The sequence below is a fragment of the Nycticebus coucang genome, chromosome 16 (assembly GCF_027406575.1).
Source record: "Nycticebus coucang isolate mNycCou1 chromosome 16, mNycCou1.pri, whole genome shotgun sequence".
Classification (NCBI taxonomy): Eukaryota; Metazoa; Chordata; class Mammalia; order Primates; family Lorisidae; genus Nycticebus; species Nycticebus coucang.
In genome coordinates, this window is record NC_069795.1 from 84,558,306 (window position 1) to 84,846,663 (window position 288,358).

At 39.6% G+C, this 288,358-nt stretch overlaps 1 protein-coding gene across 2 annotated transcripts; it reads right to left on the bottom strand.

Moving 5' to 3' along the window:
- Window positions 1-62,688: 62,688 nt before the first annotated feature.
- Window positions 62,689-240,924, bottom strand: TPRG1 (tumor protein p63 regulated 1). Of its 2 annotated transcripts, none has more exons than XM_053565335.1 (6): window positions 240,899-240,924; window positions 191,378-191,608; window positions 178,598-178,689; window positions 141,283-141,459; window positions 74,219-74,372; window positions 62,689-64,262 (listed from the first exon to the last, which is right to left on the bottom strand). In XM_053565335.1, exons 2-6 carry the CDS (start codon window positions 191,597-191,599, stop codon window positions 64,068-64,070), a joined length of 840 nt encoding a protein of 279 aa, XP_053421310.1. In that variant the 5' UTR covers window positions 191,600-191,608; window positions 240,899-240,924; the 3' UTR covers window positions 62,689-64,067. The 2 variants fall into 2 exon arrangements, with proteins under 2 accessions (XP_053421310.1, XP_053421309.1); XM_053565334.1 differs by lacking the exon at window positions 240,899-240,924 and adding an exon at window positions 221,898-222,056.
- Between the last annotated feature and the right edge of the window lie 47,434 nt (window positions 240,925-288,358).

Sequence of the window (288,358 nt, forward strand, 5' to 3'; positions counted from 1 at the left end):
ATGTCAATGTCTAGAGGAGAACTGGAAAATTTGTCATGAACGGCATCAGTTTAACATGATGAGACACTTAGTCCCTAGCCCTTGACATCATTTGTAGACATTGGTAACACAGTGGCTAAAAGTCCAAAGATCTGACTTTCACTCATACCTGATCTCTGACCCCTGGATAGTTAACTTTGATTCTCTCTCCCCTAGATTCCCCTCCTAAAAAATAAAGAATCTTTTTAGGCTCTAACAGCTAATGTCTTTGCAGTGGAGCTGGCTGGTGAGTATAGCCAATTAGAGCAATTAAGTACTCGAGGGTTCTAAGTTCAATTCTGTGTGGTCTGCAGGGTATGGTTCAAAAGCCTCCTTTTAGAAATATATACCTTGGCTTCCAAAGAACTCTCGTGGTCCACTGTCTACGACATAGCACCAGCATAGCGATGACTACTTTGTGGAAAACAACTAAGGACATACTGCTTTGCACTCAATAGTGTTATGGCTCCAACTAGAAGTAAGTCACAAAAATATAGAGAAAGATATTTTAGAGAGTAGAAAAGATTTGCTAAATCCGTAAAACTATCTGTCGATTTCCTGGGACTTTTCCCTCTAGCTCTGCCCTTAGGTTAACCTCAACATACCTAAGCCAGGTCTCGCTTTACCAAAGGACACAATTCTAAAATTACAGAACGTCAGAACTAGAAATTCCTTAAAAAGGAAAGTTAGTGTTGTGAGAGAAAGAGAGAATGATTATTTAGTGAATACTGACTTTGTGTCAGAACCTGTGAGATGCTTTACTACAACTATCATTTCACTTTACTACTATGAGTTAGAAACATATGTAGGATCAGATGCCAAGTTTAGTGATCTTTCAAATCTGCTTTTTTCCTTTTCCACATATACGTATATATATATATTACATATATATTATATAGTATTATATTCCTTACATAAACATAAAGGAGCAATACATAAATCAGAAGGCTAAGAAAAAAGTCTTTTGGATTTTTTCACTCCTATTGCCCACTATAAAAAATAACTGCATTTTAAACCTTGGGAATAACAAAATTCTCAAAGATAATTAAGGTTCAGCTCAGAAGAGTACCAAGGCAATCAATCCATGCTGAGTAATTCCTCCTTAGATTTTCAGAGGGGCCCTATTCCCTCAGAATTTGGGAATCCTAGCAGCCACAGTCTGTAAATGAGGAATAACAGTATTGATAAAATGTGTTCACTGCTGACAGTGTGTCCCCCACTGTGCCTCATTTAACCCTCAAGGGGATCCACTGGGGGATGTAGGAACTATTAATTTAAATTTTTTAAAATTAAATCATAACTGTGTACATTTGGAGGTACAATGTGCTGATTAGATATACAATGTGGAATGCTTACATTAAAGTGATCAACATAACCATCACCTCATTTATTTGTGTTAAGACATTTATACCCTTAATAGTTTTGAAATGTACCATTGTACTGTGCACAATAGGTGAGGTCCTATTGTTATCATCATTTCAGAGTGAAGAAACTCAGACATATCAAGGTTATACAATGTACCTGAATTCAAACACCTTATAAATGGGAAAAACAGCATTAGAACAAGCTTGGTTTAATTGTAGATCAATTGTAGTCCTTACCCTATACCCCCTCTGAGAACAGAAGATGATAAAGTAATACCTTTACTGTCCTTTGGGGCTTATAAATGTTGGTTCCCTCATCTTATTTAATCCTCATAAAAATGTGAGAAGGTGTCATGGTGAGAACCCTTAAACTTCATGTTAAGAGAGGAAAAGGCTGAGACCACATGAGGCTCAGGAGCTGGTCTTGAATTTTATAGGCAAAAAGTACATTGCATTTTTTGTTATAGCACAATGGCAGACCATGGCTGCTAAGTGGGGGCATCATGGAAATGTGTCATGAAGCCTCAATAAAATTCATTGCATAGAGGGCTATAGGAGAATCCCAGTTGCCATGAAAAAGATGGAAAAAGGTGGGGATCATTCCTGAAGCCACGGCAGTAGCCAAACACTCATGCTCTCCTCCTGTGCTGAACCCCATGTGGTTTGGAAAAGGCAGTAAGGTCCTGGTCACGCCTCCAAATAAGGAGGAGAGAAAAGAGAACCCAGAAGGTGGCGGTTCTCCCTGATACCCTGCAATTATCTTTCCTTCCTAGGTCCATTGTTTTTTTTAATCTATAAATGGATCCAGAAATCGCTAAGTGTGGGCATCTGCTGCTTACCCTGGCCCTGGGAAGTTGGTTAAAGGAGCAGCAACTTCTTTCAGTTGGTTAAAAGAAGCAGCCTCGGGGCGGCGCCTGTGGCTCAAGGAGTAGGTCGCTGGTCCCATATGCCAGAGGTGCTGGGTTCAAACCCAGCCCTGGCCAAAAAAAAAAAAAAAAAAGAAGCAGCCTCTGCTTCCCATATACCACAGGCTCCTGGGCTATAGGGCCCTACCTGCTACCTGACAGGCTCCCCACAGCCACATGCCACACCCCCCTCGTAGCTGTCCATGCTCAGGGTGCTCTTTTCATACCCTTTTGGCAAAGTACACCTCATAATCTAAAGAGTTCACATCACATTTTAAAATACATTTCAAAAACAATATAAATATTTATGTTAAATGTAATCCTGAATGGATATTGATTGTTATATAAGGGAAAAGTCCCCTTTTTAGATGTAAATTTTATAGAAGCTGGACTTCTTATCCCTAATAATAAAACAAACATAAAACATTAAAAAAAAAAGAGAAAAGGGTTTATGTCAACATATTTCTCAAATTATTAAAATGGTAGTTTAATTGGAAAGTTGTCACTGATTTTTAATAAAAAGACAAATTATTTTGTGACTATTCCGTGGATGCCTTAAAATACCTTGGACATATTTCTCTCCATTTCCCTATGTGACTGTATTTATTGGCCATCACAACTCTGTATTATATGTATTTATGTACACACACACATTGTGACATGTATGCTGTCATAAAAAGCTAAGCTATAAATGCATAAAGCCCTAACCAAAAGCTCAAAATACAAGAGCTGATTACAAACTTCTTTCCTTTTACATTATATGACCTCCGCAAGACTTTTAACACATATAGTCCTCCATGCCTCTAAAATGAATATGATAATCTTTACCCTGCTTCCATAACTACATTGCAGATTTTTTCTTTTCTTTTTTTTTTTTTTTTGAGACAGAGTCTCAAGGTGTTGCCCTGGGTAGAGTGCTGTGGTATCATAGCTCACAGCAAACTCCAACTCTTGGTCTGAAGTGATCCTCTTGCCTCAGTTTTTCTTTTTTGTTTTCTATTTTTAGTACAGATGGCATCTTGCTTTTGCTCAGGCTGGTCTTGAACTTGTGAGCTCAAATAATCCACCGGCCGCAGCCTCCCAGAGTGCTAGGATTACAGGTGTGAGCCACCGTGCCCAGCACACAGAATTTTTATAAATATAAAAAAGGACTCATTTATGTGAAGCAGCTTTGAAAATGAAACATATTTGCAGTGATTATACTTATTGCTCATTTTAACATCCTCCTGCTCCCTATATAATAAATCTTGTGTTATTATTTATTTTCCTAGTTAGTTTAAATTTGTTACTCTCAGGTCATTGTTTCAACAATTGGGCAAGCTAGGTGTTAAGAAGATACAGGTTAGAATTGCACATTTATTTATTAGTGATTAAAGAAACTCCATATTTATTTGCATTCATCATTCTATATTTTGCGAATAAATGTCACCTTTGATATTTAATCTGATTATTGGTTCAAGCTATCCAGGCTGCAGCATCTAGCACATAATATAATAAAGTTGCTTCCACATCAAAAAAAAAAAAAACCTTCTTTTTTTTGGTAAAGAGTGAAGGAGATAGGAATCACTAGGTCTGTATTTGAGGTCTGCCGTTGACACCCACCTAAGACACACTAAATTAGCCATTATACGTGTATATACATGTATACATGCAAAGGTAAAATAATGCCTAAGGCCAATAAAAAATTACTTTACTTATAAAGTAGTGGCAGCTGGCAGATTTGGGGAAACTCATTTCATTTCTCTGAGCCTCAGTTTTTTAACATCAAAATGAGGGTAAAAATATCTCCTCTTTGCCTTGCCTTACAGGTGGCTGTGGGAATGATTATAACAATGCGGAAGAGTGCGATTGATAAACTGTAAAACGTGATACAAATGGAGAGAATTTGTTCTCATAAATTTGATGGCCCCGATGATGTTTGCAGGTAAGACCCAAGCCAGGGACCAGGGCTGGCATTCACAGTCCATGAATCATCCTGCAAACCGTCGGTCATAAAGTGAAAGTCAAGTCTGAGCAATTCCTTGGTTTGTTGTGGCTTTATGCTCTTTAGAGCCAAGCCTACTGTATAAGAACCAAGATGTTATAAGAAATGTATTTGAAATGCTTATTCTGTGGGTATAGCAACGTGAGGTCCAACCCCTTCCATGATAAGCCCAGGTTGATTTTATTAACTGCTTGCATCTGATTTCCAAAGTTGCCCTTACATAACTCGAGCAAGTCCTAATTCAGCCTCAAACTTTAATGAAGCCAGAAACTTTGCACTTTAGGGCAAAGAGCTCGTGTTCTTACCAACCTCCAATCAGTGCAACTTGGGCTTTTTTTTTTGTAGAGACAGAGTCTCACTGTACCGCCCTCGGTAGAGTGCCGTGGCGTCAGACGGCTCACAGCAACCTCTAACTCTTGGGCTCCCGCGATTCTCTTGCCTCAGCCTCCAGAGCAGCTGGGTCTACAGGCACCGGCCGCAACGCCCGGCTATTTTTGTTGTTGTTGTTGTTGTTGCAGTTTGGCCGGGGCTGGGTTTGAACCCGCCACCCTTGGCATATGGGGCCGGCACCCTACTCATGGAGTCACAGGCGCCGCTGCAACTTGGGCTTTCAAAGCTACACAAAAGATGTTAGTGTTTCAACAATTTAATGACCAGGCGGAGGCACCCAGATCTCACCCTGGACTCATTACCATAACCCAGTTTAAGAGCACAGAGACCACAAAGCTAATGCTGTGTGTGCCACAGCAGAGACTGCAGTAATTCTCCTCTTCTGGATCATTGTAGGGCCAGGGAAATGTTAAAAAGCACAAGGCCTCGGGTAGCCTTTAGGGGAACTGCTGGAATGTTGTTTATCTTCAGACTGCAACAACTGGTCCAGTGTTTCACAACAGGAAAGTCTGTCCTGGAGCTCAGACATTGAAGGCTTAGAGAAACAAGGCCTGAAATAACTCCCCTTCTCTTCTACATTCTCCTTCCCCCCAACACTTCAGCTTAAAAAAAAAAAAAAAAAAGTCGTAGCCAGGGCTGTGACCTTGAAATAGATGCAACTTTCTGAGTAGCTTGAAGTTAACTTAATACTCTAGCTGAGATAACAGAGAGCCTGATCCCACAGGACTTTAGTTGGCAGAGAAATCAGAAACGCTATCTTCTTTTATTGTGTTAGCCCTTTAGTTTATAAAAATTACCCTTACTGATGCCTTTGCATCTTTAGTTCCAATATTTTCACTCTAATCTTTTGTATGAAAAAAGGAATGAGGTATGATTCACATTGTAAAATAATTGACATTGCCTGGTAACCTTAATTTAGGTCCATGCAATTTGGGGGAGTTGTTTTTTAAAAGTCCTAATAAGTAGCTTTCTGACTTTGGACATTCAATTTACCACTCTGAGACTCGCTTAGAGAAATGACAAGAGCTTATATTTGAGACCATAAATGAGGAGGTTACATAAGCTCTGGGGATCTCTGCATCTCCTTGGCAGAGAGCACAGAAATGGAAAAAAATCTCTGTGATTATAGCCCTTCATGTGGTGGGACAAAATAGTTGTAGAGTCCATAAGGATGTTTCTGAGATTTTGTGGTAGTTGTAAGAGACAGACATAGGTCTGTAACATTTATGACCAGGTCTTATCACCTCCATTGCTTTTGTACAACCTGCTTCAACTCTGTTCTTCTTCCTTCCTGTGAAGGAGAGAGAAGGAAGAAAGGTGGATTCAAGAAAAAAAGAGTTTAAGGACATGGCAGGATGGAGAAGCAATTTACCTGAAGACAGGCAATTTTTTTTTTTTTTTTAATGTGACTACTTCATTCTTGACTCTTTGTTGGAAACATTTAGCACTTTGGCAGGTCACAGTGCACCTACTTCTGGACAAACTGGCAAATGAATTCATTCCTTTATTTAGCAAGTTAACTACCACACCTGGTGTTATGGATAAGAGAAGAGCAAAACCCACATTTTGTACTCAGAAAGGCACAGAAAGAATAAAAAGGTTAAAAAGTCAACTCTAATACTGGTAATACAAAATATGGGTACAAGTAATGGGTGATGGTAATAGAATGCAGAGAAAAACCAAAAAATTATTCTGCCTGTAGATTTCAAGATGACTTCTGAAATCAATGCCATTTGACTTAATCATTGAAGGACAAGCAGAACTTGATAAGAATACAAGGGGAAGCTCACTTCAAGCCAAATCAAAGCAGCAGCAAAAGCAGCAAAATGTGAAAATATATATGACACAAGAGAAACAGCAGTGACTGTGGCTATATTGGATTGCTAACCACACCCTTCCTAAGAGCCTGCGTAAGGACTTCTGCTTTCAAACTTCCCCTTGCATCTATGAGGCAGAAACATTCCTTTTGGAAGCAGAACAGTTGAGGAGGTTAAAAACTCAGGCCCTTGGGTCCAGTTGTCTGAGTTTAAATCCTAGTTCTGCCACTTAGCAGTAGTGTTACTTTGAGCACATTGGCTAACTTCTTTTGACTTCAGCTTCCTCTTCTGTAACATGGTGACCATCATATTACCTGTTGTTGCTAAATCAGATGAGAGTAAACTGGTGTCAAGGAAGTGGCTAAGGCAGAAATCAAGAACCAAATTACAGCTAGGAATCAAATTCAGCTGGGAACTGTTCCCTGGGGGAAACATATCCAGTAAGGAGTTCCTGGTAGGCTGTAACTGACCTGAAGCTCATTACCATCTAATTAACATAGCATTGGTGGAGATTCCTGAAGGATTCTGGGGAAGGCAGTGTAGAAGGTGAAACTATTACCAAACCACCCTGTTATGTAAACTGTTATGTGATCTGTTATATAACACCAGCTTGTCAATCACCCCAAGAGTCAGAAAACAACAACCAATCCTGTCAGGAGAAAGGCAGGACAAGCTACTAAGCGTATTTGGCATCTTTCTCTGCTCCTGGAGCCTGATCCCTTCCTCTCTCTGTGAAATGTATTTTCACTTTATTTTTGCTTTGTGCAGCTTCCTTCTTTACTCTCATTCATTCTTTTTTGTCATAAGCTGTTGGCATAAGACTGCTATGTGTTTGTGGTCATTCTGACATTGGCTTAACTCAGTACCAGTACTAAACACTGGAACTGGGGGACCAGGGAACATCCAGACATACCTGACATTGTGAGAATCAAATAATAAGTATAATATAAAATACTTGGCATGGTATCTGGCATATAAGAAAGATTCAATATTACTGTTATTCTAGTTGTTTATGTCTCTTATTAGGTGATTCCTCAAAGTCAAAGAATGATCCATGCCTATTTTGCCCTCATGCACCAGAACCTAGAAGTGCTTTGCATAAAAATTGTACTCCTATAAACACCAGAATGAATGAATGATTTAATTAATAAACAGTTAAGCAAAATAGAAAATTTCAGATCTAGACTAACCTATTACCAGAATGTGACTTTAACTCATACAAGTGAGCTATGATTCTATCTTAAAACTTTTACATTTTATGGGTGCAGTGACATTGGACCCATGGAGACATGAGCTCAAGTGGACAACTGGAGAGTGCAGACCCCAAGACATGAAGAGCATCACTGCACCTGGTGGGCTCCCTTTCCCTGTGGAGGACATTTGCTTGGTGTATGAATAAATTCTATCAAAGATAAAATTAAAATACATAGTGACCTCTAAATTTTGTAAACTCATTAGATGACTCCCAAATCCTCTTGGAAAAGACATTCGACAAAAACCCCGCTGGATAATGAGGTGTCTGAGGATGCCAGAGAGAATTGAAAGAAACAGTAACATTTTTTTTTATATTTATTATTATTATTTTTTATTAAATCATATCTTTGTACATAGGCTTCTCGTTTTTTTTTCCTTTTTTTTATTATTAAATCATAGCCGTGTACATTAATGTGATCGTGGGGCACCATACACTGGTTTTATAAACAGTTGGACACATTTTCATCACACTGGTTAACATAGCCTTCCTGGCATTTTCTTAGTTATCGCGTTAAGACATTTATATTCTACATTTACTAAGTTTCACATGTAAGATGCACCACAGGTGTAATCCCACCAATCACCCCCCTCCCTCCCACCCATCTCCCCCTTCCCCATATTTTTAGGTTATAACTGGGTTATAGCTTTCTTATGAAAGCCATAAATTAGTTTCATAGTAGGGCTGAGTACATTGGATACTTTTTCTTTCACTCTTGGAGATACTTTACTAAGAAGAATATGTTCGCTGGAATAATACGTATATTCAAAAGGTGTTTTTAAACAGAAACACACGCAAAACACACGCAAAAAAGGTTACATATCAATCAGTCGATGAAAATGTGACCAAAGGCTCGTAGGAACCTCCCCTGGGCTTCTAGTCGCAACAGTGATTCCGTATTCACTAATTTAGTGTTCCCAGGGACTTTGAACTGGGAACCGAACTTCGAACAGAACTTCCGAGAATAATGTGAATTGACAATAAATGCAAAACTAGAAGTAGCCAATCCTTGCCAGTTCTAGTTGTGGTTATTTCTTCTCATTCTACCTTAAGGCACAACAGAAACAATTTCGTTTAGATGTAAGAAAAAAAACCGAAACCTGTACCTTTCCACTAGTGAAATAACTCAGAACTGTGAAATACTATAATTATATTTTAATGGCTTATAAAGATTGAGACTTTTAGAATATGCTAAGGATAGTGTTACTGAGAAGGTAGCAGGTGACTAAGAATGAAACAGTAACATTTTAAACAAGCCCCCATGTGATTTCTTACATTTTGCCCAAATTCAAAACTGTGAATGAAAAAGAAAGACAAATATTAGCAACTATGAGGTAATCAAACCTCTCAGATAACTACAAGGGAAATTCAAATACATATGTAGATAACTAGTTCTTTTGGATAAGAAGTTGTAAATGCTCATACAGGCAAGCTAAGGAAGAGAAAAAGTAAGGATGCAAAAGATAAAGTCTGTAAAGAAAGTGTGAAAATTTTCAGATGAACAAATAAAAAGTTACAAAAATATGTTGGGGAAGATATCTTTGTATTATCAAAGGCCTTACAGATTCCTGAGGATATTGCTGTGTGATAAATCCTGAAGAGTGGAATAGCTAAATAAAAAAAATATGAAATTTTTAAAACTTTGAAAGCTACTGCCAAATTGTCCTTCAAAACTTTGTGTTGTAGCAGGATACACTTACAACTTTGTGTGTGAGGGACCTGAAAGCCAGGTCAATAGAGTCTACTAGATTTTAAAGCATTCCCTTTAAGAAAAAAATAAGCCAAAAATTGGAAACAATCCACCTTCCTTCAGCAGGTTAAATGAACAACTTTTGATAGAACCATATGAGACTATCACTTTACAATTTAAAAAATGCTGCTTATATACACAGCAAGATGGATACATCTCAAAAATATGCTGAGTAAAAGAAGCCAGATATAAAAGAATACATACTGTATGATTCCATCTGTATAAAATCTTAGAAGAGACAAAACTCTTCATAGTGACAGAAGTCTGGAGTTGTGATTGAGTGTGGATTGTCTACAAAGGAGCATGAATGGATGGGGTATATCGTGATGGGGTTGGTGTTTACATGGGTGAATATATTTGTCAATCATATAACTATAGCTTAATAAAGTCAGCTGAAGTAAAAAAGATAAGATCAGAGAAAGAAGGGTAAGATCACCCACATTCAAATGCAGTTGGAATTACATCTGACTGGATTCTAATGTTCTTTTTCCCATGGCAACAACTGGATTCTAATGCTCCTTTTCCCATGGCAACAACTTTTAGATCATTTTATTTTCTCACTTATCTAAAAGCTGAAATCTGACTCATCACTTTCATGCTTAACAATCTTTGAATGTGTCTCATGAGTTTCAGGATAAAAGTCTATCTCTTTGGGTTAGTTCATAAGGTCCGTTATGATCTGGCTCCATTCTACCAGTCTTGCCTCATCTCTAACCGCTGGCCCTTAGATCCACCCAAGTTTTGCTTCAGCCAACCTGAAACACTAACCCTTCCTACTAACTGTCCCATGCTCCTAGGCCTTAAGATACAAGTCTCTTTCTGCCAGATGCAACCTTCCATCTTTTCGTCTTTGTCTAACATCTAATTACTTCTAAAATGCGACCTCTCTGAAATCTACCATTATCACCACCTCCTATGACACATCTGTGGCGGCCTATAACACACAACATTCTTATTGTTGGTTTCCTAGATTTTCCCTTCTACTAAGAGTTCCTTGAGGGCAGAACATTGCTGTAATTAACTTATTCCCACTGTGACTAACATAGCACCTGATGTGTGTACATAGTAGGTACTAAAAAAGCATTTGCTGAATAAATGGATTTCTAGAGGGAAAAAATGACAGCCCAACTTCTAAATTCTGAGGTGTAAAACAAAAAAGGATGATATGCTATATATTATAAAAAAGGATGAACTTACTAAAATAAGTTCCTGATTTTAAGTTCTACACATGCCTTACTGGCAGGACTGTACCCTTTCTGTTTGTCCAAAAGTCTCTTAGACCAACCCAAGGATGCAGAAACTGTAATTTTACTGTGTGTATCTCAGCTGAAACCAAGATAACATTTGCTTAAGACAGTCACCAGTTCACTGCTTTGCTGCTGAGAACACTAATATTTTAGCCCTTCCAGACGGGCTTGGCAACGTGATTAGGAGCCATTTGAAAAATGACACCCCACAGTCAAACGAAGCTTTGTGGCCTCTTCTTCAATCCCAGCTTCTGATCCTTTAAAACCTCCTTTAGGAACATTTTTTTTTTTCCTTTTCATATGTGTGTTTATAAAAAAGTGAGAGAATAAGAACTCTCTTCAGAAACTACTCTTGCCTGCCAAATGATCCCCTATTTATTTAGACAATATTCAAGTCCCTGTATTTAAAAGAAACCAAAAATCTTTCTATCAAGTCAGCCAATGAAAGTCTATACTAGATTATGTGGCCAGTCATTATTATTCTTTGCCAAATGCATATAAACAGAAAATGACTTCACAGCTTTGTCCTCGTTTTCTGGCCTTTCTCGTTTCCTGTGGAGCCTGTTTACAGGGCGTTTGTCTTAGTCCATGTTTACACTGTGCCATTATTGGCTCATAGAATCTCAGGTTTGGGCAGTAGCTTGATGCTGGACCCTTTCTATGTAGTTCCTTGAGAAATGGCTATGGAATTCCTGTGTGAAAACTGCCACTAACTCCTAGGGCAGTTCCTCTTATCTTAGAACAATACTGGCTATTGTTCACGTTGTGTAGCCATTTTTTCCTGGAGCTTCCACCACATAGCCTGAACCTGATCTTTAGGGTCACAGGCCACAAGCAGAATCTTCCCTTCTTGCCAGCTCTTTAGATGTAGGAAGATGACAAAGGTAATTCAGTTGAGTCTTCTCCAAGCGACTCCCTGTTAGGAAGTAGTTTGAGCCATGATTTCTTTGATTGTCAATGTTCCTCAAAAGTTTGGTCCCTTGATCCAACAACTACCATCAAAGAAAAAAGCAGGATCATTATATACCTTTCCCATAAGTTGACATGAGCTCCACATCTCTTTCCTAGGTCTCCTATTTTTCATTCTGCTTTCATATTTATCTTAGGTTACTCTGTCATTAGAGTCACATGCTCATTATATTGTCTTTGTGTCACCCAGGCTATTCAAAAGTATAGTGCAGATGGCATTTCTAATCCACAAAATACAGATGTGCAAAGGAAATCATACTACATTTGTCTATAATACTTGATCTGTTTTTCCTAGATACAATATGGTATAATTCTTTATGTGGAGGTGCTGTTTCTCTGTTCTGGCATAGGGGTATCCTAGGACCCTTCCAGAATCCACTCAGGAGGTATACTCTCTCTTAACTATAATTTCAGACCACCTCATTGTGGGGAAGTTTAATACCTAACAGCTCACCTCCCAACTTCTTCAAATTAACCACTGAGTGGGGAGAGTCACTATCTCCGAAACCTTCATCAGCTTCTCTCTAGCTTACTTTGCTTACTCTTCTTCCTTACTTCACATTGTTATATAGCCATGGTCAATATTAAAACTATCCTATGTCTATCATATCTACACCAAATCAATGTATACCAGAACTTTCATTATTGATGTCTTAAAGACCCAGGCTACTGAAAGTCCCAAAGCATTTTCTTCGAAGGTGCTCATCTCTGCCAGGGGCTTCAAAAGGCCTATTTTGAAATTCACAAATGGAGCCTTTCTTCTTTCCATGTGTTTGAGGTTACACAGGAATAAGTCAGCTTGGAAGTCACGAAGCTAGAGAGAACAGCCTCACGATCCAAGAATTTGGAATGAAGTAAATTTATCAAATCATATTTAAAAATCTTATTCAGTTTCCTAGAAAATAGAATAGCTTAGACTCCTTGACAGAAAGGAAAAGTTAAGAAGCATTTATAATCTAGAAACTCAGTATCCCCAGCCTTTACATCACCCTGGTTCTCTTGCTACAGTATTCTGAGGGTCATGCTCAAAAGATCCTGCAGGCAGATACACCAAATAATTTTACTTCTATGTTATTAACCTTCCATTCAGGTTAAATCACAGGACTCATTACTCTAATACAACTTATCACCTGTCCAGATGAATGGAGATAATCGTGTGTAAGTCAAGAGAACTCACATATGCTCCTAGAATCTCAGACCACAGTTACTTGCCACTTGAGAAACATCAGAAAAGTCCCAGACTGGGATCAAGCAGAAGATGCCTGGTCAGAATGGGACAGACAGTGTGATGGCTCAGATGAAAGGCTGCACTGGTGGAACCAGTAAAAAAGAATAATCTCCGCGTCTGGGAGAGACAGAGACATCAAGGAGGGAAACTTAACCGGGGCTGTTGCTTTTTTGCATTTTCAGCACATCTCTCCTCTGCATCCCAATTCTACCATAATCCACTGTGAGCTCAGGTAATGCAAACTCATTTTCATATCAGCAAAAGGGATTAGGAAGGTAAATCTTCAGAGGAAAAACATATCCATGCTGTATTTTGGAGCTAAATGCAGTATAAATGATTTTTACTTCCAGTCTCTTATATTATTCATGCTTTGACTCCTTGTCATGGCCATCAACAAATGAAATTTAACAAATGTTTTGTGCACAGTGGCCCAGAGTCACCCTTGAACCTGAAGATCAGCTAAGACACATTCTAGGGGCTCATAAAGTGTAAATGCGAAGACCTCAGAGATCACCAAAATCAAAAGTCTTCCTCAATCTTTTAAAACCCACTCTAATAAACCAAGAAAAAAAAAATCACACACTCACATTTAATTACATTTGAAATTCAAAGTACGTTAAATATTGTGACAAAAAGTCAAATCAGATCAATGGAACAAAGGGTGCTACTGTGTATTTATATCACACATGTCTCCTTTGATCTTTTATAGACCCTCCTTTGAGAACCAAGGTTTAGATCAGGGATCAGCAAAAAAGGAGGGAACCATCTACTTTTGTGTAATGCATGAGCTGAGTATGGTTTCCACGTGTTTAAATAATAAAAGAGTAATATTTCATGACATGTAAAACTTGAAATTTCAAATTGCAGAGTCCATAAATAAAGTTTTGTGGAAACACAGCCACACTTACTCATATCATCTCTGGCTGCTTTCCGTGGCAGCAGGAGAACAGTAGGTGCAACGGAGGTCACACGGCCTGCAAAGCCTTAAGTATTTACTATTTGACTCTTTACAGGAAAAATAAAATGATTGAGGCCTGGTGAAAATTAATGCCCTCATTTAAAGATGAGCAAATTACAAAACCTAAGGAAATGTACATCTCAAGTTCTCACAGCTAGTATGACAACCTAGAACCCAGTCAACCCAATCCTGTCTAGAAAATATATCTTCTCATTATACCACATTGCTGGAGAGACCCAGATTTGTAGTTAAGGTGTGAGCCAGGCCTTAAGAACCAGAGCCACTGCTCAAAGGATTTCAAGAACATAAAGAAAAAATGCATTTTCTTTCCTAAGGAGAGAGGAATTTAGAAAAAGAAATATTGAAACTAATTATAAAGGTGTGTGCAGCAAATGTATTAATGTGTTTTGGCTGGTCACCCTCTTGTGTGGCAGGTGACTGTACCCTTTGGGTCTGAACTCCATGCTGCTGGACTTGCCAGAGTACTCCTCTGCCATTTGTGGCTGTCCTCATCTTGCTGCCATGATTTGAGAGCCCACAGAAACAGGGATGTGCAACATTTCATGTGATGGAAAGTGAGGAGGAAAATCAAAAAGAGAATGTGGGGGTGAGGGAGGATGTGGAGCTCAGTTTTCTGCTGGAGGCTACATTTTTATTTTTATTTTTTTTTCCCCTGACTGGCACGCTTCTCCTTTGTTTTGAATAATGGAGATAATTATACATTCAAGGGATCATACTCTAAATCCTCTGAACGATTAAGAAATCTTATTGCAGGCAATCATGAGAAAATGTGAGGGAGGATTACCCAGAGACGATGGAAACATACTTCTTCGAGTCCCTTGCTTAGCACAGGCACCTAATCACCATTCTCCTCGCTTTCCCATGGCCTAATTGTTGATATTCCAGGCCCCTTTGAGGGCAAGGTGATGTTCTCTCCTAAACTCTGATGAAGTGAAGTCAGAGGACTGGAGGTGGTCCTCTTGAGAACTGCTGCCTCGGAGATTTTGACACTGACGTGTAGGTGAAGTTCTCAGTATAGAAGGTCTGGTTTACCAGCAGTTAGGAGTAGAACAAAAAGTTTTATTCTCTGCAGGCTATGAGGTGCTTTGTGTAGAGAGAAAGATATCCCATGGATCATTTCCCCAACTCAACAAATATTTATTGAACAGGTAGCATCTGGCAGACATTACTCCAGAAACCGGGAAAAGGACCATGAACAGAGTGTAGTTCCTAACATGAAGGGCCTATGCCTACTCAAGCCGAGAGACAGATAAGGAAACACAATATTCCGATTTATGTTCTGTAGGATTTGACATACATACGATTTGGGGGGGGGTCTGCCTTGGCTGGGTTAAGTCACTTGAATAAGTGAAATTAACCAGGAAAAGGAGGCATTCTCCAGGCAGAAGGAATGCATGTGAAACCCTACAAATGAGGAAGAATATAGATTATTCAGAAGTCTAGAGTGGGGCTAATCAAACCTTGGAGAGGGGATCAATAGGCATGAATCAGGAGGGAAAATGACAGAGTGAGGCTATAAAAGTCTGTAAGTGCTCATCAGGCCATCAGAGGTCTTCTGTGCCATATTCTGAGGATTATGAATGTAGCCTTAACTTGAGAGCAATACAGAACCTCAAAAGGCTCTTGATCTTTGACAGGTGGTGATAGGACAAGGTTTGCTTGTTTCTTGTTAACATAAAGCAATACTTCCCTCTCCGGGAACTATACATTTCAAGCCAACATGCTGTCATTTACAGGTGAAATAATAATGATAATAATAGCTAGTTGTATTGTATTAACCTGTATTTGGTACTTTGTTAAGCACTTTCTTACATTACATCATTTCTTAGCACTAGCCTGTGACTCAGATATTGCTTCTAACTGATAGATAAGGAAACTGAGGCACAGAGGTTAAGTAGCATGCCTAAGGATGTACCGCTCTTAAAGAGAGGAGCTAGAATTTAAATCCAATGTAGTTGGAATCCTCTCAAACTTATGATGAACTTGGGAGTGAAAAAAATTAAATTCAACTTCCAATTCTTATTCTCAGTGACTATGTAATCATGTGCTTTCACTGGCTCAGGTTTTCCTAGTATTTAAATGAGAAAGACGTGCCACATAACTGCCTTTGTCAAGTCTAATATCAAGATACTTTATGTCTCATGAATGTCAGCAAAAAAGTAGGAGTTCAGTTTAGCCATTTGACTCTTACTGTTTAAAAGGCAGGAGACAAATATGTGAAATCAATCCCTGTAGAAGAAATGTGATCTCTTTCAGGGATAATTCCAAGTCTGCCCTCCACTCCCCTCACCACCTCAATCCTCTTTCCCAAGGCATGGGATGGAAATCCAACAGGAGAAGATAATTTCTATCAACACGTGTTGACTGTCAATGGGTCAAAAAATACAGTATCATGGGAACCTCTCTCATATGTCTCTGTCATCAGGTTTTGTCCAGTTTATGGTCCGTCAACAGTGACAATAAGTCAGGTGCTGTTTTCTCTCTGTCCATTATACTTTAAACTGATCATTTTTAAAGAAAAATGAACAGCTCTAAAAAAGGCAGGTGTTAAAATCTAACAAAAGGATTCAGTGTGAAAAATGGCGAAACAGTGTTTGCTAGATTTGAAGCGGCCACCAGGTGCCTTTTCAGGAATTTTAGACCACTATCCCTAATATAAAGTGGAATTCATGATGAATAACAGCTAAAGAGAATACAGAATTCATCCTACTTCTCTCCCTTCAGGCTGCCAGGGGAAGACAACATTCAGGTTGGTTTTGGATACTGGAAACATACTCCATGGTCTCATCTTCAGAATTCTTAGACTTCCTGGAACCACAGGTTTAAAGTCTTGGCAAGATTTAGTCATGGCCTCAGTCTATGTTTCCTTAGAAATAAATAGAAAGAGCAAGTGATTTATGATACATTCTTCTTCTCAAAAGGCTCTCCAACCCCTGGCCACTGAATGGACTCTGAAATATGCCCAAAGGGCTCCTTTATCCAAGGACAATCTCTGAGTGCTTATTATTCACTTTACTAGTGTAGAAGCTCTTTAATCATTGTCTCTACATTTGCTTTAATCTAGAAACTGTCAATTTATTAGTTCATAATGTGCCCGAAGCTTCTCACCATCTTGTTGGAAAAAAACTAGTATAAATTTAGAAGATGATTCTGAAAGAGTCATATTTGGTTGAGATGAGTTTATGAAGAGACAAAAAATAATTATAATACAGAGTTAAAGTTTATTGCTAAAATGAAGCATTTGATATTTCTTTTGAAGCATAGTAAGACTTAATAACAATTGTTGAGTTAGTAAACACATTATTTATGATGAATCTGAATGTATCCATTCCCAAGGATTTTCAACACCAAAGTTTTGAAAGTTACCCAGAATTCACATCGGAGAGATGCTTCAGAAAATAACAATGATTACAAATAAGATAAAAAGCTGTGAGCTACCGAAATAATATATATTTTCATGAAGCAACTCTGTTCAGAATAGAGGCTTAGGTCAGGAGCTCAGTACAGTACAAAAGTAGAGCAGTAGACAGCCCACATGCAGAAGAGAAGATGGACTGAATGAGTTCAGAGAGAAGGGACTATAAGAACATAAAAGTGCAAGATCCTTGGCTTCTAGATGACGGAAAGACTGGCCGCAGCTAGTCTGATTGCTGCAGTCACTGTGAGTTCTACCTGTTACATTCCAGTCTATCCCTTGTTATCTATTTCAAGGCTTTCTCCCAGAGTTGCCTTATATTTAAGTAAGACATTTACTTTTTTTTTCCTAATAGAGGAGACCTGAAAGATCACCTAGTTCAACCTTGTTCACTCTGCAAATGAAGAAAGTAACCTCTGCAGAGAGGTTTAAGTGAATTGGTTAAAGTTACCCAAGTTGAAAGTATCACAGACAATTGAATTCCTGGGTCTTCTAATTCCAAAACCACATTTCCTTCCAAGAGCCCATTCTTCCTCTCTAATAATAACCATCTGCCTCTTAATCAAAGTGGTAGCTTCTGCTAAGACACAGAAACATTGGAGTTGATTCTCAAATATTAGACTTTAAGGATAGCATTTGGGTCCTATGTACTTATATAGAATTACTAGAAATTGAAAGGAAGATAAAACCAGTATACTTGCTTCGAAGAGAGTCTCAATACAACCTTTAGTGTGCTGCTTTAAAATGAGAGGTTCTGCCTGCCCTGTCAAGCAACCATTTCTGTTATTAATTTTCAAATCAAAAGTAGAACTTGGGGATGAGAGGAACTTATATATGACTTGGACCTATTTTCTTATGAATGAGAAAGCTAAGGCTCAAGGAGGATGTCTCACAAAATCACAAACTATTAGAGAAGGAGCAACGAGCATTTAGTCTATTTTTAGATTTGGAGAAACAAATATAAAAAGTATAATTGAAAACTATTCATATTTTGTCATATTCATTTCAACCTTTTTTATGTAAGAAATCAAATAATGCAAATACAGTTAAAATAATTTTCCCAACCCCTAATCTCACTCTTTTCCTAATCAACTCAGGGCAACTAATATCACACATTTTATGAATTCTTGTGATCTATTTTGTATAGTTTCATATAAACAAATAAATATCAATGGACAATTTATAGTCTCTGTTAGTGCCAGGAGTTAGGAACCATTCAACTGAAAGCATTCTTATTTTTGTGTGATTACATATTATGTTTCTAGAAACATTCAGTAGCAAACCACAGTAAGACAACAAAGTTGTAATCAATTCAACCCAACACATGTCAGAGAGGTTAAATGACTTGCCCCAAGTGATATGGTGTCACCATGCAGTGATCATGCATGGTGATGCAGATTCAGATGTCTTCCCCCAGACCCATCTCCACATTACATTTTCAATAGAAAAAAATCACACCTGACTGTCTCGTTCCTCCTATTTTAGGAGTTGGGGATGTTTTTCTACTTTGCTTTTAGAAATCCATACTTCTCCCACATGCCTCCATTCAGAAGAGAAACAACGCTGGAGTTGAGAAATTTCACAGCAGAAACAATATACTCTTTAACTTCACACTTTGTTCTGAACAGCCGGGCCAGCCAGGCAGACACCAGGCCTCACACACCATTATGAATCTGTCAGCAATTAGAATTCTAAACCCCATTCAGTTTTTACTTGCTTCCATCAACTTGTCACTGCAGTGAGGATTATCTACTTTCTCAACATAAACACCAACAGAACTGAGTGCAGTGGCATGCGTCCTTGGCGAAGGCACTGCCAAGGAGAATGTTAAATAGCACATTCTGCAGACAGAAGGGATCTGAGGCCTTAATGGGCCATAATTAGAGGTAGCAGAGTCTAAACTACCCTTTGTGTGAAACTTCAGAATTCTGCTCTTTAGGTTTGGGAAAATTTGGGAAGATGCAATGAAACTGCCTCTGCTTCTCCTCTCTGTTTCCTAAGCAGGAGAGAAAGAAAAAATCAGAAATGAATGGATCCAGTGCAAAGTTTCTACTCAGAATCAGGGGACCTTGGGGATCATGTTGCTCACCTCTGCCCCCATATAAAGTATTAGGAAACTGAAATCCAGAGAAGGAAAGGCCATGGTCAAGGTGAAGCCTGAGACAGAGTCTAATGTCCTGGCTCTCTGCCCTTTGCTCTGGGGTAGAAAGGGCTTGAGTAATAAGTCATATTATTCTCCCAGATTATATCACAGCTTCCCATGGTGCCTAGTGGGACAAAAGACCAAGAAACACAGCATACAAAAAATGTGAGGACAGGGAGGGGGGCGGAGACAAGATGGCTGACTGAAGCCAGCTTTCCACAGAGGCTCCCGTCCAGAAGGAGAGTTAAAGGACAGAAATTTAGCAAGTAACCAGGTGGATTTGAGCTGCACCAAGAGAGAAAGTTGAAGAATGTACAGCAACCCTGCTGAGGCGAGCTGCGACCCCAAGGATACAAACAAAAGGTACAAAATCCATCACCAAGCAGACGGGAGTCCCCTCCCCCCTGGGAATGGCTTGGAATGACCCACAAACAAATGAGCAGAGTTCAAAGTTCCTCCCACTATACTCCACGGGAGAGACCCTTTAAAAACTGGACCTACCTCCCCTACTAGGGTGCCACGGCATTCTCCTGCCAGGCATAAAACTGTATAAAACTGTATATATTCCCTACCTGCAAATCTGAGCTCCCAGCACTCCCCTCCACTCTCACTCTGAGGTCTGGAAGCCTGTCCCACAGGAGTCCAGATTCTTGGGTGATTTCTTGAGGGGTGTGGACAGGGCCTAAACTGCAGCTGGTCAGTGCTGACTCTGGGGCACAAGAGTGAGGAGAGGATGGTCAGGTGAGAGGGAACCACATCGGAGCGGCGGTGCCCCAAGGCACAGAGCAGCAGCTGTCTTTTAGCAACAATAGGTCTCACTCCTGGATATTCTGAAGCCACACCCCCTGTCTCCCTGGGCAACCAGAGGAGGCCGGGCATCTAATCAGGTGGCAACCACCACAGAACATATCTGGGATGGAAACGCAGGCCCTGTGAGTAAAGGGTTTCCCTGAGGCAGAACTGGCCTGGGTGGAGCGCAAGGACTAGAAACATGTGCACAGAGCCAGGAAGTTCCCAGGGCGGGGCTGACCCAGAGGACCGCTTTACTGAGTCTAAGATGCACCCAGCCCTCAGGGGATCGTCAGCCTATAGACAAAGGAAGACAGGAGGCTAGAACTGACAGGTAACCAAATACAAAGGAGCAAAGACAGGGCCTGAGGCATAGGCTCTGGGAACTCAAAACAGCTTCTCTTGTGCAGGGGAATTTAGCAGGGACAGAAACAAATTCCTGCAAAGTTGTTCTGTTCTATTCTGTCAGTAACATCAATCAGGGGCGGGGCTGGAACTGAGTGAACACCCCCCCAACCTCCATCAAGCGCCCAAAGTTGTCAGGCCTCAACTCCCCCTGCTAGATAGAGGCAGACCACAGTGGCCTGGCTGAGCAGAAATAGATTTCCTTGTGATTGAGGCAGGTGCAAACCCCTGGAGTATCTATTTACTACAGGCAACTGGGTCAAACCCTGTGGGACTATCAGTGACTGGGTGTGACAGAGGTGCAAGGTGGGGAAGGAGGCATCAAACTTCCCAGACTGAACTATTTGATGGGTGGGTCCTCCTGACTCCAGGGAGCACTGGAGCAAGCTATATCAGAGTAGTCACCAGATCCCTGAGATCCAGTTGCCAGAGACCTTTTAAACTCTCCCACCTGAGACAGGTGCTGACTGAGAAAACTGATTTTGACATTTTGAACTGAGCCAATCGCCCAAGGACTAATCAGGTGGTGCCCTGGGTGTGTGGTTGTAGGAAGGTTTGAATTTCCTTTTCCAGTTGTTGCCTGTGGGGGGTGAGGTGACTTCATTGCTAGTATTTCTCTACAGCTGAGACTTCAACCGAGAGTAACTGTTTCACTAGGGTTGAACAGAGACCAGCTGAAAACAAGACAGAACCACTTAGCCCCACCACACCAAACAGGTCCCCAGTTTTTCAGGCCATAGCACTGTACAGGTCCTCGACAAAGCTCCAGGGGAAAAATCAAATGATGTAAAACAATCATAGGGTGGAGTCAGCGGAAAAACTCTGGTAAAATAAATAACCAGAATAGATCAACCCCCACAAGGAAAGATGTAGCAGATGTAACTGAAGATCCCATCCATAAACAGTTGGCTGAGATGTCAGAAATCAAATTCAGAATTTGGATTGCAAACAAGATTAATAAAATGGAGGAAAATTTGGAATTAGAAAATTGAGCAGCAATCCAAAAGTTGGAATTAGAAATTCAAGGAGAAATTCAAAAGTTGTCTCAAAAATTTAATGAATTTAAAGACAAAATCACCAAAGATTTTGATGCACACATCATTAATTTGCAGCCCTCAAAGATCTGAAAAATACAGTAGAATCCCTTAGTAACAGAGTGGAGCAAGCAGAAGAAAGGATTTCTGACATTGAAGACAAAGCCATTGAATGCTCCCAAACTCTCAAAGAGGAAGAGAAATGGACAGCAAAAATGGATCATTCTCTCAGAGAGCTCTGGGATAATTCGAAGAAGGTTAATATCCACCTCATTGGAATCCCTGAAAGTAATGAAGTGGCCTCGCTAGGAACAGAGGCCTTTCTCCATGAAATTATGAAAGAGAATTTTCCAGACATGCCAAGAGATTCTGAAATTCAGATAGCAGACAGTTTCAAAACCCCAGCATGACTCAATCCCAATAAGACATCCCCCAGGCATATCATAATTAACTTCACTTAAGTTAATATGAAGGAGAAAATTCTGCAACCAGTTGGACATAAGAAATCCATTACCTACAAAGAGAAGAATATTAGAATAACTGCAGATCTCTCTGCTGAAACTTTTCAAGCCAGAGAGGGTGGTCAGTGACTTTTAATCTCCTTAAGCAAAAATAACGTTCAACCCCGGATCCTGTATCCAGCTAAACTGAGTTTCATTTATAATGGAGAAATTAAATACTTTAATGACATTCATATGTTGAAGAAATTTTCCATAACCAAACCAGCTCTTCAGGATATTCTCAGACCTATCCTTCATAATGACCACACCAATCCTCTACCACAAAAGTAAACTCACTCAGATACTTTTGATCAAACTCCAACTTCCACATTGGCGAAAGGATTAAAAATGTCCACTGGACTTTCGAAAAACTTAATACCCAAAATTTTATCAGACTTATCAATATTCTCCATTAATGTGAATGGTTTAAACTGTCCTCTATAGAGACACAGGTTAGCAGACTGGATACAAAAACTCAGGCCAGATATTTGCTGCATACAAGAGTCACATGTTACCTTAAAAGACAAATATAGACTAAGGGTGAAAGGATGGTCATATATATTTCAGGCAAATGGTAATCAAAAAAAGCAGGTGTTGCTATTTTATTTGCAGATACAATAGGCTTTAAACCAACAAAAGTAAGGAAGGATAAATGGTCACTTCATATTTGTTTAGGGTAATACGGAATATGATGAGATTTCAATAATTAATATCTATGCACCCAACCAGAATGCACCTCAATTTATAAGAGAATCTCTAACAGACATGAGCAACTTGATTTCCTCCAGCTCCATAATAGTCAGAGATTTCAACACTCCTTTGGCAGTGTTGGATCCATCCTCCAATAAGAAGCTAAGCAAAGAAATTTTAGATTTAAACATAACCATCCAACATTTGGATTTAGCAGACATCTACAGGACTTTTCATCCCAACAAAACTGAATACACATACTTCTCATCAGCCCATGGAACATACTCCAAAATCAATCACATCTGAGGTCACAAGTCTAACCTCAGTAAATTTAAAGGAATACAAATTATTCCTTGCATCTTCTCGGACCACTATGGAATAAAAGTTGAGCTCAGTAACAACAGGAATCTGCATACTCATACAAAAACATGGAAGTTAAATAACCTTATGCTGAAGGCTAGCTGGGTCAGAGATGAGATTAAGAAGGAAATAGCCAAATTTTTAAAACAAAATTAAAATGAAAACATTAATTATCAGAACCTCTGGGATACCGCAAAGGCAGTCCTATGACGGAAATTTATACAACTGCAAGCATTCCTCAAGAGAAAGGAAAGAGGAAGTTAACAACTTAATGGGACATCTCAAGCAACTGGAAAAAGAAGAACATTCCAACCCCAAACCCAGTGAAGAAAAGAAATAACCAAAATCAGAGCAGAATTAAATGAAAGTGAAAACAAAAGAATTATACAACAGATCAATAAATCCAAAAGTTGGTTTTTTGAAAAGGTCAATAAAATAGATAAACCTTTGGCTAAACTAACCAGGAAAAAAAGAGTAAAATCTCTAATCTCATCAATCAGAAACGATAAGACGAAATAACAACAGACTCCTCAGAAATTCAAAAAATCTTTAATGAATATTACAGGAAACTTTATTCTCAGAATTATGAAAATCTGAAGGAAATTGACGAATACTTGAAAGCACATCACCTTCCAAGACTTAGCCAGAAATGTTGAACATGCCAATATCAAGTTCTGAAATAGCATCAACCATACAAAACCTCCCTAAAAAAGAAAAACCTGGGACCAGATGGCATCACATCAGAATTCTACCAATCCTTTGAAGAGGAATTAGTACCTATATTACTCAACTTGTTTCAAATGTAGAAAAAGAAGGAAGACTACCCAACATGTTCTATGAAGCAAACATCAACCTGATCTGCAAACCAGGAAAAGACCGACCAAAAAAAGAAAATTATAGATCAATACCACTAATGAATATAGATGCAAAAATATTCAACAAGATCCTAACAAACAGACTCAAGCAACACATCAAACAAATTATACATCATGACCAAGTTGGTTTTATCCCAGGGTCTCAAGGCTGGTTCAATATCCATAAATCTATATGTATAATTCAGCACATAAACAAACTAAAAAACAAATGCCATGTAATTCTCTCAGTTGTTGCAGAAAAAGCTTTATATAATATACACCATCCCTTCCTGATCAGAACACTTAAAATTGGGATAGAAGGGACATTTCTTAAACTGATAGAGGCCATGTATAGCAAACCCACAGCCAATATCGTGTTGAATGGAGTTAAATTGAAATCATTTTCACTCAGATCAGGAACCAGACAAGGCTGCCCATTGTCTCCACTGCTCTTCAACATTGTAATGGAAGTTTTAGCCACCACAATTAGGGAGGAAAAGGCGATCCAGGGTATCCATATAGGGTCAGAAGAGATCGAACTTTCGCTCTTCACAGATGATATGATTGTATATCTGGAAAACACCAGGGATTCTACTACAAAACTCTTAGAAGTGATCATGGAATACAGCAGCGTCACAGGTTACGAAATCAACATTCATAAATCGGTAGCCCTTATATACCAACAATAGTCAAGCTGAAAAACAGTTAAGGACTCTATTCCATTCACAGTAGTGCCAAAGAAGATGAAATATTTGTGAGTTTATCTAATAAAATACGTGAAAGATCTCTATAAAGAGGACTATGAAACTCTAAGAAAAGAAATAGCTGAAAATGTTAACAAATGGAAAAACATACCATGCTCATGGCTGGGAAGTATCAACATTGTTAAAATGCCCATACTACCCAAAGCAATATATAATTTTAATGCAATCCCTATTAAAGCTCCACTATCATACTTTAAAGATCTTGAAAAAATAATTCTTTGTTTTATATGGAATCATAAAAAACCTCAAGTAGCCAAGACATTACTCAGAAATAAAAACAAAGCAGGATGAATCATGCTACCAAACCTCAGACTATACTACAAATTGATAGTGATCAAAACAGCATGGTACTGGCACAAAAACAGAGAAGTAGATGTCTGGTACAGAATAGAGAACCAAGAGATGAATCCAGCTACTTACTGTTATTTGATCTTTGACAAGCCAGTTAAAAACATTCAGTGGGGAAAAGATTCCCTATTTAAGAAATGGTGCTGGGTGAACTGGCTGGCAACCTGTAGAAGACTGAAACTGGACCCACACCTTTCACCATTATCTAAGATAGACTCTCACTGGATTAAAGATTTAAACTTAAGACGTGAGACTATAAAAATACTAGAAGACAGTGCAGAAAAAACCCTTGAAGAAATCGGTCTGGGCAAGTATTTTATGAAGAGGACCCCCCGGGCAATTGAAGCAGCTTCAAAAATACACTACTATGACCTGATCAAACTAAAAAGCTTCTGCACAGCCAAGAACACAGTAAGTAAAGCAAGCAGACAGCCCTCAGAATGGGAGAAGATATTTGCAGGTTATGTCTCTGACAAAGGTTTAATAACCAGAATCCACAGAGAACTCAAATGTATAAGCAATAGAAGAACAAGTGATCCCATCGCAGGCTGGGCAAGGGACTTGAAGAGAAACTTCTCTGAAGAAGACAGGTGCACGGCCTACAGACATATGAATAAATGCTCATCATTTTTAATCATTAGAAAAATGCAAATCAAAACTACCTTGAGATACCATCTAACTCCAGTAAGATTAGCCCATATCACAAAATCCCAAGACCAGAGATGTTGGCATGGATGTGGAGAAAAGGGAACACTGCTACACTGCTGGTGGGAATGCACATTAATACATTCCTTTTGGAAAGATGTTTGGAGAACACTCAGAGATCTAAAAATAGACCTGCCATTCAACCCTATAATTCCTCTACTAGGTATATACCCAGAAGACCAAAAATCACATTATAACAAAGATATTTGCAGCAGAATGTTTATTGCAGCCCAATTCACAAATGCTAAATCATGGAAAAAGCCCAAGTGCCCATTGATCCATGAATGGATTAATAAATTGTGGTATAGATACACCATAGAATATTATGCAGCCTTAAAGAAAGATGGAGACTTTACCTCTTTCATGTTTACATGGATGGAGTTGGAACATATTCTTCTTAGTAAAGTATCTCAAGAATGGAAGAAAAAGTACCCAATGTACTCAGCTCTACTAGGAAACTAATTTTTGGCTTTCATATGAAAGCTATAACCCAGTTGTAACCTAGGAATAGGGGGAAGAGGAAAGGGAGGGGAGGGAGGAGGGAGGGAGCTGGAGGGAGGGTGATTGGTGGGATTACACCTGTGGTGCATCTTACAAGGATACATGTAAAACTTAGTAAATGTAGAATATAAACATCTTAACACAATAACTAATGATATGCCAGGAAGGCTATGTTAACCAGTGTGATGAAAATGTGTCCAATGGTCTATAAAACCAGTGTATGGTGCCCCATGATCGCATTAATGTACACAGCTATGATTTAATAAAAATAAAAAAAAGAAATGTGAGGACAGGACAAGCTCAAGGTGCGGGGGCTCCTGGAGAAGAGTTCCATTCCAGCTCAAATCCCTTGTGAAAATAGAATGTGTTTGCACACAAGTAGAAATCAAATTCTTTCCTAACAAGTTATTTTTTAAGTAATTGCCTAAGGAAGCTAGAGTTAGATGAGTAAAGACAAAGTTTGACATTCTCTGCTATTAATGATAGCTAACATAACAGATAGTGACTTACTGAACCTTCATAACAACTTACAAGGTTGGAATGATTATTATTATCTTTATTTTGGAGATGAGGAAGTGGAAGCATCAGGAAAATTGCGCAAGGTTATGCAAACAGTACTATAAAACTAAGATTTGAACCTGCATGGTCTGGATGTAGAGCCTGAAGCCTTAGTCACATAACTAGGGTGATCCACTGGCCTGGTTCACCTGGGACTATCCCAGTTTTAGTAATGAAAGTCCCAGGTCCAAGAAATCCTTCTGTTCTAGAAAAACCAAGGCAGTGATTACCCTACACATAAGTATACTGGCTCTTATTTATCCACAATTAAACCTAGGCCTCAAAAATGGATGTGGCCAGCCCACTTGCTGTGCCTATCTTTCTACCCTTGGGTAACTGACTCTGTGAGAAAGAACTTAAATATTAATATGTGCTAAATACTATAACTGAGAAGTTTCCAGGCTTTATAGCATTTTATTTTTCACATGCACCTTGGATGAGGTATACAGATAAGGAAAGGGAGGCTAAGAGAGGATCGTATCGGTTGTCTAAGGTCTCCTAAGTGGCAAAGCTAGGGTTTGAACCTTGGCAAGCCAGAAGACGTAGAATTCTTTTTTTTTTTTTTTTTATTGTTGGGGATTCATTGAGGGTACAATAAGCCAGGTTACACTGATTGCAATTGTTAGGTAAAGTCCCTCTTGCAATCATGTCTTGCCCCCATAAAGTGTGACACACAACAAGGCCCAACCCCCCTCCCTCCATCCCTCTTTCTGCTTCCCCCCCCATAACCTTAATTGTCATTAATTGTCCTCATATCAAAATTGAGTACATAGGATTCATGCTTCTCCATTCTTGTGATGCTTTACTAAGAATAATGTCTTCCACTTCCATCCAGGTTAATACGAAGGATGTAAAGTCTCCATTTTTTTTAATGGCTGAATAGTATTCCATGGTATACATATACCACAACTTGTTAATCCATTCCTGGGTTGGTGGGCACTTAGGCTGTTTCCACATTTTGGCGATTGTAAATTGAGCTGCAATAAACAGTCTAGTACAAGTGTCCTTATGATAAAAGGATTTTTTCCCTTCTGGGTAGATGCCCAGTAATGGGATTGCAGGATCAAATGGGAGGTCTAGGTTGAGTGCTTTGAGGTTTCTCCATACTTCCTTCCAGAAAGGTTGTACTAGTTTGCAGTCCCACCAGCAGTGTAAAAGTGTTCCCTTCTCTCCACATCCATGCCAGCATCTGCAGTTTTGAGATTTTGAGATGTGGGCCATTCTCACTGGGGTTAGATGATATCTCAGGGTTGTTTTGATTTGCATTTCTCTAATATATAGGGATGATGAACATTTTTTCATGTGTTTGTTAGCCATTTGTCTGTCTTCTTTAGAGAAAGTTCTATTCATGTCTCTTGCCCATTGATATATGGGATTGTTGGATTTTTTCATGTGGATTAATTTGAGTTCTCTATAGATCGTAGTTATCAAGCTTTTGTCTGATTGAAAATATGCAAATATCCTTTCCCATTGTGTAGGTTGTCTCTTTGTTTTGGTTATTGTCTCCTTAGCTGTACAGAAGCTTTTCAGTTTAATGAAGTCCCATTTGTTTATTTTTGTTGTTGTTGCAATTGCCATGGCAGTTTTCTTCATGAAGTCTTTCCCCAGGCCAATATCTTCCAGTGTTTTTCCTATGCTTTCTTGGAGGATTTTTATTGTTTCATGCCTTAAATTTAAGTCCTTTATCCATCTTGAATCAATTTTTGTGAGTGGGGAAAGGTGTGGGTCCAGTTTCAGTCTTTTACACGTAGATATCCAGTTCTCCCAACACCATTTATTGAATAGGGAGTCTTTCCCCCAAGGTATGTTCTTGTTTGGTTTATCGAAGATTAGGTGGTTGTAAGATGTTAGTTTCATTTCTTGGTTTTCAATTCAATTCCAAGTGTCTATGTCTGTTTTTGTGCCAGTACCATGCTGTCTTGAGCACTATGGCTTTGTAGTACAGACTAAAATCTGGTATGCTGATGCCCCCAGCTTTATTTTTGTTACTAAGAACTGCCTTAGCTATACGGAGTTTTTTCCGGTTCCATACAAAACGCAGAATCATTTTTTCCAAATCTTGAAAGTACGATGTTGGTATTTTGATAAGAATGGCATTGAATAGGTAGATTGCTTTGGGAAGTATAGACATTTTAACAATGTTGATTCTTCCAAGCCATGAGCATGGTATGTCTTTCCATTTGTTAATATCCTCTGCTATTTCCTTTCTGAGGATTTCATTGTTTTCTTTATAGAGGTCCTTCACCTCCTTCATTCGGTATATTCCTAGGTATTTCATTTTCTTCGAGACTATGATGAAGGGAGTTGTGTCCTTAATTAGCTTCTCATCTTGACTGTTATTGGTGTATACAAAGGCTACTGACTTGTGGACATGGATTTTATATCCTGAAACATTACTGTATTTTTTGATGACTTCTAGGAGTCTTGTGGCTGAGTCCTTGGGGTTCTCTAAGTATAAGATCATGTCGTCAGCAAAGAGGGAGAGTTTGACCTCCTCTGCTCCCATTTGGATTCCCTTTATTTCCTTGTCTTGCCTAATTGTATTGGCTAGAACTTCCAGCACTATGTTGAATAGTAAAGGTGACAGAGGACAACCTTGTCTGGTTCCAGTTCTAAGAGGAAAAGCTTTCAGTTTTACTCCATTCAGTAAAATATTGGCTGTAGGTTTGTCATAGATAGCTTCAATCAGTTTTAGAAATGTGCCACCTATGCCTATACTCTTCAGTGTTCTAATTAGAAAAGGATGCTGGATTTTATCAAATGCTTTTCCTGCATCTACTGAGAGGATCATGTGATCTTTATTTTTGCCTCTGTTTATATGGTGGATAACGTTTATGGACTTGCGTATTTTAAAGCAGCCTTGGATCCCTGGGAGGAAGCCTACTTGATCATGATGAATGACTTTTTTGATGATAAACTGTAATCTATTGGCTAGGATTTTGTTGAGGATTTTTGCATCTATATTCATGAGTGAGATTGGTCTGAAATTCTCCTTTTTGTTTGGGTCTTTTCCTGGTTTTGGTATCAGGGTGATGTTTGCTTCATAGAATATGTTGGGGAGGATTCCTTCTTCCTCAATTTTTTGGAATAATTTCTGCAGTACAGGAATAAGCTCTTCCTTGAAGGTTTGATAGAATTCTGGTGTGAAGCCATCTGGACCAGGGCATTTTTTGGGTGGAAGATTTTTTATTGTTTCATTGATTTCGGTGCTTGAAATTGGTCTGTTCAGGAGCTCTATTTCTTCCTGGCTAAGTCTAGGGAGAGGGTGTGATTCCAAATATTGATCCATTTCCTTCACATTGTCAAATTTCTGGGCATAGATTTTCTGGTAGTATTCAGAGATGATCTCTTGTATCTCTGTGGGATCAGTTGTTATTTCCCCTTTATCATTTCTGATTGAGGTTACTAGAGATTTTACTTTTCTATTTCTAGTTAGTCTGGCCAATGGTTTATCTATTTTATTTATTTTTTCAAAAAACCAACTCCTTGTTTCATTAATTTTCTGAATGATTCTTTTGTTTTCAATTTCATTGATCTCTGATTTGATTTTGGATATTTCTTTTCTTCTACTGAGTTTAGGCTTAGATTGTTCTTCTTTTTCCAATTCCATAAGATCTCTTGTGAGATTGTTGATGTGCTCTCTTTCTGTTTTTCGAATGTAGGCATCTAAAGCAATGAATTTTCCTCTCAAAACTGCTTTTGCAGTATCCCACAGGTTTTGGTAGCTTGTGTCTTCATTGTTGTTATGCTCAAGGAAGTTAATGAGTTCCTGTTTTATTTCTTCCTGCACCCATCTGTTATTCAACAGAAGATTGTTTAATTTCCATGTCTTTGGGTGGGGTCGAGCATTTTTGTTAGAGTTGAGTTCCACCTTTAGTGCCTTATGGTCTGAGAAGATACAAGGTAAATTTTCAATTCTTTTGATTCTGTTGATATTTGTTTTGTGTCCCAGGATATGATCAATTTTGGAGAATGTTCCATGGGGTGATGAGAAGAATGTATATTCTTTATCTTTGGGGTGGAGTGTTCTATATGTGTCTATCAAGCACAGTTGTTCTAGGGTCTCATTTAAATCTCTTATATCTTTGTTTAATTTCTGTTTAGAGGATCTGTCCAGCTCTGTAAGAGGAGTGTTAAGGTCCCCTGTTATTGTGGTCTTATCAGATATCATATTGCTCAGACTGAGTAAGGCCTGTTTCAAGAATCTGGGAGCATTCAAATTGGGTGCATAGATATTTAAAATTGAAATGTCTTCTTGTTGTATTTTTCCCTTGACCAATATCAAGTGACCATCTTTGTCTTTTTTGACTTTAGTTGCTTTAAATCCACATCTATCTGAAAATAAGATTGCAACTTCTCTTTTCTTCTGAATTCCATTTGCCTGAAAAATTGTCTTCCAACCCTTGAATTGGAGCTTTAATTTGTCTTTTGAAGCCAGGTGTGTTTCTTGCAGACAGCAAATAGATGGCTTGTGTTATTTAATCCAGTCAGCCAATCTGTGTCTCTTCAGTGGGGAGTTCAAGCCATTAATATTTATTGAGATAATTGATAAGTGTGGTAGTATTGTATTCGTCTTATTTTGTGAGAGTCCATTGCTTAGTTTTATCTTTTGCATCAATGTGGAGGTTAGGTTCTGTCCTTTAATTTCTGAGTCCTTACTTTGCTGCTGATCCATTGTGGTGGTCAGTGTGCAGAACAGGTTGAAGTATTTCCTGTAGAGCTGGTCTTGTTGTGGTGAATTTCCTCAATGTTTGTATATCCGTAAATGATTTGATTTCTCCATCAATTTTTAAGCTTAGCTTAGCAGGGTACAAAATTCTGGGCTGGAAATTGTTCTGTTTAAGTAGATTAAAGGTAGATGACCATTGTCTTCTTGCTTGGAAAGTTTCATTAGAGAAGTCTGTGGTCACTCTGATGGATTTGCCCCTGTAGGTCAACTGGCGCTTACTCCTGGCAGCTTGCAGAATCTTTTCTTTTGTCTTGACTTTGGACAAGTTCATCACAATGTGTCTTGGAGAAGCTCGGTTAGTTTTGAGGTGACCTGGGGTCCAATAGCCCTCTGAAAGCAGTGTGTCAGAATCTTTGGTGATATTTGGGAAATTTTCTCTTATAATATTCTCTAGTATGGCATTCTTCTTCCCCTTCTGGAATTCCTATAACTCGTATGTTGGAATGCTTCAGAAAGTCCCATAATTCTGACAGTGAACATTGTGCTTTCTCTCTCTTCTTTTCTGCCTCTTTTACTATCTGAGTTATCTCAAGAACTTTGTCTTCTACCTCTGAAATTCTTTCTTCTGCATGGTCTAACCTGTTGCTGATACTTTCCATTGCATCTTTAAGTTCTCTAATTGACTGTTTCAGTTCCTTCAGCTCTGCTATATCCTTTTTATATTCTTCATATCGTTCATCTCTTATTTGATTCTGTTTTTGGATTTCCTTTTGGTTATTTTCCACTTTGTTAGCAGTTTCCTTCATTGTTTCCATCATTTCTTTCATTGTTTTCAACATGTGAATTCTAAATTCCCTTTCTATCTTTCCTAGCATTTCTTCATAGGTGGAATCATCTGCAGTAGCTACCTCATGGTCCCTTGGCAGGTTTGTTCTGGACTGGTTCTTCATATTGCCTGGAGTTTTCTGCTGATTCTTCCTCATGGGTGGTTTCTTTTATCTGTTTCCTTACCCTAATTTTCCTTTTACTTCCTCTTGCTCTTTAAGTTCTCGTGCCTGTGTACTAAGGGTTACAGGACCAGAGGGGTGAGAAGGTTGAAGAGCAAAAAAGGGATGAAAGAAAGGAGGACCGAGTGATAAGAAAAAAAAGAGTAAATAGAGAAAGGAGAGGGTGTGGGTAAAAGGAATATTGACAAAAAGAAGAGAGGCACAGAAAGAGGGAGACAGAGCAATATAGGCGTACAGTAGGGTACTTTGACACAACCTTAAAAAAACCCCACCTTCTGGGGGTGCCCAGTTGGGTGGTTCCCTTGAGGTCATCAGCTCTTTGCTAACCTGATCAGACACAGTACCCCACCTCCACCAAGTAGAGAGGAAAGACAAAAATGCTATAAATCAAACCAAAACAAGCAAACAGAAAACTTTACGGGATAAAATGGGGTGAAAAACCAAATAATAGCAGTAGAAACACTAGCAAAAATGAAGTTCTAATTATCGAAAAAGGCAGCAATGGGATATTATAATTAAACTAGAAAAATTGAGAAAGAAAAAGGATCTGTATGGAAAAGGTTGAACTTATAAAACAAAACAACATCAACAACATCAAAATAAACAAAAAAAAAATAACCAAACCAAAAAAAGAAAAAAACACAACCAAAAACAAAGCAATATGTATATGTTATTGAATATTGTCTGGGCAACATGTGGTCTTCTGAGGTATGAGATGTTAATCACAGTTCTGATATGAATGGAGGGTGCTGATTTCTCAAACCCCAGCAGGTAGACACCCTAAATCTCTCTTCAACCCACTTAAAAGGCACTTTGAACTTGTTCACTTGCTGAGCAGAAGCTTTCCCAGGAAAGTGCTTGTCGCTGGAATCACTGCTGAAGTGGCTATCCACTTACCCAGTGTGCCAAAACCGGTCTCACTCTGCCCCTGAGGGTTAGGGCTGCAGGGCGGCTCAGACCCCGCCCTTAGGCTACTTGGTCACTGGGTTACCAGCTCCCACCCAATTCTAGCTCTGCGACCCTGAGGGTGGAGCTTGCCGGGGTAGATCACTCACAATGGCTCCCTGTGACCCACTGCCAAACACCATTATCTCCGTCTGGCTCAGCAGCTCAGACTGGGGCCCTAGACAACAGCCAAATTTCTCTGCACTCCTGCTCAGGCTCTCCCCAAGGCAGTTCAACTGATTGCCAAGTCCAAAGACACCAAAACAGTTCACAGGTAAGGCCTTTCTGGTTTGCAGTCTCGCTGCTACTTTACTTACAGTTGCGGGTGGGTTTAGACCAATTGAACACACGTGACCACTTGCCGGTTTTCCACTGTTTTAGTCCTCCTCTTGGGGTCCAGAAGTCTCTCACTGACTCCCTGTATCCGCACAGGGTTGATGATAGGCAGATCCCACCAGCCAGAGATGCCTGGATTTCTATCTCCCCAGACTCATGGTGCTCAGATGCAAGAAAGCTGTTACTCGGCTGTCATCTTGCTCCGCCTCCCAGACGTAGAATTCTTGAAAATCTTTCCTATTTGGTGTGTTTGCTCCTGTTATGGGAATCCAGATCTGGAATCTGAGATACAACTCTAAGAATTCCTACTTGCTGAAGGCACCCATAGATCAGTGGGTAGGGTGCTGGCCATATACCTGGAGGCTGGTGGGTTTGAATCAGGCCCCAGCCAGCTAAACACCAATGGCAACTGCAACCAAAAAAATAGCCCGATGTTTTGGCAGGTGCCTGTGGTCTCAGCTACATGGGAGGCTAAGGCAAGAGAATCGCTTAAGCCCAAGAGTTTGAGGTTGCTGTGAGCTGTGACGCCCCACACTCTACCCAGGGTGACAGCTTGAGAATCTGTCTCAAATAAATGAATAAATAAAGTAAAAAGAATTCCCGCTTCCTGAGTAGAGTTTCATAGTGCTTCCTCCTTTTCACCCAGTTTTGGAATACATTATCAACTTGGGACCAACATGGTCAATGCCCTTCTCACTTCCATGCTATGTTCACACTGTCCCTCCTAATTAGATTATCACTTCTTTACCCTTATGTACATGTGAAATTCTTTCACATCCTTTATGACAAGTTCAAATGCTTAGAGACTTCCCTGGACAACCCAGTTTAAATTAACCATTCTCTCCTCTTCCTTCCCTCTGCAATCTACCTGGGCAGAGTATTTGTTATATTTCTTTTCTCAGTCCCTCACTCTGCCAGAGACAGTACCTACACACAAGTAGATGCATGGATGTATTAGGTATAGACTTTGATGTTTGTACATTGAGATTTAGATAATGAAAACAAATATCCGAGATGTCTGTGTATTTCAGACATCTAAATTCTTGGCATTTCTAAGCCAGATTCTACTCTAAAATGAAAGCATGAGATAAAAAATCAGTTAGCTAGAGGACTGTATTAGGTGCCTACTTCTACAAAACCTAATTAAGTACCTTTATAAAATTTTTTAGTGCTCAGAATAATGATTCTAAAATGTTTTATTAGAAATAAATACAGAAAGGAAGTTTCTACATTCTTGGCTATGACCCAACTCAATGTGTGATCTTTGGTCTTCTTTTTACCCAAACTGTAGGATAATGGTGATAAAACTACTTGATTTCCAGAATCCTATCCACTCTGCATGCTTATAATTAAGTAACTTTAATAATCAGAGAAATTCTTCTCTCCATCTATTCCTTGATGAAATAGCCTTGACATTAGAAAATTCTGGATAAATAGTAATATCAGTAGCAAATTGGTAAAGAAACAATTAAGCCACCTGAGGAAGAAAAGGGTATTCTGTTGAAGGAAGGAAGCCAGAGCTTCTGGAGGGATGTGATGTGTGAAATGCAGGCTGGAGGTTTAATGAGTTTGAGGCGTGAAAAACCCAAGCTTCAGGGTTGCATTCCCTGGCAGCCTTGAGCACGGTGTGTTTCCATGCCCTCTGTGGCTGAGTTCTATTTTAAAATGTATTCCACGCCTGGATCCTCTAACACAGCTGTGAATGTCTGTTAACTTTTAGGCCTGTTCCTTCATTCAACCAAGTGACTCGTGTTCTTATACTGACTCGTGTTCTTATACTGTGGGGAGAAGACAGCTAAAGAAGAGCAGGCCCAGGAACAGTCAGACAGAGAGTTTATGGTAGCAAAGAAGTGGCAGCTACTGAAATTGAGATGTAGCAATTTAGCCCAGAGGGCCAGGGAAGATAGAAGATTGCTCTCGAAAGGTCAGAAGCAAATGGTAATGGGAGGTCTCACTGGACAGTCCCACCCACTAAGAAATGTTTCATTCCGCATTCAAGAGCCCAAGACCCTTTTGCTATTAATGTTTCTTTCTAGTGAGGACATATCTCTTGAGACCTTAAACTTTGGAAAAAATTAGAGTGTAGATGAGTGGTTTCACCATGCTCCCACCCTTTTTTTTCTGGAATCCCTTCCAGAGCCCAAAGTGTGGAATTGTCGAGTCCTGCCCCAAATGCTTTGGTTAAGTGGATGCCCAACCCAGCTGAGGAAGCTGTGTCAGGCTTGGGTTAAGCTCTCCAGCTGCTGGGAAGGACAGAGGAGGTCACCATGGAAACAAGACCCTCATCAATCATTCAGTGGCTCACAAAGAGATCAGTGGGACCACAGTGAAAAGCCTATACCTTTTCCTTTGAGAAAAAGCTGCCCGACTGCATTCTTGAAACACATAAGACAGCTGCTGGCAAAGGAGTGGAAATGGCTAAGGTTGCCACTGCCTCTTGAATTTAGGCCTAGACACTTTATGTCCTGAGCCAGTGAAGGGGGGGAGGCCCCCATCTGTGTGGACTTTGCCATTGCAACCAGTTCTCTGTAATAGAATTCCACATGAGAAGTAGAAGGGACCTTTGGGTTTTATCTATTTAAAACACACCTATTTCTAAAGGAATAACACAGGGCCTCAGCTGGGGTAGGTGTGAAAAATTTGTCCACGCCCTACATGGGGAGTCAGTGGGAGAGCCAGGACTGGAATCAAGATCATGCTCTCCTAATTTATTACTGTGATGTTAATGAAGATTAGCTAATGATTCATTCAAAGGAGGATTAATATTCAGAATATACAAGGAACTCAAACATCTCAACAGCATTAAAAAAAAACTCTGATTACAAAATGTGCAAATGATCTGAACACACAATTCTCAAAAGAAGGCTACAAATGGCCAACAAATATTTTTTGAATGCTCAAGATCATTAATCATAAAATAAATGCAAATCAAAACCACAGCAAGGTATCATTTTACCACAGTTAGGATAGCTATTATCAAAAGACAAAAAATTGAATGTTGGTGAGGACACAAAGAAAGGGAAACTCTTAAATACTGTTGAGGGGAATGTAAGCTAGTACAGACATTATGGGAAAAAGTACGGTGGTTCTTCAAAAAACTACAAATAGAGCTATCCTACAGTCTAGCAATCTTCCTACTGGACATTTTCCAAAAAAGAAGAAATCAATGTATAAAAAAGATACCTGCACTCATGTGTTTATTGCAGCACTATTTACAATAGCCAAAACATGGAATCAGCTGAAGGGTCCAATAATAGATGAATAGATAAAGAAAATATATTTTCGAGACAAGATGGCGGACTGAAGCCAGCTTTCAACAAAGGCTCCCGTCCAGAAGGAGAGTTAAGGGACAGGAATTTAGTAAGTATCCTGGTGGACTTGAGCCTCACCAAGAGAGAAGGCTGAAGAACGCACATCAACACCGCTGAGGCAAGCTGTGATCACAAGGACGCAAACAAAAGGTACAAAATCCACCACCAGGCGGACGGGAGTCCCCCTCCCCCATGAGACTGGCTCAAGAGCCCCACAATTGAACAAGCGGGCAGAAATTAAAGGCCCTCCCACTACACTCCACAGGAGAGACCTTCTAAAAACTGGACCTACCTCCCCCACTGGGGTGCCGTGGCGTTCTCCTGCCGGACATAGGGCTGAATAAAACTTTGGGAATCCTTTGCCGGCAACCCTGAATCCCCGGCGCTCCCCTCCCGCCCACTGAGGTCTGGAGGCCTGTCCCCCAGGACTTCGGATCCTTGGGTGATTTCTCAAGGGGAGTGGACAGTCCCCGAGTTGCGACTGGTCAGCATTGACTCTGAGGCGCGCAAGTGAGGAGAGGGCACCGGGCTGAGGGGGAGTCACGCCTCACGGCACTTCCCTGCGGTGCAGTGCAGCAACCCTCCCCGGGCATACGGGGCCCAAGACTGAATAAGACTCTGGCCTCCCCGCTGAGAGCTGAGAACCCCTACTCTCACTCGGGGTCTGAGGGCCTATCCCCCAGGAGTTCGGCTCCTTGGGTGATTTCTCGAGGGGAGTGCACAGTGCCTGAGCTGCGTCAGGTCAGAGCTGACTCTGGGATACGTGAGCGAGGAGAGGGCACTCTGCTGAGGGGAAATCAAGCCTTGGCGGCACTTCCCTGCGGTGCAGTGCAGGAGCCCTCCCCGGGCCGTAGTGTTGCGTAAAACTGAATGAAACTCTAGCTTCCCCCCCCCCCACTCCCAATCGGGGTCTGGGGGCCCATCCCCCAAGAGTTCTGATTCTTGGGGGATCTCTTAAGGGGTGTGGACCCAGCACAAACTGCGGCCGCTCAGTGCTGACTCTGGGGCACGGGACAGAGGAGAAAAGGGTCGCCTGAGTGCCCACACCAGAGCAGCAGTTCCCTGGAGGTAGATCAACAGCCGTTTTTTCTTTAACGGCAGAACGCTCACTTCTGGATATTCTGAGGCCACACCCACTGTCTCTCTGGGCAACCAGAGGAGGCCACCGGTGACACGGCTCACAAACCCGGGAAGCTTCCAGGGCGGGGCAACCCAGAGAGGTGTTCAGACGCAATTCTCCAGCAGCAAAGACGTTTGAACTCAAAACAGCCCGTCTTCTGTAGGCGACAACAGGAACAGAGACAGAACCTCACAAAGTTGTCTGTTCTGTTCTGTTCTGTTAGCAGCATCCATCAGGGACGGGGCTAAGCCTGAGTGAACACCTCCTTCCCATCACCTGCATCAAACACTCAAAGATGTCAGGCCCCATCTCCTCCTGCTAGATAGCGGCAGTCTGCAGGGGCCTGGCAGACTTCCTTGCGATTCAGGCAGGTGCAAACCCCTGGAGTGTCTGTTCACTGCAGGCAACTGGGTTAGCCATCTGCAGAGATACCAGTGACTGGGTCCGACGGAGGGGCAAAGTGGGGAAGGAGACGTCAACCTTCCCAGACTGCTCTGTTTGCTGGGTGGCTCCTCCTGACTCCACGCTGCACTGGGGTGAGCTGTGTCAGAGGAGTCACCAGGCCCCTGTGATCCAGTTCCCAGAGACCTCTTGCACCATTCCACCCGAGACAAGTGCCGATTGAGACAGTTGATTCCGACCTTTTGAACTGGGCTAATAGACTGAGGACTTTTCAGGCAGTGCCCTGGGTGTGCGATTGTAGGAAGGTTTGATTCTCCTTTTCCAACTGGGGCCAGAGGTGGGCAGGCGGGGTGACTTAATTGCTGATTTTTCCACACAGCTGAGACTTCAAGCCAGAGTAGAAGTTGCAATAGGATCGAACAGAAACCATCTGAAAACAAGACAGAACCACTTTGCTCCACCACACCAGACAGGGCCCCAGTTTCTCAGGCCACAACACTGTACGAGCCCTCGATAAAACCCCAGGGGAAAAACCAAAGGGAGTAAACCATGGGGCGGAATCAGCGGAAAAACTCTGGTAACATGAATAACCAGAACAGATCAACCCCCCCAAGAAAAGATACGGCAGATGTGATTGAAGATCCCATTCATAAACAACTGGCTGAGATGTCAGAAGTCGAATTCAGAATTTGGTTTGCAGACAAGATTAATAAAACGGAATTAGGAATTCGAGGAGAAATTCAAAAACTGTCTCAAGAATTTAACGAATTTAAAGACAAAACCACCAAAGACTTAGACACACTGAAACAAGAACTTACAGCCCTCAAAGATATGAAAAATACAGTAGAATCCCTCAGTAACAGAATGGAGCAAGCAGAAGAAAGGATTTCTGACATTGAAGATAAAATCTTCGAACGCTCCCAATCTCTCAAAGAGGAAGAGAAATGGAGAGCAAAAACGGATCACTCACTCAGAGAACTCTCAGATAATTCGAAAAAAAGCAACATAAGGATTATAGGAATTTCTGAGAACGATGAAGTCGCCTCCAAGGGCACAGAGGCCCTTCTGCATGAAATTATGAAAGAAAATTTTCCAGACATGCCTAGAGAATCTGAAATTCAGATAGCAGACAGCTTCAGAACCCCAGCATGATTCAACCCCAATAAGTCATCCCCCAGACATATCATAATTAGCTTCACTAAAGTTAACATGAAAGAGAAGATTCTCACAGCAGCCCGGCGAAAGAAAACTATAACATACAAAGGTAAGAATATTAGAATAACTGCAGATCTCTCTGCTGAAACTTTTCAAGCAAGAAGAGGCTGGTCATCAACTTTTAATCTCCTAAAGCAAAAAAACTTTCAACCCAGGATCTTGTATCCAGCTAAACTGAGTTTCATCTATGATGGAGAAATTAAATACTTCAATGACATTCATATGTTGAAAAAAATTTGCCATAAGTAAACCAGCTCTTCAGGATGTTCTCAGACCTATCCTCCACAATGACCAACCCAATCCTATACCACAAAAGTAAACTCACTCAGAAACTTCGGATCAAACTCCAACTTCCACACTGGCGAAAGGATTAAAAATGTCCACTGGACCTTTGAAAAACTCGATACCCAAAATTCCACCAGACTTATCAATACTCTCCATCAATGTGAATGGCTTAAACTGTCCTCTAAAGAGGCATAGGTTAGCTGACTGGATACAAAAACTCAAGCCAGATATTTGTTGCATACAAGAGTCACATCTCAACTTAAAAGACAAATACAGACTCAGGGTGAAAGGATGGTCATCCATATTTCAGGCAAATGGTAATCAGAAAAAAGCACGTGTTGCAATTTTATTTGCAGATACAGTAGGCTTTAAACCATCAAAAGTAATGAAGGACAAGAATGGTCACTTCATATTTGTTAAGGGTAATACTCAATATGATGAGATCTCAATTATTAATATCTATGCACCCAACCAGAATGCACCTCAATTTATAAGAGAAACTCTAACAGACATGAGTAACTTGATTTCCTCCAGCTCCATAATCGTCGGAGATTTCAACACTCCCTTGGCAGTGTTGGATCCATCCTCCAGAAAGAAGCTGAGCAAAGAAATCTTAGATTTAAACCTAACCATCCAATATTTAGATTTAGCAGACATCTACAGAACATTTCATCCCAACAAAACTGAATACACATACTTCCCATCAGCCCACGGAACTTACACCAAAATTGACCACATTTTAGGTCACAAGTCTAACCTCAGTAAATTTAAAGGAACAGAAATTATTCCATGCATCTTCTAGGACCATCATGGAATAAAACTTGAATTGAGTAACAACAGGAATCTGCATACCCATACAAAAACATGGAAGTTAAATAACCTTATGCTGAATGACAGCTGGGTCAGAGATGAGATTAAGAAAGAAATCACCAATTTTTTTGGAACAAAACGACAATGAAGACACGAACTATCAGAACCTCTGGGACACTGCAAAGGCAGTTCTAAGAGGGAAATTTATAGCACTGCAAGCCTTCCTCAAGAGAACGGAAAGAGAGGAAGTTAACAACTTAATGGGACATCTCACGCAACTGGTAAAGGAAGAACATTCCAACCCCAAACCCAGTAAGAAGAAAAGAAATAACCAAAATTAGAGCAGAATTAAATGAAATTGAAAACAAAAGAATAATACAACAGATCAATAAATCAAAAAGCTGGTTTTTTGAAAAGGTCAATAAAATAGATAAACCTCTGGCCAACCTAATCAGGAAAAAAAGAGTAAAATCTCTAATATCATCAATCAGAAACAACAAAGACGAAATAACCACAGACTCATCAGAAATCCAAAAAATCCTTAATGAATATTACAAGAAACTTTATTCTCAGAAATACGAAAATCTGAAGGAAATAGACCGATACTTGGAAGCACGCCACCTTCCAAGACTTAACCAAAATCAAGTGGAAATGTTGAACAGACCCATATCAAGTTCAGAAATAGCATCAACTATACAAACCTCCCTAAAAAGAAAAGCCCGGGACCAGATGGTTTCACGTCAGAATTCTACCAAACCTTTAAAGAGGAATTAGTACCTATATTACTCAACCTGTTCCAAAAGGTAGAAAAAGAAGGAAGACTACCCAACACATTCTATGAAGCAAACATCACCCTGATCCCTAAACCAGGAAAAGACCCAACAAGAAAAGAAAATTATAGACCAATATCACTAATGAATATAGATGCAAAAATATTCAACAAGATCCTAACAAACAGAATCCAGCAACACATCAAACAAATTATACATCATGACCAAGTTGGTTTTATCCCAGGGTCTCAAGGCTGGTTCAATATACGTAAATCTATAAATGTAATTCAGCACATAAACAAATTAAAAAACAAAGACCATATGATTCTCTCAATTGATGCAGAAAAAGCTTTTGATAATATCCAGCATCCCTTCATGATCAGAACACTCAAGAAAATTGGTCTAGAAGGGACTTTTCTTAAACTGATAGAGGCTATCTACAGCAAACCCACAGCCAATATCATATTGAATGGAGTTAAATTGGAATCATTTCCACTCAGATCAGGAACCAGACAAGGCTGCCCATTGTCTCCATTGCTTTTCAACATTGTAATGGAAGTTTTAGCCACCGCAATTAGGGAAGAAAAGGCGATCAAGGGTATCCATATAGGGTCAGAAGAGATCAAACTCTCGCTCTTCGCAGATGATATGATTGTGTATCTGGAAAACACTAGGGACTCTACTACAAAACTCCTAGAAGTTATCAAGGAATACAGCAGCGTCTCAGGTTACAAAATCAACATTCATAAATCGGTAGCCTTTATATACACCAACAACAGTCAAATTGAAAAAGCAGTTAAGGACTCTATCCCATTCACAGTAGTGCCAAAGAAGATGAAATATTTGGGAATTTACCTAACAAAAGACGTGAAAGATCTCTATAAAGAGAACTATGAAACTCTAAGAAAAGAAATAGCTGAAAATGTTAACAAATGGAAAAACATACCATGCTCATGGCTAGGAAGAATCAACATTATCAAAATGTCCATACTACCCAAAGCAATATATAATTTCAACGCACTCCCTATTAAAGCTCCACTGTCATATTTTAAAGATCTTGAAAAAACATTACTTCGTTTTATATGGAATCAGAAAAAACCTCGAATAGCCAAGACATTACTCAGAAATAAAAACAAAACAGGAGGAATCACACTACCAGACCTCAGACTTTACTACAAATCGATAGTGATCAAAACAGCATGGTATTGGCACAAAAACAGAGAAGTAGATATCTGGAACAGAATAGAGAACCAAGAGATGAATCCAGCTACTTACCGCTATTTGATTTTTGACAAGCCAATTAAAAACATTCAGTGGGGAAAAGATTCCCTATTTAACAAATGGTGCTGGGTGAACTGGCTGGCAACCTGCAGAAGACTGAAATTGGACCCACACCTTTCACCATTAACTAAGATAGACTCTCATTGGATTAAAGATTTAAACTTAAGACATGAAACTATAAAAATACTAGAGGAGACTGCTGGGAAAACCCTTGAAGAAATTGGTCTGGGTGAGTATTTCATGAGGAGAACCCCCCGGGCAATTGAAGCAGCTTCAAAAGTACACTACTGGGACTTGATCAAACTAAAAAGCTTCTGCACAGCTAAGAACACAGTAAGCAGAGCAAGCAGACAGCCCTCAGAATGGGAGAAGATATTTGCAGGGTATAACTCTGACAAAGGTTTAATAACCAGAATCCACAGAGAACTCAAACGCATCAGCAAGAAAAAAACAAGAGATCCCATTGCAGGCTGGGCAAGGGATTTGAAGAGAAACTTCTCTGAATAAGACAGGCGCACGGCCTTCAGACATATGAAAAAATGCTCATCATCTTTAATCATCAGAGAAATGCAAATCAAAACTACTTTGAGATATCATCTAACTCCAGTGAGACTAGCCTATATCACAAAATCTCAAGACCAGAGATGTTGGCGTGGATGCGGAGAAAAGGGAACACCACTGCACTGCTGGTGGGAATGCAAATTAATACATTCCTTTTGGAAAGATATATGGAGAACACTCAGAGATCTAAAAATAGATCTGCCATTCAATCCTGTAATTCCTCTGCTGGGCATATACCCAGAAGACCAAAAATCACAACATAACAAAGATATTTGTACCAGAATGTTTATTGCAGCCCAATTCATAATAGCTAAGTCATGGAAAAAGCCCAAGTGCCCATCGATCCACGAATGGATTAATAAATTGTGGTATATGTATACCATGGAATACTATGCAGCCTTAAAGAAAGATGGAGACTTTACCTCTTTCATGTTTACATGGATGGAGCTGGAACATATTCTTCTTAGTAAAGTATCCCAAGAATGGAAGAAAAAATACCCAATGTACACAGCCCTACTATGAAACTAATTTGGGACTCTCACATGAAAGCTATAACCCAGCTACAACTTAACAATAGGGGGAAGTGGGAAAGGGGGGGGTGGGTAGAGGGAGGGGAATCGGTGGGATCACACCTGTGGTGCATATTACAGGGGTATTTGTGAAACTTGTTAAATGTAGAATGTAAATGTTCTGGCACAGTAACTGAGATAACGCCGGAAAGGCTATGTTAACCACTGTGATAAAAATGTGTCAAATGGTTTATGAAGTGAGTGTATGATGCCCCATAATCATATCATTGTATACAGTTATGATTTAATAAAAAAAAAGAAAATATATTTTCCTTTATAATAATATATTCTCTCCAATCTTAATATCAGGTGCACCCAGATAATGTAGAATGATTTTGAAGTATTTCTTCTTTTTCTATTGTCTATAAGATTTGGCATGATCTGGTTTTTGAAATTATCTTTTACTTTTATTTATAAATATTGTCTTTTTTTTTTTTTTTTTTTTTGTAGTGACAGAGTCTCACTTTATCACCCTCGGTAGAGTGCCGTGGTGTCACACAGCTCACAGCAACCTCCAACTCCTGGGCTTAGGTGATCCTCTTCCCTCAGCCTCCCAAGTAGCTGGGACTATAGGCGCCCACCACAATGCCTGGCTATTTTTGTGTTACAGTTTGGCCAGGGCCAGGTTTGAACCCGCCACCCTTGGCATATGGGGCCGGCGCCCTACTGGCTGAGCCACAGGCACCGCCCTTAATTGTCTATTTTTTGAAACTTAAAAAAAAAAAGAAGAAGAAGTTCACTGATGACTCCATACTGAATCTCAGAGTCAAAGCACTCTATAATAGACATACTCTTATTTGACAATGTGAATGTTACTTTCTTTGCATTACTATTATTATTATTGCTTAATATTTCAATGCAGCAATTCTCTGATTTCTTTTCTGAATGTATTTATGTTTGTTCATTCTTTACAAGGTTTTTGTTTCTAGTCCTTATCTTAACCTTGCTATTGTTATTAAATTTTAAGCCTCTTAAATTTTGTGCAGGCAAAAAATGAAACCTAATAAAAATAAAAAAGAATGGTTCCAAATTAAAAAAAAAAAATGTGGTATCTGTACACTGTGAAATACTATTCACCCATAAAAAGAATGAAATTCTGTCATTTTTAGCAACCTGAATGGAACTGGAGAACATTATGTTAAGGGACATACTCCAGGAACAGAAAGTTAAACACTCTAAGGTAAAGTTCTCACTCATATATGGAGGCCAAATAAAGTTGATTTCAGATCTAGAAGCTGAGAAGTACAGGGGGAAGGTGGGGTAGGGAGAGATGGTTAAAGGGCACAAAATTACAGCTGGATAGGAGGAATAAGTATTATAGCACTGTAGGCTGACTACCACAAACAATAACATATTACATAGTTTCAAATAGCTAGGAGGTTATTAAATGTTTCCAACATAAAGACATGATAAATGTTTGAGATGATGGATATGCTAATTATCTTGATCCGATTACTATACATTGCACATTTTACAACATCACGACGTACTCCATAAATATATGTAATCGTTGTGTATAAAGTTTAAAAATTAAAAAAAAAAAAAAAGATTAGCTAATGAATTCAGAATTTCTCCCTTTGATGGCCCTTCATGAGGCCCTGGAGAAGGCTTCAGCAATGTGTTCTCATGGCCTTTTTTTTTTTTTTCAAAAGTAAAATACAGTAGAACCTCCATAGTCAACCACCTCCCTACACTGACTACCTCCTTAAGTTTACCTAATGTTCATAGACCAGACATGTACCACATGTACATACCATTACAGTAGGCCTATTTCCTTACGTTGACCCCCTCTGTATGTTGACCAGTTTGTTATAGTCCCTGGGGTAATAAACTTATACAAGTCCTACTGTGTTTTAACTGCAATTGATTAAGAATGCTGTTTCTTTCCATTCTGATTTCTCCTCCATCTCTCTTTCTCTCCTGTTGGGCAGTATAAGAGCCATCAGCATTTGTTGAGATCTGGTTTAGAGACAGCTGAGGCAGATTACATTTAGTTAGGGTTTAGTAAGTATAATTATGTGGTTCCCAGTCACTTTCATGAAGAGTTAAGTTACTGCTTACACTAATATAAGGATTGGCCTACAAGAGTTCTATAACCAATTAGTACTGAGTCAAAGGAAGAACAGGGCCAGAGTTCAATTCCTATGGAAAAAGCAATGTGTCTACTGGCATGAGGCATAGTAAGCATGAAGGAAATAGATAAAAATAAGGCTGAAAATATACAAAATCAGGAAGTAGTCTGTGAGAATTCTTCCGAATCAAATTTTATGTGTAAAAGAAACTTGATAGATATTTTACCAGATCTGAAAACAAGTTCTAAAATTTATGAAAGTATTACCAATAATGAATTGTGAAGGTGAAGGAAACTTACCTAAACTATCAGTAATTTTATAAAAATGCATTTCAATTAACTAAAGAAGGATTAAATTATTTTGCTATTCTTTTTAAAGAAACCAATAGTTTAAAAAATGTGTTGTCACATGAAGAGGTGATCAACCAGTATGCAACCATGAGTATGAATAAGAATTATGGAGATGTAGTAATAAAGGTTATTATGTTATTTTTTGGTTTTTTGAAATATTTTTTAGATTCATAATATCTGTAATTGACTGATATTTATTTTGCCATTCAAAAAAATTATTTTTGTGTCTACTTCTGTAGTGGTAATATTATATTCTTTTTTTTAAAAAAGACAACCCCCCCCCCACACACACACACACACAAAAACTGTAAAAATTTTAGGTTTCATGAAACTTAGATCTACTCCTTGCCTGGAGCACTTCTTTACCAATTTCACATTAATCACAGGATTACTAACAATAGCAGGAAGTTTTCTGGGTGGGTTTTGTCAACCAGGAATCCATTCTTCTTGTACAGTGACTCCAGAACCATCTTCATAGGAATTGAACAATTAGAAGATCATTTGAAGTCTTTTGCTTTTGGAGTTGTTGCTACCCAAATACTAGTCTCTTTGGGTCAATTCCATTACTGGCAACAAGAGCAAAGCCTTATAATACTCAGTATTACTCAGCAGTGTTATGTTTGTAGACTGCCTATTTCCCGAGCAACAAACTACTTAACCTCATCTGATTTTACCAAATTTAATTTATCTCTTGATATAGGTATGAGGGACAAGTGTAGTTTATAGGAAGAGAGGACTGGATCACAGTAATGAATGATTGAAATTCGATCTACTCAATTCCATCTCTGGCATATATTTAGAGAGTTACTGTGAGGATTAAATAAGATGATGTATATAAAATATTTAGCTCAGATGCCAGTACCTAAGTGCTTGGTAAAGTTAGTTTCATGTTAGCTATTTCTTTACCCATAGGTAAGTATTTGTCAACTTGGGTTTGTAAAACACCCAGATGCCTGGAGGCATTTCTAGAGTTCCTTGAAAGAAAATGTGGTCACAGTACGCAAGCTTCAAATTTCTTTGCTCCAACATGCACTATGGATTATAAATCTGATTCAAGAAACCCAATCCAAAACTCTTTTGCAAACTTGAGTGGTTAGGAAATCTTACTGAGAATAGATTTGTGAGATGATATGTCATCCGAAAACCTAACTGGCTCTCAGCTTTCCAACTTCCCAGTTAAATGACCTTGGTTAGTATTCTGTTTAGGCCATTTTGATTCTTTTATCTAAAAAACACAGAGATATTATTAATTTATGGGTATGTGAGAAAAATCACAAGAAATTCATAACAGACCTTCAAACATGAAGACTTATATACAATGAGATCTTTTTTTATACCAGGAAAATAATATGGAGAACTGAAACAAACCAGCAGACAAGTTTGGCCCACCTCTTCTTCCTGCAGAGTCACTAGGTGCAGAAAAGGAGGAAATACGTAGCATGGTCATGGAGCAGAATGTAAAAGTTTACAACCTGGGAGTGATTCAGAAGTAAATACATGGTTGATAGAAGGCAAAAGATGAAAGTTTCTGTAAGTACAGATAGGGTTATCTCACTAGTATCTTTATTTCCATGGACAGAAGAGACAGAAATTGAAGTCAATAGAGGACTGGAATTAATAACCTATTATTTAAATAACAAACATAATCAATAGTGAAAATAATAAACATTTAAGAAAAAAGGGAAGGAAATGTAAAGTATAACATATACAAAATAAACCTTATTCTTTCACAGAAAGTAGTTAATCAATAATATCTGATGTTGGTTAATCAACGCGCAAAAACATGAACATACGTTTCAGAGTTACAGAAGTAACCACCAGCAGAACCAGAAAGAAAAGCTATTAAAGTAGGTTACCAAATAAGTTGAAAATAGGAAGGGGGCAAGTTAGGAAGCTGTTGGTTTCAAATGTAAACTTTTATAAATCATTTTTCTTTGCCATTTGATAAAATATAGAAGAAAAAGAACCCATAGAGGATTGTGTTCTAGCTTATCTTCGGTAGCATCAAGATAACTGAAAATTTTTGATATTTCTGTTATTTAGTATTCCATTCTCAGTCATCTCTTTTCTTTATTCTATACACACGGGTCTAATAAGATAGCTTCTAGATACCTGTAGCTATATAAATGTAAAATAAGTGCCCATAGCACAGTGGTTATGGTGCCAGCCACATACACTGAAGGTGGTGGGTTCAAACCTGGCCTGGGCCAGCTAACCAACAACGAAAACTGCAACAAAAAATAGCCAGGCATTGTGATGGGTGCCTGTAGTCCCAGCTACTTGGAAATAACTGAAAATTTTGAATGTAACGCTTGAACCCAAGAGTTTGAGGTTGCTGTGAGCTGTGAACTCTACTGAGGGTGACATAGTGAGACTCTATCTCAAATGAATAAATAAATAAATAAATAAATCAAATAAATTTAAATAATTAAAATAATTTCACTTTCTAATTGTTACTTGCCATATTCATGGCCAGTAGCTACTATGTTGAGTAAAATAAAATTAAAGAATTATAGAATTTTCCATTATTACAGAAAGTTCTATTGGATAACAGTGTTCTATATTCTCACTCTAAACAAGCTTATCCCCTCTTAAAGTTTTTACTACCACTCATTCTTGGACAACTTCCTAACCTTTATGTCTAGGCCAGTGGTTCTCAACCTTCCTAATGCCTCCTAATGCCGCAACCCTTTAATGCAGTTCCTCATGTTGTGGTGACCCCCAACCATAAAATTATTTTCGTTGCTACTTCATAACTGTAATTTTGCTACTGTTATGAATCGTAATGTAAATATCTGATATGCAGGATGTATTTTCATTGTTACAAATTGAACATAATTAAAGCATGGTGATTAATCACAAAAACAATATATAATTATATATTGTGAAATATTTATTTCTAATTACAAATAAATGAAATTTTGTCTTGAAGCATGATGTAGCATGGGTAATAGTCTTAATATAACAACAGTAAACTACATTGCTACATTTTGTGACAGTATGTGTTAAAAGCCAATGTCAGTGCAAAGGCTGACATTGCTTCTTTCTCACCAGATCAGAAATTCTCAGGGCAGTCTTTGCAAGAGCACAACAAAGATCATCTTCCTCAACAAGTCTACTTCTGTATTTAGACTTGATAACCAACGAACTGGAAAACACTGTTTCACAAAGATATGTTGTTGGAAATGGAAGAAGAAGGCACAACACAGTCTCAGACAGAATAAGATATGACTGCAAACACTTGATCCAGAATTTTCTAACTGGCATTGTAGAGAAATCAGTTCTCACTGCTAATAAGTTCAATGAACTCCTCTTGTGCTGTCTCAGGAACATCTTCAGCTTTGACTGTGAATGGGCTTCTGGCAAGTGCAAATGGGGTGTCAGGTAGATTTGGAAAGTATGAAGAAATTTCACCTGCAAGCATGTGCAAGTGTTCTTTCACAGAAATTATCATCGTAATCCTTTTGTCTGATTCAATGTCATGTTCCTCAAAGAAAGCAGATAAGGTAGGCAACATGTAAATTTTATTTTCATCCTTTTATTTTTTATTTATTTATTTTTTTTGCCAAACCTTAAGTTTCATTTGGAATGATCAGATCTTTTCAGACAAATTGAGACATGTTGCATTTGGTCCTTGCAGTGATAAATTTAACTCATTCAAGATGGCAAAGATGTCAACCAAGTAAGCTATTTTCTGCAGTTCACTTTTATCACTGAAAAGTGCTTCGAACTGTGGCCTTGATTTCTGATTAAAAAACATTTTGAGTTCATCATGAAGCTCAAAAAACATGTTCTAAAACTTTTCCTCTTGACAACCATCTCACTTCAGTGTGAAATAGCAGAGGATTGTTCAGCGCATCCAACTTGTTGCATAGTTGCGAAAACAGTTGACTGTTTAAAATGCTCGGCTTTACAAAACTGACAACTTATGACACTTTTCATTACTTCTTGTAACTCTTGTGGCAATATCGTTATTGCTAATATTTGACAATGAATCATACAGTGAGTTCTGATGACTTTTGGTGACTCATTCAGTACCAAACGTTGAAATCCAGATCGACATCCTAGCATAGCTGGAGCACCATCTGTGCAAACATCACAAAACTTTCCCCAAGGTTTTCTCTTCTCCCAGGAGATCTTGTGCTCTTTCAGAAATGAACCAACTGTGTCAAATACATCATGTACAGTAGTTGTCATTTCCAGAGGTTTGCAAAAAAGAAATTCATCTTTCAAGTTGTCATCATTAATATACCTCACGTAAACCAGTAACTGTGAATAGTTTGCAACATCTGTAGATTCATCAAGCTGGACACTAAACATTGGAAGTGGAGCAGATTTAATTTCCTGGATTACCTGATCAAGACATGTCATCTATTCTTCTGTGGACAGTGTCATTAGATAAGGAAATTGCACTCAATTTCATAACAAATTCGTCTCCCATCATAACTCGAACCACGTCTTTGGCCACTGGGAACAGTAAATCCTCAGCAATGGTGTGAGGTTTCATAGTGATTCTGAGTGCCACCAAATATGAATTTTCAATGGCTGCTACATTTTGTTTATCATACTTGCCACCAGTGTCAAGTCTGGCTTTCTTGAGTCCATTAGCTTTGCTTCTAAAATAGTTGGTATCCTTGTTGGCAAAGCTCAGATGCTTGCTATCAAAATGACAGTTTAGTTTGTTCTGCTTCTTAGATTCGGCTGATGGAACTTCACAACAAATAACACATTGCAGTTTCTCAATTCCTGCTATAATTATTGAGGTAAAACCATACAGTAAAAAATCCTCACTAGGGCAGCACCTGTGGCTCAGTGAGCAGGGCATTGGCCCCATATACTGAGGGTGGTGGGTTCAAACCCACCTGGCCAAACTGCAACAACAACCACAAAAAAAATAGGGCATTGTGGTGGGTGCCTGTAGTCCCAGCTATTTGGGAAGCCGAGGCAAGGGAATTGCCTAAGCCCAGGAGTTGGAGGTTGCTGTGAGTTGTGTGACTCTATGGCACTCTATAGTGGGTGATAAAGTGAAGCTCTGTCTCTACAAAAAAAAAAAAAAAAATCATCACTATATTTTCTTTTCTTAATGTTCTTCTCTACGTGATCCATTGTCATAGGATAGTTTGCTTGCTAATGAAAATAATATATAACAATAGCAACATGTAAATTTTATTTTCATCCTTTTTTTTTTTTTTTTGCCAGAGCTGAAGTTTCATTTGGAATGATTGGATCTTTTCAGACAAAAGATGATACACGGCATAGTTCAGTCAATACAGTTCATTAAAATTTCCAATGACTTACCACTCTCTGTGTTGTTTTTTCTACATACTTGTTACTATCACCAGGGGGCTGTATTCACACCAACCACAGCTGAATATAAAAAAAACAATCAGCATCCAGATTAAGTTCCCATGGTACAGATATATATATATATTTTTGCAGTAGTTGGTGATTTTACAGTACATGATTTTACATTTACCCAGTAATTATAATCCATGAAGTGTTGTTTAACCTCCAATACTGACTGCTGCTTTCAACACAGTAGCTGCTTTTAACAGAGTAGCTGCTTTCTACACAGCAGGTGCTCTCTACACTTGTGTGACTGGTCCACATAAGTACATTATGGTGCCAACCCTGTCACATACACCTGTATTTGAATGGGTTATATGTGATGGGGTTGGCGTGATGATGTCATCACACTGGTACGTATGTGGGCATATCTACATGTGGGTGGACCCGCCGACAGAGGAGCGGTGTCTTGGTTCCTAAGACCATCAGAAATGTTTTCCAAAGGCCTTAGGTGACCCCTGTGAAAGGGTGATTCGACCCCCAAAAGGGTTGGACCCACAGGTTGAGAACCACTGGTCTAGACAAAGGCCCTATTTCCTGAGCAACATGCCATCATATGCACCTGCTCAGAATGTCTTCACTTAATGTCCCACAGCCTCTCAAACTCAACTTACCTAATGCTGAACACATTGTATTTCCCATGAAAGTCCCTTTTTCTTCCTAAATTTCTGCCTCTGCTGTTGATCCCTCATCGAGCACGTCACTAGAGTCAGATGACTGGTCTCTATTGCTTGCAGCCTGCTCTCCCTGAAGATGACAGCAGGCCAGGAGTGCCTTAGCTCATCTTCTCCTCCTGACACACTTCTTCTGGACAGAATATCTACCAGGTCATCATGTTCTGCATACTCTAGATGTGACCCACGCTTCTACTAACTGAGCTCCATTCTCCAATCAACAGCTCCTGACTGACACTCAGGATATCACTCAGTTAGTCATCTACACGCTACTTTCTCCCTTGTAAGATGCCTTTCCATATTTACTGTTGCTATGACACATTCTGAGTGTCGCTATATATTTTTGATTTAGCCACAGCAAAGCCTTTGAGGAATAAAAAGGCATTTGATAAAATTGAAATGCTATTTCTTCTAAAGTCAGGGAGAAGGCCTAGGCTGGTCTTCTGCTCTGTAAAAGCAAACCACAAAAAGGAGGTGGTTTTACAGGAGTTTAAGTGTGTGGTACTAAAACGGGCTCAAATCAAAATGCCTATGGCATCAGTATGACAAACACATTTACTGATTGCCTTATTATAAAGTAAAGGACTGTGCTGGAGGATAAATAAAGAGAACTTCAAGTTCACAGTCAGTTGGGAAGGGAGATAGTTTAATCATTATCATCAATAAAAGTTAGATTGTGGATCTGTAGAATAGCATGCTCAATATTTGTCCCAACCTTGGCCCACAGACCTTTTTTGTACTGTGGAGGTAAAAAAGTTAAATATAACAATTCTCATATTTCTTTGCAGTTAGATTCTGGATCCCATTCTGTTCTAATTTAATCCAGATCTTCTACCTAGTAGTATATAATTTTGGCCAAGTTTCTTATCCCGTTTCTACTTCACTTTTCTCATCCCAACATTGAAGTGGTCACATTAATATTATATTCTGGAGAAAGTTATTTGAGGATTTATCCATATAATTAATGCAAAGATCTTAGCATACTTCTTGGTATATATAAAGCACTCAATAAATTCTTCTTATAATTACTATTAAGAGAAAAAAAGGGAATGTCCTTCCCAGATCCTGCTTTAGGATAACTAAGGAGGAAGATGGCAGAACATGTCACAGCAGAAATAATGCATTTATGGAGCCAGCAATTCCAGCAGATGCTGTTGATCAGTATATTGTAGCTAAGGGAGAATGATCCTGGTGCCTGCTGTTGGAATAGCAGCATCCTGGCTGTGCAGCTTCCTGATCATGCAGCTTCCTACATAGGCAGAGATAAATAATTCTTTGGTAAGCCAGTTTTGCAGTGCTGTTCTCAGAGTCACTTCTGGAAACCCAGCCTGGAGCATGTGTCTCTAGCTTTTCTAATGATGTTGTAAGTACTTAATTGTATATGTCAAAATACTTTGTGTTTAAAATAGTGAAATAGTTTATGTTACGTAAAAGTGAACCCAATCTGATATAGGCAAAAAAGAAAAAGTAGCATTACGTCTCTGCCATGAGGAAGATGTGGAGGCTTTCGAGGAATGTACCTGAGTCCCATCATTGCTTCAGAACTCAGTTGCTTCATTTATAAAATGGAAAGTAATCCTGAAGCAGGACATGGAAATGGTATTCTATTTATTCTGCTCTTTAGGAGAAATTTCCTTCACCACTCTCATTCAGGACCACTATGGAATAGGTACCATAGCTATCCACTTTCAAGTGATACAGCAGAACTATCTGTAAATCAAATTCAGTTTTTTTTCCTTAGTCCATTGGTCAGAGGTAACCATAAAACCACAGGTGTAGGTTATGAGAGAGAAAAAAAAATGTAGTAGGAATAGAGGCCATTGTCTTTGGGACACCTGCTCATACGATATTCTTGTGCCTTTGGAACCTGCTCAAAACTCACCTTATGTATAGCATCCCAACTGACAAGAGAATGCCATTTTACATGCCCAACTTTATGGTTTGACAGGTTAGACAACGTCTAGTACGTGAAGAGCAGCTTAGGCTACAGGGCAACTTGGTGGCCTATGGTGAAGTGTTTGGTATCTACTACAGGCCAATGATAAGCCAAAAGTGGTTTCTAAAAAGGAAAATAGTTATCTCGGAGGATGACCTATCTGTACTTAAAATCCTAAAGTCCACGCAGTGATTCACCTAGAGCAGTGTTCCCAACCTTCTTAATTGCCGTGTTGTTACAAATGGAGCAAAGGGCTCGCAACCCACAGGTTGAGAACCGCTGACCTAGAGGATCTGACCAAAGTCTCCATGCAGCGTCTCTCTCTTCTGCCATGGATAATTCAAGAGCCATTAGATCTGCTGAAGTATACAGCACAGTGGTAAAGCAGCTTCCATAGGGGTCTGGATCTATTTTGGATTCTTCTTCTATTCTTGGCCCCGCTCAAAATGGGTAGTTTTTTGGATCCCTCGGTCAATGGATTCAAGTAGCAGACCCAAATAAGATGCATGTTACCTCCAAAGTCTAAACAAACAAACAAAAATGTCAGTTAGGCACTGTGGCTCTTTCCAGAGCAGAAATTTACCATTTCCTTTAGGAACTGTACATTGATGTCCCAGACCATTGATCCCCTAGAAAAGTCATCAATATGAATGACTTTTTTGTGTGCAAAAAACAAAATTTTGAAATAATATAAAATTCCTCGTGTGCGTTTTGCAGAAGTGTTAGAGTAGTTGCTACTTCCCATTCACCTGGTTCAATCAACATGGTGCCATCAATTAAATGGACCAGTGTGATGATGCCTTACTGAAAAGAGAGGTGATCAAATTCCCTGTTGACATAGGGTTGGAAAGTTGATATAACCCTGAGTGTTTTCCTGGTCCTGTCAGCTGAAAGTAAATTGCTTCTGCTAATCTTAGTTGTAGGTTAGAAAGAGAAAGAAAGAAGGGAGAGAAGGAGAAAAGGAAGGAAGGGAGGGAGGGAGATAAAAAAAATGCCAGACTAATAGCTGCATACCAGATGCCAAGGAATGTATTGTTTTACTTGAGCATCTGGGTCAACAGTTACAGTTGGAATCAGCATCTGATCGAATGTATGATAATACATTCTCATCCTGTATTGTTTCTAGACTTATAATCAATTTATTCCCTAAAATGTAAGTTAAAGATGTGATTTATGGGAAAATATATTAGATGCCAAATTAAATGTGAGGTTTTGCCATGTATTTCCAGTTTTTTCCACAAAACTGGAAAACATATATGGACACTGGTTCCAAGGATATTAGATCAGACATATAATGTGGAACTAGAAAGAATCTATCGATTAGAGCATACCAGGCAAGGATTCTTGATTCAATATGTTTGAGACCCTAAAAATGGCTCTAATAATTTGTTTTGTTAGTTAACTAAAACATAGACATAGACATAAAACAAAGAAAGTATACATTAATGAAGGTGAAATGCCAGAGGAAGGCATCTAAAGACTTACAGAGATTGGGATGCTGAGGTGAATTTATTATGTAAAACCTCACCTGGCCTCTATGTCCCCTAAGAAAGTCCAAAGATCCTTCCATCCCCAAGGCCATGAGAAATACATTTGTGAGGGAAAGCATTCTTAAACATCTCCATGGTGACTGTCTTCTGTAAGGCAGGGATGACAGTGGCAACTACTGCCCTGGAACCAGGATCCCTGAATTCAATAAGGACGGTGGTATCCTGGAGTGGCAGTTGTTGATTCAAATGAGACTTCAGATTGCTTCTGCCTAGACAGATGAAATGGGAATGAAGTAGGCTGCCCATCTGTTTTCATTATAGGGACATCATGAGCAACTAAGCAATGGCAAAGTTCTCTGTAGCTCAAACCCTCAGTTCACTGTTCTGGCTCTGTGATCCATCCTGATAATCAAGCAACCTTGTTCTTTAGGAATAAGACAGAAAAAAATCCCATGTAAAAATAATGTCAGTTCCCAGATACTGTAGAAGAGTAAGTTTCACACTAAATTGGACAGAACTATAAAGTTTTAAATAAGTAATTTAGAAAAAAATAACAAATAATTTAAAACAGTAAAAAAGAAAAGAGTGCTTATTCACTAAGAGTAACCCATACTGAAGTGGTCTCACTTATTCCTTGAATGAGTTTACCAAAGCAGAAAAAAGTTCTATCTTGTATGTAATACGAGGTTAACTGTAATTTTCATGTAAACAAATAATAAGATAGAAAAAACCTTAGTGAATGAAACCTTATATTCATTAATAAGAATACAGTGAAAAATAAAAACCAATTCTAATCTGCACTGATTATCCTGCATTTGAAATACTATGCCAAGTGTTGAAGTCAATATTCTAAAAGAAATGGTAACCAAATAGAATGATTTATAAACAAGAGACAAATTCTATAAAGTCTCACATAACAAATGAAGTAACTTGAGTTTTTGTCTCAGAAAATAGAAACAAAATGACTGCCTTTTGAGAGAGCACTGGCTTTTTGGAGTGTAAAAATATAAAATAGAAAATTTTTCTACTTGGGATAATGTCAAAAGAAGATCCAGTACCGAATCAGTAAATTTCTAGGTAGGAAGGCTTGGACACAATATTCAGAAAAGACTTTTACTTTCTATAGCTGTTTGGTAGTGGAATTAGCTGCTGTAGAAAGCAAAAGGTTCCATGCCCTCTGTGCCCTGGGAATGTCTCTGCAGAAGCTGGCTCTCCATCTACTCTGAATGTCTTGGTTGACAGCATTCCTGTAATTAGCAGGAGGCTCAGCTAAATGGCCTTTAAAGTCCCTTCTGTTCTCAGATTCAAATATTCCATGTAGAGTAGGGAATATAAAGGGAAGGAATAGGAATTTCTGAGATGCATGGGATGGGCATTGTGAGCAGGCCACAAGAGACACAGTGGCTCACAGAACTTGTCCCATTGCATTCATAATACAACATCATAATCTCCCATATAAAAGGTTGTGCGTGCACCCAGAGATGAGACCAGAGAATGGAGGGGTTAGGGTCAGGTTTAATGAAAGTGATAGAGACCCACTGGGGCAGAGCCAAAGATAGCGTCCACACAGAGGGCAGTGGGAGGCTTCTTTTACATGTGGTCATTGTGGTGGAAAGAGAGAATTCTGGTGGGCTAGAGTAGTTGGCACAAAGTTTTGGGGTGGCACTAGCTAGGCCCTTTGTGGTGTTTTGTTCTGAGAGGGGAGGGGGATAGGAGGGTTCTCGTGGGGACATGTTCGTTAGGCCCCCAACACTATATTTACCTCAAAAACACAAGAGTTCATTTAGCTAGGTTTGTGGATTGCATTTGGCTTCACTGAAAAGGGGATATGTGAGACGTTTACTAAAAGCTTTTCCAACACTAAGTGTAAAGGAGCACGTGAGGTGCAAGATCCAGGCTGCGAAGCAGCAGCCTCACGTTTCACATTGGCTGAAGCCCGCCCTGAAATGAAATAGGGCTCAAGGTTTTTGTCTTGGGTTTTGAGAAGAAAGAGAAGGGCTAGGATAGGATATCATACTTTCTTTTTTTTTTTTAATTTAATTTGATTTTTATTTTTTATTTTTACCTTTTTATTGTTAAATCATAGGTGTGTACATTAGTGCAATCAAGGGGTACAATGTGCTGGTTTCATATACAATCTGAAACATTCTCATCAAACTGTTCAACGTAGCCTTCATGGCATTTTCTTAGTTATTGTATGTAGACATTTGTATTCTGCCTTTAGTAAGTTTCACCTGTACTCATTCTAAGATGCACTGTAGGTGTGGCCCCACCCATTGCCTTCCCTCCACTCTAACCTCCCCCCTCCCTTCCCCTTCCTTGGCCCTTTCATCATATTCTTGTGCTATAGTTGGGTTATAGCCTTCATGTGAAAGTTATAATTTAGCTTCATAGTAGGGCTGAGTACATTGGATACTTTTTCTTCCATTCCTGAGATACTTTGCTAAGAAGAATATGTTCCAGCTCCATCTATGTAAACATGAAAGAGGTAAAGTCTCCATCTTTCTTTAAGGCTGCATAATATTCCATGGTATACATGTACCACAATTTGCTAGTCCATTCGTGGGTCGATGGGCACTTGGGCTTCTTCCATGACTTAGCAATTAAGAATTGGGCTGCAATAAACATTCTGGTACAGATGTCTTTGTTATATTGTGATTTTTGGTTTTCTGGGTATAAACCTAGTAAAGGAATTATAGGATAGAATGGCAGGTCTCTAAGTATTCTCCAAACATCCTTCCACAAGGAACGTATTAGTGGGCATTCCCACCAGCAGTGTAGAAGTGTGCCCTTTTCTACACATCCATGCCAACATCTCTGGTTTTGAGATTTTGTTATGTGGGCTACTTTTACTGGTTAGTAACTATCTCAAAGTAATTTTGATTTGCATTTCTCTGATGATTAAGGATGATGAGCTTTTTTTCATGTGTTTATAGATCATGCGTCTGTCTTCTTTGGAGAAGCTTCTCTTCAAGTCCCTTGCCCAATCTGAGATGGGATCACGTGTTCTTTACTTGCTAATACGTTTGAGTTCTCTGTGGATTCTGGTTATTAGACCTTTATCGGAGGTATAATCTGCAAATATTTTCTCCCATTTTGAGGGCTGTCTGCTTGTTTTACTTACTATGTTCTTGGCTGTGCAGAAGCTTTTTAGTTTGATCAGGTCCCAGTAGTGTACTTTTGATACTGCTTCAATTGCCTGGGGAGTCCTCCTCATAAAATATTCACCCAGGCCAATTCCTTCAGGAGTTTTCCCTGCACTTTCTTCAAGTATTTTTATAGTTTCATGTCTTAAGTTTAAATCTTTTATCCAGTGAGAGTCTATCTTAGTTAATGGTGAAAGGTGTGGGTCCAGTTTTAATCTTCTACAGGTTTCATACTTTCTTTTTATGGCTACAGAATTATCCTACGGAATTGCCACAACCAGGAGGAATAAACTACCAATTGATCGACTACAGGTGAGTCCCTAGCCTGGGTGAAGTTCTCCCCTAGGCTCTGAGGAGCTGGGATCTACAAGGAGAGTCCTGGCCCCCCGCTGCTTTCGGAGCATGCTGGGGAGGTGCAGCCCAAAGGTGGGTTTACACACCAGTGACTCAAGTTTCCTGCCACTAAGCACAAGAAGTCACTCATGAGCAGCGTCCCCAAACCACAGGGACAGGATGTGGGCACAAGTCCTTGTATAATTGTTGGCTGGGAGCCAATGAGCATTCATCCCTGTGCAAATACTGGGGCTTTTTTATGTTGTTGTTAACCTTTGAAAACCACAGGCATTAGTCTCTCTTTTTCTTCCCCTTGGCACAAGTCATCTTCTTTTCGCCAACTTGGTGTCTTGTGTGTAAAGAATTTCTGAGGAGCTTTTAAGCCTAAATTTAATACTTTCACCCTCCCCTCTCCTGCCCCACAAAATGCCAGGCAGAGGCAAAGCTGCCTTACAAAATCTCTGCTGGCTCTGCTGGCTTCCGCAGCTTTGGGCTTTTGATCAGATAGGAAATCAGAGAGCTCTATGAGTAGCCTTAGCCTTTAAGAAAACAAAAGCAATTTCTGGAAATTCCCCCTAAACAATTGTGACCTATTGTTTTCTCACCTCAGAATTAACCCAACAACTATGATCCATCGATTTAAGTTACATGTCTTTTCTCTGGGAATGTAGATTTTATGTTAGAAAGAGCAGTGGGCTGGAAATAGGAACTGGAAGATTTAGTCTATCTCAGTATTTCCAAAAATTCACCCATCTTCTTTTTGAGCAATTTCTTTCTGGTTTTAAGGTCTTTGTTTTATGTTCTATGAAATGAAATCATTGGTGAGATGGTTTCTGTGCCTCAGGGCTCTGTGAGTTGATTGGCTTCCTTAGGAGGGCTTCAACAAAGGGACAAGAAAATCTGCCTCAAAGCAAAAGATCTAAAAGTAGTTAACTCATAATTAGCTCCTCTCCTTAGAAGAGGGCCAAAGAGTAGACCCCAATAGAGAATCAATTGACCAAAGTGGGGGACAGGGGGAGGGTGTGCAGGCGCAGTGATTTTTTGGCAGCTCCCTTGTTGTAAAGGTTAAAGAATCCACCAGCTTTGACTCTGTATCCAAATGTCCCACATCCTGGCAGGGGAACCCAAGCAGTCCACAGGACTTTTGGCAGGTTTATTTTGTGGGGGGGGGGGTTGGGGGGTGTTTCTTTGTTTAGTGAAAGAGATGTTAGATAGACTTTATAGTGCTCCATGTTCTCGGTCAATAGGAGAACTTTCTACACCCATCAGAACTGCCAAAGATGTATCAGAAGACAGGAATTTGTCAGTGGAGTTGCTCAAGTAGTTTCTGAAATAGCATCAATTAGAGATTTTCTAGTGAAAAGTCCTGAATGAGACAAAACTCAAATAAAGTTGCCAACCATGATTTCTGTTGTGTGATAATATGCTTTTTACTGTACTTAAAGTCTTTTGTGTCTAATCCTGTTCCCAGCTAAACTTATCATGCCCCCTTGAACAACTTTAGTGGTGCAGTACTCCACGTAGGCTAAAGAAAAAAAACCCAGTATATGTACAGGTCCCCTGGTTTGTGACTGTTCGTTCAGCTTAAGGACAAAGAGCCGAAGTAAGAACACCAAGTGTCAAATGAGAAAGCCATAGGAGGTAGGTCCACAATGATCAAGAAGCAATTTCTGCAGGGAACTGAATTCAGTTCTCTTGGACATTGTCCTGTTTTCTGTTGCAAAAGTCATATCACTCTACAGGTAGGTATTCAATGCTTAGTATTTAATAAAACATTTTATACAGTCTACACAAGATCTTTATGGAATAAGTATATTATTATTGTACGTCTCTATTTTGCAGATAAGGAAAGTAAACCTTAGGATAGTTAAAGTAATTTTTCAGGATCTCAAAAGATTGATTCAACTCTTTACAAAGAAAAAAGGGATCAAATTATCTACTCATTAGGAAAAATTATTTGGGGACTCATAAAGTTATTGGCCTTGAAAGATTATACCAATCATTTTACAAATTGTGATAATATAGCAATCCCTTAAACAATCTCCACTTTATCTAGTCCCTCCTTGACCATGTCAAGGGATGGTGGGCTCACTATTTTAAGAAGCAACCTGTTCCATTATTGAACATTTATAGCTGTAGGAAGTTCTTCCTTATTTTGAACTGCTATTCAGATGTCTGAATCCTCTAAACCTCTGGTCATAATCCTGCTTTCCAGAACCCCTTTGTCAGTTAAGAGAATACCCCAAGAGACAATCTGTATGGCGTGTGGACAGTTCTCTGTCATCTCTCAGTTCAGTCTTCTGCCTGAAAATCAGCTTTGGTTCCAGTAAATGCCTATCCTGTTGTTATAGACTAGATGTCAGGGCTAAGAAACACCACCTCCTCCCATCCCTTCTGAGTTGCTTCCATTGATGAGGCTATACTGTGTCCTTTAGAAGGTCATTTGAGAATAGTCTAGCTTAGGTTCCTGTGGACGAATGTGCAGAGAGAAGTCAATTGCCAGTCTAATCCTTAAATGGTAACTCAAAAGCATATGCTGGACATTTCAGAGGCTTTTGCCAATAAATGCCACTATCTTGAGGCAAATGGGGATTTAAGAGCAGCAGAATTATAATATTTGCCAATTGTGCCTGCTTCAGAACCACTGCCAAGATAATCCAATGACTTTTCATTCCACTACTGTTGACAGGACAGCTAAGGATTTCAACATTTCCTTTTACAGTCTGAATAGAAAGTTTCCTGCCTTAAGGGAACAATATTTGCCATTAAGGGGAGGAGGAGGCTGCGATAAAGGGGAAAGAGAAGAAATGAAAGAATTATTAATGGAAGTAAACAAAGAGAAACTAAAACGAGTGTGATTCAAGGTTTGAGTTGTGAATGCCTGCATCAATTAATGTTCGTGAATATATCAGAGGACAAATCTTCAAAATTGAGGAAGGAAGGTTTTCAAATAAAAGACTTTAATAATAAACTTCCCATAGGCCAAAAAAAGAAAAAATAACTTGAATTTTAAACTTTAGTATGAACTGAGGTGTCTCAACTTTGGATCTTAGAAAAAATAAGAAGCTTATTGTAATAATGTCTATGGTGTTCAACAAACACTTGTTTGCTCATTAAATTTAAATGAAATGTGGTTTTAAAATGAAACAGAAAAGAAACTTGAAGAGATGTAGATGACATAATCTCCTGGGTTGTTCAAAATTAGACCTCAATCAGAAAGAAGCAAAGAAGAAATGAGAGTTTTTTTGTTTTATTTTGCAGTTTTTGGCCAGAGCTGGGTTTGAACCTGCCACCTCTGGCATATGGGACCGGAGTCCTACTCCTTTGAGCCACAGGCACTGCCCAAGAAATGAGTTTTTAAACATGGTCCAGAAAACCCTCTGAGATCTGTGGATTCAGTGGGGCACCACTGAAGTCTGAAATGGAGGTAGCCAGTGGCATGACCAGCTCCACTTCAACCACAGTGGTCCTACTTTTACCTGGTTTAAGTATTAGGCTTCTTAAAAAGGGCTCTTTAGAAGGAAAGAATCTGCTCTTGAAAAAATGCTTAAACAAAAAAATACCAAAAGGAAATGAGCTATTGAAAGTTCTTGATCAAGGGACTGATATATTCAAATTTTCTTTGAGAATCTGGAAACCAAGTACAGAATAGATTGAAACAGGATCAGATTTGGAATAGAGTTTCCAATTAAAAGGCTGCAGTAATAATTAGACAAGCAGAATTAAAAACTCAATCTAAGAATACACTATAAGAATGGGAGGGAGAAAGAAGATACTAATAATTTTGAAATTAAAAAAAGAACTTTAATTTTTAACATTTGGGCATTGGGGTACAATGCTAAGCCATGCATAGATATGGCACTTCATAGGATATATTTATTTGGCAAAGAATTTAAAACATTGAAACTGATAGATTTCAGAGATGGATAACTGGCAACATAACAACACCACAGAAAAATCCTAGATTTTGAAGATGCTGAATGCGAGGGGCCATTGGAACATTAATATGTAGATGATTGGCAGACGGAAATGAAAAACTGAATCTTGGAATAAATATTGAGGAGGATGGGAATACAGATTTGGAAATCATTCCCATTAAAATGGTAGCTAAAGTGATAGAGACAATGAGCCCCCAGTGAAAAATAAATCAGTATCAGAGGGCATTTAGAGAACCAAAGGAATACGAACCCAGAGAGCCTTCCCCAAGGTTATAATCAGGCACTCATTTGATAATATATTTGATGGGTTTAGCAGTATTTATTTTCTAGAATTAAGGAAATTTAATTATTCTTCGAGTTCCAAAGTGTGGATCTATCATTCCACTTAAGCTTTTAGATTTCCTGAAATATTAGATATTCAAAATAATGCAGTGCTATTCAAAGGTAATTAATTGTTTCAGAAAAAAATATGGTGGGCTGAATTGGCAATACAACTTTGTGGAGGTTGTACATATGGTACCAAAAAAGAGTCTCAAAAGCCAATACTCCCACGGGCAAGGGAGTAGCCAAGCTTATTGCGGTTTCCAATGAATGACATCAGCCCGGCGTAGGTCTCAATCAAAATGGGTTCAGTTAACACCGTCAGCCTCTTCCCTTTTCCAGATCCGGGGGAATCCTTGCAAGCATTCTGGATAGCTGGAACAAGTTTGGATGTGAACCCAGACAACTAAGGAAGAAAAGGAGAAGGCATAGAGTTAATGAGGCAGAGTAGGTCCAGAGACACCATTACCCCTTCCCAGCCAGTCCTCACAAAGCCTGACCACTCTTCTGGAGCTGCAGTGATTCTTACTTTTTAAATATAGAGTGCCAAATTTAACTCTATTAAGTTTACACAGTTAATAATCATGTTTAACTCTACTGAGACGAGCTTTCCTCAGGCCAAATTTTGCTTCTTAATATAAAAAACAACATGTAACTTTTCAGTTTGTTCATTAAATTTACCAAGAGCCATTTTAGTTTTAGCTGCTTTAATTTTTGTGTGTGAAAGATTTGCATCAGTATTAGTACTCTAAAGTGAGTCTCTGTGTCACTAACAGATGAAAAGGCACCTAAAATCATTCACAGAATATTGATAAACTGTCTCATAGGCCATATTCTGCTATGTTCTAAGTGCTTCAACAGACAGCCCAAACCCTGCTTTCCTGGGGTTTACATTCTTATGATAAGAGACCAAAAGGAAAAACAAACAGATACATGTGAGTTTCAGTGGTGATAAATTCTAGGAGAAAAATAAAATGTGGTAAAGACATAAAATGTGACTGATGTGAGGATTACTTCACATATCACGTTCAAGGCAAGTCTTTCTGATGAGGTAAAACTTGAACTGGAACCCAAATGATAAAGAACAGTGAGGCATGTGGAGAAAGTGTTCCAGGCAGGAAAAAAATGGCACCTGCAAAAGCTGTGAGGGAAGGATAAGTTTAGTTTATTCAAGGAGCCCCCAAAAGGCCTGTGCAACTGGACCATAGAGATCAGAAGGGGAGGCTGGAACACTGGGCACAAAGACTCAGTGTGGCCATATTAAGGACTTTGGATTTTGAAGTGACTTTAAGAAGAGGTTCAATTGGTGTATGATTTTTATTTTTATTTATTTATATATATATATATATATATTGAGACAAAGTCTCACTATGCTGCCCTCAGTAGAGTGCTATGGTGTCACAGCTCACAGCAACCTCAAACTCTTGGGCTTAAGCGATTCTTTTGCCTCAGCCTCCCAAGTAGCTGGACAACAGGTGCCCACCACAATGCCTGGCTATTTTTTGTTGCAGTTGTCATCATTGTTTAGCTGGCCTGGGCCAGGTTCAAATCTGCCAGTTTCATTGTACGTGGCTGGTGCCGTAACCACTGTGCTATGGGCGCAGAGCCTGATTTTTATTTTTTAAAAAATAATCTTAGATGATGTATAGAGTCAAAAATAGAATGTTGTTAAGGTCCAGAAGCAGGAGAGCAAGAGGAGTTTGGGGATCACTTCAATAGTCCAGGCAAGAGATGATGGTGGCATGGACCAATGTGGCAGTGGAAATTTAGAGGGAGGGAAGGACAGAGCCACAGAACTGGCTGATATGTTTGCATTCTGGGGTAAAGAGAAGAGAGGAATGGAAGATGACCCTCAGATTTTTGACCTGAGTAGATAGTGACATTGTAATGGAACTGGGAAAGCCTAAGAGAGGTAGAAGTTGGAAAGGGTGAGGTACAGAGATTAATAATTACATTTTGGACGTATGGTTTGAGTTATCTAACCAAGTAGGGCTTTTACAGATTTTCAGTAGACAACTGAACCAGGTGCATAAAGGAATATACAGATGAAAAGTTGATGTCTGTAGTGAAAATTTTCATAATAGCAATCATATTCAGAAGTCAAAATGATAATCATAAAGTGAAGCTAATAACCTAAAATGATATGATATAGGACAGGGAGTAAAAATCAGTAAATTCTAAAAACTCTTGTTGCACAAGATTCCAGGCATTGTAAGCAATGTAGAGGGGATATAATAAGTAAACCGAGGGTCTAAGTCTTAGAGAATTTTCCAGTGTCAAATAATCAGTAAACAGCACAGGAAGGGCCTAGACCCAGGTCCCTTGACTTCACTCCTAAAGTCCTCTCTTGTATAAGACACTGCTGTTATGAGCAGTATTATAAAATTATAATATTTAGTAAATTTAGCATTAAATTTTAATATTTAGGAAAGGATTCATGTTCCTCATTTGCAAAAGGTAAATATTGTACTTGTTATTGTACTGGATTTTCAAATTCTTTTCCCTAGAACACTATATTTCTTCATAGGTTAGGTGATCACATATACTTTATCATCTGAGTCTGGATTCTTTTGAAAAGCTAGAAAGTGTTTCTGTGAATTATGTTCAAACAACAGATTTCTGAGAGTTTGGGGAGAGGATGTGGACACAGGGCAAAAGCTAAGCAGGTGACCTTTTTCAGTTCTTCCAATCATATCAGTCAGAGTGACTCTATTTGTCAGTTTTATGTATTTGAGTTACATTTAAGATTTCCTTTTTAAAAGGCTTTTTTAAATGAAAATCACTAGAATAAAGCTGCCTAGGAACCTATGATTTAATCCACAAAGATCTACTGTGCTTTCTCTCCTATCCATCTGTCAAAAGCAAGCTCAAACCCTTTCTCTTCCACAATGCCTACCCACACTCAAGGTAAAAAACTGACTTTTTTCTTCTATTACATTTCACTTATACTTCACTCAAATATTTCATCTAGTTTTCTAAGAAGTAGGGTCACAAGTGTGGCTGTCCATGCAACTAATTCAAGATTTCTTCCTCCTGAAACTATTGCTGTTTGGGGCCACATAATTCTGGGCTGTGGGGAAAAAACGCCCTCTGCATTTCAGGATCTTAAACTTCCTTCTTAGCATCTACCCACCAGATACCAGTAGGGCTTCCAGCCCAGGTGAGACAACCAAAATATTTCACTGGGACATCACCAAATGTCCCCCAGTACAAGAAATCACCCCCTCTTGAAAGGCTAAACTGAATATAGTATAGCATGATGTATCAAGTGTATGGGGACCAGACAGATCTGGTCTTAAGTTACAACTATGGCATTAAGTAGTTGTGTGATTTTGCACAAGCTAACCAACCTCTCTGAATTTCATAGTTCTCCTTTCCGTCAAATAAAGTTACGAATAGCATAACTTACACAGTAATTGTAAAGATTAAGTAAAATAAAGGGTTTGTATATATGCTGCCTGTGCACCTGTGTGCTCATACATTACATGAAGGGTTAGGAGAATGGAATGAGATGAGGCTGGAATTTAAAGTCATATTGCAAAGGCAATAAAAGAAGCTTGTTGCCAATAATCAATGTGTACTAACTGTTTTTACCATCATGTCCTCCTCCTCATCACCATCATCAAACCACGATCTCCTGAAAGCCAAAGTGTAATTCATCTCAAAATCTCAACATTTGCATTGCCAACACTCTCTGGATTATCAGGATGCCTTTTCATAGATCCATAAGTGTTTGTCAAATTGGATTATTGAATGCTTCCTCAGTCCTCATCATAAGCTTCATTTCATAAGAATCCTCTGTGGTCTCAGAATCAAAGTACTGGAAAGAAAAACTTGACACTATTTCATACTCAATGAACTTGGCATTTCATTAGAATCAGATGCACTTCATTTCCAGTCATTTCTGGGAGCTCTTTCAAAGAGGGGGGAGCCAAGTTTATGGAGAGACAAGAAGTGCATTGAAGGAGAGGCAGACAAAAGGCCAAGTCCCCAAGCTGGCTCTTGAGCATTTTAAGCACCTGAATTCAATCTGTGTGACAGAAATGCTGTGTCATCTGATATGAATGCCACCAACCACATACTTTTCTCTAAAAGCTTTTATACACCCACCTCTGGCTTCCTCTTTTATTCCAGTCTCAAAAAACGAAGGGTCAGGTTTTAACAACTCCAGTTACACAGAGGATGCGTGCTGGTTCGGGTAAAAGTTATAGCTGTGCAGGGGTGGGTGCAGCAGGAGTGTGGCATTCTTCTTGACTTTAGAATAATTGTTTACCAGCTGGGTGCCTGGGCCACAGGTTTGCTTCAGGTGCTGTCTGCCAGAAGTTCACTGCCTAGAGTCTCAGTTTTCTTTAGGTACAACCATCACTTGCTTCCTGTTTACACTGGGTAAAGAGACCAGGTTTCATGCCTGTAGGCCCACATTCCTCCACAGAGCAGGTTTTCTAAGCCCTTGGGCTATAGTTTCAGCCTCCCCATGTGGGGAGGGAAGCATCCTGGATTAAAGAGCAAACCCATCCAATAGCCAACCCTTGAAACCACTTGGGAAGTTGCACTGCTTGGTAGACTATATATATCATCCCTGTACATTTTATCTGGATCTGTATAGAGTCCCCATGACTGGCTAAATTCAAGCATATACAGAAAAATAAAAGGATGAGGCAAAGTGTCTTTTCTCCCTACATTAGAGAGGTTTCTGCACTTCTTCACCCTGTTCTATGTTCCTGCCCACAAGTGTGCGCGCGCAGGCGCCTGAAATTCTAGCTAAACTGAATTAGTCTTTACTCAAGAACATTTCACATACCTTTGTAATTTGCAGCTTTTAATTATGTTTCCTTTACTTAAAATGCCTTCTCTCACCTTCTTTGACACTTAAATAACCCACACTTTAAACTTTACATCAAATGTCATCACCTCTGTTAACTTTTGGACTTATCGGTTTCTTCCCATAACCCCTTGTGAATCCCTCTATTAAGAGTCACAGCCCATTCTATTATAATTTGTTAATTACATTTCTGCCTTCTCCTCCCTCTACACCATAAGTGTCTGAAGGGCAAAATCTGTTTTATTCTTTTTGGGAGTCCAGGTTACTAGCACATGGCTCGTTCTGTAGTAATCAATGCAGGTTAGGTACTCAATGAATATTTGTTAACATGTTGTGCAAGACAACCAAAGGGCTCAGTTTATAAAGTTGAACTTCCTTCCTAAAACAGTTTCACTTTCATGATTCCCTCCAATGTGTGGGTAAACATGCCAGAAAGAATAAACATGGTTGTTCTGTCCACTCACTATCATTCACCAGCTCTGGGCTCAGTGAGCAGGTCCTTCCTAGCAGCACTCTCCACGTACCCCAGGAGGCCAGAAAAGCGATGGTTAGCAAAGATAAAGCTACAAGTGGTAAATACAAAGTGGATGAAAAATTGAGAATAGTTGAGCCAAGTTGCAATGTACAATATATTAAAGCATATCATATCAGTTAGTGTGAATGCACACACAGTGCCTCTCTCTCTCTTCCTCTCTCTTTCACTCATACACACAATACCCATTTCCCTGAGTATTAGCAAACTTTGGGAGTGGACACAGAACTGCTATTGTATGTCCTTAATCAATTCACTTAATCCCTCTGAGTAAATGATCTCATTTTAAAAACAAACATAGCTATCCTAACTTTACAGGGCTTTTGCTAGTTGAATTATATGAAAATATCATTTAAACTGTAGTCAACAAATATAAAATGCAATTATAAAATAGTATGTGAGATTCTTTTTAAGTTCTGTAATTTTAAAATCAATGCCCTCCCCATGACTATTTTCTGTTTTCATAGTTATTTTATATTAGTAACACAATTATATGTGTGTGAACAGATTGGAAAACCTTCATGAGGTGGGGAGATAAACAAGACTGTCTGGGAAAAGGCCACCATATCTGCCAGATGTGGACATGGTAGAGAGTTAGTGAGAGAGATTAAAAGAAAAATAATACATTTTGTATTAATAATATAATTTAACCCTGATTTTACAGATCAATGTTAAGAGATGTAGAGAAAGCACAACTTTAAATTTGAATCCAATTATTCCCATAAATGCCCCTTCCGTGGGTACCTTCTCACCAACCAGCTCCATCGCTCTCAGCTATGACCCAGTGGTGACTGGTCTGAACATATGCCACCACTTCAGCGTTCTCTAGTGAGCTTCAGATCCAAACTGCTACTGACGGAACTAACCCAACCCCACATTATGTGGATGTTTCAAGCTCAGCATGTCCTAAACTACAACTCTGCCAGTTTTCTCCAAATGAACAGAACCATTCACTTAAGCCAGAAGCGCCATCATCTCCGACCTCCTGTGTCACCTTCTACACGTTGTCAGTTAGCTCCTTCCACTAGTTCTCTATTTTGAATAACTCAAAATCTTTTCATGTCCTCTTCCTTCTTACTGCTTCTAACTTAGTTTAGGCCTGTGTCGTTCAACCTTTTTTATCTCATGGTGCACTGGAACCTATAGTTAAACTTCCACGGCACACTTAAATTACATTGATCCAAAAAAAGAGTAAATATATATATATATATGTGTGTACTTTCAGTGCTTTGAACTTCTTTCGGAAATAATTTATTGATCTTTAAAAGTTTTCACCGCGCACCTAACATCCTGTTATGGAACACCAGTATGCCGTAGATTTAGAAATCACTGGATTAGGCTCTTAATTGTCTGAGCCATTAAAATTATAGTGAGACCTATTTAAAACCTCCAGCTAAAACCAAATTTCTCTTTATCTAAGGATCTCTATATACCTTCATGTACCTCCTTTTCACTTGATCCAAACTTCTGTTTTAGCAAGTTAGTACTAATTTAAACATCTTTGCATTTTTACCTGCCTCTTCTTTTAAGCAATGCCTTATATAGGGCAAGAATCCTGTCTCATTTCTGTTTGTCTCCTTAACAACAATCATAATACCTGCACTTTGTTGGTGTCAGAAAACCTTTTCTGAATAAAGAGGGTCCAGGTGTTTTAGAAGAATGTCTTAGCACAATAACTAAGAAAATGCCAGGAAGGCTATGTTAACCAGTGTGATGAAATGTGTCAAATGGTCTATAAAACCAGTGTATGGTGCCCCATGATCACATTAATGTACACAGCTATGATTTAATAAAAAAAAAAAAGAGAATATTCTGGATAAGAATAAGTTTGAATGTTTTAATGTGTTTTTATAAATAATAAGTTTTTCCATTAGGTTGCCAATAAATGGAAAATTTTGACTATGTAACTCAGATCTACATTATTCTCGCTGCTGCACCCTAATTGGTTTGTTAAACTGAATTAAATTGCCTCAGATATTTGATTTAGACATTTTCTCCTTACTCCTCTACTTTTTCCTACTTCATTTATAAGAGAGATGGAAAAACCAGTTGATAACACCCTTTTAAAATCTTATGTGATGCCAAAATATTCACATTAAAAGGACTTTAGATCCCCCAAATTATCTCTCTTCTCATTTATTCTTTTACAGTAAGGTAACTGGGTCTTAATCAAAGCCAATCTTGGAGAACGTCCTAAACACAAATAATATTGTGACATAAAAACCAACAACAAAAGAGAAACTAAGACTCAAGGAACAGGATCAAAGGACTCATCATCTCACATTCCAGATGGAGATCATTTGTTTTCCTAGAGAGCTGAGACTTGGGGTGGCCTTTGAATAAATAATAGCCTGGCAAATGAAAGTGCCAGACTATTATCAGGAAGGAAAAAAAAAAGAGTTTAGAATAATAATTTGAGGAGAAAATCCTTAAATAAGTATACCTAATAGATCCAAAAAGTAGTTTCATTAACTAAAAACCAACCAAACAACCAACCAACATCCACCATGATCATGTTATATGTGCACAAGCCTCACACCTGCTATCGGTACTTACAGTAAGAACTATCTGAACATAATTTTCCTTTTGTCTTTGCCCAATAAGAAAGACAGGGAAAAGTTTAATACCAGAGTCCACTAACTACATCCACAGGTATTTGGGAGAATCATTATTTCATACCCCTTCTGATATTTACTTTTCCTATTCCTTTTGAAATTATTTCATTGTATTTACATTCAGTGGAATGAGATAAAGCACTATTGGGTATTGGGATGACACCATAGCATTTCTCTGCAGTTCACCCCTCACCCTGAACTTCTCCCAGCAAAGGATATTCAGAAAATAAGTATCTAATATACCAGATATAAGGAATAAGAGGCAAATTGGCCCAGGAAGTGATAGCTGTAATAACCATGGCAGTCCGCATTTTATTTTTACTTACTATAAAGTATAATATGTATAGATTCAAAAATATATATTATTCTAACAGTTAAAACTAGATTTCCTTTAATAGAGGGAAATAAAAAATACATTGTTAAGCTCTTTGACTTGGATTAACAGGTGTTAAAAAAAGAAACATAAACTGCTCTTCGTTAAAGGATTATAGGGAAGGGCAAGAGCAGGAGAGAGAAGATCGTGGAACAATGTATCAGAGTATTATTGCTAATAAGAATTCTCATAAGCAGGGAAGTCTGATATTGCATTTGAAATTAGGGGCATGAACACAAGTGCAAAGCCTACCCTGCCTCCCTGAAGCTCTTCCGGAGTCCACTCTCACAAAAAACGCCTTTGTGTGAGTATTGTTTGCTGTTCTCATTGGTTTTCATTTTGTTTTGTTTTGTTGGCTTTCGGTGGTAAGATCAGGCTAGGGGCTGATGTTGATGCTTGGGTTAAGAAATTGTGAAACAGGAATATAACATAAAGAGCAATATGATCTATATATTGAACTAATTTTATGCCAAAAATAGGTTAGAGCCAGAGGTAAACCATGACACCATAAGCCTCTGAAAACATTTACATACATCTTGAGAAGACCATTGATTTTTTTCCTGGGAGTAGAATGTGTTTCAAGCCAACTTCACCTACATACTGGAGTTGAGGCGAATGAAGACCTCACTTAGCCTCAAATCACATATATGTTGCCTCAAATCCTTTTTAAAATTATCAGGGGAGGGCAGCACCTGTGGCTCAAGGAGTAAGGCACCAGGCCCCATATATCGGGGGTGGTGGGTTCAAGCCCAGCCCCAGCAAAAACTGCAAAAAAATAAATAAAATAAAATTAGCAGGGGACCTGCTAATTTGAGATATTTGTTTTCACATACACACATACCCCCCCACAAACAAATGTATATATGAATACATACATGCATGAATAGTTGTGTTTAAAATATCCCAAGAAATGTATGTATGCTCATCAACCACAAAAGGACTTCAGATGCAGATTGCCAGGTTTTGAATTTACAGCAAACGAAAAGGTGTAATGTTCTGAAATGAATTACTGATAAGATAAACATAAAAAGAACAGAGAAGGTAAGAATTTCTAGGCCTATCAGCATATTCTGAGGTACATATCTGCTTTTGTTGAAAATAGGAAGTTTGATCTTTCTCAGCATTTTCAGCTCTGACAGTTTTCCCAACTGACTCCCTCAGATGCCTTTGCTTTGCTTAAAATACCTAGGGGAGATGAGAGGATAGAGGAGAGAATAGAGGAAGACTGTCCTTGCCACCAATGAATGGGTTTAAAATCTACTTGAGGAGATGAGATTTAAAGACATAAAGATATTTTTGATTGCTTTATGCATCATGAAATAATTATACACATCATTCCATTTAATCTTATGAAAGTCCAGTGAGGGTGGGAGGAAGAGCAGTGTCCATTACCTCCATTTTAGAAGTGAGACCAAGGCCCAGGCAGAGAAGCCACTTATCAAGCATGACCACGGACGGAGCCATATTTGACTGTACTTTGTACTATTCCACATTTTTTTCTTGAATAAAATAATAAGAATTTGATTAAATATTGAAAAGTCTACACACCCTATAGGCAAGCAAAAAACAAAATTAGGAAGAAAAAGAAGTATGTTATGTATAAAAATAAATATAATGAATATTTACATTAAAAAGTTCTATAGGCTTGGCACTAGCCACATACAGCAAGGGTGGAGGATTCAACCCCAGCCCGGGCCAGCTAAACAACTGCAACAAAAAAATAGCCGGGTGTTACGGTGGGCACCTGTAGTCCCAGCTACTTGGGAGGCTGAGGCAAGAGAATCACTTAAGCCCAACAGTTTGAGGTTGCTGTGAGCTATGATGCCAAGGTACTCTACTGAGGGTGACATGGTGAGACTCTGTCTCAAAAAAAAAAAAGTTCTATAAATCTATGAAAGTTTTTATCTACATAAATCCCAGGTTGTATTTTTTTTTAAACATTACATGTTCTGAAACTCCACCAACTACATGGTTCCACCAACAAAGATAATTTAAGAGCAATGCCCAAGCTTTCTCCTACCTTGCAAATTTTGAGAAACTTCTCACTGATGTATTTCATAGGGTGCTCAGTGAAGGTAGCATAAGGAACCTCAGTGGACCACGGATTCCAGCGAGACAAGATGGACTGCTCCTCTGGATGGCCCCAGTAGATTCTAAAGCCCTCTCCTTGTCTCCTACAAGGAAGGAGTCTTCCATTAGATTAAAACAGAAACAAAATGGTAACAAAAGAAATGTAAGAATACTTTAGTCAGCCTTTACATTGCTGGCCCAAATTAAGTGCTTATCTTCCACCAAGTTAAATTGTTCAAGGAAATTTAGGGGGTGAGTAGAAAAGGATTTATTTGGTTTCAAACATAATGAGTTCAAGGTCTTTTTGAGAATTCTATATGGAAAAATTTAGTTGGAAATGTGAATCTGGTACTCAAGAACAGAAATATAAATAATAAACAGTGAATTCACCAATGTTTTTATGATAAGAGTTAAAAGAGAAAGAAAGAATGTGTCAGGGCCAGGAATTGAAACAGCCAATGTGGAAGACAGTTTTAAGGAGAAAGGAGAGGACATCATAACACAAAGCAGTGAACACAAGCAACTGACCAAGAAAAGACATGGGACTTCCCAAATAAGATCTTTTAAGGGGGCTTGGTGCCTGTAACTCAGCAGTTTGGGCACGGGTCATATACACTGGGGCTGGAGGGTTCGAGCACAGCCTGGGGGCCTGCCAACAACAATGGCAACTACAACAACAACAACAACAAAATGGCTGGGCATTGTGGCAGGCACTTGTAGTCCCAGCTACTTGAGAGGCTGAGACAAAAGAATCACTTAAGCCCAACAGTTTGAGGTTGCTGTGAGCTGTGATGCCACGGCACTCTCTGGAAGGCATAGTGAGACTAAGTCTCAAAAAAAAAGATCTTTTAAAGAGGTGGGGACCAATTCAAAATGCCCTGTAACCTCAGTTTCTGTATCTCCTGGTCCTTTACTCTCTGCACACTTTCCATCCAGTGAAATTGTCACAAGGAACATGTCAAAACTTGCAGGAGACTGTGCTTGCCCCTTCCCACTAAATTCACAGCCATCATCCACAGTCAGTGGGATAAAGCCACCATCTGGCATGGCCAAGGCCTGATTATTTAATAAACCCATGTGGAGAGTAAGAGAAAGTCAGTTTAGGAGGAGAAGAAGAGAAGTTGTGGCAGAGGAACGTGAAATATTGAATAACAAAACTCATTTCTGTGGCCTGTTCTTTTGCACATGTCCATCAGAATATGGTTTGTGGTTTTAGACCTCTCTGAATGCAAAGAGATGCCTGGAGGTTAAGACAAGCTCAGGTGCCTTGCATTCAATAATAATTTAAAATTAAGTTGTCTGTAATTCTAAACAGTCCCATGGAACAGTGTGGAGATCTTATTTCTTCTAGAAATTAAATCCTGGGATTTCTAGAATGAAAAACGGGAGCTTAATTGTGGTGCCTTCACAAAGCTGTCACTTCCTGTATTAAGGAAGGATTCCTTTGGGAATGCTATTGTGGTTTCTGAATGTTTATCCATGTGGAGATGTGTGTAAACACAATTTCACACATATGCATCTAACACCTCCCTCCCCAATTGGCTGATCCTAGAGCTTCTTTTCACAAAGGGAAAGTAAGAAAACAGTCTGGCACACATTGCTGGCCAGCTCTCAGATTCTTGAAGATTATATTTGAAAGCTGAAATCCAGATTTTTCTGTACTTAATCTTTTGCCCAAAAATAGAAAGGGAGGACAAAGAAGAGGAAGAAACAGAAGAAAAGGGAGAGACAAAGAAAAATATTGTGAATGTCTCTAAAACTTCCTTCTAACCCCTCTCCTTCTCAGTTGCTGTACTGACATTTATTATCTCCTGCACTTTGCTTTCTTCTTCTTTTTTTCCCCTGGCCTGCCAATAAACCCTAAACTCAATGAATATTCTATGTGTGCTGGCTAATAGAGTTTTCCGGACTGAGTCTGTTAAAATAATTTGCACAATATAATTGTTGACTGCTTCATGCGTCAATTCATGTGCTGGGTGCAATTTTGTTTTTATCCAAAGGGGATGAAAATCTTCCAAGATAGCTTCTCTAATAAGTACACATTATATTCTTCTGTCTTAAGGAAACCCTAAGTGAAATTTAATCATGAAAATCAAGATTTCTAAATAACCAATCAATATGAGCATAGCAATGACCTTTCTCAGAGATGCAGTAGATTTCTAAATACACAAGTTTAGCCAAACTTCTTTATTGAGCTTGAGGTAAAATCTAGGAAGACAAATCTAAACTTAAGTAATCTCTTCAAAGGTAAACTAAAGTGACAATTCACTTTAGTTTGCCCTCCAGCAAAGCCTGTAGTATCAGAGTGTATGAAAGTCTATCATCTTCTCTTTTACCGAACGTCATCAGGGCAATCGTGGTGACTGTAAATGCCTTTATGGTAAGAAAATACTGTCTTTAATAGTAACTTGGGCTCACAATGAGAGAGGTCCCAAGAGGCAATAGACTAAAGAGTGCAGTGCACAGGTTGTCCCATGTAGTTCAGTTCTCTTTGAGTCTTGGTTTTGACACTGAACACATTGTGATGAAAGACAAACTCATTTCTCTTTCTGAATTTCTTTTAGAATCTGAATCATTTCTCTTTCTGGCTCTTCCAAATATATTTTCTCATATTCAGAAAAATTATGACTTCCTGTCTGTTCTTTAGAGGGTCTCCAGATTGTGACATCCATGGCTTCAGTAACTCTATGTGAATGGTATAGGCAGCCATGGTCATTATGCCACTCACATATACCTAGTGAAGGGCATACAATCTCCATCAGAAGCTTCTGGGTAAGGTTTCTTTACTTTAGAGGCATCAAACTGCCTTTTGATAGAATACATCCTCTCCTACAGAGGTCACACCAAGTACTGTTCCAGCATTCCTGGGAAACTTTAATACCTACCACAATATCTTACAAACACATAAAAGCAACAGCCAGCCATTATTTGGTAGACTAGAGTTTAAGATTTATAAACTGTACAATGTCAGAACTGAAAGGGCTGTTAGAAGCTATGATCTTATGCCTAATTTCTGTAGATAGACAGAAAAACTGAGACTCAGAGAATGCCAGAGCTTTTCCAAAGCATAGGTATAAGACAAAGATGAGTTGGTTTCCTGTGACCTTATTCAGTCTTTCCACCATCTTAGGCCACTGCTACAAAGTACATTCAAAGGTAAGGCCTCCTGTCACATAGCACAGCCTTGTTCTCAAACAGACACAAAGTGAGAAGCACACTCTCAAGAGTCTCCCATCATACACTGGGGGGGGGGGGGGAATTGCCCAGGGATCCTCTGTGATTATAATCACAGAAATTTTGTTTGAAAATCTCTATCGCAAAACAAACTATGAATTTTTATATATACTCAATATTATCAAGTTATGAGATTGTAGGAAAATAAGGTAGCAATGAAAGTGAAGGGGAAAATTACAAGTTACATTTGTAATCTTTGAGGTAAGAAGACTCCATCTTTCCCATTGAGCTGCTTTGGTGGGTTACTGAATTGTAGGTACATTCCTAAATAAAGATGATGAATACCAAATTATTAAGCAAAGAAAGATTTGGCAACTTTCTTCCTGAAGTCTACGCTGGGTGTAAATCGTGGCTTTTACTAGCTCTGTGTTTGGGGCATTTCACACTACCTTCTTGATCTTTAGATAACAACAATTTCATGAAAAACAGGAGGATCAGTGGGTGAGAATATGTCTTGTGTGCTGTAAGGCACCGTCCAACCAGCATATTTTGAGTGCCTACTATGTACCTCTATGCCTACTGTCTACTGTTAAAGACTATATTTTTTGTTTTATTTAACCCATGTAGTAATTCTTGGGCCACTTTAGAAGACATAGATGTAGTGACAAGAAATACGATAAAGCATATTCTTAGTTTAGAAGCTAAACTGAGATTTAATCAGATCATGAAGTCAAGAACCACTAGTGAAACGTAATAAAGAGGGGATGAAGAAAAGGCCATGATCCCTGAACATAGACAGAAGCTGGGAAGTGAACCTCTATCACAGAGAAGCGCTGGTATGTTTTGTACCTGTTTTCACCTATTGTTTCTGTCTTCTTCCACCAGATTTGGAGTCCCAAGATCCTTCTCATGTGATTGGCCTGTGTACTTGCTCTTAAATCCATCAGACAGACTTCCATTCCATTCTGGTAGCTTAAACCAGCCCTTCAGTTCTCTTGTCTTCAGTTGAATAAGCCTAGTTCCTTAATTACCTTTTCTAATGGGTTAAAAATGACCTTCTAAAACACCTCATGGGTGGCTGCTTAAAGCAGTTCTAAGTTCTCTTCTTCCGTTTCACCAGTCAGTTAGCACACGTGCAGCGGGTATGTGCATTGGGCAGAGAAGTGCATGAGACTCAGACCCTGAACTCTGGATGTCCGTGATCTAATGATCTCTGGCCCAGATTTTAATTTCTCTAAGACCAGAAAAAGGTACAGATAGAAACCAGCAAGTCTCATTACAGAATTAGAGGATCACCTATTACTACTTATTTTATTCCGACTTTTGATTCTCTAGGAAAACAGCTGGGGTTGGCCTCCCTTCACACAAGTAGTGGAAGCGGGTCTGGGGGGCAATGTATTCTTCATTTTGGATAAATTACAGAGCCTCCCAGAAAGAGGTAGAGGTAGAGGAACGGTTTCATAAGGATGTGGTGTAAGAAGCGGGTTTTTAATAGAGATTTTCAGGATCCTAGAATATCAGAGCTGGAAGGCCCACAGAGGTCAGTTTTCAAATGTCTTATTTTATAGCTATATAACTGAGGACCAGAGTTTTCCAAGATCCCCTGGTTCTCCCTTTAGTTATGTTAATTACATGTTCTGCCCAGTGACTCAGACTCAGAATTGTACTCAAACCCCATTGTTGGCAGGGTGGAAGACTAAAGAAATTACTACTTTAAACCATCATAGCAGACCAATAGATGTTTTGCTTTCTACACCCATAAAAGTAAAGAGGTAATGAAGAGAGGAGGAGGTTTTATTCTGAAGAAATTACTTATACTCATGGCAAAGAACACAATCATAAAAAACAAATTGAATTTGCTACTACAAAAAGTGGCCTCAAGTTGAACAGAGGGAAAACTTTCTTCAATAACAAGGTTTGTAAGACGAGAAATTACTTCTGTCAAGAAGGACTCCTCTTCTTGAAGTCATTTTTAGCTGAACTACAAATTATACCAGCCAGTCACCATCTGGCTTAATATGCTCATTCCATGTATTCTTTTTCCCGCAGAGAGAAGCCCTGGATACTTCCACACAGGACAATGTAGCTAGCTTCCTGTTGCCTGATTCCCCATTCCCCTCTTCTCCTGGCCTTCAAAGATTCTCTGTGAAGGCATTTAAACTACCTGCTCAGAAAACTGAGTGAAAATGCTGAGCTTCCCAGAAGGAGAGGTGGTGGCTTCCATGATTACCTCCACCAGCTGCCCCTCCTCCCTACTCATCTCAAATCTCAAAGCTCCACCACAGAATTAAAAACATAGCTCTGGGCATCAAACTGAGATTTATGAGGAAACACAGACATTAACTCTTGCTCTAAACGCAGGGCGTGTGCTTGTAAGTATGGGTGAGCAAACAGAGGAAGGCCGCAGGGGAGGAGGCGGGCAGCAAGGGGAGAGAGCAGTTCAGAACAAAACACTGGATTTTCTTAACGTCTCCTTTTTTCTTACCTTACAGCTTATATAGCTGAAAAGCAGGCCTTCTAGGCCGGTGAAATGTTAGTCCCTTGCTTATTTAATCTGGACAAAAGCAGGGACAGAGCTGGCACCCAGGCGGGTATTCAATGCTCCTTTGCTCATTGAATGACCTCAGAGGAAATATTTTCCATGACAAGAACCCAAAAGACGCTGGCATAGAGTCAGACAATAAGATTTGCAGAATGTGTTTACATTTGCTCCGTGTCCTCAGGCTGTTCCAAACCCATGGGCAGGTGCTGCCTTTATCTGCTCTCTTTGCTCACCTGGCTCCCTCCCAGAAGTTTCCAGGGCCTACAGCTCCGTGAGATTAACCATTTACTGACAGGGGTAACCAACAAATTCTATGGGTTATATTACTTGAGAGAGAGAGGAAGTGAAAAATTAAACTGATGAGCAACGTGCACAGAGGATTCCAGGGCATTGTGGCAGCAGGGTAGGGACCTTCAGTGAGAATTAGGAGGACTGGATTTTAAAGAAGATCTGCCACTGATTTGTTGGGTATGAACCCTTCACTTCTTCTCTGTGGGACCCAGGGGCTCATCTGTAAATCCAAGTAGTTGAAATTAAGGTCTAAATTCCTTACCCCTAATAAATTAAGGTCTGTGCTGAAAGACCATCATAATCTGTATTATACTGGGGTTATACAAAAAGCCAAAAGATAACTTAATGAATATGAGAAATTCTTGGAGGGCTACTGGGTCCTAATGTTTTTCCTCCAAAAAGGTGAAAAAAAAAAAAAAAGTTACCTTAAACTGAAGAAGAAGAGTTTTTTCAAGAGCAGAATTCAGAGAAAGTGAGGATGAATAATTTTAAAAAGTGGTACTAAAAAAAGCTATGGTATCTCCAAGGCTGTGAGGCCTAAGTGCGGTGTTTATATGTGCTTGGGAAATTTTAGATGTGCCTGTCCTAGACACGGTCATGTTCATGGCTGAGAAGACTAAGTTTCCAGACCAAAGGTCCAACTTAAGCTTTCACGAGTCAATGTTCACATGTGCATGTGTGTGTGCAGCAGATACTTATGCCCGAAAAAAAAGAAAAAAGCAAAAAAAAAACACGGTACTGAGAAACCACTTAATAAATCTTTGTTTAATGAAGATGAATGAATCACAGACCAAGTTATGAGTAGAAAGTCTGTGAATGTGAATGCCATATTATTTCATGTTTTAGAATGCTACTTGTTGCTGTAATAAGATCTCTGAATTGGCAGCCAATAAAATTTGGTTGTACTTCTTGCATTTATAACCACGTTCCTGAGTACAACATTGATGGGCCCCCATTTCCCTTCTTACATGTAAAATAATGAATATATTGGATTGAAGAGTTTCTAGAGACGGTCTAACCTCATTCCTAGCCAACACACTGGACTGCGCAGAACAGAAGAGTGTTTTCTACCTTCGGGTTTCATTCAAATAACACACAGAAATATTTCTTTTTCCCAGAACAGGTATGAGTGGATTATTTGGATGGAAGTCATTCTAAAACTTACCATACTTATTTTCTCAAACAGATTCTACTAAAAATAATTATTATTTTTTTTTACTTAATAGAAGTCATCACACACCTCCATATTTCCAGACCTGGAAGGGATTTATTATTATTCATCATTTATGTCCTATGTCCTTGACTCCTTAACTTAACCAAAACATGGACTAGAATCTAGGAAAGTACTCAAATTAATACTCGAAACCCTGATAAAACTTCTCTCTGCTCCTTCTCTCTGCTCTAGTGCTTCTCTTTACAAAAGCAGCTGCTGAATGTGAAGACTGAGACTATTTGCCTAAAGCTCTAAAAAATTCTTGACTGGAGAGCTTATTAGTTCTTATGTCAGCTGTCTCTTCCATCACCATCAGCCTGCCATTTCTTGCTGCTGTCAACATTCCTGAATCGAGCTGCTCTTTTAATTTGCTTTTCCTAAGCTTCTATTGACAGGGAAACTACAAACACATTACTATTGGGATCATGGGCAAATAAACAAAAATGTCCTCTCTCCCTCTTGGGTTATTTCTAATAAGAAAAATGAAGCCAGTTTATAGAAAAAGCTTTGGTATCTGAAGCCAGAAAAGTGGCTTGCAAGATGGAATCTGAAAAGCTGAGCTGAAGCGGTCTAGCTGAGCAAGTCTGCTCAGCCTTCCCCACACACTTTCCAGGATTTTAAGATTTCTCCATGATTCCGAGGATGTTTATCTCAGGAGACTCTGAGGATGTAGTCACACACAGACAATGCGTGTTGTGATACTGGTAGAGTAAAGGTTACTTTGATGATATGATGTTTTCTCTGATGATTCTCTTAGATATTTTGTTAAAGTGAAAATCACCTTTCTGTTGTTTAACATTTTGCATTGTCGTGACAGATACTACTTTGATGTTATTTCCTGTCAGATAATGTTAACATTTTCTAGGTTGATTTTTTTGTATTTCATTATAAAAGTTATTATGATTGTAACTGAGGCAGAACAGAATTGAGAGACAACTCTGACTATTCTCTAGAATTGCTGGCCTTCTGACAAATAAAGCTTGTTTGGACCTAACCCCAGTCTCTGCATATTAGCTGGACAGTGGCAAGTGCCAGACCCTTTTCGTCTGGTCTCATTTCCTCAGATGGCATTCAAATGGAAATCTAATAGTTAAGCTGATAATCAATAACTTCGTATAAGGGCGAAGAAATCATGAGCATCTAAATGCCCTATGTGGAGTCCACGTCTGCCAAAATAAAACATTTGTGCGTTTAAGACTAAAAATGATAACCTTCTTTTCATTGATGGTGATGATGTGAAATTTTGTCATTCTTGGAGTCACACTCTGGCAGACACTGGCAGTGTCATATTCTTCACAAGAAGCCCCATGTCCTGAAATCTCCTTCAAATCTTTTCATGTATAACTCTCACAATAATGAACACTTACTTCATTTTTATTTTATTTTATTTTTTGAGACAGAGTCTCACTTTGTAGACTGCCATGGCATCAAAGCTCACAGCAACCTCAGCGTCGTGGGCTCAAGCAATTTTCTTGCCTCAGCCTTCTGAGTAGCTTGTACTACAGGCACCTGCTACAACACTTGGCTGTTTTTAGAGATGGGGTGTCACACTTGCCCAGGCTGGTCTGGAACCTATAATCTCTCAGCCTCCCAGAGTGCTGGGATTACAGGCATGAGCCAGCACACCCAGCCTCAGTGCTTACTTTAAATGACAATATTTTACATAAATTCCTAATAGTATCCTTCCATAAAGTCTAGAATAATAGTTCTAGGTAAAATTTTAATGAGGATTCAAGGGCAGAAGCAATCTCTTATAGTTAAAAGTATCAAGGAAGGCTTCATTCCTTCAATATATGTTTATTAATCTTCAAATTTGTATCAAGTACTATGCAAGGACCTTGAAAGTTCTAATGGCCTTATAAAGTAGGGACCTTTTGCCTGGGCTTTGGTGGATATGAAGATTTTGATATATCAAGAAGGCCACTGAAAAGGAACCGCATTAAGTGCAGTGAAGACAGAGGCAATCGTGAGAGCAAAGGGGCAGGATTTTGTGCACACGCAAAGAAAACTTCTGCATGTGCCACATGCTGTGATGGTTTGTACTTTCATGGTGATCAGATTTATTTCCAACTGGGCTACAGGTGAAGAAGCAGATGGAGAGACACAGGTAGAAAGGGTCTACCCAGACATTGGTAGCAGTTGCCGGGGCAGGTGTGGTGGTGGAATAGAATAAGGAACGGTCTGCAGCAGCCTGATCCTAAAGTGAGAGCTAGTGGGGAGCCCCTGGGAACCCTGGGGAATGGTTTAATTAACTGAGGAGATTCGTCTCTGACTCCCAGACACAAAACTGGAGAACGAGGAGGAAGCAGTGCTGTGTGTTCAGAAGTGAATGAAGCACAAGGCAGAGAGTGGGGCTGAGCCTGGGCATCTGCCGGCTACCCACTGGGTGTCAGTAACAAGGGGAAAACAAGGAAGAGGGTAAAACCACGTACTTGGGGGGGGGGTAGCAGAAGCAAAAGAGGAAAAGAGAAATATTAAATATAACTTTTATCTTCAACAGATTTAATTGTGGTTAATTTTGTCTTCTGTTAAGTGAGAATAGTTAGATTTTTCTAAAAAATAAACCACAAGAGTTCAATATAATTAAAAATGTGACATCTCTGACAGTGCCTGATAAATCATAGGCATTCGGTATTTGCTGGCTGTAAAGTGCCTTCCAACAACACGAGACATTTTCTCCTGCTTTATCTCATTACTCTTCCTAAAACTGTTGTTACCTGACAATTCGGATGGAGACGCGGAACTAGTGAAAACTGGGATTGACACTGGTCCCAGCCAATATTACTGGTCCGAATTTAGGACTCTGATCTAGACTTCCAGCCCAGAGCCCTGAGCTCTACTTGTAAGGCGTGAATGTGGAGGAGATCTCAGTGTTGCTTAACCAAGGGAACATTTAGAGGCCTTGCCGGCCGGGGTTGCTCACTCCTAGCAATGCTCAGGTTCCAGTGCCCGACTGGCACTGTCTATAGTGATGGAAGGCCAGAGGCAGGGATCTAGGATTTATCTCCTCCAAGCCCAGTTCTTCTCCTTACAGACAGCAAAGCAAATCTGGCAACAGGCAGGGTTCGTAAGAAGGACAGCATCAGGCCTGCCGCTGCTTCAGTTCATTACCCCGGCACTACACCTGAGTGGGAATTATATAAAAGGATTAGAAGAAACACACTTGAATATTAATGCGATGATGTAACTATGATGTTATTTTTCTTCTTTTAAAAATTCTTGCTTTCCATGATGAGTACGTATTATTTTTTCATGGAAATGATAACCCGTATATTTAAGATGTCATCATCCATCCCCTCATAACATCAAGGACTAATCAGTGCCGGCACTGTAAGACCTCTACCTTCATTACCTCTAGTCCTTACCGCAAACTCACAAGTGGGTATATATTTTCTGTTTTATCAATGGGGAAACTGAGGTGCAAAGCCATCAGGTACTAAGTGGTACAGCTGGCACTAGAATTTAGGCCTCTCTGATCCTACTCCCAGGTAATTCCATGGTACGCTATGCCTATACAGGACAGGGAAGAAAAGCAGCATTTTACCAATCAGTCATTTGTTCTCCAGGGAGCACAGCTAAAGATAATTATGTTAGAGATGACTTATTTATTCATTTATTTTTGAGACAGAGTCTCACTTTCTTGCCCTGGTAGAGTCCTATGGCGTCATAGCTCATAGCAACTTCAAACTCCTAGGCTTAAGTGATCATCTTGCCTCAGCCTCCAAAGTAGCTAGGACTACATGGTGCCTACCACAACACCCGGCTGTTTTTAGAGATGGAGTCTCGTTGTTGCTCAGGCTGGTCTTGAACTCATGAGCTCAAGCAATCTGCCCATCTTGCCCTCCCAGAGACCAAGGATTCCAGACATGAGCCACCATGCCCGACCCTCAGATCACTTTTTTGATTTGTGGTCTCTCTTCACCTGCACTGTAATCTACTCCCTGCCTTTCTCTCCAGTGCTTGGTCAACCAGCTCAGAAAACTAAAAGGACTTCTAGTTGCCTACCAAGTTCAGAAGCAGATTCAAGGCTTTGATACTCAAAGCCTTTCAACTAAGGTTCTAGCACACATTTCCATTCTTCAAAACCACAACTCCTTAGGGCTCCAACCAAACAATTCAACTTGCTGAGCCTGTCTTACAACACTTGGGATAATGTGGCCAGTAAGAAGTTATCCTGTATAACTTAAATCATCAAATAAACTGTGATCTCTTCCAGAATAGGGCCCCTGACTGAATCGTGCCCATTGCTCCCACGTTATGCATCCTATAGTAGATGGTCAAACAGTTTGGAGATGAGTTAGAACTGCGGTCTCTACTGTGAAGAAATACAATTCAGAACAACACAGAAATGTTCATTCCTCAGACCAGATTGACCTGGCTGCTGCTGCCGCTTCTGTCTTTCCTTGGTCCATACTTCCCAATCGCATTGTCTACACGTGAAGCTTTAAAGTCTTTCTTGTTTGTTTAGGCAGATGAGAGAAACCCTTCATCAATTTTGAAGTGTACAAAAAATAAGATTTTTAGAGAAATTCCCAGGACAGAAAGAGTTGTTCTGTGCATCCAGGTAGTCTGTGACACTGCTTTGAAAGCATCTTCATGCAGATCCCGGGATCCCATGTCTCCCCAGAGGCCTTTCTGTGCCACGAGGTTGTCAGGTAGACAGAGGAAAGGGCAACCCCTGGAGAGTTACCAAGAAAAATTCCACACTGTAAAAAGGAAATATTTTGAGGCAATTCCCTCTGTTATCTACTGGGATATTTGACAAATCACATGGGCCTCAGGTTTTTGTAAATTTCTGTTTCCTCTCATAAAGGGAAGTTACTTTTGAGCACCCCAAATAACCATGCTTCAACATGTACAGAATAACTATGTTAAAAAAACAAAGACACAACACCTCTTCCGAGAAACCCATTTTTTCTGAATCTCCTCTGTTTCCATTTCCTCTCAAGGAAGATTGAGAGTAAATGGTTTAACATGCACACATGCATGATCAGACTAGTTTGCACAAACTGCTGGCCCAGCTCCCCATGGCCCTTAAGGAAACACCCAAGCCACTAGGGATGAGGGTGAGTGCAGAGGGCTCAGACTGGTGCTTCAGGAACCCCGGCCTCTCCTGCCACATCCCTGGGTGAAACACTTCTGCTTGCTCCACTTTGGAGGATCTTGAAATGGAACAAATTTCAAGAGATTATGTGGAATACAGAGCTGTTTCTTTTTCCCTTTAAGTTCATGATAGCATTTCCTGAGGGAGTTTGTTTATTATATTTCATCTAGTAAATTATGTGGACAAAGCAAAAACATCTCTAATGTGCACACAGCCCCTCTGGGCTACGGGCAATGTGAACCAAACTGTACAGCAAGAGCTGGCTATTCAGCGGCCCCTCCCATCCCCGTCCAGCGGGCTCTCATCCACTTACCATGGGTAGTACAGTGAACTCCCATGAGGTACTTTGATGTAGTAAAAGAAGTCAGAGAGTTCAGAGGATGCAGATGTGAGTTCATGTTTTAGCACCTACATTACTTGTGATTTTGGAGAAGTCATTTTAACACTCACAGTCTTTTTCCTCATCTGAAAAATGGACACAAGAATGCCTGCGTAGCAGAATTGCAACAGGACTGCACATGGAGTCCCTGTGATGTCCCATCGTAGGCTTAAAGCACCTCTTTAGCAGAACTCTGAAAAGTAAATCAGAAGGAAGTTTCTGTGTTCTCTTGTACTCCCGATAGATTATTTTGCTCCCACTAGGACATGCCAAATTAGAAACTTAAAGAAGGAGGAAGGAAAATCACATAAAATAGTAAACTAGGTGCAAAGTCAAAAAATTCCAGACATTTCCTGAAATAGAACGAATTCACCTACATTCCACAGAGTATATTGACTTTGGGGTAAGTGAGCTAACATTTCCTTGGAGTTTTTTATTTATCATCATGTTGCAATAATATCGTTTTGCATACATATGAATTTGGGGTTTTAAGATTTTGTTTGTATTTAAGATTAACTTCTACCACAGAGCTTTGAATTACCACCCAAGCCCAGAGCAACGGTACAGATGGAGACTTGGGATCCTCCCTCCTTTTCTCCCAGAAGTAGTGATTTGTCCCACAGTGGGGCAGGCTTTTATAGGAGTGAGAAAAACTAGCCATGTTTCCAATTTCCATATACAGTTCCACTCCCCAAATGATAACCTCTGCCCTAAGTATATGGCAGTTGGCAACACAGACTGCTCTGTGGTGGATGGACCCATTTCAGAACCCACTATAGGCTCTGAAAACAGGTTCAAGGCCATTGGCAAGAGAATTTTACTACTTCAGTCGCTCCGAGTATGGCCTAGAGCAAAGCTTCACAAGCATTAAGGTGCATTTGAATCCCCTAGGATCTTTTTTAAAAAGGTCTGATTCAGTTGGTCTGGAGTGGGCTTGATGTTCTGGATTCTGTACATACAACAAGCTCCCAGGAGATCCTGATTCCACTGGACCTAAGAACAAGTAGCTGAGGGTTGGGACGAGTGGTGTGGCCTCCAGGCAGGCAAATCCCCTTGGTCCTAAGGGCTCCTCTCACTGTGGGGATGAGCACAGCCAGAGAAGGACCAAAGAAGAGCTGTCTAAAGTATGGGCATGGGTCCTGGTTGACAAGTGGAAGGCACAGAGAGGAATCTAAGCAGCAGAGTATCTATCAGTGAACTGTGAGTAAAGGCAAAATTCAATCAAAGTCCTCAGAAAAGTTATTTTTCATTAAGAAAAAAGACCATTGGAAGGTTTAGAAATTACTTAGATGTTTTCAATGATAAACTTTTTTTATCATAAAATCTCTCTATATATGTGTACATCTGTATGTATATATTTATATGCATAGTTTTATTTATTTTATTTGTTTTTTGAGGCAGGGTTTTGCTTTGTCAGCCAGGCTGGCATGTGGTGGCATGATCATAGATCACTGCAGACTCAAACTCCTGGGCTTAGCAACCCTCCTGCCTCCACCTTTGAGTAGCTAGAACTACGGGCATGCACCACCATGCCTAGCTAATTCTTCTGTATTTTGTAGAGATAGAATCTCACTATGTTGCTCAGGCTGATATCAAGTTCCTAGGCTCAAGTGATCCTCCTGCCTCAACCTCCCAAATTGCTAGGATTACAGGTGTAAAATGGTTTTATTTTTTAAAAGTAACACCAACTACAACAAACCTCCAACTCCTTCAATCGCTCCATGTTTGACATGATCCAAATTTCTTCACTAGCCACGTTCCCTTCTTCTGAACATGCTCTAGTTTTCTAATGTCCTTTTTAAAGTTTGTGGCCAAGAAAGAAAACAATACTCCAACAGTGATCTGATAACTGGAATATGCCATGAAAACATTACCTTTCCTTCTGGAGGCTGCGTATCTTCTAATATAGACAACCATGACTAGACTCACTAGGCTGCCAACACTTAACAATTTCTCATTTCTAAGTCTTTTTCATGCTGCTGCTAAAAGACATCGTGAAGAGGCTGTTTTTTTTTTTTTTTTAATTAATTTGGAGAAATTAGGCACGGAAAATATAACTCAGAGTTAAATTCTACCTTTGGCAATGGATCTTTCATAAAAAAGATTTTGATCAGAACCTATAAGGCAGAGAAAAAACAAACCCTCCCAACAACTTATTTAGGCAAAATGCTCAAGGCAAAAGCAGGAAGAATTGGATGTGTTTTATCCTGGTAAGACAGACATTGATTTACCAACTCATTGTAGAGTGTACCTCCATTTTAGAAATATTTCCTGAATTAAGAGATATGAAGCCACAAACCAGTAAAACAACAAACAAAAAATACAACCTCTTTATCATGGTCGAAGCTTAAAAAATATTCTATGTGTTTAAAATGAATAAAAAAGATATTATTTAGAATGAAACTAAAAATATCATCTTTCCACAACGTAATTAGGAGGTGGCAGAACATGTCAGTGTCTGGCAAATTAATTCTATTTGCATTATAAGCATTATCCATATTAATGTGAGATCCAGAAAGACATTCTTTTAATTAGCCCTGCCTTGTGCCTAGTATAGCATGGTGCACTCTTGGGAACACTTAATCATTTAAATTAAAATTTGCATGTATATACAATCCCCTAGAGATGCTTGCAGTACAAATGAAGCCTTCATCCGCTGCATCCCCATATATTTCTACAGAGAGCAGAGAAGAATTGAGTCTCTGAATATTAAAGCAGCTTCTTCATAATAATTCGAAGGTCAAAGAAGCCAAGACTTTTTGGCATACTCTAAGTCAAGCTCAATAGAATTTATGTCAACTAATGAATATTAAACAAAAATGAATCTTATTTAAAGCCACAGGGACAATGTAGCTTAAAAGATGTAAATTATTGAACTATAGCTTAGCAACAACATTATTCGTTCAACAAATGTGTGCAGAGTGAAACTATGTTCAAAACCCAGAGTTGACAGCATTCCTCAGAGGCGCCTCTGCAGTCAGGTGGCTCAGCCTACGAGGCAAAGCCTGAGTGCTCTAAGACGAGAGGAGAAAACCAGGAGAAGAGACGCTGTCGTTACAAAGGAGGGGACTCCTCATTGGGCTTGAGGATCAACCGGTGCTGCAAGAAGTGGCATTTTAACTAGAACATGCAAGTGTAAGAAGAAGTGGGCATTCGGGACGGCGCCTGTGGCTCAAAGGAGTAGGGCGCTGGCCTCATATACCTAAGGTAGTAGGTTCAAACCGGGCCCAGGCCAAAAAATGCAAAAAAAAAGAAAAAAAGAAGTGGGCATTAGAAGATTAGGGAAAGGTTATGGAGAGACCCACACAGCATCAGAGAATGCATGTGGGAAGGTGTTGGAGTTTGTCTCCTCCTCACCCCAGGTGAGGACTGTCCTAAAGCTTAAAGTCTTTAACCACTTTCTTCCTGCTCTAAAGTGAAAAAGAAATTCTCTCTCTCCCTGCATATGTGTGTGTGTATGGGGGCGAGGGTGGGGGTGGGGAGGATGTTGTAAGTGTTGAGTAATTGTCAATGGCATAGAAAAGGGAGCATCTGTTGTCTACAAATCTTCACATTCACTGTCTACACACTTAATGGCAATCTTGTAAAGCAGAATTATTTTCTAAATTTATAAGGAAATTGAAGTTCAGAGAGCCTATGTAAAATTACTAAAGTATTGTCTTTGGTCTGTTGACCTCAAGGCCTAAATTTCCCTTATGATCAATCCACAGCCCACTTACCATCTCTCTAAGGGATAGAGTGGCAGGGTGTGGTGGCTCACACCTTTAATCCCAATACTTTGGGAGGCCAAGGCAGGAGGATTGCTTGGAGCCAGGAGTTTGAAATCTCTAAAGGGGACAGAGTAGGTTAGAAGTATGCTTTTCCCAGTTAGATCCACAAAAACCTTATAGAGTGTTTCAATAATGTTATCATTTCCATTCAACTTTTGTTCAATCTCTTCCACTCAAGAAATAAGCGGGCCCCAAGCACAAATTATACTATTTTTCATGTTTTATATTGTCATAATATGCCATAAGTCTTGTTATTATATAATTTAGAAATGGTTCCAAAAGAGAGCTTGTTTTTTCTCTCTGCCTCCTCCATAGTATCTTACAAATAACTGCATAGGTAATGCAGTGTAGGAATGTTGATTCCAAATCTTCTTCACTTTTATTGTTCTCTGGAAACTTAAACTTCAGTTTTTAAAATCACCAGTCAGTCCTTTGTGGGCATAACCATCTGGTGAGTAAGGAAAACTGTTAAGGAGACATTCATATGTTTTATGTATCCAACTACACCTTTTCTCTTCTCTTCTCTTTTCTCTTCTCTTTTCTTTTCTCAGCACCTCATATAGAATGCCCAGAAGAAATTTTAATTCATTTTACAGTGACTGTTAAACATTCCAGTGTGGCTGAAACTCAGTTTTTATGGGGAAGAGGCCCACCAAAAGGTTGGACAAAGAAATCAGAGTCAGGTAGTAGAAGGCATTTAAAACAAGGGTAAGGAATTTATCCTTGTTGTGTAAACAACTGGGCACTGAAGCAAGCTTTTAATAAGGGAAGAGATATAAACTTGGCCTTGCCTTTGATTTATAGCGATTAAATGGTCAGAACTTGAGAGACAGGATAGATTTTGCAGAGTGCAGAGTACTGGAAAACAGGCAGGAATCTCTGTGTAGAGAAATTGTGAGGACCCGAAACAGTACAGTGACAAGGAGAATAAAAAAGGGAAGAAGATAGACTCCAGAGTCAAAGGTAACAGGATCTTAACCTCTATTCACAAAGATCTTTGAGAAGAGCTATCACCCACCCTTCTATGTATAATCCTGAGGTTTTCCTCCTCAGCGAGTGGGAAGGAAATGATGCCCTAAACCACAGTCATCAGTGCAAGTTGGGAGGAAGATGAGTTTATTCCAGACCTGCCAAGATGGAGGAGTCTATGGGGTAGCAAACTCGTCCTGGACACTTTGTGCCCACTTTTTCTGCAGCACCTTCCCCCATCTTCTCACTGGTAAACCTCGCCAGGGTGAAAAAGCCCCTTCGTTATCCAAGACCCAGCTCAGGAAGCCCTTAGCTTTAAGCACAGAAGAAGAAAGAGGCTAGTTCCTCAGGCATGGTCACCAGAGCTTTCCCAGTTTGCAAGGTGAAAGTGGGAGGTGAGAGCCTCCGGTCCAAACAGACCCGCCTCCAACTCTGTTGAACTTGAGAGCCAAGCGGAGGACGCAGCTGGAGGAGCCTCCACATCACCTCGTTTATAACCAGGAGAACAACAAAGCAGATACACGTGGTACAGAATCTCTCCCCACAACCTGGCATCAGGTCGCCGACTTTAAAGAAAAGAAATACCTAATGAATGACAAAAGCCAATTAGAGAGCTGCCTGAACTCAGCCCAAGCTCTGAACTAGAGGCTGCCTATTCCTATTAAGCAGAGTGCTGTGAATAAGAGCCAAAACAAGTAGACGGGGGACTCTGAGGTGCCAGAATTCTGGCCTGTCCCAGAAGGCAGCCCAGAGGACTGTGGAGGCCCCTCTCGTCTGTCCCCTCAGATCCAAGGACAACTTTTTAAACAATAACTCCCCAGAGTATCCTTCCAGGATACTCTGTCCAGGCTTCTCTGCCCATTGCCAGGTTCAGTCTCTACAGGGCCTGGGGCCTGGGGAAAAGAACTGAGATTTGGGATAGCTTGTCACCTTAAAGCATTTAATCCGTTGTTTTTGTAAATCTGTACAGTTTTTCCACACAGCATTTAGAGCCATCAGTGACATTTTTTTCTAGCCCCAAATCATTATACGTGTGAAAGGTAGAGAAAGAAGACCTAAGGGAGTGGTAGATATGTGTATATGGGTGTTTATTTTATTTATTTATTTACTTCAAGACAGAGTTTTGTTGTATTGCCCAGGCTGGAGTGCAAAGCACGTCATACAGCAGCCTCGAACTCCTGGGCGTAAGTGATCCTCCTCTCTCAGTCTCCTCAAGCTGGGACTACAGGCGCACATCACCACATTTGACCAGTGAATCTATTAATGGAGCCTTTATCTTTTGCTGGGTTCCTTACATTATATTATTTCTTTTAATCGCTCCACAAACCCACGAGCTGTGTATTATAATCCCTACCATATGTAGGGAAATTGAAAAACACAGAGGCAAATTTTTACAAGGTCACCAAAATAGTGAGTGGAGAAAACATACAAAGGGGGGCCACGGAAACATGTACACATTTTAAGAAAAGAAAAAGCTGCATTAAGTTTGTAATACTCAAGTCACTTTTGAGTTCTGTGATTACAGGAAGTGCTCAACATGACGCATATTCACCTTTCATTATTGGCATTTATTGAGTATTACAATTTTGATACAGTTTTATTTTCCTTTCTTAAAATGTGCACTTCTTTTGGCACCCTCTGTATACGAGTTCCAAAGTGTGGTGCTGTTTTTAGCCTAATGTAATTACTATTTTTACATAAAATGTAATAAGGAGGAAAAAAAGGTAGAAAGTACAGATAAGCAAAAAAGCAAAAAATAAGGAAAATTACATCTAATCCCACCACCCAGAGATAATCACCGTTACTATTCTGTGTAAATCCTGCAATTGCAGAAGTTTCAACTGCCTTTTTTGGAGTCTCTACACTCATGCTGCAAAAAAGTTTTCAGACAGAATATATCTTCTTGCTATATTTGGATTCATCAAGAAATAACATGGAAGATGTCTTCAGATTTTTTTAAAAGTGAATTTGAGAGGGAGTCATCAAGTCCAACTATGTACTTGGACGCTGGTTGGCATCTGGAGAATTAGGAGGCATCTATGTTCTTTTCATTCCTTTCCTCTAAGAGGTTGCCTGAAATGATGAGTGTGGATAGGTGGAGGCCTTTCTGGGGGGCTGAGAGGTCTCTGGTGCAGCGGCTGGGGGAGCCCATGCACCCATCCTAAACTTTTTGTGCCACTATGGCCAATGAACAATGCCCGCCACTTCAGTTTGTCCATCTCCCATTGGTGATTTTCACTTTTGCTCTGCATAATGATTGGGGCTGTTTGCAGGAGCTAATTAGATACTTATTTGTAAAAGACTTTTAAAATAAACAAAGCAAATATGCAAACAAAAGATAATTGTCAAAGTCTCTAATAACTAAGTGCTCAGCTTCTGAGATGAAGAATTTGCAAAATTGACCTGGCACAGTGGTTCACATCTGTAATCCTAGTTCTATGAGAGGCTGAGGCAGGAGCATCATTTGACCTCGGGAGTTTGAGACCAACCTGAGCAACAGCCATTCTCTACTGAAAATTGAAAAATTAGCTGGGTGTTGCAGTGGGCACCTGTAGTTCTGGCTACTAGGGAGGCTGAGGCAGGAGGGTTTCTTAAGCACAGGAGTGTGAGCTAGGCTGATTCCATTGCACTCTAGCCTGGGCAAAGAGTGTGACTCAATTGCCAAAAAAAAAAAAAGTCCAATCAAAGGAATGCTATCCCTTTATACCCTTAAACCATAAGTTAGAGGCAAAACAATAACCAAAAGGCTTCCATAATAATATCACACCCATTCATTAGTATAGAACACGAATACTAATAGTGATGATGATATTAATGATGGCTGATAATTATTCCCTTGAGTACCATAATTTTGAACACCGTGTAAATGTTTGGCATGACTTTTTCATTTAACCCTCAGAATAACCCTATGAAGGAATATATTATTATTGTCCTCTCACCAATAAGGAAAGTCCAGTAAAACTTACACAGTATTTTTATATATAAATATATCATCTCATTCAATTCTCATATCCCCATTATTATTTTTGTTTGTCGTATGATGAAACTATAACTTAGAAAGACAAATTTCTGAGGCAACATAATTTGTTGACATCAGAACAGTGTTTAGAAATGGGTCTATCTAGGTTTTCTCAACTAAACTACAGCTATCTCAGTGTAAGAGATAAATCACACAATCATAAAAAAGTTCCCCACCCAGTTAAGTCCTCAAATGCCCCAACATCAGCATCTATACTCATAATTGTAAGAGAGGCTTACCTGACTTAGTCCCAGCCTACACCACTTAGAAGTGCAGAGACACCTGTAAAGGTTTCCCAAAATGGCCTCATGCCAATCACTACTATAACTGTGATGGTCTGCAATCAAACACAGCCAAGCTTTTCTGCCCTCAAACCATTCAGAGATATTTTTCCTTCACAAAATGTTATTTCTTTAAAAAAAAAAAAATTCAGTAGTCCTTTGATAAATGCTCACATGTATTGCTGATTTTGTCAATGGAAACATATCCATGTGTTTTATTTATCTGTAAAAGGGGTTAAGCTTTGGCTTAAGTCATCTTCCATACCTCAAGACATGCTCTTTATCACACTTTATTGATTAATCACCAAGCCCCAGTTTCAAGACATGGAATGATGTATGAATTTTGGAGGAGGTGGTTAAGTTGCTAAACCTGCTTAATCATTAATGCCATTAATGATCATCATCACTATTAGTATTGGTGTTCTATACTAATGAATGGGTGTGATATTACTATGGAAGCCTTTTTGTTACTGTTTGACCTCTAATTTAAGCTTGAAAGGTATAAAGGAGTAGTACTCCTTTAACTTGGAAAGAATGGAACCTTCTAAGTCCATTCACTGACAGAGGAAGCATGAGACACATATGGGAAACATCAACTTGTCTGATTTGATGAAATTATGGATTATATAAATGAATTCTGGGAATGAACAGACTGGAAAAATAGGTTGGGATCATATTGCAAAGGTCTTGTAAATCAGGCTGTGAAGTTGTCCATTCTTGCTTCTTGCACTTTGCCAGTAGAAGACTCCCACTTCCATAGGGCCAAGGCCACATGCCATGAACACAAAATTTATGTGCAATCTCTCATTTTATCATTAAATCATATAATTATGTTGCCTACTGCCTTTCATGTACATTGGTTGATTTTAACATCAAAATAATATTCTAAACTATAAACCATGTGACTGACCAAGATGTAGGCTGCAGGTAGACACAGTGTGCTTATCCCATGGCCCCTCACAGCCACCAGCATAGCTCTGTGCCCTGAGAGTTCCTGTGATCCAGTGTGGATAATGTGCATGACTGGCAAAATTTTGAGCTTAGAAATGAGTTGAATAGAGTGGTATTTTAATAAGATAATCTGGTAAAGTTAGAGTTGAATAAATGTAAGAATAGGTGGAGAATGAAAGCAGAATGATCTAATAATCTCAGTACTCAACATTTATTTAGTGCTTTATTAGATGCTTTAAATACTCTCAAGTAATCCTCACAATTCTCTGAAATACTATCAGCATCCCCATTTTACAGATGAGGAGACGGAAAGAGAATTTAAGTGGCATTCAAACCATACAAGGGATAAGTGGCTGACCCTGGGCAGTAGGTCTCCAGAGTCCACAATCTTAACCACTACACAGAAGCACAGGCAAGAAACCAACATAATCATTTAAATGAAAGGAAATAGAGACCCTAATTAAGATCACACCAGCAGGAATGGAAAGGGTTAGGTTTGAGAAAGGTGGCAAAGATCGACTTGACAGAATTTGACAATCTGATTAGACTGAGGGAAAGAAAAGAAAAAAGTCAAAAATGACTGATTTTTCAAGGCTGGATAATTGGAAAGATAATGCGGACATCCTCATAAATAAAGACCAGCAGAAGAGAGGCATGTTTGTTGAGGAAGCAAGAGATAGGGGGAAGATGATGTCTTGAATTTGAGATGCCTCTGGGGCATACAGGTGGAGATGGCCAAAGGGAAGCAAAGCAGGTGATGTGTGTTTCCCACCAATCAGCCCCCAGACTTGCTAAAGGTCCCATCAGCTTTTGTCAGCCAAGGTTTTCAATCTTTTGCACCTACCCGGTTATACAAAGCACATTGTTGAGAGACACAGGATAAAATTTTCCATAAATGCTTCCATAGAAGTTGGGAAAAAAGACTCTCTTATAGATACAGACATCTGTGAACTCAGCCACCTCATCATAAGCTGCAATCTTTTCCAAAACCATCTTAAGCTGCTTACTTTCAAAACTCATATTATTAGGCACAAATCAGTGGCTGGAAAATAGATGCGGTAACAGTTGAGTAATTCCTTTCTTTTCCACAGCAAGCTGCCCTTACAAAGGTTAATTTGCTCCTGCATGATAATGAAGTCTATTTAGAGTTTTGAAACTGCAAGTTAGCTCCAAATGATACTGTTTGCTCAGGATTAGGCCTGAAAGGACCCCTGACCCAGCTAAGGTGGGAAGAGGAAAGAAAGGCAGAAGGATGTTAGAGAGGGAAAGTCAAAGTTTGGCTGGAGGAAAGAAGATATGGAATGCCAAACTCCCAATGTCGTTTACAAAGCTGGATCTGTTTCAGTTCCTAGGGATTTCTGATTCTGAGATTTACTGGGAATGCTTCTAAAAAGTAGGCAAATCACCCCCAAATTATATGGTGAATTGTGTAACTTTTCTTAGGTGTCCTGTTTGCCATACTACCCACGCCTTTCCACCTGCAATGTGTCCTGACCTGTGGAGTTTTGCTTCCACTTCCCACTGAAATCCCCCTACAGATTCGAGAGAACTAAAGGCAATATATAGACTTTCCTATCTCAGTTTATTACAAATGGCAGCACCTGCTCCTTACATATAAGATGTTAGCATTTAAAAAAAAAAAAAGAAGCAAAGACATTATTGATCCCAAACTAAACATTTTGAAAACTACTCTTATTACTTAGCTGAAGTTCAGATGGGTACACATACAACCACACACACAACCAGACGCACACATCATTCTCTCTCTGTCTTCTATTTCCCTCTGTTAAAAGTCAAAATGCCAAAATGCTCATTTTTGTGATCTTTGAAGTTGGGTGATAAAGTCCTATTTCCTCACTGTGGATTCAATTCTCTTAATTTTTGCTCACATCCCCACCTAAATTTTTTTTTCTTTAAAAATCACACCTTAAATTTTGGGTAATATATTCAAAGACAAACACATTTGAGTTCTGCTTGAGATTTGACTTTGTATTGAAAATGCTGATATTTTAAGCACCGCTACAAAAGCCCAGTGATTCTTCTGGGAAGTATTAACTCAGCATCTTTAACCAAAATAACAGATACTGTGTTTGGGACTTCTCTCTCCCCTGCTATCTGCATACAGAAATCTAAAAAGCCACGATACTTGATTTTGCTCTGCCTGGGGATGTCCACATGCCATTGTCTGGACAATGAGATAGATACAGGTAGAATTCCCTGAGGAAGATTTTTTTCCTTCAAAATGAAGAAAGGCAAAGCCTCCCCAAGAGAAAGCTCTCTGCTTCTTTTTCCTTCTCCTTTCTTCCTGTCTGAAGCTCAGCAGTGGGGTCATGAAGTACAGCACTGTCCTGCTGGTGACAAGCCCAGATGTCATGGTCTTCAGGCAAATGACAGTGGAAGGGAAAGATGAAAGGAGGTTCAGCCTCTGAAGATCTCAGGGAGCCATCACTGGGTGTCAGTCCTGATGCTGTCATAATCAAGTGTTCAAGCTACCGTTACTCTTAAGATCTATATACAATCCTTACAACTGCAGCACTCGAGCTGAGCCAAGTGAAAAACTGGGGTTCATGATAAGAATACAGGTGTCTCTCTTAGCACCTGACAGAGAAATGTGTCCTGGCCTCAGAAAAGATAGAGAACAGGAAGAGAACACTGCTAGGACAGCAGACTGCCACTCTATAGAGGATTAAACATCATACTTACTACAACAGCCACCAATATCATAACTCATCTGAGGAATTACTGAGAACAAGACATTCTCCTGGCAAGCCTGGAAATCTCTTGTGACTTGGAAGGCAGCCACCAAGTGACTCAGTAATCCTGGAGGAGCAAAGTTCAGTTGTGTAGTAGTAAGGCTAATGTTAAACATTCAGCATTTTATGGCAGTTCCTTGAAGGATTAGTGGAGAAAAATTGCATGTAGTATTTTGGAGATCATTTCCCTTACCACCCTTGAAGATCATTTCCTTGAGTACACACTCTTTGGCACCTATGAGATCATTTCCCTGAGTCTTTGCTTAGTAATCTTTCCACCCATTGTGTATCTTCTCAATAAAAGGACTCTGCGAGAAGTGCTTGGGTGTACTGTCAATCTGTGTCTCATGTGATCATTGATGCGGTCGCGACACTGCTCCACTGCTCTCTGTCCCAAGCCACAGGTTTTTAGGACCAACCTCTCTTTGCAACTGTGCCATTATTCTTTGACAAGACAATGGAACCATTTCTCTGCTTCTCCATGCACAAGGCTGGCCTACAGATCTGAAGCTATCTCTTTTCCAATCTATTCTCAGCCTCCATTCTCAATTTCCATCTCTTAGTTCAAATTGCAAATAGTTATGCAGGAGAATCTAATTGACCTTGCATGGAGAGAGAACTGCTCTCATGACCTGGGAGTGGAAGAAAATGTGAAATAAACAAATATTCACTGAATCACACTCAACAACTATTTCCTGGTTCCTATTCGGGGTGGCACCCTCCTAAACATTGGGGATGCAGCAGTGATGTGAACTGAGCCCTGGTTCTCATGTCTCACCTCCAGTTCATGGAGATAGGAAGGGAATGCACAGATATGTAACATGTGGTGGAAATATGAGGCTTGAGGATACATACAGCAGGGTAAAGCAAAAAGACCAATGTGACGGGGAAAACTACCTACAGGGTGGTCAGGGTTCTGGTAAGGTGACATTTGAATGGATATCTTGAAGAAAAGGAGGGATTTATCCTTGTGGTATATGGGGAACAGCATTCTATGCAGAGATAACAGCAAATTCAAAGACTCTCACACCGGAAGCTTTTGTTTAGCCTTTTTAAAGAATCTCCAAAGCAGCCAGCATTTCTGCAGCAGACTGAGCAAGGGGGCTAGTTGTAGCAGGTAAGTCAAGTGGAGGGTTACAGCATGAGTTCTGAGCTCTGTCTTTGACAGCAGGGACCCCATCCAGTCAAGACAACTTGTGCTGGATAACATCCCCCTGCCAAAGGTCTACTACAAACTGATATATATAAGTGAATGATAGTACTTAGAAATTATCATTTTATTTGTGGAAAGTCAGAGAAGTCTCTATGGAAGGAGTTCATGGCAGAATTGCACAAGGGGAAGATCATGGCCTTTGGAGTCAGAAGGACCTGAGTTTGAATTCTAGCTGGACCATTCGGATTACAGTGCCTTGAACAAATAAACTAGTTTCTTTGATTCTCAGGTAAAAAAGACTTAGTACCAACCTACCTTACGGAATTAATAAATTAAGCATAACCCTTGTAATGTTTATGTGAGAATGATCCCGTGTCTCTTTATTTACTTGGAGAATGAACATCTTTTCTGTGCATGTGATTCCATGAAACAAATCAGAAAGGATGTACTCGAAGGCCCTTCCATCTGTGATGCACAGGACGGGGAGCATGATAGCAGCCTGGGTCTCCCTACCCTCAATCCTGGCCTGGCAGGTCCTGGGCAGAGAGATTCAGGAGTCCAAGTCTGAAAACACGTTCTCAAGACTGCTTGTAACACTCTTATTCTCCCAACAATGTGGTAACTAGTATTATAGGAAAATAATCAGTTTGATTCTTAAGAAAATTGAGGAATTCAAAAGGGAAAGGAAAAAATGGAGGGAGAAAGTCACAGGCAGAAAATGTTCTTCCTGAAGTTGATGGAGAAGCGTTGATTAAGAGCTGGGAAATGTGGGTGACACTATATTAGATGCCTGCCCTTGTAATACCTGTGCATCCATTTTTTCTAGATGTCATTGATCTGCCCCTGCCTTAAACACAATCACCGGAGAAGCAGAAGTCTGCGGTTATCTTGACTGTTAACACAAAATCACCAAGTGAATTTAAAGTGGTAACCCCAGTATCCAGATATTTGATTTTTTTTAACACAAGATTCCAATTTAGATTCTGCCTCTACTAGTTATAAGCTCTGTGATGTAGACAAACAACTTATCTTCCCAGGCCTTACTTTTCCTGTTTTTAAAAGAAGAAAGTATTTTTTACCTCCCGGAGTTATCGTGAGGATTAAACAAAATGATGGGACTGGTGATCCCTTACCTCTATTTTAACAAACATTTCTGAAATGAGTTACTGACCGGTCACTGCTGACCATTACCCATCATGAAAACTTCTTTCTTGGCTTCCGTGAGTCCACTTGATATTATTTTGAAGGAGACTATAGAAAATGTCAATTTTGTAGTAAACAAACCCTAATCACATTCAGTTAACTATCTACAAAAACACGTCCATTAAAAATAACACTGTCAGGGGTGGTGCCTGTGGCTCAAAGGAGTAGGGTGCTAGCCCCATATGCTGGAGGTGGCAGGTTCAAACCCAGCCCTGGCCAAAAACTGCAAAAAAATAAAAAATAAAAAATAACACTGTCATTTTACAACATCAAAAATTTACAACCAATCATATTAAGTGAAAAATCTTACTTTGTTTATTAATTTCTATTATTGACATAAAGAAATGGATCACTGGGTTTTCGAAAGAAACTCTGGAGTAAAACAGGAGAGTCACATTTTCAGAGCTCAGAATCTGAATGGCAGAAGCCGAATGCCATTTTAATGGCTCTGAAAAACATTAACAGTCAATCAAATCTGAGCTGTTCCACTGCTTTACAAAACTGGCACAAATACGAGACATAAGTAATTGAGGTTTTATATAAAAATGAAAATGAGTGGTCAAAAAACTCCAAAGCCTTTCATAATTAATACATAAATGTTCTGCTAATTTAAGTTATGGGCTAGGTAACTTAGACCCAATACATTAATTCACCTTAAGAGCAGTTTGATTTAAAGTTTCCTTTTTAGATATGCATGGTTTACTCAGTAATGATAATAAAAGAGAACCACGAAATTCCACATACACAGCATCACTCCCTCTAAACCAGCCCCGGCATGTCAGGCAGCAGGGCCCTTAAACCCACACACCAGGAGTTTAACTCAAGCTTGGCTGGGGGACTTGGATGAGACTTTCACTATTCAGGCACAGAAAATATTAATTATCATCAAATCTGTCATTATCTTACCATCCCCCCTTCCACATCCTCATCTCACCTATCTGAGCCTCTCTCCCACCAGCCGGCAAAATGAAAAGCAGTGATTTGCTCAGTGTCTTCTGGTTCTGCTCAAAAAGAAAAGGGGCCAGCTGTGTATGCTTGTTTGGAAAAATCGAAACAGGGAGATGGGCAAAGGCATTTGCTGAAGGCCCCAAGGCAATTCTGTAGAACATTCAGAGAATATTTTTATTGAAGCAGCTACAAAAGGAAAACAGAGAGAAAGGAGAAAGGAGAAAAGAAGACAGAGCAGGAAGAGAGAGAGAACTAAGAAGGACTAGAGAGAAAGCACAGAGAGAAGACGGAAGGAGACAACAAAAACAAAATGAGGCACAAAGCCACGTGTTTACTAGCCTCCCCCCACCCCCCGCAACATTCTGTCTTCTGAACTGCATGTCAAGGTGTTAGAGTGTTTGTTTAGAAGCAGCAGCCCAAATGGGCTTGGTTAGCCGAAAGTAACAGACAAAACACCTATAAGATACGACTTTAGTGACACCTGAGCAGCTAACTGACCAAAATAACACCACTACTTTATCCACTGCTGGGACCCCAAATTCCACTACTTCTGTCTCTCTCTCTCTCTCTTTCCTGCAAAGGGGTATAATACCTACAGGACTTGCCCTAGGTTAGGAAACTCTTTCAGCCTATTTGCAACCATTTAAAATCTTTTTCTGAATGCCTTTCAAGGTCATTCCTAGCTTCTGAGTTGGACCCTAAGAGAAGAAAATATCAACCTGGTAGTCAAACCTGAAAGGTAAAGTCATCAAAGACAAAATTTACTTATCCAACCAGCCTTTCAATGCTTGTGAAACCAGGCTTAAGGTAGACATTCAGTTTTTATTTGGAAATCAAGGAAATTGGAAAAATACCTGTTACATTTTGATTTGACGTTTATGAAGTCACATGTCTCATAATTAGGGTAACAAAAATATCCCAATACTTCTCAAACTCACACTCACACGTGTAAATAGACCCACGGTAATGTAGCTCAGGAGTGAATTGTCACTTTTGAAAGTCAAGTCCTTTCCTTCTTTCTGTCTTGTTGTGCCCTACATTTCCCTGTAGTTGCTTTTAGGGGAACAAAATGGCTAAAGCTGGATCGGGTTTCACATACAGATCCAACAATGGAGGATTTCTTCCCATTTTTTTTTTTTTTTTATCAACAAAGAAAACTTTTCTCTTCAGTTCACTAGCAGACTTTTGCTATGTAAGAAATGATATTTCATAGGACAGTGTTTTTCTTTCTTTTCTTTTTTTTTTAGGTTTTTGGCCGGGGCTAGGTTTGAACCTGCCACCTCTGGCATATGGGACCGGCGCCCTACTCTTTGAGCCACAGGTGCCGCCCGGGACAGTGTTTTTCAACATTTTTTATCTCATGGAACACTTGAACCTATAGTTAACATAAAACATTTGCAGTACATTTAAATTATGTCCATCAAAAAAAAAAAAGAGAGAGTAAAAAAAACTGTATGCTTACTCTGCTTTGAGCTTTTTTCGAAAATAATTTAGTTAACGATCTTGAAAAAAATTTGCGGCAAACCTAAGATCTTCTCAAGGCACACCAGTTGAAAATCACTGCTTAGTGGTTAGGAACACAGACCTTGGGACCAGACTCCTGGGTTTGAACCTAGCTCTGCCACTTACCAGTCATGTTTCCTGAACCAGTTTTTTAACCTCTTTGCTCATCACTTTCCTCATTTGTAATTAATAAAACAGCTATCGCATAGTGTTAACTAAGTTAATGAATGCAAAGATCTTCTTTTAATTTACTATTTTAATAGATGAAGGAGGTACAAGTGGTTTTTTGATACATGGATAAATTGATAGTGGTAAAGTCAGGGCTTTTAGTGACCTGTTACCAGAGTAGTGTTTATTGTAACTGATGGGTAATTTTTAAAACAGCATCCAGTTCACTGTAAGTCCTATTATATGTTAGTTCTTGGCCTCAAGTTCGGCCATATACTCATGCCTAAGGCACTCAGAAGGGAGAGACCTGGCCAACATTCACCTCTTGGGGCCTGAGACCTCTTCCTTGAATCTCATGACTTCTCAAAGAATAAATAAAAAAAGCCACTCAAACTGTCTCTGGTTAGATACATAGATAAAACTGGCTCTGGTTAGAATAGAGGAATGTTATAAGTGGCTGTTGACTATGCAATCGAAATCATTTGCTACACGTACTGTATCCCTTAATCCTTATTACAACTCTATAATGCAAATGATATCATCTGGATGTTAAGAAAAAATATGCAAGACTCAGAGAGGTTAATTAATTTGCCTTAGGTAACAGAAATAGCAATGGTAGGTTTGGTGTTTTAAACCAGACTATCTTCAAGATCTGTGTTCTTTCCATCATGGCAACTAGGTTCACTGAAATGGAAAGCCCAAGGTTTCTCATGGTCATCCATCTGCATAGGTTCGTTTGGGAGCACCCCTTGGAGTTGCAGGCAGAAGTCCTCTGTATGCTGTTCCCTATAATACAGTTTAGAGAAGAAGGATAGAAGATAAAGTGGGGAAGTGGGGCAAGAATAGAACTGCCCGTTCTTCCAGGCTTAATAGGTGAATCATTACAAACGTTTTGAGATACACAAATATCAAGAAATATAAAATCTTCACTGTCAGAAACAAATGAAGGCTTCTCAGCAACACCAATAAGCCAAGCAAGGTGAAACTTTGAAGTTTGCACGGGTGAATCAGAAAGGACGCTGTTGACTGTGTTTCTTGAAAGTGAAATCATGGACCATGACACAGGCTGTCTCAAAACTTTTGTAGTGACCCATGTACATGTGTTAAATACACTGTGGGTCTCCTCTCATTCAGGACTCTAATGTTTTTAACAACACATTTTTTTCCCATACAAGAAGAACCAAATTTGGTTCATCATTTGAGACACTTGGGCAACTACCCAAATTTTCATCTTAAGAAGACTCAATCTTATAATCCAGGAAACAGGCCACCCAGGCCATTTACCATTCCTGAACCATGGGATCAGAGCATCATTTTAACTCTACAAATACGGATTGCCATTAAAAGAAAAGCCACAAGGACTAAATCAAGCAACCAAGTGTGCAAGAAAGGAGTGTGGTGATAAAAGTCTTTGATATCTTTGAGCAGATGTCCTGTAGGAAGAGGGTCAGTTAGCCTAGAGCCAGGGAGCCTGGAAATGCACATGATATAATGTTCATAAATCTGACACATGTTTAGGGATACAAAGAGTTAGGCTTCCATGGGGCTACAGAAGCAAAAGAAGTATATTTGTAAAAACAGGAGCTTGTAAGTACTATAGGTTATTAATAAATAGAACAGTCTGGCTGAGGATACAATGAGTTTGCCATTTCTGAGCATGTCAAAGCAGGCACCAGCTTCCCTCTCGCCAGATAATACAATAGTCCACTTCCACAAATCGGCCTAGCAAAACTGCAAAATGTGTTCGAATTTATGGATGGATATAAATTCTTCACACCCCCACAGCCATTTTAGTATTTAAAATACTGTTATTTTATTTGGTTTGAAGTTGCTTAGCTTTTCCCATCAGCTGATCTTTCTAATTGATTAATTGGCTTTCAGCACTGTAAGTTTTGACTTCGTCTTTGCTACTCTGTGCACTGGCCAAACATGCATCCACCGCAGAGTACTGGGTAATGATAATTTTGATTTGGGGAGGTTTGAGTCACAAATGAAAAAACTTATTTGTTTTTTTTTGAATTTGCAGTTGAGTTTTATTTATTTTTATTTTTTTATTTTTTTATTGTTGGGGATTCATTGAGGGTACAATAAGCCAGGTTACACTGATTGCAATTGTTAGGTAAAGTCCCTCTTGCAATCATGTCTTGCCCCCATAAAGTGTGACACACACCAAGGCCCCACCCCCCTCCCTCTGTCCCTCTTTCTGCTCCCCCCCCCATAACCTTGATCGTCATTAATTGTCCTCATATCAAAATTGAGTACATAGGATTCATGCTTCTCCATTCTTGTGATGCTTTACTAAGAATAAGGTCTTCCACTTCCTTAGGATGACACAGAGCTGCCTTTGTACCCGTTGTTAACCTCATCCCATTGTCTACATTTTTTTCCCACCAAACTACCAGACCACCCAAATAAACTCTTCTTTTTATATTGAATTTACTATGTTTTGAAATATATGTGTGGTTTTGAAATTCCCCTGGGATCTTAGGGTGTGAGGTGTTGTGTGTGAGAATGTGTGTGTTTAAGGTGTGTCCTTCACAGCCTGATAATTATATTTGGGTTAAGTGTGGCCTATGGACTTCCAACTCACATGCAGTGTTTTAAAGCCCTTAGGGGGGCTAGAGACTACAGGGGAAGCTGCCTTGGTTGGGCAGAAAGCCACATGGCTACACGTTTCACGCAGACCTCCTGTTTCATGTTACTCCCTCTCTGTCCTTCTGTTGCCAAACCACCACGGTTCAGCTAATTCCTCTTCGAGCAGAGTCTCACCCAGTGCTGCAATTACAGTGGAGACATAAATGGAGTTAGAAATGAAGTAATAAAGAGGCAAAGAGAAGAGGCTGCTGTGATTCATCCCTAAAGCATGTGGGGTCATTAAAAATATATACATGGTCCAGCAATCACTAATTTTACCCAATAACTAAAAGAAAGGAGGAAGATGTTAAAATTGGTGCTCTGAGAAAACCCTGCCTCTCTTGGTCTCTTCCCAAGAAAGCAGCTTGCTGAAGGGGGCACGTGTATGTTCTAAGCGGAATGCCAAACCTGTCATCATAAATTATCCCAAGGTGTTATTTAGAATAGCCAAGCCAAGGAAGACACTAGGAATTTTGAACAATGTCTGGTTTTTACACTTTTCTCTTAATTCTTAAGATCTATTAAATTGTTCCTAAAATAAAATCCCTCAGACATCAATACTTTAACCTGTGCTTAAGGCAGTATTTGGGCACTTGTCTTATGATCCAAAATTTTCCAGGAGAGAAAAGGGAGAAACTATGACATCACGGCCCAAGAAATTTTGCCCGTGATTCAGTTTTATGGGAATTAGCTCATTCTGACTTCTAGTAATCCTTGAATTCTGCACACTTCCCTTAAAAGCAACTTCTTCTGATTGCTGCATCTCTACCGATAGCGTGTGCCCTCAGAATTCCAATCATAGCCACGTTAGCCTTTTTTATTAATCCTCTTCCACTTCTTCAATTTCCACCTCAACCTCCCTCTTCCAGCATCAAGGCAGAATTTGCTTGTGCACCTCTTCCCTGGGAATGACTCCTTCTTCCCCCTCACATCAACTCCCCTCCACTGGCATGACATTATTGCACCTCACAGCATAGCTGTCTATGTACTTGACTTATCTCTGCTGTTAGAACATGCACTGTGTACAGCAAGGACTGTGTTATTTAGCTGTATATCACTATAATACCTAAAGTAGCAATGTGCACACATTCATCCCTAATGCAAATAGATTGTTTGAACCTAGTTTGAAACTTTACTTTGATGTCTAAGCTAAGCTGTCAGGTAGAAAAATGATTTGGAGGAGTTCAGTCAAAAAGAAAAAGGCCTCAGACCTCTCTACAGGTGATTCCATTCCCTTCTTCCTACAACAATCAAAAGCATAAAGGCATACAGTTCCTTAACCTCAGAAAAAATTTGATCAATGAGTGGTTTGGGGGATTGTATTTGTTACAGTCAGTAATGACTTCGCACACACATTCAATACATTCTCAAGATCTGCCCTTGGGAAAACTGCATGCCTTTTTTTTAAAGAAAAGCAAAGATAAGAATTCTGTTTGAGGCAGGAATTAACTATTCACATGCTTTTGAATGTGACCAAAATCCAAAATCAATCAACTTCTCTAAATGTGTTTAAATTGGTGAAAAATATCTATTGCTAAGTTGAAGGACAAGGCTCATTATTTTTAGTCTAAGGAAAGGGGAGAAGGTAGCAAACCTGGGTAATCTTTTGCAAAAATTTGAATCAATGGTCAATGTCTATGAAAAATGCATTAGAAAGTCAAGGCCCTGATACCATGGTCTTCAAGAATTCTCATTGCCACAAGGACCCCATGCATTACTCACTAGTCTCCCCACTGTATACATGAGAGTCATTCAAAGTCCAAAAATCAGTGAGATCACTGCTGCTTTGAGGCTATATTCTTATTTAAGTTCTGTATAATATAAAAACTCCCGATAAAGAGTGGCTATGACCTTGAAATTCATCCAGACAGGCTAAAAAAATGGCAATTACATATTTTCCCAGTCCACAGAAAATAATATTTTATGTAACTGGACTTAGAGACTGGATTTCATATCCCATCATTAAGGGATTTCCCTCCAGCAATTGTGAGATCTCACTTAGCCAAAATTTTCATTTCACTTTAGCTCCAAGAAAATTATCAGAGCTTGGCTGAAGCAGGTTGGAATAATGCCTATCCCATTTCTAACATGCTCATCAGACCCTCGGTCAGGGCCATCAGCTGTTTTTCTAAAAATCTTTCTATGGATCAGTGAAAAAAAAATGAAGTGCAAGAATTTGAAACATAAAGGATTTGAGGTTATCAAGGCATTTGGGGCACAAAATAGCCTGTCATCAGGCCATTTTCAAAATATATCTCTTTTTATTGGCTTTCAGACAAATACAACATTATTTCCACATAGGAGTGGGCAGACACTGCCTTAGTCATTTTTTTTGTACTGGTCAATGGAAAGTTCCCCAGTGGCAACTGTTAATGTGCCTGGGCACGCACAAAGTTCTTGTGGGTTTCTTCCTTCCTTTTTTTTTTTTTTTTTTTTTGAGACAGAGTCTCACTCTGTTGCCCAGGCTAGAATGCCATGGCATCAGCCCAGCTCACAGCAACCTCAAACTCTTGGGCTCAATTGATCCTCCTGCCTCAGCCTCGCAAGCAGCTGGGACTACAGGGGCCCATCACAATGCCCAGCTTATTTTTCTATTTTTAGTAGAGATGGGATCTCACTTTTGCTCAGGTTGGTCTCAAACTCCTAAGTTCCACGGATCCCCCCACCTTGGCCTCCCTGAGTGGTAGGATTACAGGCATGCGCCACCACAGGGAGGGCTTTTTCTGTGGGTTTAAGTGTGCTTTTCCTTTACTGACTGCTAACCATATTTCAGGCACAAACTCAAGGACACCAAATTAGAGGCCCATGGCTTGGAAGAAGGACAGAGAGAGACTTGTGAGGACAGACACAGAGAGAACGAGGTATGGATTTTTCACTGTGCCTGTATGTGAGGAGCAGACGCAAAGAAGGGAGAAATACGGGACCAGATCCATCAAATGAGCGCAAACACAACTGGCCTTAGAATTCAAATATCCCAAGTCTTTCTCTGACTTCCAATAATATAATGCCTGTCACGTCCTACAAGTACATTTAGTCTGGGGAGCACAGAAATGGAGGAGGACATGACAACTGGTGAGTTTCAAGCTCTTTGGGCTACCTTTCCTGCCCAGCCTGCTCCCATCCGAGCACGGGACACGTCTCTGTGTCTCCAGCCACGATTGCCCCGAGCAGCAATTGCCACAGGGCACTGGAACTCACACTTTCCTTTTCTCCTTCTCCAACCTCACTGTAATCCCTTGAAATGAAAAATGTTCTATTTCACCTCTCTAGAGAGTAGCTCTGGACAGTTTGACATGTAAGAGGAAATGAGTAGTTACTGAACTAATAAATTGACTTTTGATTCTGTGTAGGGACAAGAAAAACTCGAGCCAATCGGTGACAGCTCCAAGTGGAGAGGATTTTACCTTGACATGGGAAAGACCATTCTAACCAGAGCCTCCTGGAGTCGAGAGGCAGGGCAAGAAGGGCTGAAGCTTTCAGAAAGAGAAATGATAGTGGGGAGAAGATGCCCGCTCCGGGTGGTCTCCAATTCAGTGATTCTGGGACTGTTCCATTCCCAACTCTGGGCCTTATCACTAATCTCTAGCACCACCTTCCTGTAACCTGGAGGACTTTATGTATAAAGGTCCATAAAGTCTATCCTGGCTTGCTAGTGGGCTTACTGATCCTATTTTGTATTTAAGTATCAAAACTCTGAAGTAAGGTGGAAAAAAAAAAACAAAAAACTTAGTTGAAGAGGTCCATGGTTGAGAAGTCAGCTTAATCTTCTGCTTGTGAGCTGATATGGATTACCCCAATCCCTGGAGAAGCATTGTATAAACATAATAAACAGGAGTCTCAACATGCGTTAGCAGAAGAAAACACAGAGAAATTAATTCTGAAAACTGATCAGAACGTTATAGCTCACCTGAACTATCATATTGAGGTTTCAAAAGGAGAGTCATCTAGAATCACACAGCTAGTCCTGGTAGAGTTGGCAGAAAATCCCACTGATTACAGGGCCAGAATTCTTTTCATTACCCAATGCTGTGAAGCCCACTATAATATAACACTTAATTATACAGGTTCAGAGTACAAGTCAAAGCAGATCCCACACGTAATAACAGATGCCTTAACTGCATATGGGAACAGCATGCTATAACATGGTTAAACCAAGGCATGAATAACTTATAAAGGGATTGATTGCACAGTGTTTCCCCATCCAGGTCTGAGATGCACTCCTATATCTCACAGGTCATCTGTGCTGTGAACTAGAAAACACATGATCTCATTAGGATCCAAACCAAATGTACTGGGGCATTGAGTGTAGAGGGAAAGCGAAGCGTACGGCACCCCATTTGGCTGACCACGTACCCTACAAAGCAGTTACTATGTTTTAAGAGATGCGACTGGTGCCCAGAAACATGGACTATGAATCTTTTTTGTCACACCACCAGCAAATGACAGCATCAGTATTCAAATCCACATTTGTTTGGTTCCAAGTCCACACTTTTTCCCAGGAGCTCAGGATACTTCAGGTATCTGTGCCTCTATAAATGAGGTTAACTTTACGTAAGTCAGTTTCCCTCTTTGGGTCTTAGAGAATCTCTAAGGGTTTTTTCTAGCTGGAGAAATTCTGATGATCTAAATATTCAACATTTGAAAAGAAGTTCTATGTACATTCTATCCAAAAATCAATGAGATAAAGCATAATCATACACAATATCCAAGACATCTAAGTTGGTTTCTTTTCTACTTTCTGCTAGTGTATAACTGAGGGCCTTCAAGAGATAAGCAACGTAGTCGCTATTTCTTTATGTGCTTGTGGGTGAGCTTAAGTTAGGCATCTACCACGCACAGGGCTCGGCAGACAGCTGCTGCTGAAACAATCATCCTCAGAAACAGGCAGGAGTCATTCAGTGCTGAAAGACGAAGGCAAACGGGGGACAGGGACCATCTCAGCTTCGCACTAGGGCAGACTGCCCTAGACCTTTGATCTAACTGTTCATCTGTGATTGTCTACGTAGGGGAAAGAACACTTCTCTTCAAGGCACTGTGGTGTAGTAGAAAGTGCTCTACTTAGCCTGGGATCAAGGGACCCAGTTCTGCTGTTACTTAGATGAGGTAACCTCACATTCAGATAGGTCTCAGTATCTTTATTTATCACATTCAAAATTAGCCACCCTGTTGCCTTCACTCTGGGAGCACTTGTGTGTGAATCTAATCAAAGAATGAGCATGAAAAGGCCTAAAGTACTGAGAGCTGGAGTTATTATTTTCTCTCTAGTAAAACTTTGTCCTGATACTTTCACTCCCACTGATTCACTCGCCTCAAAAACAGAGATGAATTTTTTGCTGCTGGCTTTATAATTTTTTTCTTTTAAGAAACCTCGCCAGAGAAGCATGAATTTTTGTGTCATGTGGATCTGTGTTTCACCCCAGATAAGCCACTGGCTGGCATTGTGGCTTTGAGTATGTTTATTAATCTTTCTCTGCTTCAGTTTCCTCAGCTGTAAAATGACATAACACTTTGATAGTGCTGGTATTTGAAGTCACTGTGACATACTTAAAGAGCCTAACACAGGGTCTGTTTTAATAAATTGTAGTGGCTACTGTCATTATTGAACACCCTTTCCACGTGGCCAGCGACAAGCAACGGGAAAGGAAAGAGCCCCCTGCCTGCCCCTGCCCCTGCCCCAGCCCCAGCCGTACCAGCCGTGCCAGCTGCATCCCCCACTTGCTGTGGGGCCCCAGGCTGACACTCAGCGCAGAGGGAACCCCGGAACACTGCAGCTCTGCCATTCTGCACGTTCCACAGGCTTCCACTGGAGCACTTCTGCTGCCACCCAGCAACTGCCCAGGGCAACTGCACGGATTTCAGACAAGAAGCATTTAAAGGGACAGTTATTTGAAAATCTTAAAAAACAAGGAAAGAAAAGGCATAAGGTGTTAAATTGTTGGGAAAAGGTCAAATTCAAAACTGACACTATCCAGGTAGGCTCCCTCCCATGTGGTTTACTTTCTGTAGAACCACCTGTTGCATTTTTTTTTTGTTCACTTCAGTGTATCATCGTTATTTTTTTAAGAGCACCCAATTATTTAATTTTAGTTCTGAAGGAGGCCTGACCTAGAACATCATAGTTAGACTGTTGTTCTACATATGTTTATAACAATAAATAAATAAGATCTAGAAAAAAGGAAAGGTCACCAAAGTCTTTATGAAAGTTAAAATCTAATTCCACATCTACTATCTGCCCAACCTATGCTCCATCCCCTAGATGCTTCTAAAGGGCATGTTCTCTGTTATCTAATGGCATAAAGAGAAGATAGCCCTGAAATGCTGCAGCTTGTAGCTTTAGGTTAGCAGATACTGCTTAGCTGGTTACCCATCTTTAGCTTTAGGTTAGAGGATACAGCCTTAGCTGGTTACCCATCTTCAGCTGTAGGTTAGTGGACACCCCCTTAGCTGGTTACCCATCTTCAGCTGCAGGTTAGTGGACACCCCCTTAGCTGGTTACCCATCTTCAGCTGTAGGTTAGTGGACACCCCCTTAGCTGGTTACCCATCTTCAGCTGTAGGTTAGTGGACACCCCCTTAGCTGGTTACCCATCTTCAGCTGTAGGTTAGTGGACACCCCCTTAGCTGGTTACCCATCTTCAGCTGTAGGTTAGTGGACACCCCCTTAGCTGGTTACCCATCTTCAGCTGTAGGTTAGTGGACACCCCCTTAGCTGGTTACCCATCTTCAGCTGTAGGTTAGTGGACACCCCCTTAGCTGGTTACCCATCTTCAGCTGTAGGTTAGTGGACACCCCCTTAGCTGGTTACCCATCTTTAAGTTCTACTCTCAGTCTTGCCATTGGGGTTCTTGCCCACAATCCACTAAAACCACAGTTTATAGCTGTAAAATGAGAGAGATTAACCAGACACTCAAAAGTCCCTTTTAGCTCCAAAAGCTTATATTTCTTATCAGCTACCCTTATTCATTGAATTATAATAATAGCACTTTAGAAGGATTTAAACACATCATAATTAACATTTTTCTGCAGTAAATAAGAGACAAATCCTGAACTCTGACACTATGCCAAGTGTCCCCATACCCAGGGCCATTCTTTCAGATAGGATCTCAAGAGACACACCCTATGGAGCCCCAGGGCTCAACCAAATCTGTTGATTATGCCTCTTCTCACTTGTATTTCAACTGGTGCATGTGGGTAAGGTCTCCCCTTTTTTGAGGTGATTTATGTCAGTAAATATTATAACTCCAAATGGAAAAGAATTCCAAGAGTTAGAAACAAAAACACAATGATGTGACTGGTGATTGAGAGAACTTTCGAAAATTGTGAGGAGAGACAGTCATACCACATGACCTTGAGATCACACATTGTTACAGGGAACAGAGAGAGGACCAAAAACAGTGAACTTTCACCCAGAAAGTTAGAGTGATACTCGTGTTACTTATTTTTTTTTTTGCCTTATGCCCTGTTATTTTGTTGTGTGCTTAAATTATTGTTTTGTTGTGTATTCTTAAAAAAATAACAGATATTATGAACAGGGGTATTTCCAAAGATATAAGATTTAATTGCTTTTCATTGCTGAGTCTTAATATCCCATTAAGTGAAAGAAAATACATAAGCGGGTTGTCCCCATAAAGAGACTAGAGAAGCTAAACTGATACGGGTTGGAAAGCCAATATGCTGCGGGTAGAAGCAGCGAGAACAGTTAAGTGCGCCCTCTGTCTGAGAGATCTAGACATCCTGGCTTCATAGACACTGCACCTCAGAGTCAAAAAAAGGACTTCTGTTTTGTAGAGAACAAACTCCACTCTTTAAAGCCAAATCCTTGACTTGGATTTCCTTTGTGTTTCAGACTCCTGCCATTAGGAGCCTACGGACCGGGAGCACTTCCCCAAGAGAAACACCTCGTCTCTAACACGGATGGTTTTCTTGCTGTCATGAAAAGCAGACTCTTACAGAACCTCAGACCAGGCACCTTCACACCAATGGTGAGCACAGCTTGAATGTGGGTATAGCTCTCAGGCATTTCCCCAGCAGGGAAGGGATCCTGCCCTCTGCAGGAATTCCTAGGCAACAACTTCCTAGGAGGTATTTCTCATTTGAATATAACCTCCTGGCAACCAAATATTTATCTGAAAGAAATTGGGAGTGGCCGTATTCAATCAGGCACCTGGGTTCAGTCCATTACTCAAAAATAACAGGATTCTGGCATTTGGGGAACGCCTCCCTGAAGAGATTTGCCAAGAAATAGCTCAGCAATCCCCTACCATCCACCCATCCTTGTCAACATGCCTACTTGGGCATTATGAGTGAGTGGACAGCACCACACCCAAGATCAAATCCAGGGCATTCTTGGCACAGATCCCCAAAGGCAAAGTCAAGAGTGTGCATGACAAAATCCTCCCTGCTGCCCTGCTCATCACAGCATGTGATGTAACTTGATCTTTGCTGAAGATGGTAGGTTCATAACCCCAAGGCAATTCTGTTTTCAGAATTTATTTCCATCCAAGCAAATCTCAAGCGAATTTGCTCCACTGTAGTCTGAGACTATTTTAATTAGTGTTGCCCTCAAGAGGATGATATTCAGGATCTCATATGTAACCTATCCTTTCCACACTAAGATCAAGCATCCAATACCTTTCACCACGACTGACCTGGTCAAACTTTTCTCAGTGCTTCAACTCAACCCACATACCAGGCCATGTTCTAACCACTTCCCATTCACTAAGGTCACAGTAATGTCCCTGTCACATACTAGTGTTGTGCTCCAGGCCATCAGGACACAAAGTTGCATAAAGCCTCCATGCTCTAAAATCTTAACGACTCCAGTTGGTCAATCAAAATATATAAAATCTTCTACCCTGACATTCAACACTACCTGTGAACATGTTCCCTCTTCTTCCCTGCTCCCTAGGAGACTAGCATGCTTTCTTAAATGACTTTTCACACTTTGGTATCATTCTGTCTTTGTATCATGCTCTTCTTCCAGCCTAGGAGCCACCTTCTCCTTCTTTACCAAAATTCATCAGCCTGTTGTTTTGTCAGCAACAATTGCCACCCCTGAAGAAGATCACCCAGTCTGTGCCCTCACAGAACACTGTGTTTCCATTTCCTGTAGAGAGTTTGCCAGGTTGTGCCCTCTGTAAAAGTGATATGAATTTTAGTTTTCTATACATTAACTCTTCTAGTCCCCAATTAGACCTGAAGTTAGTTGAGGGCAGGGTCAATAGACAATGGGTGTCAAAAAATACAGATACATTTTTAAGCAAGGAAAATAGCTATTCAAATCGCAATACTCTATATATGTGGATAACGTTTGTTACCTTCCTATTGTACCTGCAATCTCCTGTAATTGCAGAAGTCCAACATGACTTGAGTACTCCAATTTTAACAGCACCTTCTGTGTATAGGCATGTGTCACTTAATGATAGGGATACGTTCTGAGAAATGCATCCTTAGGTGCTCTTGTTGTTATGCAAACATCATAGAGTATACTTGCACAAGCTTAGATGGTATAGCCTGCTACTTACCAAGGCTGTATGCTATAGCCTATTTGTCCTAGGCTACAAAACTGTACAGCAGGTTACTCTACCGAATATTATAGGCAATTGTAACACAACAGTAAATATTTGTGTCTCTAAACATAGAAAGCGTGCAATAAAAATACATTATATTAATGTACACAGCTATGATTTAATAAAAATAAATAAATAAATATATGACATTATAATCTTATGGGACAACCATTATATAATATAGGTGGTCCATCATTGACCAAATTCATGCATTTCTCTTTCCTTACAGAGACTGTGACACCATTGTCCTCCACTTATTGACTCATCATATAAACTGTCACAACTAAACCTTGCTGCCAAGATTGAGATGCAACAATGTCCAAATTACCATGAAGAAGAAAAAACACAAAGAAAACTCTCAATGACTGTAACTATATTAAATGCCTGAAACAACTTCTACTTCCTAGAAGTAACAAGGAATATCAGTTACCCAATGTTCTTAACTATAAGTTATGTCTTATTCTAACACAAGCTTCCTCTGGTCATTAAATGATACAAAATATAACCAGAGGTGTTTCAAGTGGCCATGTACTGGGTTTAAGTTCATTGCTGTGTGTACTTATAGAGTCATCCCTCCTTTTTTTCCTTTTTTTTTTTTAAGAGAGATTTTATTTAGGAAGAACAAAGAGAAAGTTTAGAACACATCCAAAGAATGTTGAAATGAATCCCTCTCATGGAGGACCAAAGGTGAGAGATACCTGCAATTTTTTTTGTCGTTGTTCGAGACAGAGTCTCACTTTGACGCCCTCAGTAGAGTAGTACTGTGGCGTCATAGCTCACAGAAACCTCAAATTCCTGGGCTAAAGCAATCTGTTGCTTCAGTTTTTCTATTTTTAGTAGACACTGGGTCTTGTTCTTTCTCAGGCTGGTCTTGAACTCCTGAGCTCAAGCAATCCACCTGCCTCGGGCTCCAAGAGTGCTGGGAGCCACTGCGCTCAGCCTCCCCTCCCTCCTTATACAGGCCTTCTGGTTAACCTGTATTGGGAGATATACTGTAATACCATCTTGTTCCTATGAGCATTTTTACATGTGATTTCCTGATAACAGAAACAGATTCCCTATCTCCCATCGGTAGAGCTTACTAGGCTCTATCAGACCAACACATCAAGTTCCTATTCCTGTCATAAAACTGGTCCAGCTGTCCATCTAAATAGTAGGCCTTGAGATGAGTGAGTGACTGATACTCCTTTTCTGTTAACTCACAGCACAGACCTGTGGTCCTGGCTGTCCCACTTTGTGATTCGGTAGCTTCTTCCGGCACAGACGTCTATGACATTTTGCAACAGGATACATGTAGCGTAACTGCCATCTTCCTGATTAAACCAGGCAAATTGGATAGCACAAGGAAGCCAATGTATTTGGAGCACCTGCAGCAGCTCCCAGCTGGGCACTTCTCCTGTGTCCTTGTTTAATCCTCACAACTCTTGGCCCCATGTTATTAAGCCCATTTTAGAAATAACTATACAAGCCTCAGAAGATTTGTATAGCAAAGCCCGTAAGGAACACATCTGGGACTGGAACCAAACACTGTGGAGTCCCAAACACTGTGAATATTATACAGTGTGAAACTTCCACCCTCATCATCTCTAATCTTCAGGAGTTGGCAGATGCCCTCTCCTATTCTAGGGATCTATTCATTAGAATTAGGTTTGACTGCATATAATAGAAAAATCCCATCTAATGATAACATGTACATCTCTTTTGTGGTAGAAGAACAAAGAGTGGGCAACACAGGAGTGGAAGGGCAGCTGCACAGAGCCACCAAGAAGCCAGGCTCCTTCGGGTTGCCCACTGTGCCATTCCTAATCTCGTCTCCTAGATTCACAAGCCAAGATGGCCGCCAGAGTGCTGCTTCCACACTCCAGGTACGAGGGGCTGGGGTGGGGAAGAGTGCTTCCTTGTCTTTTGGGAAGTCTTTCCAGACCTTCTCATTTCTTCTCACATTTAATTGGCCAGAACTTAGAACAGATTTGGCTTCAACAAGATGGCCTCTCATGTGAGGACTCTTCAACCTGTGCTGCTCTTCAGCAGGGAGGGATTTCCTTTACCACCAGTCCCGCCACTCACTGACATTGATAACCACACGAAGACTTTGTGATCTGGAGCACGGTACATGTTACAGCTTTCCTCTGTACTCATGTACAAATCAATATACAAACCATACTAAATCACAAAGCCGAACATATTCATGAACGTTACAGTTAAACTTGCTTCTTTCTAGATTCAGGTTTTTCAATAAACCCTTCAAGACTGAACTTGTGTCCAGTTTTTAGCAGCCAGCATACTCCTTTTCTATGGAATAATCTAGCCCTATTCACCAAATTTCCTGGGTTTCAATTGCTCCCAGGTCTTCACATGCTGAATTGTATGGATTACATAAATATTTCTATAAATAATGGTTAATTTGAAAGAGAAAAATAGTGTCGTTTCATATTATTTATTAAGGAATATTTGGGGAAGGAAGAGATAAGAAATCAGGGAGTTACTCTTAGGAAGATGACAACCCAGACCTTAGTTTGATAACGTCTCACCCCCCATCCCTCATCTACCTAAGAGAAATTGCTTTGCTTTGTGTTTAAAAAAAAAAAAAATTTTTTTTTGGTGAGAAAAATGTTCCACTGGATAAATATCTCTAGCAGTCAGACACACTTAAGTGAAAATACAACTTGACCTACTTTGTACCATTCTGTGTGTTTATAGTAACTAGCAAAAAGGGAAATAGTATGAAAAGTGAAATATGAACTATATGGGTGAGTCTGGGAAGTTTTGACTGAGGACAAGAGTAGGAAGAGAACAAAGAGAAGAAAGAAAAATACCCCCAGCTGAACCAGGAAACCAGACCAAACACCAACCCTGGCCTACCTTCCCTCATCCCATTCCAGCCTTCCCAGGGGTCTATAAAACATCTGCACAAATGCTCAACTCCTGCTACAAATGTTCAACTTTCCCAAAGCAAAAACTGCCATTGGTCACCGTACTCCTTGCCTACTGATAAGGAATTCTTATTGTTCTCATTTCATGGAAGCAAAGCTAGAAAGAAGATTATCAAATCTTGGTTAATGATTGACCCAGGAGATGGCAGAGACTTTAAGTTCATCCAATTGTGGAGACTCCATAATGCGTTTCTAAATAGTCTCCCTCACTTAGTTGGGATCAACAAGGCAAATGGGCTTCTTCATCAGAGCGAGTGAGTTAAAAAGAGAGCACTTTCCAGGCCCTACTCTGCCTCTCCAGGCCTACAACCATCCCAACCACCTCCCAGTACCCTGCAGCCTCCACCTTTTACCAGAAATAATTCTTAAGAACTCATGCAAACTTCACAGGGCTCTTAGTCTGGAGTAAAATGTCATAGTATCAGGAAGCACTTCTGATTTTAATCTCTCAGATCTCTTCATCGTCACTGATAAAACCCTGTGTTTATAGAATACCTCCCCCCCCCCGCAAAAAAAAATCCCAGGCTGATTTATAGACATTATCTCATTACATAATAAATAATTATCCTAAGATAAGTGGGCAATTTTATTCATTTTATACACTGAATCAGACCCATTTTCCAGCAGTGCCAGAGATCGCACCAGAGTTTATGGCAAGGCCTTGCAAACTAGTTTTACCTGTGCACCCCTTTACTCCTAGCAAGTACCGGTGCAAATAGCAGATGAAAGCAGTGATTCTACCTCTTCCCAAATGGCCATAACTTATCAATCCCCAAATACAAAACACATTTCTCCCTCAGTGTTCTTTGCGCTTTTGGTATATAGCAGGTCCAAGCTGTACTGGCCTCTAGTCCAGTCCCTCAGAGGTGCCAGGCTCTCTCCCGCCTTGCCACACACTTCCCCTGATACACCCTCTCCATAACCCTAACCAAAGCCTGCTTTGCACTAAGGCACACATGTATGAGTGTGCGTGCGTGTATCTGCCTCGGGTGAGACTGACCGTCTTGCTGGGGGAGTCCGTGTCTTACCATTCTCTCATGCACAGTGCCTGCCCCAAGTCCAGGGCTTATAATTGGATATAATCAAATTATACTTGTAAAGAACATAATAGGGAGGCCATGAAGTTTTTGTGCAATTTAAAATTGCACAAAGAACTTACGGCCACCCTATATATAAAGGGTGCCAAAAACTGTATACATTTTAAAAATGAAAAAAAAAACTACATTAAATTTGTAATAGTCAAGTTATCTTTGACTTCTGCAGTTACAAGAGGTGCTCAATGTGACTTGTGTTCATCTTTTGTTACCAGTACATGTTGAGTATTTTGACTTTAATACAGTATTTTCTTCTCTTAAAATGTGTATGCATGTTTTTGCACCCTCTATATTTGGGGGGGGGCTGCTTTTTATTCTCAAAATGCTGCTGGGAGGGAAGATTATTAAATCAATGAATTTGAAAGCCAAGACCACAAACCACCTGTGAAGCTAAGAAAAAGATGTGATTAGAGGAAAATACATCAGTACCTTTAATCCTCCACTGAGTTTAGAAAAACAACAAAATGTTAGTTTCCATCAGACCATTTCTTCTTAATTAAAAGTTAGCCAGATTCTTTTAGAGCATTTAGTTTTCTGGTCAGGTCAACAAAAAGCAATGAGCAGCACTCACCCACCCTGCCCTCTCTTCCCAGCCTCACTCCTGGAGTTACACAACCCTTGGGGGCGGCGTACACTTCAGCTATTTGCCCTGCGTTCGTAATTAGATTGTCTAGACAGAAGATGCTGCTGGAGCAATAGGAAAATATTTTACAAGGTGTTCTGCAGAACCCTACTTATAATAGTGATTAGAACTCACTGACAGACGCGAAGCCAGCAGAATCGGCCTGGGCCACGAGCCGAGTTCCCCCAAAGCAGGGGCCCTTTGATGCTCTCATCTAAGAAGAGATGCCAAATTAGAACTCTGAGGACATGGAGGAGCTCCCTGGCCTTTTGATCCAAGGAAGCAAGGTTAAAATGATAAAATAATGACTCAAATGCCCTCCTTCCACCCTCCGCATGCTAACAGTAGGTCAAGGGGGGAGGGAGGTGGAATGGTAGTGCTGGTTTTGCCAGCATCTTTGCAAGCAGGACGTATGAAGCCCACAGCAAGAAGTTTCCTGGGCCTCACTTCTGCAGCCTGGCCTTTATATTTTGCAGAATGCAAAGTTAAACAGCAGAGAGAGATGTATGTTCAACGCCTACACCGGCAAGGAGACATTCTTGGCCTGATACCCCGCTCTGCTTTTGTTGGGTTATCAATATGACAACTACAATATTTTCCAGCAGAAAATCTCTTCAGGGATATTTTTCACAGGAGGAATTGATTAGGTAAAAATCACTTAAGCCCTCTAAGATGAATGGCTTTTGGAAAATTGAAGAGGATAGGATTGAAATGCAAAAAAATATATAAATAGAGATTTTATAAATTAAAATTTAAATAGAGATTTTATAATTAAATCAGGATAGTAGATCAAGACCCATGTTCCTGAATACCAAACCAGTGTGTATCAAAAAGATGATATATGTTTACATCACTCTAATGCTTACTATACACCAGGCATTCTTTTAAGCATTGCACATGCATTGTCTCATTAAATCCTAAACACAAGCCAGTGAGAGCAATGCTGACCTCTCCCTAGGACACAGATGTAGAGAGGGAGGCAGGGATTGCTAAGGAACTTGCTCCAGGTCACCTTGAGGCAGACCTAGAATTGGCTCTCAGTTTGTCTGACCTCAGAATCAGCTGCCTGTGCCTTAGACTTGCCTACATTCTACCTCCTTGTAGGGTTCAGATAGGACTGGAGGTAAAGAAATGGGATCCATTTACCATCAAAAACTGCAATGTAGTTAAGGACAGGAAAGAATTAAGTGCCTGGCAAAGGCAGGGGAGAATTTGAAATCAAAAAATCTCATGTCTCAGATCCTGACATTCTCTATTTCTGTCACTACATGTGAGTCACTTGGCCACTCAGAATCTCAGTTCTCTTAGTTATATCTCTGAGGAGCTTTAAAAATAGAGAGAATTGACAAGTAAATACAGATGTTTAGAAGTCTTCAAATGAAACTTTATTTTAGCACTTTACAAATTACGAAACACTTTCACATCCGTCATTGACATCTGCAGTGACCCTATGAGTTAGGCCTGACAAGAATTTTCATATAAAGTAGAAATTGAGCAACCCTGCCCCCCCCAAAAAAAAAATTAAAGTAAGTTGTTCAAATTCAAACAGCAAGCAAATGGTGTGGTTAAGATCAGTCATAGCTTTAACCTTGTGGCTAATTCTCACAGAAGCTTCATCTTCCCCTCCCTCCTCCACTTTCCTGGGAGGTTATAGACACAATAGCATTATAGAAATTGGCTTTTAATTAAAATCTTGTAGTGAATTAAATTATGATAGAAATAAGATTTAGAGTTCCAATTTCAGATAAGGAACAGTAACAAAAGATAAGTAACAGTAAATAGTTGCCCTAGAGGATAAACCAGGTCTTTGACTATTTTTGTCTCTGCTGAATACTCTGATTCAAAGAGAATTTTCCTGCATTTCACAAATACATGATCCATCGTCTTAGTTGTCTTTTGCCATCACCATTTCCCTTTACATTAAGCCAAAGACAAACTGAATAAAAAAAAAACAACTGTCTTCAGTGATTATGAATAAACCTGCCATACACATTCATATGCAGGTTTTGTATGGATGGATGTTTTCAACTCAGTCGGGTGAGGACGTGTACCCAGCCACATGATTGCTAGATGGTATGGTAACACCATATTTAGCTTTGCAAGAAACTTCCAACCCGTCTCCCTAAGTAGCTGTGGCATTTTGCCTTCCCACCAGCAATGAATGAGAGTTTCTCTTGCTTTACATCTTTGTTAGCACTTTTTGTCAGTTTTTTTTTTTTTTTTTTTTTTTTAGAATTTAGCCATTCTAATAAATGTGCAGTGGTATTAAATTATTATTTTGTAATTTTTTAAAACTTTTATTATTTATTTTTAATTTTAGATTCATATGAGGTACAAATGTTTAGGTTACATTGTTTTCAAAACTGGAAGCAACCAAGTTATCTTTCCATAGGTGGAAGAATAAACTGTGGTACCTGGGTACAACTGAATCTTATTCAGTGATGAAAAGAAACAAACGATCAAGCCGTAGAAAGATATGGAGGGTCGGGCGGCACCTGTGGCTCAAGAAGTAGGGCGCCGGTCCCATATGCTGGAGGTGGTGGGTTCAAACCCAGCAAGACCAAAAAAAAAAAAACCCACAAAAAAAAAAAAAAGAAAGATATGGAGGGTCTTAAATGTATATTGCTAAATAAAACAAGTCACTCTGAAAAGGCTGTGAAATAAAACAAGTCACTCTGAAAATAAATAAATTGCTAAATAAATAAATTTGCTATATAAATTTGCTAAATAAATTGCTAATAAATAAATTTGCTATATAAATAAATAAATTGCTAAATAAATAAAATAAATAAATTGCTAAATAAAACAAGTCACTCTGAAAAGGCTCTGAAATAAAACAAGTCACTCTGAAAATCGTATATATACTATACGATTCCAACTGTATGACATATTGGAAAAGGCGAAACTATAGAGACAGCAAAAGAATCAGTGTTTGCCAGAGGTTTGGGGGAGGGGAGAAAGGGAGCAGTTGAATAGATGAAGCAACAGATAATTCTTAGGATGGTGAAATTACTCTGTGTGGTAGAGAAATGGTGAACCATACTATCATGCATTTGCCAAAACCTACAGAACTGTATGATACAAGAAGTGAACCTTCATGTAAACTATGAAATTTAGTTCATAATAATAATATATCAGTATTAGTTCGCTAATTGGGGCACTTGTACATCACTAATACAAGATATTAATAATATGGGATGTGGGGGGGTTTATAGAATTTTGTACATCTGCTCAATTTTTCCAAAAATGCAAAATAAAAATCTGAGACATTAAAAAAAAATAACTCTGCTCTGTAAGTACCAGTAAGTGGGGTACGTTGGCACATATTCTGCTAAGTTCTGATGGTCTTCTTCAAGGCTTCCTTAGAATAGCAGAGGTTATGCTAACGAGAGACCCTAACCTCATCCAGAGGGGCAGATGGAGAGGACAGGGGGAGGGAGGAAAGAAGGAGGAGGAGAGAGAGGGGACAGAAAAGAAGAGAAAGCAATGTAAGGTTAGAGAAGGAAGGGTACAGGTGAGAGAGAGAGAAGGAGGGAGATAAAATATTATTCATCCAAAGAAGAGAGCCCTGAGAGTCAGAAGAACGGCTTTTGAGACCCAGCTCTATCACTCAACCCCTGATAAGGCCAGAATCCCTGAGTGTTCACCCTTTCTGTCTCACTTTCTCATCTATAAAATGCAGTGAATCCACCTGTTTTCTGCTGGGTGTTGAAGGTTACACGGCACAGGGAGGTAAAGGCACTTGATGAACAGTGCCATGGTGACCACCCACAGCCAGCAGGACTGATGTTAAATCAATGCCTTTCCTTCAGAGCAGGGCATTTCGCGGCCTCTGCCCGGCTTCCTGTAGTCAGTTGTTCTCAGTGAGAATTCACAGCTGACTATTCTTTGCCGCCAGCTCTTCCCTCTGCCTGCTGTTGCTTTACTTACCTCTGACCTTAAAATGGTGACTTCATGCTCGAGAAAGGCCAACTGACTTAAAAGTACAGATAACAATCACATTAATCTAGTTTGTTCCATGTTAACAAAAGCTTCAGTCTGGAGAAAACTCAGCACTTGTTAACACCTGATTTCTTTGAGGCATATCCCACAGTGCTTTCCAGTTATGTCATTAGAACATAACCAAAAGACCGTTAATGAAGCAGAATAACTGTTTAGGTCACCTTTTAATAGATGAGGAAATCAAATTAGCAGTTGTAAAACTGAGACTAAAACTCAAGACTATTTCTAGTCCAGTACTCTAACATGGATGTTTGCAAAAACAACCCTGAGCAGTTCTTAAACAATCACCCCTCCATGGCCTCACGTTGCTACCTCCAGGGGCCTCAAGAAAGCCCTTTACCACTTAAGAACTTGCCAGCTGCTGGCTCGGGCTTTCTCCCTCTAACCATGGGATGTGAATCTGGGTAAGCTACGCAGGTTAATTAGCTGGGTTGGAATTACATCAACCCCTCTGGCAATAGTTGGGTTCCTCATAGGAAACAAAATATAATATTCTATAAAAAATGAAATTTGCCGGATAAAACTAATGAAAGAAGGGAGGGTAAGGATGAGAGAATGGGAAAACATATGCAGATTTCTCATCCTTTAGAATGGAAGTTTCATGAACACTATTTAAGATAGCACATCAAGTGAAAGTATATTACCAAATAAATAGCCACCATAGTAACTAATAATGATCAGTGGCCAGGCCAGTGGCTCATGCTGGTAATTTTAGCACTTTGGGAGGTTAGGGTGAGAGGATCGCCAAGTTCAGGAGTTGACAGCTTGAGAGGCATAATGAGACCCTGTGTCTACCACAAATTAAAAAAAAATTTAAAGAATTTTAAAGAATGATCATTATAAGCAAATTTTTGAAAATGAATGATGTAGAAGTAGGAAAAAGAGAAAAGAATTGGGTTGGTCATGTAAACAGGTATATGTTAAGGAGTCAGTAGATAATATTCAAAGAGATATGACTAAGAATATTAAGTTACACTTCAAATCACCAAGAGAAAGACTACAATTCTTCCATGTTAAAAGAAAATAGCGCTTCTAAAGGAATGTAGACAATATGGTAATGTATTTTAAAAATACAATAATAACAAAATCAAGAAGACAGAATTTAAATCATAATTGCCATATCAATATATGTGATAGGTTAAACTTACCTACTAAATGATCCTCAGGTTAGATTACAATGTAAAATTCAATTATATGGGTATGTAAGTACATACCGAAAAGAAAGAGATTCAAAAGTTTAAATTAAAAAATAGGTGACGATGTACCAAGAAAATTCAAGGAAAAAGAACATAATACCCTGTTTCCCCGAAAATAAGACATCCTCCGAAAATAAGACCTACTTACAGGAAAGATAAGGCATCCCCTGAAAATAAGACCTAGCGCATCTTTGGGAGCACACCTTAAAATAAGACACTGTCTTATTTTCAGGGAAACAGGGTAGTTGCAATATTCAGCAGGCAAGGTCAAAGAGCAGGCAAAGCTAGCCGGGCGTTGTGGCGGGCGCCTGTAGTCCCAGCTACTCGGGAGGCTGAGGCAAGAGAATCACTTAAGCCCAGGAGTTGGAGGTTGCCGTGAGCTGTGTGAGGCCACGGTACTCTACCGAGGGCCATAAAGTGAAACTCTGTCTCTACAAAAAAAAAAAAAAAAAAAAAAGAGCAGGCAAAGCATTAAAATAATATTTTTTAATAATATTTTTATAATAAAAATATTATAGTATAAAATAAAGATTCAACATTTGCAGATGTTTCTGCATCAAAAAATATAATAACATATAACGTAACATCACAAAAGTAAAAATATCCACTAATAGCAATAGAAAAATTAAATTCTTCTATCTCAGTCTATAATAGGTCAAGTAGAAAAATATATGTGTATATTTATAAAGGTTTTTTTTTACATATGTGTGGTACATACACACACATAGGCAAAGAAACAGTACACATAAACCACATAGTAACAGTGGATCTAAGTACCCTTTATCAAACTCTACATGGAGAAAGCAGAGGCAGCACATTCAAGTAATTGAGATATTGAAAAAAATGGCTATTTAAATGGAAAATATTCAGTAAATTCCACAGAGTAGTATTAGGAAGAGAAGACAATTTCTGAACAATGTAATAAAACTGGAAATTAATGACAAAATTGAAAGGGATAAAATCCAACCTCATAAAAACTTATTTCAATCTATTCTTAGGTCAAAGAGTACATGAACAAACAAAAGTAGAAGGGTATCTGAAATATGAGTGTAATAATAAAATACTATTGCTTATTTAAAAATCAACATGATTTTCAAATTAATACATTCCTTTTGGAAAGATGTTTGGAGAACACTTAGAGATCTAAAAATAGATCTGCCATTCAATCCTGTAATTCCTCTACTAGGCATATACCCAGAAGTCCAAAAATCATGTCATAACAAAGATATTTGTACCAGAATGTTTATTGCAGCCCAATTCATAATTGCTAAGTCATGGAAAAAGCCCATGTGCCCATCGATACACGAATGGATTAATAAATTGTGGTATATGTACACCATGGACTATTATGCAGCCTTAAAGAAAGATGGAGACTTTACCTCTTTCATGTTTACATGGATGGAGCTGAAACACATTCTTCTTAGTAAAGTATCTCAAGAATGGAAGAAAAAGTACCCAATGTACTCAGCCCTACTATGAAACTAATTTAGGGCTTTCACATGAAAGCTATAACCCAGTTATAACCTAAGAATAAGGGGAAGGAGGAAAGAGAGGGGAGGGAGGGGGGAGGTGGGTGGAAGGAGGGTAATTGGTGGGATTACACCTGCGGTGCATCTTACAAGGGTATGTGTGAAACTTAGTAAATGTAGAATCTAAATGTCTTAACACAATAACTAAGAAAATGCCAGGAAGGCTATGTTAACCAGTGTGATGCAAATGTGTCAAACAGTCTATAAAACCAGTGTATGGTGCCCCATGGTCGCATTAATGTACACAGCTATGATTTAATAAAAATAAATAAATACATAAATAAATAAAAATAAAAAAATAAATTTCAAAGGAAAAAACAACATGATACAAAATTTAACATTCATAAAGGTTATGTACTTAACAGAATTGACTGTAAATGAAAAAAATTTCAAGTGAAGTTATAAATATATCTACACACGCACAAATAGTAGTAAGAAATAATACAGATAAATGTGGAAAATAGTACATGAGAAAACAGAAGAATTCTATTATGAAGAAGAAAACTTACTTGGTCCTTTGAAATTTATCAACCAAGAAATTAATCATTAGCTAACTGAACCCCCAAAGAAGAAGAAAGGTATTACTTGCGAAGTAATCTTTTATTGTTTTTTTTTAATTATGCCTTTTCATGCTTTCTCAAGTCACTGAATATTTACATACATGAAAAAAACTGAGTGATTTTCTAATAAGATATAAACATAATAACAGAAACTGACCATAAAAGAGAGAGAGAAATCTAAACATGCCAGTGCCAGGGAGGAAACGGAGAACATTGTAGTATTGCTCTGTATTTAAAAGCACCAGGTTTCGGGATTTCCATTGTAAATATGGCAAACTTCTAAGGAACAGATAAAACTATTTCTTTTATCTGATAAAGTCAACAGAGAAAAAGGAAAAACTTTATTTTTTAAGAAAATGAGCTAACATTGACACCAAACTTGCAAAGATAGCCCCATAAAAGAAAACTATATGTCAATCAAACTTATGATAAATATTAATGCCAAGAATACCATCAATAACTGCAATTAATATCAATAGCATATTAATAATGATAGGCTAATTCAAAGTAGAATTCATGTCTTGAATGTGTCAACATATTTCACTATTAGGAATGGGTAATATAATTCAACATATTCATTAGATCTACACAGAAAGATAAATATATGTTCATCTTCAGAAGTACTATAAAATCATTTGCTAAACTTTAGTATCTAGGCATAGGTTCCCATCATGAAAATAATAAATCAAAATTCTGCACACACAAAAATAAATAAATAAGTAAATCTCATTTCTCCACTCCTCCACCTGTGAGGCACCTAGTAGGCACAGACTACCTGAAGACTATAAAGAGTGAATAAAGGAGTCTCCAAAATATCCTGTAGGAATAAATCCAAAAGTATTTTATGTATCAAAATCAAGAAAATAGAATCCAAGAATCAAGAAAAAAGGCAGTCAACAGAAGCAATCCTATGATGATTTAAAGGTGGAATTATCAGAAAAAAACTTTAAAGTAATTATTGTAATTATGCTATTAGGTATAGGAAATATGCTCGTAAAGAATAAAAATGCATATGATTTCTTAAGGGAAATTAAAAATGTAATAAAATAACTAATTAATAATTCAAAAATAAGTAAATTTTTAGTTCTTAAGGAACTAAAAGTAGACCTATCATGTGATCCAGCAATTCCACTACTAGGTATTTACCCAAAGAAAAAAAGGTTACTTTATCATAAAGACATTTGCACTTAAATGTTTATAGCAGAACAATTTGCAAAGATGTAGAAACAACCCATCAATACATAATAGATTAATAAAATGTTGTATATGGATACCATGGAGTACTACTCAGTCATAAAAAATAGCATCTAGTATCTTTCTTAACAACCCGGATGGAACTGAAACCATTCTTCTAAGTGACGTATCACAAGGGGAAAAAGAAAGACCGCATGTACTCAACTCAACTGGAACTAGTCGATTAACACTTATGTGCACATGTGGAAGTAAAACTCAATAGAAATCAAATGGGTGAATCAAGGTGAGGGGCTGAGTAAATTCAGACCTAACAGGTGCAATGAACATATTCTGGGTGAAGGGCACACTTATAACATCTACTTAAAATGTACATTTCCTGTAACAGTGTGAAATAAAAAATAAATTTAAAAAATACTGGATGTACTTAATAGTGTATTGAAATGACAAAAGCAAATTTCAGTGATCATGAAGATGCACCAAAAAAAAAAAAAAATCCAGTCTATAATTAGAGAAAATAGTCTTTAAGAATGAAGACTAGGGCAGTGCCTATGGCACAAAGGGGTAGGGCGCCAGCCCATATGTCAGAGGTGGCAGGTTCAAACCCAGCCCCGGCCAAAAACCACAAACAAACAAAAAGGAATGAAGACTAAATAAAGGATTTTTAGGAAAAAAGAAGAAAACTAAGACAATTTATCACCAGTAGATTATACTATGAAAAATGCTAAAAAGTAATTTGCATGTATAGGCAAATGACACCAAAGGCAAATTGAATGTTCTAGAAGAAATGAAAAAAATCAGAAATATAAACATCAAAGTAAATATATAAGATAATTTTATCCTAATTTATTTTAAATATTTCTTTCAAAAATTAAAGTGCAATTTATAACATTATCTTGCAGTGTTTAACATGCACGAAGTTGCAGCACAAAGGACAAAGCAGAAGGGGTATAAATGAAGCTGCATGTTTGCAAGGTTTCTATGCTTTACGTGAAGTGATATGCATGTGTAATATTGGAATATGCATGGAATATAATACAGTCCATGTGAAATATAATGTATTATAATGGGATCCTACTGGCATGTGGTGGGTAGTGGCCAGGGACACTGCTGAATATCTCACAATGCACAGAGCAGCTTCCTATATCAGAGAATTATTCTGTCCAAAATTTCAGTAGTGCTGAGGTCAACAAACTCAACCCTAAAGCAACCACAAAATACAACAAGTTAAAACTAAAAAGCCAATAGGTGGATTAGAGTTGGAATATTTAATCAAAAGATGGTGAAAAGAAAACAAAAAAAAAAATGAGAGGAAAACAGGAAACAAATAATAGGTAGACTTCAATCGATTCAAAATTAGATAAAATATGAAAGAACTTAATGCTCCAATTAAACAGCAGAGATTATTGGGATGGATTAAAAGCATGAACCAACTGCGATTTCTACAAGAAACACACTTTAAATGTAAAGACACAAATAAGTATAAAATAAATGAAGTAAAGCTCTACTGTGCAAAATATCAGTGTAAAGATAATGATGTGGCTATAATAATACTAGATTTTAAAATGGCTCTTCAGACAGAGCATTGTAAGAGAAAAAGAGGAACATTACATAGTGAAAATGGCTCAATTCATCAGGAAGACATACTAATCACAAATGTTTACACATCTAATAATAGACTTTCAAAATACATGAAGCAGAAGTTGACTACATTAAGAAAGAATTAGAAAATTCTGCAATAATAGTTTTTAATACTCGTCAGTAACTATTAAAAAAACTAGATCAAAATCAATAAAGACATAGATGATATAAACAATATTATCATAGATAGTCTAATCAATATTGCAACATTCCAATTTGTATTCATTTTCAAGGACACATAGCAAATTCACAAAGGTATGCCATAGTTCAGTCCATAAAATAACTCTCAACATATTCATAAGAAATGAAATTAAATACAGCATATACTCTCATTTAAAAATTTAGTAGTATACCTAAAAAAAAATAGCTTCAAAATATTAATATTTGAAAAATAGCCAATACAATTTCTGGGTCAAAGAAAAAGTAAAAAAAAAAAAAATCAAAAATATCTCTGAAAGATAAAAGAAGCACAACATATCAAAATGTGGGTGCAGCCACACCAGGATTTGAAAGGAAATGCATAGCTCTCAATGATCTAATGTGCATATAAGAAAAGGAGAAAAGTACAATCAATGACCTTGGGTTCAAATTGAAGCTGCTAATAAAAGAAAAAGCAAAGTAAACCCAAAATAAGAAGAAAGGAAATAATAAGGCACAGAAGTCAACTAAAGAGTATTTAGATAAACCGTAGTATAAATTAACCAAACAAAAAGCATGCTCTTGTTAAAACCAACAAAATTAATAGGATCGTCAACAGAAAAAGAGAGCAGACGTAGATCACCAACATCAGGAAAAAGAGTTGTCACTAAATATCTTAAAGACGTTACAGAGATTATAAGGGAATATTACGAATAACTTCATGCCCTACAATATAACAAATAAATTTAACAAATCCTTTGAAAATACAATTTACCAAAATTAATACAAAATTAAAAAGTATGAATAGCCCAATATTTATAAAACAAGTTAACAATACATGTGTTTGTTGGCTCTGCACCCATAGCACAGTGGTTACAGGGCCAGCCACTTGCACCAAGGCTGGCCAGTTCAAACCCAGCCTGGGCCAACTAAACAACGATGACAACTGCAACAAAAAATACCTGGGCATTGTGGTGGGCACCTGTAGTCCCAGCTACTTGGAAGGCTGAGGTAAGAGAATAGTTTAAGCCCAAGAATTGGAGGTTACTGTGAGCTGTGACGCCATAGCACTGTACTGAGGGCAACATAGTAAGACTCTGTGTCAAAAAAAAAACCTTGTATTTGTTAATTCAAGTTTTTGTATTAGCAAAAACTGTTTCAGTAAGGAATACAAGCCCAGATTTTCCGGGTATACTCTATCACATAGTCAAGGACAAGATAATACCACTCACACACAAAATCTTAATGAAAATAAAAAAAGAAAGGATACTCCCCAACTTGCTTTGTGATGGCAGCATAACCCAAATATCAAAAACCTAACAATATCTTTACAAAAGAATTACAGCAACATACTAATACACCTTATGAACACAGACACAAAAATCTTCAGCAAAATATTAGCAATCTAAATTCAACAATGCATAAAAAGGATAATACGCCACAACCAAATGTGTTTATCCTGGGAATGAAAGTTAATATTTGAAAATACTTATAAAAATAAAATTTTTTAAAATTAGACAAGTTGAAAAAATAATTACTCATAAATAAATATAATTTCTTAAGAAGATTAATAAGTGGGAAATCACTGTGCCAGATATTAAGACACAATATAAGGTTACAATGATTGAAATAATTTTGTACTTTAAAGAAACAGATAAATGGAAAAGAATGGATAATCCAGAAATAACACAAATACATGTAGAAAAGTAATACACGATGAAGGTAGCATTTCAAATTAATGTGGGAAAGATGGAATATTGAATAAATGATATCAAGAAATTTAGCCTACCATCTGGATAAAAAATAAAGTAGATTACATATTTTCTTTACTCAAGGAAAATTTTAGATGACCTATAACTGTTTTTAAAAATAAAATTATAAAATTTTGGGCTCAGAGTCTGGAGCTCAGCAGCTAGGGTGCCAGCCACATACACCGGAGCTGGCAGGTTTGAATCCAGCATGGGCCTGCCAAACAACGATGAAGATTACAAAAAAAAAAAAGAAATAGCAAGGTTTTGTGGCGGCCCGTGTAGTCCCACCTACTTGGGCGGCTGAGGCAAGAGAACCGCTTAAGCCTAAGAGTTGGAGGTTGCTGTGAGCTATGACGCCATGACACTCTACTGAGGGTGACACAGTGAGACTCTGTCTCAAAAATAAATAAATAAATAATAAATAAATAAAATCATAAAATTACTAAAAGGAAACTTGGAAATTTATTTTATAAGAACAATATAGAGAAAGCTTTTCTCAAAAAGACAAATTCAGAATCCTTGGTAGACTGATAAATTCAACATCCAGCAATTAAAATCCATTAAAATATAGCATTGTAAAGTTCTAAGAGATGAAAAATGAAGAAAAAATTATTTTTTAGCATACATGGCATAAAAGAGACCAAATTCTTTTATGTATCAATAGATCTTACCAATCATTAAGAAAAAAACAAAATATTCTAGTAGAAAAAAATATGGGCTGTGATCCTAAGTTGGATGTTCACAGAAAAATAAAATGCTTTCTAACCTAAGAAAAACACAATCAACGTCTTTCAAATTCTAGTGATGCAAATTAAAAACAAAATAGGATACTTTATCTTTCTTGTTGGCCAAGAAAGTTTCACAATACTTGATAATATTAAGGGTGTGTGGAAAAGAATACGCACATGCTTTGTACAAGTGTCAATTGGTGTTACTTTTTCAGAAGGCAATTTAGCAATATCTACCATTCCGATCCCATTTGCACATTTGTGCCAACTTTGCAGGCAAAGATATTTTCAGCGGCACTGTTTGTGGTAACAAAGGTAAAAATATATGTATACCAATGAGGGGCTGGATAAATCGACTCAAAAAGAAATATTTTGCATTAGTAGAAAGACCAATGTTGATCTATAGTGGAGATTATGTAAGTCTTGGAGATTATATAAGTCTCCAAGATATACCGTTGGATAATATAGCATGAGGCAGGGCACTTTATGACATGTGCTTTCATTAGCTGAAATAATATGCAGTAAATACCTGTGCATAGCTGTATGCTCTTAAATGTATGGAAACATATATACATACACACAGAGACTTTTTATTTTTGTATTTATAGATTTTTTTTGAAAACATACACAGGAAACTACTATCACCTGTGGAAAGAATGCTAGAGAACTGAGGATCTGGGGTAGAAGAGAAAGGACCTGATAATAAATATTTTTTGTGATATTTAAATGTGCATTATACAATGTATTATTGAAAATTGATCAGCTTTAAAAGGTGATGAATTTAATAAATCATTTCTTGCATTCATGAAATGAAGAAATATTTTTTTTTCTTTTCTTTTCTTTTTTTTTGTTTATTAAATCATAGCTGTGTACATTAATGAGATCATGGGGCACCATACACTGGTTTTATAGAACATTTGACACATTTTCATCACACTGGTTAACATAGCCTTCCTGGCATTTTCTTAGTTATTGTATTAAGACATTTATATTCTACATTTACTAAGTTTCACATGTACCCTTGTAAGATGCACCGCAGGTGTAATCCCACCAATCACCCTCCCTCCGCCCACCTCCCCCCTCCCTCCCCTCCCTTTCCCCCTTCCCCCTATTCTTGGGTTATAACTGGGTTATAGCTTTCATGTGAAAGCTATAAATTAGTTTCATAGTAGGACAGAGTACATTGGATACTTTTTCTTCCATTCTTGAGATACTTTACCAAGAATAATATGTTCCAGCTCCATCCATGTAAACATGAAAGAGGTAAAGTCTCCATCTTTCTTTAAGGCTGCATAATAGTCCATGGTGTACATATACCACAATTTATTAATCCATTCGTGGACTGATGGGTACATGGGCTTTTTCCATGACTTAGCAATTGTGAATTGGGCTGCAATAAACATTCTGGTACAAATATCTTTGTTATGATGTGATTTTTGGACTTCTGGGTATATGCCTAGTAGAGGAATTATAAAATTGAATGTAAGATCTTTTTTTAGATCTCTAAGTGTTCTCCAAAAATCTTTCCAAAAGGAATGTATTAATTTGCATTCCCACCAGCAGTGTAGAAGTGTTCCCTTTTCTCCACATCCATGCCAACATCCCGGTCTTGGGATTTTGTGATATAGGCTAATCTTACTGGAGTTAGATGATATCACAAAGTAGTTTTGATTTGCATTTCTCTGATGATTAAAGATAATGAGCATTTATTCATATGTCTGTAGGCCGTGTGCATGTCTTCTTCAGAGAAGTTTCTCTTCAAGTCCCTTGCCCAGCCTGCAATGGGAACACTTGTTCTTTTCTTGCTTGTACATTTGAGTTCTCTGTGGATACTGGTTATTAAACGTTTGTCAGAGACATAACCTGAAAATATCTTTTCCAATTCTGAAGGCTGTTTGCTTGCTTTACTTACTGTGTTCTTGGCTGTGCAGAAGCTTTTTAGTTTGATCAGGTCCCAGTAGTGTATTTTTGAAGCTGCTTCAATTGCCCGGGGGGGTCTTCTTCATAAAATTCTCACCCAGACTGATTTCTTCAAGAGTTATCCCTGCACTCTCTTCTAGCATTTTTGTAGTTTCATGTCTTAAGTTTAAATCTTTAATCCAGTGAGACTCTATCTTAGTTAATGGTGAAAGGTGTGGGTCCAGTTTCAGTCTTCTACAGGTTGCCAGCCAGTTCACCCAGCACCATTTGTTAAATAGGGAATGTTTTCCCCACTGAATGTTTTTAATTGGCTTGTCAAAGATCAAATAATGGTAAGTAGCTGGATTCATCTCTTGGTTCTCTATTCTGTTTCAGACATCTACTTCTCTGTTTTTATGCCAGGACCATGCTGTTTTGATCACTATCGATTTGTAGTATAGTCTGAGGTATGGTAGCATGATTCTTCCTGCTTTGTTTTTATTTCTGAGTAATGTCTTGGCTATTTGAGGTTTTTTCTGATTCCATATAAAATGAAGTATTGTTTTTTCAAGATCTTTAAAGTATGACAGTGGAGCTTTAATAGGGATTGCATTAAAATTATATATTGCTTTGGGTAGTATGGACATTTTAACAATGTTGATTCTTCCCAGCCATGAGCATGGTATGTTTTTCCATTTGTTAACATTTTCAGCTATTTCTTTTCTTAGAGTTTCATAGTTCTCTTTATAGAGATCTTTCACGTCCTTTGTTAGATAAACTCCCAAATATTTCATTTTCTTTGGCACTACTGTGAATGGAATAGAGTCCTTAACTGTTTTTTCAGCTTGACTATTGTTGGTATATATAAAGGCTACCAATTTATGAACGTTGATTTTGTAACCTGAGACACTGCTGTATTCCTTAATCACTTCTAAGAGTTTTGTAGTAGAATCCCTGGTGTTTTCCAGATATACAATCATATCATCTGTGAAGAGCAAAGTTTGATCTCTTCTGACCCTATATGGATACCCTTGATTGCCTTTTCTTCCCTAATTGCAGTGGCTAAAACTTCCATTACAATGTTAAAAAGCAATGGAGACAATGGGCAGCCTTGTCTGGTTCCTGATCTGAGTGGAAATGATTTCAAATTAACTCCATTCAATACCATATTGGCTGTGGGTTTGCTGTAGATGGCCTCTATCAGTTTAAAAAATGTCCCTTCTATACCAATTTTCTTAAGTGTTCTGATCATGAAGGGATGCTGATCAAAAGCTTTTTCTGCATCAATTGGGAGAATCATATGGTCTTTGTTTTTTAATTTGTTTATATGCTGAATTACACTTATAGATTTACGTATATTGAACCAGCCTTGAGTCCCTGGGATAAAACCAACTTGGTCATGATGTATAATTTATTTGATGTGTTGCTGGATTCTGTTTGTTAGGATCTTGTTGAATATTTTTGCATCTATATTCATTAGTGATATTGGTCTATAATTTTCTTTTCTGGTTGTGTCTTTTCCTGGTTTGGGGATCAGGGTGATGTTTGCTTCATAGAACGTGTTGGGTAGTCTTCCTTCTTTTTCTAATTTTGGAACAGGTTAAGTAATATAGGTACTAATTCCTCTTTAAAGGTTAGGTAGAACTCTGACGTGAAGCCTTCTGGTCTTGGGCTTTTCTTTTTAGGGAGGTTTTGTATGGTTGATGCTATTTCCAAACTTGATATGGGTCTGTTCAACATTTCCACTTGATTCTGGCTAAGTCTTGGAAGGGGACGTACTTCCAAGTATTGGTTAATTTCCTTCAGATTTTCATATTTCTGAGAATAAAGTTTCTTGTAATATTCATTAAGGATTTTTTGAATTTCTGGGGAGTCTGTTGTTATTTCGTCTTTGTCATTTCTGATTGATGAGATTAGAGATTTTGCACTTTTTTTCCTGGTTAGGTTAGCCAAAGGTTTATCCATTTTATTGACCTTTTCAAAAAACCAACTTCTTGATTTATTGATTTGTTGTATAATTCTTTTGTTTTCAATTTCATTTAATTCCGCTCTAATTTTGGTTATTTCTTTTCTTCTACTGGGTTTGGTGTTGGAATGTTCTTCCTTTTCCAGTTGCTTGAGATGTCCCATTAAGTTTTAACTTCCTCTCTTTCTGTTCTCTTGAGGAAGGCTTGCAGTGCTATAAATTTTCCTCTTAGGAATGCCTTTGCGATATCCCAGAGGTTCTGATAATTCATGTCTTCATTGTCATTTTGTTCCTAAAAATTGGCAATTTCCTTCTTAATCTCATCTCTGACCCAGCTATCATTCAGCATAAGGTTATTTAACTTCCATGTTTTTGTATGAGTATGCAGGTTCCTGTTATTACTGAACTCAACTTTTATTCCATGGTGGTCCGAGAAGATGCAAGAAATAATTTCTATTCCTTTAAATTTACTGAAGTTAGACTTGTGACCTCAGATGTGATCGATTTTGGCGTAGGTTCCATGGGCTGATGAGAAGTATGTGTATTCAGTTTTGTTGGGATGAAATGTTCTGTAGAGGTCTGCTAAATCCAAATGTTGGATGGTTAGGTTTAAATCTAAAATTTCTTTGCTCAGCTTCTTATTGGAGGATCAATCCAACACTGCCAAAGGAGTGTTGAAATCTCCAACTATTATGAAGCTGGAGGAAATCAAGTTGCTCATGTCTGTTAGAGTTTCTCTTATAAACTGAGGTACATTCTGGTTGGGTGCATAGATATTAATAATTGAAATCTCATCATATTGAGTATTACTCTTAACAAATATGAAGTGACCATTCTTATCCTTCCTTACTTTTGTTTGTTTAAAGCCTATTGTATCTGCAAATAAAATTGCAATGCCTGCTTTTTTCTGATTACCATTTGCCTGAAATATGGATGACCATCCTTTTACCTTGAGTCTATATTTGTCTTTTAAGGTAAAATGTGACTCTTGTATGCAGCAAATATCTGGCCTGAGTTTTTGTATACAGTCAGCTAACCTGTGCCTCTTTAGAGGACAGTTTAAGCTGTTCACATTAATGGAGAATACTGATAAGTCTCTTAAAATTTGGGTATTTAGTTTTTCGAAAGTCCAGTGGACATTTTTAATCCTTTCGCCACTATGGAAGTTGGAGTTTGATCAAAAGTTTCTGAGTGAGTTTATTTTTGTGGTAGAGGTTTGGGCTGGTCATTATGGAGGATAGGTCTGAGAATATCCTGAAGAGCTGGTTTGGTTCTGGCAAATTTCTTCAACATATGAATGTCATTAAAGTATTTAATTTCTCCATCATAAATAAAACTCAGTTTAGATGGATACAGGATCCAGTGTTGAAAGTTATTTTGCTTTAGGAGATTAAAAGTCTATGACCACCCTCTTTGGCTTGAAAATTTTCAGCAGAGAGATCTACAGTCATTCTAATATTCTTCCCTTTGTAGATAATGGATTTCTTACATCTGGTTGCTTTCAGAATGTTCTCATTCATATTAACTTTAGTGAAGTTAATTATGATATGCCTGGGGGATGTCTTACTGGGATTGAGTTGTGCTGGTGTTCTGAAACTGTCTGCTATCTGAATTTCAGAATCTCTTGGCATGTCTGGAAAATTCTCTTTCATAATTTCATGGAGAAGGGCCTCTGTGCCCAGCGAGGCCACTTCATCACTTTCAGGAATTCCAATGAGGCAGATATTAGCCTTCTTTTTTTTTTTTCTTCAAATTATCCCAGAGCTCTCTGAGAGAATGATCCATTTTTGCTCTCCATTTCTCTTCCTCTTTGAGCATTTGGGAGCGTTCAAAGGCTTTGTCATCAATGTCAGAAATCCTTTCTTCTGCTCGCTCCACTCTGTTACTGAGGGATTCTACTGTTTTTTCAGATCTTTGAGGGCTGAAAATTCTTACTTCAGTGCATCAAAATCTTTGGTGGCTTTGTCTTTAAATTCGTTAAATTCTTGAGACAACTTTTAAATTTCTCCTCGAATTTCTATTCCAACTTTTGAATTGCTGCTCAAATTTCTAATTCCAAATTTTCCTCCATTCTATTAATCTTGTTTGCAATCCAAATTCTGAATTCGATTTCAGACATCTTGGCCAGCTGTTTATGAATGGGATCTTCAGTTACATCTGCCATATCTTTCCTTGGGGGTGTTGATCTATTCTGGTTATTCATGTTACCAGAGGTTTTCTGCTGATTCTGCCCCATGATTGCTTTACACCATTTGATTTTTCCCCTGTAGCTTTGTCGAGGACCCATACAGTGCTATGGCCTGAGAAACTGGGGTCCTGGTTGGTGTAGTGGGGCTAAGTGGTTCTGTCTTGTTTTCAGCTGGTTTCTGTTCAACCGGGGCCTGTGTTTCCATCCCAGATCTGTTCCGTGGTGGTTGCCACCTGAGTTGATTCCCGGCCTCCTCTGGATGCCCAGAGAGACAGGGGATGTGGCTTCAGAATATCCGGGAGTGAGCCCTATTGTTGCTAAAAGATGGCTGCTGCTCTGCACCTCAGGGCACTGCTGGTCTGTTCTCGTTCCCTCTCAGCCAACCATCCTCTCCTCACTCCCATACCCCAGAGTCAGCACTGACCAGCTGCAGTTTAGGCACTGTCCACACCCCTTGAGAAATCACTCAAGAATCTGGGCTCCTGGGGGACAGGCCTCCAGACCTCAGAGTGAGAGTGGAGGGGAGTGCTGGGAGCTCAGAGTTGCAGGTAGAGAATATATACAGTTTTATACAGTTTTATGCCTGGCAGGAGAACACTGTGGCACCCTAGTAGGGGAGGTAGGTCCAGTTTTTAGAGGGTCTCTCCCATGGAGTGTAGTGGGAGGACCTTTGAACTCTGCTCATTTGTTTGTGGGGCACTATGAGCTGTTCTCATGGGGGAGGGGACTCCCATCCGCTTGGTGATGGATTTTGTACCTTTTGTTTGTATCCTTGGGGTTGCAGCTCTCCTCAGCAGGGTTGATGTGCGTTCTTCAACTTTCTCTCTTGGTGCAGCTCAAATCCACCAGGTTACTTGCTAAATTTCTGTCCTTTACCTCTCCTTCTGGACGGGAGCTTCAAAATTTGGTCCTCATCACGAGCTCACCCAGGAGGCCAAACATGCAATTGTAACACTGCTTTTCTTTGTTTCGTTTTCCTTTCAAACCTGGGAAGGCAGCCACTGTCCTGATGGAGGTGGGGGAGGGCGCAAGCTTGAGGGAGGAAGAGCATACGCAAGGCAGGCCTAAAAATGCTTTTAATATAGTATGATTTGTATAAGGCAAGTAAATCAATCACTTAACTAAGTTGTGCTTTTTTCTGTATCTTGGAAAAGATTTCTCAGTACTCACCATGTGCCAGGCCCAATGCCAGATGCTTGGAGGGCAAAACTGTGAACGCCCTCAAGGAGTTCACAGTTCAATGGGAAGATAAGACAGTCTTAAAGGAGTACTCTTGTTCTTCTGGCTTAGATCTAACATGTTTAGTAAAGGCAGTTCCTTCCAAGACCATGACAGGAACTTACCGGTTCAGCAATTACACTCTAAAGACCTCACCACATCTTGTGATATTATCAACATCTCTGAGAGATGACAGCTCCCCCCACCAAGCTTCCAGGGATGATCCCAAAGTCACCTCTTATAAGAAAAACTACTACCTGTCTTGGGGCCTGTCCACTGAACATTACAGAATAATTTCAATTGGCAGAAGCACTACGCTTTTTCCCACTGCTGCTCTTTGTGTGTGCTTTCTTTTCTGTTTGGAATGCTCTTCAGCTTTGGTTCCCTTTTTTCAGCTAACTGCTGCTCAACATCAAATACTGGCTCAAGTGCTTCTCAGAAAAGCTTCTCTAATTATCTGCCACACAAACTAGGTTGGGCACATTTCCCCCATGTTCCCACAGCTCTTCACACCTTACATTTAGCCATCTACTTGTCAGATTCTTAAATTAAAGTACAAATGTACTGATTGCATTAATGTACACAGCTATGATCTTATTTAAAAAAAAAAAAGAAAGAAAGAAAAAGTACAAATGTACTTAAAATTCCACTGCTAGTGCTGGGATAGTTAGATGATTTCAGCTGCCTGCCTGCCCCCACTGCACCACTTCCCCAAGTCCAGGACACTCTACTCACTTGTCCAGTGACATCCTGGGGAAGGCAAACTTTCCCAGACAGATGAGATAGATAGCGCTCAGGGCAATCCGCTGCAGCTCCACACAGCTGAGCATGATGAAGTCATATTTGCAGATCAAGAGATTCTGGTCTGTGAGCAGCAAAATTCTCTCCTTCTCATTGTTCCAGTGATCTATCCTGCAGGAATCATCACAAAGAGGAAAAGCTGATGCCAGACCTTTTCAAATTAAAGATAACATCATTTGGCTGGGCACAGTGGCTCACACCTGTAATCCTAGCACTCTGGAGGCTGAGGCAGATTGATCACCTGATCTCAGGAGACCAACCTGAGGCAGAGTGAGACCCCTTATATACTTAAAATAGAAATCAGAACAAAACAAAACTAAACCAAACTAGCCAGATGTGGTACAGTGTGCCTGTAGTCCCAGCTATTCAAGAGGCTGAGGCAAGAGGATCACTTGAGCCCAAGAATTGGAGGTTGCTGTGAGCTATGATGTCACTGCACTCTATCCAGGGAGACAGGGTGAGACTCTGTGTCATAAAAAAGGAAAAAAATAATGTCTTTTACTGAATGAAATACCTCCTATCACAGAAGACAGTGAAGTTTGATAAAATCAAAAGAACGAAGTTTGCTCAACTCAGAAGAAAGAGATCTGACAAATACCTAATGCCACCTCCCCCACCTAATCTAGCCCTAGGAGTACAGGAGGAAGCAAAGTAGAAGATGATGGGGAAATACTTTGTCATCACAGAGCTCAGAGACAACTACCCATGATGGAATCCATTCAGAGACTACCAGGTTTGCACTTTGCTGGAAGTCAACTGGTTCATACTTCTGTACATTTTCCCAGTTCTCCAGGAAAACTTCATGAAGCACATCTTCCTCCATGCACAAGAAAAATATCTCTTTGTTATAACTCCATCCCTACCACAAAATCTACTCACTTTCGGAGGGTAGAGTATGCTGATCTGTAAAGGTCATCCTGCTGACAAGAGATAGAATGCAGACTTGAACGCAGGTCCGCCATCTCTAAGCCATCATTATTTAGAGCTCCTCCTACCGTATTTTGTGGTGTAAATATAGTGAAAGAAATGAAGAAAGATTTTTATGAACCGAGGGCAGAGTAGACACTAGATAAGTATTTACTGAATAAATCTTCCTCAGATTTGGGTCTCTCGGGGAATACATGAAAAATTCTGATTGACTATTAAGAATTTCTTCAATGGAGAGAAAAAGAAGGATTCAAAATGATGGCTTCCATTTAAAAATAATACGAGCATGGTTTGTAATTCCCCTGACCAACAGCACTTTTGTCTAATACAACCTTAAGGATATAGCACTCCATGACTTGCATTAGAATCATTTCGATATGTGCTCTGTTTTTCCAAAATGACCAAAAAGATGGTTTTGCGACCGAGGTCTGAATTTCACCATGTAGAGTCAATCTAATGTGTAGATGATATGTGCAACCCATTCCCAACCATCCTCCATGAAGAAACTACAATGCAATTCTTCATATGCAAAGTGAATTATGTCACTCCTCTGGGGTTCACTTTGTTAAGTAGCATCCCCTTGATTTTATGAACAAAGCCAAAAACCCCTAACATGGACTATAGTTCTGTATAATCCCAGCCCTGCCCAGGGTCATCTCACAGTAGACTGAAACCACTCATTGTTCAAGTCCTGGTTCAAATGTCTCATTCAAAGAGGATTTCCTAAACTGCTATATAAACTTGGCATCATCACACTCCCTCAAAGCCTCCTTATCCTTTCTCCCTTGTGGCATTTATCACAGTTTATAAGGAGGAATGAAATATACATAGCATCTGGTTAGTGTAGGCACTGACCAATCAGAATGCACACTGCAGAGCAGAGGACAGGGAAACGCCAGCTGGGACAGGCTGATATCAACTGAGTCTATGTGTGTCTGTGTGTGTGTGTGTGAGAGAGAGAGAGAGAGAGAGATATGAGGGCGGAGACTGTTTGCTTGGCTTTATCCAGTCAAATTGCCTGCTCAAAATGTATACCTATCAAGTGAATAAATAAATGCTAATCATAATGATTCTGGAGGACTTTGGGTGCAGTGAGGGTAGACGAGGAAACTTATAGCAGTATTACTTACTAACTCCATAATACTGGACTTTTAACCTTTCTCTGGCTCAGCTTCCAACCTCATCTCACACAGAGACACATACATCTGTGAAATAGAGACAGCACTACTGCTCACCTCATGTAATTGGGGAAAAGATTTTAAAAAGTGATTCTCAGTCAGAGCTCTATAAATTAGTTATTATTATTACTGAAAAGCCTCCAACACTAAGTGACATCGGAGAAATCATATGCCACTTCTCGGCATAAAGACAGACAGGCAACATGAAGTTAGGAGTCCAGTGGGTGGAGGAATAGGAGGAGACGTGCAGGAGAGAAATGGGGAGACAGGGGGAAGAAAGCGGGAGAAGCAGACAGAGGAGGAGAGACAGACGTGATCATTGATGGAGGGCCTCAGACTTCGGACGTGCTGCCAGTTCTGTGCTCACAGTTTAGTTCTCCATTTCACCACAACCCTTTGAAGATGGTTATATCCAAAGACACACAGCTGGAGCGTGATAGTAAAGTTAGTGGTACAATTAGAGGAAATAGCATAAAGATCAAGATATCTGGTTTAAATCTTGATTCTTCAGTTTCCATCCACTCAAACATACAGTGATACTCACCTCCTACTCGACTGAGAGAGAAAAAGAGAATTCTTGATAGTCTGCTTAACATTCTCCGTCTTAGTCAGAAAGAGACAGGGACTCTGAAATATCTTATCAGATATCTACATAAACTCTCTAAATAGACTGCATCTACTTAGCAGCAAGTTATAAGCTGCTGCCTAATAAACCAGGCTTGTTTTTAGTCTAAAAAAATGGCAGCTTTTGGTTGAATGGTTCTACTGAAAATGTCAGCACTCCATAATGAGATTTATTTTAAAAGGTAAAGGATTTGGAAAAAAAGGGAAATTCTTTTTAGGAACACAGAGTGCTCTGCTGTGACACAGACGCGGCATAATTTACATGTCGGGAATGTCTGAATTCAAGTAAACACACGGGCTTATAAATAGTTTGGGGGCACCATCTCAAGCTCCTGGGTGGTATATTTATTTATTTAGACTTTATTTGCACCTTTTCCACCCCTAAGATCTCATAAAGAAACATTAAATTACACATTCCTAATATTAATATTACTGAAGTGTGGGCAGTAATAATTGCAACAAATATGGGAATAGAAATACCAATAATACATTGTGTTTGTATAGTTCATAGAGGCTTTCAAAGCCCTTGAATGTCAATGCTCTCATTTAATCTTCCCAAGAACGCTTTTGACTAAGGGTTTTTAAAGACAAGGAGACACACCCTTTGAAAGACTTGCCCAGTGTTTTACACCTAGCAACAGCAGGGCAAAGACCTGGACAAAGAATGGAGACACCAAACCCAGACACAGTGTTTGCTTTATCCCTTGTACCAACCATCTTTAAAAAGTGGACCCTTCAGAGTGGTGTGTAAATGTGATAAAACCCACCTCTGGAAGGAGCTGGTGTGACAAGACATACTGCTCCTTAAGTTGTTCTCTCTGGAAAATGTCTTCTCCCAAAAAACACTCATAATGGTCCCTTTCCAACAGTGTCCTCTGTCAGTGTTCCCTACCTTGTGAATAAACCCTTCCTTCATCCCGTTATGCAAGAGTCGTTCTGCATTCATCTCATTTCCTTACTTTACACACCAAGTCCTAAACATTTTGCTCTTAAAATGTCTCTCAATACCACCCACTTCTCTCCAACTCCACCTCGCCGTCCCAATCCAGTCTTCCTTCCTCTCCTGTCTGAATGATTGCAATAACCCTCTCACTAGCCTTGGGCTACAAGTCACCCAGACCTGCTTTACCTACATCTGCTCTTCCTCCCTTCCAACTTCTTCATCCCACTGCAGTGAAGGGATTCTTAAAAAAAAAAAAAAAAATCTGATTTTCACTGACTCACCCTTGCTTAAAATACTTTAACAGTTCCTCCTGGCTCTTATGGAAAATGAGAAAAAATTCTTTATTGGTCTAAGAGGTTCTGCAGGATCAGGGCTTATGTATGTCTGCAACCCCATCCCAGGCCCAGCCTAGCCACACCATTTTCCTTGATCTTCTTTCAGTTTTTGAATTCACCATGCCCCCTCCACCCTAAGGGTCTTTGCAGTCCTTCTGCTGCCAATCTTCTCCAAGATCTTCTAGCTCATCTAGTTAACTTCTGTAGACCTGAGCTCCATCTTCCTCCAGGAAGCTTCCTCATACCTCTGTGACTATTCTTCTTTCCAATATATGCTTTTTACCCCACACATTTCTTGGTTATGTCACTTGTTCCAGATGTAATTTTACAGTTATTTCTATGATGACATAACTAATATCTGTCTCCTTTCCTGTACTATAAACACCGAAAAAGTAGAGTCAGTTATTAGGTATATGTCTTTAAGTTTGTAGGTGTCCAGATATTTCTGAAGTGAATTAGTAAAGAATGAACCATCTTTGCTCTGTGTAACCTATATGTCTTGGCTCATGCTGCTTGGAAAAATCTGATCCTCATGTTTACATGCTGAAATACTCCCCCACAAAATCAGACATTTTCAAAAAAATAATTAGTAACATTTGAAAAATAGTGAGAAAGAGCAGAAACAAAAATGTTGCCTACAGTATTCTTCTAATTTTGTAATAATGACAACAAAATAATACACATATCAAAATGTTAGCACTGATTATTTCTGAGTGGTATAATTTCAAGTGATTTTTATATTTTTATGCTTTTATTTTCCAGAATTTAAAATTTTTATGATGAACATACATTTTTTTGATAAAAGAGATTTTTTTTTAAATAATAAAAAAATCACCCATCCTTCAAGTTTCCAGCATCCATGCCATCTATGGAGCTTTACCCTCACTTCAAACACCCCCAAGAGGATGCCATCTTTCCTTTCTTTAAATATGCACAAACCTTTATCTGTGTCTCAGTTATGGTCCTAGTCACAATTTTCTCTGTATTACAATGACTTGTTCTACCCCTACACACACACACACACACGCACACACACACACACACGCAAATTAATAAGAGCCCCTCTAGTACACAGTCAGTGCTTTATTTATATCTGACTCTCATTAAAGTGCCCAGCAAAGAGAGAACAAAGTCTCAGGGCACAAAATGAAACAAATAGAACCATAAGAGTCATCTTCTCTGTTGTGAGAGTCAGTCTCCGCTGGCAAAGGATTCTCCACATCTTGTCCAGTCGCGGCTGTTCACCAGCATCCAGAACTCATCTTTACTGACAAAAAGGAGCCTGGACTCCCGCAGGTAAAAAGGGACCTGAGAGCTCAGAGTCTGCAAGTGTCCCGGGATGGCAACAGTTTCAGTTTCACCAGCAGAGGGCAATAGTGAACCAGGAATGACAGGCAGGACCCATTGTGAGCTTTTCCAGGACCCACACCCAGTTACTCAAATCACAGATGCCTCCCAGTGGCTTCAGTCACTCACCCAACAATACTTTCAGTTGCTCTTTTAAGGCTGTGTTAAATCAATTTGTGGTTTGGAAATTATTTCCTTCCAAGAAAGATTTTCTTCTAACAGTATTCTCTCTCTCTCAAACACGCAGGGCCCACACTCCAGCAGTGGCATCTTCCCTGACATTAAATAGAGTCACAATCTCTGATTTACAATTCAGTCTCCATGTACCCCTTAAACCTCTTAGTATAAGCCAGCCCTTGGAGAGGAAGATAACATGTTGGCTAGCTAGGAATTGTCAACCCAGAAGAAAAAAAAAAAAAACTGAATCATTCATTCCACACATATTCCCTGAACTCTCACTGGATTCCAGACCCTGAAAAGAATCTGGTTTGGGTTTGCTCTTCAAACACAAACAGATGAAAAATGTAGGGCATTAAAGCAAACCAATTTCCCTTCCCTTGAGTTAAGTAGAGACTTGTAAAAACTTTAGCTAAATAATCTACATGCATTTCTTCCAATCATTTGGTTACTCTTTCCCTGAGCCTCTCAAACTTTCTTAAAATAGAGGATTCTCAAAGTAAACACAGTATTCTAATAAAAACTGATGGTCACAAACCTTCCCTGCTCCTGGGTTTTCTGACTTGACTTCATAGACATTCCCTCCACCCCACCCCACCCCATGGAGCCATACATGTATCAGGCTTTGTGCTAGTTACTAGGAATTTCAAGATTATACTACTCTTCAGCAATACACAATTCTCTAAGAATTGAGGGGAAAATATGTTGGGAGTAGTTATGTGGCACTCGAGTGTAGTGAGGTTTGAAATGGTCAAAGCCTACAGGGGCAGGACCCACGTCTCAGGATTCCCAGCCCACTGCCCACAGGACTGAAGAGGAACAACCCAAACCACCTACGTGACTCCCTGAAAGGTTTCCTAACCAACGCTTCATCTTCTCCTGTTCAGTAAAGATCTCCATGATGGAAAAGCACAATTTGCAAAGTATGGGTGATTCCTTGGAGCATAAACAGGGAGCATTGATTCATTTCTTAAACACTTCTTTAATGTGCACAGACCAGAAGGCAGATAGAATCCCCCAAAAGAAGTAGTTAGGAAAGACCTGGAAACATCCACTCATGTATCCTCCCAAAGCTGCCTTTCCCGGAGTAAGGGAAGTCCTACCAGGAGATTTGTTATATGGTTCCCGTTGATCACAGAAAAAAAATTGTCATTTTTTTCTTGAGAAAAAAAAAAGATGTTTGTGGGTTCTGAAAATATAACAAAAACGATAAACAGAAAGTTTTTGTTGAGATACATTCACACTCTTGCTACCCCTGGTCTGAAGCTTCTGAGAGCTACATGCATATATAAACAATTCTGCCAGGTATTTTCCTTAGATGATAATAACAGAAGCCTCCATATATTTGGAGTCTTTCATGGATCATGTACTCAGCCAGAAGCTATGTACCTATTTCCTCTTTTAATATTCACCCAACAATCCTGATAAAACACAGATGAGTACAAGCTTCCAGAGCAGTCACAGACACAGGTTCGGGGCTGCAAAGGCAGCTCTGTCGCTTGCCAGCTGTACGATCTTGTCAAAGCCACTTATTCTTTCTAAAATTCAGTTTCTGCCTCTTCAAAATGAAGATAATAATGGTATATTCCTCACAAGACTGTTCTACGGATAAGTGATATTACATGTAGGGAATTTAGTGTAATTCAAAACACATGTAAAGTACTAAACTATTGTTGGGTATTAGATGATGATAAAGATGGCTCTTCTAAATCCTTTAAACACTCTGCAGTATTTCTTAAATTAACAAGTAAAATATGGAATGGGTGGTTGAAGTAAATCTACCTAAAGAGAATTCCTCAAGCCTGTAACACTTTTAGATACACAAAATATTTTTATTTTAATTTCTTAAGAATATTTTTAAGTCATTAATTTCATATATATGCCAGACAAGTTTCTATCTGTTTACCTGTTTGTTTTTCTGATACAGCTAGATGTATTTTTCATTATATTGGAGGTTATATTTGAATTACTCTTACTTAAAATATAGGCCATGCATTATATGTGAATCGGCCTTTGCAGGTGGCGGCTGTGGAATGCCTTGCAAGATAAAGACCTGTAACAGCTGGAATGAAGACTTAGAAGGAAAATCCTGAGTCCCCATTGAGGGAGTCATGCTACATTTATTTATATACCCTGGCCAGAAAAGCCAATGGCGAGTGCAAATAGGCGCCCACATCAGAAGGTGCAGAGCAGCAGCTCAGGATTACAGCTCAAAAGAAAAGTGGTTTATTTGCTATTGAACTTCTTCTCACTACATGGCATAAACAAAGATATTTCTTTGGAGAAGCAATACCAGGAAATCAGGCTAGAAGCAATCCCTCTACTGATCCAACAAATATTTATTGAGCCATATCACACCCCCAGGTACCCAAGGTATAATGATGAAACAAACAAGCCCATGTTCTTCTGACACTTACATTCTGGGGGAGGACACAGACAGAAGGAAATAGACGCAGAAGGACAGAGACTTGGAGGAAAGGGAGACAGAGAAACATCTGTGGGAACAGTAGACTAGGCAAAGTGCAAAGCTGTTGCAAAAGCCCTGAGATGGGCTCCAGCGAGGTCCAAGAAGCCTCAAGGAGGTGGCGTGACAGAAGCAAAGAAAGCAAGGTGTAGCATGGAGAGAGAGTCAAGCAGAAGCCAATTTTCCTACAGGAACAACCACAGTTTCTTTGCTATTGATGACTATTTTTGATATTAAATGGTTACAATCTCCCACTTTACAATGGAGGAGCCACGCCTCAATAAATCCACATGGCTCTGGCATGAGGTGACAGAGTCAGCTCTTCTGACTCCCATCCTAAGCTATATACATTCCATCAGGCTGCTTTTATTTTTCTTACACAACCAGGCAATTTTGCTCTCTCTACAGCACTGCCATCAGTGAGAGGATATTTTGAAAGCTACACAAAGGAAAAGAATTGGGGCACATCCCATCATCTCTCTTTTCCCTGTAACTACTGAAGAGCTGTTGAATAGCTCAAGTCCTCTAAAGCACACCAGGAGCTCACAAGAGGCCCACCCTCTGCGGGGCTCGCTCCTCCCCTGAATTCACTGGAGGGGATTCACTGGATCAGGAGCCAAAGCTGGCAGGAGAACAAGGCCTAATTCTGAGGAGGTGGCAAAGAGGGAAGAACAGGGGACAAGATAGAATAAATGCACACATCTCGCCACCTGCACTGTTTTCGGTTTTTAAGGAGAGAGGTATCTGCTTACTGTGCTATGCTAGTTACAGCTCTGGGGTACAGGAGACACAGCCCACATCGGGCAAACCCAGATGAGATGTGCTATAAAAATCTTTAGAGGAATCCCACAGAAATCTAAGAATAGGAACCACAGCCCAGCTGGGCTTTACACAACCTGGAAAGCCACAAGGAGCAAAAGCGAGTGTCTCGGGGGCAGTCTCTGTTACGTCACGTGTGTCTCTACACATCTCCTTCTGCTTCCTGTCAACTTCCATCCCCCCCATTCCACCCTGCCTATTACCTTGAATTGTTTCCTTAGCCCATCCCTGAACATACATGAATTTTCAGATCTACTCTCATAGCTAACTGGTGTACATGGGTCATCACAAGAGTTTTGAGATACACAAAAACCAAGAAACATAAAATCTGTGCAGGTGAAAATAAATACAACACAATAAGCTGAGCAAGTTGAAACTTGTACAGGTGAATTTTCTGATGACAGTGTTTCTTGGAAGTGAAATAATGGGCTCCAACACAGTCTGTCTCAAAACTTTTGTCATGACCCATGTATCTCTGTATCTCCCAGTTCAAATTCTCAAGATAGGGAACTTGATTAGTCCAAGTTATTCCTTCGAGCTATCCCTTGGAATCACAGGCCAACAAGTGGATTAGCCCCTCTTTGTCCAATCAGCTATGGCCATAGGCTGAAGTTCCACAGTAGATAATAGGAATTGCTAGGGAAGAGTGCTTTATTCTTTCCCAGAATTCTTTTAGCTATTCTAATTCATGTATCTTTCTGTTAGCATTTTGAGCTAAACTTTTCTATGCCTATAAAAAAAATATTCCTCAGATTTTGATGGCAATTGTGCTTAAATTGTATCTCAAATTTGAAGACAATTGACATCTTTAGTAATGTGAGAGTTCTAATCCACAAACATGATATGCCCTTCCAGTTATTTACAACTCCTACATCTCCTGTGATTTCTATCTCTTTCTTTCTTTTTTCTTCCTTCTTTCTTTCCTTCTCTCTCTCTTTCTGGACAGTCTACTCTCACGCTGGGTAGAGTGCCATGCATCATGATAGCTCACAGCAACCTCAAACTCTTGGGCTTGAGCAATCCTCTTGCCTCAGCCTGCCAAGTAGCTGGGACTACAGGTACACACTATTATGCCCTGATAGTTTTTCTATTTTTAGTGGAGATGGGGTCTCACTCTTGCTCTGGCTGGTCTCAACCTCCTGAGCTTAAGCAATCCACCTGCCTTGGCCTCCCCGAGTGCTGGGATTACAGGTCGGAGCCAGCAAGCCCCGCCCATCTCCTGTGATTTCTTTCATCAGTTTTTTGTAACTTTTGGCATGCAAGTCTTCTATGTGATTCTTAGATTTACTCCTAAAGAGTTTTTCTTCATTTTGCATGATTATAAAAGTCACAGTATTTTTTATTTAAAATTTATTTTTTATTATTAAATCATAGCTATGTACATTAATGCGATCATGGGGCACCATACACTGGTTTTATAGACCCTTTGACACATTTTCATCACACTGGTTAACATAGCCTTTCTGGAATTTTCTTAGTTATTGTGTTAAGACATTTACATTCTACATTTACTAAGTTTCACATGTACCCCTGTAAGATGCACCTAAAATTTACTTCTTCATTGTTAGTACACATATACAAAAATACAACTAATTTATGTATGTTGATTTTGTATCCTGCAAATTTGCTGAACTAATATATTAGTTCTGGAAGATTTTTTGTAGATTTGTTGGACTTTTCTACATAGACTATCAGGCCATGTACACATAGAGACTGATTTTGTTTTTCCCTTTATGATTTATATGCTTTTTATTTACTTTCCTTGCCTTATTGTGCTGGCTTGGACTTCCATTACTAGATTCCTTTACTAGACTTCCATTACTAGATTCCATTACTTAATCTAGTAGCAGTACTGAGAATGAATATCCTTTTTTTATTCCCAATCTCAAGGGTGGGGAAGCTTTAGATTTTCCCCAATGGCATGACATTACCTACAGAGTTTTGTTTTTACCTAATTTTTATTAACTCACAACTGTATACATTTATAGCGTACAATATGATGATTTGATATACAATGTGGAATGCTTAAATCAAACTTTAATCAAACACTAACATAACCATCACTTCACTTACATATTTTTTATTTTTTGCAGTTTTGGGCCAGGGCCTAGTTTGAACCCGCCACCTCTAGCATATGGGGCTGGTGCCCTACTCCTTTGAGCCACAGGCACCACCCCCTCACTTACATATTTTTGATCACCTCACTTACTTATTTGTGTGGTAAGACATTTATAATATACTCTTAGTTGTTTTGAAATATACCCTTGCATTGTACACTTTAGGTGAGATCTTGCCAAATACCCTCCCTCCACTTCCTCTTCTCCCTCCCCTCTCCCACTTCTCCCCTCTTTCTTTTGTGACTTTGTGTTTTATCATTTGTATGAATGTGTAAGTTATTATATATTGGTTTCATTATAGTATTGAGTACATTGGATACCTTTTTTTCCATTCTTGAAATACTTTACTAAGAAAAATATGTTCCAACTCCATTCAGGTAAACAAAAGATGTAAAATGCCCCTCTTTTATGGCTGCATAGTATTCCATGATATACATCTACCACATTTGTTTATCCATTCATGGGTTGATGGGCCTTTGGGCTGCTTGGACTTGGCTATTGTGAATTGGACTACAACATACATTCTGGTGCAAATGTCTTTGATGTCCTACAGGTTTTATGTTTTTTTGTTTTTTTTTTTTTTTTATCAAAAAGGGACATTTCCCAAGAAGGGTCACTAAGAAAGTGGCTTCAAGAAGGGTGGGAGGAAAACCTGGCCTTCTGAACCAGGAAGTTTGGAGGGGCCAAAGAATGTGGGTATGAAGTAACCTAGGTGATCAAGGACCAATAGAAAGAGACCATCAATGACCAATAGGAAAAGGCGATACTGCCTGGAGGTGCAGAGAGACCAAGGAAAGACTTGCAACCAATTTCAAATAGAGTATTTATACCCCTGTGGGCCTTTGTGTCTCAGTCTCTCTCACCTTTTCTCCTCCATGAGAAAGACCCACTTCCAACTCTCTTTTGAAGTTTGTTAAACTTTCTCTTTGTTCTTCTGAAATAAAATTTCTCTTTGTTACTTTGAAACTTGTGCAACTTACTTTGCCCTCTATTCACACTCTGCACAGCTCCAGTTTTCTTTCCAGTTCCCATTAGTTTTTGCTTTCAGTTACTTATTGGTTAAACTTTCTAGTTCAGTCTAGTAATGGACCCAGATCAACTGGGTTCAGGGAACCTGTACCCTCCACCCCCAGCGTTTACCTCTAGTATTTTTTTCAAAGTTTTTATTATGAATAGTTGTTGAATTTTGTCAAGTGTTTTCTCTATACAAATTTACATGATTCTATGATTTATCTCCTTTAGCCTGTTAATATGGAGGACTATATTGTTTGATTTTCCAATATTGAACCAGCCTTGCATCCCTGGAATAAACCCACTTGGTCAGGATGTGTAATTCTTTTTACATATTGCTGGATTCTATTTGCTGTTCCTTTAAGAATTTTTATGTTTATATTTATTAGGAATAGTGCCCTGTAGTTTATTTTTATAATGTCTTTGGTTTTGGTATTACGTTATACTGGATCCATAGAATGAGTTAGAAAGTGTTTCTTTCTTTTCCATATTCTGGAAAAGATTGTGTAAATTATTTAAATGAATGTTCATTCTTCTCTAAATATTAAATAGGATTTTAAGCCTGGAAATTTGGGGGGGGGAGTTTATTATTATAAGTGCCATTTACTAACTTTTATGGGGTTTTATGGGGGTACTCACATTTTTTGTTTCATGCTGAGTGGGCTGTGATTGTTTTTGTGTTTTGAGAAATTCGTCCATTTCATCTAAGTTGTCAGATTTATGTGTATAGAATTTGTAGCTATAATTCCTTACTATCTCTTTAATATTTGCAGGTTCTATCCTGATATCCCCTGCTTCACTCTGGATGTTGGTCGCTGTGGTATCTCTTGTCAGCCATGCTGGAGGTTTCTCCTTTTTATTTATCCTTTTGCAGAAACAGCTGTGTGGTCTATTAATTTTTGTATTGCTTTGTGTGTGGGGAGGGGGTTGTCCATTGTCTTCTGCTCTTACCTGTGTTATTTCCTTCCTTCTGCTCACACTGGGTTTGTTTGTTCTCCTTTTCTAGTTTCTTGCAGGAGGAGCTCAGATTGTTTTTTTGAGACTTCCTCAATTGATATGAATTCTTTATTCTGTGCTATAAATTTCTTTTTCATTATGATTTAGCTGTATCCTTCACATTTTCATACATTGAATTTTTTTTTCTAAATCAGTTCAACCTACTTTTCATTTCCTTTGAGACTCCCTTTTGAGCCCTGGATTATTTAGAAGTATGTATAGTTATCAGGTGTTCAGAGATTTTCCTGTTATCTTTTTATTATTGATATGATTCCATTGTACTCAGAGAACATACTCTGCATAATTTCAACTCTTTTAAATTTGCTGAGGCTTATTTTGTGCATTTGGGGTATTCTAGATCTTGGTATATGTAATGTTCATGCTTAAAAAGAATTTGTGTTCTGCTATTATTGGGTGAAGTGCTCTATAAATATGAACCAGGTTCTGTTTGATTGATGGTGTTGTTGGGTTTCTACATCTTTCCTGATTTTTCTATTTAATTGTCATATCTATTATTCATAGAATGGTATTGAAGTCTCCAACCATAATTGCAGATTTATCTACTTCTCTCCATTCTATCCATTTTTATTTTGTGTATTTTTCAGCTCTGTTATTTGGTGCACACACATTTAGGACTGATATGTCTTCTTGGTGGATGGACTCTATCATCATACAATATCTATCTCTGTTCTTGATAATGTTCTTTACTATATTTCTACATTTTCATTAATTCCCATAGCAAAGCATTTCAGAAGCCACAGAAACTTTCAGGCTGTGTAGCTCTACTGACCAGACCAGTGGAAGTAGCAGCCTCCTCCTCTTCATATCACTTTATCTCCCTAAACTCACTCTTACCCTATATACCACAGGAAATTTGGGGAAAACTGGGCACTCAATAAAGTGGAGACTACATACTATTTGTGATCAGGTCTTTTACTCACAAAACGCTATAATAGTTATTTGCATAACTGCTGGAAAACTGGCCTAAAAGTATTTGATGGCCTCAATATTAAGATAACAGTCTTATGTTTTTTCCTTTAAAGAAACCCACATTGGAAAGCTCCTTAATAATCAAGAATATTTTTAAATTATTGAGCAATTATGTCAGGAGCCTAGTACTTTTCAAATAATGTTCATACCCTATTTGATATCCTTCAGAACTCAAGACAGCAATGTCCATAGTGGTCATGAAAGGAACATGAAGTAGTAGTGAGCTATAAATATTAGGCACATTCTAAAATAATAATGCCTTGACTTTATTTGGTTGGTATGTGTGGTAACCATGACTGATTTCAGCATTCTAGTGCCAGGTCATTGAATGTGTAGTTGGGAGAGTCCCATACAGGTGCCTCTCGTGTAGGTGGGGAGAGGATGAGAACCAGTTCTTACACATCATTGCAACAGAAAGTAAAGAGAGGTCAGTGTAAGGTATTGGCAAACCACATGCCCTCTCTAAAAGCATTCAAAGTCAAATTCTAGAAATCACTGTGCAGGGTAGAAATGGCCTATGAATCTCCAACTTGTGACTCCAGAAGAGAATGTGAACCAAAATTCTTAGGTTAGTACTCAGTATTTTTTACTCCTTGGTTCCTTCCCATTTTTTCCAGCTTTTTTCTACTTTTCTCACTCTGCCTGACTATAATGCAGCCACACTGAACTCTTTCTGATTCTCTGAGCCTGTCTCTGTTACACATATTCTTCCTGGCATTTTTTTTTTTTTTTTGTGGTTTTTGGCCAGGGCTGAGTTTGAACCCACCACCTCTGGTATATGGGACCAGCGCCCTAGCCCTTTGAGCCCTCTTTCTCCTTTAATCTTTGGTGTCCCCTTTACCTAAAGCTACATCATATAGTGACTTCTATAATCCCATAGAACTATTTGTGACACTGTATACCAGCATGTATTATACTTTTTTATAACTTTATTTACATGTCCTCCTTCCTTACAAGACTAAGAGCTTCTTTAAGATAGAAATATTGGGAGGCGGAGCATGGTGGCGGATGGGACGGATGTGTAGCCCACCTCTCCCAAGTCATCAGGTGAGAGGAAAGGGGGTCTGGACCTTTTCCCTGCATGGATTATTGGTGTGGACAGACAGCTGGAGATGCGCGGCAAATTGGCGGATTGCTGTATGTGAGGTGTAACTTAAAACCACGGACTCTGTTGTAGAGATTTTCCTTGCTTGGCCATGCTGGTCGATAGGCCCCTCCCTCACGGAGGACAGCAGCTTGCAATTCCTGGCAAAACCCAACTGATGAAAATTTATTCTTGAGCAGAGTTTGGCACCTGAAAGAGGAGCCACTCAGAATCACAAGGAACTAAGCAACCCGATGGAAAATTGAAGGAAAAATTGAAGGGAAGGGATCCCACCCAGGAAATAGACATTTTGAATTCTCCAAAATGGCGGGCACCTTCCCCCAGAACAACAGGAGTGATTAAACAGACCAGACCATTCCTGGTGGGGAATATTGGTGTGGACTGGCAGTTCAGGCTGTGCGGCGAACTGGCGGGTGGCTGCACTGAAAACTCCAGAGCCACAAAAACTGAGCATAAGGTTTCTGTGCACCGCAGCTGCAGCGGCAGCGAGAAGAGGCCCGCTGCATGGGACCCGGCAGCAGCCACGGTAGCCAGCAGCAGCAAGACCCAGCCGCTGCCAGCACCTTCCCCCACAGCCGATTGCAGTTGCCAGTTTGTAGGAGAATACGGGGCAGAGTGGAAAGATCTGTGAAGCATGGACTCCTGCACTGAGTTGGGAGGTCAGATAGGAGTGCTGTCTGGAACAGAGCAGATGAGGTTGCACAACAATTAGGTTAAAAAAACTTTTACAGAAACTCCAAAATGGCGATCAGCCAGGTAGGTTGGTTACTGTGGTAAGAGTATAAATGGTGAATCAGGTATAAGCCTGGGAACCCATTCCTACGAAAATTGATCCCTATGTCATACATATAGATGTTTATTTCTACATATGCACAAGAATAATATTTTTATGGTTGGTGCCTTTCTTTTGTTTGTTTTCTCATCATTTTCTTGGAGGAACTATTGTTAATTTTTATTATATATATATTTATTTTCATTTTTTCTATTTTTAATTTTTTCTTTCTCCTTTTTTAAACTTTTTTATGAACACCACTTTTTGTTTTTCCCTTCTCTCTTCCTCTTCTTCCCTTCTATGGTTTCTGAGAGTGCTAACATCAGATTTCTAGAGGGTTTCTTGTTTGTTTGTTTGTTTTGTTTGTATGTTTTCTACCTTTTTTCTCAATTATTTTATGATTAACATTATTTTAATGACAGTTTTTGTTGTTGTTGTTGTTTTTTGTTGTTGTTATTGTCTGTATGTCTATGTGTTTCTGACTGCGCATCTGTGGGCTTGTGTGCTGGTAGTCTTTTTATCTGTTTATTTGCTCATTTGGTCTCAATGAGTTTGGTGTTTTGACCTGCAATTCTGAGCTCCCAGCACTCCCCTCCACTCTCACTCTGAGGTCTGGAGGCCTGTCCCCAGGAGTCCAGCTTCTTGGGTGATTTCTTGAGGGGTATGGACAGGGCCTGGACTGCAGCTGGTCAGTGCTGACTCTGCGGCATGGGAGTGAAGAGATGACAGTCAGCTGAGAGGGAACCACACCGGAGTGGCAGTGCCCTGAGGCGCAGAGCAGAAACTGTTTTTGGCAACAATAGGGCCAACCCCCAGATATTCTGAAGCCACAACCCTTGTTTCCCTGGGCAACCAGAGGAGGCCGGGCATTTTCTCAGATGGCAACCACCGCAGAACAGATCTGGGACTAAAACACAGGCCCTGTGAGTAAAGGGTTTGCCTGTGGCGGTACTGGCCTAGGTGGAGCGTGGGGACTAGAAAATGCACATGCAGAGCCGGGAAATTCCCAGGGTGAGGCTGACCCAGAGGACCGCTTTACTGAGCCTAAGATGCACCCAGCCCTCAGGGGATCATCAGCCTATAGACAAAGAAAGGCAGGAGGCTAGAGCTGACCATGCTACGAATACAAACCTGCAGGAATAAAGACAGGGCCTGAGGCACAGGTTCTGGGAACTCAAAACAGCTTCTCTTCTGCAGTGTAATTTAGCAGGGACAGAAACAAATTCCCACAAAGTTGTTCTGTTCTGTCAGTAACATCAATCAGGGGCAGAGCTGGAAGTAAGTGAACACCCCCCAGCCTCAATCAAGCACCCAAAGTTGTCAGGCCTCACCACCCCCTGCCAGATAGAGGCACAGAGCAGTGGCCTGGCTGAGCAGACACAGATTCCCTTGTGATTCAGGCAGGTGCAAACCCCTGTAGTATCTGTTCAATGAAGGCAACTGAGTCACAGCACCATGGGGCTATCAGTGACTGGGTGTGACAGAGGTGCAAGATGAGAAGGAGGCGTCAACCTTCCCAGACTACTCTATTTGCTAGGTGGGTCCTCCTGACTTCACGGAGCACCAGAGCAAGTCATATTTGAGTAGTCACCAGACCCCTGTGATCCAGTTCCCAGAGTTTTGAAACCCTCACACCTGAGACAGGTGCTGACTGAGACAATTGATTTGGACCTTTTGAAGTGAGCCGATCGCCTGAGGACAATTCAAGTGGTGCCCTGGGTATCTGGTTGTAGGAAGGTTTGATTTTCCTTTTCCAATTGCTGCCTGTGGGGTGACTAAATTGCTGATATTTCTCCACAGCTGACACTTCAACCCAGAGTAACTGTTTCACTAGGGTTGAACAGAGACGAGCTGAAAACAAGACAGAACCACTTAGCCCCACCACACCAAATACGTCCACAGTTTCTCAGGCCATAGCACTGTACGGGGCCTCAACAAAGCTCCAGGGAAAAAGTCAAATGGTGTAAAATAATCATGGGGCAGAATCAGTGGAAAAACTTAGGTAACATGAATAACCAGAGTAGATCAACACCACCACCCCCCAAGGAAAGATATAGCAGATGTAACTGAAGATACCATTCATAAATAGCTGGCTGAAATGTCAGAAATCAAATTCAGAATTTGGATTGCAAACAAGATTAATAGAATGGAGGAAAATTTGGAATTAGAAATTCAAAGAGCAATTCAAAAGTCAGAATTAGAAATTCAAGGAGAAATTCAAAAGTTGTCTCAAGTATTTAATGAATTTAAAGACAAAACCACCAAAGATTTTGATGCACTGAAGCAAGAATTTGCAGCCCTCAAAGATCTGAAAAATGCAGTAGAATCCCTCAGTAACAGAGTGAAGCAAGCAGAAGAAAGGATTTCTGACATTGAAGACAAAGCTTTTGAACCCTCCCAAACTCTCAAAGAGGAAGAGAAATGGAGAACAAAAACAGATCATTCTCTCAGAGAGCTCTGGGATAATTTGAAGAAGGTTAATATCTGCCTCATTGGAATCCATAAAAGTGATGAAGTAGCCTCACCAGGCAAGGTGTGAAGGATCTTCAGTTACATCTGCCATATCTTTCCTTGGGGAGTGTTGATCTACTCTGGTTATTCATGTTACCTTCTCCATGAAATTATGAAAGAGAATTTTCCAGACATGCCAAGATATTCTGAAATTCAGATAGCAGACAGTTTCAGAATGCCAGCACAACTCAAACCGAATAAGACCTCCCCAAGGCACATCATAATTAACTTCACTAGTGTTAATATGAAAGAGAAAATTCTGAAAACAGCCAGACGTAAGAAATCCATTACCTACAAAGGTAAGAATATTAGAATGACTGCAGATCTCTCTGCTGAAACTTTCCAAGCCAGAAGAGGGTGGTCATCACCTTTTAATCTGCTAAAACAAAATAACTTTCAACACCGGATCCCGTATCCAGCTAAACTGAGTTTCATTTATGATGGAGAAATTAAATACTTTAATGACATTCATATGTTGAAGAAATTTGCCAGAACCAAACCAGCTCTTCAGGATATTCTCAGACCTATCCTCCATAATGACCAGCCCAATCCTCTACCACAAAAATAAACGCACTCAGAAACTTTTGATCAAACTCCAACTTCCACAGTGGCAAATGGATTAAAAATGTCCACTGGACATTCAAAAAACTTGATACCCAAAATTTTACCAGACTTATCAATATTCTCCATTAATGTGAACAGCTTAAACTGTCCTCTAAAGAGGCAGAGATTAGCTGACTGGATACAAAAACTTAGGCCAGATATTTGCTGCATACTAGAGTCACATCTTACCTTAAAAGACAAATATAGACTCAGGGTGAAAGGATGGTCGTCCATATTTCAGGCAAATGGTAGCCAGAAAAAAGCAGGTGTTGCAATTCTATTTGCTGACACAATAGGCTTTAAACCAACAAAAGTAAGGAAGGATAAGAACGGTCACTTCATATTTGTTAAGAGTAAAACTCAATATGATGAGATTTCAATTATTAATATTTATGCACTCAACCAGAATGTGCCTCAATTTATAAGAGAAACTCTAACAGACATGAGCAACTTGATTTCCTCCAGCTCCATAATAGTCAGAGACTTCAACACTCCTTTGGCAGTGTTGGATTGATCATCCAATAAGAAGATGAGCAAAGAAATCTTAGATTTAAACCTAACCATCCAACATTTGGATTTAGCAGACATCTACAGAACATTTCATCCCAACAAAACTGAATATACATACTTCTCATCAGCCCATGGAACATACTCCAAAATCAATCACATCTGAGGTCACAAGTCTAACCTCAGTAAATTTAAAGGAATAGAAATTATTCCTTGCATCCTCTCGGATCATCATGGAATAAAAGTTGAACTCAGTAACAACAGGAACCTGCATACTCATACAAAAACATGGAAGTTAAATAATCTTATGCTGAATGATAGCTGGGTCAGAGATGAGATCAAGAAGGAAATGCCAAATTTTTGGAACAAAATGACAATGAAGACTCAAATTATCAGAACCTCTGGGATACTGCAAAGGCAGTCCTAAAAGGGAAATTTATAGCACAAGCCTTCTTCAAGAGAATGGAAAGAGAGGAAGTTAATAACTTAATGGGACATCTCAAGCAACTGGAGAAGGAAGAACATTCCAACCCCAAACCCAGCAGAAGAAAAGAAATAACCAAAATTGGAGCAGAATTAAATGAAATTGAAAACAAAACAATTATACAACAGATCAATAAATCCAAAAGTTGTTTTTTTGAAAAGGTCAATAAAATAGATTAACCTTTGGCTAACCTAACCAGGAAAAAAAGAGTAAAATCTCTAATTTCATCAATCAGAAATGACAAAGACGAAATAACAACAGACTCCTCAGAAATTCAAAAAGTCCTTAACGAATATTATAAGAAACTTTACTCTCAGAAATATGAAAATCTGAAGGAAATTGACCAATACTTGTAAGTACGTCACCTTCCAAGACTTAGCCAGAATCAAGTGGAAATGTTGAACATGCCAATATCAAGTTCTGAAATAGCATCAAACATAAGAAATCTCCCTAAAAGAAAAGCCCAGCACCAGATGGCTTCACATCAGAATTCTACCAAACCTTTAAAAAGGAACTAGTACCTATATTACTCAACCTGTTCCAAAATGTAGAAAAAGAAGGAAGACTACCCAACACGTTCTATGAAGCAAACATCACCCTGATCCCCAAACCAGGAAAAGACCCAACAAGAAAAGAAAATTATAGACCAATATTACTAATGAATATAGATGCAAAAATATTCAACAAGATCCTAACAAACAGAATCCAGCAACACATCAAACAAATTATACATCATGACCAAGTTGGTTTTATCCCAGGGTCTCAAGGCTGGTTTAATATACGTAAATCCATAAGTATAATTCAGCACATAAATAAATTAAAAAACAAAGACCATATGATTCTCCCAATTGATGCAGAAAAAGCTTTTGATATGATCCAGCTTCCCTTCATGATCAGAACACTTTAAAAAATTGGTATAGAAGGGACATTTCTTAAACTAATAGAGGCCATCTACAGCAAACCCACAGCCAATATCGTATTGAATGGAGTTAAATTGAAATCATTTCCACTCAGATCAGGAACCAGACAAGGCTGCCCATTGTCTCCACTGCTCTTCAACATTGTAATGGAATTTTTAGCCACCTCAATTAGGGAAGAAAAGGCGATCAAGGGTATCCATATAGGGTCAGAAGAGATCCAACTTTTGCTCTTCGCAGATGATATGATGTATATCTGGAAAATACTAGGGATTCTACTGCAAAACTCTTAGAAGTGATCAAGGAATACAGCAGAGTCTCAGGTTACAGAATCAACATCCATAAATCGGTAGCCTTTATATATACCAACAATAGTCAAGCTGAAAAAACAGTTAAGGACTCTATTTTGTTCACAGTAGTGCCAAAGAAGATGAAATATTTGGGAGTTTATCTAACAAAGGACGTGAAGGATCTCTATAAAGAGAACTATGAATCTCTAAGAAAAGAAGTAGCTGAAAACGTTAACAAATGGAAAAACATACCATGCTCATGGCTGGGAAGAATCAACATTGTTAAAATGTCCATACTACCCAAAGCAATATACAATTTTAATGCAATCCCTATTAAAGCTCCACTGTCACACTCTAAAGATCTTGAAAAAACAATACTTTGTTTTATATGGAATCAGAAAAAAACCTCAAATAGCCAAGACATTACTCAGAAATAAAAACAAAGCAGGAGGAATCACGCTACCAGAACTCAGAGACTATACTACAAATCAATAGTGATCAAAACAGCATGGTACTGGCACAAAAACAGAGAAGTAGATATCTGGAACAGAATAGAGAACAAGAGATGAATCCAGCTACTTACCATTATTTGATCTTTGAGAAGCCAATTAAAAACATTCAGTGGGAAAAAGATTCCCTATTTAACGAATGGGGCTAGGTGAACTGGCTGGCAACCTGTAGAAGACTGAAACTGGGGCCACACTTTTCACCATTAACTAAGATAGACTCTCACTGGATAAAAGATTTAAACTTAAGGCATGAGACTATAAAAATACTAGAAGAGAGTGCAGGGAAAACCCATGAAGGAATCAGTCCGGGCGAGTATTTTATGAGGAGGACCTCCACACAGGCAATTGAAGCAGCTTCAAAAATACACTATTGGGACCTGATCAAACTAAAAAGCTTCTGCACAGCCAAGAACATAGTAAGTAAAGCAAGCAGACAGCCCTCAGAAAGGGAGAAGATATTTGCAGGTTATGTCTCCAACAAAAGTTTAATAACCAGAATCCACAGAGTACTCAAACGTATAAGCAAGAGAAGAACAAGTGATCCCATTGCAGTCTGGGCAAGTGACTTGAAGAGAAACTTCTCTGAAGAAGACAGGTGCACGGCCTACAGACATATGAAAAAATGCTCATCAACTTTAATCATGAGAGAAATGCAAATCAAAACTACTTTGAGATATCATCTAACTCCAGTAAGATTAGCCCATATCACAAAATCCCATGACCAGAGATGTTGGCATGGATGTGGAGAAAAGGGAACACTTCTACACTGCTGGTGGGAATGCACATCAATACATTCCTTTTGGAAAGATGTTTGGAGAACACTCAGAGATCTAAAAATAGATCTGCCATTCAATCCTATAACACCTCTACTAGGTATATACCCAGAAGACCAGAAATCACATTATAACAAAGATATTTGTACCAGAATGTTTATTGCAGCCCAATTCACAATTGCTAAGTCATGGAAAAAGCCCAAGTACCCATTGATCCACAAATGGATTAATAAACTGTGGTATATGTACACCATGGAATATTATGCAGCCTTAAAGAAAGATGGAGACTTTACCTCTTTCATGTTTACATGGATGGAGCTGGAACATATTCTTCTTAGTGAAGTATCTCAAGAATGGAAGAAAAAGTATCCAATGTACTCAGCCCTACTATGAAACTAATTTATGGCTTTCATATGAAAGCTATAACCCAGTTATAACCTAAGAATATGGGGAAGAGGGAGAGGGAGGGGAGGGAGGGGGAGGATGGGCAGAGGGAGGGTTATTGGTGGGATTACACCTGCGGTGCATCTTACAAGGGTACATGTGAAACTTAGTAAATGTAGAATATAATTGTCTTAACACAATAACTAAGAAAATGCCAGGAAGGCTATGTTAACCAGTGTGATGCAATGTGTCAAGCTGTTTATATGGTGCCCCATGATCGCATTAATGTACACAGCCATGATTTAGTATTAATAATAAAAAAGATAGAAATATTGTATTAATTGTTATTGCATTTTTATCTCTTAGGACAGAGTCTGCCTTATGTAAGGAGCTCAGCAAATACATGAATGAATGTATAAAAGAATCCATATAAAATACTAATTTACTAATAATACATATGTAGTAATAATAGAGCCAACTCTTATATGGTATATATCATATGTCAAAAAAATGTTATAAGCATTGTACACACTATTAAGTAATCCTTAGATTAACTCTGTTAGCATCCCCATTTTATAGATGATAAAACTGAGGCCCAGAGGATATAAGAGATTTGCACAATCAAGATCAAATAGCCAGTAAATTATGGAGCTAGGCATTTAGCTGCGTCAGACTTCTTTCACCTCTTGGCTTTCTCTAAGTCCTCCCTAATTGCTAGCAGTCATGGGAAAATAAACACTTCCAAGTACATTCATGACTGCAGCAACTAAATGCCCTCACTGTCTTATAATGCAGGTCACTCAGAGAACATTAGCTATTGGGATTAGGTCGCTGCCATGGAGAATTTATAGAGAAAAGCAATGTGTTTAATTAAGTGGTTGTCGAAAACACCCACACAGTATAAATGGATTCTGGCAACAGAGGTGCTTTTGTTGCTGCCAGAGTCCTGCCACAGGTCATTAACATCTTGATAGATTTGAGGCACTTTTCAGCCTGAATGCTTTCACCCAAGGACAGAAGCAAGTGTTACTGGGCTTAGAGTCGCTTGGAGGCCCAGGGACATGGAAGCAGAACACAATGGATGGACCCTGCTCGTGTCAGTGAAGGTCTTCAGACAGTAGATTATTCTATCAGGATTAAATGTGAGTCAAATTCAGAGTCAGTTTGGAGCCCCCCTCCCCCACCGCTATCATGGCCCATATAATTTACTGCACACTGGGAGGTATACTTGGACATGAGCAAATCAGAATTAGACCCTGCCGTAAGGAATGCTTTCTTCACAAGGTGCATAATGAACTGTACTTTGTGTAATGAACTCTGTCACATGAGCAGGAGGAAGGGAGATAAGATCATTCTGGTTGAATGAATATGGAAAAGCCCTATAGACGTGGTATCCCTGAATGACAGGAAAAGTCTTGGCCAGCAGAAAGATGCTAAAAGCATTCAAAACAAAGGAAACTGGATGTGAGGCCAGCAGAGATGGACAGCACCAAGAATGTGGAGGAACAGCGGACACTTCAATTCGACGGATCGATTTTGTAAAGGGGCATGGTGGCAGATAAGGCTGGGGAGGGAAATTCAATCACACCTGCAGGGCCTTGGGTATGCCACGGGCGTGGGGGCAGTGAAGACCCATTGCGAGCCCTAGACTTGCCCTTGGACCAGTGCTTCTCAAATGTTAATGCACAGGGGCACCAACTGGGGAGCCTGTGAAAATGGGGATTTTGTGAGGTGGGGCAAGTTGGCGACTAGAGGCCCCTTTCCTCACAAGCTCCTGCGCAGGGGGAGTGGAGAAGCCACAGGTGGGGAGCGGAGCACAAGGAGATGGACATGACCCCAACTGAGAGAAACTTGGAGGCTGAGAATGAAGAAGAACGTTAACAGAATACAGGTACTGAGCCACTACTTGAAAGGCTCTCTTTGCCAAGAGGGTGGGAGCCCCCCAAGGGGAGGCCTGTGCAGCTGCTTTCCACAAGCAAGCAAAGAACAAAAGACTCTCACTCCTACACTTGGGAAGTTCCCTCTCTGAGCCCATCCCCATCCCGCCTGGCGCGAAAGAGAGCAAACTTTCTCTCTGCAGTTCTGTGCCCACAGTCCACGTCGCGTGGTGGACTGTCCCCTTCTGAGGCCAGCGTGTCTGGGGGGTACTCTGAGAGGCAGATCCATTGTGCGGGTCCTCGAGCAGAGACGCAGGGACGGTGGTGCGGGCAGTCTTCACTTTGGCACAGAGAATTGAGGTATCAGCTGCCTCCCCTTCCCACACAGGAGTCCCCCCCCCAGTCCCTCCTCGCTCACTGCCTAGGCGAACTTGGCTGGAAATCTTGGTCCAAGTCAACCGCGAATTCCAGCTCTCTCGCCACCACTTGGGCTTTGTTTGTGCTGCAGTGAGGGAGATTGGAATGCGGAGGGGCCATTGCCATAGGGGACACAGGTGTGCCCACCTTGGTTCAGCAGAGGTTCAGGCTAAGTGCTGCGAACCTCGGGATTGGGTGTAGGGTGAGCTGACGCCAGGGTCAGTATTTCTAAGGTAGGGACTCTAATAAACTCCCGGGGGAGGGCGGTGGTGATGCTACTCCCAGAGCAACACTTTGAGTAGCCAGGATCTAGAATAGTGTGCACAAGTGAATGGTGCTGAGCAGAAGGTGCAGATCACAAGGTTAGGTGACTTGGTACCCCTATCCATCAATTCCTGGGACCAAAAAGGATTAGAAATCCCTGATTTTCAGTCTTGGGGGTCTCTTTACGTTTTTAACTATGATTAGTAGTATTTTTGTTACAAAATTAGTTTAGTAATCCTGATAGCATATTTAGACGCTAACAAAACAACAGCGCAATTGGCTTCAGGCCAGCAGCCTCATCCACCATCCTCTACAGCAGTGGTTTTCAACCTTAATGCGCGGCCCTTTCACACAATTCCTCATGTTGTGGGGAGCCCCAACCATAAAATTATTTTCGTTGCTACTTCATGAAGTAAGAAGAAGAAAGAAGTAGCAAGGAAATAATTTTATGGGTGGGGGTCACCACAACATGAGGAACTGTATGAACGGGTCTTGGCATTAGGACGGTTGAGAACCGCTGCCCTACAGGTACCAGACTTTTCAAGTTGTTTCTAGGCAAAGACAAATTAAAGTCAAGTAAGTAGCACAAGATACAGAAAGATCTGGAGAAGAAAAGAGGAACAGGACTCTGAACCTGCCCAATGAACCTCTGAACCTCCTCTCTGCAAACACAGAAAGCAGACATGGGCCTAAAGATCCTTTAACCGATTGAAACTGCAGTGATGACTGTGTCGGGAGATGAAAAGTCAGGAGCAGCAGTGAGAGCAGGGTAAGGAGAAGACGGCAGGGAGAGGAGTCACCAAGTCAAGCTCTCCCCTGAGACAGGTCATTTAATCTCTGGGTTTCTTCATCCATAAAACAAAGCCAAGAGTTCCCCCCTGCCTTTTCTCATGGGTCTGTTTGAGGATGGAATATTGTAGAAGGAATGAAAGCCATCACATGAAGTGTGGCTTTGCGAATCTGAGCATTCCAAAGAGGCAACCCTGTACCTGGGAAATAATCCCAGGTCACTTGTTCCTCAACCTTCTGTTCTTTCCCAGGCTGCCTTGCTTTTTATTTAAAGAACTGGGAGAACTATTTCTTTCGGGAAATCTTTACAAATTAAACAAAGACACCCTGCACAGTTCCCCTTACCCTACCAAATTTAAGGAACAGAATTCAGACTTTCAAATGAGTTTCTGTCAGAGGACTACAGTGGGATCTGCAGGGAATGCCAAATACAAAAGGTGGCCCTGGGCCATCATAAGTCTGCAATGTAATAACAAGGCACATGTGAAATTTTTGCACAATAGTGATAAAACTATCTTTGGCAAAATTTAGGACAACTGAATGGGTTGGAGCCATATCCTTCTACTTTATTTATTTATTTATTTATTTATTTTTAGACAGAGTCTCAATCTGTTGCCCTGGATAGAATGCTTTAGCATCACAGCTCACAGCAACATCAAACTCTTGGGCTTAAGCAATTCTCCTGTCTCAGACTCCCAAGTAGCTGGGACTACAGGTGCCTACCACAATGCCCAGCTATTTTTTGTTGTTGTTGTTGTTGCAGCTGCCATTGTAGTTTTAGCTGGCCCTGGCCAGGTTCAAACCCACCAGCCTTCGTGTATGTGGCCGGCGCCCTAGCCACTGAGCTATAGATACTGCCCATCTCTCTTACTTTAAAGCTGTGTTACATTTCTGAGCCCGGATTCTCTCATTTGTAAACTGGAAGTAATACTTCCTACCTTGGATCATTGCTGTGAAGATTAAATGAGATGAAGAATCGCACTTTTAAACTAAAACATACAATAGAAATATTACTTACTAATTTTTTAAAAAATAAATTAGTGTTCTTCATATATCTTCATTTCTCTTTCCAAACATAAAGTCTTACTCCACTCCACTGATAGATGTCCCTTACTTGAAGCTTTAATTTTAAAAGAATAACAGTAAATCCTTAAATTTGTGTAGCCATTGACAGTTTAGAAGGTAATTGTTCACTTGGCACCCGTAGCTCAATGGTTAGGGCACCAGGCACATACACCTGGACTGGTGGGTTCAAACCTGGCCCAGGCCTGCTAAACAACAATGATAATGACAACCAAAAAATAGCTGGGTGTTCTGGTGGGTGCTTGTAGTCCCAGCTATTTGGGAGGCTGAGGCAAGAGAATCACTTAAGCCCAAGAGTTTGAGGTTGCTGTGAGCTGTGACATCACAGCACTCTAATAGGTGAATGATTGAGTAACTTTGTAAAAACTACATGGTAATAGGGACAAAATACAAGGAAAAATCTGGGAGTACCATTGAGGGAAGTTCATTAAATGAGACGCATATCTACCCATACATGTAACGGCAGATGCATGGGCTGCACTTCACACGTGATACAGTTTAAGTGCTTGATAATAGTCTTCTTAGTAAAGTATCTCAAGAATGGAAGAAAAAGTATCCAATGTACTCAGCCCTACTATGAAACTGATTTATGGCTTTCATATGAAAGTTATAACCCAGTTATAACCTGAGAATATGGGGAAGGGGGAGAGGGAGGGGAGGGAGGGGGGAGGATGGGAGGAGGGCGGGTGATTGGTGGGATTACACCTGTGGTGCATTTTACAAGGGTATATGTGAAACTTAGTAAATGTAGAATATAAATGTGTTAACACAATAACTAAGAAAATGCCAGGAAGGCTATTTTAACCAGTGTAATGAAAATATGTCAAACGGTCTATAAAACCAGTGTATGGTGCCCCATGATCGCATTAATGTACACAGCTATGATTTAATTAAAAAAAAATCAGGGAAAAAATGTAAATAACAATCTTTGGCAATAATGCACAGGAAAAGGCTGGAATAATCCTTATCAAAATTTAACAGTGATCGTGCTTCTTCCAAGAGTAGTGAATTTCTAGTGGACTAAAGAACATATTAAAACAAAGTCACTAATTAAAAAAAATTGCAAATCTCACCGAAGTTTACCCAGCTATACTGATAGTAAATAGAAAATTCAGGATTCAAAGACAGACCTTCTTTTTATGACAGCAGCCTGCCTCTTCAACTCAACTTTGATTCTGCTATCTGTATGTTCCACATAGTTAATTAGATTTCACATATTTATTATAGGAAATAATAGAAACCAAGTAGTTTTGAGGGAGGGCAATAAATAATGAAACATATTTTAAGTATTTTATACAAAGCTGAAGAGCAAGAATTACTTGATCTCAGCCTCCATAGGCAAGTCTTCTCAATTAGGAATAAGAATAATAACAATGCACTTCCACCACTCCACACTAATTTGTGTGGAGGGAAGACACCACCTCCTCCTGTTTCTTTAACCACTGCAGATAAAGACATCTCAAGTACATTCTGCTGAAGAGCCACTTCATTCCCACCATATCATACTTTTTGAGACTCCACGGAGTGTCAAGATGTTCTCCTTGCTGCTGGATTAATGGATCAGTTCTAAAAGCATACACCCAATTTCTTTAAAAGTCTTTTTTCCAAAGGGCCAAGAAAGAGGGTGAAGGGAGGAGGTAAGGTGGAAATAAACAATACCCTGTCTTTATAGCTGTATGGACAGATAAATCTCTGCATGAACTGGGCTGGAGGCCTGGGTCACAACTGGAAACTATTTAGGATATTCTTCATGGTTCCAGCTAAACCGAGAACCAGCTAAGGATAGGGCTACACCCCTTCTTGTCCCCTCTTGGCCTCTCTGTCCATTCCCTTATGTTAACCTCCTAAGTGCTCTCAGATTCATTTTTCTAATTTTACTGGATAATACATTCATATATTTTAAAATATCATTAAGTACCTCACCTGAATCTGGGGGCACCATTGTGAGAAAATGGCTTTGTGGACTTAATGTCGGAGAAATAAACATTGTTTTCCCCCCTTTAAAAGTTAAGAAGTTCTTGATTCTGATTCACACTTGATCCCAAGGATTTTAAATAAGACAGTGTGGGCCTCTAGTGCTCTTCATAAAATGTGAATACAGTCGCACTTAACCCTTCCGTGCCTCCCCATCACCCACGGGGTAGAATCTAAGTTCTCTAACCAATGCAATGGCCCTAAAGCACTTCTTCAGTTTCCTCTCTTGACAATTTCTGCCTTGCCTGCCTACATCAAACTATTTCTAGGAGTCTAACCAACAATGATTTAAGATTAAGCTGAGTTCATCAGTCATCCCACATCTGCATCTTACATCCTTATGAAAAGGATTAGAACCCAGTCAGCCTCAAAGCTAATGCAGAGGGGCAGCCCATCTTCCATGCTCCATGACTTACACATTTTTCATCCAGCCACTTCGTGTTTCCCAGCCTACACTCTTCATTTGTAAAATGGGAGTCATAAAACTGGCAAGGTTGTTGTGAAGCTAACGCAAACTCACAGATGTGAAAATACTTCATAATGTGCTATGTACGTTAAAAGGGCTTTTACTCTCATCATTCTGAAATAGAATCCTGGCTTGAAAGCAGACAGGCTTCAAGTTGCTAAATGAGCAGGCAAGGTTGTCTCATTTTCTATGGAATGAGCTAAAGGTTGATGTGCATGAATCTCAGTCATTTTGTCATACAGAAGTCTTATGTTTGAAGAGCATCTTCCATGGTTGGTGAGGATAGAGAATTTGGTCTCTACTATAGCTCCTGTAATTCTGAAGAACTAAGTGGGTGAGTTGCATATAGAAAAGAGGTAAGGGAGAGAAGTCCCAGGCTGTTGCCTGTGTTTGATTTGCTCAGTTATTTTGTTCTGTTATTATTGTTTTTTGGAGAAGGTTGGGGTTTTCTAATTTGTGCATTTTCCGTTGTTGCTGTTGCTTTTACCTTTTCCTACACTGATGTACTACAGTCACCAGTGAAATAAACAAAAAGTCATAAAGTGAAATGTCATTCAGACCCTTCATGAATGCTTCTCCTTCTGACAATGGAGTCTTTCTTTTTTTTCTTTTATTTATTTATTTTTATTGTTAAATCATAGCTGTGTACATTAGTGCAATCAAGGGGTACAAAGTGCTGGTTTCATATACAATCTGAAATATTCTCATCAAACTGTTCAACGTAGCCTTCATGGCATTTTCTTAGTTACTATATGTAGACATTGGTTTTCTGCCTTTAGTAAGCTTCGCCTGTACCCATTCTAAGATGCACCATAGGTGTGGCTCCACCCTACCTCCCCCCTCTCTTCCCCTTCCTTGGCTCTTTCCTCATAGTCTTGTGCTATAGTTGGGTTATAGTCTTCATGTGAAAGCTATAAATTAGCTTCATAGTAGGGCTGAGTACATTGGATACTTTTTTTCCCATTCCTGAGATACTTTGCTAAGAAGAATATGTTTCAGCTCCATCCATGTAAACATGAAAGAGGTAAAGTCTCCATCTTTCTTTAAGGCTGCATAATATTCCATGGTATACATGTACCACAATTTGCTAGTCCATTCGTGGGTCGATGGGCACTTGGACTTCTTCCATCACTTAGCAGTTGTGAATAGGGCTGCAATAAACATTCTAGTACAGATGTCTTTGTTATATTGTGATTTTTGGTCTTCTGGGTATAAACCTAGTAAAGGAATTATAGGATTGAATGGCAGGTCTATTTTTAGGTCTCTAAGTATTCTCCAAACATCCTTCCAGAAGGAACATATTAGTGTGCATTCCCACCAGCAGTGTAGAAGTGTGCCCTTTTCTCCACATCCATGCCAACTTCTCTGGTTTTGGGATTTTGTTATGTGGGCTACTCTTACTGGGGTTAGGTGATATCTCAAAGTAGTTTTGATTTGCATTTCTCTGATGATTAAGGATGATGAGCTTTTTTTCATGTGTTTGTAGATCATGCATCTGTCTTCTTTAGAGAAGTTTTTCTTCAAGTTCCTTGCCCACCCTGAGATGGGATCACTTGTTCTTTTCTTGCTAATATGTTTGAGTTCTCTGCGGATTCTGGTTATTAAACCTTTATCGGAGGTATAACCTGCAAATATTTTCTCCCATTCTGAGGGCTGTCTGCTTGCTTTACTTACTATGTTCTTGGCTGTGCAGAAGCTTTTATGTTTGATCAGGTCTCAGTAATGTATTTTTGATACTGCTTCAATTGCGTGGGGAGTCCTCCTCATAAAATATTCACCCAGGCTGATTCCTTCAAGAGTTTTCCCTGCACTTTCTTCAAGTATTTTTATAGTTTCATGTCTTAAGTTTAAATCTTTTATCCAGTGAGAGTCTATCTTCGTTAATGGTGAAAGGTGTGGGTCCAGTTTCAGTCTTCTACAGATCGCCAACCAGTTCACCCAGTACCATTTGTTAAATAGGGAATCTTTTTCCCACTGAATGTTTTTAATTGGCTTCTCAAAGATCAAATAATGGTAAGTAGCTGGATTCATTTCTTGGTTCTCTATTCTGTTCCAGACATCTACTTCTCTGTTTTTATGCCAGTACCATGCTGTTCTGATCACTATCGATTTACAGTACAGTCTCAGGTCTGGTAGTGTGATTCCTCCTGCTTTGTTTTTATTGTTGAGTAATGTTTTGGCTATTTGAGGTTTTCTTTTGATTCCATATAAAACAAAGTATTATTTTTTTCAAGATCTTTAAAATATGACTATGGAGCTTTAATAGGAATTGCATTAAAATTATATATTGCTTTGGGCACTATAGACATTTTAACAATGTTGATTCTTCCCAGGCATGAGCATGGTATGTTTTTCCATTTGTTAACATCTTCATCTATTTCTTTTCTTAATGTTTCATAGTTGTCTTTGTAGAGATCTTTCATATCCTTTTTTGGGTATACTCCCAAATATTTCATCTTCTTTGGCACTACTGTGAAAGGAATAGAATCCTTGACTGTTTTTTTCTGCTTGGTTATTGTTGGTATATATAAAGGCTACAGATTTATGGGTGTTGATTTTGTAGCCTGAGACATTGCTTGATCACTTCTAAAAGTTTTGTAGTAGAATCCCTAGTGTTTTCCGGATGTATGATCATATCATCTGCGAAGAGTGAAAGTTTGATCTCTTCTGACCCTATGTGGATACCCTTGATCGCCTTTTCTTCCCTAATTGCAATGGCTAGAACTTCCATGACAATGTTAAAGAGCAATGGAGACAATGGGCAACCTTGCCTGGTTCTGGATCTAAGTGGAAATGATTTCAATTTAACTCCATTCAATACGATATTGGCTGTGGGTTTGCTGTAGATGGCCTCTATTAGTTTAAGAAATGTCCCTTCTATACCAATTTTCTTAAGTGTTCTGATCATGAAGGGATGCTTATATTATCAAAAGCTTTTTCTCCATCAATTGAGAGAATCATATGGTTTTTAGTTTGTTTATGTGCTGAATTGAGAGAATCATATTTTTTAGTTTGTTTATGTGCTGAATTACATTTATAGATTTACGTGTATTGAACCAGCTTTGAGACCCTGGGATACATCCCACTTGGTCGTGGTGTATAATTTTTTTTTGATGTGTTGTTAGATTCTGTTCGTTAGGATCTTATTGAGTATTTTTGCATCAATATTCATTAGTGATATTGGTCTATAATTTTCTTTTCTTATTGGGTCTTTCCCTGGTTTGGAGATCAAGGTGATTTTTGCTTCATAGAATGTGTTGGGTAATATTCCTTCTTTTTCTATATTTTGGAAGAGGTTTAGTAATATAAGTACTAGTTCTTCTTTAAAGGTTTGGTAGAATTCTGACAGAAAGCCATTTGGTCCTGAACTTTTCTTTTTAGGGAGATTTTGTATAGTTGATGCTATTTCAGAACTTAATATAGGCCTATTCAACATTTCCACTTCATTCTGGCTTAGTCTTGGTTGGTGGCGTACTTCCAGGTATAGGTCAATTTCTTTCAGATTTTCATATTTCTAAGAGTAGAGTTTCTTGTAGTATTCATTAAGGATTTTTTGAATTTCTGAGGAGTCTGTTGTTATTTCATCGTTACCACTTCTGATTGATGAAATCAGGGATTTTACTCTTTTTTTCCTGGTTAGGTTGGCCAAAGGTTTATCAATTTTATTGATCTTTTCAAAAAACTAACTTTTGGATTTATTGATCTGTTGTATAATTCTTTTGTTTTCAATTTCATTTAATTCTGCTCTAATTTTGGTTATGTCTTTTCTTCTACTGGGTTTGGGGTTGGAATGTTCTTCCTTTTCCAGTTGCTTGAGATGTCCGATTAAGTTGTTAACTTCCTCTCTTTCCGTTCTCTTGAGGAAGGCTTGCAGTGCTATAAATTTTCCTCTTAGGACTGCCTTTGTGATATCCCAGAGGTTCTGATAATTCATGTCTTCATTGTCATTTTGTTCCTAAAAATTGGCAATTTCCTTCTTAATCTCATCTCTGACCCAGCTATCCTTCAGCATAAGGTTGTTTAGCTTCCATGTTTTTGTATGGGTATGCAGATTCCTGTTGTTATTGAGTTCAACTTTTATTCCATGATGGTCTGAGAAGATGCAAGGAATAATTTCTATTTTTTTAAATTTCCTGAGGTTAGATTTGTGGTTTAGGATGTGGTCGATTTTGGAGTATGTTCCATGGGCTGATGAGAAGAATGTGTATTCAGTTTTGTTGGGACAAAATGTTCTGTAGATGTCTGTTAAGTCCAGATATTGAATGGTTAAGTTTAAATCTAAAATTTCTTTGCTTGGCAATGGAGCCTTTCATTCTTCTGCTTAAACAGTCACATGCTGGTGCATGTATGGGTACTTAAGGGAAGAGTCAGATCTGGATGCACTTGCGTTGCTAGTAATAGTGATTTAATAAGCTTAAAACCAACATTCATTTATTATTTGTAAGTAGGTTAGGAATTGAATTAAGAAAATGATTGCAAATGATGGGAAAAAAGGAGCAGAGACTGGAGAGAAGTGGATCAGAGAAAACCAAAGCCTGGTGCAAAATTCACAGATGAAGGCCAGCCTCTTTAAGACTCTAGAGGCTATGTTGCTAAAACTTTACCCCTCCCCTAGTGCAACTCCACATCAGCGAAGTGAGGAGAAGGCAGTGAGAAGGCAAGGCTTGCCAGGGCATGGCCGCCCTTTCAGGGGGAAGGAGTGCTTTTTAAACATGCAGAATGTTTAAACCTCGGTAAAGACAGCAAGAGTTGCTCCAGACTAGATAAGGGGAAAAATATCTCCTTTCTTCTGTCACCTTGTTATGGTAAGAAGCAGTGGTCTGTCTGAGCACAAGGCTTCTTGAGTGCTCACCACGTCACTCCTGTGATTTGTGTACGTGGCCTAATTAGGGTTTCTCTGGCTTCTTGAGTGTTAATTGTCACTCCTGTGAGTTGTGTGCAGGGCCTAATCAGGGTCTTCTCTGACACCCTGCTCCTGGACTGTGTTCACTGTCCCATGTTCTGTCTGTATTAAGATTAAAAATAACTTAGAGCAATAATAGTAAAAGGTAAATCAGTCTAATTAATGTAGTTAGTTTAAAACATAGTTTAACTGGAGAATGCAAGCTCTGCAAGAATTATGAGGTAAAGATTTTGGCCTGCTTCTATGAGATGCATGAAATAAATGTACAGCTAGCCTTGGGTTTTGCTCTTTGCTGAAGGCTCACAATAAGGAGCAAAGATCCCTCAGCCCATGCTGTTATTAAAATTTTAAATCTGTATTTGTCGTTTCATTTTCTTTCATTCTTCTGTCTCCACCAAGCATTGGGGAAGAACCACTGTGAAGTTTGGGGCTGATTCCCCAACAGTCACAGTGACCAGGAACTTCATTTATTTAGTCCAGATGCCTGAACTAACGTGCAGCTCCTTTCATTGCATAAGGCATCTCTGAACCAGCTGTAAGTTTTCACAAGCAAAGAAAAGAAACTGGCACATTCTCACTATGATAGAAATGACTGAAATCAGAACTTTTCTTGAAAATAGGTTCTGATGGGAGGAAGAGCTAAAGGATTTTGGCAGAGAAGAAGATCAAAAAGAACAACAGGAACTACCAATTAAAGGAGAGGGATGGGTTTAAATTACAAAGGAAGGAAGTCTGACAGCAAATAAGCAAATAGGATTGTATGAAATTCCACATACACAGGATACATCCCTGACTGTTGTCCTTAATCAGAATAAGCACCACAAACAAAAGAGAAAAAGAAAATGAGTTTCTAGATAGACATTGCCAACTTTTGATCTTTCTATTAGGTTCCGACACAGGTTCAAAGCTTGGGCCTTTGGGAAACAGCTATTCATATTTGTCTGAATTACTTGTTTTACCAATCATTCTAGGTGATGTTAAATCAGGCATGAAGAATTATAATGCTAAGTTTTAGTGTAGATCAGACAATCTGGTTTATCTTTGGGCAATTTATGTCTTTATTATTATTGAACAAAAATAATCAAACAAGGAAAAAATGCTCCTTTCCATTCAAAAACTATAAAATCAAACAGTTTAAAAATGTAACATTAAAGTAATTATTGGTTCTGTTCTTTGAGAGCTCAAAGACAGCTGTGACTGGATTTTGAAATACCACATTTGTACATTGTGCATTCTTCCTTACAAAGGAGAAGCATTATAAAAAGAAATTTCTTAAGTGTTTATTCTATTGGACCTCCAAAACACATCTCAAGATCTCTTCTAATCAAGACAGGTCATTCATTTACATAAGGCAGGTTTTACTCTAGATAGAGAGTGGGGAATAGAGAATGAACTATGGTTTTGTAAAAAGGAATGAAGAAAAAGCCTGAATTATAGACTTTTCTTTTCATTAAAGGTAACCCAGAAATGGTAGAGATGGATAAGGATAGAAATGAAGGCAGAAGCTATGAAAAAAAAATTATTTTTAAATAAAAAAATCTTATGCCAATAGTTAGCACTTGTAAACAGAGGAGTGACACTATGTTTATTAAAAATTGACTATGTGCTAGGTACTTTGCTAATTCTCCAATGCTATTTCATTTAGCCCCCTTGGGTACATATTAGCATCTCTATGTGATGGATGAAAAAGAAAAGACTCAAAACTGAAAGACCGGATGGTTTTTCAAAGTTCCTTTTCATTCAAATTTTAGAGCCCACTTGGAACAACAGCATAAAAACTGCTGACCAATCAGATGGACTCACAGGTGATCTGGTTCCGCTTCCCATTAACTGAAAAATTTGTTCTGCTTGTCTGGGTGGTTAACTGAAAAATTTGTTCTGCTTGTCTGGTGGTTAAACAGTCAAGTGTTGTCTCCTGAAAACTCAGTCACAGAGAATGTCCTGCTCACAGGTGAAAGATTAATTCTTTTCTCAAGGTATAGGAATCACTGAGCTTTTATTTTGGTGACCAGATTACCAATCTAAAAAAAGCAAGCTTATTGAATCTGTTAAGTATCTGAAGTGGATATTCTAATCACATTATCTATGTTTCCTGCATAGTATTAAATAGTTGCCTCTTTTCCTTATTCTGGGGATATTTTACTTACCATTATAAATGCCATGGCATTACTAATGTTTACCTGGTGGGTGAAGAAAGGGCCACACAAATAATGGAGTTTTTGGTCAGGACAGAAAGGAAACTATCTCTACGGTGATATTTGCAGTGAAAGCTCTTATAGCTAAAATAACCCTTGTGGGTGAATGCGGGCAGTTAATAAAGCAATAAGGACTTAAGTATTAGATCTGGATCTTAAACTAATTCCATTTAAGGTGGCCTGTCTTCCCTACATAGCATGATAATTAGGAAGCAAATAGAACAGTCCTTGAGAGCAATGGTGTAGGCCTGATCTAAGGTAGATATAAAGGACAATCAAGTGAGGGCACTAGCCTAAAAATTAGTTGAAGGGGTCAAATATAGTTATACCATTAACCATAAGACACCAGAAAATGACTCCGTAACTAGAAAACATTTATTTATCACAAACAGCAACAAGAGAAATTCTATCACAGGTGCATCTCCCATTCTGTTATACTGGTATCAAGGAAAATACTTCTGGATTTCCCCAGCCCTTCACTTGGTCATAAGTACTTACCTTGTCAAGAGCCAGAAGCCTTGAATGGTCTCTCCAGAAGTCTCAGCTATGTGGCCTTTCAAGTCTTCCATGGCAGTTTCAATGGCCCCTGGCTGAGTATAAAGAAGAAAAAATCTGTTTAGAGAGGACTGAGCCCACTGTGTGCTCATGACTAGTTAGTGTACTCCAGAAGCTCCTCCAGACACATGCTCAGGAAAGATGTACCATATTTTGTCCCGCCTAATGTAATCACACGTATAAACTGCACCCACATTTTGACCAGACCTCCAGGAAAAAGATATTTCATTTTAATTTTTTAAAAGTGGTGGGAGTGGCCATGGCATGGCACCTCTCTCTTGCCAGAGGCACAACGTGCAGAAGTCTGCTGCAGAGAAGCTGGGGGTGAGCCCAGGTGGCAGGTGAGGGCGGTCCAGATGACCTGAGCACCGCGCCTCCCTAAGCTGTCCCCTCTTGGCCCACCCTTATCTTCACATCCTCTCATTTCCTATTCTCATCCATGTCTGTGGGTAGGAATATGGCCATGGCTGTTCTGCTGAGAACCCCAGTGGGCTTATTTCCTGGGAAGCTGATGCGAGGGACCAGCTGGCCCTCCTGCGCAGATTCCGAGGGTAGATCCCTGACCTTTCTATCCTGCCTTCTGTCTCACACAGCTGGCCAGGAAATAGACTGGGATGCCCAGGACCCTGCACTGAGGAGGCACCTTCCCTGATGACACACTTCCTCTCTCACATAGCTGGCCCCAGACTGAGATGCCTAGGACCCTGCACTGAGGAGGCACCATCCCTGATGACACCCCACTGAAGTACCCTGCATTCACATTTCTGTTTCATAACTGGACTGTGACCTCCTTGAGCCATCCAGAACTGGGCACACAGTAACAACTGAATGGCCAGCACCAGCTTTTCCTAAACTTGCCAATCCTATAAATCACTTGGGAGACTGATTACAAGGAGACTCCTAAACCACACCCAAGTACACTGAGTCAACCTTCCAGGAGAAAGACCTGGGTCTCCATTTTATTAGCCAGCCTCCTATATGGTTCTTCCTATTGGCAAGTTTGTGAAATTGTGACAACTCAACATCCTGGGAGTTTGGAGAAGTTGTAGGCCCCAAATTACAATCTACAGGCTCAGGTACACCAACTCCTGTGCTTTGACCTCAGGTAAACTCACAGGCAGAAACTTCATGGGGACTGAGGCCCAGGGTCACAACAGTGGGCTACTAGTACATGCAGGTTTCCCAGACCCCAGCTCAGGGATCCTTCAGCTCAGTGTGATGTCCTGGACCATGGGAGCAGCTGTGCAAGACAGCAGGCAGCCCAGAAAGATCAGGGATCTACCTTCAGGAGCCCGGGTAGGCAGGGCTGGCCTTGGCCTCACATACCAACTTCCCAGGGATAAACCCACCGAGGTTCTCAGCAGAGCACCCACGGCCATGCTCCCACTCACAGATGTGGGTGGGAATAGGAAATGAAAATGAGAGGATATTGGCACAAGGGTGGACCAGGAGGAAACAGTCATGGGGGGCTGGGTGCTCTGGTTGTCTGCACCACTCTCACCTGCTGCCTGGACTTGCTCTGGCTTCTCTGCAGGGACTGGCTCCACACCTCACACCTCTTGTAAGAGGAGGTGCCATTACGTACCATTTCCACTTTCCTTCTGCTGAGACCCTCACACTAAGCACTGCACTGCTGTCAGCAGCAAGCCCACGTCCAAGATGGCAGTGGTGGCAGTGGTAGCAGTGCCCAAGGCCACCATCTGGGTGGGCTGGGGGCTCCTGCCTCTGTGGTGCCTACCCAGTGAGGGGGCCGCTGGGGAGAGGGGAAGCATGGAGGGGGCACAACTACCATATTCCAGGGTATTATTTTGCATACAGATATCATTATAGCTTTCTAGAATTATACTTTTAACACATAAGCGTAAATTTAAAAACTAAGAACATTTATATAGGCATGGAATTAGAACCACCCAGGTATAATGCTCATTCTTATTTTTCCCTCAAAAATTTGGGGGGAAAAGTGAGCACTGCACATGGGAAAATATGGTAGTTCCTCCAGTTGCCTCTGTTCTAGGCACTGTCAGCTAGAGAAGTTAGTCTTGAACTCTGGTATTTACTAAGCTGCTCTCCTCATGTGCAGAGAATGATGGAAGCCCCATCTTCCATCTTACTCATAGTTTCTCATAGAAATGAAGACAGCCTTCTTCAGAGGGCCAGATTTTCTATCAAATATGGGTATCAGGAAGTTCAAAGCATTTAGCGGTCTATACATGTTAAAATTAAACATTTTTCTCTCTTCATAGAGCACATCAATAAAGCACAAAACAACAGCCTTCTTCAAATGCGCTAGTCATGCATTTTAGATGACTCTGAGAGATAAAGTCTGTTAGTCTCTTCACCTCATGTTCTTCACCCTTCCCCAGACAGGCATTTCTACTTATGGGCCTAGCTCTCACATAAAGATTGATTGGCACCTGTTCTCATAAGTTCACAGACCCTCTAGGTACTGCAGGATCACTGGGAGTATGATACTGCAGTATCACAGATTTCTAGGACCATACCCAGATTTTCTGATTCTGTTGGTGTGCTCTGGGACTTGAGAATTTACATTTCTTACAAATTCCCCAGTGATGTTGTTATTGGTGTGGGGAACATCCTAAGAGAATCATTGCTCTCCAGGCAGTCACTGTCAACCTGGACTCCACATTAGAATCATTAAAATTCCTCATTAAAATTCCTAATCCTCAGGCTGTATACTGGACCAGTTATATCTGAGAGTCAATAGATGGAATTCACATGTCACTACATCAGGATTTCTAAAAGCAACCCACATTATACCAATGTGCAGCCAAGGTTAACAACCGTGACTAGGGCTAATCTAGTCTAAGCCATTTATGTTTATTGATGAAGAAGCTATGACCAATATGGGAAGTAATTCAACAGTACACTCAGCTTAGACAAGGCAGAGATGAGGTAAGAAACTCAGATCTTTCATTTTCAGCCCCACAACATGGTGCTAACCACAAGTAGGTTACAAGATCACAGATGTTCTCTGTATAACGGGACGTTAGCATCAAATACCTAACTTCCAGCCTGGTGTTCTTCTCTCCCAAAATAAAATAGGAAGATTAGGCTAGCAAGTATTCCTTCAAGTACACCTTCCTCTCAAGGGTAAGGTGGTTATAACATTTTCAGGTGTTTGTTTTCTCAAGCTGGGATAAAAGACTTTGGAACATTTGGTCACAGTGTCTCTTTGTTAAGAGAAGTCTTAAATGAGTATCCATACATGCAAAGCAGAAAGAGTCCAGCTGCTTCAGATAAAGTGAGGGCAAATGATGCAGTTTTACCTACTTAGCTTGCCTGCCCACACCTTTAATTCATTCTATTGAATGAATTAAAGCCTGAATTTTCCAGGAAATGGAAAGGGCAGCTCCTAAAAACAGCTGAGCACCATGGATCCATATTCCAGATATGTCATGAATTAACTCTTGACTACAGCCAATCTGTAATTATCTGTAAGATAATTGCATGGACCAAACTAAAACTTTCTGAGTCAAACTGGTAATCAAAACTTCTTATAAATCTTCAAGAAGATATGATCACAACCCTTCCATTGAGAGATTCTGATTCTAGCATTTAACAAGTTTTCCACCGGCATGGGTGATCAACCAATGGACTGAATGATTTGACTCTCTATCAGCCTCCCTTCAGCTTAAAGAGTCATCAGAAAGCTAGGACAGCATTGCACACCTGCTGACTTCATGTGTTGTGAAATCAGTAACTTTTGGTACATCAAATGTGACTTGAACTTCTGACACAGAAGGTTGTGTCAACATCACTCATTTCCAGTGATGCTGCTGACAGGGCTCTATGATCCCAAGACAGTTCTCCCCTCACTGCATTTCAATTCCCCACAATGCAGTCTGACTCTACCAGGCCCACTGGTCAAAGTCCTCTAAAAATATAATGCTTTCTTTGATGACTCAACAGGAATATTTTTTCCTGTCTCTCTTCCAGTATTCACATAATTTTGTCCTCAAAGAATATAACTCAGTAGTGAGACTAATACTGTTCAGAAAAAAAAAAATGTAAGTACAGTTGTTGGAGAATACTGAAGTAATCCAAAAATAAGCATTTTGTTGGATGCTTTTATGCCAGGCACTTTGCCAAAAATATGTGATGATGAATATAATAATGTAGAATTTTTAAAAATCTTACTTGCCTTCCCTACAGAAAACAATTGGCAAAATCTATCGAAATTATAAATGGTCTGTCTTTTGATCCAAATTTCCACTTCTTTGTAGTTATGCTACAGAAATTCCTGCATATATGCAAAATGACGTATCTATAACGTGTTGTTTGTGGTCATGTTTGTGAATAGCAAAAACTCCAGAGGAAAAAATTCTGTAAGTATTTTACAGACAGGACAAGTTAGACATAGGGGAACATTCAGACAGTATAATATGAAGAAGGTACAAAAAGAACAAAGACAGTTGTTTTAATATGGAAGGATTTTAAAATGTAAAGTGAAAGAAATAATCAGAGCAGAATGTAAAATATATTAACTGCTGCACAAAAAGGAGAGGAATAAGAATAAATATTTGTCTTTGCTTATATATCCCTAAAGTAACTCTAGAAAGATATATAGAAACTATTAACGGTGGTTCCCTAAGGGTGAGGAAGAAATATGATGAGACTAGAAGATGAAGATGATGTTTTGAACTTTTTTCCAAAGTAAATGCTGAAAACAAAGTGTTCCTTATGGAATGTTTTGACAGCCTCTGGAGTTCAATTTTCTCACTGCCTGAGCTGCTTCTACCCGGTTTCCCCGAAAATAAGACATCCTCCAAAAATAATACCTACTTACAGGAAAGATAAGACGTCCCCTGAAAATAAGACCTAGCGCATCTTTGGGAGCACACCTTAAAATAAGACACTGTCTTATTTTCGGGGAAACAGGGTACCTTTAGTAGAAACAATGGTCAAGTTCTTATAGAACATAAAAGGGAAAGGTATCCCAACAGAGAATTATACTCACCTCCATTTTATTGTTTTCAGTTACTATAATAAATTAAATTCAGCCATTTGCTGCCAAAATGAGATAAAGTGTGTAAATACTTTTATTTGTGCCTGGGACATTAAAGTTTAAAACTCAGCCTTTCTGATGGCTGCCATGAGGCATCTGGCCATTCTACACATCAGTTTACTCATGTGTTAGATGGATAAGGTGACAGTAACTATAACTCAGAGACCGAGAAATGCCAAGAGACACTTTATCTAACAAATTGGTACATACTAACTAATAAAAGGCATTGTCACCATTCTCATTATTACTAATATTAAATAGAACAGAAAATAGTTATACTAGAATTTGGGGATAAAATGGTTACTGCAATGGAAAACCTAGCTCTGAGACTTCTTACAGCTTAAGACAAAAAGGAAAATATGATGGAATAATATGTACATATCATCTGACACAGTGTAATGGGCAAAAGCATCTCTTAAAGTCTAGCTCTGAATAGTTTAAGTCAAAGCAAATCTACTGAAGAACTTCAAAGACATATGTGTTTATTTCCTTGCAATTCCTTGAGCTAGACTAGCCTGGGGCTAAATGTCACACAAACAATGCCCATGGCTGTGCTGCTAATTTTCTCCCCTATAATGAGCTTCTCTGCTACACTTTAAAAAGAGGGTGACACAGAAAAGAAAGTTTCAGCAGACTCAGACACATTCTCTTGCTGGTGCCATTATGACCAGACAGGGATCACTTTGCAATGAATACTTAAAGTAGGAAAATCGGATCTAATGCAATTTGTAAAGTCCAAACAAATTTGTCTTTCCCTGAACACGAAGAAAAGGAATGTTATTGCATTTAATGGTCTGCTCTCATAAAGATAAAAAAAAAAAATCTTCTTTTTCACAATCTAGGATGGATTTCATATTGGGGGAGGGGAGAGTCAAGAAATATTTTGCTCAGCGCAATGTCTATTTTATAGACCAAAAAGAGGCTCACATAGACAATAACAAGACAACTAATACACCACGGATTTATTTGTTCACAATGTGTGAGAAAGACACAGGGAACCCTAGAGCAAGAGAAGAGGGAAAAGGAAAGAGTATGAAAGCCAAATTAGTGTCATGGAAGCAATGACATCTTGCTACACAATGGGAAGTCCTGAACCTGCTTATTAAAGTCTCGTTGCTGACAATAGAACACAGGCTATAAAAAGGCCACGGGGAACCATTAATTAAATATTAAAAGATCAAATAGTTTTAGTCCCATTAGTTTGTATGTAATTTACATTCCCAAGTATAAATTTAGACATAATTCTCCATCCCAAATCGCTTTCAACTTTCTGATAAGGTATCTGCAAATATAGAGTCCTGCAGGGAGTTTAAAAATATCTTTCCCCATGTGGATTAAGTATTGTTCCTTTCATAAGAAGTTGCTTCAGAATATCAGTCTCCACAACTAAGAAGATTATCATATTATATCTCTAGTTATTAGCCTTGATGGGATACTTTTGTTCAAGGAGGGCACGAGGCCCTTTTTAGACTTGTAGCAATAATAGCAGATGAACTAAAACAGGAGAATAAGTATCCAAGAAAAATGATGGCAAGTAGTTCAGACCTTCATTTACGTGACCTCCATTCATTTTCCAAGGTCAGAGGCAGTAGGGTGTGGTGGAAAGTGTCAGGAGTCCCAGATTTCAGGCCTTATTGCTCTTGTTTGACCCAGAGGTTGCTTGTTAACCTTGGACAAATCACACCTCCTTTGTGTGCTTCCTAGGTTGGTTTAGATATTCCTTAAGACCCTTCTAGCTCTGAGTAGATTGCTTCTAATCTAAGTCAGAAGGGCATGGTTTGGGGAGACAAATAATAGGCTGCACGTCTAAAGAAAGGAAGTAACATCTCAGACTGACCCATAAGGAACCAAAGGGATTTAAGGAACCATATACACATTTTTTAATGATCTGCTATTCAGAGGTGTGATTTAATGTGTGAGGTTACGATGCTAAAATTGACTCTGTTTGTCAGGAATTAGTTTACATTTCCGCATCAGTCACCTTTTGGCAACTCCAGCTTGAAACTCCCATGATTGGTCCCCTTTTTTAATATTGGCATTGGTTGTTTACTCCTAAAGTCTGAGAGTCAGGGTGCTATCCTGCCACAGGAAGCCAGTAAATAAATTTCCTTTCCAGTTGGAAAGATATAAACAGGTGGCATCCTCTGTGGTGGCTCCTCAGGATCTCTTAGGAGGGTTGAACTGTTGTGGTTCTTCCTGTTGCCAGAGTATTTTTTTGGTTCCTCCTCATGTGTTTTCTTCTTGCTCACTTCTTTCCCCAACTTTCTACCCCTGCTTCCTCCTTCTCCTTAATTTTCTTTGTCTCTGCGATTGCGTGTTAAAGGTACCTTTTGGTACAGGAACAAAGGAAGAGAAGAGTGAAGAGCAAGGAGGGAGAAAAGAAAGAAATAGAAAAGATGGATGAAAGAAAAAATGAAAACAAGGAGATAAAAAGGACAAAAAGAGAAAAAAGGAATGATAATGGTGTTCAGCAGAGTGCCATGCCCCACACCTGCAGTCCAGGGCTCTGGGGCTGGGGTTCGTGGGTCCCCTGAAGCCAAGATCTCCCTACCATCCTGAGCAAGAGTAAGGCCCTGCCTCTGCCAAGTACAGAAGAAAATCAGCAGTGGCCCTGGGACCTACCACTATGATTCCTGGAAGGCCAAAACTAGACGGACACCCTAGGCCAAGGGCACAAGGCCTCTGTGAGTCGGGCCAATGCCATGGCACTCCAGCTCAGGCCTCAGAGCCAGGCTCTGTCCCAGAAATAAAATACAGAATTAAATAGAACAAAACAGACCAGAAAAAAAAAGAAAAGAAAAAAGATAGAAAATAGCCTAAATGTCCACCAAAAATTAAATAAATTATACTATAACCCAGGAGTAGAATATGATGCGGTTGTTAAAAATGATGTTATTGAATGATATTATTCTATGACCTAGAAAATAATCTTTTTCATTTAATCCCATTCATATACAAGAAATTGTATATGTAAGAAAAAATTAAAAAATGATATGTAGCCAAATATACAAGAACATGTTTAGTATGTTTTGGTCAACTTTGTGCAGTGGATCAAAGTGTCTTTTATTTTACTTTACTTATCCACATTTTCTAATTTTTCTCCAATAAGCCATCCCCTATGCAATGATTTTTAAACCTTTTAATAAAATAAAAATGCTTCACAAAGGAATTCCTCCTCTCAGTCATTTACTGCTCTTCTGAATTCGCAATATGTATTCTTTAAACTCTTACTCTGAAATAAACTGATTTCTCTTAAATTGCTACAGGGAATCACAGAACTATGAACTCGGAATCAGAAACTTTTGGTCTAGCCCTAGCTTTCCCATTGACCAGCCTTTTAGACAAGTCATTATTCACTAATTATTGTAACATTGGGCAGGCCACTCTCTTCCTCAGGCTTAATTTCCCTCTGAAAATAAACGTGTTGATTAGCTCCTTGGTGTTCAAAGTATGGTCTAGGGACAAAAAGCATCAGTATTATTAGGGAATTTGTAGAAATGCAGAATCTAAATTTTGACATAGGAAAGACTGAGAAGCACTGGACAACATCAGCTATGAATTCATTGCTAACTAAATTGTCAGTCCTGAGACATACATATATATGTGCATTGTGTGTATGTATTTAACTATGCGTGTAATTTCCTCATCTGTAGAATATAGAAAATACTGGTATTACATAGATATTTAAATAAGGTAACTTTGTAAAAGTTAAGCAATGATACTTTATAAGAACTCTTTATAAGAACTTCAAGCAATGATACTTTATAAGAACTCTTTCATAGTCTCTTTAAGATTGGCCTTATTAAATTATCCTTTGAGAAAATGAATTATTTTCCTCTTTACTGCCACAAACCCTATACATCTACATTTATACTTTATCCTGGAAATCACAGGGAGGTCATGGACATCTTAATGTCATTCCCTACATTAGTATAGCAATGTGAATGCAATATTAAGAAAAGAAAGAAAGGATGTATAACAACAGTGAGATGCCATCTACAAAATGTTTATAGATATGTTATGCAGTTTACTAAAAACTTTTACAAAGTTAGCTTATTTAAGTATCTAAATAATACCAGTATTTTATCTATATTCTACAGATGAGGAAATTACATGCATAGTTATATACATACACACAGTGCACACATATATGTACATCTCAGGACTGACAATTTAGTTAGCAAAATTGCCACCATAAGATTACATTGTCAGCACTGTATAAACAACTCTGTAAGATTTCATAACCTTGGTATATCAGTCTCACAGCTGTGTTCATGTCAATGTGTGGTAGTGTCTTGCTGAATGGTGTTCATTATGATTGCAGGTTTTTAGTGTGCACTGTGATGGTAGCTCTGATGGTCATTCCAGAAAAAAGAGCTCCAAAATTGCTTTGAAGAGTGAACTAGGTGCTGGCATCAGTGCATAGCTTTCCAAGGAGAGTACTTTGAAGGTGATCACAATAATATTCAGTAATGAGATATATAGCACTTGTTCAAGGGTGAGTTTGCAAACTTAATAGTCAGACCTCTTTTTTTTTTTTTTTTCCTTTTTATTGTTGGGGATTCATTGAGGGTACAATAAGCCAGGTTACACTGATTGCAATTGTTAAGTAAAGTCCCTCTTGCAATCATGTCTTGCCCCCATAAAGTGTGACACACACCAAGGCCCCAGCCCCCTCCCTCTGTCCCTCTTTCTGCTTCACCCCCCATAACCTTAATTGTCATTAATTGTAATAGTCAGACCTCTTATCTACACACATATACTTCCCTCTATTTTTAAAACTACTACCATGTCAGCAGACTTGTGGTTTACAAGCTAGTAAAGTTGGATAATTCCTTTATTAAAAACATTTATTATTATAAATATCAGAGGAGCCAATAGTTGTATTTTCATTATCCTCACATGGGCTAATGCACATTCATTACATTCACATGGCAGTAAGAATTCTTCATATTATGTCCCTTGGTCTGAATCAGAACAAATGCTGAGTGTCTTGGGAACTTCACTCTCACAACTTATAAAGAGTCCTCAGGTCTAGACCAGGTGTGGTGGCTCACACCTGTGATCCAGCATTCTGGGAAGCTGAGGCAGGTGGCATTGGTTGAACTCAGGAGTTTGAGACCAGTCTGAACAATAGCGAGATCCTGTCTCTACTAAAAATAGAAAAATTGAGGCAAGAGGATCCCTTGATCCCAGGCACTTGAGGTTGCTGTGAGCTATAATGCCATGGCACTCTAGTCAGGGCACCAGAGTGAGTTCTATCTCAGGGGAAAAAAAAAAAAAAAAAACTCCTCAGGTCTAATTTTCATTCACTAAAAAAATCAGAAGAAGGTTTTCCCTCATAAGCTTTTGAGAAGTTAGGGTTGTTTTCTTATACTTAATGAAAAGATGTTCTTTACATTGATTAGTGTCCGTTATTGAAAATGCTTATAAAGAAGCCATCAATTCAATTGTGCAAGGTAGGAAGAACATTGGACTTGCAGACAGAAGATCCAGAATCTAGCTGCAGTTCTTCCACTAACATTATGCTACTTGCATAGGTCACTTCATTTCTGTGAAACTCCAGTATATTTGCCCTAAAAGCAATAGTGGTAATCCCTGTCTACCTCACAGTACTATTCCAGGAGGCCAAATGGGTAAAGGATGTAAATTCACTGTGTAAGCCTCATACAAGCAGTATAGCTCTACGCTTCATATGTAGTAGCATTTGGACTATGTCGACTTAGCTAAATTGGAACTATATTTTCTAAAATTGTGTTCTTTATATGTTTCAAAATTAGCATTGACCACAGGGACATTTGTGTGAGATTACAAAGGCAGAAGTGAAACATCAGTCACCTTCCTTGTTGGAGACCATTGCAGGTCATTATTTCCTGTGGCAGCCCAAGTCCATGACAACTGATATCCTGGCCTACTTGACAACAAGTGGCAGCACCTGGACCTGCCACTCCTTCCATTATAGTCACACTTCCTCTCTAGCATCCTCTGATGCATCTCACTGGTGAAAGGCACCAGCTTCTGAAAGTGACTCACATCATCAAGGTTAGAGCTGGTGGAGATAGACACAGGCTCCAGTTTTTCCTCCTGAGTTACACATTGTCAGCAGGAATTCCACTTAATCCATGTAGTTTTCCCCATTCACTATTCTCTACTCCTGTTTCACAATTGCCAATTGTTCGACCTATCCAGGTATTACCTTCAAACCCATCAGCAGAAGCAAGGACAACAGGCTTGCGTGGACTTCTCAGCCAACACTCATGATTGCACCAGCTCTCAATAAAAAATATCTGGTTCTGTGTCACACTGTGTTTTTCTCACACCAAACCCTGACATAATATATACGAAAGATAATAAAACTTCAGAGGATGCTTTGATTTCCTTTGCAGCTATATCTTACAACTTAACTTTGCATATCTAATAAAGTTCACATTCTTAGGAAAACAAACCATATGCTCTACATATGCAAAAGCACTCGCACAAACACACACATGGTATAGCACCTACCAAAGCATCTCACACATAGAGTATATGTAATGTTTAAACACAGACACACACACACACATTGCATTGCTTTAGTTAAAACTTTATCTTAACCCAAGATATATTTTGAAAGCTAATAAATCAAAACTCATTAGTTAAAGTTTTGTAAAGGTCACCATGTCTTGATTGAGTCCAATTTATTTACTAGATTTTGTCAAAATTTTTTTCAACAGACATGTCCCATATACACATGAAAATGAGATGGCCTCTGCTGCCCGAGTGTGGAGTTCTTGACTATGCCCTCAACTGAGTACAGCCTATGAGTTAGCCACTGTTCTATTAATAAGAATGTTGAAGATCTGTAAGTGGGAAGGAGAGCTCAAGAGAGAAAGGTACTAGAAACTCATAAGCATTCTCCACTTGATCCAAATGCTAGAAGTTTAAAATATTATTTTTTGTGTGTCTGATATAACAATATACAACTTGTATGTAAAATCGAAAGCATCCTCATTACCCACCCAGGCATTTACTTTCCCAGCTCTGTTACACAGGTAAAAGGGCAGAGTAGCAGATGGTAGGTGTGAGATTAAAAAGTGTCTGCTCCCACATTGTAATGCAAGCATTCCTTGAGATTCAGCCGATTCTTAGCAACTCTTTCCTCTCTATGCCTTTCTCAAACAGTGAACCCTCACTGAGTTAACAGCTTTATATTCTATTTGCTATGGTTGTCTCTTCACAGAACATTAATTTTTTGAGGTTAGCATGAAAACAAGACTGGGGAACCAAAGACCCATGGAAGCTGGAGGACCTGCCCCTCCTTGATAATATCTGTGAAACTTAGTAAATGTGGAATGTAAATGTTTTAGCACAATAACTAAGAAAATGCCAGGAAGGCTATGTTAACCAGTGTGATGAAAATGTGTCAAACGTCTATGAAACCAGGGTATGGTGCCCCATGATCGCATTAATGTACACAGCTATGATTTAATAAAAAATAAATAAATAAATAGATCCTTAACCTCTCTGAAGTTCAGACACTTCATCTTTAAATGATCCCTCATCTTTAAATGGGGGTAAGGATAACTTCATGATTGCTATGACTATTACATGAGAAAAATGTGAAAACACTTGGCAAATATAGTATATAGAAGGAGTTTAAGACTTTTTTTTTTTTTAGGAGAAGTTTGTGTAGTATTTAAGAGCACCAACAATTTTACCCGTGTAACGAAGTACTTCCGTGAGACATAAGGGTGGTGATAGGGATTGGGGTAAAGTGTTGATTCAGTCACACTTGACTGCCTGGAAATCTGCCTTGGCCCTGGCTCCTTGCCAGCTTCCACCTCCTCCGGGGACAGGTGATCAGTCTCAGAAGGTTGGCCATCACCCTCTTGCTTCAAAGACACAGGCTGGAATCCTTCAAAATTCCCAACGGTTGACATTTCTTCAATCTAAAACAAGAGGAGACACGATTTTTTTATTAAAAAAAAAATAAAGTTGCCTGTGTTCTGGCTATGCCAAAACAGGCTGACGTGAGCAAATGACATTTCTGACACTTACAACCCCCCCTCCCCTCCACACACACACATTACCTCCACAGAGGCAGTGAGGGAGGCAGCTCATTAACACAGATTTCTAAACACCACCCGTAATCCTACAGAGCCATTCAGCAGAGGAGAGTAGCAGAGACCCTCTGCACAGGGTAAAAGAACTTGCAAGTAGTTTCATTTTCTCGTATTTGATTCCAAGAGACTGCAAAGTGAACAAAGCAGGAGCACTGTGAAATAATTATCTGATAATTTCTCCTGAAGATTTCAATGCCTATTTGCTTGAAAACGAACCAAACTTCATATCCTACTTAGTAAAGTATCTCAAGAATGGAAGAAAAAATATCCAGTGTACTCAGTACTTTTATGAAACCAATTTACAATCACTTACACTGTCAAATGAAGAATAGATCACAACTATGGCCCAGGATGAAGGAGGGAGGAGGGGAATGGGAGGGAAGGGGGGCGGTCAGATGGAGGGAGGGTGAATGGTAGGATCACACCTATGGTGCATAATGCAAGGATACAAGTCGGATCTATTAAGTATAGAGTGTAAATGTCTTAACACAATAATTAAGTAAATGAGATGAGGTATATATTAACCAGTTTGATGTAAGCGTCCCTAAGTCTATATGAAGTCAGCACATTGTACCCAATAAATGCATTAATGTATACATGATCTATGTGTTTATGATTTAGTAAAAAATAATAAATAAAAACAACAATAAACAAATAAATAAAAAATAAAAGTTAAAAGTAGGCTCGGGACTGTGGCTCAGTTGTTAGTGCGCTAGCCACATACACCAGGGCTGCTGGGTTTGAATCCAGCCTGGGCCAGCTAAAATAACAATGACAACTACAAACAAAAAATAGCCAAGCATTGTGGCAGGTGCCTGTAGTCCCAGCTACCTGGGAAGCTGAGGCAAGAGAATCATTTGAGCCCAGGAGTTTGAAGTTGCTGTGAGCTGTGATGCCACAGCACTCTACTGAGAATGACATAGTGAGACTCTGTCTCAAAAAATAAAATGAAAGAAAAGTTAAAAGCAATGATAATGCCCTTCCTTGTGTGTTTCTTGAGTAGTAATAGGGCATAAGAAGACTTAAAACTGAGCATATTTTTAAACTGAAAAAACCCGATTGTAAAAATTTATTCTAAGGAAATAATTTAGACAAATCCTCAAATCCTCAAAGACATATATTGTATGTAGTATATAAAGTTCTTCCTCATAACATTCTGTCCAATACAAAAATATACAACTTCATGTCTAGTAGAAAAATATTATATATAAGAACAACATTGGACACTCACACAACATCGTGTCTAATACCAAAATATTACTGTGAAGCTAAGTACCCATCAGTAAGAAATTGGTAAAATAAAATATATTACAATATAGAGTGAAAAATAATGTTGTCATTAAAGATACACATGCATATTTTTAGTGTGAAAAAATGTCAAATACATTATTAGTGTTACTACTTCCGAATGTTATTCATATTTATTAAAATAATTCAGAAAGAAAATATAAATAAGCTTATGTGTATAAATGTGCTTATCCACATGTATATACATGTATGATAAAACAGAGGTTAGAAAACCCCTGAAAGGAAGATATAAAAGGAAGTAAAGTAAAATACTAACAATAGTTATCTCCAAATGGCAGTGTTATAGGTGACTTTTACTTATTATTTATTAGGTTTTTTTCTTAACATCTGGATGCTAGCATTTCTTATATATGTTTTAAAATAAATATAAACAATACATTGGTTTCTATTTTGCAAATATAAAGCAAAATAAAACAAAACAAAATAGAAAACGTGTGAGCCTAGTAATGTGTTCACCTACATCAGGCTGACGTTTCAAGCTGAAGCAGGTACTCAGGATTCCCTACATTGCTACATAAAAGGGTTTCATGCCCAGTTTTGCCAGGTAACTGGGAATGCTATGTAATTATCACAATTTCATCCACGTTATTAAACATAGGTGGTTTTAATTTCCCAACCCCAGCAAATCTCCACTCTTGAAATTGGGATTAACTACAATATCCAAGAGAAGTAAAAATAGTATGATCACACAATTTGTGACCTACACTTGCACATCCTGTCATGGGAAAGGGGTGTTAGCATTTAAGACAGGGTGATGGGAGTAAACTGGGCTGTCTCAGGCAAACATGGGTACATTACATAGTTACCCAGGGGATTTCAATGTAGAAGAGAACATGGATTAGGGAAACTTGCAAGTGGACAGTCTTATGTAGATTGCATTACATTTTATTTCATCTAATGTTGACAGGTACAGGGGAGGATTATTGACTCCATCCCTATATTTCTAAGGATCACAGAGTGGATGGGACCACCAGGAAGCCACTCAGATAGTTGTGGTGGCACATGGACTCCGATCCTGCTTCAGGTCCAGCACGCCCACCATGATACCGTGGCATCTTAGAACAGGAAAGGTTTCCCTGAGTTTTCAGGTAATTTTTTAAAGTTAGGTGTACAAAAGACAGAGATCAGTCTATGAGAAAACAAGGGATGGAGAAGCAGGAAAAGTTGTATGGGGGGGGCGGGTGCAGAGAGAGAGAAAATGAGAGAGAATAAAAGAAAGAGAAAGAGAGAATGAACGGGGGAGGAGGAGGGGAGGCGGACAGGAAGAACAGGAGCAAGAAGAGAGAGGCTGCTAGTGTACTGGGCCCCTCTGGCAGCTACATGCTCTATTTCTGTGGGTCTGCCACCTCTATTACACTGGGTGTTGGAAGGAAACGTGTTTCTCCCCCCATAACCTGAGAAGGAAGGTCTGTAGCTGGGAAGGAAAGCCTGCTTCTGTATTTGCGCACTCTGGGAACACTCGCCTAACAACAGACATCTGTGAAAAGCTCCTATGCCTGGAAAACAGAGGGAGGATTTAATTAGCACCACTTCCTCTCCCTCAGGCTGTCTTCCATGGAAACACTTGGGGAAGCTCAGCACTCTGAGACCAAGCTGTTTGAGATCCAGGAAAGAAGGAAACTCTCAGCTCCATTTAAATTCTCACAGCCATAAATAGTGGGGAAAATGAGCCCAGCCATCCTAATCCAGAATGATTCTAGCTCTGCTCCAGTCATTGGGACACAATGGAATGACAATGAATGAAACTTCCTAACGACCTGGTTGCTATGGAAGGAGTGCCAGACATTGAAGCCTTCCCCTCTCTTCCTCATCACCTCTGCCCAGAGAATTTGTGCATTCCTGTTCTGTGACAAGTGTCTTTCCATCGCTGCCTGCATAGACTATATACACCGAGATACTAAGAGCATATCAACACCAGGAACAAATCCAGCCAAAATCAAAGTTTCCATTTTTCTTTTTTTTTACATTATGCCTTGCAATAGACCCATAGAGAACCTTTTAGACCTGGAAAAAATTATGGTTCCCTAAGATTACCCCAGTAAATTTATCTTAGCATCTAATACCCAAGAGAGTAAAATCAGCACAATTTCCTAGGGAAGCAAAGGGCTGAGGCTTGGAAAACACAAATGATGTCCACATGTTTAACCTAATCTCATTCAGGGAAATTCATGCAGTAAAATTTATTCTAAAGAAGAAAAATATTATACTATTAGTTACTAATTTTAAGTAGTAACGAAAAATTAGAAACCAACTAAACACCTCATAGTCAAGGAATGCCTAAGTATATCCAATTGATATTGTGCAGACATTTAAAATAGCATGGACCAACATTATGGGAACATGGAACTAAAGGCCATGTTTTCTTGAGTGGAAAAAAAAGAAAAGAAAAATATGTTATTTGGTAATGGGCTTTTCTATAATTTTTATATTGCTAAAAATTAGAAGAAAAACATTTCAATCTATTGATACAGCGATTTTTGCTTTTTAAAAACGTTTAAATCTCATTTATGCTACTTCTTTATTTTTTAATAAAAATAATAAATAAATGCCAAATAAACCTCTAAAAAAATGCTACCTTGCCTTTGGTCAGACTATAGGAGTTTTATATTTATCAGTTGCCAGAAAATTCCAAGGTAAATTAAATATAGTATTGCAGTAATAATTTATTTTCAGGACATCATCTGTCTCCTTTTATATATGGCTTCATCTATTTCCCCGAGACTTTTTCTAATAATATTTCAAAATCTCATAGGGCATAAATTGTACCTGGAAAGTTATTCTACTGTCCAATACTTTCATTTTGCAAATATTGGAACAGGCCTACCCAGACAAAGGACTTATCCAAGACCACACACCTACACAGAATCAAAGCAGGCCATCAGAGCACTGGTCATCTGGAGGCTGGTTTACTGTTCTTTCTTGTTCTTCAAAGTCAACATTTAGAAGAAAGGCAAAGCAGCCGTCAAATTTAGGCACTGGCAAACTGGAGGCACTTCTGCAAAAGTCTGAAACCCATCAGCTTTGAGAGCAGAGACCCAGCTTCAATCAAGTTGACCAATCCCTGCCTTTCCCCACATCAGCAACACACAGGGCTGCGGGCCGATGTCCTATTCCTTCACTGGAGCCAAGCCAACCGGTCCTTTAGACACAACAAGCACAGGGCCTGGGGGATTGGGGTTCTTCAAACTTTTAGAAGCCCATGAAATATTTTCAAGTCAGAAGAAAATAATTAACTTTCAGGATCAAAGAAAACAGTTCATTTTATTTTTTAGGGCATAAGACAAAAATTGAAATTCATGGGGCTCCCCAAACCTGCTAGATTTTTCCTAAAAGAGAAAAAATAACCATATAATATTGAACTACCTGAAGTTATAGAAACATATTTTAATATTGATGCTATTACAATGGAAAGGCAAAAGGGTTGGGGGCCTCTGGAAATCACCATGTGGCCCTGACTCAAATCCATATTCTACTCCTCACATTTCCCACCTAATTTTCCATTCCAGTGTCCCATCCTAGAGCACCAGAGCTACAAACCAATGCCCCGTCCAAGGCTTGTAAATCTCTGTCTCTGAGGATTCTGATCCACCACATATGAAAAGATTTCTGTCCTGTAGATAAACTGTGTAATCTTAAAATGGTTCTTTCTACTTTTGTAAAATCAAAGACAGATCCAGTGTAGCTGGCTCTCTGGAAATGGATAAATGCAAATATTTGATGAACAAATATTTATGAAATGGATAAATCACTACCAAGAAAACTGCTAGTCAGCATGAAAGGCAGAGCCAGCCACCGGTAGTTTGCCAGTCAGAAGAAAAGAAAGGGGAGTTTGGAGATGTCCTTTTCCTCTCACAAGCGTTCAATAAAAAACTGCTAAGTTTAGCAAAAACATCATAGTTCACATCAAGAAAACAGGATTGACTTTAGAAAAAGGTGCTGGGCTTCTCTCAGGACTAATTCATGGTGAACGTCTTTCCATTTCTTCAGCACAGTGCACCCCACTTTTTCCATCTAATTTTCAGGAAAGTTCTTCTTCATTTCTCACCCTCTCTGGCACTCTGGCCAGCTTACACAGACAGTCACTCTCTTATTTTCTTCACTTTCCCTGTCTGTCTTCTGATACCTCTGTAAGTCACACGTGATTGTTAAGCCCTATTGCAGATACCCGTGACATCCACAAAGCTTTTGAAATCACAATAGCTCCTTGAGGATCCTAGTTACCATCTCCTGGGGTCCTTGGGAAGGCAGGCCGCCTGGTCAACATTCATCGATTCTAACCTTTACTGGCCTAGTCCACTGGGACTATGATAACAAAGTGTATGAAACTGGGCAATTTATAAACAATAAAAATTTATTTCTCATAGTCTGGGGGGCTGGGAAGTCCAAGGTCAAGACACCAGCAGGTACAAGGTCTGGTGAAAACCCAGTCTTTACTTTCAAGATACTTTGAACATGGTGTCTTCTGGTGAGGATGAATTTTATGTCCTTATGTGGTAGAAATAGAAAGGGTAAAAAGGATTTAGCTAGCTGATTCCAGCCATTTTATAAGACACTCTCCCCATTCATGAAGGCAGAACCTTCGTGGCCTAATCTTCTCCTAAATGCTCTACCTCTTAATACTGTTGTACAGGGGATTAAGCATCAGCATGAATTTTAGAGGCCATACAGACATTAAAATCATCTTTTACAAATGAGGAAACTATATCTTCCTTTTACAAATGAGGAAACTGAGGTCCAGAAGAGCTATGTGTATATATGTCTATATTACATGTCAATAGTTATTTCTATACCATGTGTCTCCCCTGAACTCCCAATTTGTCAAGTTAAAATCATTGAAATAAAGACAATGAAGAATGAAATTACGGGCACCAGCAGATTAAAAGTCTTGTATTCAGAAGAATATCTTGGGGCAAACTAGAAACTTAGAAACATCTATGAACTCTTAAGAAGGACAATTATTTTTTGCAGGTGGGCCGGGGGTGAGACGGGAGAATGGGAGTTGGTGCCAGTGGTCTTTGTTGTATTCAGGGATATGAACGGAGCTTTCTTTTTTTTTTTTTGTAGAGACAGAGTCTCACTTTACCGCCCTTGGTAGAGTGCCATGACATCACAGGACTCACAGCAACCTCTAGCTGTTGGGCTTAGGCGATTCTCTTGCCTCAGCCTCCCGAGCAGCTGGGACTACAGGCGCCCACCACAGTGCCTGGCTATTTTTTGGTTACAGTTTGGCCAGGGCTGGGTTTGAACCCGCCACCCTCGGTATATGGGGCCGGCACCCTACTCACTGAGCCACAGGTGCCGCCCGAATGGAGCTTTCTGATGGTGACACCTCTACCTACGTGAACGGGTTAACACTCTCAAGGCACATCCTCAAAATAAAAATCCACTTTTAATTTTGACATTTTGTAAAGGTAATTTATGTGAATTTATGTGTGCAGCCTTTCCTGAATCTCTGTGAGAACAGCCGAGGGATGTGCAGTGGATAAACAACAATACCCCAACACCTCATAACTCTCCAGCAGGCTTGCTCTGTGCCAGTTGAGATAAGAAAATTGGCAAACAATTCTTCACAATTTCACATTTTGCAAATTAGTGATAACATGCCAGCAGGGCTGCTCTGTGTCCTGGGGGAAAGTTGAGGCGATGGAGGTCTCTCCCCCTCCAGGCAGGTAGGGCCCTCTGCTCTGCCATCAGTGCTCTGCATTGGCAGCAAACATAAAGAGGAGTGTGAGGGAGAAAAAAGGGCGAGCCCACAAACATGGGTCTCCATTCCTTCATCTCACCCTCAGGTGACCCTGGGTGACCTTGGGCAAGTCACTTCCACCCTTCCTCTCTCTGCACCTCAGGTTTTCATCCACAAAATGAGAGGCTGGGCTTGAGAGTTTACAAATTGTGTTCCTGTAAACTATTCTTTTTAAAAACAAACATTTTAGATTGATACGAGGGTAAAAATGTTTAGGTTACATAGCTTTCATTTCTAAGATAAAGTTCAAGTTGTAGTTGAGCCCTTCACCCAGGGGCGTACTGAACACCCTCAAGTTGTGTACCTCAGGTGAGAACCGGCTATCACGCTCCCTCCTCCCCTCTCATTGGTCTCCCCTCCCCATTGCTAGACCATACTTGTGTTTTTCTTTCATGTGGGCAGGTAGTTGCTATAACTTCGGGCCACGTGAGGAGTGAGCAGGTGGGGCTTCCAGTCACCAAACCCATTTCAGTCAAAGCAGACCCCAGGTATCTGTTACTGGACTTCTTCTGAAGCTCTCCCTTCGGGAGGAAAAAGTGTTCAAGTTTGAAAGCTGTTGGACTGAATTATCCCTAAGTTCTTTTCTAGCTCTATGACTCTATAAAACTAGGTTATTGTTTTCTTCAGTGCCTAGAATATGATAGGTCTAAGCCTACAGAGGTTGTTTGTATATGGTTTTCCCACCTCACCTTCATCATGTGACTCTCTCATCATTCAAAGGCTGTGAGGTCACAGGAACAGGACTGTGATGACAATTAAGGATTTGGATACCCATTGTGCATACCCTAGGGTGCTGTCCTCTGGCTTTCCTTAAACTCAAATGAAAATCTACATTGACCAGAGCTGCTGGGGACATGGACATTGGAGAGTTGGGCATCTCACCCAGGCCAGGGCCAAAGACCACTAGAGCTTTGACAACTATTCTTGCACTTCAGAGGGAACACGCCCAGAGTTCTGATGAAGTCACAAAAGATAATGACTTTCAGAGGGGTTTCCTCAAAAATTTATAAGGAAAAGGACCAATAAAGACAAGGGCACTGACTATAGAATTTTGTGAGATTACAGATCCCTTGAGATGAACTTTTTTACACATTTCTGTGAACACTTCCACCACTCACCTGGTCTGGGTTACAACAGCACTCAAGATCCTGACTTCTGTAATCACACTGTAATCACCATTTACCTTCCTGTCTTCATGAGTGGACCATGAGCAACTCCAGAAAAGCAGCCATGCCTTCCTGGTCTCTGCAGCCCAGCTCTTAGTATGGACAAGATTCAGAGTAGGCACGAAATCTAAGTGGGATTGACATATGGCTGCTGTGCTTATTTCTCAGCACTGGAAGGGCAAGGCTTGTATCTGCTTCCTCTTCATTTGCACATTACCTCACTCACAGGGTCTGAGTAATGAAGTTGTGTGTGAAGGCAGGCACAGAAGCATGCATACACACAGCACTTACTCTCACCCAGGCACAGACAGAAACTCACGCCGTCATCTTTAATCTACAGAAGCATGTCGTCTAATGGAGGAGGTGGAAACATAAGCAGATAATTGCAGCCTTTTGTGACAGAGCCATGACAGGACAACGTGCACAAAGCACCAGAGGCAGAAGACAGGAACGACAGACAGGGTAGGAGGAGGGAGGAGAGTGAGGGTGTGGGGAGTGGTGGGTGTGGAGGACTGTGCCTCAGTTGACTATTGGGGGACAGGTGGAGCACATTCCAGGCAAATACAGGAGGTGTGAGAGTAGGGCGTGTTCCAAAAATGGCAGGTGATGCAGCATTTAACCGTGATGGTGGCTGCCCACTCCCAGCCCCCACCCCTTGAAGAGCTGGTTATGCTTGGTGAAAACTACCATTCTGGGATGAAATGAGAGTCTGAAGTTCTCTTCACATGTCCTCGGCCTTCCTTTCTCTCTACCATCAGCCCTCTACACAGACTAAGACAGTTTCTCACAGTCAACCCCCATACAGTGTCTGGGCTTCTCACTATCAAAATACCATTTGCCTTAAGAATTTCATAGGGTTAACAACTTCATTAAAGAGTTAGAGAGTCCATACCACCCTTTATGTCTCACTTCTCAGAGTAACAAATTCTCCCTTGTTTTCATGTAGGTCTGTTTAGTGGTTAAAATACATCTTCATGTCACTCACATGTCCAGGACTCTTGGGTGCTTCTTTCACAACCCCCACAAAGTAACAGAGCTTCCCCACCAAGATCAATCCTAGAGGTAGCTACCAACATAACCCTGTGCAAGGGTTTATGAGTCAGACAGAGTTGGGAGGAAATGTCTGGAAAAGTAGAATGATACTTACTTGGCAGAAGAGTCCTACTTTGCAACTGGCTTGACCATGAAGATTACGGGGCAGAAACGGGACAGAACAGTGGTGGTATTCAGGGGAGGGGGATAATTGACCACCCCCACACACATTCAGAAGGGAGAGAGAAGAAAACAAAGAAAAATCAACATGCAAGAAACTGACCAATATAAAAATGTTGGTTCTGATGAATGACTTCAGGAACTCTGTAAAGACTTGAATATTTTCTCCATATACAGTTGAAAAAGAAAGAAGCACAGAGATTAGAAGGATCAATCAAGGCCAACAATTCAGACCCAATCTTTTGGGGGGTCCATACTAAACAAAATCCCATTTTGAATCTGATGATTCAGAAACGAGATGGTGACCATATTTAGAAATTAGTAAAAACCTCTGTCTCAGTAACTGGGACATCCCAGCGTAGTGTGCAAATTAGTGCCTACTAGGGATTACTGTCTTCTCAGCAGTAATGCTGGAGCAAGTCAGGGTGTTCTCAAAAAGAGAAAAAATAACAAAGGCTGTTAAGGATGTGGAGAAAGAGGAAGCCTTCCACAAGTTAGTGGGGAAGGAGTACAGTCAATTAATAAAGTATGGAGTTTCAAAAAAAAAAAAACCTAAAAATACAAAGACCATATAATCCAGCAATCCCACTATTACGTATCTAAAAGAAAGAAAACTAGCATGTTGCAGAGATGTTGTTTATCACAGCACTATTCGCAATAATCAAGATGTGGAATCAACCTAAGTATTCACCAATAGGTGAGTAGATAAATAAAATGGGGCGTATATATACATGATGGAATACTATTCACACATAAAAAGAACAAAGTGATATTATTCATGGCAACATGGAAGAATTTGGAGAACACTGAGGTAAAGGAAATAAGCCAGGCAGGGAAAGATAAGGACCAAATGTTCTCACTCATATGTAGAAGCTAAAACAGTTGATTTCATAGCTGAAGAGAGTAGCATGATGCTTGACAGAGGCAGGGAATGGGGTGCAGAAGAGGAGACAAGTGTTGCTTAACACAAAAAACTACAGGGGGAGGGCAGCACCCGTGGCTCAGTCAGTAGGGCACTGGCCACATATACATGGGCTGGTGGGTTCAAGCCCAGCCAGGGCCAGTGAGAGCAACAACAACAACAAAAGAGCCCAGCACTGTGGCGGGCGCCTATAGTTCCAGCTACTTGGGAGGCTGAGGCAAGAGAATCACTGAAGTCCAAGAATTTGAGGTTGCTGTGAGCTGTGACGCCACAGCACTCTACCCAGGGTGACAAAGTGAGACTCTGTCTCAAAACATAACAAAACTACAGCTAGATAGGAGGAATACATTCCAGTGTTCTATAGAGTTATAGGATGACTATAATCAACAACAGTTTAATGAATATTTTTGCATAGCTAGAAAAGTAAATTTTGAATGTTCTGAACACAGAGAAATGATAAATATCTGAGATGATGTTAATTATTCTAATTTGATCACTACACATTGTGTACATATGTAGAAATATCACATCATACCCCGTAAAAATGTACAATTACGTGTCATGATTGAGAGAAAGTGAAAGAAACTTGATGTCTGTGATAAATCCTCTCTCTATGAGTCTCAGGTACACTCTCTCCTGGCACCATAAAATCAGGCTCTGGGAAAAGCTGTCCTGAAGATACCACTGAAAACCCTGCTCAACCCAGTGCTTTCCTCTGTTAGGGGCACCTAGTTAAATACTTGCTAAGTGAATTAATGAAGAGATAATTTATACTATCAGTAAATGCTTTTCAATTTTTTCCTCTTCCATTTTAATGATCAGCTTAATAGTTTTGACCTACGAGATGACCTTTCTCTTTTCTATAGAGTTTATCACACACACAGTGCAGGACTACTAGGTCTCATAGAAACAACAGAGAGAACTGGAGAAATTCAGTTGAGAACAGAAAGTGTACAGGACACTGATCGCTCCCTTCAGATGTCTAAAGGCTTGTCAGGATATAAAGACTGCATTTGTTTAATTTAACCTTAGAAAGCATAAGAAGTCAAAAGGATTAGTGAATCTCTTGTTTCTCACAACTAAGCTTTTCCAGAAAAGAAAGAGAGAGAGAGAGAGAGAAAGAAAGAAAGAAAGAAAGAAAGAAAGAAAGAAAGAAAGAAAGAAAGAAAGAAAGAAAGAAAGAAAGAAAGAAAGAAAGAAAGAAAGAAAGAAAGAAAGAAAGACCCATCCTTACTGTCTCTATTTCATTATATCACATTCACACCTTAACTTTCAGAAATCTGATTTCTTGGTTGCACCATATCTTTTTATCAAATAACAAAGTTCTTGTGACTGAAAACAGTAAATACTTTTCACTTTTTATCATCGGTGACCTCAATCTATAAGTCTGTGGCTCCCACACCTGTATCTTCACTCAGATCTCTCTCCCAAGTTACAAATCTATCTCTACAATTGTCAATTAGACGCTTTGCCTTAGTGGATGCACAGGACCTTTTAACTCATCATATCCAAAGATGAAGTTATCCTCTTCTTACATCTCCCATAAACTTGTTCCTCCCGATTACAATATCTATGAACGAGAACACAGCTACAAAATGTCTCCCAGTCTAGAAACCTTCCTGATTTCTTCTTCCTGTCCAATTCTTACCAAAAAAAAAAAAAAAAAAAATTTGATCTGTAACTTTAACCCCTTATGTCCACTCAATTCTCTACTTTGCTCCATTTCTGATCCCTAACCTTTAGCTCATCTTTTGAAGATGATTTTAAAGGCCTTCAAACTGGTGTCCCTCCAATTTTACAAGTTTTTTACTATGGTATCCCTAGCACTAAGAATTGCACACAAAAAGCCTTCATTGTAAATAAGTCAGTAATAAAACATGGAGCATCCATGGCAGAAAACGCAGGGGGAGATTTAGCCAAGAGATTTAACTTGTGGTCCTCAGGTCTGATGGGACCACACAGACAATTCTTTTTTTCTAAACCCGGTGCCACATTTACCCCTTTCCAATACCTTAATATGAAGGACAGTTTAAAACTGCAATTTTCCTGTGGCCTCCAGGCTCCATGATCTCCTATCAACCAGTTTTGTAGTCACAGTTTGTGCTTGAACTCCTGAGTAGACTGGGAGCTTGGTGAGGAAGGGACCAGGCCCTGATTTGACCCTCATGGATGCCCACAGAATGTACAGCTGTGTGCAGCCCAGAGTGTCCAATTAAGATGTATTTCACAATGTCTGGCACAGACAGAGTAATGAAACCCTTGCTTCTGCCTAAAAACACCAGCCTGAGGGGTAAATGACAACTCTCAGAGCCCTTCCTGAGAGCAGGGCTAGAGATAAATGACTAGGAGAGAGGCTTATCCTGAACCAATGGCAAATATTCTAGAATAGGCCTTCAAAAGGGGTGGGACCAGAACAGAATGGGGAGAGCCAGGGTCTTCAAAATAGACAACATCAATCTCTCATCTGTGTTTTAATAATGAAATACACATCAACCTCCTGAAATACTGACTGCTACATAAGACACCAAATCAGGCTAAATAATTAGATAAAAGGTATTAGAACAATATGATGCTGAGGCTACCTTGACCCATTTTCACTCCATCCAGCTAAGGGTGTTAACAGAGGAAATTTAGCCTGGTTCTGCAAGATGCCAGGCAGACCTGCTGGGTCCAGAGAGCTCCACCCAGAGAGAGAGAAAGAGCAGGAGGCCAAGAGCAATGGGAGCAGCTCTCATGAAAATAATGAAGGTTGGAGCACAAGTACAAAGAGACGAAAGTAGTTCTGTCTTGATAAAGGCATCCAGATTCACTTGAAAATGATTTAAGAAAATTGGACAATTGGGAATGGTAAAGAACAAAAATCCAAAAAAACAAAATAAAATACAATTTGTAATTGCCTGCTGAAGGTAGTTACAGACAGATGAGGAACAATGACATCTGCCTCAGATGACCTATTCCTTTTCCGTATTTCAGCAAGAAGACAAAATAATAAAAATATGTGTATATAACGCATAATTACATATGCACGTATGGGCATAAATCTGGCCAGAATGTTAGAAAATAAGGATAGCTTTATATTTATGTGTGACCCACTATAACTATTATTAAGCAGTGACCAAAAATAGCAAGAATAGACAGTAAATATCCTGAAAAAATTAAAATGCCTACCTGTGATATACACATTTTCTTGTTTCTACGAATATGTGTCTCAGGAATGGGTTAATGTTTGGTGTTGATGAGCCTTTCTGTAATGTATGACTTCAATCACAAAGTGACAAGGAGGAAAGCGGAAGGATGGAGCAGGGAAAGATCAACAAAGTGCTCATTATGAAGTGTGGTCAGTAATTCCATCTTTTTAGATGAAGCGTATGTGCAGGTTATAATAACACCTCTCAGCTTCTTTACCAGAAAAATATACGTATTGATGCTTGCCCTGCTTACTCTACATAATTTTATGAAGATCAAATGAAAAAAGTTGTGAAAGCACTTTGTAAATGATGAAGTGCCTTGATCTTGCATCTTTTGAACAGCTATTAGTCTTATTATCGTAGAAGCAGGAAGCAATAAAATCCTATCTGTGCAGAGGTTGCTGCAGTTTCTAAAGGGGGGCTGCCCAGTGCTTTTAGCAAAGGCTGATTTCTGTCTCGATGAAGTCAGAACTGTTGTATGATGTGAGGGGTGATGGGGAGAAGAGGCAATGTGTGCAGGCCAGGAATCTGCCAAGTCTTCCCGGGAGGTAACTGGTCTGTCTGGGCCAAGGGAACAGGGCTAGAATTCGATGCTGCCCGTGTCACCTGCACATATGCTTACAATGCTGATTCTTGCCCCAAAAGAGAACATGAAAGCAGCGAGGTAACATCATGCCTTATATAATATGTCCTATTTATTAATGGAGAAATTTAAGTGAATGGATAAGTTTGACTATTCCTTGGAACTTTGCTTTTTATACAGGTCTCAACAAAATGGCATAATTCACAGAATTACGTTTGGCAGTAGCTGTACATTAAAGAACTTCATTGGTAACCTGGCATAGTGCTTAAACATCACTGAAATGTTTGACATGTCTCAAAAACATATTTCCTGTGAACTATGAGAGAAATCTATTCTTTTTTCTTTTTAAAAGGGCTGTGGCCAACCTATAGTACTTAACACTTATTCTACTTAACACTTATTTCTACTTCATGTTACTCATAACTTCTTCTCTTGCCTCCCACCTGCAATAGGCAATGCCAGGTTCCAAATGTCAAAATGTTTGTGAGTTTCTGTAATTCTCCCACCAAAACCTAACCAGTGGATAAACTTATTAGAGAATGCTCGAGAGTAGCTAAAACCAATTCTCCTTTTGGAAGTGACTGAATATGGAATCTCCAGTTCAGGAGGTACCTCATATGTGCTAGTTCAACATCTCATCCAGTATAGGGATCTCCAAGATCATCACCTTGGTTTACTAATAATGTTACTTAACTATAAATTTCTGCCCCATGACATAAATGGAACTAATGAAAACATCATTACAAGCTTTTCTAGTATATTTGAACATAGGAAAGAGAGAAGGCTCATTTGAAATAAGGGATATCTTTAGCTAGATTTTTAATTCCTCTTCTTGTAGTGGTAAACCAAAGTATATCCCTTATGCCAATGCTCTCTTAAAAAATAGCAATACTATTTTATTTCTAATTTATTTATAATAGCAAAAGAAATAGGAAATGATATACTCGTAGTGTAGGTAGAATATTACACAGCCATTTTAACTATCATTGTGCAAATACAATAGAAAGACATCTTCTTTCTTCTTAAATCATGCTATAAAATAGGATATAGCACACAAGAGGATCTTAGGTTTATAAACATATAATATACATATGTAGAAAAGAAAGCTCATAGGACTATTTACCAAAATGTATACATTGTTTTTCTTTGGGCACTGGAAATATAGATTTTTTTTAACTTATATTTTCCAATTTTCTACAATGAAAATATAATAAATAAAGAGTATCAAATGAAAAAAGTATTTTACCTGCTAAAACTATTGAAAAATTTAAAGGTTTTTTTAAGTACCACATGCCCATGGTAGGTTTCTCTTTCTCCAGCACCCACCATCAAGGAAAAGAAAAATTCTGTTTCATACAGAAAATATGTCAAAGTTTGGCCTTTGGAAAATCTTCAAAAATTAAAGTCAGAAGAAGATTAACATTAACATCCTAATAGAGACTATTTCCTGTGTACAGATAGTTGGGTTATTGAGAAATAACTTTTACCTGTCCACTGATACACAAAGTCTGCATATAGGAAATAAAACCAAAAGAAGTTTGAGAGATGGAGACAGTGTCTCTTGAGCAAGTTTTATCTCACAAGAACTTATGAAACTGTCATGCAGGCCAAGAAGTTACAAACCTGTTATGTAAATTACATGAGGGAAAAGGAAAGGAGGAATGTCTGTTTTAGAGATATGTTCAAAACTCTTCCAATGAACAGATCTGAGAACGAAGAGCTTATTACAGATGGCTGGGGTAGAGTGGCTTGGCAGCTGTTCCAGCCTTCATAACAAAATATCACAGCAAGTGATGTGCAGGAGGAGAAGAGAGAGAGGTGACAGTGACCCTGTTTTAAGCAGAGGCCAATGTACTCAATACTGATAGGAAACCAATATAGAAACAATTGCACATCCACCTGAATGATAAAACGCAAATAGAGTCTAGCAAGGGGGAGGGAAGAGGAGAGAGAGGGGTGGGGAGGAGGGTAGAGCAATGGGACAGAGGAGGGAGGGCAAGTGGCGGGATCTCATCTGATGTACAGTGTGAGGGTGGAGGGTGTTCAGAACACGCCCGGGGTGAAGGGCTCAACTACAACTTGAACTTTATCTTGGAAGTGAGAGCGATGTAACCTAAACATTTACACCCTCATATTAATTTAAATAAAAGAATAAAAGTAAATAAACAGAGGCCTGGGAAGGAGGGTAGGTAATAAAGGGGCCTATTTAGAGGGTTGATTCCACACAAACCTCACCGAGGCATTAAGCCTTAACACAATCCAGGCTCAAAAATGCTGGTCTGAAAGAGGGAAATATTTTCTTTACACTTTGAAAAGGTCAAAAGAAGACGCCTGGCCAAAACAAATCCATATCCCAACACATTTCCCCAAATGTCTTTCTTGCTTTCTAACTCTTCCAGGAATCTTCCGATGTCAGTGCCTCTCCCTAAAACACATCTGCCCTCCGATAGAGGAGAAATTACTGATTTTGTATTAATAAGGTTTTATTCTTCTCTTCCTCTTCCTTCTTTTTTCTGAAACGGAGTCTCACTCTGTTGTCTCGGGCTAGAGTGCCATGTTGTCAGCCTAGTTCACAGTAAACTCAAACTCCTGGGTTCAAGCCATTGCCAGCCTCAGTCTCCTGAAAAGCTGAGACTAAGGCCACCACCACCATGCCTGCCTAATGTTTTTATTTTTAGTAGAGATGGGATCTCTTGCTCTTACTCAGGCTGGTCTTGAACTCCTGAGCTCAAGCAATCTTCCTTCTTGGGCCTCCCAGAGTGAAGATTACAGATGTGAGCCACTGCATCCGGGCTATTATTTATCTTCTAACTTTGTGTCTTGAGCTTTTGCAAAACTTCAATTTTCTTGTTTGTTTCCATTTGTTGACTTTTTATTCTGTTTGGGAGTTCAGCCAATCAGTAAGAGCGGCTAAGCTAAGCAACTAAGCTTCCTCCCTTCAAGTCTGAAGGATGATGTCTTACTTTTGGCTTAAATACAGCTTTGTGGACAATACGTCAAGCTCACTAACAACTCAAAGACACAATGTTTGGAGAATTAATTAAGGCAAACCTTTCACAAAATAGTTGGATAAGGAGAAGTAAAGATGCAAATCAATGCATTTCATGCAATCAATACCTTTATCAGGAAATAGCCTGGCATAGCAAAGAAAGCTCTAGCATCAGAGAGACCTGGGCTTGAATCCAGGCTCTGTAATTTACCAGTTGCCTGGAGTTAGGTGGCGATTTAAACTCCTTATTAAATTTTCTCAAATGTGAAATGTGTCCTGTATATGCCTTACAGGACAGTGTAAGGATTAGATAAACTGATCAATCTAAAGGCCTAGCAAGGTACCTAATATATAGTAGGATTTCAAAGTATAGTTTAAAGGAAGGCTAGAAAAAGTCTGAATTCCTCTATTTAATGGTAGAGGAATTTGAACAATGTAAGAAGAACAAATGAAATCTAGTGATGGTTTCACTGAAGTAGTAGGAGCCAGGAAATTAGGGGTCAGATATAAGATGTTTCTCTTCCCTGGCAAGTTTGTTTGTTCATTTGTTTGTTTGTTTATATGTACTATGAGGGAAGTGAACCACTTGGCCCCAAGTTTCCCTCTCAGCTCTGCCAGTCCAGGACTCCATGCAGGCCTGTGTGGAGCCAAATTCTAAATCGAGGCGGAAGACTGAGAGGTCATTTACAATGCAGGACAAATACCGAAGTAACAAAACTAAAAGAGCTAGAATAGATTTATTTATTTTATTTATTTATTTTTTTTGTAGAGACAGAGTCTCACTTTATGGCCCTCGGTAGAGTGCCGTGGCCTCACACAGCTCACAGCAACCTCCAACTCCTGGGCTTAAGAGATTCTCTTGCCTCAGCCTCCCAAGCAGCTGGGACTACAGGCGTCCGCCACAACGCCCGGCTATTTTTTTTTTTTTTTTGGTTGCAGTTTTGCCGGGGCAGGGTTTGAACCCGCCACCCTCGACATATGGGGCCAGCGCCTTACCAACTGAGCCACAGGCGCCACCAGAATAGATTTATTTTTATCTCTTATATCATGGACTATAAATCAAGACTTCCTAGTCCATGGCTATGTTTATAGAAAGTTGCAACTTTAATTTACCAAGGATAGGAAATCAGTAAGAAAAAGTTACCAATTCTGTTTTCTGTTCTTTAATTCAACCGGAAAGAAACATTGAATAGTAGGAACTTCCCCTCTGCTTTGATTAGCTATTCCCTCCAGCGAACAAGATCAGCACTTCAGAGGTTTGTTCCGCTACACCTGGTCAATCCAAGTAAACTTTTCCTCCCACCCCAACAACCAGAACCCTGTGGTCATCGACTCTTCTCCAGTCTCAGAAATAATTCAGCCATAGCTTCCTGGATTCCTTTATATAGTAAAAGGTTCCAATTTATGTCCATCTCACAGAGAATTTTATCTTTATCTACTAACTAGGCAACTACAATTCAAAGAAAAATAAAAATAGATCTTCTTCCAGGGAGCTTAGACCCTACAGTGGGGGATAATGATTGAAACAATTTAAAAATTAAATGTACTTATTGTATCATGCTAGATATATATATATACATATCCCTTGTGGAATATAGTGCAACCTTTAGAAATCATATTTTTAAAGACAATTAAATGACAAGACAGGCACAGTGGCTCATGCTTATAATCCTAGCCCTCTGGGAGGCCGATGCAAGAGGATTGCTCAAGGTCAAGAGCTTATGAACAGCCTGAGCAAGAACTAGACCTCATCTCTACGAAAAATAGAAAAAGTAGACTGGCAAGGTAGCGTGCACCTGTAGTCCCGGCTACTTGGAAGGCTGAGGCAAGAGGATCACTTAAGCCAGCGGTTTTCAACCTGTGGGTTGCGACCCACAGGAACTGTATTAAAGGGTTGTGGCCTTAGGAAGGTTGAGAACCACTGAAGCCCAAGATTTTGAGGTTGCTGTGAGCTGTGATGCCACTGCCACCTAGCCGAGACTGAGACTCTCTCTCCAAAAAAGAAAAAGTCACAAAATTACAAAATAATGCTACATGAAAAAGCTGTGTCCTACACTATGCACACCTTATGGTTTTGTTTTAAAACCTGAAATATATCTAAATAAACAAGAAAAATACCAGAAATGAACACACTGAAGTGTTAAAGGGGGCTTATATCTAAGGAGATGGTAAAAGATATCATAGAGTAATCCAGTAGACAAATGTTAACTGACACCAAAAGATATATTATTATGGAATGAAATGAAATGTATACAATATTATATTGAAAATCACTCACACATGCATTGGAGACTTGTGCACTAAAATATTGTGAATGCTGTCTCTGCAGGACTGGCTCATGGATGACTTTTACTTTCTTTTTTATACTTTTCTAATTTTTCCAGTATTCTTTGCATTGAGTATACATTATCCTTATGATTGAGGGAAAAATGTTTAAAATGTTGTTTCTAAGAGGTGAGCCAAGTGACTATACGTCAGGGTTGTTAGGCACAAAAAATGTGGTACAAAAAAATTAATTGGAATGTAAGAATCAAAAAGTTGGTACCTTAAAGGTGGTAGGTAAATAAGCAATCATAGGAGAAAACTTACCAAAGGTGATCGCGATGGTGTCCCAGGAGCTTGGAAGCACTACGTCCAGGTCAGAGATCACTGTATATAATGTACGTGGAAATACATTGGGTTGATAAAGTCCACCCTATAGAGATATTGGGCCAGCTCTTTCTACTTTCTTTCTTTCTTTTTTTTTTTTTGAGACAGAGTCTCAAGCTGTCACCCTGAGTAGAGTGCAGTGATGTCACAGCTCACAGCAACCTCAAACTCTTGGGCTTAAGCTATTCTCTTGCGTCAGCCTCCCAAGTAGCTAGGACTACAGGCATCCACCACAACACCCGGCTATTTTTAAGTTGCAGTTGTCATTATTGTTTGGCAGGCCCGGGCTGGATTCGAATCCACCAGCTCCAGTGTATGCAGCTGGTGCCCTAGCCGCTTGAGCTACAGGCGCCGAGCCTCTTTCTACTTTCTTAAGGAAGCTTTCCCTAGCCACCAAAAGCCATTGGAGACAGACCCAGCTCCTCAACAAGAGGAAACAATACAGTGACTCTAAGGCAGGCGTCCTCAAACTACAGCCCACAGGCCACATGAAGCAGTGTGAATTGTACTTGTTCCCATTTTTCTTTTTTTTTACTTCAAAATAAGATATGTGCAGTGTGCATAGGAATTTGTTCATAGTTTTTTTGTTTTTTTTTAACTATGGTCCGGCCCTCCAATGGTTTGAGGGACAGTGAATTGGCCCCCTGTTTAAAAAGTTTGAGGACACCTGCTCTAAGTTAAGCGCCTTTTTAACCCAACAGGATAGGAAACCGTCCTCTGTGCTACTTTGCATCTCATCCTTGGTGCTAACACGGCGTGTTCTGAGCAGAATCCACACTTAATAAATGTGCATTTAATAAATGTGCACCATCTGGGGAATGTCAGAAGCACGAGGGCCGAAGAACATAAAGGTAACCAGCCTAACACTGTCAACCACAGGATTTATGTCCTTGATGACAATGGTAGGGAGAGATCTTAGAGAGGGTAACAGTGACAAGATGGGAAATTGCTACTGCATTGGTAAATGTTCATTTACAGGGATTGATGTTAATGACAATTTGGGCTTGCTTAATTTTCCTTGTTATGTTGTAGACCACATATAAATGCAAATGAAATAAATCTTCCCTTCAACCCATAAGACAGAGAAAATGAAAGTAAATAATTTTTATATATGCCCTTTAAGACTTTTCCTACAAAAGTTCATAATATTGTTTTTCTTCATCAAAAATTAAGTGATTTTGTGAATGTTTTATAAACTGTCTTTTACACTAGACTGCAAAAGGACACAAATGTTGACAATGGTAGCAATACACAAAGCACTCCGAGGTGCCAGCACTAGGCTCACCTGCATTGACTCATCTCCAGGTCATCATAGCCTCGTAGTGCAGGTACTATACTTACCCTCATTTTACAGATTAGGAGACAGAAGCACAGAAGGTTAAGGAACTTGTCCAAGGTTACATAGTAAGTGTATATTGGTCACAGGTTACTCTGACTAAATAAGTCAAAGGTCACTCTGACTCCAAACCCCTGTTTTCTACTAGTAATAATGGTTGCTACACTACTTAGTTAATAAATAATTTTCTTTCTTGAAAATTATTAAGAGAGTTGATTTTACATTTCTCACCACAAATTAAAAAAAATTATAAATAAGTGAGGTGATGGATATGTTAATTAACTCGATTGTGGTAACTGTTACACAATGTATTATATATCTCAAAATATCACATTGCATATAGCAAATATATATATACGATTTTTATGTATTATTTATATCTAAATAAATCTGGAAATAAATTTCTGCAGGCACATAACAGCAGCTGTATAGAGTTCTATTATTTAACCCCTGATGTTGTTTATTCATGGTGCTTCATTTTGACTTGTTTTATGACTATGTGCTGAACGTCTTTCTAGGTACAACTTCTCATAGGCCTTAATTTCTTTCTAAATATAAATTTCTAGAAATTGAAATGCTGGGTCAAATAGCATGTAGATTTATGGTTCTCTGTATATAAGGCCAAATTTCTCCCCACCCCCTGAAATGTTTTACTAATTAAAGTTTCAGTAGAACACATGAAGGTTCATTTTCATGCAGGTTGGCAGAGGATTTCATAATTTTTTAAAAAACATATTTTCAAGCTGGGCACAGTGCCTCATGCCTGTAATCCCAGCACTCTGGGAGGCTGAGGTGGGCGGATCCAGCTCACAAGTTTGAGACCAGCCTGAGCTAGAGCAAGACCCCATCTCTAAAAATAGTGGGAGTATTGCAGCAGGTACCTGTAGTCCCTGCTATTAAGGAGGCTGAGACAAGAGAATCGCTTGAGGCCAGGAGTCTGAGGTTGCTGTGAGCTATGACGCCATGGCATTCTACCAGGCAACAAGTGAGACTCTGTCTAAAAAAAAGCATATTTTCAATTAATGGTTTAAAAAGTATTATACTAATATTTGTTTTAATTTGGCTACTTTTTTTAGCAGAGAGGATGGAAAGTTGGGATGTGATATGTGGATTTTTTTATTAGTTTCATCTTCCTTGTCTTTCTGATCAAGAAGCATTCTCTATTTATTGAATACAGTAGAATGTCTGTAAGTTGACCACCCAAGGGACTGTAACAAACCAGTCACCATACAGAGGCAGTCAACATAAGGAACTAGGACTACTGTACTGATACGTACATGTGTTGCATGTCCAATCTATGAAAATTAGGTCAACTTAAGGAGATGGTCAATGGAGGGGAAGTGGTCAACTATGGAGGTTCTACTGTGTATTAACAATTAAATGTTTACTGTATCAACAGGTGTTAATGATTATACTATTACTATTGAAAGTTATAGGCATGAGTAATGATGATATAAAATTTTCAAAACGGACACACCAATTTATACGAGGTCATGTATCTCTATATAAAAAGCAAAACAAACCATACCAGTTGGCTTCCAAACCTGTATATTTGATTTGCATGATTAATTAATTCTGCATATAAGAATGTCTTGAATGTGGGCACTCCATTTATTTTTCTGTGTGACATAGATGAAACTCCCAAGTGCAAGTCTAAATGACATAAAAGAATGCTCCAGGGTGGTGCCTGTGGCTCAAGGAGTAGGGCACCGGTCCCATATGCTGGAGGTGGCAGATTCAAACCCAGCCCCGGCCAAAAACCACAAAAAAAAGGAATGCTCCATTTAATTCTTTAATTCAAACACATTTGGGGGAAAACATCTCTGGCCCAAGCACTATGCTAGAGAAAAAAGAGAAGGGAGAGTAGAAGGAAACCTGCAAAAACAGCCTCTGTCCTTGAGGAGAAAGAATCGGATCTGCAAATAGATGATTACAAAGTGGGCAGGTAAGGCACTAGATGAAAATCAGTACAAAAGCAATAGGAGAGTTCTAGAGGCACTACAGAGAGTCACACAGAGCTGTCTGGATTCCTGAGGACTGGGGAGCTCACTTCCAAAAGGCAAATCACTAGAGAGATACCAAAGATTCAGTACAAGGTGCTGCTGAAAGACAAGGGTCATATTCTACCCTAGGAAGTTGCCTTTTGATACTATCAGTAATGGCAGAGAAAAGGCACCTCTGGGAAAGTGGCAAACAGTGGGCAAAGCTTTGTATTCTGAACATGCAAGGATAGGTCAAAATAATACCTATATCCTATCCCTACTCATAAACAATAGAATTTCCCAGGTAGGAACCACATAGATTTGGAGACCCAGAAATGTATATTTGGAGCTCCATGAAAACAGAAAGAACCTTAACTGTATCTGACCTTCAAGGGGACAGAAAGATCAGACAGTGTAAGGATGTATCACGTGTCAACAACAAGTAGACACAAACGCACAGCCAAAGGAAGAGACTGACGTGAAAGCAGATCGAGAGTAATGGAGGAACTATGCTCCCATCCTCCAGCTATGCAGATAGTTCAGCCTGAAGCCTAGCGCTGACCAGACTTGGCAGAATCCAAATATTGTAAGTTTTCATTGTTTCCATTGAAACTGAGACTAAGTTCTGGTTCCTTTTCATGACTCCAGACATCCTACATTTGATGTAAAAGTACTTTCAGTTCAGGAGACATTGTTGGGAAGTATGAGTTCCCTGAGATTCATGAAAGATCCTTAAGCAATGGCTAAGTGAACATTTTATAGAAAGTTCTAAACCTAAAAGCGATCTTCAAAATTAGCTGGGTAGAGTAAAGCAGTGATGAGAATAATGAACTCAACAAAGAATCCAGATTTAAGTCCCATCTGCTAATAATTTGCTGTGTGATTTTGAACAGTTGAATTCAAACCCCTCAGCCTTCTTTCCCTCACCTGAAAAAATTTAAGATAACCCTCCTCAGAATCACTTCACAGGATTGTAGAAAAGATTTAAAAAATGCTGTATCTGTGTGCATCAATCAAGGTACTGTCTCTGTGAAAGCATATTTCTATCATCAAAAATTTGTCCCTTTTTTTTAAGTCACCTTCTTTTCCTTTCTGAAGTTGCTGATTTTCAGTTTCCTTTAAGAAATAAGTTCCTTGAAAGGAACATCTTTTTTTTATTATTATTAAATCATAGCTGTGTACATTGATATGATCATGGGGCATCATACACTAGTTTCATAGACTGTTTGACACATTTTTATCAGAATGGTCAACATAGCCTTCCTGGCATTTTCTTAATTATTGTGCTAAGACATTTACATTCCACATTTACTAAGTTTCGCATATAACCTTGTAAGATGCACCACAGGTGTAATCCCACCAATCCCCCTCCCTCTACCCACCTGTCCCCTCCCTCCCCTCCCATTCCCCCTTCCCCCTGTTCTTGGTTTGTAACTGGGTTATAGTTTTCATGTGAAAGCCCTAAATTAGTTTCATAGTAGGGCTGAATACATTGGGTATTTTTTCTTCCATTCTTGAGATACTTTACTAAGAAGAATATGTTCCAGCTCCATCCATGTAAACATGAAAGAGGTAAAGTCTCCATCCTTCTTTAGGGCTGCATAATATTCCATGGTGTACATATCTTGAAAAAACAATACTTCATTTTATATGGAATCAGAAAAAACCTCGAATAGCCAAGACATTACTCAGAAATAAAAACAAAGCAGGAGGAATCACGCTACCAGACCTCAGACTTTACTACAATTCGATAGTGATCAAAACAGCATGGTACTGGCACAAAAACAGAGAAGTAGATGTCTGGAATAGAATAGAGAACCAAGAGATGAATCCAGCTACTTACCGTTATTTAATCTTTGACAAGCCAATTAAAAACATTCAGTGGGGAAAGGAACATCTTTATCTACCGTCTCCAATTTCTCACCTTCCGTCCTCCACTGAACACACTGGAGCACACTGGTGCCTGTTCAGTTCTCAGGCATCGTCTGACTCCACTTCTCAGCTACATTTAGCCTGTCTGACCACTTTTGCCTCCTTGGAAGTTCCCTTCTCTAGGCTCCTGGGACACACTGTGCCCACCTAGGGTGCACCTGCCACTCCAGTGCTCTTCCTCCCTGTCCTTTCTTGGATGCAGTAAAAACAGAGAATAGAGGACAGAGAGAGTGATAAGAGGGGTATGCTCAAGGTTGTAGACAATAAGGGGGGGGCATGTTCTATAGTAAATGTAAATGAAAATTTCTTATTACTACCATGTGCTGAAGATTCTAAATAATTCCAGTGATAACATATGCAGTACTTCTTTCTGCTAGTAAGAACAAATCCTACCATACTCTTTTCTCTTTGGCACACCCCTGATGGGGTTCTCCTCACCTTCCTACCACCAAAACATTACAGAAGCTGAGAAATCATCCCATAAACCTCTTCTCTCTGTCTATACTAACTCCTTTGATTACCCCATTTAACTTTAATGCTATAAATATCACATTCATATCAATGACTCTCATTTTTTTAATTTTCAGCTCAGATATCTTCAGTGAATTCCAAATTATCACATTAACTCCCTATATATTTCAAACTGAACTTGTTCATCAGTAAGTTCCTATTATTCCTTCTGTTCATCAAAAATCTGTTCATCTCACAATGTTCTTCATCTCAGATAATGGACACGCCTTTCTCCCAGTTGCTTAGGCAAAGTTGTGGAGACATCCTTGACTTCTAAATCAACCATAGAGTCCAAACATTCTAGACATCTCCAAGACCCTGTGCTTCTTCAAGCTTCCACATCACCTGTTTGGATTATAGCAATGACTCCTGAAAAAATCTCCCCACTTCTGCCTTTCCTCTCCCCAGTTTACTGCCATCTACTCTTGACACTTAGAAAGATCCTTCTGAAACATAAGCCAGACCGTGTCTGCGAATAGCGTCCGTATATACAAATGGCTCCCACATCATTCAGAGGGAAAGCCAAAGTCCTTCTTGTGCCTTACAGGTTCCCGCATTATCACTGCTCCCTGCCCCACTCCACCATCATCTAACTTCATTTCCAGAAATACAAAGATTTTTCCACTCAGTTCAATCCGTACCTTATTCTTCAAAAGTGTTGGGCAGGCATGCTGTTGCCTCAAGGCCTTGCACTCCCTGTTCCAGGTGCCCTCAACACGTTTCCCCATCATTGCCTGGCTGACTTCTTCATATGTGTAGGGTCTTCACTCAAACAATGCCGTAAGGCACCCTAGGAACCCTCTCCAAAAGTTCGGCTATTCACAATTTCCTGTCCCCTTTTGTTGTCCTAGTCTTCTCTGCATCTCATAAATTCCATATTTTACTGGTTGATTTTATTTTCTGTCTCACTATAAATGTAAGGTCCTTGAAGGCAGAGATTATTCTTTGTGTTCACTGACAAGCTTACTAGAACTATTTTTGGGGTTGTGGAAAAATACTTCTTTTCCAAATAAATAAATACTTCCTTTCCAAAACCTAAGACAGATATTCAATAAATACTTTTGAATGAATGAAACTTGAATAAATGTTTGAATTGAACAGAAATTTGATAGTTTTAAGTGACTGAGTCCTGTTCAGGTATCTCTGTATCACATGACCTACCTCCTTCCCTTGAAGCACAGACCTTTTATATATAAGTTCAATTCTGAACAAATCCACACACAACCATGTGCCTGAAAATGAAAAAAATGTGATTATTTATCAAGGCCTTTAGGGTTTGGATTTGTGGGAACACAGTTCTGGTGACCAATGTAGCCCTGTGCAAGACCAGAACCTTCCCTCAACCCACCAGGATTTCTGTGGACCACAACAGACCATTGATTTATTTGTGGCATTTGTTATGGAAGAGTCCAAAGCTGGAACATCCAAGAACTTTCTATAACTGTTTTTTAGGAAGTGTGTGCTTCCCAGACTAAAGGAAAAAGGTAAGCATAAAACCAAGAGGCAAACCTGATATCTGGTCAATAGCTGCAACACCCCCCAAACCCACCATGGTGTGCTTCATCTTCAGCCCTCAGCCTGACACTTAGCATCCGGAATCTGGCTCAGACCTGGGTTTCCAACATTCCACTTGGGTCCCACAGGCCCTCCATGTAGCCGCAGTGAATACTTTCCATCCCTCAAGTACTTCATACACCACTGGCTTGTGTGTTTACTTAAACAACCCTGCTCACCTCTATCTGTTCAAAGCCCATTGGGACTTTCCTCAGTATAACCATTTCTCCTTACAACCATCTCTGATGGCACCCTACCTAGTTGCCACATATCTCTTTTTGTTCAGTGAAACCACAACATTTGCTTCTTTCTTCTCGGGCATTTATCCTGTCAAGTCTTGTGTTGTAGTTATTTGTGTACACATTTTCAACACTAGCTGGTAAGCACCTTTCAGGAAAAGACAGTATTCTTCATCCTTAAATCCCAAGCTTAATGTTGTATACACCATAAGTGATTAAGAGTTTACTATCATATTTACAAAATGAATGATGAAAACATATCATTAGGCTAGTTTCCTGGATTTTAGCAATTTGCTCTGCATTCTTTGGAAACAGAGCCTTGTGTTGCTGTCCACGTGCTATCATATATCATAATCTCTTTTCTTACTTTTATGTCATTGAGCTATTGGGGAAAGAGGGATACTCTGCAAGTGTCAAATTTCCTTCATATTCTTGTGTGGGCACCTGGATCAGTGTCAGCTACTTAATCTTTAGCTTTCAGGTCACTGATTCTATATATCTAACTCAAGAAAATATACTGGGTAGGTATCAGCGCCAGTGACATGTTCTCCTGGTCATTGTGTCTCCTCCTACTTCTTGGATAATGGGAAGTTAGGAACAAATAATTAACGTCCCCTTCTCCCTGGTGACATTGATCTTGATCCGGTCTATCTTTATGCAAATCTGGGTTTTCTTTGAAAGAGAATTTTAAAGGAAATCTCAATACCCAAGAAGTTGGAAGAAATCAGACGTGGCAAACTCAAATGTTTGTCAGCCTAAATCAGGTACAATGTAGGCTATGGAGTGCTGGGAAATGCATGTTCTGTCTACAGGAGGCAGACATTGCCCAGACCCAGCTAATGTGTTATCTGCAGAGGAATGTGGGTCCAATATTATCAGAATCCTTGATCTTCCTGAAAAAGTAAATTGTCTTGATTTTTACAAAAAGTGTCTTGAATATTAAATACCTTAACTAGTTCAATGTTATTGAACACTGCAGAACAAACAAAAAAAACATCTATGTGCTGGATTCACCATGGCTGCTGGTGCAACCTCTGGATTAAAACAACCCTCAGGCATGACCCTGGCATTGGACTCCCCAATGTTGAACAAAAAAAAAATCAACTGGTACTACAATTTTTGAAACTATTGATCTGCGTGACACTTCTTTAGAAGGACCCTGGAAGGTATACAAATTCAGACTTGCTGAAGAAAAAATGTATACCAGCACTCCTTGCCCTCCTCCCCACCCTACACCCAAGGAACAGTTCCAAAATTCAGCTGAAACAAAAATTCCATAAGAACCTAGCCATTAAGGAAAGAAGATTCTCTGGCTGATCCCTCTAACACTAAAGCATGTGATAGCATCACTGGATTCTAAAGATAAGGTCTAAATGCCCTAAAACTTTTAATTGGTAGGAATCTTAAAGGACATCTGTGTGCAGTGCCCAAAGTGACATAGCTAATGCTTCGACTTTGGGATACCTGGCACCATTCACTACATTGCACAAGCTTCGAAAGAGTAGGATTGACATTTGACTTTTAGCTCCAGTGATTACTGTCTGTAATATCCTGTGACCTTGTGCACATGAACTTCATCTTTTTGGGCCTTTGTTTTTCCCTTTTAAATCAGGTAATTGATCAAGCGAGTTCTTCAGAACCCTTCTAGCCAGAAAAACACCTTACCCAGAAGTCTGTCAAAGATTATGTAGCATTGCAACCCACTACGTGCTGGTGGCCCCACCAGGATGACTATTAGCACTGTCATAATAAACTCAAACACACACACACACACACACACAGAGGAAACATTTCCTTCCACGACTAAGAATAACATAACCTTTTGGGCATGAAAGGGAAAATTATAGCTAAAATTAGCATCTTAAAAAGTAAACTACATAATCACTGAAGATGAGATTTTCTTAAAACTGTAGAACAATGAGGTATGATGATAGCTGTCATAAGAGAGGAAATTGCAAGAGTCAATTTGAAAGAACTTGGGGGTGTTCCCCCCTCCCCCCACCAATTGGAGATTTGCTTTTCCACACAGCACAGCACAACTGAAAAGCCAAAATATTTCCCCAGGGCTTTTGTGATCTGTGCCTCATAATGCTGCCACTAGACATTAGAAGAGTGTCATGCGGCCCCAAGTTAAAACGTTCTTATGCCGAGAGCGCAAGCATGTTTCAGGCTCTGCGTAGTCATCTCTGTCTCATTTGCATATTGCTGCACAGTTTAAATGTCCCCTTTACATACATATTCTCATTTCTTCTCTGAAAACAACCCTATTTGATGGAGCCTATTAATCATTATAAAATCTCTCTAAGATAAATTCCAAAATATCCTTCCAACTTGCTTGCAAAGAAATAATCATCTTTTGTTTTCAACTTGACACTTTAGGAAGGGCTCTTTCATTTCCTTGGCTTTGGGGATAAGATAGGACCTTCTGGGTGTAGTAATAGTGAGAGAGAAGCAAATCACTTCAACTGACCAAGTCTCAGTTCATGAGGCCACCACATGGAAATAATTACTCCTATTCTACTACCCTACCACACTTATAGGGCAATTAAGAGCCAAATCAACTCAGAGATAAATAAGCTGAGTGACTTTATAGACAGAAAAGTGCTGGTCTGCAAACTTCACCAACCCTGGGCAGTAAGGAAGAATAAAGGAATTTCACATGGTCATGGGAAACTCCAAACCTAGATCAAACTGTAAGTCAGTGACAGTGGTGACAGAAACCCAGCCTGGGGGACAGGAGCAATCAGCCCTGGGGAAACACCCTATCTCATCCCAGAACAGTGACAAACCACCTGATTTTACCTGACTGGGCTGTGGCTGGTCTTCAGGCTCTTCTTTTTCTTTCCAGACAAATGGGGTCAGACCACAGGTCGTAGCCAGCTGAGGTGTGATGGGCTCAGATGAAGCCAAGCAAGAGAGTGCTCTTGCCCTGCCACCTTGCTCAGCCTGAGTCTGGCTTCACCGCGTGGGCTGATGGTTACATTCTCACCCTCCAACAAAGGGTCAAATGAAAGGATTGTGATTGTTTACAGGGTGGAACTCCACCTGTCAGAGGTAGAGACGGGTTGTGGGTGGGACCTTTCTGGTTCTGCAATGACACACCTCTCTTCTGTCCTCTCTCTCAAGAAGCCCTGATTTTTCTGCCAACTTCCTCTAGAACTGAAATGTGACCAGAGTGAGCAGGAGTAGCCTTCTGTTTATTCCTCCACAGCACCTGTATGTAGCCAAGTAGCTACAATAAGGCTTAAGCCTACACTTCTGTTATTATTCTTCATGACGATTTGATTTATTGGACATTTGTGATTTTAAGCGTCACCAGCACTGTCATGTCAGAAATGTTGAAGGCACATAGAGTGGTATGTCTGTAGGAGAACAAACACCTGGACACACAGAGTCTCTGGTCAGTATACCTAGTAGAGAATTTGTCACATGACTGTTTTGTGTGTGTGTGTGTCCCCCCATGGGAACATGAGCCCCGTGATAACATGACATCACAATATTGAGGATGTAACCAATGAATGCTTGTTCAAGAACAAGATAAACGCATCTTCTTGCATTTTTCCATCCATCTCTCACCCTGCCCAGTGTGTGGAGAATGAATCATCAATTAACATCCACTTAATAAATTCTGACTTGTCCATGAGTTGTTTTGCAACCCCGTGACAGGCCATATTTCTACCTTTCTTAGTTTTCCTTTTTTCTTCTTTTCATTTCCTTTTCTTTTCACTTCCTTTCTTTCTTTCTTTCTTTCTTTCTTTCTTTCTTTCTTTCTTTCTTTCTTTCTTTCTTTCTTTCTTTCTTTCTTTCTTTCTTCTTTCTTTCTTTCATCACCTTTAACAGAGTTATCTTTCCTTCCTCAGAGATGTGGGTAGGATTTTAAAGGAAGAATATGATAATCAACATAGGGTAAGACTTGATACTACAAGCAACAGCACTAAAAAAATAGAATTTAACCTTAATAAAGGCATCCTGAAACACAAATTACTCTATTCTATACAGGCAATTAGTGCAAAGTGTGAAGTGCATAAGTAGTTGGATTGTTGGAAGAAAAGAGAGGATGGAAAACAAAGTGCTGGAGGTATAGGGCTGAACTTCAATTTTCTATTCTAATTTCTCTCTGCTATTCAGCAGATTCTGGCCAAGTCAGGTTTTACTTATTTGATGGCTGGAGAAACAGAGGTGCAATGAGAAACTAAGCTGTTGGATTCTATTTTTAAAAAAGGAAAATAGTGGACTCTCACCCCTCAAAAAGATGCCATACACAGGCATCTGCACGCATGCTGAGGCCAAAAGGAGATTCCATGAGACAGGAGAGGTCGCCATAAATAAGCAGTCATTTTACATGCCTCCACCATTCTTGGTCACAATTTCTGCTCATTCAACAAGTAGCTAACTGAACAATAACATCAGCCTTTCTCACTTCTCCAAGTAGATCAGGGTAGAAAAATGGACTCAACAGTCTCTGGCATGAGGAGTTGAAGAAGGTGAAATATGTCAATGAATTATTATGCCGTGTAGAAAATAGTGAGTGCCCTAGATAGGGCCAGAATGAGTACTGGGGTCACCAGAGGAGGGCACAGCTCCAGAGAGGCTGCACGGAGAAAGAGGCAGTGCTGGGACTGGGTGGTCACAGAGGACTGGGATCTCAGCAAGCCGTGATAGTAGGGTGGGATGTGAATGTCACCTGAGAGGAGCATGCAGCCACTGTTGCAGGAGGTAACTGACCTAGCCCTCCCTAATACAGACCCCAGGCTGAAAACAGAGCTTCACAGCACTGGTATCTAGGTCACTTCACTTAGACACCACACAACTACAGGGCAATTAGAAGTAATTGCAAGGCAAATACTGTTCCCGCTTGGCTCCAAGTATCTTTATGATGGCTCAGGGTGGGAGTAGGAAAGGGGGAGAAGAGGAGAGATGCCAGATCCCAGCCTGGTCTCTTGAGAGTGGGACAAACCCTTGCCCTGCTGTCTGCAGTGTGTTATTGGAAAGGGCAAGAGACTGTGGAAAGATGCTGCTGGGACAGGGCAGTTCTTTCCCTACCTACTGTCAGGCTTCCAGTGGCCCCCCAATGCTTCTCCCAACCCATGCTGAGCTCTTGTCACACTATGGTCTACACTCACTGGGGCAGGAAACATGAAACATCCAGGGGAAATACAAACAGTAGAAAGAACACTGTGGGAAAAACCTCAGCTCTGGTCACCGTTTTGCTGATCACTTGGATTAGCAGCAAGCAGCTTCATTTGCCCCAAGCTTCAGCTGCCTCCTTCTGTGCAGTGGAAATTAAGATGCACATTCCACCAGCCTACCCGGGTGGTTGAGAGAAAAAGTGAAATCCCAGGGATAAGAGCTTGGTAAATTCCAAGTACTGATGTGCCTATGAGGCACTATTATTATAGAACATATGGCTGCCCATGGGAATTCACCTCATGTGAATTAGGACTATTTCCAGTCCTACCATGATAGGACTATTTCCAGTCCTATCAGAAGCTGTGCACAGAAATCCTGATGGACCACATGCTCAACAACCAAGGAACAAAGAATCACAGAGTCACTTAACTAGGCTGGCCTTTGGAGATCATTTCCCTGGGCATCTTGACCCTGCTCTCTCCTCTGTGACAATCTTTACAAATTCTTCTCTGTCCTCTTCTCATTCAATTCTAGAGTCACTGAGGAAGAACATAGGTTGTTATTTTTCCTTGGGTCAGACCTCTTCCTTCCCTTCCTGCCATTTTTCAGATGGGACGAGGTGACACCCTGAGGATGGCACAGGCTAGCCCTCTCTGGCCTCCACAGAGCTGTCTTCTTGCACCTTGCAGCAATAGATGGGCATGAGAAAATAAAGTGGCATGGGTCCTGATCAGGTATGAACCAGAACAGCACACGACCAAGAAAACTCAGTACACAGACATGAATGCCTGAGGGTGAAGAGGTACTGTCTGCAAGAATCCTATGTCCCAACCCCCAAGATACAGCCCTCTCCCCAGGAGTCCTTGGGGAGAGATGGGTATGATGATAATGAATAGATACTGGTGGCAGTTTTCGAAGCAAACAAGAACAGAAACTAAGTTGGGTGAATTTCCCCTTCTCTCTGGTTCTACCAGCACACAGCACACATCATGCACATTGCTCTGTATTGCAGTCCCTTTTCCTCCCTGGTTCATATCTGTCTACCCTTTTTAGAAGTAGGGGTCATGTCTTCACATCCTTTTAACGTCTAGCACAGTACAATCACAATAGTAAGTACCCAAGAGATATTTGATGGTAAATGAATAAATGGACAGACATGGGAACTGATGCGTTTTCCTTCACAGCCCTATGATGCCTTGTGGCTACAGAGGTGATAGATACTTCAGAGAGGAAGGAGCAATGAGCCCCCACTGCTTTTGAAAGGGGACTAAATTCAGTCCAAAGCATCTTTTTTCTTCTCTTTATTTACTCTGGACAATCTGTCCCTTATCAGATGAGCTCAAGGCTGGTTGGAAATATGCACATTTTATTTGAAAATATCTGCTTCCTCCAGTTTCACTTTGTTGCACAGACATTTGTCTGCCTTGCTGTGTGTTGTATATCAGATAGGACTCAGACAAACTGCCTTGGCTCTCTAAACTGTTTTGTTTTCTCCATTCAATTATCATTTATCTCATTTCCCTTCTTGCATCTCACTCTTACTCCCAAGTTCCAATTTTATCCACAATGAGAGAGAACAATTTCATTGTTACTTAGCTTCACGGCAGGCTAAAAAGGGCACTGGCATGGGAGTTAGAAGGCCTGAGATTTAGTTCCCATTCTGTCACTAATAGGCAGTGTGACCTTCAGCAGATCACCTCTCCTATCTGGGCCTCTGCTTCTCCTTTGCAACATAAGGTCTTCTCTTGACAGTCTCAGAATCTAAGGGCAGTAGTCTGAAAATCTCCTGATACCTGCAGAAATAGTTGCACCATTTTTCACATTCAATGAAGAATTACTGTCATTTCTGGCTTTGGTTGGAGACAATGGTCTGGCATGAGCTAGCTCAGGGAGGCCCCCTCCTCACTCTTCACCTCTCATCCACTCCCACCCAGAGTGGGTTCATGAGCATGCAATCTGTGCAGCTGCTTGTAGGAGGTCCCACACTTGGATTTGTTCTGCTGGCAGCATCGCGAATCTCTTAATAGGTTTTGAACACGGAGCCTGCATTTTCATTTTGTTCTGGGTTGCAGAAACTCTGTAGCCTGTCTTTCCCTACCTTTACCCCTCCAGGCCCTGAAAGCAACATAGCACTAAGATCAGGAAGAGGAAAACAATGGTGCACTTTGCCAGCTATTCAAGGCAAGGAGAAGGTCTCCCTACAAAGCAAAGCCTGGGAATTCCCTTCCTTACAAATATAAAACCAAAGAGAAGACAGGGTGGGAGGACGTGAAACTTGCCACAGGTCCCACCCCTACACCCCTCCCCATTGTGGGTGGACTGGGGTCTGACTCATACCCAGGGTGTGGCTCACCATTCCTGCTAAGCTCCTGCCTGCTCTCAGGGCTCAGGAGGAAGTGGGGGTTACCGTGGAGAGCGTATGGAAACCATCCAGTCACTCTCAATATCACAGAGCTAGCTGGGACCTCAGAGCAGTCCCAGTCACCACAGTCCACCCTCACCAGAGAGAAACACTGCTGCAGGCTGGACAGTAGACCGACTCCAGTGCACACCATGAGCCAGTGTCCCTGTCCTACAATAGTCTCCTGTCTACATTAATTCTCTTTTTAATTACTTCACCTTTTCTGTATCTTTGGGATCCATGGGGAGGGGGCAAGGGGGGGGACTTACTCTTCTGTCATACAAATGACATAGTCCACCTCCAGTGCAGTAGCCAGCAGGTTCTGATGCTCCATATATATACTTGAGTTAAACTGAAGATGGCCTTGATATTTTAAAACCACAAAATGAAATTATGATTACCATTGATTCTTTTACCCAAATATCTTCTCCTAATAGCCAGAGTCATTTCCCAGGTAAGAGCTGATGATAAATTACTATGCAAATAAGACAACCTTTTGAAAGACTAAGATTCAAAAAAAGGATAAGGGCCCCTGGTTAGGATAAGAGGTATTGCACACTGCGTCGGCACCGAGAGTTACTCAGCGAGTCCACTAGCTCTCTGCGTGTGCTTGGGCACATCCTCCACTGGGCAAGTCTCTCTCTCTGGCCTTTGGCCTCTTGATTGACAAACTGAAGAGACTTGGGTGTGCTCAATGTCTGTGGCATTCGACACTCCTATGTATCAAACTATTATCACCTTCCAATCAGTGTCCTGACTTAAGGATTGATTTTTTCAGGGTGAGATTACATTCTAGAACATAAGTTAGCATGGCAAAGTAATGAAATGATGCAAGCAACAGAACATTCAATTCAGTTGAGATCTGACCGTGGGCGGTGACCCAGAGAAGAGGCTGCTGTGGCACACACCCCCAAACACAGTCATTTGAATTCACATTGGAAGACATTGAATGTTCTGTTCTGTTTGGATATCTGAAGAATAAAGGAGAATGTTGGGTTCTAAGGCCAAGGCCAATTTACTGAGGGTTTGGAATACTTGCCCAAGACATTTGTACTTAATTTTCAGCTATATTATGTGTTAGGGACTGTGCTTAGTGATTCTGTCCCGACACTTGCTGAATTCCCATTAGCTGTGATGTGTTTTAAGACAGTCTATATTGCCTAGGGAGGGACAGGAGGTGCTCCTTACGTGTTTTAGTCTCTGACCAGTCACACTCATGTTTGTGTTCCTGAAGCATAAGGAGTTTTGTACACTGGTAACAACCTGTGACCACCTGAATCAGAGTGAGGATCCCAGTTTGTGTCTTATGACTCCATTCTCAGCTAGGACCTTCATGCCCAGGCTTCCATTCCTTCCAAGGTCCAGAAAGACAGCCTCTCACCCTGAAGACAGCACTGGCTGTGCAGGTCCATAGACATTTGCCTGAGAACCACATGTTAACATTATACTTTCCTAGGCCTCCTGGATTTACTAGATTAGAATCTCTGGTATGTACATAATAATTTGAGAACCAGAGTGTTACATTTGCTCAATCTACTATGATAGTCATTTAGAAAACTCTAATCCAGAATAGGCTGTACAAAAACCCAGGGCAAGCTCTTATAGACGGAACCAGTCCAGCTATAAGGAGGCAGCAATGAAACCTGCCTGTCTGGAACATTGTAGGTAGGATCAAGGGTGTGAGTAAGGTTAGAAGGCAAGAAATTTGCACACAGATCTCCCAGGACCCTTTTATTTTTACGTTGCTCTTCATTGCACAATATGAGAGTTAATAGTCTCTATCCCAGATTCTCATAGTTGGATATATTCTCACTGACTTATTATTCATGAAAGAGTTTTTTGCTTAACAACAGTTAACAGGAAAAAATGAGATGGGGGTGAGAGCTCGATGCATGATACAGAGTCTCCTAAAAGAGAAACCCTGCGGGCTTTCACGAGGAGAGTAAGTTCAGGAAAGCCTGTCCCCATTTCCAGGGATCCTCTGCCATACAAAGGGTATAAGGCCAATGAGGACGAGCTTGGCTCTGTAGAGTTTTCTTCAAGCATGTTTGGGGCCCCAGGTGACATGGGAGCTGCAGCGGGAACCTGCCACACAACATGCCATATCCGTTTTCGGAGGGTGTCAACACCCTCCTTCCCACACCTGCTGTTCCCAAATATCACAACCTGATTTTTTTCTCCAACCTCCTGTCTTGATGATGATGATTAAATATTCATAGAATGCTGTGATGCCAACATACTTTGCGAAATTTCAGATACCTTTTTTTAAACGGAGCTTTTTTTTTCCTTTCTTTTCTAGTTTATCTCAATTTTGAAAAAGAGGTAAAAGGAATGACAAATGCAGTGACTCAAATAGTAGAAACTTAACAAAAAAGCTAGCGTCCTAGGTTTTCACGACAGGGCTTCAAGCCCAAAGTGTCCCGATTTAAGAGAAAGAGTACAACATAGAATTTAAAAAACAAAGACACCAAGGACAAATTGTTCCTATTACAAAAGAGTCTTTCATTTTATCATGCGGTCCAATCAAATAGCAAAATCATCAAGTATGTGTAAAATACAGGTAAATGTATGTATGCATGGATTCGTTGTCTGTTCATAATGCAACAACAGTTCACCTTATTCAAATAATGCTATTTCTTAGAATCACAAGCTATTCTGGGTATCTGGGGCTGCCAGGAGGGACAAACAGAGCCCTAAAAGGCAGAACCAAAGGGACTCAGTTCAAGGAGAGCAGCTCCCCTGCTTCTTGGTTGGGTTCTAAGGCCAAGGCCAATTTACTGAGGCCTTTACACATCAGTAGTACACATAATACCTAATTATTAAGAAGTTGTAGGAAAGCTCCAGTAATACACACAGAAATCTATTTTTTTTTTAATTTTACAGTTAAAAGAAATAAGGCACAGAGAAAAGTGACTGTCTCAAAGTCAAATACTGAGTTTTAACTTCAGTCCAGTATTTTTTTTCACTGTATGTAGTTGCCCTCAGGGAAGCCTTATAATTTTTGGAAAGAAACTTGTTTATCTTCTATAAATGTGAGGGTATTAGGACTGGAACTGGCCAATTATCATAGTAACCAAAACAATTTGCTGTGAAATAATCAAAAACTGAAGGTAGGATGCAAAACATTTTCCTTCCTGAAGAAGCTTGACATTCTCAAAGGTCTCCAGGTAAGCCAGACAGTGTTGGTGCTGATCATAGCTTTGTCCCGAATCATGCCACAGACAACTTGAGCTAACCCACTCCAAAACTTGATTTGAATACCAACAAAAGCAAGGTGTCGTCAAAATGAATCAATGAATGCCTCAGTGAGAAGCAGTCACTCAGAGAAAGACTACTAAGAACTCTGTGTTGGATCAATTAGTGTCTTTTATTTATTTATTTCTAATTATTTACAAACACTAATGTAGTGCTTACTATGTGTCAGAAACTTCTGTCAACACCTTACAAATAATCATTTAGTCTCTGCAGCAACCCTATAAGAAAGGTTCTATATATTGTTGCATTTTATAAGTAGGAAAATTGGGCACAAAGGGAGATATTCTTTTTTCTCTCTCTTTTTTTTTTGGCCTTTTTTAAATTTAAAATTCATAGGAGTATACAAGTTTTTAGAGTACATTGTTCTCACTCTCCAAATCCCCCTACTTGTACTACTTGTATTTTATGTTCAGAGCAGCCTGGGCTTATCTATTTTCAAATGATCACTAGGCTTTCCCACCTTTGTGTCTTTATCTTTACTGTCCTTTTAGTTTGGAACTTTGGGATGCTGACTCCCTCTCTCTTTCATACCATCCCCCAAAGATTCCAGAGAAAGGTCATTATGTGGCTGTTGCTAGAGCCAGATATGAACCCCACCACATCCAAATTCTGATAGCAACTTACTGTATCTTCACGGCCCTGTTACTTACTCTTCTGCTCAAAAAAATTCTCAATGTTTCCTCCTTGCAAATGAAACTGAGTACAAAATTATCATCCTCTCATTAGAGATTTTCCATTCGTTATTTTTGCATATCAATTCTCCAGCCAAAGTAAACTGCCATCATTCTCCAAATATGTCTCCTAGGCGACCACACCCATGCCTTTCCTCAGAAGGATCCCTCTTCCTGGAGTCCTTCCCCATCACCTGCCTCTGAAGGTCTCCACAGCCTCCAGAGTCATGTCCTCCATGAAGCTTTCTCCACTCGCTCCAGCCTTCCTGCATGCAGAAGCCACCTGCCTCCACCTACCCTTCATGCAGTTACCCTCTCTGCACCATATTCACTATCTGTCTTGCAAAGGTTTCTAGACCACGGTGTCCCCTGAGTAATCTGAGAGCTCTTGGAGAGCAAGAACTGTCACATCAATCTCTAAAAGTGCCATCATCACTGGCATGTGATAGGTATTTAACAAACATTTCATGGAATGGTATAAATGAAGTGGATAAAGGATGAAAAAACTGGATAAAGGTGTAGGCACAGTCATTGATTGACTTTAGACCCTACTGATAGTATTTGGGGCTTAAAGAACAGAATATTTGTACAGTTTGGCACTTGAAAACAATGTAGTTAATGACAGAGGCAGGGAGATGTGAACAGAAAGAATAAAAGGAAGAACTTAGTACTAATAGTTAAGCTAGGAAGTGAGCACTCTGATAATCACTATCGTTGAATGGTTTGCATTTTTTGGTTCTTACAATATTCCTTCATTGATCTCAGAAGAAACTGAGGAGAAATAAGTGAGTATTTTGCCTAAGGTCACAAAAACAGTCCAATTCTGAGGCTGTTTTCCTTGGCCTGCTGCTTCCCAAAACAAAACAAAACAACAGTGAGAGAAACCATACTCATTCCCTCCAGCCCTGTCCCCAGGATGACCAGCACTAGGTCACCTCAGCAGTGATACGTAACAAAAAACAATAACAATGAAATTCAATACTTCCCAAAGGCCTATCCTGTACCAGTCAATTAAGAGGCACATTATACACATTATCCTAAACTTTCCTAACCTTCCCATGAGGTGGCCATTACCAATTACATTACAGGGAGGGAACATGAAGTTCAGTGATGCGTCCAAGGTCATGCCATGGTGTAAAGGCCCAAATACAACCCAGACCTTTACAAGGCACCTTTTCAATTATGCTTTATTATTGCCTCTTCATAGATTCTAGCCATGAGTGGTATGTTAAAGAGATTCTCAAAACAAACAAAACACATATACACACACCCTGGAAGAAAGGAATTTATTACTACTTTGAATATGAAGAATACAATAAGAATTTTCCATTTGATGATCTGAATTTTCATCCCCCAGAGAAAAGTATCCTTAGAAACAGGTCTGGCAGGTGAACAGGGCAGGGCAACTCCACACCCAACACTTCCCTCTGAGCTTTTGCCTTTCCCTGGAGTTCTTATATTTTGGTTCCTGTTGCCACCATCAAGACTAGTCCCCATCTCTCGGGGTTGAAGTGTGGGGGAAGATGAGAGAGTTATTCTTCACCTTTCAGCTCAAGGAAAACATAATGTTCTTTCTTGTTTTCCTTAGCACAACTGAGACCACCTAACACATTCCAAATGAAATGTACAAAACACTGAGAAAAAACCTAAATGGAAATAGCACACAAGAGATGACTGACCACAAGACTTCTAGTAAGTAGAGAAGGGCTTCACTGGACACCAGATTCTATTAGATTTCTCCCAGCCAAAGATTGTCTTAAATAATCTACAAGCACCTTGCCTTGGTGTCCCTCCCTCTGACCTTGGCATCACCTTCTCATCACCATGAAGACATTCCCCAGTCAAATGTCTACAGTCCTAGGATGCTTTAGGCAGTTTCAACCTTTTCTTTCAGAAGATTCAACTCATAACCCATTTGCCAAGACAAGCTAATTAACATCCCAAAGCCCCCCTGAGGACAGTAGCCCATCTCAGCTCCAGCTAACAGCTCTGCCCACTTCCTCATTAGGGTCCAGCTGAGTCCTCCACCCAACCCTTACCCAACCACTGGAAGCATTCCCTTGGAAATTTAATGTTAGAGTTTATTACAACATTAATATCAGAGTGGCAATCTGTGAGAAGACCACCCCACCCACTCCTTTGAAAAGCTCATTAAGACTGACGACCATGGATCTTTGCAGATCATGAAGCCCCTGCAAAGAACACTCTATCAAAACAGTATCTGCCTCAAGAGACTTTGTCCCAGAGCTGTGGGGATGAATCTGCAATGCCTGAGTAAAACGGATGTCCGATTTCTCATCTCCCATCCCACAGTGTACTCCTCATAGCAGGAACAGCATGCCAAATAATTAAACCACACCAGCCACTGAATAGATCATTCTTGTTTGGGACTCATAGGCTGTTGGTAATGACAACAGGGACACAGAAATAAGAGCATCACATGACCTTATATTAGTGCTATGTCCATAGTTGATGAAAGCTTTCCCACCTGTCACCTCACTGGGCCTCCTTCCAGTTCCGTAACATCACAGGACAGGGGATTGGACTTCATTTCTCCCTCTTCCCCAGCTACTACTCCAGACCCGCCTCCTACTCCCCCACCATTCCCCTCTCTTCTCCTTGGCCCACCTGCCTGTTCATGCTTCTCTACCTTTACCCGTCTGATTTCCTCCACCTGAAATGCCATCCCCACTTGGTGGAACACACTGCACTCCCAAGACTCTTGTGAAACCTGTTGTAACTCTCAGAATCGGGTCTGCCCTTGTCTATCTCTTTATTTTAATGGCTGCAAAGGAACAACCTTTTTTTTTTTTTTTAATGTGCATGGTTTGGATGAATCACCATTTTGAACATTTTTCTATAATTTAGTATTGAAACAAAAAGTTGTGAGCAGAGAAGGGCACAACCCAGGGCAGCAGAGTACAAACATGGTGCACAGTCTTATCCTTGTAACTGTCAGCTACTCAGAAGAAAATTCTGGAAACAGTAAACATTACTTTCTCAACAGCTTTCATAATTCTTCTTTGGAAGAAAATTGCCTTTGTCTTGGGCAAAAAGAAAAAAATACCTTGATGAGCTCTTGGGATAGAAAGTGTGCTTTTGAGGACAGCTGCAGAGAAGTGAGCAAAATATCTGTGGTGAACATGAGTTATTTGGCTTTATTCTCAGGAGAGGGACATGAACAGAAGACACCAAAGTTGTGAGATGAAGGAAAAGAGACTGAACCCAGGATGGAGATGCACTGAACGAATTGGACTGAGGCTGGTGAAGCTCTAGGACTGTGGGAGCATGAGGTCACTTCAAGAACAGTGACGGCTGCTTTTCCCACCGTAAGTTATTAAGAACCTTGAGATCCCTCACCTTTTCAGTTCCCCCAGCTCAGCTGTACAAATGGATTGATAATGAAACCTAGTCCACAGGAATGTTGGAGGGGACAGTGAGAAATAAGTGAGAAAAATGGGATAAGAACAGTTTGAAAGCCAGGAAGTAATGATGGTTACTCTTTCCTGACTGAGATGGTTTAAGGGACCCACCAATGATAATAGCAAGTGACTAGGACATTGACGCTCAATACCTTTTTGACTATAAAAGGTTTGGCCAGAGTCTTTGTTGTATAAATGTGACCCCTGAGCAAAAATTAAAAAGATGTAGCATATATAAAGTGCCACAGTAAATAATGTTCTTTTCATCCCTTGCCTATTTATTCATGCCTTTACTATCTATTGCACACATAGCACAGTACGCGGCACAGTACATTCAGTCTTTGATGTTGTTAGACAGGTCAGGTTTGCTACAACCAGAAAGGGGAAGGAACAGCAGAACTTAGGAGAACTCCATCACACAGGACCAGCAGGTGCGACCTCACCAACCTGGTGTGGGGAGGTAGCCAGGGAGGATGTTCATAAACAGATTTGCCACCCCCCTGGGATGCAACAGTGCCATGTTTTGTTTTGTATTTTATTTTCATGGAAACTTCTTCCCAGAGAGTCAAGGATGCCTGTTCCATTCCCTTTATAGACTAATCACTTCCTTCTTTGCTTTTTCTGTTCTTCCCTGTCTTTTGCCAAAAGCATCATTAAGCAAATCAGAACAGAAGGTGGCCGGAATCTCGCCTGTGTATCTGCCTTGCAGAGCTCCAAGTCAGAAGGAGGGTGCCCTTCACGGAGTTCCTGGCATTTAATGGCCAGTCTGGAAAGGAAGCGTGACCATCTGCCTTGGGCTCTATTAAATGGAGTCTGTCCTCACAGTTCAGTTCCACGGACATGTGAGTCATGGACCAGTTGGAAAAGAAGCAAGGTCCCTAGCTGCAGCCTGAACAATGACAAATCTAGGGTGAGAACAAAGCCCAGTAGTATAGAAGGGGAAAAAAAGGCAGGACAAGTTGGCCAGTGCTACTCTTGGGACCCAAGACAGAACAGTGCTGACACCTGGATAGCTGAATACTCAATCAAGCTTCTAAGACACCACAGCTGATAGCGGAGAGAACCCAGCCTAGAATCTCTTGAAACACGTTGGCTCTAGCACCCTCCCTTTACAGATGGGGAAGCTAAGGCTCAAAAAGAGAGTGGAGGCCAGGTGCAGTGTAATCTCAGCAATTTGGGAGGCCCAGGAAGGAGGATTGTTTGATGTCAGGAGTTTGAGAGCAGCCTAGCCAACATAGCAAGACTTCTATTTTTAGAATTTTTTTAAATTAACCAGGAAAGTTGATGCATACCACCTACTCTGGAGACTTTGGTGGGAGGAGTGACTGGGCGAGGAGTTTCAGATTACAGCGAGCTATGATCACACCACTCACTACACTCTAGCCCAGGGGTCCTCAAACTGTGGCCCGTGGGCCACATGAGGTGGTGTGATTGTATTTGTTCCTGTTTTGTTTTTTTTACTTCAAAATAAGATATGTGCAGTGTGTGTAGGAATTTGTTCATAGTTTTTTTTTAACTATAGTCCGGCCCTCCAATGGTCTGAGGGACAGTGAATTGGGCCCCCGTTTAAAAAGTTGGAGGACGCCTGCTCTAGCCCCTGGGTAACCGCACAAGACCATATCTAAAAAAACAGAGCGCGCTGGAGAGAATGAATGGCAGCTGGCCAGAAGCAGAGCCAGAGTCAGGATCGGGTCTTATAACTCCCTGGCCTAGCTTTTTTCACTAAAATAGGGTGGTTCTTGCCACTCACTGAGGACAACCAAACAAGTGCCAGGGTCATAAATGACTATCTCAGAGATTGTCAGTACAAGGAATCTATCCCTCAGTCTGAGAACCCCGTAGACAGAGCATCAATAGGCCTCCAGATAATACAGTTTACATCAAAACAACTTTTATTTCCTAAATGTTTTCTCAGCTGTGCCTTAAAATAAAATATATGTGTCTAATGTTATCCCATTCTGTGCTACATTCTGCCATCAGAGAGCAGAAAGGAAGGACGGATGGAGAGAGGCTGCAAACTCTGCTGAATTAAGGGCAGGGCACAGGCAATGGAAGTACTCGCTGGAGACCCACCAGACCAGCCAAGTGGGTGCCGCTCCCACGTCATCTTGGCTTGGCCTCTTGGCATAGTCGGAGTGGAAAGGGCATGTCCAGATTGACTTGGACCCAACGTCATCCGCAGCAGGTCTTCCCCACTGCAGTAAAAGGTGGTCCCTCTTTCTTTTTGCTCCTTCACAAACTTGTAATGTTATCCCTGGCTCTTCCTCTCACATCTGCATCTAAATCTTGAGGAAAGTTTATTGCTCTAAGGTACCAGGTATTCCTTTCTGCTTGTGGCTGTAAAAAATCACCCCAAACACAATGGGGCAGAGCAACATGCATTTTTCATCTTATCGTTCTGGAGGTCAGGGGTCTGCAAGGCTGCATTTCTTCTGGAGGATCCAGGAGAGAACACTTTTCATTGATTTTTCCAGCTCCCACAAACTGACCACACTCCTTGGGCTGTGGCCCCTTTTCCGTCGTCAAAGCCAGCAGTGTAGCATCTTTTCTCACTCTTTCTCTGCTTCTTCCAACTCACATTCCCTTCTCTTTTTCTTTTTTGACAAATAAACAATTTTACAATTAACAAATAAACATTATACATACAGTAGAATCTCCATAGCAGACCACCTCCCTACAGGGACCTCCTCCTTAAGTTGGCCTAATTTACATAGACCAGACATGCACCACCTGTATGTATCAGTACAGGAGGCCTAGTTCCTTATGTTGACCACCTCAGTAGGTTGATCAGTTTGTTACAATCCCTTGGGTGGTCAACCTACAGAGGTTCTACTATATTTAAGATGTATAGTGTTAATGTCTTCATAGAGGTATCCACTGTGAAATTGATTACCGTAATCAGGCTAACACATCCATCAGCTCATATAGTTACTATTTTTGGTGGTGAGACCATTTTAGATCTACTCTCTTAGCAAATTTTGAGAATAGAAGACAGCATTGTTCATTATAGTCACCAAGCTGTATATTAAACTTCCAGAACATATACATTGTGGATAGCTAAAATTTTGTAACCTTTGATAAACATCTCCACATTTCTCTCTCACACACCCCCAAACCTTGGTAACCAAATTCTACTCTCTGCTTCTGTGAGTTCCACATTTTCAGACTTTATGTATAAATTAGATCAGGTAGGATTTTCCTTTCTATGTCTGGCTTATTTCACTTAACACAATGTCTTCCAGGTTTTATTATCTATCCTAGACACTTAGGTTGATTCCATATCTTGGCTGCAATGAATAATCACCTCCTCTCTTTCTAATTCTGCCGCCTCCTTCTTAGAAGAACCTTTAGGATTACACTGGGACTCAGAATCATCTCTCTATCTCAAGATCTTTAACCATATCTGCAAAGTCTCATTTGTCTTAAAGGTTTTGGGAATTAGGACACAGACATGTTTGAAGGCCACTATCCCACCTTATTATTAGTATTATTAACAATAAATAATAAATAAATAAAAATAATAAATTATTATTTTTCAACATCTCCACAACTACCACTCTAATCCAAACCTTACCTATCACTCACCTAAATTATTACAGTAACCTCCTAACCAGTTTTTCTGCTTGTGCTCATGCTTCCACCCTTAGAAGTATGAGTCTGGTCATGTCAATTCCCTGCTCAAAATACATCAAGAACTCCGGGGCCCCCATCTTCCAGCCCCAGCTGCCCTGTCTAACCTCTGCTTGCTGTGTCCCCTTGCTCACTCTGTCCCAAACACACTGGCCTCCATGTGTGTCCTTGAGTGTGCCAGGTAAACTCATGCCCCAGAGCACTTTGACCTCGCTGTTCCCTCTGCCTGGAACACTCTTTCCCAGGGAGTCACATGGCCCTTTCCTTTATCCCCCTCCAGTCTTTGTTTAATAGTCACCATCTCAACAACACCTACTTTGACTGCCACATAAAATTGTGGCATCTTTATAATAGAGTCATGTCCTACATGCTTTATTTACCTGTTTTTTTTTTTTACCTCTATTCCCCCAAAATTCCCACACATTATGCACACTGCATGAGGGCATGGATTTCTTGCTGAATCTCTAACATCTAGGATAGAGCTTAGTACATAGTAGGCACACAGCAAAGATTCAGGGAATAAAAGAATGGAAGTACTTAGCCTCTCTGAATCAAGGAATGAAGCCTTTTCTCTGAGCCTTGGTTTCCATAGTCATGAAATGAGAGTATTCATATGCACTTTGCAAGCTTTTTAGGAGATATTTTGGCCATCTGTCAGGTCTTGCTGTTCAACATCAACCCCTATTTCTTATTTCTGGAGAATGCTATGATGTGAGCTTGCTTCCATCCTAGATAAAAAGAGCTGGCTCATTCTCTCTTTATTTCTAAGCATGCAGGTGATGAGCATGTGATCTAAATTTGGTCAAGCAGGTGCTTCTTTCTACCCAAAGCATTGGGCTTTGGAAAGATAATGAGGATTCGTTTAATGTGGTTATGGAGATATGGGTGGCCTCCAGTCATGATGCTGTCACGGCCAGGCAATTATGACTTAAAGACCCTCGCTGTGCTGATTCCTCTTAGCCCTCTAAGGCTGCCTTGGCTTCTGCCCATGGTCCCAGCGGGGTCCTCCTTCCTCTCCTCAGATCAGTCAGCCATTTATTTCTTCTAATCAGTTCCTCTTTTCGCCTACACTAGCAAGAGTTTCTTTTGCCGACAGAAAGCTCCCTACAGCAGGCTGAGGGAGTCTGTAACAGATGCTGCTGGTGTTCCACCCAGATCTTACTTGCCAAGTGGGACACCCATCGCCCAGCCACTACAGGTGCTGCAGCTAGCAGTTTACACACTCGATCTTGGAAGAATCACTTTGTGTTGGCTGGCTCAACCAGAGACTCTGGGGAATTATACGCTCACTCCACACATTCAGTGACTGACCAATATGGGGCTCAAAAGGCCCAGATCCTTTGCCTCAGGTTGAGACAACTCCCAGTATAAATTATACTCCAGACTTCCTCTGAACCAGGAAAAGAAGGTACCTTACTTGAGATTGCACTATTGATCTTCTATACCCTTTCCCAGGCTGCCTCCCTCATTCTCCTGGCCATGTTTCAATAAGCTACGCGCACCTTAATCCCTTCTCAGGTTCTACTTCTAGAGAACCTGAATTAAGACAGATTCTGACTGATCACCAGATATGAGAAACAAAATATTCATTTTTAAAAATCCCAGCCAGTACCTGGTAAGTTGTAATGATGCTTCATATGTGGTAATAATTATATTTGCAGAAATCTGGCAGTGGCAAACTCACTATCTGACATGACCTCCCACCCTATCTATGTTGTACTGTGATGGTCAGAAAAACATTTTCTTCAAGCCAAAAGTTTTTGCCCCCTGTATATTTCATGTTTCCTTCTTCTAGTCCTTTTTTCTAGCATGAACTGAGATGCACCTGATACCACTTTCATAAGGTAGCTGTGCAAATAAGGGAAAGTGCCAATCCTACTCTCTTCCAGATTTCCTCTCTATAAAATGGAATGTTCCTAGTCAGGCAGATATAACCGTCCCACCACAAAACACTGTGTAAAGGAAATTTTCCATGTGTAGTCTTGGTGGAAAGGTCGGACTTTCCTCTATCTTAGAGATAAGCATGTTTATAAGCTAGTACCTGCTTCTGGCCAAAGCTGATTGGGTCAGGGAGAGCCTGTGGTCCATAAGTTACCAAAAATGTAGGATAATCAGCAACTACAGAGTGACTCAAATAAAACCTCTACCCAGCCAGGGGCTGTGGTGATTAACCACAGCAATCAGATTATGTCTCTCCAAATATTGTAATATGCAGTCAATAGTATACCAGGCTCAGCAGTGTGAAAAAAATAGGTCTCAAGGGACTCAGAAGCAAACAGAGTGGCTGAATCATGTGAAGGTGATGCACAGGGACAAGAGCTGTGGGCTCTGGCTCCCCCAGTACCTAAAGAAGACCAACCCAAGCACGTCTGTCGGAGCCAGACCACATCATTCCCACGTCAGGTACTGTGAGGCTGATGGCTAGCATTCACCCGCCTTCCAGTAAAGCCAGACAGGCTTGTCTTCACACTTGTATATCCTTAAAATAAACCTTCCATTACTTGATTTAACTTGAGTGGGTTTCTCTTTCTCAGAACCAAAGGAGTTTAGTAACCAAGCACAAAGTAATACTCTATTCAAAAGCCCTTTGCAATACCACAGTTTTAGCTATATTTAGGGTCAAATTTATACGTCCAAAATATGCCTCCAATATGCTTAGCACATAATCTTAGATTATGAAGTAAGAAGACTGTTGCTGGGATATCAGCTCCATCTCCTAACTCACATCAGCTTTTTCTATATTGGTGAGTTTCTAATAATACAGTAAACTGTGTATGCAAAACCCACTTGCTTTTCTGAACGCCTGAGCTTACTGAAACCCCAAGGGCAAGCATTGTTAAGGGACTCACCTTGGAGGTGTGCTTGCCATCTGAATTCTTTATACATGTATTTTCACAGACATCTTTAGAAGAAAATGAGAACCAGCAGTGGACTTTTATTGATTGACTTTTAATCAACCATCAAAAGATTAGAGCTTTTGGGGGTCCCTTTGACAAAAGCAGAGAAACCGAAGGCATTGTCAGAGACAGAAGATCCTGGTGAACCAATTCCCTCATTTCACTGATGGGAAAATTGTGGTTCCACGATGTGTGACTTGTCCAGAGCACACATGCAGGGCCTGGGAGATCCAGGGCTGCAGTAAAAAGGTGGTGACATGATTCAGCCCCAGCTCTCCCCATGAGCATTCACTCATTCACCCCTGCCCACTAGGAGCTAGAGAGCAAGTTGAGCAGCATGAGATAGCACACATTGCTGATTTTCATTCAGAAGAATTCCAGAAAAACATGTGATCACCTGATTTGGAGGAAACTTTGCTGAGGTTCCAAATGTCTTCAGTATCTAGATGAGTCCTTATAATTGTATGTAAAATTGTTGAAAAGGTGCTTATTGATCATGAACCAGGAGCCGAGTCCCAACCAAGCACTGTAGTTTCCTTCCTTCATGGAGTTCCCAGTTTTATGAAGGGAGATAAGCCTGGAAACAAACAGTGACAAATGAATGAGTAGATATCCATGCCCAGTCTACCAGGGCTCAAAGATACTCTGCCGGCTGCTCTTCATCAAAGTAGGTTGAGTTACATTTCCATTTTCTCTAATAAAACATAGAACAACCTCAACCCATTAGCTCTAAAGTGTGACATTCACTTGGTTAAGTTTATTGAATTTGGCACTGGGTACATAAAAGGCAGTGGTCAGTGTGCTCTCAGGAAAATAGCAATTGACCTAAGTAACGCAGGCAGGAGTTGATGCGAAAGTAGTTACTTAACCATGTGGAAAACACTGTGTACATAATCCTGTAGTGGGAAAGTTGCTGTGTGAGAGCTGACATCTTTTTGTGAAGGCCTCCGAGAAAAGGTGGGGGCTCTAGTTGGAAAGATGTGAAGGATGTCAGCGGACAGATGGCAAGAAGGAGGCAGTTCCGGACACAGGCTTGAAACAGGGAAGTTAGTGTGGGAAAGTGCAAGCAAACTGACCCCGCGTGCAGAGAGAGTGGGCAAGGCGTGAGTAAAGACAAGGAGGATGAGAAAGAATAAGAGGAAATGCTGTTGGGTGGGTGGAATTTGTGTTTTGCATCTGAAAGTGTGGATCAGAAGAGGCCAGAACACAACCACATTGTCCGGAATAGATAGCCTTTGCCCAGCAGGGGACCAGTCACTCCATCAGTTCTTGGACTGAAATCTCCTCTTTTGTAGCAAATGCCATCCAGGGGCTACACATCTTCATAGAACAGAAAGTTCTGTAGATCTTGATAATTCAACAACTCATACAATGACTCCTGAATACTTTCCCAAATTGCATTTCTTGGAATGAAAGCAATAGTTTTCTTCCCCTTTGTTAGCCCAAAGGGTCTTTTCTCATCACTCTGTCATAGATGATCTGTGAAGTGCTGTATATCCCAAATGTGATACACTGAGTGACAAGACATCACAGGGATGACTCCTCCTTTCCCCAGAGCTAACTACGGGCATACTTCAAGACCCAGCTCAAAGGCCGTCTCCTCAAAGCCCCCAGAGAGTGATCCTCTGCTTCGATAACGTTGGTGCGTATCAAGTTATAATTATTTGTTCACATGTCAGTTTTTCTTCCATTAGATTGGGAGTCCCTCAAGGCCAAGAGCTGTGTTTTGCATGCTGCTTCTTTGCTACAGCCTGGAGGAATGCCTAGCCCCTTTTAAGTTTGTCCAGTTCTTTTGCATTATAACGGCAGTGACCAGTGACTGCCAGCAGATGGCAGTGTGTGGACATTTTTCCCTTAACAATCAGGCAGGAGGAGAAGGGTTTTATAGATTTCATAGCAACTTGCCTTCCATCTCTTTTAGTCCTTGTAAACAGATCTCTACAGACACCAGAACTTTTGATTGGCCAGTAGAATTCACATTCCAAAATCAGAACCTTGGGCAGCCATTGTATTGCCTATACCCTGCCCCCTTTCTGAAAACGTTCCTCCTCAAAGACTGAGAAAGGATTATACGGTTCTGTGTTCCTAGAGGAGGAATTGGGATTTGAATTTGGCCTTCACAAGCACAAGGTGACCATCTTTTCAGCACTTAGGGAGAATGTCCATCAACACCCACTGTTTGGTGGCATCTGTTGAGGTTCCTTAACCTCCTGCCCACCCCCATCTGCCAGAGCCAAGTGGTAAGCAAATGTCAGCCAAATATTTCATGTTACTTTTGAAGCCAGCATCTTCCCTGGGTTCCAAACTCCTTTCCCACTGAAGAGCATTGTGCTTGTCAGGGCTGGAGACCTGCAAGTCATCTTTCCCTCTCTTCCAGGCTAGAAATTACAGCTATGCCTAAGCATGGAACCCCTAGCCTCTACCGGTGCTGGTCTCTGGAACTCAGAAGCAAAAGGGTTTCCAAATGGAAGACATCCCAGTCCAAAAGAAAAGACAAACAAAAAAAAATTCTGATGCAAAACAAGCCTCAAGTTCCCATTTCTTTTCTGCCTCTCCCTATTGCTATTTTGTAATCTCCTCTGTTTTCTAACCAAGTGTTGCAACTGCTGGTATCGTAATACTGCATGTGGAAAGCTGCTGTATCCACCAGCATCTACACCTCCCAGCTCCTGCAGACTTGTCCTATTCCTATAGACTCTTTTCCCACCACTATTAATGTAGAAGCTATAATAGAATATGATCCAAAGGGTTTGGGGGAGCTCAACTTCTTTTAACTAAACAAGTCTCTTTTAGTTCTAAGGGGGCCTTGGGGGGGCTACCTTGGAGATGAGACTCACTGGATAACTCTGCCCTCCTTGTTCCATGGAGACAACAGTGACTAAGACACAGGCTCCAGAGTCAGACAGACTTAGATTCAAATTCTGGCCCTGCCACATCCTGACTGTGATTGCTGAGTGAGTTATTGAGCCTCTTCAAATCTTAGATTCTTCATGTATAAAATGAGAAAAATAGAACATGCTTGAGAGGGATGCTGTGCATGTTAAACAATAAGGCATGTAAAGAGTTTGGCACAGAACCTGTGTACAGTGTAGTAGGTGATTAGCAATTACTGTTGGATGAGCATTTGCAGAAGTCTGCTGAAAATGGCACAGAACCCTAGAAGTGGTTCTTGGTGTTACACTCAGCACAGCTTCAGAAACTTCTAAGAACCCCAAACCTCTTCATAGATTATACCAGGATCCATTCTTCAAATGAGATCTGCAGTGCTTTCATCTATTCATTTGTTTTCATTTCCTAGGACTTACTTAGTCTAGAAGCTGTGGCAAGCACAAGATAGTCTAAGAAAATCCATGGATGTGTTAAGCACAGTCTCTGTCCTCAAAGAGCTCACAGTGTATTGACAAGACCTGCCCACAAGCAATTATAATACAGCAGGACCAGTGCTCCGGCATGGATAAGCCTGAGATACAATGGTGCAGAAGGAAGAAGCCTGAGCCTCTAACCCTCCAGAGTCCAGCGCTTGCCTTCCTGGCCTGTGTACTCCCATCGTCAATGGTCTTTTTGAGAATGCAGTTTGATGTCTCATACTTCTTATCGTGACACTCACTGTTCTCTCTCCATAAGATGCCCTTCTGCCTGGTACTAATCCTCCAAGTCTTTCTCAGTTTTCTGAAAGAGATTCAGGGGATCCTTCTCTTCTTGGCTGTGATCTAATTGAAGGTGGGGTCATATTTTTAAACTTTGACCACCAGCACTTAGCTAAATGGCCAACACAAAACTGGTGTTCAGTGGTTTGATGCATAAACAAAGTCTTGCTGGATCCCTCAGGCAACCAGTGCAGCAAGCATTTCATTCAGTGGGAGAAAAATCAGCTGATCTGATGAAGGCTGTCCTTCCCCACAGGCCATACAGATCCCTGTGCTGCAGAAAGTGTCCTCATACCATCCAAATTTTCTTTCCTTTTAACTATTACCAATTTTAGCCTAGTTTTGCTCTTTAGAACAATGAAGAACAAATATGTCCATATTCCCTTCAGTGTGGCTGCCCTTTATATATATAGGAAGACATCAAAGAGATATACTCACCATATAGGGTGTCCCAAAAGTTGCCCCAAAAGATATTATTCACAGGGAAAATAGAAAATCATAGCTAAATGTACCTTCATTTATGAAATATTCATTACAAAATTTTACACAGAGGTGGCCAACACAGGGAGAATATTTCATTAAAATTTTGTAAAATTTCATAATGAATATTTTGTAAATAAAGGTACATTTAGCTACAATTTCCCATTTTTCCTATGTATGGTGACTCCATAGACAACTTTTGGGACACTATGTAAATATCAGTATAAGATCCTCCTATGTGTTTTATTTTATTTTCTAACATGTACAACTAATTATGCCATAATTAACCCACATTTTTAAGTGTCTGACATTCATTAAGCACTTCTTAGATGCCTGAGTATTATAAATTTGGCCCTGATACCTGCAATACCATCACTATACATTGAAGTTGCAATTTGCTTCATTGCATTAATTCCAGTCCTGTATTCTCGAAGCTCTAGATAATTTCAGACACTCATCTTATTGTTATTATTATTAATTTGTTGAAAATATGTGCCAAGCATGATAGGAGGCCTGCGGCACTTTTTTTTTTTTTTTTTTTAGAGACAGAGTCTCACTTTTATCACCCACGGTGGCGATAGTGAGTGAAAGTGCCATGGCACTACAGTCCACAGAAACCTCCAGCTCTTGGGCCGAGGTAATTCTCTTGCCTCAGCCTCCCGAGCAGCTGGGACCACAGGCACCCGCTTGTGGCACTTTTTTTAAAAATACTCATTTTGAGCCCCCTTTCAATGTTACCTTGCAGAAACAATAGGCAAGGTCAGCCTATTCTTCCTCTAAGGCCAGAGTCCTCTCTACTTACTTTCTTTTTTTTTTTTTTTATTAAATCATAGCTGTGTACATTAATGCGATCATGGGGCACCATACACTAGTTTCATAGACCGTTTGACACATTTTCATCACACTGGTTAACATAGCCTTCCTGGCATTTTCTTAGTTATTGTGCTAAGACATTTACATTCCACATTTACTAAGTTTCACATATAACCTTGTAAGATGCACCGCAGGTGTAATCCCACCAATCACCCTCCCGCTGCCCACCTCCCCTCCCTCCCCTCTTCCCCCTTCTCCCTATTCTTAGGTTATAACTGGGTTATAGCTTTTATGTGAAAGCCATAAATTAGTTTCATAGTAGAGCTGAGTACATTGGATACTTTTTCTTCCATTCTTGAGATACTTTACTAAGAAGAATATGTTCCAGCTCCATCCATATAAATCCTCTCTACTTTCTATAACATACTATCTCTTTGTACCAGTCTGTGGTATTTGCTTTTTACTTTGGTGTCGTTTGCAAATTTGGGTATTCCCTCTTCTAGATAATATTTCAAGTCATTAACAAAAAAATATTGAATGACAAAAGATATCTAGTCTTCACCAGGGAGTGCCTTCTGGATGATGTGGTGCTGTCAACAATCCTCAAGGGCCATTTTTGCTCACGCATTCATGAAACCCATGAATGAGACAGTTCTAATTTCACCCTTACATGTACACTCAACTCATGAGAGGTAGAATTGAGTCCATTGACAAAACTCCCACATCTTGCCAACTTTCCAGTTGAATAGCATGATAAGAAAGACAAACAGGTGTGTCTAGCATGAGTTGTTTATGGTTAACTAGCATTAGCTTCAGGTGAGCAGTACCTATTCTTCAAAATGCACACAAACCAGTTGTATAATGATCTGTTCCAAAATTTCAGCAAGAATCAAGATAAAATTCATACTATTTCCTGGCTTTGGTGTTTAGTTTTGTGATAACGTGCAAGTAATTCCCTTGATTTAAACGATAAACTTTGTTGACCTTATCAAAAATATTATCTGTTCCCAGGGCTATTGAAAAACACCCACAACCACACCCCAGTTATATTAATATATTAAGGCTCACTTTGACAGCAGAGCCACATGTCTCTCTGTTCTAAAGTATGAAGTCACATCACTATTTCATATATCTTTTCTTCTTCATTACTTGTACATCACCTGGAAGGGTATTTGGCTAAATATTCCTAAACTCATAATTAAATGTTTCAAGTATCTTAAAATTCCAGGAGCAAATGGTTGCTTACCTAGAAGGTATGTGGCTCCCTAAAATCTATTTACAGGAAACAAAGCATTCTGGCCATGGGTATGTTCAATCCAGGAGGGTATAGGTGATTCTTCTTGTTTATCATTGTGCTCTCAGCGCCAGGTGCATAGTAAAGGCTCAAGAAGTATTTGTCATAAGGAACAGAAAGAAGATGATAATGAGAATTTTGAGCTCAGACAATTAAGTTTGTGAACTTGCCACTGTGCGCTTATGTTGGCAGCACTGTACAAACAAGTCAATAAGGTTTCATAACCTTGGTATACCAGTGTCTTACAGCTGTGCTCATGTCAACATGGTGATGTTTTGCTGAGCGGCATTCATTATTCCTATTGTGTGTTTTTGTGTGCCATCGTGAGAATGTCAAAGCTTGAATTAGATTAATGAACAAACATTCATAAATTTCTTATTAAACTTGGCAAGAATGGAAATGAAAATGGAGACCTGTTAGTCTAAGTTTATGGGCATAATGTCATGAAGAAAATGGCAGTGTACAAATGGATTAAATATTTTTTTGAGGTGTGAGAAAGCATCACTGATGAAGAAAGTTCAGGGTAACAAGCAGAACTGATAAAAAATATTGCAAAAAATTTGTTGAATTATGTGTCAAAATCATCAGCTGACTGTGAGAAGCACAGCAGCCAAGTAAACATTAATAGAGAACTCTTAGGACAATCTTAACTGAAAATTTTGTCATGAGAAATGTGTGTGCAAAATGGTCCCAAAGGAGCTTACTGATGAACAAAAGCAAAGGAGAGCCAGACTTAGTGAAGACCTTTTGGAGAGGCAAGACAATGTTTTGGGCCATGTTATCACTGGTGATGAAATATGAGTGTACCAATATGACCCTGAAACTAAGTGTCGAAGTGCATGATGAAAGTCAGCTAATTCTCCATGACCAAAAAAGTTCCATCAGTCCAAATCAAGAGTGAAAATGATGTTGCTAACCTTTTTTTGATATCAGAGGGATTGTTCATTGTGAATTATACTAACTGGAAAAACAGTTAACTGAGTTTACTATTTAGAAGTATTGAAAAAGCTACATGAAAAAGTTAGAGGAAAAAATCTGAACTTTTCACCAACTCAAGGCTCTTGCCTCAGGACAATGCACCAGCTGACATAGCACTGTCTCTGAGGTAGTTTTTAGCCAGTAAACAAATAACTGTATTGGAACACCCTCCCTCCTCACATGATAAGGCCCCCAGTGACTTTTTTCTTTACCTGAAGATAAAGGAAATATTAAAAGGGATATATTATGATGACATTCAGGACATCACAGGTAATATGACATCAGCTCTGATGGCCATTCCAGAAAAAGAGTTCCAAAATTGCTTTGAAGGGTGGAGTAGGTCCTGACATCAGAGCATAGCTTTGAAGGTGACTAGTGACATTCAGAAATGAGGTCTGTAGCACTTTTTCCAGGATGAGTTTGCAAACTTAATTGTTAGTCCTTGTATTTATACCCTTGCAAAAGAGAACCCACAGTTTTAAATTTGTACTAAAACATGTACAACTGATACAAGACTCTTTCTGGAAAGCGAGTCTGGTCAGAAGACTGTGGGAAGAATTCCTGTATGTTCCTAAAGGAGATAGGATAGCCGCACACAGAGGGGAGGGAGGCAGAGCATAAAAGGCTCAAGGGAGCAGCCCCCAAAACAGTGGAAAATTCACAGTGTTAGAGACAGAGGCTCAAGATTCAAACCCCCAGGATTCCACCATTCATTGTTGGCCACTAGATAAATCTACACCTTAACAGAGTTCCATTTCCTACTTGATATGACGGAGACAAGAATTCAAATCTCATAAAACTACTGTGGGAATCAAAAAAGGGAAAGGATATGAAAGCATGTCATCAAATTAGTGTCACCTGCTCCTAAATCTGGACTCGGTCAGCCTGAGTAGAACAGCAAGGGGTTACAAGAGTGTACATAGAATAGATTGAGAGAATCTTTTGTAAGGGAGCTCTCAGGTTAATGTGAAAAGATTTTGTCTTGGGAAAACTGTGTGGATCTGCCCCAGGTTGAGCAAACAGGGCTAATGCAGTATTGGAACTGCTGAGACAAAGCCACACAAGTGTTCACCCCACTCCTGGTTCTCTGTCATCTACAACTCAGCACATCCTAAACTGAACTTACAATCTTTTTCAGAGAACTAGCTTCCTCTCCCAACATCCCTATTTGCTATTGACAGACAGTGTCTCAAGCCACTTGGGCTTGAAATCTGTGTCCTCAGTGTCAACCCTGGAACATATTAACTGTCATCCTGAGAAATCCTTTGACTGCTCTCAGCCCCCAAATCCTCGTCTGTGCAATGTAGATAACACCACCTGCTCCTACTTTGTTTCAGTATTTCATGAGAAAAATCTGATGGATGTAAAAGCTTTGTAAAAACTGTAAAATGCTATGAAAAAAGAAAGTCTTGATAACTGCGGTCAGGACTGAGTCTGAACAACTGCCTTCATGTACCTTATACACAGAAAATTGAGTTAAACAAATTTCATTTTTAGTAATACCGAAAGATACTGGTTCAAAGAATTGTGATGGCTGCTTGTATAATTGTTCTATTTGTTTTCTAGCTAAATAGCTTAAATCTAAGATGTCCTCATGATGAGTGAATTAAGAAAACCACTGTCACATTAAAGGTGAAAGATTTTTAAAAAATATATTAATGAGGTGGTGGGAAGAAGGCTGACATCAGAGAAGGTTTGGAAGTGTTCCGTTTCTCTAATTAAATAGAGCTAATGAGTTTCTCCACTGAGCCTCAGTGCTGGGCTGAACAGTCTAACGAGCCTCTGGTTTCTGTGATCTCCATAAGGGACGGCCAACTGGCGGCCGAAAATAATCTGCATCATGGGGTGATTCATCCTTCACACCTTTGGGTGAGACCTTCCTGGCAGAATGCAGGGGCAGGTTGCAAGTACCATGCAGGGCTGAAGGCTGAGTCTCTGTGGTCCTCATTCACATCCAGGGACTGTAGCGCCCTGTCACCACAGCAGAGTACAGAGAATGGCCAGGTGACAGCCTCCAAAGAGGCCAAATCAGAGCTGGCAACGAAGAGTCCAGGAGGAGGTAGGACTTACTTTAACCCACCATGATGATGGGGGGCAGAAACGGGATCCAGGGAAGGCATGCCTCTACCCTCCCCTTAAACCTTGCGAGCGAGTTTGGGAGACAGGTTTAAAAATGAAGACTATTTAGTGTATTTTCGGTTCTTCTGTGGGGTCCCCAGGTATAATCAATCGCTTGACTTAGTTTACAACGTTGTTTATGATCTGGCCCAGCCTCCCTCTCCCTTCCAGCCACTCTCTGAATTTCTCAGCTGCAGGCACAGGGAGCAGCTTCTCTCAGAGCTGAATGGGTCCCCTTTAGCCTTCACCCTCTGGGGGTGCCACCTCTCCTGTCCAAAAGGGCCTGCCTTTGCTCTGCACACAATACACCTTCTTTGGTGGGGACTCCTATTCTTCAAAAGCTGTCCTGAACCCCTGCCCGGCTTGTCACTCTGCTTTCCCCAGTTTCTCAGATGCTCCAAACCTAGTGCTGTTCAGGTTTTTGCACACTCGCTTTCCATCTTTCTCATCCTCATTGTCACTCATCTCTCAAATCTCCACTTCAATCTAATTCAGAGAAACATTCCTTGATATCCCACGCATTTCTAAATCAGGGTTCCATCTAATATTCTAGTAGAATCCTGTTTTCTCCCTGCCTAACACTTACCTCAGCTTTTAAATAATAAAGAAACATATATAATGTGTCTACTTGATTGACATACACACACACACACACACACCAGCATAACTGACAAATTTCAAGGAGTGATCTGCTTTGTTCTTCATTATAGATTTGGCAAAACCTGGGTGCTCAATAAATATCTATTGAAGAAATTCCTCAAACTGATCAGAGCATTTTGTTCACTTGTTGAATATAACATTTATTCTATAATAATGCAATTATTTCCTTACATATTTGTCCCCATGTCTGGATTCTGAGCTCCTCAGGAGCCCCGACTGTAGATCACATCACCTGGTATCTTAACTGGCTTTAACCTGCCATCCAGATTCCTGGTGTCAGGAATGGCTTGTTAGACACATCCCTAATGCCTATCAGTGTGTCTGACTCATGAATAGTTTTTAAACAAATGAATGACTACAATGATTTTTTCCCCTTTCATCCCCCTGACTTCCCGAAGTACTTTTCAAATGTTGGAGCGTATCACGTCCCATCACTCTGTATCTCATACAACTTCTGTGCAAGTGTTTCCTGTGTAGAGCACATTCAATAAAATTGACAGAACTTTAGATTTATAAAAAGGATGTATAATGAGGGCAGTGACTACCTGGAAAAAAATGATTTGTTTTCACTGCATGGTGCAGAGACCAGAAACTCCCCAACTCCACACATCGAATTTAAAGTGTGAATTGATTTATTAAAAACTGCTGTTTGTGGATTTTTCAATTGAGAACCTACATTATAAAGCTTGTTGTACTTGTGAACCAATAGGTGCACTTTCAAGCTGTGTTAAAATAAACATCCTCACTCATCGCCAGAGTGGAACAGGCTGGTGATACTGCACTGGGCTGGTACTGCTGACGTCGGGAGCAGGAGGGCACACCTAAGCAAGTTCTAGAGGAGGGCCCGAAAGAGTTGGAGAGCTGGGAGATGCTGAATGAAAATAAAGAGTGCTTGCAGAACCTATGATTACCCTTTTTAAATACCTGGAGGACTGTCACGGAATTAGACCCTTTCTGTGTGTCCAGAAAAAAAGGCTGAAGCTGGAGGTGAGATTTGTGTTTAATATTAGAAAAAAAAATAGTGTTTAACAGAGTTGCACGGAAGAGAAGGAGCTGCCTCAGAAGAGACCAACATTCTGGACACCAGAGGGGATGCAAAACAAGAGGAGAATAATAGTGGCTGATACTGTGGGAGGTATTTAAGCATCAGACTTTAGGATAGGAATGGGGAGAGAGAAGTAATACCAATGGCAATGATTTATTGAGGCAGCTGCTGTGCTTAAGGCATTTAATCCCCTGTAATGCCCGAGGTTATGCAAGTGCCTATTAAGCTCCATTTCACAGATGGAATAACTGAGGCACACACAATTTCAGAACGTGCCCAGAGTCACCAAGCTAGGGAGAGATTGGCTTAGGATTCAAACCCAGGTCCGTCCAACTCAAAAGCTTTACCTGCAAAGACTGCTGAAATCCCAACTCCCATATTCTGGGATTCTTCAAATTTTGAGATACCAAGAAAAAACAAGTAAAACATTCTCTCCAGTGCAGCTAAGGAAGCTGAGTCCTTTACCTTGTTTTTTCTTTGTCTTCCAGTGTAATCCCTGTGGCTTGTGAATACAGAGCAGCAAACCAGTTTTCAAGTTTACTGTGTGTCTCTGTGTGTATGTGCGCAGATCTGACAGGGCTAGTTCATTTCAAGTAACCAAGTATGTCTTTGGACAGCTCTTGTCAAGATCCAATAGAAGAGCCAATTCCAAAAATATGTTCCTTTAGTGGTTTTTTAGGGTTCTCTGCTCTGCACGGATTGACAATGTGGTAACAAGAGACATTCTGGAGACTGGATTTAATGCAACCATATGCTAGACAGAATGAGAACCCATATTGCAGCAGACCAGCCGGTACATTTCCATGTTAACAGAAGCTTGATTGCAAATTACATTTAGTCTCAACAGCTCAGTTCACTGCACACAGATGCCATGGGGGCCTGTAAAGTTAGCGAGATGTGGGGGAGTACGACTAACATTTTTTTTTTTTAAATCCTTCAGCTGATAGAATGCCAAGGAGCATCAGCGCTGATGCTGAAAAGAAAATGCTGCTATATTTGTTTTGCCAGAAAAGAAAAAAATAATCATTGTCGCGAGTTGTTAGTCAAATTATGAATACGAGCTCGGCTGGTAATTGTCTGATAATACAAACAGTGATATTAGGGTTGTCAGATGCTACACGCGCTATTTGACAGCTAACATGTACATGCTCTCTGAATGAGGAGTTGGCTCACTGATGCCAGGCAGGCAGACAGAAGGTGGGTGATTGAGCAGAACTTCCCCAGGATCCTAACCTCATGTCCAGAGCTGGACCTGGGTCGATTTCCCAAAGTCTGGTCAGCACCTCCCCCTTGAAGTGGAGGATCTGCAGAATTGTGGAAAAAACGAAATGTGGTTTGAGCTGTAGATTCCTCTCTTGCTTGCTGTGCAACCTGGGCAAGTCGTTTAACCTCTCTGAGCATATATTTCTGCTCTTCTAAGGTGGAGATAATAAATTCCAACCAGGTCTTCCTCCCAGTATTATTGTTAGGATCAGCTGAGAACCCTGTATGTGAGCATACAGCAAACCACACGATGCTCTATAAATGTTGAGGCTGTAAATTGTCTCCTTGGCTGAGTTTCTTTTTGCTCCCATTTTAAGAACTTAAGTTGGAATGATCTCTTGTCCATTTTCTTGTGGCTGAAGCAGACTTTTTTTTATCTGGGTACAAGTACCTTCCCTTTGAAATTATTCATCTTCTTTTTTCCGAGGAGTCTGGCCACCAGGTACCTGTCTCTAGAACCCTGCCTGACTCTTTAATCACATGCTTTCCCCCAGGGAAGCTAAAAGGTTTCTGCCAACTCTTTTTTTTTTTTGTAGAGACAGAGTCTCACTGTACCATCCTTGGTACTCACAGCAACCTCTAACTCTTGGGCTTACGCGATTCTCTTGCCTCAGCCTCCCGAGCAGCTGGGACTACAGGCGCCCGCCACAACGCCTGGCTATTTTTTTTGTTTTTGCAGTTTGGCCGGGGCTGGGTTTGAACCCGCCACCCTCGGCATATGGGGCCGGCGCCCTACTCACTGAGCCACAGGTGCCGCCCGGTTTCTGCCAACTCTTATCAGGTATTCATAAGCCCTCATTCTCTCTGTCCTCCTGTCCTCCAGATTCCAAGCTGGAGTAGACACCATTCTGTTAACACATAATAATGTGTTCTTCCCTTCATCCCTAATTCCCAGGATGCTTTGCAGTTAAGTGTGGCCATGTGGTTAGGTTCTGGCCAAAGGCAAATGAGCAGGAATGCACACGACCCTCTCCTCAACTTCAATTATAGTTTCCAAATGAGCAAACGCCTGCCTTCAGGATCCAGCTCTGATGTACTAACTCAGATGGATTGTCATTTTATCCTGAGAACTTCACAACACCTGTACATGCCCCTTATTAAATCATAATGGAATTGTACTTTACATATAAATCTCTCTCCTCTTGAGGCAGGAGCCTTGTCTTATTCAAGCCCTTAATGAATAGCTAAGAAAGCTCTCTTCTTCTTTCCCAATATTTGTAGAATTAGGTACCCTATGGCTACCTCTTCCAGCTTAAAGATGAAGGGGAACAGAAACAATCATAAATGTCTATTTTATTTAACTTTAGAGGATCTCTCATTATGACCCAAGAAAGAACAATACCTTTCTTTCTAGCCATCCACCAACAAAGGCCTGCCCTTGCTACGTATAGACATAGAAGAAGAGAAGAGAGTGTTCTCTTGACAAGAGTAGGCACAGGTTGTTTCCATGGAGAACGTTCTTATTTAAAGAGGCCTCCTCCTTGTCCCTTCTTGCTAACCCTATTCCCACTTGGCACCCTACTGGAATTCCCTAAAAAGATTGTTCTTAGAAAGGCAAGAGGCAAAGTTATAGCCTGTCCACATTCCAGTCCAGCACAGTCAGTCAATAGAGGCTGTGTGAGACACATGCTAAGCTCTGCTCACAGCAGGACCTGGATGCTCACGTCAGATGCTGCTTTGTACCACTTAAGGACACCCTGTGGGGTCTAGATTTGAAGGAGGGAAAATCTTTTGGTTTTGATTTTGTTTTTAAGTGGCTGTTGCTATTGTTAGTTAGTTGTTTTGGTTTGGGAACTCCCCCTCTCACTCTGCCAATCCCTAACACAAAAACACACACTCTTGGGTTTTCGGAAGCTGATTTGTTTTGTTGTTTTCTTAATTTTGGTATTCTTGGTTTCTGTATCTTCTACTTTGACATTTCATTGGATTAACTGTTTTTTGTTTTGTTTTTCAGCTAACTCCTAGAAGGTGCTCTGGGATTTTCCAATGGTTGTGAGGCAGATGGCTGTGAGGCACAGTTAGATTTCTGGACTGGGAATGGGAAGCCCAGGTTTGAGTCCTAGCTCTACTACCTAATGGGGACAAATCATTTCACCTTATCCACTTCATCTCTTAAATAGGGATAAAAATATGAACTCTTCCTTCAATAGTATCAGTTCCATAAGAATAGAGATCATGTCTATATATATATATATTCAAAATTAAATATGTACACCTATCCTAGCAACTGATATATTTTTGGCCCTCAATAGAAGATCGCGGAGGCCTGAATGATTGTTGTGGGGATCAAATACAATAATAGATGTAAACAGTCTGTGTATTCTGTAGTGGTATTAAGTGGAAGCGCAATGATTGCATAGATGGGGATTGCCTGGGCTGTCCCCAAACTGAAGAGTTACTTAACTATTTTAAGATACTGGAAAATACTTTAGCAAATATGTTTCAAGTATGCATAATAACCTTGGAGTAGTGCAGGGTTGCAATGCAAATGGGAGGCAGGGAAGAGAAGGGATGCACTGTCTTAACAGAGATGAAGAGGGGAGGAGGCAGCATGTATTAGATTAGAAAGGGCTGGGATGTTATTAGGTAGAAAAGAATTACATGGAAGAGAGGAATCTAATGCTTACTTACTACAACAAAACAAGTTTTATTGGCTGGCCAAGGACATTGGAATCTAGCGTTGAAAAAAATCCCCCAAGGAGTCACTATTTCCTAAGATGTTTTATATTTATCTATAATCTTACCAAGTCTGAAAAATGACTTAAGGCAGAACTTGTCAAAATAGACTATCACAGTTGATAGTTGAACCAGTCAAACCTCTCATCTCAAAGAAGGGAGAATCAGGAGAAACTATGTGTCCGAGATAGCTCAGCCAGATGTGATACTCTGTGCTGGCCACATTCTTCAAACATTTTTCCAAATCATGACAGCAGGAAATACTAAGAATGCTGGCCTATCAGGAGTGAAAAGATTAAAACAGATACACAGAAAAGAACAAGGGCAAAAGTAGAACCCCTTCCTGGCTTCCCTGTGATTCTCCTTCCCCAAATTCCTGCTTAGGTCAAGACCTAGCTGCTTCCTTGCTCTTGGATTCTGAATCCTCTATATGCTTAAAATAAATTTCTCTTTGTTGTCCAGCTAGCAGAATTGGGTTTTTGTTAATCGGAACCAGGAATCTTTAGCAAGCTTATTAACTCCCCTGTTTCCCCGAAAATAAGACAGTGTCTTATTTTAAGGTGTGCTCCCAAAGATGCGCTAGGTCTTATTTTCAGGGGACGTCTTAGCTTTCCTGTAAGTAGGTCTTATTTTCGGAGGATGTCTTATTTTCGAGGAAACAGGGTAGAAGCTCCTTGAGGGTTTATGTGTCTTCACAGCTCTGAGCAGCACAATGCCTTGTAGAGAGTGGGTGTTCAGTGAAGATAAGATGTTGACACTGAAGCTTCCAGAATCTTTCCTAGTATCTCCTCTCCAGAAATGCCTCTCTTTTCCCAGAAGTCCTCTCCCATGTGAACCCTATACTGTGATTGTAATATACTTGTCCCACCTCGCTTTTCTAAACCAACGTTCCCAGGTCTGGCATATCCCTCACTGGTTCCCACATAGTAGAGGGGACATGAAAAAGCTGGAGGCCACCATGCTAGAATTGTAAGCCCGTTTATTATGTGATATTCATGAAGCATCAACCATAAGCTAATGTACACTGAAGGAAGTGAAAGCAGACAGACTCAATATTTTAGACTCTAGTGACAGAGAGATGAGTAAGATACAGTCCCTATTTCTTAAAGAGCTTAGAATTCACTGGGGATAGACATAAACACACACAACTAGAATATAATTTAAATATTATGATAGACTCAAGTACACACTTCTACAAGAATTCAGGGGTTATGCTGGTACACTGGGACGTGAGATCAAAGAAAGCTTCAGAGAGAAGGAGACATTTGAAATGGGCTGTGAAACATGCGTAGGATTTCCCCAGATGGCTAGAGTCAGGAAGAAGGGCATTCTAAGCAGAGGAAATAACAAGTTCAGTGACAAAGAGGGGTGGACAGATGTAACAATAATAAGGGGCTACAATTCATCTGGAAAGATTAGACCAGCATTTCCCAGAAGATGCTCTGTGGTGGAAAAACATTGTTTAATAGTTAAGAAGTTTAAGAAATGAATCTTGGGTGGCACCTGTGGCTCAGCGAGTAGGGTGCCGGCCCCATATACCGAGGGTGGTGGGTTCAAAGCCAGCCCCAGCCAAACTGCAACAACAAAAAAAAAAATAGCCAGGTGCTGCGGTAGGCACCTGTAGTCCCAGCTATTTGGGAGGCTGAGGCAAGAGAATCACCTAAACCCAGGAGTTGGAGGATGCTGTGAGTTGTGATGCCATGGCACTCTAACCGAAGGTGATAAAGTGAGACTCTGTCTCTAAAAAAAAAAATAAAAAATAAAAGAAATGAATCTTATATTTCCTTAGAAATATATAATGAATATTTTCCTATCAAAAGCTCTGAGAAATCAATTAGGAGGCTACACTGAAGGAGGACCGTGGAGGTGAACACAAGAGAGGATGGACATAGAGAGATTTTAGAGGGAGCATAGCCAGGACTAACTAAGTATGGAAGGAGGATGGGTGTAAAAGGACCAGGCTTAGCTCATTGGACTAAATAGATGGCAATGCAATCTGAGAAGAAAAGAAAAGTATTTGGAAATGGTGGCAAGAGTTTTGGAACCCAGTTGTGTCGTATGTAAGCTGTCTGTGACACAAGTATGTGCAGATGTCAAGAGACGGTTGCCAGTGCAGGTCCAGAATCCAGAAGTGATGCTGGACAATCATTAAACTTGCTATAGAAGAGGTCAAGCCCTGGGCAGGGCATTGGATTGGATGATCCCCAAGGTCCCATTCGTCCCAGAGCTTCTGTGATTTTTATGGTCGGAAGGACCCATGCTAAAGAGTATAGACACTCTGGTCTCTGCTAACCACATCCAAGTGCATAACCACCTGCAACTAATCATGGAAATACTGACAACAAAGAGGAGCTCAAAATTTACACACATCCCAAGGAAAGAAAGAAGTTTCTTTAAGAAGGTTATTTAACCTATAAAACTTGCAGTGACCCCAGTAAAATGATTCGCTTTCTGTTGCCCTGGACTCACTCAGAAGAAACAATGAAAACACAGAATATTCAAGAACAATTGTGAAAAACCAAATGCATTCTCTACAATGTAACTCACTGACCTTTGCTAGCCATCACAGTTAGCACTGGTCTGGAAGTCAGGTGGCGAACTTTCTAGCCTAGTCCTGACTAGATTATGAAATCATCGTATGTCTTTGTGAAAATGACTTACCATCTATGTGGCTCTCCTAACATCTGTAAAGTACCTTTAAAATAATGACATCTACACTGCTTATTCTTAAGGCTGTTGGAATGGTTCAAAGAGATGGATTTGTTTTATGACAGATGAAATTAGTAATGAATACTACTTGTTCTAAACATACATTCTTATCTGATGGAATTGGACAGGACCTTAGACACTGAAAAACATAACATGTTCATTTTGCAGATGATGAAACTGAGGCCCAAGGAAAGCAGGTGGTTTACCCAAGGCAAAGAAAGCACTCAGCAAGGCAGAGCCTCCAGAGAGATAGGAGCTCTTCCTTCCAGGAATCACTACTTTTCTACAGACCAAGAGCTGGGGCCATGGCTGGAAAGAAATCACAAGCTAGAAAGAAAATACAGTTTGAATAACCAAACCTTAGCACTAAAAACTCCAAGCAGCAAAGAAAGCCTACAGTTTGAGTCATCTAGTTATCACAATCTGCTCCTATATCTCTACAAAGCAAGTTATCTTCCTTTGCTGTGTTAACTTGAGTTGGCCACAGTCTTCAGGATCCCAGACACCTCAGCTTAAAGACTTTACTCTAAACCCTTCTGTGATGGTGAACATTTTTATATTAATATCCTTCCTGACTAGTTAGAAATTCAGATGTATTAAGCACGCCCTCTCCTATAGACACTCTGCCCTCTAACTCCAGAAGGGATGCTGCAGGGAGGAGCTATAACTCCCCTCTTCTCTGAATTGGGACAAGAGTCTTCTAATCTATCTTCTTGGTATTGCTCCTCCTTGTCTTTTTCTCCCTAGGGTTGTCATCCTTATCTTCTCATCATCACTGCTGCCTCCCTGTCCCCACAGCACATAGGACACAGCCAAACATCTTCATCCTGACATTCCGTCCCTCAGGATCTGGCTTCAGTCTCTCTATCAGGTTACACTCTTTTGCTCTCTTACAGGCACATCACCTTCCAGGCGAAACTAGACTCACCCCTGAAGACTAGTGCACCTTTCCTCACAGTACTCTCTCATCTGGGAGACCATTCATCAAGACCTCTGTTTTCTTTGTCCCGTCATGGTCTCATGTTCATTCCTGTTTCCAACACATATTTCCTTTTATCATATTGCGTGATATGTGTGCTCATCCCATTTCCTTGGTAGATGGCCCTCAAGTCAACTGTCTTTCTACCCCCAGCATCACTCAGCTCAGTGCCTGAAAACCAAGTCTCACTCAGAAAAAAGTAATGTGATAAGCACCATCTTTGGCTAAAGATGAAAGTATTCCCATGCAGCTTCAAATCAGAGTTGAGGAGTTGTTTCTCCAGATAAACACTTGAAAAAATTGTTTTACCCTGTTCTCCCTCTTGACTGTTCAGTTGCCTGAATTGCTTTGAAGTCTGTAAAATGGCCAATATCTCCCATCAGAGGAGTGTTTCCTTTCCAGACAGGAAGACTACAGCTACGTAGAGAAGGCACTCTTGTTTTTGTAGTCTGGCTGCAATGGTGACTCATCCAGTAAAGTCAGGAGCTGTCTGTTTTGATCTTTCACTGTTCAGAGCTTATTTACAGTTGTAATTCACTTACTTTCTCTCTCTCCCTTCCTGACCCTGGTGACTTATTGGAAGGGTCACACACATTTGACAAACAGAACCTGTATAAGAAGAAAAAGAACAGGCGATTAAACACATTTTCAACTAAGGCCCAGGAACGAATGCTTGTGTTTACAGCTCTGATGATAGGGTTCTGGTAATGACTTGGCCTTTTTCTCTTTGATTCAATATTCCCTTGGGCCTGCCAGTCTGGACTCCTGTTATTTAATGAGGACATTGGAGCCCAACCTCAAGTCGTCTGCAAAAATGACCTGTTTTCTTGGGCTTGCTTCAAATGCAAAGAAAAATAGAGCCCAAATTAGACAGGGTGGTTCTGGAATACAGCTTTGAAATCTGCTTTCCGCAGAAGCTCAGAATCATGGAATCACACACCACCAGAACCAGAGAGAACTGCGGGGATAATGTCATTAAAAGTTTTCACTTTTCAGATGGAGAAACTGAGGGCTAGCAGGGGAAAAGAAAGTTGTCAGAAATTACGGGCACAGTCCCAGCAAATTCTAGTTAGTGTTCTTTTGAATGGCTTGAGACCTAAATTAACAACACCTAAATGCTTCCTTTAAATAAAAGCAAAGCTTCTCTTCATTTCTCCTGTGTTATATTATGGTCTCATTATCTTCGCCTTTTCCTACTCAAGAAGATGAGAGACAAGTAGCACAACCAAAGAAATTAGCCTCTGGTTATAAGTTCCTGACTCACTGTAAGCTCTGAAATCCAAAACAGGGTAGGCATAAGGGTGGGGCGATGTCTCAACAAGAACAACCTCAGAGGCCACATCTGCTTCATTCACTCTGTATCAGCATTTTTGTCTTCACCCACAAAATTGGGGGGGTCTCATTTACTGGCTAAAGATTTCTATGACATTTAAATGAGCAAACATGGTCAGAACATGCTTGCTAATATGAAGTTCTAGTTGTGAGATGAATTATTAATATGTTGTATACAACTATCCATAGGGTCTTGTTTTCCTATGTTGAAAGGACAAAACTTCTTAACCTTAAATAAAAGACTTTAAAGACTATTCTTTGCTATCAATCTTGTACATAGTCATTGTAGACCATTTGGAAATGCACAAATTCTTTTTTTGAAAGAAAAATAATATTACCTAGATATAACCATAAGCATAAATTCCATTAGGATCAAATTATCATAATTTTGACCTTTGTGAGCTTTTCCCCCAGGCCATTGCATATTGGGGGAAAATCTTTTTCTAATTATGAGAATTAGAATATCTCATAATATATTTAAATAATATTATCTTAAAGAACATTATCTTTTTGTAATTTATACAGGCACTTCATTAGAGATTTCCTTAGCATCAATTTAAACATTGAAGCCCATTTGGACTTTCCCTGACCCTCTCATGGATAAGGGCACTCTATAATCTCTGCTCCAACTAAGAACATTTTTGAGAGTGGAACATCATATTATTTATTATTATGCTGCAACAACAACAAAAAAATACATAAATCTGAACCCTCCTGGACAAAGGAGGACATAAGATCACTCTACTTATAGTCATGAAGAATTTTAAGAATTTCACTGATGAGTGGTTAACGCAGCATAAGGTAAAAAGCACATATCCTATAACCAGAAGTTATGGGTCCAAGCTCATAATCCATCATTGTTAACAAAAGTGGAGTATGGCCCTGAACCTCAGTTTCCTTATCTCTAAAATGCAGGTTATTCCCTTCATCTCAAACTCAGGTTAGTACCTACATTTGAGTAAGAATGTAAATGAAAGCCTTTCATAATTGGAATATGCTGGACTATTAGGAGGATTTTTTTAATGATATTAGTATCGGTTACATCCACAGGTGCCATGGGTGTGCCCTAAGCTATTCATACGCTATTTATATATGCAAATGATTCCTTGATAGTAGACCATTCACCCACAAGGAGAATCTACAGTTGCCTCCAGGTGCACCCATGACACTGCACACCAAGGGAGTATACTGATGTTTTCTTCCCTGTTGTTTAATTTTATTAACTACTAGTTAAAATAATAGATTCTGGTTCTGACCATACCAGCCCATCTCCTCTCATCATATTTGGGTTACTAATATTATACCTGTAAGGTCTATTCCAGATTGGTTAAGGAAAAAAGCACCAAGACAGAAGTTTAATTTTTCTGGGTATTATATAGAAATTAATTCCTCATTTCTTTAATGAGGAGCAAAGTTTATGTTCTTTGAAACCTCATAATTGCCCCCAAACAGGGGGAATCATGGATCCCAAAGCCAGTCAAAATTGGCATCTTCTACTTGAGTTCTTGCTTTTATAAATTACAAGGAAGAGGCCATGATGTTTATAACTCTGCATGCTAAGGTGCCAAGATCGCACATGCGTCCTTATCATCTGGTTAAGGATGTTCTGCACAACTCAGAGCTGAGCTTGCATGAGGGCTCCATAGCTGCATTGCGACTCACTTATCATTGCCATAGTCATCAGTGTCATCATTTATCAGTTCAGTATTTGACTGAGATGTTTCACTATCCCTCTTACAAGAGTGCCTGAAGTATTTATCTTTGATTTATCAGCCTCCTTGAAATATTTTGTGTATTTCTCTTTTCTTCAAAGTACTTTATACAATGCCCTGTATAGATGTAAATTTTTAATCAATATCAATAAAATAAAATTATTTCCATGCTCGTTCCACTGTGCGCTTGAAAAATAACTTTACAGTAGCCCAAACTCTTGCACTTTTTTCCTTCATCTGTGCTTTAGTGAAAAAATAGACTTGCAAATACAATAACTCAGATTAAATAAAAGGTGAAGCCACAACTTTTTCCTACAGAAGAATTTCAACTAATACATGTAGAGGAAGTGAGAAAACTAGAGAATGAACATGAGAACTTCACAATAACGAAAGCAGCAAGCAAGATGCACCTATGGGTGCTAAAATTAGGGAGAGAAAGTTTAAGGAAAAACAAGATATTTTTATAGTTTCAAAGTGTCTCTTCTCAAAATATTTAGTAAACACAAAGGGGGAAATAGTAAACTTGTGTGGAAAAACCCAGTAGATGCCATTTAAGCCAAGTGATCGAGGTTAATGTTGCCAGAAATATATATGCATGCGTTAATGAAATATCCTGTGCTCCTGATCTCATTCCCCAAGAAGAACACGGCGTGCTGTGGCACCTTCTCAATACTTTCAATAGGGCCCCAAAGAACACCAGACAAACCACAACTGAAGGACATTGTACAAACTAACGACTCAGCACTCTTCAAAAGTATCATGATCGGGAAAGACAAAGGAAAACTTGTCTTAGACAGCAGGGCACTTGACAACTAAAGTAATGTGGGACCTGGAATTGGATCCTGGGAAGCAGAAAGGACATTTGTGGAAAATTGGGTGAAAGATAAACAAAGTCTGTACTCAGGCAAATAGTACTGTACCAAGATTAGTTTGTCAGTTTCTACCGTTGATCACATAAGAAGTGAACATTAGGGGCAATTGAAGAAGTTTATACAGGAACTTGCTGTAATTATAAGTCTAAAATTATCCCAACATAAAAAATTTTAAAAGTAACTGAGCTTAAGTGCCAATGCTGCCACCTATCAGCAGTGTGTCCCTAGGTAAGTGATTTATGCTCTCCACAACTCAGGTTTCGTCTCTAAAATTAGGGGTCCAGTACCCAGTTTTGTGACTATGAGGTCAAAATGAGATAAGAAACATGAGGGCACTTTAACAACCATAAGTTTCTTTTTAAAATATTTCTATTACTATTTAACCTCTGGTCTTTCTTATCCTAACCACCTAGGGTTGCCAGATAAAAATACAGGACCCCAGTTCAATTTGAATTCCAGATAAACATCAACTTCTTAGTATAAATACTCCTGTGCAATAGTTGAAACATACTTACATTTAAACAATGCTTTTTGTTTATCTGAAATTCAAATTGAACTGGATGTCCTATCTTTTAATTTGTTAAATCTGGCAAACCCACCTCCATGCAATTTCCAATACTCTTGTCTTTTTCTTCAAGGCCTCTCTTCCTTTCCACTTCAGCTCCACTCTGCACCATGCTGGCAGTTCGGGAACAAGGGTTCCACCCAAGGCCATGGAGACTCCTTCTCTAGGAGACATGCACCAATGTTGGCAACCACAAGACTCACTTTGAGGTCACGGCCAGTGCATGACTCATAGGAAGTTTCTCCTTGTGACTTATCTTACAATTATGAAAAATTTGTTTTAAATTTCTTAGGGTATTTCTATTTCTTACCCTTCACCACAGCTCAATAATACAAATGTTTTGAAGAGCCATCAACAACCTATGAGATGGCCCTCGTAGACCAAAGTGCAGCCCGCCTCTTGGGACCTATAGCATGGTTTTGGGGAGAGAAGGAAAGAAAAAAAGAAGGAGATTTTAAGCATATTTTGTCACATACCAGCTCACTCTATAGGGAATTATGCCTGCATGCTTACTTTCCTGATGAGAAACTGAGGCTGCAGGAAGATGGATAACTCAGACTTTACCTTACGCTGAAATGATCATCTGTTCGCTCCAGGCCATTCATTGCATGTACTTCTCATATCCCTTTTGTCATATCTGGACCTCGAGTTTCCACTCAAAGACCATCTCTTTTGTGGGTTTTCCTCCTGATTCTCCAAACCAAGTATAATTTGTTTTTCTCTTAATCTTCACATTACTTTTAAAAGACCTAAGACTTTTTTACCTGGGGGTATAGCCACATGTATTCATATTTTATTTCCTCTTTTGGCCTCAAAGGCAAAAATTGTGTTCTGTTCACGTCCAGATTTCCTGCAGTGCAAAGATGACCCTAAAGCTGGAATTGAAAGACCCAAGTATTAGTTCAGATGGAACTCTAACTTGGCACATTGGTAACAGAACATAGTGTGACAGGAACAATTTTAACATCCATCAATAGCTTTCACTTATTCATATGTCATCACCAAGATAGTTTCTAAGATTCTTCCAGTTCTGATATTCTGCCACTTGGGACCCTGGTTTCTGATGAAGCAAGCATCTGAGTAATGGTTTTATGATGCCAACCTTTTCTTGGCTACTGAAAATAACTTTCCACGGGTATCACAATTTTTCCCTTTGGTTGAAACATTCACCATTCCTTCTCCTCATCTAGAAGGTATATCAGAAATATATCAAGAAGCTCGTGCCTAATAATCCCAGAACTTTGGGAAGCCAAAGCAAGAGGATTGTTTGAGCCCCTGAATTCAAGAGTAACTTGGGCAATATAGCGAGACTCCATCCCTGCAAAAAATAGATATATTAACCAGGCATGGTGGTATGCACCTGTAGTCTTAGCTACTCAGGAGACTGAGGCAGGAGGATGGCTTGAGCCCACAAGTTTGAGGTTACAGTGAGCTGTGATCATGCCACTGGACTCTAGGCTGAGCAGCAGAGTAAGACTCCATATCTAAAAAAATAAATGAAGAAAGAAAAAAATGTTATCAAGGATTCTATAGGGGATATGCCAGACTCCAAGGATTCCACTCGGTGAGCAGTAATAGGCTTTAATAGGCTTTCCATGAAATCAACAACAGCATGAAATAAAAAGGTGCCTTTTCACCCAGGCCATCTTCATGAAAGATTCTGCCTCAAAGGGGGGTGGGGGTGCAATTTTATACTGACTATCTGGAGTCACAAGTGCTGAATTTATGCATTATTGCATAGGATATTCCTACTGGATTTAAATCCAGAAACTAGATTCAAACCCTAAATTGACTCTTCATAGTGGAGTAACACCCTTCACCCTTCTGTGTTTCTGATTCCCAAGTATTTCACTATGGAAACCATGTGAATAAGGGCAGCCCATCTTCCTTCACAATGTTTGGTAGGAATCAAACACAACTAGCAATAACTTACAGAGTTTATACCACATACCAGTCACCAAGCTAAACATATCATGTGTACTACTTAATCCTTCTAATGGTCTTATTAATGTGGTCGGTAGTCCAGTTCTCATTGGGAAGATGATGAAAGTTCAGCAAGTTTCAGCAAATTATACAAAGTCACAGAGGTAGAACATAGTGGAAATGGGATTCAAACGTATATTGTGGCTTCCAAAACCCATGCTCTTAGCCACGTGCCCCTCATTTCTCATGTGAAATGCTTTAAAATAAGAAAACATCATGCATGTGAAGGAACTCTCACTTAATCCTTACAGCACACCAGGGGGTAATAAGTTAAGTATTTTTATTCTTACTTTATAAATAACTAGTGGTCAGTTTTAGTGACATCCAGCTAGTAAGTGACAAAACTAGGACCCAAGCCTATCTGGCTCTGTGACCAGATTTCCTCAACTAAAGAAAGAAGTATAACTTTCAAGTTCTGTCCAAAAGCAAAATAGTATTTTTTTAATACTAGGTGAAGGCCAGGTCACCTTTACAGGAGTACAGCTTTTACCTTCGAAGTGTCTTCTGAGTCGTATTAACTTATTTTATATGGAACAAGGTGCTTCCCTGTGTCAGCACCTCATAGTCCCAGATGGACTTTTCTCTGTCGCATGCATCATTCTCAATACCAAAATTGCCAGGAAAGTTCTGCTTCCAGAATTTTTATTATCTGTAATAATGCTGCGAACTAAGGGAAAGAGTCTAGCGCTGTTCCAGGCGTCGGCAGTGCTTATGGTGCTGGCAGGGAGAACTTTACTTTGCACTTTGTCAGGAAAGTTATTCTGATATGAGACAATAAAAATAGGATGCCATCAAGGTGATGTTCTTATAGAATCTGGGTTTTTTACTGATAATTAAGGACATTTAAAGATAAGATAAAATATACCAAAAAATATTCCTGCAGATTTATTTTCTTAGTAGGCAATGGTATCCCTCAATAAAAAAAATTAAATCTGACATAAAAAATTCTGCAAAAGAGGATAATGGTCTTTTGTGACCTCTGAGGCCCTGACGTTGTTAGAAATCTATGTGGGGCTAAAAGGGTATGCTTCATTTGTGCCTCGTGATGAAGAAGATGTATAAAAAGAGAGCAAAAAAGGATTAATTGTGGGAGGAGTTATTTACATGAAAGCTGTAGCTTCTTATTTCTTTGCCAATCTCTCACCTGTCTGGATCTCCAAAGGGGTGGGGGGTGGGGGTGGGAAGAGATTAATCAACTGGAAACAAACAGCCCTGGATGAAGAGCACATGGTCAGACAGGACCAGGGCTCAGGGAATAATAAGCACCTTCATGTATGTAGCTCTTTACAGCTCACTGTGCAATTTCAATTAGGTCATTTCTTTTGATCCTCAAAAACAATAAGGGAAGTTAGCTGGGATTAGCATCCCCATTTTACACCTCAGAAAACTGAAACCAAGAGAAGGCAATTAGCTTGCCCAAGGATATGCATACAGTTTGTAGCTCAAGAAAGATTTGAATCGCATTCTCAGATTGGAGAATACAGGTTCCCCATTCCCCCATCATGTCACAGTATTACATAAAGTAAATGTAATAAATGTAAAATGTAAAAGTGTAAGTTTTTTTAAAAAAAAAACTTATTGTTTGAGTACAAAGGAAATTTCTTTATGTGGTTGTCTAGAAATTAATTAAAGATGTAAAATATTTCATTATTATCCAAGATTGGAAAGGAATAAGTATAAGTGAACTTTATGAGGGGACAGAGACCTAAAAAAGTCACCCATTAAACTGAAAGTAGAGGAGATTAAGTGCGTCATTTAGGACCCCAGTGCAGCATCTATTATCACTTTGGTAGAAAGTTCATTTAACTTGCAGGCTAATGAACTAGAAGTTAAGATTTCTTTAACATGGCTTATTCTACACAAAGATAGGTCTATTCTCTGACATCATTCACTCAGTCAACAGTTATTTACCTTAGTTTATGTGAGTTGCTGACCTCCCCACGTTCAAGGTGAAAATATTTCAGTAGTTTGGTTTTACAGAGGAATAACTAAGGTCTACTATTTTTAGTACTGACCATAAAAACAACAACTTTTGTAAGATAAATAGCTTCCTCATTCATAAAATAGGGAGAAGAGTGCCTCCTGCTGCCAAGATTATTAGAGTATTAAATGTGTTAATAAAGACAATTTATCTTACATATGAAACCCTTTGTTCTAAAAATAACTCATAAGATATATGTATATATGAAACAAAAGAAAAAGTCTTCCCTTGAGGGGATCTGAGGAGAAAGGAGTAATCAATCTAAACCCCCCTGAGAATGCATAGGCCCTGCCTTCCCTTTCCTCAAGGGCCCTGACAGCACAATTTGCAACCCATGGCTTTGACTTGTTGTCTAGGATAAAGTTCTTATACCCTTTATGAGCCCCCATTGCACTGTTCACATGTTCTTTTTCTAAGTTAACAAGTCTTATTGTCACAAGAAACTTCCCTACCTGCCGGCCACGCTAGACTGAGGCTCTTTGAACACATCTTACTGTGTATACCCACTGTAACGTCTTCCTAACAGTGCCTCTGACACATTGGAGCTCATTAATGAACTTGTTCTGAACAAATGTGTGAGTTAGTGAGTACATGAACAATAAGTATCTTTAAGGAGGTAATGTTCTCGAAAAGGCAGAATAATCACAATAAACACAATTAGGTAAGACAATACTCTGTTACGTGACTCTAATGCATTTCAAATCCTAACCAATCATAGATTAGCAACATTCCTGGTTTGCAAATGGAGATGCCAGGAGTGATGGGCCTGCCAAGCAAGTCAGGGTCTGAGTCTCTCACCCAGGTCTGAGTGTACCTCCCAGGCACAGACCCAGTCCAAGGGAGAATGGCTCCATCAACTTCGTCAGCCAAATCCTCCTGATTACTAGAGGTCAAGAGCACATACAGGGAGCCCTTTCTTTACTCACTTAGGCCCAAGAGAGGCTTAATAGAGTGCCAGCGAGTACAATGGATGTTTTACCTTATAAACACTAAGGAGACAACATGTTCCTTTTAGCATTAATTGCTTCATTCAGAAGAAGCCATTAAAAAAATGTGAGTCTGGTCTTTTTCCTTGATGAGCAATTTCAGGCTGCCTACTAAAGCTTTTGTGTGTTGGGAGGAGAGAGGAAGAGAAAGCATTTTGTGAAGGCATTTTAATTTTCATATTTAATGAAACAGATTGGTTAGCAGGTTCCTTTGATTTTAGTTTTCTGTTCCCTGAATACCTTCTTGTGTATTACAGATTCTGCTGGAGCTTCCTGTAAGAACTTTTCTATATTTCACAAGTTAAGTCTGTCAAATGTTACCCACTGAATCAAATTTATTTCTTGCACCAATATGCAGTTATTATTATTGTAACAGACCAATCATAAATCCCAAAGCTGGAGAGAAAGGAACATGTGCTGATGTGTCTCCATATTCTCTTAAGCACATAAAATTATATAACTCTCTGAAGCCCTCTTTATTGCTGCATCTGAAATGCTTTCCATTCTTTACAGGATAAATCCTTTAAAGGGGTGATTTCTCATCAGTAAAGGAGAATTAACCCATCCACCAGAAATTTCATTTGTTTTAATTAATTAGCAGAGATGCAGAGAAAAACACTACTGGATTGGAGTCGGAAAGCAAGCTCGCTTATTTCAGCTATTATTAATATCTATTATATCGTTTTGTCTCGTATTCTTCCTGACAAATGGAGAACAGAGCATTTGTCTGCTTTTTGAACGAAACGAGAACAGTGCCTGGCCCATAATAAGAGTTCAATCAATATTTGTAGAATAAATGAGTGAGATAATATAATTATTTGACTTGCTTTTCCTGAGCCTCAATTTTTTCATTTGTTAAAAAACAAAAGGATTGAACATTTCTGCATTTCTCAGCTCACATGGTGATTGTAAGGATCAAATGAATAAACGATAGTTTTATAAAACTGATGGCTTATGTGCATGATTAAAAGAGCAGCATCATTAATAATAGCAGCAGGTAGGAGCCTAATCTTGTGGCCTTGACCAAGGCATTTCAGTTCTCTGGCCTTTCATTTCCTCAACTATGAGAGGACAAGGTAGGACTAGATGATGCCTATGTTTCCCTCCAGCTCCAACCAGCTAAGATCATTACATCAGTCAACAAATTCTCATTTAGTATCCACACCATGCAAAATACTCTTCTGGGAGGAAACACCAAAGAATAATCCAAGAGATTTCAAAGAAAAACTAACACCAATAGCTTTTCTAAAATACTTCGTCCTGTTTGTATTTTGAAATATAAAAGCAGGCCATTAGGAAAAAGGATAGGGAGATGTAAAAACCAGATTTCACAAGAAAAGTTGTTTGGGGAAATCAAAAATTGACTTAGCTTCTGGTATGCATGTTGTGGAGATCATTCTGACCTTCCAAACTGCTTGTGTAACAAATTTGGACTTAACATTTGGTGTTGGCTTTGAAAGTCTACCTAATGAGAAATATCTTTTAAAAGAACGAGAGCACACTACATAAAAACATTCGGGAAAATGTAGCTGTTGGAGGGAAAGTGAAGAAAAGAAGCAGCATTAAATATTTTATTGTGATTTAAATGAGCTACGCATCCTTCACGTGAAGTGTGTGGACAACGCGAGGCAATTCCAGGGCACACACACGAAAATAACAATAAGCATCTTCCCAGCTTGGAGAGGAATTCATTGACTCAGAGTCAGAAAATTTCCTCCAGAATTCTGCTGGAGGAACCTATCCACCAGCAAATCCCAATGGTATGTAAATACTAGATACTACAGGGAATTCAACATGTAAAACCACAATGCTTTCCCTCAAAGACATTTATAAGACCATCCATGATATAAGACTAAATATCTTGTCAGCATAACGTGTCCACATTTCATCCCATTCCTTTAACCCCTGAATCTACTCTTCTTCATTAGGCCTATTTTGAAAATTCTGTCTCCATCTACCACATTTTCCACACAAACCAAAAAACACAAAAGCTTTTCTTGATTCCTGATTCCACAGTTCTTATGTCCAGTGAATTATAAGCCTATTGCCACAAATGGCCCCCATCTAGTCTGAAGGTGGACACGGGAAAATCTCCAGAGCTGAGAAGGAGTGCATTTGCTGGGTAGACCATGCTCTGCTTCTAGAACAAGTAATTCCAGAAATAGCAGTGGCTTAGCACAACAAACATTTACTTCTTGTCTAATTACAGTCTGATGTGGATTGGTTCTACTCAATGGTTCTTCTAAGCTATGATTTAAAGATTCAAGCTGCTTCTGCCTTTTAGCTACAAAAAATGTAATATTGTTTTACAAATTTATCATGGAAAGAGAAGGGGTTACAGAATATGTGAGATATTTTTAAGGGCCAACCTTAGAAATGGCTTACATGTCCTCTGCTCACATCCCATTGGCCAAAACTCAGTCACATAAAACTCAGCACTAACCTTACCTCAGGAAGGCGTAGAAATCTAGTCTTCTAGAGTATCCAGGTAAAGGAAATAGTGTATGGTGCTGTCTCTGCCACAAGGACTAATGGCTAAATTAGATTATTTATGCTATTTAAAGAGATTTAAAGAGATTCGGGGTCTGAGAGCTACAAACTCTCAGATTTATCTATTTAACTGGAAAAAAACATTCACAATTAAACTCTTCCTATAGGTTTGGTGCCTGTCGTTCAGTGGCTAGGGCTCAGGACCACATACACTGAGGCTGACGGGTTCGGACGCAACCCAGGCCCCTGCCAAACAACAATGACAACTACGACAAAAAATAGCCTGGCATTGTGGCAGATGCCTGCAGTCCCAGCTACTTGGGAGGCTGAAGCAAGAGAATCACTTAAGCCCAAGAGTTTGAGGTTGCTGTGAGCTGTGACGCTATAGCACTCTCCCAAGGGCAACATAGGGAGACTATGTCTCAAAAACGACAACAACAACAACAACAACAAAACCTCTTTCTGTAAATCTTTTAGTTTCATGCTGTAAGAAAATTAAAATGTATGGATCTATGTCTTTACCATCACCTATCCCATTATGGGACAAACAATTTTTGCTCATTGCAGTACTGCACAATCTAATAACTCACCTTTCATGTGTCTTTTATTTTTATTCGAACAAAATATCCATCTAAGTTTTCTCATTCCTTCTACATTCTTTAAAACTGCAGAGATACTAATAAGACCTGGCCTCAAATGGCAGGGGTGGTGGGCGTGACCATAAAGAAAATTTTAAAATATTTTTCAAAACACTGAAATTATTTGACCCACATCATTGAAATTTATCAGGTTGTCATGCAAGTATAATTTAGACAAAATTTCCTGAGCCTTCTTAACAGTTCAGCCTTTTACCTTTATGTAGTCAATCCGCTGTGGTTCATCTTTCAGGGCTAACCCCAGACAGTACTTTCCTCAGGAAAATTTTACTGTTCTCCAAAGACCAAGGTTCTTTGGTCCATTTTATGCAAACTCGAAGTATCTTTCTCATAGCACTTGCCACACAGTAGTACAAACACACTTTCTCTAATAATAATCCTCAACGGACTATAAGCTCCTTGACAATGTGACTAACTTGTTGTGGTTGTAGCTATCTGTAGTGGTTATGCTTCTATCCCCATCTCCTAATGTCATTTAGATCCTCAAAATCATATTTTTTGAATTAATTAATTAATTAAGGGACATAAAGTGGCAGCAGGGAGACCAAACAGTGTTGGCTAGTGACATTCAAGGTCAACTTGAATGTCGCTTCTTTCACAAAACTTCTTCTGTGCTCTAATCATCCCAACTTAAAAGTGCTCATCTTGTCTAATCAGAACACCCATAGAGCTTTGGGCATTACTCTCTGGTGCTGAATACATGTGATCTTGTGTCATAGCTGTGTTCATCTCATAATTCTAACCACATGGTGAGCTCTTGTGGCCAAGGACAGGGCTCTGTCTCAGTATATTTCTCAATACTCAGCTCACTGCTGTATGTTTAGTAGGACTTCTGATTATGCTTTGTACATATTGTTTCCTATAAATGTACATTTGATTAAACTTAGAAACACAACAAACAAAAGAATGTTATATCTGAGCATACAATAGAATTTTACATCTTCAAAAGATGCCCTGGGTGTTCACATTGATTCAAATCCTGTTTTAATGTCTCTGTTCATAGTCTTTCTCCAATTTCATATTCTCGTTTGGGAATATCAGTGACAAATAATTTACAAAGCAAAAAGTAGATACTTTTGTCTTATTTTTGTCTTTTAGAAACTGAGGAAAGTAGCCCTAAGCCTGGCTAAACCACAAGGTGGTGTGAAACTCAAATGCAATGTTTTTATTATCAAACTTGTGACATGGGAAAGATATTTAACCATTTTTACAATCTCCATTATTTGCCACCTGAAGGTAGATCAGCTGCTTCCTTTGGAGGAAGGAACTAGCTGGGGAATAAGGCAGTTCCTATCTTCATGAAATAGTTCAATAGTTCTCTCCAATAAACCAACTTATTCCATCCTCTACACATGTATCCCCCTGGAACCAAGTTGGGCAGTTTAGCTTTTGCCTATAATGAAGAGCAGTGATTCATACTATATACCAAACTTTCTCTTGCTATTATAAATTATCTCATTCCCACCATTTAATGCAAATGGGCACAGTGAGATCAAATGTCAGAGTAAAGATGCTAGGATAAAAAGCAACATTAAAACGTTCTGGATTTGAACAGTAAGAACTTCACCCCATTATTAACCTGTCAAGGAGAGCTTGAAGGTCTGAAGATTAATGTCCTTCCCCACGGTAAGGGCAGCTCCAGCAGTCAGACCTTGGGATGGGACCTGATCATATCCACAAAGGTGTGGTTTCTTCTACTGCTTCTGGACTTGGATGAAGCACTAATCCACAGGGCAAGAGATCTGGCTTCCCCAGGGACTCCCACTTTTGAGGAGCTAGATGCTACCATATTTTGCTATATATAATGTGTACTTTTTGCCCAGATGTTTGAGGTAAAAGTAAGGATGCAAATTATACGTGGGGAGTACTAATTCTGTATCTATATAAATGTTTCAAATTCTTTTATTTATGCTTATGTGTTAAAAATAAAACTGTTAAAAAGAATGCTAAAATTCCATTATAATACAAAAAATATGTACCTAAATTTAAAAAATAAAAATTTGAATTAAAAAATAAAAAGGAAAGATATTTCCCTGAATGTTTGGGGAAAAAACATAGGTGTATGTGCATTATACACAGGAGTGCATTATGCCCGGCAAAATATGAGATAATCTAGAAATATAAGAGACTGAACTCTTTACGATGAGACGTTTGACCCTGAGTGACAAGTGGTGGGAAGGAGCTGGCGAATGAATTTCTCTCTCCTCCTCTTTCCAGATAAGACCTTCATGGCTGAGCAGACACTCACGATTTTGTATGGACATGCGGTCTGCTCAGTAGCATGCCACCTTATATCTGCTTGCCTTCTTCTCCTCTTTGACCTCTTTTCCCGCACTCTCCCTGCCATGAGATTGTATCTGCCAATTAAGTATTGGCATTAAACATGACCTCAGGTAAAGAAGCAAGACTGTTTAAACCGGAGAGAGTTCCGTAAGGCAAAGTTTTTTTATTTTGGAAGACAAACTGATATGAAAGTAAAAGTATACAGCCAAATCTAACTTCTCTTTGGAGAAGGACTTTTTTTGTTGTTTAGTATTGTTATTAGTTTTCTTTTGAATTGTGGTAAAATATACCCAATGTAAAATGTATTGTCTTTACTACTTTTAACACATTGACATTGTACAAGCAATCTCCAGAACTCTTTTCACCGTGAAAACTGAAACTCCACACCTCCCCATTCATCCTTTTCCCCATGCCCTGTCAACCACCATTCCACTCTGTGATTCTATGAATATGATGACTCTAGGTACCCCACAAAGGGGAATTGTACAGTATCTGTCTTCATGTGGCTGGCTGGTTTCAGGCAGCATTATATCATTAATGTCCACACATGTCATAGCACATGTCAGGATATCCTTTCTTTTTAAGGCTGAATGCTATTATGTTCTACGTATATACCACATATTGTTTACTATCCAACTGCCAACAGACACTATGCTGCTTCACCTTTTGGCTATGGTGAATAATGCTGCTATTACCATGGGTGTCATAACATTTTTGAGACCTTGCTTTCAATTCCTTGGGGTATGTATCCAGAAGTAAAACTGCTGAATTTTTTGAGGAACCACCATAACATTGTCCATAGTAGCTGTACTATTTTACATTTCCATCAACAGTGCTCAAAGGTTCCAATTTCTCACATCCTTGCCAACAGTTGCTATCTTCTGTTTTTGAGAGTAGCCATTCTGTGGGTGGGGTAAGATATTTCATTGTGGTTTTGATTTGCATTTCCCTGAGAAGGACTTTTAAAAGGAATTTTTTTTCACATTGTTAATAGATTAGAAGAGATAACCAACTCGAGCAAGTCTCCCAAAGGAAAAGAGGGATGATGATATGATTTATTTTATTTCTTTCCTTGGCCCTAAAATGGAATGCAATTCCAAACAAAACAAAGGGCAACAGAAATTAAGCAGACTGATATAATGTTAATTGCTACTACCTGCAATTTAGAGACCATTGTTCATTCACTGGAACTTTGTAGAACTTTTAGTTTTCTGTGATTCAAGGCCTATGGTCCTTGAAGAAGACTGCAGGGCCTTCAGTCCTCGCAGAAGACACAGTGTAAGGGAACCATTGGTCAATCACTTGACCTCAGTCCTTTAGAGGCCCACATGATTAAACACAACTGCATGGGACCAATTTATGCCTTCTTTGGGCCAAAGAGACCAATAAAGGTCAATACCAGTGAAAATCCAGCTGCAAGGACCGAACATAAGCCAGTGCCCATCACCAAGGCCAAACACCCAATAAAGTGTGGTCTATCAAAGTATCAAAGCCTACACCTATTTCCCTAATTACTGAGAAAGTCTCAATTGTTCCTAGATTTCAGTCTCCAAGGATCACCATTTAGGACTGCTTCTCAAAGTTCCCAGCCCATGGACCAGTATGATGACGTTTATGATAGGAAGCAATAAATAACACTTCTTGCTTTTGTGAAGTTCTGATTCATTTGAGAAATAATTCAGGAATCAACAAAAATCACATAGAAAATGGCTTCTTTCTTCTCAATTTTACCTGCTCCTCCCCTAACTGAATCCATACACCCTGCCTTAAGCAGAGATAGGAAATGCATCCACAAGTTGCTCACTTGGCAGATTACTTCTGTGTCCTGGGATCAAGTTTCTCCAACAGGCGGTGAAGTAAGACAGGATAAACGCTTTCTTACCTTTACTTATGCAAAAATAGAAATTCTTACTTCATATTCTCCTTTCATTTTTCTTCAGAAATTGTTAACCTTAAGAATCCTTTTGTAGTTGAGAATCTTTATAAGTCTTTCTGCCTCTCACAGCTATAGCTGAGTAGGCCAGTCAACAATCAATGATCCTCAAATGTCACTAATTTATCTAGCATTTCTATTACCCACCTTTCTGGGCAAAGTGGCAGGAATCAAAGCTTAGACAAGTGGAGACACCAGGGTCTATCTCAGTGACATAGGCCAAACCTGTACATAGAATTAGCACTACTGACCCTCTTTTTCCTGATGGTTGGTCAAATTCTTATTTGAGAGAAACCGATGGTGGTGGGGGAGTTCTTACACTAGGTGTCATTTATGTCATTAAACCAGTAATCTGAATCCTCTAGACTTTGGCTCTAGTTACTTAAAGAAGAAATTTATAACTAAAACATGCTTGCTCTTTGACTTCAAGAACTAAAGCTTAGCTGGAATGTTAAAATTTGGAAAGTTCATTCTTTGTTCTTTCTTTATCATCATTACCTGGGGGTGAGGTCTATAAATTGTCTCTCTAGTGCCCGAATGATTGTAAAACGGTTCTAGAAAGCATAATAGACATTTTTTTAAATAAAAACTTCTACTTTAATATTTTCAAATAAAATTTTGTTGTATGTGTAAATAAGACTCAAATGTATCTGAATGATAAAATTTATGATTTTTTATTTAAAAGTGTATAACAGCCATGCATTATTTTTAAAATCAGAAATTTTTTTTTAAATAAAGGGTAGTGCTACCACATGGCAAAGTGCATATAAGAAGGCAATTACCTAAATTTTATGAGGTACTTTTGATTTACATCTTTTTAATGAGGTACATTTGATTTAAATCTATGAAATTAGAATAGTACTTGTACATACTGCTTAGCATTTTTTGAAAGCATAAAATAAATACCATACCCTGAGCACATAGAATCTAAGTGGCTGGCATGACAATTGTGACTCACAAACTCAGCAAAGCTTGCTCTAGAGTTGGTGCCAGTGAAACTGAAATTCATTAGTTCATCTCAAAATACCCTATAGCAAAACGTCTTCATAGAACCTCCTTCATTTAATAAGGTGATTTGGTACTTTAACTGCTTGCCAATAAGGTAAAAAAAAAAATTAGCAAAATTAAATATCTAAATGTATTTTCATTATGAAAAAATAATTCCAAAGCAAGCAATAATATCCATTTTATGCAAATTCTTCAAGAATGTAGAAGAGTGCAATCAGTGTAACCTGGCTTCTTGTACCCTCAATGAATCACCAACAATAAAAAAAAAGAATGTAGAAGACGAAGGACTACTTTATAACTAATTATATGAGGTCAGCATTACCCTGATAACAAATCAAGAAAGAACAAAAATGAAAGAAAAACTATAGAACAATATCTATCACAAATATAGTTGCAAAAATTTTCTGAAAGTATCAGTGAATGGAATCCAATAGCACAGAAAAAGTATAACCTATCATGGCCAAGTGGAGTTGATCTCAAACACACAGGTCAGTTAAGCATTCAAATATCAGTCAATGTAAATCAGCATATCAACATAATAAGGAGAAAAAAACAAATAATTATCTCAATAGACACAGAGAAATCTTCTGGTAAAATCTGATGCTCATTTCTAATAAAAACTCTCAGCAAACTAGAATAAAAGAAAACTTCCATAGCCTGATAAAGGGTACTCCCAAAAGAGTTAAGGTTACCGAATAAGAAATGATGAAAGACTGTTTTCTCCCCAGGGCAAGGATGTTCACACTACTTCGATTCAACTTTGTACTGAAAGTCCAAGCCAGTGGAACAAGGTAAGGAAAAAAAAAAAAAAAAGCATACAGAAAGAAAAAGCAAAACCAAAATAGTCTCTACTCATAGGTAACATGGTCACCAAAAGAGAAAATACCTGAAATGTACTAAAAAAATCTAGTAGGACTAAAAAGTGAGTTTAGAAAGGGTAGAAGATCTATGTTCAATCATATTTCTGCATACAGATGTTTCTAGGCTTATGGTGAAGTTACATTCTGATAAACCCATCATAAACTGAACATATATGTTGGTGACACAACAGATGGTCCCCAACTTACAATGGCTCAACTTAAGAATTTTTGACATTGCAATGGTGTGAAAATGATATGCATGCAGTAGAAACTATAAGCCTATCATAAGTCATAAGGAACTCCTTGACTCACAGTTGGGTTACATCCTGATAAACCCATCATAAACTTGAAAAATCCTCAGCTGAATCATTGTAAGTCAGAGACACTTGAAAATAGAAAATTTTAAAGTATTACTTACAATAATAGCAAAAAGCCTGAAATATTTATAAATATATCACACAAAATATCTTCAAATACAATGAACAAAATCAAAGAGGAAATTATAGACCTTAATAAAGGGAGATATATACTATGTTCATGGACCAGATGACTCAACATTGCTAACATGTTAATTTTCCCCAAATTAACCTACAGATTCAATGCAATTCCAGTCAAAATCCCAGTAGATTTTTTTGTTTTAGGAATCGAAAAGCTGATTTTAAAATTTACAGTAAAAGCCAAAGAAATAATAAAAACTGAAATAATTTTGAAAGAGAAAAAACAAAGTTCAAAGATTCATACTGTTTAATTTCTAGGATGATTATTTAGCTACAGTACTCAAAAAAGTGGATATAATTTGTATGAGAGAAAGGTTAGACCTGTAAATCAATGAATCACAATAGAGAATCCAAAAACAGCTCCAAACTGACTTGTAATAATGGTATAAATGCAATTCAATAAAAAAAGAGTAGACTTTTAAACAAATGTTACTGGAATGATTGGATGACCATTTGTTCAAAATGAAGAACCTAAATCCATATCCTGTATCTTATATAATATTTAATTCAAAATGGATCATGGACCTAAAATAATGAACTTCTATGTAAAAGCTATAAAACTTAATGGAAGAAAAGAGGAATAGGAACATTCGTTAATTTGGAATAAGCAAAGAGTTCTTAGATATGACTTTGGAAGTTTAAGCTAAAAAAAAATGACACATTATCAAGTTAAGAACTTTCGCTCTTCAAAAGACATAGAAGTACAAGACAAGGCACAGCCTGGGAGAAATTATGTCCAAATGACATGTCTGATTATGGACTTGTAACCAGAATATATAAATAACTCTGAAAAATTCACCAATTAAATAAAAAAATTCAAAGTTTTTTTAAACTTTTGAGCAGATAATTCATCACAAGTATAAAAATGACAAGCCATATAAGTAAAAAACACAATGAAACACTGGTGCACACTTAAAATGACAATTTCTTTTCAAGTGATAGCAAAAAGTGGAGCAAAGAGAACTCCTTATACATTTCTGTGAGAATGCAAACTTACAGCCTCCTTGGAAATCGGTGTGGCGGTATCTGATAAAGTTAGACATATACCACGTGATGCAGCAAATCCCACGTCTACGTATTTACCCAGGGGAAATGAAAACCTATATTCACACTCAATTCTACATGAATATTTAAAGCAGCTTTATTTGCAATCACCAAAAACTGGAAATAACCGGGGTACATACATACAATCAAATACTACTCAGGAATAAACAGGTGCAAGCTACTGAAACATGAAACAAAATGGATCAATGACAAATGCATTATTCTAAGTTAAAGAAGCAAGACTCAAAAGACTTACTAGTGTTCGTATATTCCACTTATATGACGTCCTTGCAAAGCCAAAACTAAGAACAGGTGAGTGGCTGCCAGGAGAGAGGGATTAACTACAAAGAAGCACTGGGGAATTGGAGGAAGTGAAAGACTTGTTTTTATCTTGATGGTGGTGGTGGTTACATGACTAAATGTTTGTCAAAACTCAGAAAATTGTGTACTAAAAGAGAATTTTATGTAAATTTTACCTAACTTGTAAAATAAGAATTAAAAAGAAAAATAGCTATTGATTGTAAGCAAGTATGCCTTTTGGGCCACATACTTAAGCCTATTTTACATACTCATTTTGTAAAATTCAATGCAATACTTTTTTCCTGCTTTCTATTCTGCTGGGCTGGTGGAATTCTTCCTGTGAATTATTTTCCATCTCTGCTTCTCTCAGGCTCATGGCATTAACCCTGCTAGCAAGGTCAGAGCAGTGGTTTCAAGGGATCCATGGTCATTAGGTCCCAGGCCACACGCCCGTTCTATGTGGTAATTCCCCATTATATCCATGTCACTCTTACCAGCACAGTAGTTTTTGCACTGTGCTACCGGCATGAGGCAGCCATTTCCTCCTCAGGATCTTGCCACTGCTCCCTCAGCACTGCCGTAAAGCAGAGGCTGGATCCTTCTCTCTGATTCATCGGATCCCTCCTTCTGCATCTTTTCTCCTCTCCCCTGTTCCCTTTTGCTCCCCTCTCCCTCCCACTCTCCTCTGCTTGCTTCTGGCCAAAATACTTTGTCTATACCCTTACATACCAACCTTTTACCTTCTTTACAAAACTCCATAAATTCCCCTGAGGGCTTAGACTTTTCCGAGACAAATGTCAGAAATGCAAGCAGACTATTTTTGCGTTCAGCCCTTTCCCTGCCTCCCTAGAGGCAGTGGGGCCCAGAGTTAACTACAACAGGAAGGGAGAGCAAAGCAAGATAGAAACACTGGCGGGAAAAACAGATTAACACCGCAAAATGCAACGTCACCTGATAAAAATTTGTAAAGGTGCTACCATTATTGCAGTTTCCTCTACATGAAGACAGAAATAACCTGAGCAAACTATTTCATAAAGTAACGTAAGTGTTGGTTACTGGTTTGACATTGTTGAAATTACATTATTATGTTAGAAAATGATGTTATTCTCTGGAAGGCAGAAAGAAATTTTTAGTGCACGGACTAATGTGTGAACAAGTGAAAAAGAATGTGCATAAAATCATACTAAGAAAAGTTGTGGGTCTCTCAGCATTCTGTACAGTTGTTCTGAAGCAAAAAAAAAAAAAAAAGAAAACAGATTCTAAAACAAAATTTATGATAATTGTACTGCCAAACGTTAAGTAAAAAATAATCAGTGTAAAAGAGTAATTAATTCGCAAATTACATATTCTCCTTTTTTAATCCTCCCCAATGGCACTCATGTAGGCAATCACTGAGGGGGACATCTGGAAACCTAAGTTCACTTGAAACATTTTCTTTCAAGCAAGCAGCTAGCCAGGAATCTCCATGTTCTACAAGCGGCTGTCAGCTTGCCCCTGCCTCCAGCTCCGAACCAAGTCAGCCTGCCTTGCTACCAGACAGTCTAAACAATCACAGATTGGCTCCCATTGCAGAGCACACTCTCCAGATGTCTGAGATGCAGGGAAGCTTTGTCATACTGTTCACACATAAATGAAGCTCTGTATTTGCTAGTGTGTTAAAGGAACCATGATTAATTGGATAGGCCACCAACCTGCTTAAGCCCTGAGTACGTATAGTACAAGTGAGGTGGTGACTTCCCTGTCACACAAAGCATCCAAGTAGCATGACTATTCATAGCGTATTGCAGAGGGGGGTCAAAGGAATTGGTCTAAATGGCCTGTAAAATCTGTTATCAGAAGATCCCATGATTCTGTGATATTTCCTTTATTTCAAGGAAATAAGAAAAATAAAAACCACTACCTTATGAGAAAAATTTTTCCATAAGGAATCTAAGCCCATATGATTCCCTAGAGAAATGAAAATAAGTGATATCATATTCAGGAATTATACGCATTTACCCTGAGAGATAAACCAGAGATAGGCTAAAAATTAGAGAATATTTTTTAAATTATGTATCAATTCAGCAAAACACTGGTAGTGGCATATGCAATATTTAATTTGAGCAGTTTTGTTCTATGACTATATTGGGATCCTGTGATTTTTCTGAATGCAGGTAAATGAACAACAGACCTATTTGGATTGATGAAAGAAAATCCATATGATTGAATGAGGAATAAAGGGTAGCATGTGAAATTTCTACAAGGGAGCAATGCTACATTGCTTTCATGTTTATGTGTTATTGTAAAGGTGATAGGGTAAATCAAAAGGAAAAAAAGACATAATTTGTAATAGATGTGTTATGAAGCAGAAAAAATATTTGTGAGAGAATTTTTAATTTTTTAAGCCACTAGTTTGACAAAGCTAATATTTTCATTTTGACCGATTTCTCACTTAATAAAATACAACTGAGTTCAAAGGAAGAAATAGTTTTCTACCTTTAAGCAATATATACTACATGTAGCCTGTATGAAGTCCTGAAGTACTCAATGAAATATGATAAAATTGGCGAGATCATCTCTTCACATTCCCCTACACCAAGGTATTTAAAGAAATCAAGTCATAAATTAGGTCAGGGGATTAAATTAGGTCAAGGAAATAAGAGAGAAACCCCTGTACCTTCTGCTCAATTTTGTTGTGTACCGAAAACTACTCTAAAAAATAAATTTTATTTTTCAAAAGTCAGGGGATTATATTTTAACTAGATCTTTCCACAAAATGGATATGATTGTTTTTCTAAGACAAAAAGAATCACATTGTGTGCAGAGATTTCTTTTTCTGTAATTACTAATGGAAAGAACAGTAGACTAAGAGTAAACACACACCCCCAGGTCTGACTACAGCTCCACACGTCACCAGCTCCGTAAATTTGTGTTAGTCTTTTTTCTTTTCTCTGAAACTTAGCCTTACCAGCTGGAAATTGGGTGATATAATAACAATTACTCTTCCCTACCTAAAACTCTTTGCAAACAACAAAGCCATAGACAAACGTAAGCAAGGGGAAAAGGAAACAGTATACTCTGATAATCATTCATTCATTCCTCATCAAGGATGATGTGAACCTGTGAACACCCAACACACATCTGTCTCTGCCAGATGCCAGGGATTCCTCAGCGACGAAAGCAGACAGAATTGGAATTTTCTCAACTTTCCAATCTAGGGAAGATGGGCACTAAATAATCATATTACTAAATATACTATTAAAAATGTGGTATTTGCAATAAGCAAAAATTTTAAAATCCATAAAAATATGGAGATTTTATTTATTTTTTTACAGCTTGGGTGGATTTGGAGAACAGTCTCTTAAGTAAACACAAAAATAGAAAACCAAGCATCCCATATACTCAATACTAAGTTGAAACTGATAGATTAATAACAATGCCCACATATAAGATAAAAACTCAATGAAATTCAAGAAGTGGGGAGAGGAAGTGTGGTTAATTCCCATGTAACAGATACAACGTACAGGCCAACAGCACACTTCCTGGGTGAAAGTCACAACTACAACTCCACTTTACCTTACAAATGCAAACCATGTAACCTGGTCATATGGATCCTCATATTAATCTGAACTTAAAAGGTAAAATAAATGACCTGTAAAATCTCCTGCTACCAGAAGACCCTATAATTTCATATTTCCTTTCAACTATGAAGGCAGGGGTTGACAGGTGGCTGATTAGATGAGAACTGGAGTGGGATGGGGTGGCGAGTAAGGGATTCAAGAACACGTTTCTTGGAGATCTGAAGCATGAAGGCCAAAATTTGAAGGGAAGGGCTTGCAGAGAATATTCTCAGAAATGGTAAAAGCACACATGCAAAGGCCTTGAAGTAAAAAAGTTGAACGTCTTCAAGGCACCAGAAAAAGGCCAGGATGAGCTGACAGGTTTTGTTCAGGTGACCATGATGATGGTCGTGTAATGCTTTTGAGGACAGAACAGAATATTTGTGAATGTTGACACACTAATTTTTATTTAGGCTAAACGTCTATCCTCCACAAATGTTTCTAATTTTGAAAGTCTCTATATCAAAGTAAATTCCTAATCTCTCTTTACTTCATAATTATAATGTCTAAAGGACATTTTGGATAGCCTCTATTCTGCAGGCTTCAAGGAGAAAATCAGTTTGTTGAAGTTAAGATTTTTAAAAAGAAAAGTGATAGTCCAGATACATCCTGAGAAAGGCAAAGTAGACCCCAAACCAGCAGTTGAAGCTACTAACTAAGGCTGTTGAGGCTAGAAAAAAGAAAATGAATGAGACACTACCCAGCGCTACTCAAGCTGTCACCTGGAGAAGAGGGACTTAGACTCTCCCTGAAGGCTATGAGAGAGGGTCACTGTGGTTGAAGTTCCCAGGTGGACAAAATGTTTCTCAATGCATCAGAAATAACTGCCTAATAGTAGAAGATGTCTAATTTCATCTTCTAATTTAAAGGATGAAACAAAAAAATAGGTATTCCTCTAGAAGTTACAAATAATCATAAATTAGATGCAGATTAGATCACCACTTAGGTACACTTAGAGTTTCAGACGCTTTTCAGGGACAATGTAGTAGACAGGTAATCTTTAAAGACCCTTCCAGCACTGAAACTTGGCATTGAAAAAATGCCTCCTCAACAGAACAATCTAAGAAACTATTTGCAGTAAACAGAAAATTTCATCTCACAAAAGTATTAATCAATTAGGAGACTGAAGTCCTGATCAGGAGTGGGAAGCCCTTAATAACAGAAAATAAAGAAAACTTTTGTAAACTGTCAATGGTTTCTACAAACCAGTAAGCCACAGAGAGAAATTTTCACTCTTCAGAAATCTTTCTCGTTGCCCAGCATGACGTTAGGAGAAACAGTTTGGTAAATTATGGTAGGAGGTAAGAGCCTTAGGTTTGAAGTAGAAATACCTGGCTTGAGCAGAAATGCTCTGTATTAGATTTGGAGGAAAGTTAACTTACGATTTCTTGAAGCACATGGGGATAATTCAGGAAAGTGATGGAGCCGGAGCAGATACTGAAGGCTGAGGAGTTATGCAGGTGAAGCTAACAGGGCAGAGGAAGGATTTTAATATGAGACAAAGAGCACAGGTAAGAAGGCACATTCAAGAAAATGCCAGAATCAGTATTTCAGGTGTATTCTGTGTGAGCTAGTTTGGTGAACAGGGAAGCTCGAACTTAATTGATGAAATAGTAGACACTGATCCAGCAGGCCCAGAGTTCTTAACCTCAAGTTTCTATTTGTCTTTTGAACATATCAATACAGGTGCAAAAGAGGGCTTTGTTTCATGATACGCTAGACTCACAGGATCATTCTACCAAGGCTGTGAATGCTTATTTCTGGTGGCAGATACCACGAAACTTATGCATAAACTGTTTTTTTGCTCATCAGCTTTCCTTAGTGTTTGTATATTTAATGTGTGGCCCAAGGTAAATTTTAGATAAGCAGTCACAGCTAGCCACAGGCTACAGTTGGACTCCCCTTACCCTTAGGGGAGTGATTTTCAACCAGTATGTCACCAGAGGATCTTAGGTGTCCCTTGAAAACTTTTAAAGATCATTAAATTATTTTCAAAAGAAGTTCAAAGCACAATAAGTATATTCTACTTTATTTTACCCTTTTTTGTTTTTGATCAACATAATTTAAGTCTGCCATGGACGTTTAACTGTAGGTTCAAGTGTGCCATGAGATAAAAAACATTAAAAACACTGCCTTAGGGAATGCAGCAACTCAGCCAAGTGAGGAGCCCTGGGCTAATATTTAGGTTGACTTATGATTAGGACATCGACTTTTGATACGATTTTATCAGAAAACCATACTAATGAATTTTAAAAGGTAATATGCTATGATAAATTCTCCCTTAATTTCCCTTGCCACTTCCAATCCAGTGAGGGACAGGATTTAGATCATATTTAATGAGTATTTACTATCTGCTGAAACTGTCATTAGTGCTTTATCCTCAACCCAGACCTGTGAGGTAGATGATATTCTTGTCTCTCAGAGAAAGAAGAGACTCAGAGAGGTTAATTTCTTTATTTGTTGAATTAACATGCACAAGTTAAGTCCTTCCTAAGTGCCGCCATGGGGGAATCCACTAGGAACAATGTTAGGGCCCCTTAGTGTTTTGCCCGTCTCTAACTGTCCCTTCTGGCAGCAGAATGGCATTCTGTGTGAACAGTATGACGAAGCTTTGCCTTCTTCCTGGATCTCCCCCTATGTCTACTCTAAGTATCAATAACATTTTTATTTGCTTACCTGACCCTATTCCTTGATCACTGTAATGATAAACTAACTTAGTTTTTTGGAAATTGGGGGTAAGAGACAATCAGGATAAGATCTCACCAATGACTGAAAACCATAAAATGGAAGACTCGGGGACTGCAAAGGGCTGTGATTTTTGCCCCCTGGAGGAAGTCTGCAGTGAAAGGAGAAAATGAAGCTGACACAGTGAACAGCGGAGACACAAGGCAGAGACCAGGTCCTGGAGGCAGTCCTGGCTCTGCTTCACACTGTGCCTTTCCCAAGGTCTCAACGTTCACCTTTCTTAGACCCCATGAGAACATCCCAATGTCCTTCAAAATATTATTCCTGCTTTAACTTGGAATGCTTTTTTTTTTCTTGCTTGTTTGACATAAACATAAAAATCAAACAGTCTCTGCTTATGATATGGAGGAGATGTTTCTTAAGGACACATGGAATGATTGTCAGTGGGATGAGGTAGAAACATGATCCCCTAAGGCAGCGGTTCTCAACCTGTGGGTTGTGACCCCTTTGTACCAATGGAAATACATCCTGCATATCAGATACTTACATTATGATTCATAACAGTAGCAAAATTACAGTTATGAAGTAGCAACAAAAATAGTTTTATGGTTGGGGATCACCACGACATGAGGAACTGTATTAAAGGGTCGTGGCATTAGGAGGCATTAGGAAGGTTGAGAACCACTGCCCTAAGGTTCGCATCTGAGTCACGCAACCACCCTTTCCCTTGTCACTCCTCCTACCCGAGATCTTGATCCGCCTTCTCCCTCAGGGCCTCGGTATCTTGGGCTAAAAATTCTGTTATAGTGAAGAATGGATGCAAGGTCAGGAGACTGAAAATTCCTTCTTCAAAAGGCCATATAGTTAATGTGTTGGCTTTTGGAATGCATAGACTCTGTCACAATGATTAAACTCTGTTCTTACAAAAGAGTTCTTACAAACTCTGTTCTTACAAAAGAGTGCAGAAGCAGCCACAGAGAATACTTAACTGAATGAGCAAATATGTGTTCCAACAAAACTTTATAAAAACAGGTAGCAGGTAGAATTTGATCCCTAGGTTACAATTTTCTAGCTCTACCTATAGGTGTTTGGAGGTAGGGTGAAGTTGAGAACCATGATATGGAATGCTATCTCATTGGCAGAAATATGCCACAGGTGTTCTGGAAACTCAGTGGGAGCAACAAATTAAACCATGGGCATCAGGAAGAAAATACACATTTCTGCAAAAAGTAACACATAAGTTTAAGCACAAGGAAGAGTTATCCAGAGCAAAAAAGGATGAGCGGAAAAATCAGCATTTACAACTGCAATAGACTGTAGGAGACCTTGGCATTTGAGGGACATATGGAGCATTTCAGTGGACATGTAGAAGAATAAAGATATGGCTATGAAAATAAATAAGATTGTTGAGTATGACGGCACAGGCCTGGAATCCTAGCACTTGAGAGGCTGAGGCAGGTGGATTACTTGAGCTTACAAGTTTGAGAACAGCCTGAGGAAGAGCTAGACTCCATCTTTACTTAAAAAAAAAATAATAATAATAAAAGAAGAAGAAGAAAAGAAAATAGAAAAACTAGCCAGGTGTTATGGCAGGCACCTATAGTCCCAGCTACTCAGGAGACTGAAACAAGAGGATTATCTGAGCCCAAGAGTTTGAGGTTGCTGTGAGCTACGAGGTCATAGCACTGCACCCAGTGACAGAGTGAGACTCTTTCTCAGAAAAAAAAAAAAAAAAAAAGAAAGAAAAAGAAAAGTAGATCAGCTTTTTATATAACCCTGCTTACTATATACAACCCCACAAGGTGGGTGTATCATTAATCTCATTTTGCAGATGAGAAAACTGAGGCAATTAAGAGTTCGTGGAAAATGTTTTTTAGATCATAACTCTGGGTGGATTTCTAATTTCCTCGCCTGAATTGCAGAATTAGATGTTTACTAAATACAGGAGCACATCACCAGGCCATTTGGAAAAAATATGTAGAATGAGAAGGAATGAGGACTGATGTCAAAACTCAGAAAAAGCAAAAGACTGTTAAAGGATAGAGAGAGTAGAGACGTGGTAGACTACCTGAGTTCAAATCTTAACTCAGGGGATTATTAACAGCTGCTTAACTTAAAAAGTCTTTTATGCACCTTTTTTCCTCATGCGAAGAATGGGGAAGGGGAGGGCGCAGGAGGGAAGGGGGTGGGAATCAAAGCAAGACAGAAATGCAGGGAGGTGCCAGAGAAACTGTAATGACCAACAGGCACAGTTGCCAGGGAGAGCTGGGATGTGAAGTCTGGCAGAGTGCACAGCCTTCAAATTTCCAAAAGAAATGTTGGGACAAAGTTGTTTTGATGCTAGAAAACTATGGCACTTGCTCAAGGTTCCAAACAGTATGTTGTGAAAATACGATGCCTCCAAAATAA

What these genes read in the sequence shown, in the direction of transcription:
- TPRG1 (XM_053565335.1), bottom strand. Translation starts at nt 191,599, where the DNA reads ATGTCAACCGTTGGGAATTTTGAAGGATTCCAGCCTGTGTCTTTGAAG. An exon ending in CCCAGGATGTCACTGGACAA is followed by an intron (nt 74,373 to 141,282) that starts GTGAGTAGAGTG and finishes CCTTCCTTGTAG; the next exon opens with GAGACAAGGAGAGGGCTTTA. An exon ending in AGTTTCTCAAAATTTGCAAG is followed by an intron (nt 64,263 to 74,218) that starts GTAGGAGAAAGC and finishes TTTCTTCCTTAG; the next exon opens with TTGTCTGGGTTCACATCCAA.